At 45.7% G+C, this 239,221-nt stretch overlaps 1 protein-coding gene across 5 annotated transcripts; it reads right to left on the reverse strand.

The window, feature by feature from the left end:
* Window positions 1–48,288: 48,288 nt before the first annotated feature.
* On the reverse strand, window positions 48,289–186,956 carry CCDC9B (coiled-coil domain containing 9B). 5 transcript variants are annotated; one of them, XM_073566734.1, is made up of 13 exons: window positions 186,738–186,956; window positions 153,496–153,538; window positions 137,015–137,125; window positions 136,373–136,477; window positions 131,608–131,721; window positions 119,515–119,658; window positions 86,264–86,338; window positions 85,291–85,472; window positions 79,602–79,660; window positions 55,393–55,443; window positions 53,813–53,912; window positions 51,073–51,130; window positions 48,289–48,896 (listed from the first exon to the last, which is right to left on the reverse strand). In XM_073566734.1, the coding sequence occupies exons 2-13, from the start codon at window positions 153,514–153,516 to the stop codon at window positions 48,600–48,602; spliced, it is 1,317 nt and encodes a 438-aa protein (XP_073422835.1). In that variant the 5' UTR covers window positions 153,517–153,538; window positions 186,738–186,956; the 3' UTR covers window positions 48,289–48,599. The 5 variants fall into 5 exon arrangements, with proteins under 5 accessions (XP_073422835.1, XP_073422834.1, XP_073422837.1 ...); XM_073566733.1 differs by lacking the exon at window positions 186,738–186,956 and adding an exon at window positions 185,855–185,953; XM_073566736.1 differs by lacking the exon at window positions 153,496–153,538 and having other exon boundaries at window positions 186,738–186,955.
* Between the last annotated feature and the right edge of the window lie 52,265 nt (window positions 186,957–239,221).

Here is a 239,221-nt window from a genome sequence, read left to right on the forward strand (position 1 = left end):
GCAATGCATGCTCCTCTGGGAAATTAAGCTACTTCCACTTTCAATAGGTGGCACTAGAGTATTAATCCTCTTTCTCTCTGAAGAGGCAATTTCCATAATTTCACTAATAACGTCACGATGATCCAGCACCTTCACTCTGATAGTGTTCAGCATATCCCATCCATTCCATACAAGGTCAGGATGGGATAGCATTACTTCCAGTGGATGATGAACCTGTCACTCTGCTGCTATGCAATTGAATGCAAGCTCCACTAGATGGTAATAGAGTGGAGGGAGGGCTGCACACAGCAAGAGCAGACCTGCAGTGCAGCAGTGAGGCTACCAGCAGGTAGCAGCAGAATAGTCAAACAAGCCGGGTCGATATTAGTCTGTAGCGCAGTACCAAAGGAAAAAACACAGAGTCAGAACCAAGCCAAATGGGTCAGTACCAGTCAGGAGTGGCTATGCCAAAGACAAGAGACAAACAGCAGGTCAGGGTCCAAGCCAAGTCAAATACCAGAGAGTTCAAAACATGAAAGCAGGAACACAAAGTCGGGACAGGAAGAGGGGAACGACACAGGCAAAGTCAGCAACAGCAAAAGGACAAATCAGGGTATACTCGGAGTCACCTACTCACACCGTAGGCAGAAACTATAACTGACACCACCTGCAGGATGCAGTGAAGAGAAATAGCCAGCTGTTCTGAACACTTTTGACCTGGCTTCTGAGTTTGGGCTCCCTCTGGTGGTTGCTGTGGGTAATAGAGCTGGTCTAGCTGACAGAAGTCAATCACCTGAGGAGGATGATTGGACGTCAGGTGTTACAGACGGGGGAGATTTAAGTGAACAACCTTCCCTCAGCTCTTGCCGGTGATTTGGTTTGCTTCCTGAACACATTTTGAAGTCTGCTTGTCTCCTGCTCCGTCTCCTGCTCCGTCCTGCATCTTTCAAATAAGTTATTTGTCTTCTTGAATCTTTTTTTGCATTGGATCCATTTTTGCTTGTCTCTGATTTTTGCTTAGCTGGTGGGAGTTCAGCCTGGTTCCCTGTTGGGACCTGTACTGGACCCTGTTCCGTATGCCACAGCGTATGTTAGTCTTTTTAGTAACCAGTTCACACAAGAGTTCTTTAGTTGATTTAGTGGGGGAGAGGTCGTGTGGCCTCAGTATTTTGGCATATCAGACATGTTGGATTTTTTTTAGGGTTTTTTGCGTGATTGCAGACAGTATCCTTTCTTGTCCTGTTCTATCTAAACAGTTTGGGCCCCATCATTTGCTTACTCTATTCTCTGCCTGTGTTTTGTGCTTCATTTTGTCTCACCTGCAATATATGTTCTTTGGGGTTCTACTCTGGGGAAGTTTAGCTTTCCCATTTCTTTCTCTAGGCTTAGTTAAATTCTCTGGCTGTGCAGAGGCTTCTAGGGCATCGTAGGTATGTCCCACGGCTAATTCTAGTTGTGTTGTCAGTTTAGGGGTCTGCAATCCGCTAGCTACCAACCTCTCTGGTTATCTGGTTGCCTATGCTATTCCCCGTTGTCCTCCTCAGTTACCTAATCATAACAGCCAGCCTGGTGCCAGAACGAGGCAGAGAAAAGTTAATCCTTAACATGATCAGACCGGGAAAAGGAGACAGGATACAAAAGCTGGCCTTGATCTTGACAGAACCATCCATCAGTCACGCAACCCTGCAGCCAATCATTGACTTCTGCAGTTAGGTGACTGAATGGGTGGTACTCCATCACTTCTGGTCGTGGCAGCAACAAAGAACTAAGGTGGCATGGGGAATCAACTCCATGTAGGTTGGGGTACACGGAGTAGACCCTGTGAAGGGTAAAACTCTATTTCTTATCTATTTGTATATCTATTTACTTTTTTTCTTACAACTATACATTTTATTGGTTCATGAGTATCTGGCACCACTTGGAGGACCTTTGTGGTTGCCCTGTTTGTGGCCTCTGTAGCTAGCACTGGATAAAGGCTGTGTTGGTGGTCTAGTACAGTGACTTTGTATGGTTAGGGACTGTGAGTATAGGGACCCTGTCCAAAAATTATCCACCCTGTCACTGTTACTGATGGTGTTATGGGGCACCTCTACCCATTATTTTGATGCCACTGCAACAGACATTTTTATGGGGGCACTGTGGTTGACATATAAAAAAAATCTGTTATGGGGGCCACTGATTCTAGCAGAAAATGTTATGAGAAGATAACAAGCCGCTCACTGAATTACTAGTGCATCGACATCCCATGCACAAATCTGTAACCCCTCGCCGTCCCCTACACTAAAAAGAAACCTCCAGACGCCGCTGCCATCAACATCCAAAAATGTTATAAAATATTTCATAAAAATAGCCCACCTTTTATTATAATAAATATATTTATTTTACGAGAACAGGAAATGTTTCCCCATACAGACAGCAGGAAAAAAAAGCAAATGCATTTCTATTGGTAGCGACACAACAGGGCCGATCGTTGCAGCAGCTGCTTTGTTGTGTCACTACGACTCTGCACAAACAAATCTACTGCCTCTGCTCTTCCCATAATTAAGGGATTGGATGCAGTGACTTGAAAACTGTCTTCCTCCCCAGGGCCCACTCTGTAAATTATATTATATCAGATGACTACTCTTTCTCTTCCAATACAGTTAACTGCTTCACTTCTATGCTGACAGCAAATCAGCAGTACCTTCCCTTGTACTGTGGATTATGTAATAGGCATGGCTGTACTGATACACACATAGTGCCACTGTAATAAATAGGCTTATATGGATTCAGTTCGGGGTTTAATAGTTCATGTATTGCAGATGGCTGGCGATAATTAACCATCTTTGTTGCCTGAAGGACTTCATAATGACAAGCAAGATAAGAATGGACCGGAAACAGGAAAGCGACCAGATGCAACCCGTTACAGAATTTAGATAAAAGATTCTTAAATTATTGTACATTAGGGGAGGGCAATATACTGTATATTACATAGACCAACCGATGGTAGCCTGGAAATAAGAACATTTGTAAATAATAACTATAGACCAATCTAAAATGTGGACGCAAGCAGGAAATATCTAATACAATTAGCTCGCCTTCTCTCGGGATTTGGTGAACCTTGGTTTTCACTATGCACAGCTGTCTTTGTATATGTAATTATATTTTTCATGGAAGGTTACACAATCCATTTTTTTGCACAAGAGTTTCAGTTTAACCAAGATCTCCATAAATGCAAGTAAGAATTTTATTTACACAAGCTCATCTAATGGAAATCCACAATCTGATTGTCCAGGATGTAGCAGATCACCACTAGTGACCATCAATATGGTGATCAATGATTTTAATTATGGTGGATCAGTGCTGAAAATGAGCAGAAATCTACCAGTGCAAATACAATTGTAGACCATGTGTGTACAATCCATGTCTGATCATGCTCCTACCATATTTGCTCCTGTAGTTAGGCAGTGCTGGGTAACACTATAGGAAGATGATAAATCACTTACTAAACTATTATTGCATTGACGATGCAAGCACATGCACAAATCTGTAACCTCCTGCTGTCCCTCCCCTTGACAGAATCTCTTGGTTTATACTTTGGTCTGATTTCTCTCCCTCACCTTGGGCTTGCATTTGACTATCCCAAGTTTTTCTTTGATTTTTCTGCTGATTTTGACCTTCTGGAAGTGACTTGACTTCCTTCTTCTGCCAGCAGTGTTTACCGGCCAGCAGCTACACTGTGGACCCAACCCAGGTGCTCCGCTCCTATGTAAGTTTCAATCCCTGCACAGGGGTTAACGTTAATTTGTAGAAGGAGTTGTTCGTGCTAAACCTTCCTCTGAAAGCCCCATTAAGAACCGCCAGGCTACCACACACCGCACCCTTGGGCCAATATGTCTATCAAATTGAATAAAGACCGACATGGGAATATGTGTTGGAATACGAGAATACAGTACCTAAGCACTGATAGGAAGGACATAGTAGACCTGATAAAATGGAGTGGTTTGGTGCCAAGTGGGCAGAGGACAGTCTGACCAAGTTACCTGTAAGACCTTCGATTGGCTGATGTGGGGGATAGGTTCAGGTTTGTTCATTGGTGTTGCATCAGTCAGCCAGAGCATGGTACACCATATTGTCCATAATGAAGTTAAGTATCTGTGGACTGGAGGCAGAAATGGCCTATACGTCGCAAGCGAAGTAGTGACTTGATTTAGTGGTGAGGCCTATGTGGATGCTCCATAGTGGGTCACATAATGTGCTTTCTTTAGGTCCACAGACGAGCATTACCATGAAAAACATCAACAACAGGGCTTTTGGAGAGTCTACCAGAGCAGATGAGCAGATGAGGAACCCTCGATCACAAAATTACAGACTGAACTTCAGGGACAAAGGGGAGTGGGATTCACTGCTTTGGACTTGTCTTAACACATACTGTAGGTGTTTGGCACATTCTCCACTTTCCCTACTGAAATAAACATGCATGCTTAGTCAAGTAGAGAAATAGTCAATGAGCATCTCATCGGAATTGGCAGCTGTTGTCCTAAAGAAGACCTGTCACTCTGTTAAAAGTGGCCACTTTTTCCTTTTATTTTATTCCTGCTGTTTCTCTTTTTTTTTTTTGTAATCCACCAGACAGTTCCAGAAATGTCAACCTTTTTATTTTGTGAAAATGTTTCTGGTCTTTACTAAGGGGGTGTGTCTAAGAGGGTAATAATGCAGAGTAACCTAAAGACACCCCCCATCCCCCCGAGCGATAAAAAAAAGCCTATATCTCTGGAAACTCATGGCAGATTAAAAAAAACAAACAACAGAATACTCAAGGGAACAGTGTCATGAATGTTCTACATTCTTCTGCGACCTGTAGTACATCTGATAATAGAAGATTGTGGCGTTTAGCTGAGCACAGGTCCTCTTTAAATCTACATGGCCATTCATGAGTTAACAGGTTTCTTGAGGAATGGAAAGGGTTTAGAGTTCAACATGGTCTATTGGCTGTGCTGCTTTTTGGAACCACACCCTTCCATTATATAAACCTGTGTCTGGCTTCCCTCCATGCGAGCTATAGAACCTTCATTCTGTTCTTGGCTGCATTGGGGAAGGTGTTCTGGAGAGTCGCTCTAGTCATCTTGTGATTGTTGCATGTGAATTGTTGTGAATACCTCAACCTTTTGGCATTCTTTCGTGTTGCTTTTCTGCCTCTTTACTATGTACCCATTTTCCCTTTGTATTTCATCATGTGTGTCTGTTGTTTGATTGTGCCTTGGTTTCCCCCTGTCTGTCCAGCCGGTGTTACCCTTTTATTCTTGCCCTATTCCTCCTAGGGGGGATGGGAGTTGTGTAGGATTTTGTAGGAGCACAGAGGGGCACATGACCCAGGCATCTTCACCTTCAGGGGTAACCCCAGGTTAGGGATAAATTAGGGCCGCCCTAGATTGAGGGACAGTATAGTGCCCCTCCTCCCCAACTTTCCTACGATGACAGTGTGACAAGCAGTGGGAATAAAATTTCTGAACTGGTGAGAGGTCCTCTTTAAATTAAAAAAAAAAATTAAATTAAAATTGATTCTGTTTATTTCTGTCTATATTTAATGCTTTTTATATGCTTGTCTTTTATCACCTGTGTATCCAGGGATTTGGAGGTGAAGAAAGGTTCAATGTCATACTGCCATTTCCAGATATAGGAGATGTTAGAACACACACCAGCACCAGCTGATAAGGGGACCTCTTAAAGGGGTTTCACACATAGCGAGATTGCTAGCGATATCGCTCGAGCGTCACCGATATTGTGACGCAACAGTGCTATCGCTAGCGATCTCTCTTAGTGTGAAATATAGCGGCGACCGGACTCCCCGCTGGCTATCGCTGATTGAGCTAGAATGAGCAGGTCCATTTTTCCATCGTTGGTGTCCCGCTGGCCAGCACTCATCGCTGTGTTTGAAGCTTAAAAACAATGAGCGACGTCGTTAGCGACGCAGAGCTCAGCGATACAGGTCTGAATTGGTTACAATTAAGTTGTGTGAAAGGTACTCAACAACCAACGAGGTCGTTATGCAGATCGCTGATGTGTCTTGCGTCCTTGATAAGATTGGACTGTTTGAAAGCTATCTAGCGATCATGTAACTACGCACCAGCGATCTTTGCCAGGTCGGATCATTATTGTTATCGCTGGTGCGTAGTTATGTGTGAAGGGGCCTTTACTTAAATTTATACCTTTTGTCTTATCAAGAACCAAAATAGCACAATTAGCTTAGAGAATTGTGGACCATGAGTTTCTGCTTTGGTAGAAAAGAAGGTCATAAAATAAGAAACAAAAACATTCACAATAGTCAACATTTTTTTTAAGACTTTATTTGGGGAGAATCATCACTTATGGGATTTTTCGCACTTTTTATAGTTTGGAGACACACTTTGAGATCAGAAAATACTTGAAGTATGACAACTTAACAAAAACAATTTTTTTCCCCACATTTATTAATTTTGTGCTAAGATTTAATTTAAAGCCTCCGACTGCAGGGAACAGACAGAGATATTTTTAATTAGTCATCCCTGGAGGAGTGGACTTTATTACTCTGTGGATCTACCCTGTTGTTCATTATCTACTCGGTCATATTGTACTCTATGTAAATCGGAGATATTGCGTGTTGTATTTTTTTTTCTTTCGACTTATTTAACATTCACTGGTAAAATAAAATGTTGGCATCTGAGTCTGATCTGCTGTTATCTGAACAGATGAAGTTTTATGCGTTCCCTTCGTCACTAAGTGTTTTAAATAAATACAGAATGGGATCATTCCCTACAATTAGCAAAATTCCGCTCCGAACATTAATGACCTTTTCTCAGGAAGAATCTTTCACTCTATAACTGTGGGTCACTGTGTTAGAGAAGCTCTTCCCAACTCATCGTCCCCAGTCCCCACCCATCAGCATGATCAGAAGGCCTTAGCTAAACTTAAAGCACAATGTTCCTTAAAGGGGTTGTCGATTTTTATTTTTACAGAAGCGTATGTTTTTCGGTTAAAAATCATATTTTTGCAATTGGGTTTCATTAAAAATGTTACACCTCTTGGAATTTACAGGCTCTTCGTTCAACTCTGATGTGGTTAGTGGTCATAAATCAGCTGAGAGGAGTTAGGAAAAAGACAGATAAAACTGTATAAACTCTTTTGTCACACTATCAGAATGAGCTTGCTGATAGATCCTCAGTTTGCTCATTCTGTGACCAGCAATAAGCACTGCAACATAGTGGCCGCCAAAAGGCAAACAATGCAACATTTTGAATGAAACCTGTTAGGACCTGGCCTTGGACTAAAGACTTTTGGACCAATGCATGCAGAGCGGAGTCCACGGGTCTAAGGGATGCAGATTTTTTCCAACACGGAGCACCGGTTACGTCAATCTTATTGTTGTGTTTTATTAGAGATTTGCTTGCTATGTTTTATTGGAGAGTTGCTTGCTCGTCCATTTAAGGTCACAAATCTCTTCTGGAAAGTATTCAGCCTCAGGAATCAATGTTTCCATTCAGTGACAGTAAGCAGAGGAAGACGTGCAGGCTGGATCTTATGTATACATGAGGCCAGATTCAAGATTGGTAATCAGGTAAAGCAAATATGCCATTACTCTCGTTAGTTTCTCAGGGGCCTCAAGCCATTGTTCTCCCAGCCACTAGTCCCATTGTATGGATGGAGATAGTAGACCAAGCGGACCCGTCACCACAGGGGTCTCACATGCAGTTCCAGGTGATAGGCTTGTTATCAGGAAAATACCTTCACCAATACACAGTTTGCATTGTGGGGGTAAGTATTTCCCGAGAGCCGAGTTCAATTCCTGGAGGCGGCTTGGGGTATTTAGGACACTGACGAGGGAATAAGGGGGTTGTTGCTGGTTGGAGCTGGATACACGTGCTACGGTCATGGTAACCATTGTCTGAAGAAGTATAGGCTGTGATTGCAGACTATACCGGCAGGAGATATAAAAGCTGTGAGCCAACCAAAAGTTGTGAGACAGTGGGTATTGACTGGTACGGGGCAGTGGAACTACTGGTTCTGGGTTGGGATCTTTAAATTGGAAATTGTATTTAAAGGCTCCCCCTGACTGGTGTCCACTGGTTGGGACCTGGTCCTTTTGTCTGCCCTTATTCACACACTGACGTCAACTTTGACACATGGTAATGTTTTTAATATTAGACAGTGTAGAACCGCCCCAACCACAGAGTTACCTTGTCAATGGTGGGACGGCTTTTATGCTATATTTGATCAAATGCAGTATTATTAAGAACTCTGAATTATTTAGATGCACTTTTGCTTTTTATTTAATTACAGCAGGGTTTTTCTCTTTTTGTCTTTTGTGCGTTTTGTGTGCTCTGTGGCCGGTGTGAACATGCAATGTAAGCTGCATGTATGCCAGCTCAAACCAAGCTCAATTTTTGGAGCTTCAGAGGAGGAAGGGAGGAAGTAGGCAGCCATCCGTAGCCCTCCTGAACACAACTGTGAACCTAGCCTTTTTCCTCTATTTTGCTCAGTATTTTTGTAAAGCTCTTGATGGTCTGGCGCAATGCACATGTGACATTATGCCAGGTTGGCTAATCAACATAAGAGCCGCGAATTCCAGGCAGTAGAAAACGACACTCAGGTCTCCCGTCCACTAGCCAGATATTACCGACCAAATATTAGAGCTATTTATGGGTAAAACCGTGTTTGTAGGTTGGATATTACATTAACTTACATGGGCCAACCTTATAATGACAATACAGGGAGATACAGCATATATGTGACCTCACTGCTCCACCTGACTCAGTGGTAAAAATAAAGATGACGCAATCACTTCAATTGTATTTTTATTAAATCTATAAGATTGAGTTTAAAATATACGGTATTACATGTACATGTAGCTATGCATGTGCGCAGAGGCGCGGGTATGTACTGGACTGCCCGACCGGTGACTTCACAACAGAAAGGTCTTGCTTTACAGCACTAGTTCACGCTTTACAGCAGTAACCCAGGCTTTTGTGCTGTTTTCGGAGAGACGTTATTTCCCTGCAGCCCTTGTCAGTGGACAGCAGAGAGCAGTGATAGGAGAGAACTAATTGAATTATTTTATGATCTATATTATCCGCTGAGAGCTCAGCAGCCATTACTATGGCACGTACCTACTATATCAGCACAGCAATATCATTTTTCTCCTTTTTTCACTCTCAGGTTTGCCACTTGTCATGCCATGCCTACATATTAATGGTGTTAGGCATCATCGAGTTACTAGAAAGTGATAGACCTGTAATTGAGCCTGTTTCCACTTTCTTAAAGAGATTTACATTTATAAAAATTTTCTGATGTCACTTAATTTTGACGTTAAAAACACGTCAATTCTGTACATAAAGGGGCATAGACACTCAGCAAATCTCTTTTAGGGACTTTTTTTTTTACTTAAACGCAGGTCTTCGGGGCTAACGTTGGGTTTCATTAAAAATGTTGCACCTTTTGGCTTTTGCAGGTTCTTTGATGTGAATCGGCTAAGATGAGCTAAGAAAAAGACAGATAAAAGAATTACAAATTCCCTATCAGTAAAAGACGCTCACTGACTGATAATCAGTTGACTCATTCTGGAGCCAGAAATAGACTGTGCAACACAGAGTCTATAGAAAACAATATTTTTTATAAAACTCAACACCAAAAAAATGATTTTGAGCCCCAAATACATGCATTTAAGTAAAAAATGGCAAAATGGAAGTGGCTACTGCTGGACACCGCTGTCAGAAGCTTGTCTCCTGGGACAAAAAAGGATCCAAGGATTTCAGATCCACCGATCCTGTTCTTCCCTGGCATCATCTGTCCACATTTCAGATTTCCAATGATATTATTAAAGGGCTTTTTTGCTCCCCAGGCGCAGTTTGTTTTAAAAAAAACTGCCTTTATTCCCCCTCCCCAGGTCCCTAACTGAGTTTCTGCTGTTGCTCTAGGTATCTCTTATTGTCTGCAGTGCTGATGTGACACCAACAGCGCTGCAGCCAATCACTAAGCTCAGCAGCATGTACCTAAATTGACAGCATGAGCCACTGAGGTAACTGATTGGCTGCAGTGCTGTTGATGTGACATCAATGCTGCAGAGAGTAACGGACATCAGAAGCAGTGGTGGAAACTTAGAATCGGACCTGGGGAGGGTGAGTAAAACAGTTTGTTGCTTTTTTTTTAAAGCAACTGTACCTGGGGACAGGAGGTTTCTGAAACCATAAAACACCTTTAATAGTAGTTAACCCCTTAATCAATATGTAAGTATAATTACCATTAACAACATTCATGCACGCAGTAATGCATGCATTTATCTACTAGATCAGGGAACTTTTCTCATCTATCCTGTTCAGACTGAAGAAAGTGGATTTCCAGAAGGACGATATGTAAACTGTCTTATATTATTTGGGGAACACGTTACAATTTAATGGCCGCTGGCGATCATCTAAAATACAAAGACGGACGAATAATTATTGTAGAGGGGGGCCTCTCTCTAATAACTAATAAGGCATATAATAGGGGGTGTACCAATCAAATAATGTACAAATACAGAGTGATTGACAAACATACTTGATGCATATGGCCTTTCAAGTTCTTTAAAAATGTGAAAAAAGGTGGTGCAATAAAAAAAAATTCAGAAAATCAAATAATCAACAATATTTAATATCGTGAATGTGACTTTTATAGCAATAGCCCTTAATTAATAGGTTCTCTTTACAGGTAAGAAGCTATAATCAAACAATGACCTATTGTTTACATAATGTACGTGTGTGTGTGTGTCTTTGTGTGTGTGTGTATATATATATATATATAAATATATATATATATTTATAGAGATATTTATAAATATCTAGATAGATAGGTAAGACAATAGATAATCTTGACGTTTTTACAATGGCCACTGGGGCTATTTCGGCGACTGTTTTCAGTAGGCTCTTTATCATCAGGGGAAATATTACACTGACATGATAACGCAGGATCCTACCCATCACAATAGTTGATGTCAGAGCTGACCTTGCTCTCCCTCCCTTCACAATAACCTTTGCACTTCAATGCAAAATATAGGGTTGATATGGATCTGAAACAATAGGAAGCAGTAGTCTAAAAGGGCCACATTGGCTGATGAAAATTGCAAGAATTCTATTTTTTATTTTTAATACAGATTGTGATATATATACAGTATATATATATATATATATATATACATATTCTAAAAACCAACATTTTAAAAAGATATATGTAACACGAAACTCTGATTTAAACAACAGGTCATTGTCTGATGATGGCCTCCCTTTAAGGTGTGCACTGTACTTTGATTATTAACACGACAGATGTACGTACAGGTGTAATTACGGGCAGTACATGAACATACCTGAAATCCACTCTTGTGAGTTGTATCATTACATAAATAGTTATCTCTAACTACAGAAGCAAGCTCCCTCCCCTGCTTTATGTCATCAAAAATAAATTTTGATTACTTCTTCATTGAATCTATAGAAAGTTCACAGTTCTCAAAATGCTACGCGTCAATCCCAGAGTCAATTAAAAACAACTAAAAGAAAAAGAAAATATTGACAGCCTCTGAAACAATTTCTCATCACAGAATATTTGGCTGTAACAGAGGAACGGTAGTCATTGAGTCAGGTGCTGAGATGTGAGATGTACGGGTCATCTTCTATTAAGTAAGAAAGGCTTTTTCTGCTCCCTGAGGAGTTTTTATCCCTGACTCCTATAGGTTTGTCGGTGCAGATGTATGTGGAGTACTATCTGTGTAGCCTGCGGGCCCATGGCTTCTTTCAGCTTCGGTGGCTTCATGCCTTAAGAATCCCGTGCTCCCACTCTCTTCTTTGTGGTCCGCGGTATCTGAGCTGTACTGCGCTGTTGGGATCTCTTGGGAAATTCCTGTACTGTCTTTGGTCATCTGAGAATATGACTTGCCTATAGATTGTGTCATTAGAGGGGCCTGGCTTGGGGTAGAAGTCATCTCCCCTGGTATCACATCTTCCATGGTTTGTTTTAAGGCCATTGTGCCTGCATTTGTGCTTGTTGATAAAGTCTCTGATTCTTTGTTTCTGTGCATGGTTTCTACAGTTGCCTGCATGCCGGTTCCCTTACCTGTAAAATCATGTGTTGGAGGTGTTGAGATATCATCATCGTTTTCTGCATCCATCTCTTGCTGGTCTGCATCTTCCAAAAATGCAAAACGTTTTGCCGCTTCCGCCTTGGCCATAAGACCATTGCCGTCACTGCTGTTGACATTGGGGGCACCAGTCGCGTTACCAGAAACAGAAGTGTTGGGTTCTTCAGGGTTTTGAACATCACCACTTGTTCTTACTGGCTTCCATATCAAACTGTAGTAGACAGCAAGGATGATAGCAGCCAGGGACACGGATAACACATAGGCAAAAACTGTTGCCAGTCTCACCCATTTTTTATTAGTTTTGGCAGCCATTTTTGCCTTCTTGTCTCCGGTGTACGTAGCAGGCTTCCCTCTCTCGACATTGGCAATGAAGTCTTTGTCCTTCATGGCTGCCCGATTTTTTGCTCTGTGCTCCACTGTGCCGCTTTTTACCAGAAGGTCTGCACAATGCCCAAAATTTCAAGGACGGATATTAATTATTCCTTGTACCTGGGTCTCAGGTCATAGCCTCGATGTGTTGTGGTGTCATGGCATTTCATCATAGCCAAACCAGGCTCCAACATATCGAAGGATGTTCCTTGAAGCATGTCAGATGGGGCAACCGGAGCCTGGCGCTATAACACATGGATTATTGCGCGCTTCCATGAGGCGGATACAATCCATCATCGGTCTCTCTGTGCAGGTTCCCTTTACTCCTGAGAAGAATGATGCTGCTTACTTCAGCAACACACAAGAAAGAAGCAGACGGGAGGGGTGGACCTGCACTTCTTAAAAGGGCAATCAGTTGATGTGAGGATGAGGTAGCAAAAGGATGCTATAGCAACAACCCCATGCTGAACCATCAAGTCAGAGCTGGTCAGCAATATATTCCATTTTCTACTCTTTTTTATTCAATAATTTATATCAGTTTTCATGATTATTTAAGACCCTGGGAAAAGCAATAAAACCTCTTCAATAGACATTAATTGATAAATAAATGCTTTATTAAATGGGTTTACTAGTTTTGGCTGCTGTTTGTTTGAAAAAGAAAAAAAAGAGGCTATAGTTACCCTGCCAAGGTCCTGAGCTGAGTCTCAACCGCTGCTACCTCCTGTTCATTTTACACCTACAGCGCTACAACTGATCAGCGAGCTCAGTGGTTCGACACGAGCCGCTCAGAGTCGATATCTGATTATCTGGTAAGTATGAGAATAGATTGAAACTAGATTAAAGGAATTTTTCATACTGATGAGAATGATGACAACAGTGTCAGACTAGGGTGGCAAGGGCCCACTAGTGACTGACTCTGGGGGCCCACTGTTCATCTACAGACAAATCTTACATTACCCTCTATCACACATTTCCCTGTGCTCCAGTAGGTAGTTTGTTGAATAAATGATGAGATGCTGCTTTTGTCTGTACATAGTAAATAAAACGTATCTGGCCAACTACTGCTCATGTCAGAGGGTAAATTTCTTTCACAGGGGCCTATCGGTGAATTTACCTATTCTCCCTGTCATGATCAAGGCCCGGGTTTGTTTCTTGTTATTCTCTCCCAGGTCTGGTCATATGGGGGTTAACCTTCTCTGATTTATTTTTGGTTCTGTGTGGCTATTTCAGTCTGCTGTGACCTGCAGAAAGTCAGTGATAGTCCATGTTTCCAGGCTAGAGCATCTGACATCTTGATACCGTGTTTTGTCCTCTGCCCTTATACTCTGTTCCCGTGACTTTCCCTTCCTGCCACCCCGCTTGTCTTAGTGTTCGCTCCCTGTGCTTTGACCCCTTGGTATGTGACCCGGCTTGTCTTCTGACCTGTTTGACTGTCTCACGTCTCAGTTATCTCTGCTCCCATCTGGCTCTGACTTCTGGCTTGTATTTGACCACGTGTATTGCTGTGACCTCTGGTACTTCTGCTCCTGACTGTTTCTGACTCGGCTCGTCTGACCACTTTTTCACCACCTAGTGGAACTTGTGCTGTTGCTCAGTGTTGCTACGCTGTGTGTGCAACCTCTCTTACCTCACCAGCACCCCCTAGTGGAGGTTGCGCTATACTGCATTGCAGCAGCAAAAACACTCCCTTTTGACAGTTTGAGCCTGGATGACAGTGTACAAGAGACTATAGACTGTACAAGTCTGTGATAATTGCTGCTTTTTAAAGACTCTTGAACACTCTTCTATGTGGGTAACATAGAAGATCCTGGTCCTAATGTTTCATTCTTAGTAGAACTACATAAAAGACCTAAGTTTTTGCTTGCATCAGCAATATAATAGGAGAAAAAGAGCAAATTTTTGTCTATTCATGGTCGGCAGGAAACTGTGAGATGGCCTTTATGAATTCTCTAATGGCCTCAGTGTCATGGGAGTAACTATTACTCAAAAAGTACTCAAAAGTTTACATACCCCAGCAGAATTTTTGCTTTAAGGGCCTTGTTTCAGGCAATATGAATGATAACACCAAAACCTTTTTCTCCACTCTTGGTTAGAGGTTGGGCGAAGCCATTTATTGTCAAACTACTGTGTTTTCTCTTTTTAAATCATAATGACAACTCAATATATCCAAATGACCCTGATCTAAAGTTTTCATACACCATTTCTTAATACCGTATATTGCCCCCTCTAGCATCAATAACAGCTTGAAGTCTTTTGTGTTTTGTGGTAGTTGTGGATGAGGTTCTTTATTTTCTCAGATGGTAAAGCTGCCCACTCTTCTTGGCAAAAAGCCTTCAGTTCGTGTAAATTCCTGGGCTATGTAGCATGAATTGCACCCTTGAGATCTCCCCAGAGTGGCTCAATGATATTGAGGTCAGGAGACTATGATGGCCACTCCAAAACCTTTACTTTGTTCTGCTGTAGCCAATGACAGGTCGACTTGGCCTTGTGTTTTGTATCGTCATGTTGGAACATCCAAGTACGTCCCATGTGCAACTTTCGGGCTGATGATTGCAAATTTGCCTCCAGTATTTGCTGATAACTTGCTGCATTCATCTTTCCTTCAACTTTGGCCAAGTTTCCTGTGCCTTTGTAGCTCACACATCCCCAAACCATCAGGGATCCATCTCCGTGCTTTACAGTAGTTATGGTGTTCTTTCATCATAGGCCTTGTGACCTCTCTCCAAATGTAGCGTTTATGGTTGTGGCCAAAAAGCTCAATTTTGGCCTCATCACTCCAAATTACCTTGTTCCAGAAGTTTTGAGGCTTGTCTCTGGGCTGCTTTGCATATTGTATGCAAGATACTTTGTGGCATTTACGTAGTAATGGCTTTCATCTGGCGACTCGACCTTGCAGCCCATTTTTCTTCAATTGCCTCCTTATTGTACATCTTGAAACAGCCACACCGCTAGTGTTCAGAGAGTCCAGTATTTCAGCTGATGTTATTTATGGGTTTTTCTTTGCATCCCGAACAATTTTCCATGCAGATGTGGAGAAAATTTTTGTTGGTCTACCTGACCGTGGTTTTGTTTTTACAGAGCCCCTGATTTTCCATTTGTTAATCACAGTTTGAACGCTGCTGACTGGCATTATCAATTCTTTGGATATCTTTTTGTATCCTTTTCCTGCTTTATACAGTTCAACTACCTTTTCCCATAGCTCCGTTGACAATTCTTTTGCTTTCCCCGTGACTCACAATCCATAAATGTCAGTGGCTGAATGACAATGCAAGAGTCTGTCTGGATCCTAGAAACTCACTTAGCTTTTATGCACACACACAGATTACAAGAAAACAGGTCACAGGTGAGGATGTTACCTTTAGTAGCCATTCAAACCCATTTGTGTCAACTTCAGTGCATGTTATCAGGCCAAAATCACCAAGATATGTGAACTTTTGATCAGGGTCATTTGCATGTTTTGAGTTGTCATTATAATTTAAAAAGAGAAAACACAGTAGTTTGACAATAAATGGCTTCACCCATCCACTAATCATGAGTGGAGAAAAAGATTTGGTGTTATTATTCATATTCTCTGAAAAAAGGCCAAGAAAGCAAAAATTCTGCCGGGGTATTTAAACTTTTGAGCACAACTGTAAGTCCAGACCTTGTGACTCCTCCATCATGTGATTGATCACATGATCCTGACATCACATAGGTCCTGTCAGGACTTTGCATGTGAAAAAACGGTGGACCCCCTCCCACCCGCTCTATGGATTCCTGGAATGTCAGAAACCACCTAGTTACCCGTGCATTCTTCCCCTTTTTTTCCCTCACACATCTCAGGGGTGCATGATCAGATATTGGACTGAAGCTTCTGCTTAACAGGTAATATCTCAGGGTGTTGACTGCCCATGTGATGGCCAAACACTCTTTCTCCACGATGGCATAGTTCTTCTCACAGGAGGAGAGTTTCGTACTCAGGTATAGGACTGGGTGTTTGTCGCCATCTATTACCTGGAACAGCACAGCACCTAAACCAACTTCAGAGGCATCCATGTGGAGCACAAACTCCTTTGTGAAGTCTGGTGCAACCAAGACTAGCTGTCGGCACAGGACAAGCTCCAATTCCTGGAATGCCATCTCCGCTTCAGAGGACCATTTGACCATCGTCGACATTGTGCCCTTAAGAAGATCAGTTAGGGGGCAGCTATAATGGCGAAGTTCGGGATAAACTGCCGATAATATCCCACAATTACCAGAAACGCCCTAACCTGCATTTTGGCTGTGGCCACTTTTTGGATTGCCTCCACTTTGTCTATTTGGGGCTTTATCTCGCCCCTCCCAACGATGTAACCCAAGTACTTTGCCTTCTCTTTCCCGAGGGTGCAATTTTTTGGGTTTATGGTAAACCTCGCTTTCCTTAGTGCACCAAGTACCACCTAGACCTTCTGCAAGTGACTTCCCCAATCCGGGCTAAATATCACGATGTTCTTGTGTGAGACTAGTATCCAGTCCATAGCCCTCTGGAAGGTAGCTGGGGCTCCTTGTAGTCCGAACGTCATCCAGGTATATTGAAAGCACCTGACAGGTGTAGAGAAGGCTGTCTTCTCCTTGGCACTTAGAGATAGGAGAATTTGCCAGTACCACTTAGTTAGATCCATGGGTCAGCCAGGTACTTGGTGATGTACCTGGCTGACCCATGCCTCTCAATAAGCTCATTGACCCAGGGCATCGGATATGTGTAGAACTTGGACACCTCATTGAGCTTCCTGTAATCGTTACAGAAGCGCCACTCTCCATTTGGCTTCATCACAAGTAGGGATGGACCAGCCACTTTTTGACTCCTTGATGAAACCCAGACTCAACATTCTCTTCACCTCCTGGGAGACCACCTCGCGGCGAGCTTCAGGAATCCGATATGGTCTTTGGTTCACCCTCACATGTTGTTCAGTCAGGATCTCGTGCTCCACCACCTGCATACATCCTGGTAACTCCGAAAACAGGTCATGGTTCCACTGAAGCAACTCACGGCACTGTTGCTTTTGGGCCGACGACAGTGTCTCTGCCACAGTGACATCTTCCACTTTGGCTTCAGGATGGGCCCCTAGGCACGGTGCTTCTACCGAATCCCTGTCTCGCCACGTTTTCAGCAGGTTGATGTGGTACACTTGGTACGGCTTCCTTCTCCCTGTTTTGTGGACCTTATAGCTAACATCACTCAACTTCTCGACCACCTCCTATTGCTCTTGCCACTTGCAAGGAATTTGCTTTCCACGGTGGGGATCAACACGAGCGCCCGGTCCCCAGAGTTAAACTGTCTCAGCCTCGCTGCCCGGTTGTAGAACCTTGCCTAGGCTTCTTGTGCTTGAAGCAAACTCTCCTTCAATATCGGCATTACCTTTGTGATTCGGTCATGCATTTAAGCCACATGCTCGATGATGCTTCGGTGGGGTGTAACTTCTTCCCAAGTCTCCTTTGCAACATCTAGAAGTCCTCGGGGGTGCCGTCCGTATAACAGCTCAAACGGTGAGAACCCCGTAGAGGCCTGTGAGACTTTCCTGATGGAGAACAGTAGGTATGGTAGGAAGCAATCCCAATCTTGGCCATCCTTCTCCATGACGTTCTTCAGCATGGACTTCAAGGTCTTATTGGACCTCTCCACCAGGCCGTCTGCCAGCTGATGATACACTGACGTTCTAAGTTGGGTAATCAGGAGGGCCTTGCACAACTCACTCATTACAGTGGACATGAATGGTGTCTCCTGGTCCATCAGGATCTCCTTCGGCAAGCCCATCCGGGAGAAAATATGGACTAGCTCTCGTGCTATAATCCAGGCGGAGGAGTTTCTCAGTGGTACTGTGTAGCATGGTACCTTACCACCAGGATGTATTGATGATCCCTGGCGAACTTAATTAAGGGCCAGACCAGGTCCATGGCAATCCGGTCAAATGGGACCTCAATTATGGGTAATGGAATTAGGGGATTGCAGAAGTGGGATACGGGGGGCAGTTAGCTGACAGGTAGGGCAGGATCGGCAGAAATTAACAATGTCCCTCTGACACCCAGCCAAGTAAAACCTCTGAAGGACTCGTTCTTGGGTCTTATCTACACCTAGGTGCCTCTCCAAGACATGAGCATGGACCAGATGTAGTACCCTACATCTATAGGGTCCTGTGACTATCAGCTGCTCTAATACTTCCCATTTTTGTTTAGTGACCCGATATAGCAACTCCCCATTGACTGCAAAGTACGGGAACTTGGTGTCGGCCCCCGGCTCTTGGGTAACACCATTTACCACAGTTACATTTCCCAGTACATTTTTCAAGGTCAAGTCCTGCATTTGGGCTGTCCCAAAATTCCCCCCAGAAACACCCAGTTCAGGAATTTCAGTCTCACTAGTCACCATCTTGTCCTCGTCACCAGCCAGGACACACAAGGGGAACTCCTGGCTCCTGTCTGCGTCCTTTGATATCTCTGCCTTCCTCCACAAGTCCCAGAAAAGGCTGAAGTCCCTCCTGATTACCATGGGGTGCAGCAAACCTTCGACCACCACGACCTCATGGGACTCCATACCCCGGCATGTTTTTAACCGACACTCTGGCGACGGGATAGTCCTTAGCGTCCCCGTGGATACAACGTACACTCATGTGTTTCCCTAGGATCAACTGATGGGGAAGTTTGGCCCTTATCAGGGTCACCAAACTCCATGAGTCTAAGAGTCCTGTTACCAGCACTCCATTTGTTGACATGGGACATGCCTGCGGACCGTCACCAGGCTAATACGCCACACTGCAGTAGTTCCTTAGGCTACAATCCATCTCTTCGGAGGACAGGGGACAACGGGAGGCTATATGTGTCATGTCGGACACTGTTCACACCAGGGTGTCCGGCAGACAGCGGTAATACCCTGTTGGGTATTCTGTTCCAGTCGGGATAGGGTTAACCAGGTTGTCATGCTGGCTGAGGGCTGGGCCACGCCCTAGGTCTTTAAATAGTTCGTCCTGACTATGGGCGTCGCCGACTATAGCTTTAGCCTAGTGCTAGCAATACCGGTCAGCAGTGGTGGTGTTGGAGCATCTGATATCTGGTGCAGTATGTCCCTCAGTGGTTCTTTCTCCAATCTGTTATATATATATTTGGTTGCCCTTGCACATTATTGTATTCCCTTGTGTATTTACTGTGTGGTGTTTTCTTTTACCCCTGTCCATACGTATTTGTGGGGTCTGGTGTTTGGTCCCCTCACTGGGTGGAGGGAGGTGGGTTCAGCTTAGGGCTGGACAGGAGACAGGGACAGGGTGGAGGCTCAGGCAGGCACACCTTCAGTGTAAACCCTGGGTAGAGGGACAGACAGGGTTCCCCTAGTCTGAGGGACATCACAGGGGTCCCGGGGTTTTTGCCTAAAGTAACCTAGGCATTCCATGACATTATAGTCGGCCCAAATAATAAAGTGAAAAAAAAAAAAAAGGGAATATAGGGGTTACTTACTATGGATCCTATACTATCCCTAACCAAGCAGCTGGAGGCTCTATCCATACAGGTCACTGAACTCAGGGGGGCGGTCCAGCAACAAGGCCTGTCAGCTCCTGCAGTACCTGCTGAGGCTGCAGCCAGGGCAGCTGAGCCCGTTTCCCCTTCCTGAACGATTTGCTGGTGATCGTGGTAAGTTCACGGTGTTTCGTGAATCATGCAAATTGTATTTCTGTATGCGTCCACATTCCTCAGGTAATGAGGCTCAACGCGTGGGCTTGGTGATTTCTTTGCTGAGTGGTGACCCACAGGCCTGGGCCTTTTCACTCCCTTCAGACTCACCGGCATTTGAATCTGTAGATTTTTTTTTCTCTGCTCTGGGTTTGATCTATGACGATCCAGATAGATTAAACTTAGCAGAGTCTAAGATACGCTCACTGCTACAGGGTGATCGACCAGCTGAGGATTACTGCACGGAATTCCGGCGCTGGGCGGTGGACACGGAGTGGAATGACCCTGCGCTTAGAAGTCAATTTTTGCATGGGGTTTCTGGAAGGGTTAAACAGACTCTCCTAATGTACGAGACTCCCGCCTCTCTGGAGGCTGCGATGGCACTTGTAGTACGCATAGACCGACGTCTCCATCAGGGGGCGCTGGTTTCGTTGCCTCCGGGAGGTGGGGGAGTGGTCGGTGAGGTTGCCGCGGGTGAATCCGTGGAACCCATGCAGATCGCTGGTATAGCACAGTCACCGAGTAACAAGCCTAAACGTCCTTGGCACAGAAGGCAGGGGCTCTGTTTTTTTTGTGGCAAAGGAGGACATTTTATTAACGCTTGCCCCCTGGTACCTAAGAAGGGCGCGCCGGCGGAAAACTGATAGGCTCAGAGGGTTTGGAGGAGTCTAGTCTGAGCCTTTGTGTATCCTCCGTCATGGTTTTCCAGTGTATGCTCCCTGCTAGGGTGGTACTTGGGGGGCAAATGCTCTCTATTACAGTATTTATTGATAGTGGCTCAGCTGCCAATCTCATTGATGAGAGGTTCGCGCATACAGCGGGATTTCCGGTGGAGAAATTGCCGAACCCCATCCGGGTGGTTACCATCAATGCTTCCCCGTTGTCTCAAGGGGAGATCACAGAGTGTGTGTTGGATATACAACTCCACATCGGAGTATTACACTCAGAGCGGGTAACTTGTAAGGTGCTTAGTAACTTACCGGCTCAGATGGTTCTGGGCTTTCCATGGTTGTCAATGCATAATCCTGTTATTGATTGGAAGACCCAGGACATAATTCAGTGGAGCAGGGAGTGTCAGGAGAGGTGCCTGGCTACATGTATTTCCGCTTTGACCCCCAGTATCCCGGAGCCGTTGCTGGATTATGTGGATGTATTTTCTGAGAAGGGTTGTTCGGAACTACCACCGCATCGCCCCTATGACTGTGCTATTAGGTTGAAACCAGGGGCCAAGTTACCTAAAGCTAGAATGTTTAATATCTCAGGTCCCGAGAGGCTAGCTCTCAAGGAATACATTGCGGATAGCCTGAGCAAGGGTCATATTAGACCTTCCTCTTCTCCTCTGGCTGCTGGCTTCTTCTTTGTTAAAAAGAAGGATGGCGGTTTACGCCCGTGTCTGGATTTCAGAGAACTCAACCAGATTACGGTCCGTGATCCTTACCCTATGCCACTTATACCCGATTTATTCAACCAAGTGGTTGGTGCCAGGTGGTTCTCCAAACTGGACCTCAGGGGGGCGTACAATCTTATAAGAGTCCGTCAGGGGGATGAGTGGAAGACAGCGTTCAATACCCCTGAGGGTCACTTTGAGAGTTTGGTAATGCCGTTTGGGTTGACTATGGCACCGGCGGTCTTTCAACACTTCATTAATGATGTCTTCTCTCAGTTGTTGGGGAGGTTCGTTATAATTTATCTTGACGACATCCTCATTTTCTCTCGCGACCATGATACACATATAGAGCATGTTAGACAGGTTCTGCAGTTGCTCAGAGAGAACAGGCTCTATGTCAAGCTTGAAAAATGTGTGTTTTTCGTACAGGAGCTACCGTTCTTGGGTTATATAATCTCCGCCTCAGGTTTTAAGATGGACACCGCAAAGGTGCAGGCGGTACTACATTGGGATCGGCCTGATAATCTTAAGGCGCTTCAGCGATTTCTTGGCTTCTCCAATTACTATAGGAAATTTATTAAGAACTTCTCTATGATTGCCAAACCACTGACTGACATGACTAAGAAGGGTACCAACTTTTCTGACTGGTCTGAGCCTGCGGTACAGGCGTTTGAATTCCTCAAGAATAGTTTTGCCTCAGCGCCCATTCTGGTGCAGCCCGATGTCTCCTTACCGTTTGTCGTGGAGGTGGATGCATCGGAGGTTGGAGTGGGGGCTGTACTGTCTCAGGGCCCTTCTTGGGCCAAGTTGCATCCGTGTGCCTTCTTCTCCAAGAAGCTGTCGCCTGCGGAGCGTAATTATGATATTGGCAACAGGGAACTATTGGCCATCAAATTGGCATTTGAGGAGTGGCGACACTTCTTGGAGGGGGCTGTTCATCAGATTACTGTGATAACCGACCATAAGAATTTGCTTTATTTAGAATCTGCTAAGCGCCTGTCCTCCAGACAGGCTCGCTGGGCATTATTCTTCACCCGGTTCAACTTCATTGTTACCTATCGCCCTGGGTCGAAGAATGTTAAGGCAGACACTTTATCCAGGTGTTTTCCTGGTGGAGAGTTATGTGAAGAGCCGGTGCCTATTCTCCAAAAGGGTGTGGTGGTATCTGCCATCACGACAGAGATTGAGGCAGAGATTGCGGAGGCTCAGGAGGTGGTACCGCCGGGGTTGCCTGCTAATAAATCTTTTGTGCCGCTACATCTACGCTCTAGAGTGTTGGGCGAACATCACGACACGGTACTGGCAGGTCATCCAGGGGTTAAGAGCACTCTGGAACTGGTATCGCGTCGTTTTTGGTGGCCTAAAATCCGGCAGGATGTGGCCTCATATGTGGCTGCCTGTAACACGTGCGCACGGGCCAAGACTCCTCGTTCCCGTCCCGCTGGTAGCTTGCAGCCTCTCGGGGTGCCCAGTAAGCCATGGACTGAGATTTCCATGGATTTTATTACTGACTTGCCCGCCTCGGCAGGGAACTCGGTCATTTTGGTAATTGTTGATAGGTTCTCCAAAATGTCATATTTCGTTGCTTTACCGTCTTTGCCCAATGCTAAGACTCTTGCTCAGATATTTATTCGCGAGGTGGTCAGACTTCATGGTGTCCCGTCTGACATTGTGTCTGATCGAGGTACGCAGTTTGTGGCAAAGTTTTGGAGAGCTTTTTGTTCTCGCCTTGGAATCAAATTATCTCATTCATCGGCTTTCCACCCTCAGTCGAATGGACAGACTGAGCGGATGAACCAAAACCTGGAGCAATACTTGCGCTGCTTTATTTCCGACAATCAGGAAGAGTGGTCAGCGTTTCTTCCTCTGGCAGAATTCGCAATAAACAACCATTGCCAGGAATCGTCTGGGGAATCTCCTTTTTTTTGTGTGTATGGTCAACATCCTCAATTTTGCACCTTGCGTCAGGGGTGCTCAGTTGGCGTCCCTGAGGAGGACCAGTTGGGAGCTCAATTGTCGTCTGTTTGGAGGAGAGTCAAGCAGCGCTTGTTGAAGGTGGGTTCCAGGTACAAACGGGTGGCTGACTGCAGACGTGTGCCAGGTCCGGACCTGTGTGTGGGTGATTGGGTGTGGTTATCTACTAGGAACATTAAGCTCAAGATACCGTCACTTAAGTTGGGTCCCAGGTTCATTGGCCCATTTAGAATCTCCGCAGTGATCAACCCCGTGGCATTTCGTTTGGAGTTGCCGGCTGTGTATAAGATTCATAATGTATTTCACAAAGCATTGCTAAAGAAGGTCGTGGGTTTGGTGGATGGTTCCCCCGGGCCACCACCTCCCGTCTTGGTGGATGGCGCGTTGGAATTTGAGGTGTCCAAAGTGGTGGACTCTAGGGTTGTGCGTCGCACTCTACAGTACCTGGTCCACTGGCGTGGCTATGGTCCTGAGGAGAGGACATGGGTGCCGGCCTCTGACATTCATGCTGATCGACTGGTTACTATGTTCCATCGTCGCCATCCGGACAAGCCAGGTCCTCGACATGGTGAGGTTCCGGAGGTCCCTCGTAGAAGGCGGGGTACTGTCATGTCGGACACTGTTCACACCAGGGTGTCCGGCAGACAGCGGTAATACCCTGTTGGGTATTCTGTTCCAGTCGGGATAGGGTTAACCAGGTTGTCATGCTGGCTGAGGGCTGGGCCACGCCCTAGGTCTTTAAATAGTTCGTCCTGACTATGGGCGTCGCCGACTATAGCTTTAGCCTAGTGCTAGCAATACCGGTCAGCAGTGGTGGTGTTGGAGCGTCTGATATCTGGTGCAGTATATCCCTCAGTGGTTCTTTCTCCAATCTGTTATATATATATTTGGTTGCCCTTGCACATTATTGTATTCCCTTGTGTATTTACTGTGTGGTGTTTTCTTTTACCCCTGTCCATATGTATTTGTGGGGTCTGGTGTCTGGTCCCCTCACTGGGTGGAGGGAGGTGGGTTCAGCTTAGGGCTGGACAGGAGACAGGGACAGGGTGGAGGCTCAGGCAGGCACACCTTCAGTGTAAACCCTGGGTAGAGGGACAGACAGGGTTCCCCTAGTCTGAGGGACATCACAGGGGTCCTGGGGTTTTTGCCTAAAGTAACCTAGGCATTCCATGACAATATGTCCAGGACCAAGACATCTCCAGCAAGGCAAGTCTTTACCTATGGCCTTTGACAGCTCCTCAATGACCCCTTGGGATTTAGGACTCCCCCAGTGGTGGCTTTAAAACCCCTCTTTTGGGGCTCAGGTTCTCGCTGGGTACCCCAGTATGAGAATGCACCACCCCCTGGCTTTCTTAGTGACCTCTCGACCACCTGGAACCGTTCCACTTGGCCCACCAGTTGATCTGCATTTCGGGGATCTCCCTGGGAACCCAGGTCTGCACCGGCCTAGGAAGGGAGTACATGAACCTGTCCATGACAAGGCGCTTGACCTTCTTGGCTGGTGTGGAGGATTCCGGCTGCAGCCATTTTTGCACCAGATGCAGTAGGTCAAACATTTGGGATCGAAACGGTTTGTCTCTACAATAGGCCCATTGGTGAACCCTTTGTGCTCTGACCAACATAGTCACTCCCACGTGTGCCAAAATTTCAGTTTTTAGTTTGGCATACTCCGGCGCATCCTGCAATGCCAAGTCATAATAGGCCTTCAGGGGCTCACCAGTCAAATAGGGGGGCAGCACCTCCACTCACTACTGTGGTGACAGCTTCTCACGCTCCGCCACCTGCTCGAACACAGTCAAAAATGCTTCCACATCATTTTTTGCATGGCTCGTCTTGCCGACTTCCGGACATACGTGTCGTCACTTGGACATGGGAAGGGGCTGCCAGCCTTCCACGAACCGCCTCTGCCAGTAAGTCAATCTGCTGCTGATGTTGCTGCTGCTGCTGCATTTGTTATATAAGCACCTTACTGGTCTCTTGTTGCACCATCTGTTGCTGCTGTAATTGCTGCTGATGTTGTAGCTGCTGTTGCTGCTGTGTTTGTAGCAGATGTTTGAGCAGGTCTTCCATCTTGCCTGACATCTACGCTGGCTTGTGGCCGCCACATGTGTTTGCTGGAAATGCTGCCTGCACTTTTAACACCACCTGTGGTAGAGTGGCTCACTCGGCTGGACACAGAGGTATAACTGGAACACTGTCTCTTTAAGAAAGGGCTTGGTTTATTGTAGACAGCATAAACCAAGCTTGAGAAAGTACACACGCTCCTCTGGACAAAACAAAGAGACAAAAAAAGCAGTCCTTTTCCTAGCGGGAATACGCCCGCTCAGAGGCAGCAATGCCCATGGTTCAGGATTAGCATACACTTTCCTGCAGTGCTCTCTCTCCAAACTCACACTGAACACTGAAAGCTCTGGCCTTCAGCCATTTAAGCCCTGACCTTGTGACTCCTCCATTATGTGATTGATCACATGATCCTGACATCACACTGGTCCTGTTAGGACTCTGCATGTGGAGATGCGGTGGACCCCCTCCCACCCGCTCTATGTCCACTAAAACTAGCCCATAATATAACTCTCAATTAATGGTCCCAACACGTAGTGTGCTGCAGGAAACTATTCTGGTTTTACATCATTGATGCCATCATGCGCAGTGACACGTATCTCCCCTCCATCACTTCACCAGTAACTCTATCACAATATATAGTAGGTGAGGCAAGGTGATGACTAAGAGTACATTTACACTGCAATACATATATAGCTGTAATCAGGGGCTCTGCCCCTACATTATAATTTTCTCAGATTAGATCACAAAAACCTGCTGACAGAGTCCCTTTACATGCAACAGATTGTCTAATCTAAAATCCACCTTTTGGCATTACAATTTTTGGATTTAGGTTAGGATTTTAATTCCAAGTTCCTATGCAAGGTAGAATTGCAAAGATTTAACCAGTGGTTTTATCGGGGTATCTGCATGCCCCATGCTGCCTGTAGGGGGCACATGGATATAGTATTCCAAAACCCAGCTTTGGCGACATATTCTGGTTGGCACTATATCGAGCTTTGAAACTGTTTTCAGATGAGGTTCAAGTCAAGGAACTGGCTTTGAACTTGAAGACCAAGTGGCAATGTGGTCTGACTCTTGGCCCATGTTCCCCTAAGATGGCTAATATTTGTATAAAAAAACGAATGGCTCTTACCACCAAAGATTATTGTGGTGGCATGGAGATTTTCCAGCATTTGCGGTGTGATTGGCATGTGCAATCCTTAAATGAAATACTTCCATTGTTTCTGCATCGGAAACTTTCCTATCCAGCAGCTCAAGTCTTTGCGACCTCTGTTAACACCCGAAAAGGTTAAATGAGCCGTGTGTGGCTTAGAAGCACTCTACCCTCCTGCACATATAATTGGTAGACTTGTTCCTTTCTTTTGAGTACACTTTCTAACTACGGTAGTTATTTAGCCTAGGAGCATAACCTGGTTTATAAAATATCACAGTAGTCTATCTAACATTCGCAAAGAAGTACGTAGGTTAGAAGAACCTCATAAAAAGACAGATTTACGCACACGAGTAACCCTCCGTAGAAATACTGTTGCTAGAAACAATGGCACAAGACTTTTGGCCACATCTGAGATGAGTCAGAGTCCTCTGTAGACTGCCCTAATCTGTTATGGGAATTGTGGCCCTGACAGATCCTAAGCGCACAGGCCACATATGTATTTTTTCCAAGGATTGCATAAGCGCAGCTGGGGAACTGCGACCTCACCCAGCAGATAAAGCAGCAGACGCATGAGTATGGGCTACAACGGAGAAGCAGTAATTGTTGTGGTCACTTCTAGGTGTATTAGAGGCGGCAAACACACTTTTCTGCATTAAATATTTAAAAGTAGAGAAGTCTTAAGTAGAATTTTGCAATTATTCTGGATTTCTTTTCCAGGGTAGTGGAAAATCAAACTGCGGTATACAGGACTGCATACTATTTTAGATCTTTCTGAAACATAAGCCACCATACTTACCTGTTATCTATTTTCTCCATGTTTGCAGTCTGCCTTCATTGGAGCTCTCCTTTTTGATCAGTAACTGAAATTTTGCATTAGGGTAATCTAAACCCACCAAAGAAGAGAGGGCTAATAGTTGGGCAGACCCTAAAGCTAGAGGAGTTTTAGGAAGCAAAAAAGGTGACGTTTCTAGTTCTCAGCTTGTGGTTGGTGCTACGGTGAGAAGCAAGCCGCATTCTGGCTGTGTGTAGGAGGAAGGAAACTGAAGTAGCAAGTTTGCAACTGGATAAAGAAGTGGAAGTTTAGATCCTAAAAAATGCAGGAACATCTTTGATGCACTGGGAAGTGGAACAGAGAGGAAAGAGAACTCCGCTTCCGTGGGGACAGAGATGGGAGCCGAGGCAGGTATAGCTAAGGGTTTGGAGGGACCCTGAGACAAGGTGACGTGGGGTTGGGGCAACATGTAAGTCAGTCCTTTAACTGTTAGAGAAGAAAGATTGGACTTACCAGGAAAGAGTATGGGTATTGCTGACAGATGGACAGTGAGAAGATAGTGAGTGATGGGGAAGTAAACTGACCCATGCCATGTGTTTGAAATGTGCCTTACATACTATATGCCACCTCTTGTGGTACATTGCAGGTATCATTTAATATACTCCATACATGGTGCCTCAATCCACGTACCTGCTCCTCTTATGTTTTAATGGCGTATACAGCTGAGATTTATTCCTGGATATATACTCTATTGATAGCACATCCAGCATTACCAGTGTGTTCTATTTTTCTACTTTGATATTTACAGTTGTGGCCAAAAGTATTGACACCCCTGCAATTTTGTCAGATAATACTCAGTTTCTTCCTGAAAATGATTGCAAACACAAATTCTTTGGTATTATTATCTTCATTTAATTTGTCTTACATGAAAAAAACACAAAAGAGAATGAGGCAAAAAGCAAAACATTGATCATTTCACACAAAACTCCAAAAATGGGGCAGACAAAAGTATTGGCACCCTCAGCCTAATACTTGGTTGCACAACCTTTAGCCAAAATAACTGCGACCAACCGCTTCCGGTAACCATCAATGAGTTTCTTACAATGCTCTGCTGGAATTTTAGACCATTCTTCTTTGGCAAACTGCTCCAGGTCCCTGATATTTGAAGGGTGCCTTCTCCAAACTGCCATTTTTAGATCTCTCCACGGGTGTTCTATGGGATTCAGGTCTGGACTCATTGCTGGCCACCTTAGAAGTCTCCAGTGCTTTCTCTCAAACCATTTTCTAGTGCTTTTTGAAGTGTGTTTTGGGTCATTGTCCTGCTGGAAGACCCATGACCACTGAGGGAGACCCAGCTTTCTCACACTGGGCCCTACATTATGCTGCAAAATTTGTTGGTAGTCTTCAGACTTCATAATGTCATGCACACGGTCAAGCAGTCCAGTGCCAGAGGCAGCAAAGCAACCCCAAAACATCAAGGAACCTCCGCCATGTTTGACTGTAGGGACCGTGTTCTTTTCTTTGAATGCCTCTTTTTTTCTCCTGTAAACTCTATGTTGATGCCTTTGCCCAAAAAACTCTACTTTTGTCTCATCTGACCAGAGAACATTCTTCCAAAACGTTTTAGGCTTTTTCAGGTAAGTTTTGGCAAACTCCAGCCTGGCTTTTTTATGTCTCGGGGTAAGAAGTGGGGTCAACCTGGGTCTCCTACCATACAGTCCCTTTTCATTCAGACGCCGACGGATAGTACGGGTTGACACTGTTGTACCCTCGGACTGCAGGGTAGCTTGAACTTGTTTGGATGTTAGTCGAGGTTCTTTATCCAACATCCGCACAAGCTTGCGTTGAAATCTCTTGTCAATTTTTTTTTTCCGTCCACATCTAGGGAGGTTAGCCACAGTGCCATGGGCTTTAAACTTCTTGATGACACTGCGCACGGTAGACACAGAAACATTCAGGTCTTTGGAGATGGACTTGTAGCCTTGAGATTGCTCATGCTTCCTCACAATTTGGTTTCTCAAGTCCTCAGACAGTTCTTTGGTCTTCTTTCTTTTCTCCATGCTCAATATGGTACAAACAAGGACACAGGACAGAGGTTGAGTCAACTTTAATCCATGTCAACTGGCTGCAAGTGTGATTTAGTTATTGCCAACACCTGTTAGGTGCCACAGGTAAGTTACAGGTGCTGTTAATTACACAAATTAGAGAAGCATCACATGATTTTTCAAACAGTGCCAATACTTTTGTCCACCCTCTTTTTTATGTTTGGTGTGGAATTATATCCAATTTGGCTTTAGGACAATTCTTTTTGTGTTTTTTCATTTAAGACAAATTAAATGAAGATAATAATACCAAAGAATTTGTGTTTGCAATCATTTACAGGAAGAAACTGAGTATTATCTGACAGAATTGCAGGGGTGTCAATACTTTTGGCCACAACTGTATAACACATTTATTACCAAGTTCTTCTTTACAAGGAGCTATATCTTTTCTATGTGTGTGTCCTCTCCACCACTTGTATCTGCTAAGCTTATTAATCTGTTAAATGCAGAAGAAGTGTGTAAAGCATTATGTACCTGTAAGGAGATGGACAAACTGCCCACATTCCCCCTTTAAGACATGTGTATTATCACAATGTGTAATGTGTATTGTTACAGGTGTTATTGGTAATAGTGTTGTTTTCTGCCCGACGGTAGGGAGAGTTAGAGTTAATGTTTGGGACTAGCCCAAAGTTGTAGTGGACCAAGGTGACGGGACAGAGACGGTTTCCTGTCAGGACAAGAGATAAGCCCCAATGTGTGTCAGAAGCAAACCTAAGGTGTGGACAGTAAGTGATGCCACATGACGTGGGTGTCCCAAAACAAGAGGAAACTGAGTGTCAGGAACACCGCACTGAACTTGCTCACTGAGCCAGTGTGCGTGTCCTGAGTAAAGCGAACTGTGCTCAACGATACCTGTGAAGCGGGCAGCAGCTGAGTAGATGCGTACTTCAGAGCCGCAGGACCTGAAGCACGTGACTGCTAGGGGCGTGGCCTAAACTCCACAGAGCTAGGAGCTGCAAGAGAACTCCTAGCAGGGTAACTGTGAGACAAAGTTACCAAGGGGCATAGACAGGGAGGATAGTCAGGACGTAGCCAATGAGTCAAACACAGAGATAGCTGCAAGGTACCAAAGGGACGAGCAGAGAGTAGTCAGGTCACAGGCAATGAGTCATACACAGAGATAATAACGCAGTACAGAATCAACAGGCAAACTCACAACGGGAAACAGAACCGGGTCCGAACCATATAAACAAGCTATAGCAACGAACAGGCACAGGCACACAGAGGTCAGCACACTCGGCCAAAGGCAAAAGTATAACTGGCAGGGATTGGAGCTTCCCAGGGGTTTAAGAAGCTCTCTCAGAACCAGAAAGAGGCCACCATCATTAACCCCATGTGTGCATGTCAAAATCTGCTCTGAGCTCCAGACATTAACCTCTTCCCGACCGCCCACAGTAGATAAACGTCGGCGCTTGCTGGGCTTTGTGCGGCGCCGACGTTTATCTACTGTCGGCGGTTTTGTGCCCCCCCGGGACCCCCACATACCTTACAACGCGGGGATCCCGGTGCACAATGCATGCTGGGACCCCCGACGTCATCGAGACCTGATTGGTTCAGGTCGTGATGACGTCAGCGTCGCAGCAGCCAATGGGAGCGATCGCTGGGAAAGCTGCTTGTTTCCCGGCGATCTCACTCATTGTAACGCGGCTTCTCCTCTGATCTAACACTGACAGATGATCAGAGGTGAAGCAGCGTTACTGTGTGACTAGATCGCTGCCTGGCACAGCTGATCGCTGCCTGGCACATCTGTGCCAGGCAGCGATCTTGTCAGTAACGCTGCTTCTCCTCTGATCATCTGTCATTGTGAGATCAGAGGAGAAGTCGCGTTATTATGTGCCGGGCAGCGATCTTGTCACATAGTAACGCTGCTTCACCTCTGATCATCTGTCAGTGTGAGATCAGAGGAGAAGTGGCGTTACTATGAGTCAGATCGCAGGGCTGCAATCTTGTCACAAAAATAAAAAAAAAAGTAAAGAAAAAAAAAGCAGGTACACAGGTTAGGGTTAGGGTTAGGGCTAGGGATTAAGGTTATGGGTGTGATGGTGTTAGGTTTTTGGTTAGGGTTATGGTTAGGGCTGAGATTAGGGTTAGGGGTGTGTTGGGGTTAGGGTTGGAATTAGAATTGGGGGTTTCCACTGTTTAGGTACATCAGGGGCTCTGTAAATGCAATATGACGCCCGCAGACCATTCCATCAAAGTCTGCATTCCAGAACGTCACTACTTCCCTTCCGAGCCCCACCGTGTGCCCAAACAGTAGTTTTCTCCCACATTTGGGGTACCAGCGTACTCAGGACAAATTGGACAACAACTCTTAGGGTCCAATTTCTCCTGTTACCCTTGTGAAAATAAAAATTGGGGGCTAAAAGATCATTTTTGTGGAAAAAAAATGATTTTTTTATTTTCACGCCTCTACATTATAAACTTTACTGAAACTCTTGGGGGTTCAAAGTGCTCACCACACATCTAGATAAGTTCCTTGGGGGGTCTAGTTTCGCAAATGGGGTCACTTGTGGGGGATTTCCACTGTTTAGGTACATCAGGGGCTCTGCAAACGCGACATGACACCCGCAGACCATTCCATCAAAGTCTGCATTTCAGAACGTCACTACTTCCCTTCCGAGCCCCACCGTGTGCCCAAACAGTAGTTTTCTCCCACATATAGGGTACCAACGTACTCAGGACAAATTGGACAACAACTTTTGGGGTCCAATTTCTCCTGTTACCCTTAGGAAAATAAAAATTGGAGACTAAAAGATCATTTTTGTGGAAAAAAAATGATTTTTTTTATTTTCACAGCTCTACATTATAAACTTTAGTGAAACACTTGGGGGTTGAAAGTGCTCACCACACATCTAGATAAGTCCCTTGGGGGGGTCTAATTTCCAAAATGGGGTCACTTGTGGGGGGTTTCCACTGTTTAGGTATATCAGGGGCTCTCCAAATGCGACATGGCATCCGATCTCAATTCCAGCCAATTCTGCATTGAAAAAGTCAAACGGCACTCCTTCCGTTCTGAGCTCTGCCGTGTGCTCAAACAGTGGTTTAGCCCCACATACGGGGTATTGGCGTATTCGGGAGAAATTGCACAAAAAATTTTGTGGTTCATTTTCTCTTTTTACACTTGTGAAAATAAAAAAAAAATGGTTTTGAAGTAAAATGTTTGTGAAAAAAAGTTAAATGTTTATTTTTTCCTTCCATATTCCATTCATTCATCTGAAGCACCTGAAGGGTTAATAAACTTCTTGAATGTGGTTTTGAGTACATGGAGAGGTGCAGTTTTTAGAATGGTGTCACTTTTGGGTATTTTCTGTCAAATTGACCCCCCAAACTCACTTCAAATGTGAGGTGGTCCCTAAATAAAATGGTGTTGCAAATTTTGTTGTAAAAATGAGAAATCGCTGGTCAACTTTTAACCCTTATAACTTCCTAAAAAAAAAAAAAATTATGTTTCCAAAATTGTGCAGATGTAAATGTCACGCGGGGCTTAGTTCAACTAAAGGTACTGTCACACTTAGCGATGTACCAGCGATCCCGACCAGCGATATGACGCGGTCAGGATCGCTGGTACATCGCTAAGTGGTCGCTAGTGAGCTGCCACACAGGCAGATCTCACCAGCGACATCGCTGGGGACGGGGGTCGCTACTTACCTGTCACACCAGGCAATCCTGCGTCCTCCCGCCCGGCTCCACACGTCGCTCGTCCTCACAGCAGGAAGCGCCGCAGGAAGCTGACGACGAGAAACAGTCCTGAACGTTCTCGCGCGATCAGCGATAACCAGCGGGGGAGCGGGTCGTAGGTAAGTATCAGACACAGCGATGTCGCTAGCAATATCGCTATAACGTCACTAGTTATAGCGATATTGCTAGCGATATCTCTTAGTGTGACATGCTCTTAAGGCTGAAATACCCGGGGCCCCTGTGATGTCCCTTTAACTAGGGGAAACCCTGTCTGACCCTCAACCCAGGGTTTTTGCTGATGGTGCAAATGCCTGAGCCTCCAACCTTTCCTTATCTCCTGCTCAGCCCTGCACTTAACCCTCCACCCTCCACCCAGTGAGGAGACACACCACCAAAGCCCCCACACAAATTGTGACAGACAGGGAGAACTTAAACTGCACTGCGCCGCACGCACACAGGAATATACAGTAATGTGAACAGGGCACAACTAAACACAAATATGGGAAGGAGAAAGGATCACAACGGATCATACGCCACCAGATACGAATCTCTCTCTTTTCACCTCCACTCCAGACCGGAACCACTTGGTACTAAACACAAGCTATAATCGGCGACGCCCATAGGCCAGCATGACTATTTAAAGACCGTGGGCGTGACTAAACATCCAACCTGGTCTCCAGCAAGATTAACCCCCGAGAGTCTGAAGATCAAGCCGGCGCCACTGAGGCTATAGTGGATGGAGGTGGAAATACCTCTGCCTGCCGGACGCTGTGGTGTGAACAGCGTCCGACATGACATTACCCCGTCTTCTACGAGGGACCCCCGGACCCTCAAGACTCATAGGACCCGGCTTGTCCGGATGACGATGGTGAATGGAACTGACCAGCCGATTCGCATGTATGTCTGAGGCTGGAACCCAAGACCTCTCCTCCGGACCATACCCCCGCCAGTGCACCAAATACTGAAGAGTACGGCGTACTACTCGAGAGTCCACTACCTTGGCGACCTCAAACTCTAAATCGCTATCCACCATGACTGGAGGTGGCATCGGCGTCGTGTCCACCAAGCCTACCACCTTTTTCAATAAAGCCCTGTGAAACACGTTGTGTATCTTGTACACCGCAGGAAGTTCCAACCGATAAGCCACTGGGTTAATGATGGCAGAAATCCTAAAAGGCCCAATAAACCTTGGACCCAGTTTTAAAGATGGAATTTTGAGTTTTATGTTCTTAGTAGCTAACCACACCCATTCACCCACACACAGGTCCGGACCTGGCACACGTCTACTGTCAGCCACCCGTTTGTACCTAGCACTCATGCTCAACAAACGCTGTTTCACCCTCCTCCAGACTGATGACAATTGGGCTCCTAGCTGATCCTCCTCCGGGACACCCCCCGAGTCACCCTGACGTAAGGTACAAAACTGAGGATGTTGACCGTACACACAAAAGAATGGAGACTCTCCCGATGACTCTTGGCGGTGATTATTTAACGCGAATTCGGCCAGAGGAAGTAAAGTAGACCACTCCTCCTGGTTGTCGGACACAAAGCATCGTAAATACTGTTCTAGATTTTGGTTCATGTGCTCAGTTTGTCCATTAGACTGTGGATGAAACGCCGATGAATGTGACAACTTGATCCCCAAGCGTGAGCAAAAAGCTTTCCAAAACCTCGCCACAAATTGCGTACCCCTATCAGATACTATGTCCGACGGAACTCCGTGGAGTCTGACCACCTCCTTCACAAATACCTGAGCCAACGTCTTTGCATTGGGGAATGAAGACAATGCCACAAAATGCACCATCTTTGAAAAACGGTCAACCACCACCAGGATGACCGTGTTCCCCGCACGATCATACGCCACCAGATACGAATCTCTCTCTTTTCAACACCTCCACTCCAGACCGGAACCACTTGGTACTAAACACAAGCTATAATCGGCGACGCCCATAGGCCAGCATGACTATTTAAAGACCGTGGGCGTGACTAAACATCCAACCTGGTCTCCAGCAAGATTAACTCCCGAGAGCCTGAAGATCAAGCCGGCGCCACTGAGGCTATAGTGGATGGAGGTGGAACTACCTCTGCCTGCCGGACGCTGTGGTGTGAACAGCGTCCGACATGACAGTAAAGTAGACATGTGGGAAATGTTATTTATTAACTGTTTTGTGCGATATCACTCTCTGATTTAAGGGCATAAAAATTAAAAGTTTGAAAATTGCAAAATTTTCTAAATTTTCGCCAAATTTTGATTTTTTTAACAAATAAGCGCAGATCATATCTAAAAATTTTTACCACCTTCATGAAGTACAATATGTCATGAGAAAACAATGTCAGAATCATTAGGATCCGTTGAAGCGTTCTAGAGTTATGACCTCATAAAGTGACACTGGTCAGAATTGAAAAAATTGGCCCGGTCACGAAGGCAAAAACAGGCTCGGGTGCGAAGGGGTTAACCCCTGACGTGCAGCTCAAAAACCTGCACTGGGATCATGACAGTACCCCCCTCTCAACAGGGGGCCTCAGGACCCCCAGGCTTCCCTGGGTACTTGGCATGGAAAGCCCGAACGAGGCGATCTGCATGTACAGAGCGAGCAGGGACCCATGAGCGCTCCTCTGGTCCATATCCCTTCCAGTGGACCAGGTTTTGCAAAGAGCGGCGCACCCGCCGAGAGTCCACAATATGTCCGACCTCATACTCCAATTGACCCTCCACCAGCACTGGAGGAACAACAGACTCAGAGTCCTCTTTGACAGACCCTGCAGGTTTCAACAGAGATTTATGGAACACATTGGATATTTTTAAAGAGGCGGGGAGACGCAACCTATGTGCCGCTGGGTTGACTATCTCCATAATTTTATATGGACCAATGAACTTTGGTCCCAACTTAGCTGATGGTACCTTTAAGTTGATGTTACATGTGGAGAGCCAGACCTTCTCTCCCATCTGAAACATGTCTCCCGAAGTTCTCTTTTTATCAGCAAAATATTTGTATCTCCCCTGGGCCCGAGAGATATTACGCCGAACTTCAGCCCAGAGATTTTTTAACCGTTGAACGGACCCTTCTGCCCCTGGACAACCGGAATCCACCAGTGAAAACTCCCCAAAATGCGGATTAAACCCATAGTTAATCAGGAATGGGGACATGTTGGTGGACTGACTCACCCGATTGTTAAAAGTGAATTCCGCCAACGGTAACGCATCACACCAATCTTTCTGTCTGGTGGAGGTCAGACACCTGAGAATTTGTTCCAGAGATTGATTGGTGCGTTCTGTCTGACCATTACTCGCCGACGAGAAGGAGAGTGAGATGCCTAATTTCATACAGAACGCCCTCCAAAATTTGGCCACAAACTGCACACCTCTATCAGACACAACATTCAGGGGTACTCCATGCAATCGGACCACATGCTGCACAAACAACCTTGACAATGTTTCTGCTGAGGGTAATGCTGCCAAGGGAATGAAATGGGCCTGTTTAGAAAACCTATCTACCACCACCCAGATCACGGTATCATGGAAAAGTGAGTCCATTGCCTATCAGGAACTGGTAAAGGTATGAGTTCCCCAGCCGGCCAGTTATAATGTCAGGAACACCGCACTGAACCTGCTCACTGAGCCAGTGCGCGTGTCCTGAGTAAAGCGAACTGTGCTCAACAATACCTGTGGAGCGGGCAGCAGCCGAGTAGATGCGTACTTCAGAGCCACAGGACCTGAAGCACGTGACTGCTAGGGGCGTGGCCTAAACTCCACAGAGCTAGGAGCTGCAAGAGAACTCCTAGCAGGGTAACTGCGAGACAAAGTTACCAAGGGGCATAGACAGGGAGGATAGTCAGGATGTAGCCAATGAGTCAAACACAGAGATATGCAAAAGGTACCAAAGGGGCGAGCAGAGAGTAGTCAGGTCACAGGCAATGAGTCATACACAGAGATAATAACGCAGTACAGAATCAACAGGCAAACTCACAACGGGAAACAGAACTGGGTCAGAACCATATAAACAAGCTATAGCAACAAACAGGCACAGGCACACAGGGGTCAGCACACTAGGCCAAAGGCAGAAGTATAACTGGCAGGGATTGAAGCTTCCCAGGGGTTTAAGAAGCTCTCCCAGAGCCAGAAAGAGGCCACCATCATTAACCCCATGTGTGCATGTCAAAACCTGCTCTGAGCTCCAGACATTAACCTCTTCCCGACCGCCCACAGTAGATAAACGTCGGCGCTTGCTGGGCTTTGTGCAGCGCCGACTTTTATCTACTGTCGGCGGTTTTAACCCCATGTGTGCAGGTCAAAACCTGCACTGAGCTCCAGACATTAGCCCCTGACGTGCAGCTCAAAAACCTGCACTGAGATCATGACACTGAGGCAGTGCACAGCATGATCCAGAGTAAAGAGGAAGGGAATTGACAAAAGGACAGAGTGGTCAACTGGAGTCGGGTCGTTGCAGAGGACGCCTGGCAGTACGATCCTGAGTTTATAACTCAGAGGTAGCGGACCAGGGTGGGAAGGAGAATGGGAGAAGAGAATGCTTGGGGGTGGGTGTTCCAAGGTGTCAGTAGCAGAGAAGCTAGGTATCGTCCATGATGGCAATCTAGTTCCTTTGAGGGAAAAAGAAGACGCGGAACCGCGGATTGAGAATATGACTGTTATGATTGGGTCACCGAGGAGGAAAACAAGACCAAGCTAAGCCACAGAAAACCAGAGAGGTTGGTAACTACGTGGATTGCAGACCCCTGATCCTATCCACACAACTAGCAGTAGCCGTGGAGCGTACCTACGATGATTCTAGATGCCTCGACACAGCCGGAGGACTAAATAAACCTAAAGCAAGAAAAGGGGAAAACTAAACTGCCCCAGAGCAGACTTCAACGGAATAGATAGCCCCCAAACATATATTGTCGGTGAGACAAGGTGAAAACGCAAATATGCAAATAAAGTCTGTGGAGCCTCATTTAAGAGTCTCAAACACGAGACTAGCCAGATAATCCCCCAGGGAAGGACCCAGCCAAGGAGTGGCTCCTTTCGGAAGCCACCATTACCACCATATTAAGTGGCCCTTTAAGTCAATATGTTGATGGTTCGTGACGTTGGTCTACTAGGCATTACTCCCACCTAGCCAGAATCCTACTCCACACTAATGAGGGGCAACACCCCGAAACAGCTGTCTGTGGATGGATACCTGGCCTTGGTATTTCCCTTGTCATATCTGTAAACTCGTAAAGAGCTAGATATTGACTTAAAGGGCCCCTTAATATGGTGGTAATGGTGGTTTCCAAAAGGAGCCACTCCTTGACTGGGTCCTTCCCTGGAGGAAGATCTGGCTAGTCCCGTGTTTGAGACACTTAAATGAGGCTCCACGGACTTTATTTGCATATTCGTATTTCCCAGGGAGCAATGCACCTAGGATTTTACTGATTGAGCGCTTTTGCCGGCTGCCGCAGTGTTTTCTTTGACTGGTCTCCCTGAGGTCAGTGATTGTTTCAAGATGAAAACACAAACACAGGTAGGAAAATAGGCTGAGAAAACGATGGGGCCCACACTAACTAGAAAGGACAGGAAAGGAAAGACTCTGCAATCACGCCAAAAAAACCCTGCAAAAGGGTCCGACACTTCTGATAGCAAAAAAAATCCTGAAGTCACTAGACTTCACCCACTGTATCAGCACTCTGGCATATTCTGAAAACAGAGCAAAAAGAGGCCAATCTAATAAGGGACAAAAAGCAAACTGGCAAAAACAGTAACATAAGGATGGAAATTCAGCACAGCCCCAGCTGAATAGACAAAACCAAATCAAATGTGAACAATAGCAAAGAACACTTATCTTGAGAATGCAGGGACTGAACTGGAAACTAAGACCTCAGGAGGCAGGAAAAATCACCAGCAGGGATAGAGGGAGTCGGCTGTCTTAAATCCAGTCAGAGACTCCAGATGTCCAATCGTCGTCCTCATTATCAGGTGGCAGGTCTCTGCTAATTAGATCAGCTTCATTGCCTCCTGCAACCACCAGAGGGACACCGGAAAGAGAACTCACGACTCCTATGTCAATACAACCAGCTCCACCACCCTCGCGAGCAACCGGAGATAGACCAGAAAGTGAATTCACAACAATGACACTAACTGGACTGTAGTGCTGAGCTGGGTTGTGGTGAAGGAAGGTGAAACAGTGGAGACAGAGAGAAAGTGAGTGAAGGGAAAGAAAATGAGACTGTATCAAAATGCTTCATATTGTTATGGAAATGTTTATCAAGTAGTGTACCCGCTATCTGTTGTACATATGTAATGCAGGAGACCGGATGCAATGCACAGAGGGCACGAATTAAGAATAGTCAGTGAACGGTGTAATTCACAGTAGTTATAAGACAATTGGTGCTATTAAACAATGCAAATAAACAATGAACCATATGACGATACAATTGTAATAACATTGAAAGCTCTTCACTATATAATGTTAATGTTCTCTTTACAAGGAGGGTATGCCTATTCATGGGCGTTAGCATGAAAGTTCTTCCAGCAATTCTGGCGCTAGCAAGGGTCATAGGGTTTTCCCGCTAGGCCGCTAGTGTCACTATTCCTCCACTCAGTGAGTGATTGCTATGCTGTCCTATGGAAACTGTCTTGCTGCATTGTCGGTGTTATGATTGACAGCTCAGATGTCCAATCTGTGACTTTCTCCAGGTGTTCTGTGTTCTGGTGATTGCCCAGCTACATAACTGAGCTGTTTGCCCCTGATCCCTGCCAAATGTAGTTTGTGTGTCTTGTTGAGTGATAGCCTGATTATGTTGTTCTGATCTTCTGCTGTCTCACCCTTTGGACCGAGTTCTGACTATCCCTTTGTCTTATCCTTTGGCTTTAATCCGCTATCTCTTGTTATTGACCCTGGACTGTGACCTGACTTAAGGGGGTTTTACACTAAGCAATATCGCTAGCAATATCGCTAAAACGTCACTGGTTTTGTGACGTTATAGCGATATTGCTAGCGATATCGGTATGTGTGATACTTACCAGCGACCGGCTCCCCCGCTGTCCATCGCTGATCGCGCGAGAATGTCCGGCTCCATTTCTCGTCGGGCGCTTCCTGCTGAGACTTCCTGCTGTGACGACGAGCGACGCGTGGACGCGGACGGGAGGACGCAGGATCGCTGTGTGTGAATGGTAAGTATCGTGCGCTGCGTCGCTGCTGCATCGCTGTGAGATCTTTCTGTATGAAAGCTCACTAGCGATCATTTAGCGATGCACCAGCGATCCTGACCGGGTCGTATCGCTGGTTGGATCGCTGGTGCATCGCTAAATGTAAAAGGGCCTTTACGCCTTTGTCTCTTCCCTTGGTTATCTATGTACTCTCTTGGTATTGACCCCTGAACGTCTGATTTTTCTACCTCACAGTCTGTCCATGAGTACTGACTAGCATCACAGGAAGCCTTTCTGACTAAGTCTATTAATGCACGTTCAGCCTCCCATGCACTAACCGGCCAACTTCCAACCTGATGTCCTAGTCCAGGCCAGACAGTATGTTAAAACTGGAAGTGATGGCCCTGCTCAGTCGCGATGTCCCTCTGTAACTGCAGGTGTGCTTCTCTGGTCGCCTTCTTCTCACGGGTCTTCGGTGGTTGACCATAGGCGGTTGTCTCTGGGGCTGGGGCAGGAAGGACTGTGCCTTGACTGTTGATGAGTGTTGTCTGGTCTCTGGAACTTGATCGGCATAGGGCGCAGGTCCTGGTCTTGACCGGCACAGTCAGAACTCTGGGTGTCACCGGGCAGCATCTGGACCTTGTCTTGCCTTGCTTGTCTTGCTGTTTGGTGACCAACCAATTGTTGGGTCATGACGCACTGGTCAGTCTCTCCGTGACACCTTCTTGGCGCCAAACCTCCCTGTGGTTTGGAGCGCAGGGCTTTTATATCCAGGAACTCTGTCATGTGAGTCAACTGACCAGGTCCAGCACAAGAACGTGCTTCCCCTGTAATTCTTCTGGTATAAATTGGTTCCACTTGGTTTTGCCCAGCCAGCAGATGGCAGTTTTTCCACACTAACGTGACATCACGCAAGGGCTCTTCAGGGGTATCAATGCTTCCTCTTACACAAAGCTATCCTTCAGTAAAAAGTTTAATTTTGATTGGTGGTCTCTCTCATTGAACTGCTGAACATCTGGTCCTGGTCAACCCAATCATTGGTAACATGCGGCTGCTAGGGTATAGTGCCCCCACAGCACAAGTCCACACACCTAGCCATGACCCCAACCTTCATTAAACGAGCCAGGGCGTAAGAGACGAGTACCTCACCCATGGCTACCGCCCTGCGCCACGTTACATACCTGCTACCAAATGTATATACTGTATATTACACCAAGTTGGCCAACAAAGCACAGTTTATTTTCTTATCTGAATCCATCTTTATCAATACTGTATATTTGGGGTTCCTGTACGATTTAATAGGGTGCAGTCTAAGGAAAGAACATTTACAGCAAACACCACACCACAGACCCTTACACATCTTTCAGCTACCATGCCCCAGTAATAAATTTACTTTTATGGAGAAAATTATGATGATTTTGTTGACCGTTGCCCCTCTCGCTAAGTTCCACCCAGGTTCAAAAATTTGGCTGGTATGAAAAGGCAAAGAGCTGTCGACAACTGTTTGATGAATTTGGGACATAGCATTTGAATGTCAGAATGCATGAGAAACTGCCAATCATTTCACATGTGGGATGCTGAATCCACAACAACAATTCTCCACCAATATTCATCTGGCCTTATTTATAGCTGTGTGTGTAATAGTACGAGCAAGAACGTGGGATGCAGTGACGGGGCGCAGGCAGAGCAAGGGTTAACAGGTTTATTTACAGGGGAATGTACTCCACGCAGGGAGTGAGGGATTGTAGGGTGATGATAAGGAATGGGACAGAACTGGGAGAGTGGCCGGATAGGTCAGGGACGAATGAAAGTTCAGTAATAAAGAGGTTGAACTTATCAGTCTGTAGTCTTCTTGGGTGCAGCTCCTCAGGGTTCCAACGGTGGTTCCGACAACAGCGGCACGTGATGTCTCGGTGAGGTCTGTAACAGGCGGGGATCCAACGGTGGGACTGACAACAGCGGCGCGGGACGTTTTGGCAAAGTCACTGGAAGACAGGTAGATTTCCCTTACTCAAACGTGTCTAGCATGGTACGGAGTCTAGTGTGGTGAACCGCTGGAACGGGACTTCGCTCCGCGGCGTACACTAGTCCTTTATAGCGAGGCTCTGTCCGAGCCGTCTGTCTCTCTCTCTCTCTGGGCGTCGCACTCACAGTGCAATCTCTGCCTTCACTAGGGTCACCTCCTAGCGTGGAGGCTAGCAGGGAGCTGACTGTCAAGTATGCGGTCACTCTTGTGCAGAGTGTGTGCAGTACTCACTAACACACCGGGTACGGCACTCGGCTTAGCTCTGCTCTGCTGGCACGGCTCTGCACGGCTCTGCTCTGCTGGCACGGCTCCACTCTGCAGGTGACGGGGCTCCTTCTATACAGCCTGTCGCCACACAGATACTTTCTGGTGGGGGAAGCAGAGCGTACTGTTCTCTGCTCTGCGCGCTGCTCCCTGCGCTGTACCCCACTCTGCTCTGCGCCCCACTCAGGCTTCCCCCCAGGAACAAAGGATGCAGCCTTTCCAGTTCTGGACCCGGCATGCAGGTACCCGCGGTCCGGTCTATTTCCTTACATGTGTATGCATGTTGTGACAGAGTCACTGGCAGAGTGGTAGAAAGGATATATGTGTCACTGCGCTTAACTACATCAGTGATATGAAACCAGAGCATTTTTTCTCCAGCACACTACGTGTTGAAAGGGTTAAGTTGCATAAAAGGGCTGGTTTTATGTGGACCCTCATAGAGCGGGTGGGAGAGGGTCCACTTTATCTCCCGGGTAGACCTACCAGGACCTGCATGAGGTCATGATCATGTGATCAATCACATGATGGGAATCACAGGCTTAGGTTTAAATAACCAAGCTCTACAGGCAGTCGGTGTTCAGCTAGCCAGGAGAAAGGAGTCTCCAGAGGCTTTGTGGCTTGTTGGGCACAGACTGAACCTGTGCTGCTACAGAGCGTGGTGCCGCCCGCATCATACAGACTGTTTTTCAGCATTGTTGTTGTTTTTTTTCTCCTTTTTGATTGTTTGTTCTGGTTGGTTTATGCTGCCAATGATTTAATGAGACATGTACCTAGTTTTTCCTACCTCTCTGTACTGTCACATGAGTGAACTACCACAGTGTGTATATATAAATATAATACATATTTGATACACTGCCTATTTTGCGAGTTTTCTCACCTACAAGGAATGGAGAGGTCTGTAATTTTTATCGTAAGTACACTTCAACTGTGAAAGACAGAATCTAAAAATAAAACCCCAAAAATCACATTGTATGATTTTTACTCAATTATATTGCATTGTATTATATGAAATAAGTATTTGATCATCTACTAACCAGCAAAAATTCTGGGTCTCAAAGACCTGTTAGTTTTTCTTTAAGAAACCTTCCTACCCTGCACTCATTACCTGTATAATGTCAGGAACACCCACACTGCACTTGCTCACTAAGCCAGTGTAGGTGTCCTGAGTAAAACAAACTGTGCTCAAAGATACCTGTGGAGCGGGGCAGCAGCGGTGAAGATGTGTGCTTCAGACAAACAGGACCTGAAGCACGTGACTGCTGGGGTCGGAGCCAGCCACAGGTCTCCCAGAGGAAGCAGGAGCAGAGAGATTGCTTCAGGCCAGATAGGACCTGAAGCACGTGACTGCTGGGGGCATGGCCTAAGCTCCAGAGAGCTAGGAGCTGAAGAAAAACTCCATCTGAGTTAACCCTGCAACTACCTGACCTGAGAACCCAGTAAACCATGACATATATGTTGCATCTGTTTGAACTTGTTACCTGTATAAAAGACACCTGTCCACACACTCAGTCACACTCCGACCTCTCCACCATGGCCAGGACCAAACAGCTGTCCTAACGACATCAGGCACAAAACTGTAGACCTGCACAAGGCTGGGATGGGCTACAGGACAATAGGCAAGCAGCTTGGTGAGAAGGCAACAACTATTGGCACAATTATTAGAAAATGGAAGAAACACAAGATGACTGTCATTCTTCCGTGGTCTGGGGCTCCATGCAAGGTCTCGCCTCAGGGGGTATGATTCTGAGAAAGGTCAGGAATCAGCTCAGCTCTACATGGGAGGACCTGGTCAGTGACCTGAAGAGAGATGGTACCACGGTCACAAACATTGCTGTTAGTAACACATTACACCACCTTGGATTAAAATCCTGCAGGGCATGCAAGGTTTCCTTGCTCACACCAGCACATCCCCAGGCCCACTTGAAGTTTGACAGTAACCATCTGGATGATCCAGAGGAGCCATGGGAGAAGGTCATGTGGTCAAATGAGACCAAAATAGAACTTTTTGCTATCAACTCCACTCGCAGAGTTTGGAGGAAGAAGGAGGAGTACAACCCAAAAACACCGTCCCAACCGTGAAGTATGGTGGGGAAAACATCATACTTTGAGCATGCTTTTTTGCAAAGAGGACAAAACAACTGCACCACATTGAAGTGAGGATGGATGGGGCCATGTATCTCGAGATTTTGGCCAACAACCTCCTTCCCTCAGTAAGAGCATTGAAGATGGGTCGTGGCTGGGTCTTCCAGCATGACAATGACCTAAAACACACAGCCAGCTCAACTAAGGAGTGACTCCGTAAGAAGCATTTCATGGTCCTGGAGTAGCCTAGCCAGTCTCCAGACCTGAACCCAATAGAAAATCTTTGGAGGGAGCTGAAACTCAATGTTGCCCAGTGACAGCCCTAAAACCTGAAAGATCTGGAGAAGATCTGTATGGAGGAGTGGGCCAAAACCCCTGCTGCAGTGTGTGCAAACTTGGGCAAGAACTACTGTAACTGCAAACAAATGTTTCTGTACCAAATATTAATTTCTGTTTTTCTCTCACAGGTGAAGTGTGCCTACAATAAAAATTACAGACCTTTCCATTCTTTGCAGGTGGGAAAATTTGCAAAAACAGCAGTGTATCAAATACTGATTTCCCCCACTGTATATATACAGGCATATACACTCACTGGCCACTTTATTAGGTACACCTGTCCAACTGTGTGTTAAGACTTAATTTCTAATCAGCCAATCACATGGCGGCAACTCAGTGCATTTAGGCATGTAGACATGGTCAAGACAATCTCCTGCAGTTCAAACCGAGCATCAGTATGGGGAAGAAAGGTGATTTGAGTGCCTTTGAACGTGGCATGATTGTTGGTGCCAGAAGGGCTGGTCTGAGAATTTCAGAAACTGCTGATCTACTGGGATTTTCACGCACAACCATCTCTAGGGTTTACAGAGAATGGTCCGAAAAAGAAAAAAAATCCAGTGAGCGGCAGTTCTGTGGCCGGAAATGCCATGTTGATGCCAGAGGTCAGAGGAGAATGGGCAGACTGGTTCGAGCTGATAGAAAGGCAACAGTGACTCAAATTGCCACCCGTTACAACCAAGGTAGGCAGAAGAGCATCTCTGAACGCACAGTGCGTCGAACTTTGAGGCAGATGGGCTACAGCAGCAGAAGACCACACTGGGTACCACTCCTCTCAGCTAAGAACAGGAAACTGAGGCTACAATTTGCACAAGCTCATCGAAATTGGACAGTAGAAGATTGGAAAAACGTTGCCTGGTCTGATGAGTCTCGATTTCTGCTGCGACATTCGGATGGTAGGGTCAGAATTTGGCGTAAACAACATGAAAGCATGGATCCATCCTGCCTTGTATCAACGGTTCAGGCTGGTGGTGGTGGTGTCATGGTGTGGGGAATTTTTTCTGGGCACTCTTTGGGCCCCTTGGTACCAATTGAGCATCGTTGCAACGCCACAGCCTACCTGAGTATTGTTGCTGACCATGTCCATCCCTTTATGACCACAATGTACCCAACATCTGATGGCTACTTTCAGCAGGATAATGCGCCATGTCATAAAGCTCGAATCATCTCAGATTGGTTTCTTGAACATGACAATGAGTTTACTGTACTCAAATGGCCTCCTCAGTCACCAGATCTCAATCCAATAGAGCATCTTTGGGATGTGGTGGAATGGGAGATTCGCATCAGGGATGTGCAACCGACAAATCTGCGCCAACTGTGTGATGCCATCATGTCAATATGGTCCAAAATCTCTGAGGAATGCTTCCAGCACCTTGTTGAATCTCTGCCACGAAGAATTGAGGCAGTTCTGAAGGCAAAAGGGGGTCCAACCCCTTACTAGCATGGTGTACCTAATAAAGTGGCCAGTGAGTGTATATAATCCAATAATGCACAAGCAACTACACCATTGGTGAGAAACCTGAGACTATTAAGTTCAGAATTTGATCGGTATTTTTCCTCAGTATGTAATAAACAAAAATGGTGGCACAACGACCTAGAAATAAGTAGCATCATATATGAATAATCATAGAAAAGAGCAATAAAGTAAAATAATACCCCAGCTCATTGTAACACAGTGCAGGACATACTGTAAACATGCAATTAAATCAGAAGGAAAGAACCAGTGCAGAGACGTCCAGGATAAGATGTGGTAAAAATGCAAATCTTTATACACAGGTAAAAATGACAATTTGTGGCTATAAAAGTGAGACCAGAAAAAACCTTAGGGTAATGGTTAACAGTGCACCTCAATAGATAGCAGAATGATGTAACATACAGCCTGGTTATGTAAATAGATATAAATAGCATATGGTCACAGGAAAAAGAGCGCCAAGGGTTAATAGTAAGTGAATGGCCAGCATAAAAAGTAAAGGGAAAATCCAAAGCTAATCATCAAGATGGATAATATAGCTCCATGACAGCCTTGTAACCAAAAGAAATAAGTCCAACACATACCAGGGAGAGGAAACATTGAGCAACACACACTGCTGCGAGCCCCAACGCGCGTTTCGGAAAAAGTTCTTTTCTAAGGGGGTGTCCCTTTACTTTGGATTTTCCCTTTACTTTTTATGCTGGCCATTCACTTACTATTAACCCTTGGCGCTCTTTTTCCCGTAACCATATGCTAATTATATCTATTTACATAACCAGGCTGTATGTTACATCATTCTGCTATCTATTGAGGTGCACTGTTTACCATTACCCTGCGTTTTTTCTGGTGTCACTTTTATAGCCACAAATTGTCATTTTTACCTGTGTCTTTAAGGCTGTGTGCCCACGATGCGTTTTTGTAAGCGTTTCCGCAGCGTTTGAGCCGGATCAGATGCTGCAGAAACGCTTAAAAGATGCATCCAATTAATTAGCATGCGTTTTTGGCTTTTTGTGCCAATGCATGCGTTTTTAACCGCTCAGGAATCGCTTATCGGCTAAAAACGCAGCATGCTCATTAATTCCCGCATTGCTGAGCGTTTTTAGCCATCCCCAATGATCCCAGAAATTGCGTGTCAAAAACGCGTCAAAAACGCGTAAAAAATCGCGCAAAAAACTGGCAGAAAAAGACGCGCGATTTCTGGGAAGGGGATCCTTTTCCTGAGCGTTTAAAAACGCTAGCGTGGGCACATAGCCTAATAAAGGTTTGTATTTTTACCACATCTTATCCTGGACGTCTCTGCACTGGTTCTTTCCTTCTGATTTAATTCCTCACTATGTATAAGCCAAAACCAAGAGTGGAACAATCAGGATAATAGAAACCCGTCACCACTTCTGTATTTATCACCCACTCCTGATTTTGGCTTACATATACTGATGTAAATTACTGACTAAATACTGAACGTGTGCACCTGGTGTTATGAGCTGAATATTCATTAAGAGTTATACTAAGCAGGATTTCCTACAAGCTGATGGCCTATTGGTCATTTGTGTGTCAAAGTAATTTTTTTTCGATATCAGTAAAACTACCTTTAAAATAAAATCTGGATTTTACAATAAAAAAATAATTTTTCATAACACAGCAGGACAATGTATTATGTACTCGTCCAAGGAACATCCAAACTCCAAAATGTGATGAAAGAAAAAACAGTACAAGGATATAAACTTTTATTCTTTTGGATCAGTTTTGGAGAGCTGCGGATCTTCTTTGTTTACACTGAAAATGGAAAGCTCATATTGTAATATTGTGATACATTGTTTATTCTTTCTGTGACAAGTTGGTGATCATCTCTGGCCAGATCTTTATCGCTCAGTGGATGTTGATGAACAGTAGTCTGCCTATTGCTTGATGAGTTTATCGGACTTTTCTTCTGCTATATATAAACATTTTTATTTTTCTAAGCTGACGACCCCTCGAAGAGAGCACCTTGCATCTTTTCTGACTGAGATGGTGAGCTTCTTTGTTCATGTTCTTGCTGAGTTCTCACCAGGATCGCTGTCGCTGCCCAGCACAGACAGATATTCTATCATTTCTCGACCCTCGGAGATTAGATCATCGCTTGTTACTTCCATTTTCTTCCCATGAAATGGAACATCCTGTTTACTTTCCAGCAGTAATTTCTCATTTGCAAAAACTATTTTTTCTTCGTTTCCCAATAAAGTATTTTGGATGGGAACTTTAAGTGTTTTTGTGTTCAAAAATCCATCTTCTTTGAAATTCTCTTCTGAATGTTTAACGGTAATTTCATCATGGAGACTTTTCTGCGGAATACAGAGAGAAAAAAATAAAAAGATAAAAGGATAATGTAAAAAGATAATGCACGCTTTAGCTCAGTTGAAGGGTTTTCAAAAACTCCTATCCCTAGGAGCAGTTTTTTTAGTATATTTTGTATATTTTACTCACCATTACAGGTCCAGCACTAAGTCTTCGCAGCTGCTCCCTGTAGCTGCTGACGTCACATCACAAATAGCTGCAGCCAATCGTTGAGCTCAGAGCTTCTGAGTGGCCCATGCTGTCTATTTGGGCAGAGCAGTTGAGCTCACTGATTGGCTGCATCAGAAAATAATACACAACAGGACCAGTGGTGGAGACTCAACAATGGACCCAGGGAAGGGTGAGTAATGCTCAGTTTGTTTATTGTTTATGCCAGGAAGCAGGGGTTTTCCAAAATTTATTAGTTCTAGTGGAGATCTGGAAGGTGGAGCAGTTACCAATATTTACCCTTTAGGCTGTGTGCCCACGTAGTGATTTTTAAGCGTTTTTGACGCGATTTTCGGCACGAAAACGCTGCGAAACCGTTTAAAAATCGTGTACAGAACGCCCCCCATGCATTCCTATGGCATTCCGCACATGCTGTGCTAATGCTGCGCTTTTTTCCGCAGCGGAATCGCATCGCGGAAAAAATCGCAGCATGGTCATTCTTTTGTGCGGAATCGCAAAGAATTGCCGCGATTCCGCACCCATAGGAATGCATGAGAATCGCTTTCTTCCCGCATGTGGCTATGCCCACCATGCGGGAAGTTAAGCGTCTCATGTGCGGTTGGTACCCACGGTGTGGAGGAGAGGAGACTGTCCTCCAGGCCCTGGGTACCATACCCCTGTAAAAAAAAAGAATAAAAAATAAAAAATCGGGGTATATTTACCTTCCGGCGTCCCGCGCTGCATTCCCGGGCCTCAGCGTTCCCAGTAATGCCTTCCGGCAAGGTCCTGTGATGACGTAGTCTCGCGTGACTATAGCGGTCTCGCGAGATCGGTATAGAAACGCGAGACCAACGTCATCACAGGTCTCGCAAGGCATTACTGGGAACGCTGAGGCCCGGGAATGCAGCGCGGGACGTCGGAAGGTAAATATACCCCGATTTTTTATTTTTTTTATTATTTTTTACATTCTATCTTTTACTATTGATGCCGCATAGGCGGCCTCAATAGGAAAAAGCTGGTCACACTTGTCAAAAACTATGTTTGACGAGTGTGAACAACCTGCCAATCACTTTCCAAGCGATGCTTCAAATCGCTTGGAAAGTGCTTGAATATCGCACGCGAAAATCGCGGCAAAATCGCGAACATAATCGCGGTGAAATCGTGTGGAAAAAAACGCGCGATTTCTGGGATGCAGTCCGGTTTTTAGTGTCTGGAATAAAACGCTACATGGGCACATAGCCTTAAGAAAGAAAAGATTTTAAAGTAAGGCCTCATTCATAGTTCCATAATCTTGCACCGATAAATGTCTATAGAGTCCATTGATTAAACACAGAGGTTATCCACTCCAGATTCTGTATGTCATCAACAAATGAAAATTTTTTTGCTAAATTCCAATCAATGTAAGGTAGAGATGAGCCATGAGATCTGTTGGGCAACTCTGTCACTTCCAAGGCCTCACAAGACTTTCTGAAGTTATGTGACTCAGGAACCAACAGAGACACCAAGGTGATACTGGACCAAGGATGCCGGACACAAAAGTGATGTCCGGCTGCAACGAAAGGCAGAACTGTGTACAGCAAGCGATGTCAGGGGAAAAGAGGATTACTATTGGTCAGTTTGAAATCATTCTTTTATTCTCCAAGGAAATAAGATGAATCGAGAACTCAGAGTGGTGTACAGTGGAGTCAGCAAAGATAGCTGTCAGCTTGTGTGGCCAACAGCTTTGGAGCATGTACGGGCATCTTGGCTGTAACCTCTGCTTTTTACGCGTGACAACAGTGAAACAATTACTACATTTCCATAGTTCTGACTGAGAATGGATATGGATTTGGTGCCAAATTTTAGTAATATTTGCTTTTGCAAAAACACTAGGGAGGTGTGAGAGTTACTGGTTTTGGGAATACTGCTTGGACTTCTCGTCAAAGAAAAATCAGTGATTTTTTTTTAAATTTACCTTCTACTTTCATTCTCCAAAATCATTATACATCTGAAGAACCCAATCACATTGTGACTTACTTGTAAAGGAACGTCCTTTGGCAAATAGGAAATGTCTTCATGTTCTATGCTATACCATCTACAAGGAATAATTTGACCATCAGTTGCGTTATTCTTGAACTTTTCCAATGTATAGGTAAATCTATAGATCATCCAAATGTTTAACCAAGATAGAAAAACAAGGTTGGACCTAAGGAACAGTAAGCAATTGAATCCACAATCTGTCTCAGATGGAATTGATTTCTCTTGACTCTCATAGATGATGTGGTTTCTGGCTAGAACCTGGCCCCTAACCTCCAACTTCCCGCACAAGGTAGGCAAACTCCTACATCTACTGCCTCTTCCCTTATGGTCAGTTTTAAAGGGTCTACTGAATTCTGATCTGCCTATGCAGAGTGCAGCAGTCAAGATGAGTTTATCATCATCTATTGAGCTGTGCATGGGTAGCCACCGAGATGACAAAGCTCATTTCATCATATCGAGAAATTTGTAATCTCCTATGCAGAACACAGCAGCCAATGAAAAACTCAATTCAACTGCTGAGCTCTGCATAGGCAGATCAGAATTCAGTAGACCTTTTAATTACAATAGTATAGATTTGCACTCTTGAAAAAGTGCCTTAAGCTGTATGTATTTAATCAGATTGAGATAGGCTGTGAGCCATGTTAAAATCTTATTTTTGCAAACTGGCTTTATAAAATGTGTGTTTTCAGAGATTTTTAGAATGATTATTTCACAAGCTGCAGTACGTCTGGCTAAAAAAAAAATATAGGTTTTATTTTTAGCCCATGATGTGAAAGAAAACTGTCACCTTTATTTCAGTAGGGCACCACATTTTTGAGCATTCACAGAGCTCAGGAAAAGAAAGATTTAAGTGATGATAAGCGCCAAGTTTAGAAAATTGCTCATTCAATAGAAGAGCGCTGAATGCCACTTGTTTGTTATGTTCCCAGCATTTACACCCCAAGGAACGCACAAACGCCCCACTGAGACCCAATGACTTCTATTGTTAGCTACACCAGGCTGTGAGCAGCACAAAACATATTGCTAATTATCTGGCAAGAGAGAGCGGAGAACTGCACGTTATTCTAAATGTAATTGAATTGTACAGTTCTAGACTGTAATAAATGTCAGCTTTAGAATTCACATGTTGCTTTCTTAAAGCCACTTGGCAACCTGTAGTCTACATGCAAAAATGTTAATGTTTTCACATTGCTGATGGCCATTTTCAAAAATCGGACTCAATTGCATGTTTCTGTGTAGCTGTTACCAAGTGGCATTCAAAGGAATCTTTTAGTACAGAATGACTGTTCAAACCAAGCACAGTTGCTCAGTGCACCCTTGGTGTTAATTGCACTTCCTCACAGGCGTGTAATGATCAGGATCAGTGTAGGATGGGGGACCGCTGACGACACAGCTTATTTCAGCTGGATGGGTGTCCTAGAAAGCACATCAGTGTATTGCAGCGCAGAGACCTGCTGGCAGTACACGCCAATCAGAGGCCAGAAGTTGATGTCAGCATGCGCATTAAGGGTGGAGCATAGCAGTGACATGCGCTGCCCATGGGAGGCACGCAAAAGTTAGGTGCAGGCTATAGAAGAGGGCGCCGCACGTCATGGGATTGGAGGAAGGTAAGAAAAATTGTTTCTTTTTTTATGGGTTTTTTGTTTAATTTTTTAATGTGTTTGCCAAAAATAGAATACAAATGCATTCAGTTTTGGCTTATTAGGACCTACCATTCTCCGAATAATCGCAAAAAACATGGCTAAAAATTATGTAAAAATTTTTTTATTGAAATCTCTTTGGGACACCAGTAGAGAGCTGCAAAATTTCTGCACATTCCGACTCAGAAGTTGGCTTCATATCAATAGCAAAAAAAATCTGTCCCTTTGGCTGTTCCAGTCCGGCCTGCAGACTGAGGCAGCTGAAGAGCCGAAACAATGGCCCACGGGCCGTACCATGCCCTCACCTGTTGTCCATCCGCTCAGGATGCAGACAGTGGTGAATACATTGGTGGAGGAGGGGCTTATACTGTACATAGGAGGCTATGTGGGGTTTATACTGTATACAGGGGCTAGGTGGGAGTCATACTGTATATAGGGGGTTATCTGAGGGCTCATTCTATATTGAGAGGATAAGTGGGGATTCATACTGTATATATGAGGCTATATTGGTGCTCATACTTTATATAGAGAGGTTATGTGGGGGCTCATACTGTATATAGGAGCCTATGTGGGGACTCACACTAAATACAGGGAGCTATGTGAGGGATCATACTGTATATAGAGTAGCCATATGGGAGCTGATACTGTATGTAGGGGCATATGTGGGGGCTCAGTTTGTATATAGGAGGCTGGGTGTGGGCTCATATGGCAATTAGGGGGGCTGTGTGTGGGGTCATGCTGTATATAGGGGGTGTCAGCATACTTAATTCTGCCTAATATTAAGTGATACAATTAATATTATTATGAAATAATTATAATTAATATGGTAACATTAATATTGAGCAGAAATAGTTTCAGCCTATTAGTTAGGTCATCCACAACACGGTTTGGGAAGCATGTATCAGCTGACAAACAGTTGTGGAGGAGGGTTAAAACTGGGTGATGAACAGGCAAGCTCTGTTTCAACTTTCTAGATCATTCTGGGATTGTGCTGTTGACTTGCTCTTTGTCATGTGCAGTAGTCACTTGCGTAGGGAGGGTAGGATGTGTGATATAGTGATCATCACTATATATTGTATAGAAAGAGTTGTGCCTACCTTTGGGCTCTCCCAGTAAGACGGTCTTTTCCCTTTGCCCTGCTGCTCATGGTATTCATCATTATGGGGGTCTTTTCATTACAGATCTCTTTTTTATCACCTAGGAGAATTAATACAACTTAGATAAATACAGATTAAGCCGTTGATATAAAATGTATCTGATAATCTTCTAGCCATTGTTTGATTTTCAAGTATGTAATTTAGAGGAATTGTCCCAAAATAAGATACTCATCAGTTCTCATAAAATAATCTACGGGAGAGGTTGCATTCGAACAGTAAGAAACAGTAGAGCAATGTGAACATATTCCCTTCTAACGGGAGAGAAGGAAAGACACAAAATGATTACTGTAGGAGTGTGACACGTGCTACCAAGGTCTAAGGCTCCATATTCACATGATTTAAAATTAGGCCATTCCGGACATTTTCAGCCACAATAAACAATCGCAGGCTACCTCGGCGAAATAAACGATTATTTGTTTTGACCAATAATCAACCAATGAAAATGTATTATTAAGGCCGGTTTCACACTAGCGCATTTTCAGCGCGCGCACGGCCGGGGGTAGCTCCGCCCCGATCCGGCTCTCTGCCCGGCGTGCCCGCCCCTTCCTTGTAGCGCCGCCTCCTAGCGGACAGCGGCGCCTGCGATCGGCGCACCCTATCTTTAGCATAGGGTGCGCCGATCGTGCGCAGGCCGTGCGCTAGTTGCGCTTTGACCTGCGCTGCGCACTTTTGACGGTGCGCCGTGCGCGCCAAAATCCAAAAAGTTTGATTTTGGCGCGCACGGCGCACCGTCAAAAGTGCGCAGCGCAGGTCAAAGCGCAACTAGCGCACGGCCTGCGCACGATCGGCGCACCCTATGCTAAAGATAGGGTGCGCCGATCGCAGGCGCCGCTGTCCGCTAGGAGGCGGCGCTACAAGGAAGGGGCGGGCACGCCGGGCAGAGAGCCGGATCGGGGGCGGAGCTACCCCCGGCCGTGCGCGCGCTGAAAATGCGCTAGTGTGAAACCGGCCTAAGATCGATCAGATACACAGTAAGTACTGGAGGTATCATATGCTGAAAAAGCCCAACACTCCTGATCAATTTTGGACTGGGGTGCCAAGGGCCCACCAGTAACCAGCTCCAGGGTCCCACTTTTCAGTTACATAAAGATGTGACATTATCCTCAATCACAGATTTCTGTAACAATGACCGGGGTAGATTATGAATAAATAAGTTGCAGCCATTGTCTGTACATAGTGATTCATGTATATAGTGCCAATTACTGCTCATATAAGAGAATGGTGGACCACTCTTGCAGAGGGGCCCACGAGAGGATTCTCCTGTTCTCCTATGGGTCAGTCCAAGCCTGCATCTGATACAGTTTAATATGTTTTTTAGAGTCAACAAATGACCATTCATCTGACTGGCAATCATTAGACAGTCTACCTTTTGTGTAAAATATGTGGGAAGATTTTCACGCACTTATATTTTTTTATAGCCCCTTCAATATAGTTTGGAAAAGGAAAATTGGGATGTTCAGATTTTTACACTATTCTATATCATATCCAAAGACATCACTGCTATCAGTCAAAATTATCACCTTTATTTTCAATCACATTTTCTCTATTTTGAATTTTTCTTCCCCGGTCTCCTAAAAGACAAAGCAAAAATAATCAAAACAGTTCTTTCAAATAATTTTAATTACATTTTTAACCCCTTACTGACATCGGGCGTAATAGTACGCCGATGTCGGCCTCCACCTGTTTGGTGCGGGCTCTGTTGCTGAGCCGGCACCTTTCTGGGCACATGACAGCTGATCTATACAGCTGACATGTGCCCGCAACAGCTGTGGGTGGAATCGCGATCCTCTTGTGGCTGTTAACCTGTTCTCTGAATCTCTGACTGCGGCATTTAATTCACACTTACTGGAACCGCGTCGTAAATTCCGCCCATCGGAGACCCGATCACATGATCGCGAGCCACCGATGGATCGGCAAGACAATCAGAGGTCTGAAGCAGACCTCTATGGTTGTCATTGTCAGATTGCTATTAGCGCCGCCCAGTGGTCGGCGCTCATAGCAAGTGAGCATTTCTGCTACACACAGGCGATCTGATCATCGCCTGTATGTAGCAGAGGCAATCAGTTATGGCTCTGGGAAGAAGGGGGGCAAAAAACAAAATTGCAAAAGCAAAAATATCTCTGGTCAATAAAGGCTTAAAAAAGGTAGATAGGGATAATAAGGAGTAGAGGAAAGGGAAAAGTGAAGGAAGATGGAAAAGGAAAAATAAGGGAGAACTCCGTTTACATTGTCATTGTAAAATGTATACATAAATAAGATGACAGAAAAATATACAAACAAGAAAAATGAACAATTATTTCCTTACTAGAGGTGTGCCCGATGCTATCGCATCGGGAGGGAAGTGTCTGTGTGTGTGGGGGGGTGTGAGTACGTGTGTGTGTACATGTGTGTGTCTGAGTACATATGTGTGTGTACATGTGTGTGTGTGAGTATGTGTACGTACGTGTGTGTGTGTGTCTGTGTGTCCTGCAGCTGCCTGCCCACTCACCTCCGTGCAGTGACAGCCAGCAGGAAAGATGGTGATTTGCGGCCTGTGCTGGAGATGTGAGTAAATGTGTGTGTATATGTGAGTATGTGTGTGTGTGTATGTGAGTATGTGTGTGTATGTGAGCACTTGTGTGTGTGTATGTGAGTACGTGTGTGTGTGCATGTGAGTACGTGTGTGAGTACATGTGTGTGTGTATGTGAGTCCTTGTGTTGTGAGTTCATTTTCCCCTTCACCATTGAGGTCTGATGAACTCCCTCTTCTGGTGAAGGAAGGTAGTGAGGCTGATTACCAAGCACCTGAGCAGGATGTTGATGACTGGGTGACTGGAATTGCTGACTGGATATAAGGCAGCCGACGCCCTTCTGCCTTGCTGGTGATTTCTCAGAGGGATTCTAGGAGACCAGTCTGATTCCTGCTCCTCAAAAGCTAAGTTTTCTGCTCTGCTTTTTGCATTTGTGTTTTGGTTTTGTTTTGCCTTGTTTTTCTGGATTTCTGCCATTCCCTGCTGGGGTGAGCTGAATTCCTTTTTGCTCTGTCTTCAGAAAATACCTGAGTACTGATATAGTCTTTTTGAAGCCTAGCGTCTTCAGGGCTTTTTTCCCTATCAGTCTGTTGGCTCTTGTTTTGATAGGGTTTTGGCGGATTGCAGACAGCAGCTTTTCTATCCTGTCCTATTTAGTTAGCTTGGGCCCCATCATTTGCTCAGCCTATCTTTCTATCTGTGTGAGTGTTTTTTTCATCTTGCTTCACCGTCATTATATGTTGGGGGATGCCTATTGCTTTGGGGTCTGCTCTGGGGCAGTTTAGATTTCCCTTTCTGTCTTTAGGCTATTTAGTTCTCCGGCTGTGATCGAGGGGTCTAGGGCACCGTAGGAACCCCCCACGGCTACTGCTAGTTGTTGTTGATAGGTTCAGGGGTCTGCAATCCGATAGCTGCCAACTTCTCTGGTTTTCTGGACTTAACTAGTATTTCTGTTTTTGCCTCCTACGGTGACTCATTCATAACAGAATCACCAGCCATACCGCAAATCCTAGGGTACTCAATAGCAGGAAAGAATTATAAAAAAAAAAGTGTGTATATTTTTTCCTCTATATCTCTGAGGCCGTAGGGGGAATTTTTTTTTTCTCTCAATGGAGATAAAGCAATTGTCTGATCGTGTGGAGCAGCTCGCTGTGGAAGTGCGGGGAATTTCCGCCTACCATGCTCCTTCACATGCTGCTAAACCAAAGATCCCTACTCCTGATGTGTTTTTTGGGGATCGGTCTAAATTTTTGAATTTCAAAAATAATTGCAAATTATTTTTTGCCTTAAAGCCTAACTCGTCAGGGAGCTCCGTGCAGCGGGTTAAAATTGTCATCTCTTTGCTGCGTGACGATCCCCAGGATTGGGCGTTTTCTTTGAAACCAGATGATCCTATTCTGACTAATGTGAATGCATTTTTTCAAGCCTTGGGGTTGTTGTATGACGAACCTAATGCTATTGATCAGGCTGAAAAGACCCTGTTGGCATTGAGCCAGGGTCGTGATTCTGCAGAATTGTACTGTCAAAAATTCCGAAAGTGGGCGTCCTTACTGCCTGGAATGATAATGCCTTGGCAGCTCTCTTTCGGAAGGGTTTGTCAGAAGCCGTAAAAGATACTATGGTGGGATTTCCTGTTCCCTCTGGTCTTGACGATTCTATGTCATTAGCCATTCAGGTTGATCGGCGTTTACGTGAACGCAGGACTGCACGAGAGGTGTTGCCACCTGTTGAACAAGTGTCTGAACCTATGCAATGTGATAGAGTTTTGTCCAGGGAGCAACGTCAGGAGTTCAGAAGGCGTAATAAGCTGTGTTTTTTTTGTGGAGATGCCTCGCATATTATTTCTGTCTGTCCTAAACGAGAGAAACGTTTTGCACACACGTTTTCTGTGGGTGGTGTTCAACCTAAGTTTCTTCTGGCAATTACTCTGATCTGCTCCCTGTCCACATTTTCTGCCAAGGCTTTTGTGGATTGAGGAGCAGCCCTGAACCTAATGGACTTGGATTTTGCTAAACGTTGGGGATTTCCGATGACACCTCTGCGGACGCCTATCCCTTTGAGGGGGATTGATGCTACTCCTTTGGCGAAAAATAAACCTCAGTTTTGGACCCAGGTGGTAATGCGGGTCGCCCCAGACCATCAAGAAAATTGTAGATTTTTGGTGTTGCATAATTTGCATGATACCATTGTTCTGGGGTTTCCCTGGTTGCAAATTCATAATCCAGTTTTGGATTGGAAATCTGTGTCTGTGGTGAGTTGGGGTTGTCGGTATGCCCTTAGTGAGGCTCCGTTTTTTTCCACCTCTTCTCAGTCGCATGATGTTCCTGACTATTTGGCGGACTTTTATGATGTATTTAGTGAGAATGAGTCTGCGTCTTTGCCTCCTCATAGGAGTTATGACTGTGCAATTGAACTGAGCCCGGGGTGTAAATTTCCCAAGGGTCGGCTCTTCAATTTATCTGTACCCGAGCACGAGGCTATGCGATCCTATATTAAGGAGGCGTTGGAGAAGGGTCATATTAAACCATCCTCTTCACCCTTAGGTGCCTTGTATTGATTATCGTGCCCTCAACAAAATTACTATTAAATATCAGTATCTGTTACCGCTGATTTCGGATCTATTCTCCAGAGTTAAAGGTGCTTGCTGGTTTACCAAGCTTGACCTCAGGGGGTGTATAATCTTATCCGCATTAAGCATGGGGATGAATGGAAGACGGCGTTTAATACTCCGGAGGGACATTTTGAGTACCTGGTGATGCCTTTTGGGCTCACTAATGCCCCTTCTGTCTTCCAGTGCTTCATGAACGACATTTTCCGGGACTTTGTGGATAAATTTTTGATTATCTATCTGGATGATATTTTGATCTTCTCTAAGGATTGGGACTCTCATGTGGAACATGTTCGGACTGTGTTCTGGATCTTGAGGGAGAATTCCCTGTATGTCAAAGGATCGAAATGCCTTTTTGGGGTACAGAGGATTTCATTTTTGGGATTTATTTTGTCTCCGTCAACTATTGAAATGGACCCGGCCAAGGTACAGGCCATTTATGATTGGGTTCAGCCCACTTCTTTGAAGGCCCTCCAGAAGTTTTTGGGTTTTGCTAATTTTTATCGGAAACTTATAGCAAAATTTTCTAGTATTGCCAAGCCATTGACTGATCTGACTAAGAAGGGTGCTGATGTGTTGAATTGGTCTCCGGAGGCTGTTTCTTCCTTTCAGGAGCTGAAGCGAAGATTCACTTCTGCCCCGATTTTGCGGCAACCTGATGTCTCACTCCCGTTCCAGGTAGAGGTGGACGCTTCTGAGATTGATGCAGGAGCTGTTTTGTCCCAAAAGGATCCTGTAAAATCTAAAATGAATCCCTGTGCTTTCTTTTCCCGAAAGTTCTCTCCATCTGAACGTAACTATGATGTGGGGAATCGGGAACTGTTAGCCATGAAATGGACATTTGAGGAGTGGAGACATTGGTTGGAAGGAGCTAAACATCAAGTCGTGGTCCTCACTGACCACAAGAATTTGATTTACCTGGAGTCGGCCAAACGCTTGAACCCTAGACAGGCTAGGTGGGCCTTGTTTTTTACACGTTTTGATTTTGTGGTCTCTTTTCTTCCTGGCACTAAGAATTTCAAGGCTGACGCTCTCTCTAGGAGCTTCTTTGCTGATTCTCCTGTGGTGACCAAGCCTGCTACCATCTTAGGTGAAGGGGTAGTCCTTTCTGCCATCTCGCACGATTTGAGACGTGCTCTGGAAGAGTTCCAGGAGGACAAACCTGAGCATTGTCCCAGTGGAAAGTTGTATGTTCCTGACCAGTGGAAGAAGAGAGTGATGTCTGAAGTTCATTCCTCTGCATTGGCTGGTCATCCAGGTATTTTTGGTACTAGAGATCTAGTGAGTCAGTTTTTTTGGTGGCCCGCCTTGTCTCGTGATGTCAAGAATTTTGTGCAGTCCTGTGGGACTTGCTCCCGGTCTAAACCTTGTTCTCACTCTAGTGGGTTGTTGATGCCTTTGCCGGTCCCCAGGAGGCCATGGACCCATATTTCAATGGATTTCATCTCTGATATGCCTGTCTCTCAGAGAATGACTGTTATTTGGGTGATTTGTGATAGGTTCTCTAAGATGGTTCATCTTGTACCACTCCCTAAGTTGCCATCTTCCTCTGAGTTGGTGCCCCTGTTTTTGCAACCGGTGGTTTGCTTGCATGGGATTCCTGAGAACATTGTATCTGACAGAGGAGTTCAGTTTGTGTCTAGATTTTGGAGGACTTTCTGTTCCAAGCTGGGAATTCAGTTGTCCTTCTCCTCTGCTTTTCACCCTCAGACCAATGGGTAGATGGAGAGAACAAGCCAGATCTTGGAGTCGTATTTGAGATGTTTTATTTCCGCTGATCAGGATGATTGGGTTTCATTTTTGCTCTTGGCCGAATTTGCTTTAAATAATAGAGCTAGTTCTGCCACTTTGAGGTCACCTTTTTTTTGTAACTTTGGGTTTCATCCTCGATTTTCTTCAGGGCAGGTGGAGCCTTCTGCCTGCCCAGGTGTTGACACTGTGGTGGAGAGAATGCACCAGATCTGGGACCAAGTGGTGGATAAGTTATCTCTCTCCCAGGAAAAGGCCCAGCGGTTTTCCAACCGACATAGGACCATTGGTCCCCAGTTTAAGGTTGGTGATATGGTTTGGTTATCATCAAAAAATATCGCTATGAAGGTGGCTTCTCCTAAGTTTAAGCCTAGATTTATTGGACCTTACACATAGGACCATTGGTCCCCAGTTTAAGGTTGGTGATATGGTTTGGTTATCATCAAAAAATATCGCTATGAAGGTGGCTTCTCCTAAGTTTAAGCCTAGATTTATTGGACCTTACAAGATTTTGGAGATTATTAATCCGGTCTCTTTTCATTTGGCTCTTCCTGTCACATTTAAAATCCATAATGTGTTTCATAAGTCCTTGTTGAAGAGGTTTGTTGAACCAGTTGTTCCTGGGGTGGCACCTCCGGACCCTGTATTGGTTGAAGGTAACATGGAATATGAGGTAGAGAAGATACTGGATTCCCGTCTGGCTAGACGGAGACTCCAGTATTTGGTTAAGTGGAAGGGTTATAGTCAGGAGGATAATTCCTGGGTCTCTGCCTCTGATATTCATGCCAAAAGATTGGTGCGTGCCTTTCATCGGGCTCACCCTGATTGCTCTGGTGGCGTAGATGAGGGTTCAGTGACCCCTCCTCAAGGGCGAGGTACTGTTGTGAGTTCATCTTCCCCTTCACCATTAAGGTCTGATGAACTCCCTCTTCTGGTGAAGGAAGGTAGTGAGGCTGATTACCAAGCACCTGAGCAGGATGATGATGACTGGGTGACTGGAATTGCTGACTGGATATAAGGCAGCCGACGCCCTTCTGCCTTGCTGGTGATTTCTCAGAGGGATTCTAGGACACCAGTCTGATTCCTGCTCCTCAAAAGCTAAGTTTTCTGCTCTGCTTTTTGCATTTGTGTTTTGGTTTTGTTTTGCCTTGTTTTTCTGGATTTCTGCCATTCTCTGCTGGGGTGAGCTGAATTCCTTTTTGCTCTGTCTTCAGAAAATACCTGAGTACTGATATAGTCTTTTTGAAGCCTAGCATCTTCAGGGCTTTTTTCCCTATCAGTCTGTGGGCTCTTGTTTTGATAGGGTTTTGGCGGATTGCAGACAGCAGCTTTTCTATCCTGTCCTATTTAGTTAGCTTGGGCCCCATCATTTGCTCAGCCTATCTTTCTATCTGTGTGAGTGTTTTTTTCATCTTGCTTCACCGTCATTATATGTTGGGGGATGCCAATTGCTTTGGGGTCTGCTCTGGGGCAGTTTAGATTTCCCTTTCTGTCTTTAGGCTATTTAGTTCTCCGGCTGTGATCGAGGGGTCTAGGGCACCGTAGGAACCCCCCACGGCTACTGCTAGTTGTTGTTGATAGGTTCAGGGGTCTGCAATCCGATAGCTGCCAACTTCTCTGGTTTTCTGGACTTAGCTAGTATTTCTGTTTTTGCCTCCTACGGTGACTCATTCATAACAACTTGTGCATGTGAGTATGTGTGTGTGTGTATGTGAGTACATGTGTGTGTATGTGAGTACGTGTGTGTATATGTGAGTACATGTGTGTGTGTGTATATGTGAGTACGTGTGTGTATATGTGAGTCCGTGTGTGTGTGTATATGTGAGTATGTGTGAGTGTATATGTGAGTACGTGTGTATATGTGAGTATGTGTGTGTGTACGTGTTTTTTGTGCATGTGTGTGTGTGTGTGTGTGTGTACGTGTGTGTGTATGTGAGTACGTGTGTGTGTATGTGTGTATGTGAGTACGTGTATGTGTGTATGTGAGTACATGTGTGTACGTACGTGTGTGTGTACGTACGTGTGTGTGTACGTACGTGTGTGTGTACGTACGTGTGTGTATGTAAGTACATGTGTGTACATGTGTGTGTGTACTGTTATGAATGGGTCACCGAGGAGGAAAAAATAACACAAGCCAAGTCTCAGAAAGCCAGAGGGGTTTTTAACTATGCAGATTGCAGATCCCTGATCTTACCACACAACTAGCAGCAGTCGTGGAGCGTACCTACTATGATCCTAGATGCCTCGTTACAACCGGAGAGCTACATAAGCCTAAAGCAGGAAAAGAGGAAAACTAACTGCCCCAGAGCAGACCCCAAAGGAAAGACAGCCCCCCACATGTATTGACGGTGAAACTAGATGAAAACACAAACACAGGCAGAAAAATAGGCTGAGCAAACGATGGGGCCCGACTAACTAGAAAGGACAGGAAAGGAAAGACACTGTCTGCAATCTGACAAAAACCCTACCAAAATAATGTCCAACACTTCTAATAGCAAAAGTAACCCTGAAGTCACTAGACTTCTCCCACTATATCAGCACTCTGAAATATTCTGAGACAGAGCAAAAAGAGGCCAATTTAATAAGGGACCAAAATACAGATAAATAGGAGTGGAAATTCAGCACAACCCCAGCAGGGGCTGGCTGACAACAAAAAACTGAATTGACCAACAAGAGCAAGTGTGAACAATAGCAAAAACAAACTTAACTTGAGAAGACTGGAACAGAGCTGAAGTCCAAGACCTGAGAAGCAGACTGAATCACCAGCACCAGGATAGGGTGTCAGTGTAGGGTGTCTTATATCCAGTCTGATACTCCAGAGATCCAATCGTTATCCTCCTCATCAGGTGGCAGATCACTACCAATTAAACCAACCTCACTACCTCCTGTCACCACCAGAGGGAGAACAGAAGGAGGAGCAGAAAATGAGTTCACAACAGTGTACGTGTGTGTGTACATGTGTGTATGCACATGTGTGTGTACATGTGTGTGTGTATGTACATGTGTGTACATGTGTGTGTACATGGTGGGCAGGCAGTGGTGGATCCGGCGGGGGGGTTCAGGGGCGGCAGGTCCAGTGGCGGGGGTTACTGGTGGCGGCCAGCTGGCAGGAAACACCGCGACTTGTGGCCTGTGCACAGGCCGCAGGCCGCGGTCTTTCCTGCCGGCTGTGACGGAGGTGGGTTGGCAGGCAGCGGCGGGTCCAGGTCCAGCGGGGGGGCGGCGGCAGGTCCAGCAGCGGCAGGGGGGTTGGCGGCGGTAGGGGGTCCTGGCAGTGTCCTGCTGGTGGTACTGTGGAAGGGCCTGGTACCAACAGCGGGTGCCATATTGAAATACCCCTCACTTGGGTATTTCAATATGGCGGTTGGCGTACTTCCGGACGGCGCGGTGGATTGTGGGATTCGGGGACATCCACCTGAAGTGGATGACGGATAATTGAAGGCAATTATATATATATAGATTAACAAAGAGTACCAGGATTAGCAAGAGAACAAGAATTAAAACAGTTCAATCCTTTCATCCTACAGTACATTTACTCAAATTAAGTACTTTTTTGTCTACATTAAAAATATATTTTTTTCTATTTTGTTGTAGGTTATCTGAAATTCTTACTTCCTCAGGGTATATTATAGTTAGAGCCAGCCTACCAAACCAGCAGCACTTTGGCTCACATCATTTTCCTTCTGCACTAGGTCCATAATACCATTTAATACTACACATTTACAGATGTTGACTTGCTCTACTCCACCTAACATAAGAGATCTGTATAGTTTAATAGAATTTAACCTCTCTCCCTGTCGGACCCTCTTTTATTGCAGATGATTGATCTCTTTCTAAATTGTATTTGGTCATCCCTTTGATGACCACATCTGGACATCTTAGCGCTGCCTTTAGTGTTTGACATATACCATCTTGTTGGAATATCTTTGGTGCAACAACTCCATTCCTGTCTATGAGTGTTCAGTTGCTAGATATGTATGCTGTCCATAAAGTTAGAACGAAAAAAAATTCCCAGAGACTCACACAGGGAGAGCATGTGACTGCATTTCCTGTTTTCCTGTGTCTGTATATGAGAGAAGCAGCCTGCTGTAGATACTGCACAGATAGAGACACACAAATGATTTATTCATGATCTATTAAGCTTATCATATATTGTTCCTGTTTGTTCCAGAATAAAGAAGCTCTGTGGTCAAATGCTTGGAGAGTATCATGAGTAATCCGCTGCCAACACATCTCGATAAACGCATTTGACCTTTCTGGAGGTTTTCCTCTCCTAAAAAGTGATACACAGTTTTGTCTATTTTTATAAAACTTATTGAGAGTCCTCAAATATTGATCTTTGTAAAGAAAGCCACAAGGTTCTCTTCTGCACAGATACCACCAAAGCTTAAAAAATCAACATAACTTACAAATTTTACCAACATTTTGTTTTGTTAAATGTAGGTACTACATTCTCTAGGGAAAGAAATGACCATGCATGTTAGATATTTGTTAGGTGATATTGGAAGAACCCTAAGACAATCTTACACAGTCATGGCCAAAAGTGTTGACACCCTTGACATTTTTTCAGAAAAAGAAGTATTTCTCCCAGAAAATTATTACAATTACACATGTTTTGTTATGCACATGTTTATCTCCTTTGTGTGCATTGGAACAAGACAAAAAAACTAAGAAAGAAAGGGCAAATTGGACAAACTTATGCCTTTTTTTCTGGTTTCAGGTGTGATTTTCATATTGCCCACACCTGTTACTTGCCACAGGTGAGTTTGAATGAGCATCACTTGCTTGAAACTTAGCTGTTTATCCACAATTATGGAAAGAGACCAACAATTTTGTCCGCACCATTTTTTTTTTTAATTGTTCCAAAACACACAGAGGAAATAAACATGTGTATAACAAAACATATAATTGCAATAATTTTCTGAGAGAAATACTTCATTTTCTGGAACAATTTCAAGGGTGCCAACACTTTCAGCCCTGACTGTAAACAGTATGTGTATATATATATATATAAATATATATATATATACACTCACTGGCCACTTTATTAGGTACACCATGCTAGTAACGGGTTGGACCCCCTTTTGCCTTCAGAACTGCCTCAATTCTTCGTGGCAGAGATTCAACAAGGTGCTGGAAGCATTCCTCAGAGATTTTGGACCATATTGACATGATGGCATCACACAGTTGGCGCAGATTTGTCGGCTGCACATCCCTGATGCGAATCTCCCGTTCCACCACATCCCAAAGATGCTCTATTGGATTGAGATCTGGTGACTGAGGAGGCCATTTGAGTACAGTAAACTCATTGTCATGTTCAAGAAACCAATCTGAGATGATTCGAGCTTTATGACATGGCGCATTATCCTGCTGAAAGTAGCCATCAGATGTTGGGTACATTGTGGTCATAAAGGGATGGACATGGTCAGCAACAATACTCAGGTAGGCTGTGGCGTTGCAACGATGCTCAATTGGTACCAAGGGGCCCAAAGAGTGCCCAGAAAAAATTCCCCACACCATGACACCACCACCACCAGCCTGAACCGTTGATACAAGGCAGGATGGATCCATGCTTTCATGTTGTTTACGCCAAATTCTGACCCTACCATCCGAATGTCGCAGCAGAAATCGAGACTCATCAGACCAGGCAACGTTTTTAAAAATCTTCTACTGTCCAATTTCGATGAGCTTGTGCAAATTGTAGCCTCAGTTTCCTGTTCTTAGCTGAGAGGAGTGGTACCCAGTGTGGTCTTCTGCTGCTGTAGCCCATCTGCCTCAAAGTTCGACGCACTGTGCGTTCAGAGATGCTCTTCTGCCTACCTTGGTTGTAACGGGTGGCAATTTGAGTCACTGTTGCCTTTCTATCAGCTCGAACCAGTCTGCCCATTCTCCTCTGACCTCTGGCATCAACATGGCATTTCCGGCCACAGAACTGCCGCTCACTGGATTTTTTTTCTTTTTCGGACCATTCTCTGTAAACCCTAGAGATGGTTGTGCGTGAAAATCCCAGTAGATCAGCAGTTTCTGAAATACTCAGACCAGCCCTTCTGGCACCAACAATCATGCCACGTTCAAAGGCACTCAAATCACCTTTCTTCCCCATACTGATGCTCGGTTTGAACTGCAGGAGATTGTCTTGACCATGTCTACATGCCTAAATGCACTGAGTTGCCGCCATGTGATTGGCTGATTAGAAATTAAGTCTTAACACACAGTTGGACAGGTGTACCTAATAAAGTGGCCAGTGAGTGTATATATATATATATATATACATATCACAAGCCATCAAACAAAGAAGAACTGCTTAAATTTTTGTACCAGGAGTGGCATAAGGTCACCCAAAAGCAGTGTGAAAAACTGGTGGAAAGCATGCCAAGACGCATGAAAGATGTGATTAAAAATCATGGTTATTCCACTAAATATTGATTTCTGAACTCTTCCTGAGTTAAAACATTAGTATTGTTGTTTCTAAATGATTATGAACTTGTTTTCTTTGCATTAATTGAGGTCGGAAAGCACTGTTTTTGTTTATTTTTATTTTGACCATTTTTCTTTTTCAGAAAAAAAAATACAAAATTTACTGCTTGGGAATTCGGAGACATGTTGTCAGAAGTTTATAGACTAAAAGAACAATTTACATTTTACTCAAAAATATACCTATAAAGAGAAAAATCAGACAAACTGGACATTTGGAAGTGGTCTCTCAATTTTTGCCAGAGCTGTATATACTGTATAAATGTATGTTTACTTTTGACTATAGCTGTGTGTATATTATGTATGCACTGGTGCACTTTACTCAGTAATTTATGCTACATCTCTTTGGGACATTACATAACAGATAAAGTGCACAGATACATCTCACAACGCTTAGCAGACAAATATTTCTTCTTTGTGTGCTTTTATGGCACAATAAGATATGTGCATGGTGAAGTGTTTATCTACACTCTTAACATCTATCTATTCCTCTCACCATTTTGAATGTTTATACCGTATATGTTTTCAATTTATTCTTTGTGGTATTTCCCCCTTGTAATGTTTTATTTTACAATCAATAAAGGTTATTTATGAGATTCTTAAAAAAAATCTCTTTGGTTATGTATTTTTTGTACGTTACTACTTTTACGATACCACAGTTAAAGGCGCTGCTTTATGTCAAACTTAGTGACAAACCTCCTGTAATAGCCTACAATTTCCAGGAATGTTCTGACCTGTATTTTTGTGAGGGGAAGTGACCAGTTCTGTGTCACCTCTTCTGAGACTACCTCCTAGTGGCAACCACATTGTTGACTTCACACACTAGTTTTCTGTTTTAGATGTGACAGTCAGTCTTTTGTTATTTGTAGATTAGTTTGATGACTGAGCACTCCACCCTCCAGGTTGTGGCAGTTTTAATTGCAATAGGAACCTACCCATAAATTCAAGTTTAACCTAAGAGAGGTTTTCACATTAGTCAGGTTCCCAGCAAACCGGAGATCACCTTGTAGTTGTCTTCTGGGCATGCATGAATTGGCCAAATTATGTTCTAAGTATCTCCATTTTTTATTATTGTCTATATTGGCTTTAGCCCATATGTCACAGAAGAAAGGAAAATCTCATCCAATAACAATAGCATGCTATAATTCTCAAGAATTTCTATTAGGTGGGACACGGAATGTTCTGCCCTCTGAATATAGGGCAAATATGTTTGCATTATGTGCTGGTTTAGTTAGCACCATCTATTGGTGTCTGAATTTATAGCTGTGTCTTAAATAGCTTTACAGCCTGTGTCTTTAACAGAGCAATGCATTGTGGGAATGAAGCAATGTATTCTGGGATGAGAAGATGCCATTTTCTTCTGTGTATATCATAGGATGCACGTGTTTATCTGTCCTCCTGTAACTCCCCTACTTGAGTTCATTATCCGAGTAAAGCATACCTGGTAAGATTAATGTCTTTTCTTGCAATGCAGTGTTACAGAGATGTTATTAACTCTACGGCACCCAGTGCACAGTAGATGTACAGTTGTGCCCAAAAGTATTAACACCCCTGCAATTTTGTCAGATAATACTCAGTTTATTCCTGAAAATGATTGCAAACACAAATTCTTTGGTATTATTATCTTCATTTAATTTGTCTTAAATGAAAAAAACACAAAAGAGAATGAAGCAAAAAGCAAAACATTGATCATTTAACACAAAACTCCAAAAATGGGCCAGACAAAAGTATTGGCACCCTAATACTTGGTTGCACAACCTTTAGCCAAAATAACTGCGAGCAACCACTTCCGGTAACCATCAATGAGTTTCTTACAATGCTCTGCTGGAATTTTAGACCATTCTTCTTTGGCAAACTGCTCCAGGTCCCTGATATTTGAAGGGTGCCTTCTCCAAACTGCCATTTTTAGATCTCTCCACAGATGTTCTATGGGATTCAGGTCTGGACTCATTGCTGGCCACCTTAGAAGTCTCCAGTGCTTTCTCTCAAACCATTTTCTAGTGCTTTTTGAAGTGTGTTTTGGGTCATTGTCCTGCTGGAAGACCCATGACCTCTGAGGGAGACCCAGCTTTCTCACACTGGGCCCTACATTATGCTGCAAAATTTGTTGGTAGACTTCATAATGCCATGCACACGGTCAAGCAGTCCAGTGCCAGAGGCAGCAAAGCAACCCCAAAACATCAGGGAACCTCCGCCATGTTTGACTGTAGGGACCGTGTTTTTTTCTCCTGTAAACTCTATGTTGATGCCTTTGCCTAAAAAGCTCTACTTTTGTCTCATCTGACCAGAGAACATTCTTCCAAAACGTTTTAGGCTTTTTCAGGTAAGTTTTGGCAAACTCCAGCCTGACTTTTTTATGTCTCGGGGTAAGAAGTGGGGTCTTCCTGAGTCTCCTACCATACAGTCCCTTTTCATTCAGACGCCGACGGATAGTACGGGTTGAAGTCTGAAAGGAGAACTCACAACTGGTGAACCAGAGAATGAACTCACAACAATTTGGTTTCTCAAATCCTCAGACAGTTCTTTGATCTTTCTTTTCTCCATGCTCAATGTGGTACACAAGGATACAGGACAGAGGTTGAGTCAACTTTAATCCATGTCAACTGGCTGCAAGTGTGATTTAATTATTGCCCACACCTGTTAGGTGCCACAGGTAAGTTACAGGTGCTGTTAATTACACAAATTAGAGAAGCATCACATGATTTTTCGAACAGTGCCAATACTTTTGTCCACCCTCTTTTTTATGTTTGGTGTGGAATTATATCCAATTTGGCTTTAGGACAATTCTTTTTGTGTTTTTTCATTTAAGACAAATTAAATGAAGATAATAATACCAAAGAATTTGTGTTTTCAATCATTTTCAGGAAGAAACTGAGTATTATCTGACAAAATTGCAGGGGTGTCAATACTTTTGGTCACAACTGTAATTTGACAACTGTGTATTCCATGTGAAGTTTTCATCACACTGTATACTTCCTGTAATTGTGTTAGCTGTGTGATCATCTGCCCAATAGTTACCCATGTCGTTTAAAAACGAATATATTCAGCTCACCTTTTTTACCCATGTCGTTTGTATTCTTTATAGTTTTACCGCATGTTCTATACTCTTCACCAATAAACAAGTTAGACTACAGAGAACAGTCTGCTTATTTTGAAAGATAGAAAGTGGTTTATGCTGTATGCTAGAGTGCACACCGTGTCAACGTGTATGAAGGCAGATCAGTAAAACAGATGCTAGACGCCTGCGATAGTGAATACGACTTAAGGAGCTGCTTGTACCCACACCGCACTGCCTGTAGATACTACAACGGCCACCATACTGTCACAAGTACCAAGAGTGCAGCCCGCCAACAAGTGCTTCAGCTTTCCCGCCACGCAGAAGCCCGCCACACATACTCAGTTTCCCGCCAGTATATTTAGCAGTACGCTGCTAAGCACACAATGTCTTGAAACAGCACATCCTCACTCAAAACGAGGTCACGAGCAAGTTCCGGCAGTTTGTCAATAGCAGAGCTCGCTGCTGTCGCTCGTGCCGAGGCCGAAGCAGCCAAAGCAAGGTCCTCCTTCGCCGAATGAGAGATGCATCTAAAGCTGAGACAAGCAGAGCAAGAGGCAGCGAGGGTGCGTCTGCAGGCAGAGCAAGAGTCAGAAGCCGCACGTTTGCAGGCAGAGAGAGAAAGACTTGCGGCAAAGAGACAGCAGCTGCAATAGCTAAGGCTGAGTGTTTGAAAGCTACGAAGAATCCTGATTCTGAGAGATGAAGCAGCATTCTCAGACCAGATCTAGAGCAGCAAGATCCAGCGCAACGGGTTGCAAAGTACGTCCGTCAACATTACAGTGTAGATGACAGCCCTGGCGCATCATATCGATCAGCCTATGCCGATTAACAGAGATCCAACCCCGAACTTCACTACCATAGGCGGGGAAACGTCCAGCACAGAGATGTTGACCACAGCTACCGTTCCACTGAAAAGAAGGTACAGCTCCCATCCCGCTTTAAAGAGCCACCATTTTCACTGAGAAGGTACTGCACAGACTATCCAGAGTCAGAAGTGTCTTACAGGTATACTGACACACCACACACTAGACATGACTGTAATACACAAGCTCATGACAGCACTGACAGAGTCACCATGGACATTGCAAAGTTCTTTACCCGTCGAGAACTAGTTACAAAGGGACTTGTACAGTTCACTGACAAACCCGAGAACTATAGGTCCTGGCGAGCCTCGTTCCGGAACACCAGTCATGGCCTGGACCTTTCTTGTAGTGAGGAGTTAGCTCTCCTGGTAAAGTGGCTCGAAAGTGAGTCGGTCGAGCATGCTAAAAGACTGAGAGACATTAATGTAAAGCATCCTCGCACAGGTCTACGTAAAGTGTGGGAAAGACTTGATGAATTTTTTAAAACATTTTTTAAAAAAACCTCGGCACACAGTATAATATGAATCAATTATTTATTCATCCAAAGAGGGCATAATATGATATAGGGAGACCAGTGTTATGCAGACAGAAAATCAACGTTTCGGCTATTAAGCCTTTTTCAAGATTTTATCTGCATTGAAAATGGTCTGCATATGTTGCCATTTGGAATACTCATATACCCAATCTATGTGGAACACATGTGACATACCTACACCAAGAGTGACCGTCCGGGGGGCGCGCACAGGCAGACGCCAACGAAAATCGCGAAGAGTGGATTACGTGTGGTTCAGAGTATAAACAGAATCATAATGTATCATTCCCTCCTTTCACTGTGTTTGTTGATTTTGTCACCAAACAATCTAGGATTGGAAATGACCCTAGCTTTGACTTTACTCTGTCGTGTTCCACTGCCCCCGGTGTCAAACCCAGTAGGACATCCGTGGCAGTCCAAAAAACTAACATTGCTTCCACAGGCCCTCCTCACAACGTGAATAAGCCTCCTCCGGACGAGAGCAAGCCTCAGGATGTCAGTAAACATTGTCCTCTACAGCGTCTCCCACTCACACACCACCTCCTCACCTCGCCCCCTATCTGTCGGAGTCCCACAAGGTTCAGTCCTAGGGCCCCTGCTGTTCTCTATTTACACCTTTGGCCTGGGACAGCTCATAGAATCTCATGGCTTTCAGTATCATCTTTATGCTGATGACACACAGATCTACATCTCTGGACCAGATATCACCTCCCTACTAACCAGAATCCCTCAATGTCTGTCCACTATTTCATCCTTCTTCTCCACTAGATATCTGAAACTCAACATGGACAAAACAGAATTCATCATCTTTCCCCCATCTCACGTGACCCCCCCTACGAACCTATCAATTACAGTAAATGACTGCCCACTCTCCCCAGTCCCACAAGCTCGCTGCCTCGGAGTAATCCTTGATGCTGATCTCTCCTTCAAACCACATATTCAAACCCTTTCCACTTCCTGCCGACTTCAACTCAAAAATATTTCACGCATCCGTTCATTCCTCACCCAAGAATCTGCAAAAACCCTAGTCCATGCCCTCATCATCTCTCGCCTTGACTACTGCAACCTCATGCTCTGCGGCCTCCCCTCAAACACTCTCGCACCCCTCCAATCTATTCTAAACTCTGCTGCCCGACTAATCCACCTGTCCCCCCGCTATTCCCCAGCTTCTCCCCTCTGTCAATCCCTTCACTGGCTCCCAATTGCCCAGAGACTCCATTACAAAACCCTAACCATGACATACAAAGCCATCCACAACTTGTCTCCTCCATACATCTGTGACCTCGTCTCCCGGTACTTTCCTGCACGCAACCTCCGATCCTCACAAGATCTCCTTCTCTACTCCCCTCTTATCTCCTCTTCCCACAATCGCATACAAGATTTCTCTCGCGCATCACCCCTACTCTGGAACTCTCTACCACAACATATCAGACTCTCACCTACCATCGAAACCTTCAAAAAGAGCCTGAAGACCCACCTCTTCCGACAAGCCTATAACCTGCAGTAACCACCGATCGACCAAACCGCTGCACGACCAGCTCTACCCTCGCCTACTGTATTATCACCCATCCCTTGAAGATTGTGAGCCCTCGCGGGCAGGGTCCTCTCTCCTCCTGTACCAGTTATGACTTGTATTGTTTAAGATTATTGTACTTGTTTTTATGTATACCCCCCTCACATGTAAAGCGCCATGGAATAAATGGCGCTATAACAATAAATAATAATAATAATACAGAAGAAACCACATCCTCTTCTAAAATGCAGAGCCTTCAGGGAGAAGTCTTTAGAGGATCGCAAAGGTTTCCTCAAGGAGAACAACATCCGGTTCAAATGTTGTGCCACAACCTCTCACTTCGCGAGGAACTGTGAAGCTAGCGTGAAATGTGCAGAATGCAGCAGCACGAATCACAATACAGCCATGCACCCTGGATCAACTCCACGAGTGTTGTCACAAGCAGAGGAGCACGATGAGAAGCAGAAAGACACAGACGAAGACACCCCTGAGGTTAGCTCTAAATGTATGGAGATCTGTAAGGGACTCACAGGAGGAAGGTCCTGTTCAAAAATCTGCCTTGTCCGAGTCTATCCTGCAGGCCACAAGGACAAAGCCCTCAAGATATACGCAATCCTGGATGACCAAAGTAACAGGTCCCTAGTCCATCTTCTTTGACAACTTCAGCATTGTAGGCCCTGGTTCTCCCATGAGGACGTGTTCAGGTACCGTTGAGATGGCGGGGAGAAATGCTACCGGATACAAGGTGGAGTCCATAGATGGCCAAACCTGCCTATCGTTATCAACCATCCTGGAGTGCAACCAGATTCCTGACAACAGGTCAGAAATACCTTCACGGGAGGTGGCGACACATCACCCCCATCTAAAGCTTATAGCCCACCTGATACCTGAGATGGGTCCAGGAACCCCAATAGCTCTACTTCTGGGAAGGGATATAGTACAGGTCCACAGGGCTAGAGAATGTATAAACGGCTCCAGGAATGCTCCGTACGAACAGAGGCACGGCCTTGGATGGGTCATCAAAGGAGATGTCTGCCTAGGAGGAGCACACAAGCCGGCCTTAGTCAACAGCATGCTTACCAATACTGTTGAAAATGGACATCCATCTCTCTTCCAGCCGTGTAAGAGTAGCTTCCTGGTAAAAGAGTTGCCACACAATGCTCCTCTACCTTGTCGGTTAGCTGATCCTTCCTGTGAAGACCACACATGTAACGGCGACCAAGATCACATAGGGTGCACAGCTTTCCACAGAACAAGAGAAGACAACAAGGTAGCAATGTCCATAGAAGACAGACTGTTTTTGAACATCATGGATTGACAGATGGTAAGAGATGAGTCAAAGAGTTGGATGGCCCCTCTACCATTTAAACCCCAGAGGCAACGCTTACCCAACAACAGAGAACCTGTCTATGGTCGATTTGCCTCCCTCAAACGCAAATTTCAGAAGGCACTTGAAATGAGAGAGCACTTCTTTGCCTTCATGGAGAAAATACTTCAGAATGGCCGTGCAGAAATTGCAACTGTACTTCAAAATTCCGAGGAATGTTGGTACCTACTCATTTTTGGCATGTATCATCCTAAGAAACCTGGTCAGATAAGAGTAGTATTTGACTCAAGCTCCTGATATGAAGGTGTCTCGCTAAACAATGTCTTTTTGTCCTGCCCAGACCTCAACAACAGACTTTTAGGAGTACTTCTTCGCTTCCGCAAAGATACAGTGGCATTCATGGCTGACATGCAACAGATGTTTCATTGTTTCCTTGTCAAAAAAGAACATAGAAACTATTTGAGGTTTTTCTTCCCCTGCTGTCGCCATCTATGGTCTTAGACATTCAGCCAGAGAGGGCGAAGCAAAGTACAGGTCCACGTTTGTGGAGAAGGATTTCTACGTGGACGAGTGCTTGAAGTCCACACCCACAGATGAATCGACAGTCAGTCTCCTAAAGAGGACACAAGAAATGCTCGCTTTGTCCAATTTGAGGCTGCACAAAATTGCTTCCAACATCCAAAAAATGATGGCAGCTTTTCTCTCTTAAGATTATTCAACTGATCTAAAAGACTTGGATTTAGACACAGACTCACTTCCCATGCAACGGAGTGTTGGTTTGCTCTGGGATTTTGTTAGCAGCGGATTAATCAGCATAACATCCAGAGTCAGCAACACAGAATGTAGATTTATTCATATCCAGGTTGAACAGCTTACAGCATGAAATGTGATCAGTCTGGTATCTGCTGTGGCTTGCAGCATGGGAGCATTACAACAGTAAGAAGGGAAGAGAAGGAGGGGGCATCCTGTCTGTTTTTTTTTTTTCAGTGAACTTTGTTAACAATCTCACAATATGCACAATATATAAAACAGTACAGTAGTAGTTGTTGCAATACATACAGATCAATATGCATTATTCCAACAGATTTGAAGAGCATTTATCTTTCGGATCAATGAAGAAGAAAAACCTTTCACACGTAGAGGAGTCTTGTCCGTGATAAACAGCCTGACGATCCTCTAGGATTTGTAACCCCTGTAACTATCCATGGTAAAATGATGTTGAGAGACGTCACCCTAGAGATGTCTGAATGCGATGATCCGCTTCCCATGGAGAAGAGAGATTTGTGGGTAAGATGGAAGAAATCTTTAGAATCCTTGTCAGATCTTTACGTGGCATGACCATACGCTTTCGTGCAATCAACAGGAGTCAAGACACAATGGCTCTGTATCTTCTGCCATGCCTCAACCAAAGCATATCTGAAAACTACTGACATCAAGGAACAATGCCATGTAAGGCTTTTTATGAGCCTGGCAAAACTAGCGCCAGTCCAGGAGCACACAATACCCAGACTGAAACTCTGTGCGGCTGTGCTAGCAGTAGAGTTAGCTGAACTTATCTCAACAGAGATTGACCTGGAAATCAAGGATGTTGAGTTTTACTCAGACAGCAAGGTAGTGCTTGGGTACATTTGCAACGAAACTTGATGCCTTTATGTTTACGTCAGCAATCGGGTGCTAAGGATCAGGAGATCCACTTGCCCTAAACAGTGGCACTATGTGTCCACACACCACAATCCTGCGAACCACGCAACTAGATCTGTTGAATTTAGACACCTTAAGGACACAACCTGGTTTACGGGCCCTGCATTCCTATACCGTTCTATGCCTTACAGTGACGAAACAGACACCTTTGAGCTGGTAGATCCAGATGCAGATGAAGAAATCCGCCCTCAGGTATCCGCTCTAGGTACGGTGACTTCAGACAATCACCTCAAATCCCATCATTTCAGCAGGTTTTCAATCTGGAACTCGATTGTTTGTGCCATTGCTTCATAAATTCATGTGGCTCAGTCTTACAAGTCAACATCACCCACCAGTCAGAAGTCTTGTAAAGGTTGGCACCACTGCAAGTACTCCTTTACCGCTCCAAACCTGGAAAATGAAGTGGCATTAGTTAATGCCAAGCGGGGAGTTTTCTGCCCTCTGAATATAGGGCGAATATGTTTGCATTATGTGCTGGTTTAGTTAGCACCATCTAGTGGTGGCTGAATTTATAGCCGTGTCTTAAATAGCTTTGCAGCCTGTGTGTTTAACAGAGCAATGCATTGTGGGATTGAAGCAATGTATTCTGGGATGAGAAGATGCCATTTTCTTCTGTGTATATCATAGGATGCACGTGTTTATCGGTCCTCCTGTGACTCCCCTACTTGAGTTCGGTATCCGAGTAAAGCATATCTGGTAAGATTAATGTCTTTTCTTGCAATGCAGTGTTACAGAGATGTTATTAACTGTACGGCAGTCAGTGCACAGTAGATGTAATTTGACACCTGTGTATTCCATGTGAAGTTTGCATCACACTGAATACTTCCTGTAATTGTGTTAGCTGTATGATCATCTGCCCAATACTAACCCATGTCGTTTGTATTCTTTATAGTTTTACCGCATGTTCTATACTGTTCACCAATAAACAAGTTAGACTACAGAGAACAGTCTGCTTATTTTGGAAGATAGAAAGTGATTTATGCTGTATACTAGAGTGCACAATGTGTCAACGTGTATGAAGGTCGAACTGGGCTATGAGATCTTGGTGTCTCCCAGAATGCACTTTACCGCCCACCCTTGTCCCAGGGAATAGCAGATGCGAAAGTGTGGTAGGTAATAGGGTCACCAAACTCCCTGAGTCCAAGAGTACAGTCACCGTAACATTGTTCTCTGTCACCTGGCACAGCTGAAGTCCCTCACCAGGGTGATGTGTGGTACTGTGTGCTGTGGAATTAATGGCTCTCTAAGTGAGTAAAATAAAAATAAAATAATAGTAATAACAGTATGCAAAAAATGAGAAATATCGGCCTACGGAGCAGTCCATCGGGTCTTGGACGATAGGAAAATAGGCTGATATATGACTTGTGGCCTGATACCTTCAATTGACAATGGTACAAAATGTACTCCTTGAAACCGGTTCTGACTTTTCATAGGTCTTTAAGCGCTTCTCAAATGTGGACTTGGACCACCTCTTTTGGGCATCCCAGAAAGGTAACCTTAGGCTCCCTTGATTTCTCAGGAAGTTCTCCAAAGCCAAGTATCTTTCCACAAGGATCACAAGATTATCTGCATTCTGGGGATCTCCTTGTGCAACCCAGCTTTACATAGACTTAGGTAGTTAGTGGATAAACCAGTACACTATCACGCTTTCAACCATTTGTGCTCAGAGCAGGTTTCAGGCTTCAGTCATTTTTGCACCAAGTGTAACAGGTTGAATACCTGGGACTGGGGAGGCTTGTCCCTTTATTAGTGATAGAGGTGCACCTATTGTGCAATGACTGCCAGGGTTTCACCCAAACGTACCACAGTCACAACTTTTGCTGTATTACTTGGCAGTGCAAGGTTGTAGTATGTTTTTTGCGGTTGCACAGTATGGTATGGAGCTAGTACCTCTGCCCATTGCTCTTGAGGCAGTTTCTCCCTGTCTGCCACTCTCTCAAAGACAGTCAGGAAACCTAAACGTCAGCATTCATTGTAAAATTTCTGCAAGGCCTCCAATACTGTTTGTCTCATATGGGTACCGTCACTTTGGCTGGTGGGAGGTGCCATCTCCCTGACCCAGATAGTTTCTGCCAAGAGAGCCATCTGTTGCTGCTGCTGCTGAAACTGCTGCTGTTGAAACTACTGAATCAGAAGTTTGTTGGTTTCCTGTTGGGCCTGCTGCTGTTATTGCAATTGCAAATTGCCCTTGAACAATTTGCTTAATAAGCTGCTCCATGCTTTCAGACCATGTTTTCAATGCTGTAGCTAGCTGCATTTATCCAGGACATTCGGACTTTAAACTGTAATCACATGTACTCTTTGGGACTTCATGTCCGCATTCAAACAACAATTGTAGGGCTTAAGCTCTCTGGGCTGGATTATGTGAATGACCTTTCCCACCCAGGCACCTTTGGTTGTTTCTAAATCCCAGACTCCAAATCAAGTCAAATTAAAATTTGTAATAACCTAGTGTTACTGGTCCAGACTTTACATTACCGAGGCCAACCACTTTGTTTACACATATCTGCCATCCAGGACCTTACTTCCTGCTTTCTTACAATACACAGATGGGTGAGGGGCTCCTGTGCAAGAAAAGCATATGGGTCCTTTGTCTAAGGACTCGTATTCACATCATAATGCAAAATTCCACCTGCTTTGGAGATGGAAGTAGCTAATTAACCTCTTGAGCCCCATTTTGCATCATTAGTATGACCAGCCCTATATATCTAAGGTATACATATATACAGCATATGTTTTTGTATGCCAAAGGACACCTGTTCTGCATACGGTGGGTGCACAGGGCTCTATAGACATGTTGAGCCCATACTCAAACACAAAAAGTAATGGAGCTCTCACAATTCCACCTTTCAGTGTGCCTGGATTCAGTGAATAACCGTCTGCTGTCCAATCTAGAGCAGCGGTGTGCTGAGCTGTCAGCATTTGATGGACAGCTCAGCTTCCCAATTAGTTGCTGGGGCGTGGTGAGCTGTCAGTGTCTTGATTGACAGTTTAGTCATCCAATTGTAGTTTGGGTGTTGCCTGCGCTTCATCCTTGTGTCTTTTGATCAGATATTACATGGCTATTTAGCCAACTCTCTGCCCTTTGAATAGTGCCAATTCTAGCGTCTTGCTCATTGGTGCATGTGTGCCTTGTTGCTCTGTGCTTTGATCTGCTGCTGTCTGACCTAGGACAGCGTTCAGGCCATCCATTTGCTTTGACACTTTGATCTGCTGTCTTCCTGGTATTTTGACCCCTATGCTGTGACCTGACTATTCTTTTGTCTCACCCCTCTATGACATACCTGACCTCCGACCTTTTGATACTTTATGATATCAATGTGTTGACTAAAAAGACAGCTGAGACATGTTGATTTAGCTATCAAATTAATACTTTATCTGTTACGATGCTCACCTTTCCTGCCACATAGCCAACTTGGAACGGTGTTGGCACAGCATGTATCAATGGCAAACCTAAGAAATTAATAGAAACAAGGTAATATACAGAAAAGTCAGGCACGTCCCTCTTCTCTTCCTCCCTGTACAGACTGGCTTGTCAATTACGCTGCTGTGGGCGTGCTATAAGTAATATGCAGGGATGAGTAACTGCGATCCCGGATTACTCCAGGTAAAAAATTGCTGGGATTAAGTATTACTTTTACACACACTGCACTAAGGTGTCATAACGATTAGAAGTGACGAAGGAACAGGGGGGTGAGGTTAAAATATATCTTTATTAATTACCAATAATATAAAAGAACATATTTCCGGCGCAGGGTAGGAAAGCAGCAACTTATCAAGTCACACTGTTCCACAGCAACACCACACTCCTAACAGGCGAAATAACTCTACACTATACTGATATATGGGTGTGTTTTTTCTGTTGGCTTGCTGGGTATGGATTGAAAATACGTATTTCTATGACACATGAATATACCTCATAATTGTGTATTATACCTACTGGGCTATTTTTTTCCTCTGTGATTTCTGCAACTTTGCACTGGCAAAACCCAGCTCCTTCAAGCAACCCTTTGGTGCCCACTGGGATTTATGTTAGTAGCTTCCAATCTCTATAAGAAATAGCTGAGCACCTGTTTTCAGTGATCTGCTTTGTCTGCCATATTTTTCAATCTTACTTGCCCACAGTGCACTTGTTTGTGCTATTTATTTGCTGCCTTCCTCCCTTCGTTCCCTTTATTGGAGGCCTTTCCCTTGCCCTGTCATTTTAATATGTTCTTTTATATTATTGGTAATTAATAAAGATATATTTTAACCTCACCCTCCTGTTCCTTCATCACTTCTTATCATTATGGCACCCTACCATAATAGAGTATGTCGTGTTTAGTATCCTGAAGTGTATTTAGCCTTTATAAATTTAGGAATATGGGAATAAATAACCTTATCCATTCAGTGTTTTCCCATTCAGACATTTTATCATATCTTATATGAGGAATTATACCAATAAGAATTGATAAGGTTATAGTTTGTACATATCTGGGATTATTGGAGATAATGTTTATATGTAAAAAAAAGTATATATATGTATATTAACTTACCACTGGCAGTCTGAAACAGCTAATGCACTATTTTTGGCTGATGTAAAATTTTGAGATATACCATTTGAATATAAGATTGTAAAAAATAATATATGGTAAATAATTCCTATTAGGGTAAATGGTCCATGCATACGACTATATCACATTGAGAGATATTACTGTGTAGCACCCCATCACCATTGTTTTTCACTAGTGACCAAATTTTGAACCTCATTATTTGTTTTCAATTTATTTAAATACAAGATTGTAATTTTATTGAACTTTTCTGCATTCTTTTCTCCTGTTTTATAATTGTATTATCGAGTGGCCAAGCTGATACTGTGAAGTACAGTATTCAGATGTACGGGATATCTTGTTCTTCAGACTCCATTTTTGTGCTTGCGATGCCATTTTGTTGTTTACAAGATAAATTTTGTAATTAGGTGAAAGTTCGCAGCTGTTATGAAACTAGATTGTTCTAGCTTGTACAAGATATGAGATATGAGACCCTAAAAGAATGTGCTATTGTTCTATTTTCTACGTCACATAACTAGGGACATATTCCGATTTTCTTGCAATACTATTGACTTATAAAGTGAATGTATTACGAGGATGTTATTGGTAGCTGAGTACTTTGCATAATTAAGCAAAAGATTATAAAAGAAGTGACTAAAATAAAGGGGATTAGTGATCTGCCTGGATCCTCCAGTACAGAGACCCTCGTCTCCGTGTGGTCATTCCCAGTTGCTAGCAACGCCCTATGAACTAATTTGGAAATCACTGGATCAACCGTGAAGGGTTAATTTAGCCCTCCCTAAATAGCTACCTCAACAATACATGTTTTCATATATGCAAATCTGATACTATTTAGAGGTGCTGGTCAGTTCTTTTATAGATAGCAAAAGATGGAGAGAAGAGTGATAGATAATTTTGATAGAGAGATAAATAGATAATTAGATAGATAATAGATAGATAATAGATAATTAGATAGATAGATAGATAGATAGATAATTGTGATACAGTTGTGCTCAAAAGTTTACATACCCCTGCAGAATTTTTGCTTTCTTGGCCTTTTTTTCAGAGAATATGAATGATAACACCAAACCTTTTCTCCACTCATGGTTAGTGGTTGGGTGAAGCCATTTATTGTCAAACTACTGTGTTTTCTCTGTTTAAATCATAGTGACAACCCAAAACATCCAAATGACCCTGATCAAAAGTTCACTTACCCTGGTGATTTTGGCCTAACATGCACAGAAGTTGGCACAAATGGGTTTGAATGGCTACTAAAGGTAATATCCTCACCTGTAACCTGTTTGCTTGCAATCATTGTGTGCATAAAAGCTGAGTGAGGTTCTGGGATCAAGACAGATTCTTGTATCTTTCATCCAGCCACTGACATTTCAGGATTGTGAGTCATAGGGAAAGCAAAACAATTGTTCATGGATCTATGGGAAAATGTAGCTGAACTATATAAAACAGGAAAGGGATACAAAAAGATAGCCAAGGAATTGATAATGCCAGTCAGCAGCGTTCAAACTGTGATTAACAAATGGAAAATCAGGGGCTCTGTAAAAGCACAACCACGGTCAGGTAGACCAAAAAAGTTTTGTCCACAACTGCCAGGAAAATTGTTCAGGATGCAAAGAAAAACCCACAAATAACATCAGCTGAAATACTGGACTCTCTGAAAACTAGCGGTGTGGCTGTTTCAAGATGCACAATAAGGAAACACTTGAAGAAAAATGGGCTCGAGTCACCAGAAGAAAGCCATTACTGCGCAAGTGCCACAAAGTATTTAGCCTACAATACGCAAAACAGCACAGAGACAAGCCACAAACTTCTGGAACAAGGTAATTTGGAGTGATGAGACCTAAATTGAACTTTTTGGCTACAACCATAAACGTTACTGTCATGATCCCAGTGCGGGTTTTGACCTGCACGTCAGGGGTTAATGTCTTGAGCCCAGTGCAGGCTTTGACCTGCACGCCTGGGGTTAATTATTGTGGCCTCTCTTTGGTTCAGGGAGAGCTTCTTATAGCCCTGGGAAACTCCAATCCCCATCAGTTATACTTTTGCCTTTGGCTGAGTGTGTTGACCCCTGTGTGCCTGTGCCTGTTCGTTTTCTTCTAGCTTGCTTATATGGTTCTGACCCGGTTCTGTCCCCCCCATTGTGAGTTTGCCTGTTTATTCTGTACTGTATATCTGTTTCTCTGGTTTCTGACTTCTTGGCTACGTCCTGACTATCCGTTCTGTCTAATCCTTTGGTATTGTCGTGCTATCTCGTGCTTTGACCCTGGCCTGATCTGTTTACATCCCTGTCTATGCCCCTTGGTAACTTTGTCCCATAGTTACCCTGCTAGGAGTTTTCCTTAGCTCCTAGCTCTCTGGAGTTTAGGTCACGCCCACAGCAGTCACGTGCTTCAGGTCCTGCTGGTCTGAAGCACGCATCTTCTCTCCTGCTGCCTGCTCCACAGGTATCTTAGAGCACAGTTTGTCTTACTCAGGACACGCGCACTGGCTCAGTGAGCAAGTGCAGTGCGGTGTTCCTGACATTTACATTCAGAGAGAGGTCAACAAGGCCTATGATGAAAGGAACACCATTCCTACTGTAAAGCATGGAGGTGGATTGCTGATGTTTTGGGGATGTGTGAGCTACAAAGGCACAGGAAATTTGGTCAAAGTAGAAGGAAAGATGAATGCAGCACGTCATCAGCAAATACTGGAGGCAAATTTGCAATCATCAGCCCAGAAGCTGCGCATGGGACATACTTGGACGTTCCAACGTGACAACGATCCAAAACACAAGGCCAGGTCAACCTGTCATTGGCTACAGCAGGACAAAGTGAAGGTTCTGGAGTAACCATCTCAGTCTCCTGACCTCAATATCATTGAGCCACTCTGGGGAAATGTCAAGCGCGCAGTTCATGCTAAACAGCCCAGGAATTTACAGGAACTGGGGGCTTCTTGCCAAGATGAGTGGGCAGCTTTACCATCTGAGAAAATAAAGAACCTCATCCACAACTATCACAAAAGACTTCAAGCTGTCATTGATGTTAGAGGGGGCAGCACACAGTATTAAGAAATAGCGTATGTAAACTTTTGATCAGGATCATTTGGATGTTTTGGGTTGTCATAATGATTTAAAAAGAGAAAACACAGTAGTTTGACAATAAATGGCTTCACCCTACCATTAACCATGACTGGAGAAAATGTTTTGGTGTTATCATTCATATTCTCTGAAAAAAGGCCAAGAAAGCAAAAATTCTGCCGGGGTATGTAAACTTTTGAACACAACTGTAGATAATAGATAGCTGGATACATAGATAGCTGGATACCTAGATAATAGATAGTTAATAGGTAGATAGATAATAGATAGATAGATAACATATAGATGATAGTCAGACTGATTAATGAAGTCTGTGGACAGGAGTCTTTTATAAAGGTGACTATGTAAAGCCCCCGTTACACATAACGATGTCCCAGCGATCCCACCAACGATCCGACATGATGGGATCACTGGGACATCATTAGGCTGATCGCTGGTTAGCTGTCACAAGACAGCCCCTCCAGCGATCAGGACCAGCGACGCTGGATGCTGGTTTCTAATGTAAACATCGGGTATCCAGGAACCGCGGTTTCTGGATACCTGCTGTTTACCTTGGAAACCGGCGTGCACTCTGGTTTCCAAGGTAAACATCGGGTATCTAAGAGCCATGCGACTCCTGGATACCCAATGTTTACCTTGAAAACCAGTGTGTACGCCGGTTTCCAAGGTAAACAGCAGGTATCCAGAAACCGCGGTTCCTGGATACCCGATGTTTACATTAGAAACCAGCGTCGCTGATCGCTGGTCTCTCACTGCCACACACAGCGATGCGTGCTGGCCAGCGGGAGACCAGCGATCGAAAAACGGCCCAGGCCGATGCTGCACGATCATCGATAACCGGCAGGGGGGTCGGTCGCTGATCCCCGTCACACACAGCGATCTCTCTGGCAAGATCGCTGTGGCGTCACAAAATCAGCGATCTCGCTAGCGAGATCGCTGTGTGTGACGGGGCCTTAAGACAGCTGTCTTTAATGTATGTAACGAGTTGATTAGGAGAATCTAACTGGTCTGTAGGAACTAAAAAAAAACAGACAACAGCACAAACTTGAGCAGATTTTGGGTGCAATACTTCCTGAGTAATGCGGTTGTCCAACGCAAAATATAAATGGAAAAAAGTGATGCAGCACTCCAGTTCAAGGAAAAATTGTGGACTAAGTGGTGGTGCAATGTTTCGACCTCACAGCACGGTCTTTGTCAAGCACAAAGATAGATAGATAGATAGATAGATAGATAGATAGATAGATAGATAGATAGATAGATAGATAGATAGATAGATCTTATTATGTGGCATGTATCTGCAACATTTTTACTGTTGGACTTTTTTTTCCTTTTCTCTTCTAGAATGGGTTATGAATGTGACATGTATGTGTTACATGATTACATTTGTTTGGACCAGCTCCATCTTTTTCCGGTTTCATTCACCCATCGTTTAGCATTTATATATGGCTGCACTAACTTACATTTCATCAGTTTTCCCTTTATCCCAGGTACGTCGCCATTCTCCTTTGGAATTCTTTTGTCGCGCTACCCGCTCAGTGTCGACTTCCTGCCGCTCCTTCTTCCATTGTAAGTACTCGCTGTGCTCCACTGCTGACATTGTCAGGGGATGGTCAGAGAAGCTCATCTCATATTTTTCATTCAGCTTGCAAAAAGCAAAATGTTAAAATTGCAAAACTTTAACAATATTGAAAGTTTCAAATGATGAGAGAAGAAATGTGTGGGTAGGAGTCGTACTGCTTAGCCAATGTAGTTTATGGCCTTTGGGACCTTTACCAATTCAAGAACAGGCCCACCGAACGGAGAAGTGGTCAACCATCCGCACCATCACTACATTCTTTGTCTATGGGACTGCCGAAGATAGCAGACATATACCAGAAGTAACTAATTAGTAACATGAAAATAAGAGCACAGTGAGTTTTTTTTTTATTTTTTCATTTTTTTTATAACTCACTACTGCCTCACCTCATTCTTTCCATCTCCAGCATCATTTTAAGGATGTTTTCCCATCTTCACATATGGGTATTTTTAGATAGAGCGTGTAAAATCAAGCACTTTTCCAGTTAACTGTGTATTAAAATTGCAGCCTTTCTTGAGAAATTAACACTTTTCTTCCATTTACAGCTTGTGGCCTAGGAGACCAACCACTGCTGCTATCAGCTTGTAAGCACTGACTATATCTATCTATGAAGATGGAAATAGTCTTATTAGAGCAACAAGGCATTGGCAATGGGGGAAGGTTGTCCTTTATCGGGACAACTAATGTCAGGTGATTTGGATTTTATTGTCCATAGCTGTTCATAAGGATATTTACTTATTATATATCCTAAATATGCTATGAAATGGCGTAAATTATGCTGCACTTTGCTCTGTACAGGCCTTTTGGTAACAAGTTTTTCAAGGGTGACAGGAGACAGCTTTGTTTGTACTACCTACCTCTTTGCCTTGTTCCGTTTTGCATTTTTTCCTGGATTTCTCTTTCTTCCTTTCTACTTTTGGCATGGCAGATTCCTAGAAGAAGAATGGATTTTAAAGAGGAGCTGTCACATGCTCAAAAAAATGAGTTAAATACCTTGTAAAACTCCCTGAGCTACCCTGATTCTGCCATTTATTTTGTGCTTCATCGCTCCATTACAGAGATATCCACATATTTGCTTTTGGAGCGCAGTATGTGAAATCTCATTTTGTGTGCAACTGGGCATTTCTTCAGTAGTTTCTGACGAAATACTGCTAGAGAGATCAGCGCAAAATAGGGTCTTATCTGTTGCAGATAGTATTAATATAGTCAGATTCTACTCACCAGATGAAGCAAAAGTCAAGGCTTTTAAAAATATCCGCTGCAGCAGATCCATGGGTCAACAAGTGACCATGCTGTAGACAGATGAAAGGGATAATGTGGATATGGTCCACTCTGCCCATCGAAGGTCCAAAGTGTTTCACATAAAGAAAGGTGGTTTATTCAACGCGTTTCAAAGTCTGAACGACTTCTTCATCAGAAAATACCACATGTAGTATTTCCTGATGAAGAAGTCGTTCAGACTTTGAAACACGTTGAATAAACCAACTTTTTCTATGTGAAACACTTTGGAGCTTCAATTATTCGGCAGCGAGGACCATATCCACATTATCCCTTTCATCTATCTTCTGTCTTTACTGGGGAGAAATACAGTATGTAACAAGGAGTAGACAGAATATTTATGCATATAAATATGAGGTTATTCATGAAGAAATAACTGTACGTTAGGAATAATAAAGATATGTGCATATGTCAAACTGATTATGGCCAAAAGATAAATTGGCAAATAAAATGCAAATGATCACCAAAAAAAACGATATAGTCAGTAAGACAAATGTTGCTAAAAACTATTTTTTATTGATCAAGTATTAAAAAATGGGGGTAGATTATATCTCTGTATTTTATACCATATTTATACCATATTTATATTACTAGATGGAAGCCCGATGCAAGGGCAGTAATGTCATGATGGGGGCAGGCTTTGCAGTGCTGAGAATCTCTCCCCCCATGTGCTCACCCACCTATTCACTCTCTCTTTCCCCATGTGCTGACTTCTCCCATCTGTACTCTCTTCTTTGACCTGTTTACCCCATGTGCTATCCCCCATGTCTGCTGTCTCTCTCCTTCCTGTGCTGTGTTCTTGTTAGGAACGGCGGAATGCACTAAATAAAAATAATAATAAAGTGCGTTCGCCGCTCGGGGTCCACCGTGCAGTAGGTGTTACACCCCTGCTGAGCAATGGCAGAAGAGCAATATGGCGATATAATGCGCATGTTAGAGTCACAGGCCTCAGGTAAATGCACACACGGTATAAGGTCACAGGAGCCGGAACTAAGACAAAGGGGCGGCGTCCGTCTAGACCTACCGTGTGTGCAGTGTCGCTACTGCGAACGCCAAGAAGGCCTGCAACTGCAGCGCGTCGAGGACACTGCCGCTGGACAACACAGCTACAAAGCAGGCGCTATGTCGGACGCTAGCGCAGAGGTGCGGTGTGCACAGTGGCCTAAGGCTTGCCACAGACTGGCGCAGACTACTAAACTAATTCCCTAACCACATGCATAATATCAGAGGGAAGGGGTTTTATAATAATTCAGTCACCAGAATCATACATCCGTCACCATTCACACATAGCAGTATAGTCTATACTAGCGCATGGCCAAACGGTCATGTGCGCTTTTTATAGCCGTGCGGAACCTTCCAGATCTCCGAGATGGACCAATGAGATCTGGAGCAGGACCTGGGCACATGACTCCCGATCTCCAATGGGAGATCATCTCGTGAGCATGCCCAGTAGGAGCACAGAGGGTCTTAGTCTCTGGAGCGGTCTGCTGCAAAGTAATCTTCTCTGCAGTAAATAGACAGCAGGAGACCGCGGAATGTGAGGCTCTGGATTCCTGCAGAGCAGGCGCAGAAACCTGACGCCTAACATTACCCCCCTCCTAGGGCCCCCTCCTCTCTGAGCCTTCCAATCCACCACCCTGTGCCCATCAGAGGCATAGGCCTCAGACTCGTCCGAAGGCAAGTCTGATGTCCCGGTAGGTGACACGGAAGGTGTCAGAGGCGGCACGATCGCCAGGTTTAAGAAGGGACACGTGGGAGACAACAGGAGCGGCAAAACCGCCCGGAGCATAAGTTGAAGTGGGACGCCGCAGTGTGTCGGCGAACTTCTCCACTCTTTGTTTAAGGAAGCTTACCCGAGCACATGAGGCGCATGCCTGAATATATTTCTTAATGTCCTGAGGCCTGTGCGGCCACCAATACGATCCTGCCAGGAGTTTTGTGGTCTGCATGTAGCCACAGTGACCACCCGCCCTGGACGCGTGTGCCCACGCGAGGACCTTTGGCCGAAGGCGAAGGGGGACAAAGGTCTTACCCGGTGGCACAGAGATTGGCAATTGCGGGGCCCGTTATCCTGGGGAGCAGAGTGCTGACAGTGGCAGCCGCAAGTGGAACTTAGTGTCGGACGCGCCTCGAGACTGTCGAGAGACACCTCCATGGGCTCTGGGAGTGAACACTCTGGCTCGGGTGATTCCAGAGGTTCAAATAGGTGGGGAGCCGGAGTAACCTTCCGTCTGGATTGAGCACGCTCCAGCCCGCGCTTCGAAAAACGGAGATCAATACGGGTGGCAATGGCAATCAGCTCCTCCAGACTTGCAGGAACCTCTCTGGTAGAAAGAGCATCCTTAACATGCTCAGCTAAACCTCTCCAAAACACAGGGATGAGGGCTTTGTCAGACCACTCCAGCTCGGAAGCCAGTGTCCGAAAACGAACGACATACTGACTAACCGAGAGGGATCCCTGAGTCAAAGCCAGTAGCTGTAGAGAGGTGCTGTGCGTGACCCGTGGTCCCAGGAAGACCTGCTTAATAGCTGTTAAAAACTGAGCAGCGGTCCGAACCTCTGGGTCACCACACTCCCATAGTGGCGTAGCGCACTCCAACGCCTTGCCCGACAGAAGGGAAACAATAAACCCCACCTTGGCCCGCTCCGTAGGGAATCCAGTAACTTCAGCTGGATAGAGCACTGGCTGACGAAACCCCTACAGGAGGCGCCATCACCAGAAAATTTATCGGGCAACGGGAGGCGGGTAACTGTCGGCGCGTGGGAGGACGTGGACATGCGAGAAACCGCCTCTGCGATCGCCTGTACAGTAGCCTCCGAAGACTTCGCTGCTACGATAACACTCTCAAGAGTAGCCAACCGGCCCTCTAGCTGGCGAATTCACTGAAGGAGTTGCTGCTGATCTGCCATCACTAGCCAGACCCTGGCGCTAGTATAATGTTAGGTACGGCGGAACGCATTAAATAAAAATAATAATAAAGTGCGTTCGCCGCTCGGGGTCTACCGTGCAGTAGGAGTTATAACCGCTGCTGAGTAATGGCAGACGAGCAATATGGCGATATAATGCGCACGGGTTCAACTTCACCCGAAGTGCGCAGAGCGGGCTCTGTTCACACACAGAGGCACCGCAACAAAAACATACAAAAGGCTGCGCCTGTTAGAGTCACTGGCCTCAGGTAAATGCACACACAGTATAAGGTCACAGGAGCAAGAACTAAGACAGAGGGGCTGCGTCCGTCTAGACCTACCATGTGTGCAGCATTGCAACTGCGAACGCCAAGAAGGGCTGCAACTGCAGGGTGGTGCAGGACACTGCCGCTGAACGACACAGCTACAAAGCAGGCGCTATGTCGGACGCTAGCGCAGAAGTGCGGTGTACACAGTGGCCTAAGGCTTGCCACAGACTGGCGTAGACTACTGAACTAATTCCCTAACCACATGCGTAATATCGGAGGGAAGGGGTTTCATAATAAGTCAGTCACCAGAATCATACATCCTTCACCATTCACACATAGCAGTATAGTCTATACTAGCGCCTGGCCGAAAGGTCATGCGCGCTTTTTATAGCCGTGCGGGACCTTCCTAGATCTCTGAAATGAATGTGGCGCCCCCAGGAGTATGGTCGTCACAGTGGCTTTGCCTTCCTACAGGGGAGGGTAATGCCAGGCTTGGAGGCAGTGATGGGTCTCTCTCGCAGTCAATCCATACATGCAACACAGTTCCACTCCAGGCCAGCAGGGGGAACTCTGAACCAGGATTATGGGGAGGAGTGCTCTCTGAGGGCCAAGAGGAAGGAGTGGGCAGTTAGTATGCGGAGGGTGAAGTGTGCAGACATGGAGTGAGAAGCTGGAGGTTGAGCTAGGAAAGGAGAGCTCCCTCACAGTGAGCGCATGAACTGGAGCCTGGTCTCCACGGTTGAACAGATACTAACGGTCCTACAACAGATACCAGAGGAGTAGGAGGCTGTAAATGCCCTACTCCCATCTAAGACTTGAGGCACAACAGCAGCTTGGATAGAGAGCCGGGACTCAGGAGAAAGGAGCCCCCGAGATAGGCTACAGCTGTCTGCCGTGCAAGTAAGGTTCTTGGGAAACACTGACAGGAGGAACTTCAGTGTAACTCAGTACTTGGAGTACTTCATTCAAATAAGCGCTAGGAAGGAGACTGCACAGCCCGTCTGCTGAGAGAGAATCCCTGAGTTGCTTCCAGGCTAGCCTGCTCCTTTACCATCTGTAATCAGGACCCTGGACTGCAGTTATCAAGTAAAGGTACAGAAATTGCACCCCGCTGTGTCTTGTCTGCTTCCTACCCTTATGGCACTGCTACATCCCCGTGCCAACCACCTCTACACTGCCCTGGGACTATAGCTTCACCTGTGGGGAGCTTTAACACCCTTGCTGGACCCTACCATCAGTCCCAGCGGATCTGCATGCAGCGTCGGCTTAACACCTTCCTTGCCGAGCACCACAGGTGGCGTCACGAACTATTCCATTCCATTAACTACATTCCCCCATTACTTGGGTGCCCAGGGCCACGGACCGGGTCACCACTGCTGTGACACATTCCCCTGACACCGGTCCGGTACCGAGTACCCCACAGCCCTGGGAGGGCGACCCATGGACCAATGAGATCTGGAGCAGGACCTGGGCACATGACTCCCGATCTCCAATGGGAGATCATCTCGTGAGCATGCCCAGTAGGAGCACAGAGGGTCTTAGTCTCTGGAGCGGTCTGCTGCAAAGTAATCTTCTCTGCAGTAGATAGACAGCAGGAGACCGCGGAATGTGAGGCTCTGGATTCCTGCAGAGCAGACGCAGAAACCTGACGCCTAACAGTTCTCCCCTCATGTGCCATGTGCTGTCCCGTTTGAGCTGTCTCCCCCCTGTGCTCTGTCTCTCTCACCCCTGTGTCTGACCGTGTACAGAACATACCACAGCTCCTGGGCAGGGGAGGAAACAAAAGACAATACTGACATTACAGCAGGAGATCGCAAAGGATACATTTTGTGAGGTAAAATATTGTTTAAAAACAGTCAGTGAAATATTTTACCTCACAAAATGAATCCTCTGTGATCCCCTGCTCTAATGTCAGTACTGTCTTTTGCTTCCTCCTCTGCCAAGGAGATGTGGTACGCTCCAAACACAGTCAGACACAGACAATTTTTAAAATGAACTTTCATGGGAAAACCCCTTTAATGTGACCGGCTTCCTCTGCCTGTAGACACATCGCGCATCTCCGCCGGGATCAGCCAAATGATTCCCTGCGCCTGCGCAGAATTTGTGCAGGTGCAGTATGACGGTGTTCTGATGGTACCGCGCAAGAGGCTGCGTGAGAGTGACAGTGTTTGTGAGTGTGAGAGTTTGTGAGTGAGTGTGTGTGTGTGTGTGTGTGTGTGTGTGTGTGTGTGTGTGGTGCGTATGGCATGTAGAGTGTGTGTGTGTGTATGTTGCGACTGTGTTCCGCTGGTGGTACAGCACAATAGGTTGGTACGAGCAGCAGCTTCCATATTGAGACACCCATTACTTGGGTGTCCCAATATAGCAGTCGGTGACCTTCCTCCGCTTGGAATTCTGGGATATGGTGACATCTGGACAGAACAGGAAATGAAAACATTTCAAGGCAATTATATAAATAGATGTGCAGCTTAGTTCCTCTTCTTGTTTTATTCTTGACACATGTCGTTTTTATTTACTGATTTTATTGTTGCGCCGACTCTCTTTGTTTGTGTGTCCCGCAGTTTGTAATACTTGATCAATAAAAAATAGTTTTTAGCAACATTTGTCTTACTGACTGTATATCTTTTTTTGGGTGATCATCTGTATAAGTATTTTCTGGGAGCATGATCTTTCACCATTTCCTCGCCAAACACAGCTTGGCAACTCATGTAGCACTTTAGCAGATTTAAACACCATCGAGCTGTGATTGGAAGGCGTCTGGGAGAGGTGAGAGTGCATGACCCGCAGAGAAGACTGAAGAAACACCCAGTTGCACTATGTGAGATAAGGGAAAATGAGAACTACTTGATATCACTTTCCTGTCTTATGGAATCCCCTGTTAGATTCAGTTTGGCCCAAAAACACTTGCTCCAAACTCAGCCCCCTTCCATGCATTCCTCTAGGCCATAAAGTGAAGCAAAATACACCTCAGTTAATGGGACTTCATTATCCAGAGAAGGCACTTTCTTGGAGAGAGAAGATCAATGTTTTTCTTTAATTAGCTCTTTAATTAGCTCCAGCAACAAGGCCTTTGAAGCTCTCTTCAGGGGGGACCAAAACGCATAGACCCTGTGTCCCCAGCAATTATCACAGGGGTGTGAATTAGTGTGCAGGACCAGTCAAACTGGATTTCTTTGTCTTGACTGAAGCCACATGCAGACTTTGCGGCACCACAGATCCCAGCAAGGCTCTGAGATATTGAATCTGGAAAATGACCTATAATAACAGAATGCAATATCTCTGAGCCTAGCTGAGCACATAATCGGAATCTGCATTCCTTTCCCCACAAGCCCATACCAGTCAGTCACCCCTAGCACTCTGCGTTATTGAGTTGCAAAGCATAGCTACAAGAATTAAATACAGTAGCCGTATTTGGTCTCCCTGCACACATAAAATCAAGCAGAACCCAGTGACGCTGCTGCCATCTTATTTGGACCTTCGGGCGCAAAGTTATGGGCCATCCACGGTTCTGCCTGGAAAATCATGTTCTCAGATATGGGAGGAGGGAGGCAGCCCAGGGGTGGGCGCAGCGTGTGGGAGGGAGCAGCCTAGGGGATAATAGGCAGCTCCTCATTTTGAACGGAGTTCTTCTACTGGTAGGAGGCCTGTTACCTGACGCAGCCAGGGAATCGCGTAACTAAGATTTGGAACTGTGATCCATCAGCACCTCCCTGTGGTCACATGCTACATAACACGTTAATTGTAACCTATCTGTACCCTACCCTTGTACTTCACTCCTGACTGTATACCTGCATATTGTTCTGTATATACAGTATATATATATATACTAGCTGAAGAGTCCGGTGCTGCCCGGGCATAGTAACTAACTGTGGTTAGTTATAGCAAATTATAATTATCCTCCATCCCATAGTCCCGTGCCCATATACCCATCATACATATCCACAATCCCATAGGCCCGTGCCCATATACCCATCTTACATATCCTCCATCCCATAGTCGAGTGCCCATATACCCATCAAACATCCTCCATCCCATAGTCCCATGCCCATATACCCATCACACATCCTCCATCCCATAGTCCCATGCCCATATACCCATCAAACATATTCGCCATCCCATAGTCCCGTGCCCATATACCCATCATACACATCCTCCATCCCATAGTCCCGTGCCCATATACCCATTATGATATCATCATCACCATGACAACCATTATGACATAACCATCACCATTGCAACCTATGATGAATCAGTGTCGCCATGGCAACCATCCATTGTGACATCATAATGAGAGGCAGGGCTTGATGCACACACACTTTTTCCCCATTATGTAGATAAGGGCAAAATTGTTTGGTGAATTGGAACGCGCGGGGTTAAAATTTTGCCTCACAACATAGCTTAGGACACTCTCGGGGTCCAAACGTGTGACTGTGCCAAATTTTGTGGCTGTAGCTGCGACGGTGCAGATGCCTATCCCACGCATACACACACACATACACACACACATACATACATACACACACTTGAGCTTTATATATTAGATATATAGTAACATAGTTAGTAAGGCCGAAAAAAGACATTAGTCCATCCAGTTCAGCCTATAAAATTCTGTCATAATAAATCCCCAGATCTACGTCCTTCTAAAGAACCTAACAATAACTGTAAGATACAATATCGTTAAGCTCCAGGAAGACATCCAGGCCTCTCTTGAAAAAAAAAAAATATATATATATATATATATATATACCTGTATTTTTCTAGTGCACCTTTTCAGTGATTAAATATAAAATTAATCTTGGGCTGCTCTTTTATCTCTATTCACGAATCCCCAAGTCCGCATGCTAAGTTGGTTATATTATACTCTACCCCAGGGTTGGTTTCTGACCCGATATAAGCCTGTTGTCGGATGGGGTTTGTATATCGAACGAGGAACTGGTGGCAGCATACCATACTGTGTTAGTGAGGAACTCTGACAGTGATGGCTGGGAGGTTTATACTGTATATATATCCCCAGCCTTGGCTGGTGATATATATTCCTCCTCAGTGGGAGCTCCTCAATAACTCATACCTATAAGGGAAGCCTTTCCAGCGACTATTTGTCTTCAGTGCAGTTCCCTGACTGACCTGGGGCAAGTGGTGGCGCCAGAGAGCCAATCCCTGCTCGGTCCTCTCCCCTCACCAGAGGTGAGTGAAGTCGACACACCCTTTCCCCTGCGCGATCCATCACACACTACAAGCAGAGATTTCACATACTGTGCTCCAAGAGCAACAAATGTGAAGATCTCTGAAATGGAGCAAATCAGCGCAAAACGGAAAAGAGCAGCAGAATCAGGGAGGATCAGGGGTTTTTACAAGGTATTTGACACCATTTTTGAGTAAGTGACAGGTCCAGTTAAAGTAGCAGCAGGTCTCAGATAGAAATGAACATTATGTAGCAGTTATTTGATTATACCAACCAATGATGATCAAATTAAACTTTAATGGAAATCATAAACTGAATTATAATGTTTGATTTAAAATGCAAATTCATACATCAACATGTACAGTCATATGTTAAAGTTTGGGCACCCCTATTAATGTTAACCTTTTTTCTTTATAACAATTTTGGTTTTTGCAACAGCTACTTCAGTTTCATATATCTAATAACTGATGGACTCAGTTATATTTCTGGATTCAAATGAGGTTTATTGTATGAACAGAAAATGTGCAATCTGCATTTAAACAAAATTTGACCGGTGCAAAAGTATGGGCACCCTTATCATTTTCTTGATTTGAACTCTCCTAACTACTTTTTACTGACTTCCTGAAGCACTAAATTGGTTTTGTAACCTCATTGAGCTTTGAACTTCATAGCCAGGTTATCAAATCATGAGAAAAGGTATTTAAGGTGGCCACTTGCAAGTAGTTCTCCTATTTGCTTCTCCTATGAAGAGTGGCATCATGGGCTCCTCAAAACAACTCTCAAATGATCTGAAAACAAAGATTATTCAACATAGCTTTTCAGGGGAAGGATACAAAAAGTTGTCTCAGAGATTTAACCTGTCAGTTTCCACTGTGAGGAACATAGTAAGGAAATGGAAGAACACAGGTACAATTCTTGTTAAGCCCAGAAGTGGCAGGCCAAGAAAAATATCAGAAAGGCAGAGAAGAAGAATGGTGAGAACAGTCAAGGACAACCCACAGACCACCTCCAAAGACCTGCAGCATCATCTTGCTGCAGATGGTGTCACTGTGCATCGGTCAACAATACAGCGCACTTTGCACAAGGAGAAGCTGTATGGGAGAGTGATGCGAAAGAAGCCGTTTCTGCAAGCACGCCACAAACAAAGTCACCTGAGGTATGCAAAAGCACATTTGGACAAGCCAGTTACATTTTGGACGAAGGTCCTGTGGACTGATGAAACAAAGATTGAGTTGTTTGGTCATACAAAAAGGCTAAAAAACACAGCATTCCAAGAAAAACGCTACCCACAGTAAAATTTGGTGGAGGTTCCATCATGCTTTGGGGCTGTGTGGCCAATGCCGGCACCGGGAATCTTGTTAAAGTTGAGGGTCGCATGGATTCAACTCAGTATCAGCAGATTCTTGACAATAATGTGCAAAAATCAGTGACAAAGTAAAATCCTGGAGGGTTTTCTAAGAGATACTATACTGGAGTATCTGGAGAAGAATAACCTTATGACCCAATATCAACATGGGTTTACAAGAGACCGTTCCTGTCAGACTAATCTGAGAAGCTTTTATGAAGAGGTAAGTTCCGGACTGGACCAAGGGAATGCAGTGGACGTGGTGTACATGGACTTTTCAAAAGCTTTTGATACGGTGCCACACAAAAGGTTGATACATAAAATGAGAACAATGGGGATAGGGGAAAATATGTGTAGGTGGGTTAAGAGCTGGCTCAGGGATACGAAACAAAGGGTGGTTATTAATGGAGCACACTCGGACTGGGTCACGGTTAGCAGTGGGGTACCACAGGGGTCAGTTTTGGGCCCGCTTCTTTTTAACATATTTATTAATGACCTTGTAGGGGGCATAGAGAGTAGAATTTCAATATTTGCAGATGACACTAAACTCTGCAGGGTAATTAATACAGAGGAGGACAATTTTATATTACAGGAGGATTTATGTAAACTAGAAGCTTGGGCTGATAAATGGCAAATGAGCTTTAATGGGGATAAATGTAAGGTCATGCACTTGGGTAGAACGAACAAGTTGTATAATTATGTGCTTAATTGTAAAACACTGGGCAAAACAGTCACTGAAAAAGACCTGGGTGTATGGGTGGACGACAAACTCACCTTTAGTGGCCAGAGTCAAGCAGCTGCTGCAAAGGCAAATAAAATAATGGGATGCATTAAAAGAGGCATAGATGCTCATGAGGAGAACATAATTTTACCTCTATATAAGTCACTAGTGCGACCACACTTAGAATACTGTGTACAGTTCTGGTGTCCGGTGTATAAGAAAGACATAGCTGAACTGGAGCGGGTGCAGAGAAGAGAAGAGCGACCAAGGTTATTAGGGAACTAGGGGGTCTGCAATACCAAAACAGGTTATTACACTTGGGGTTATTTAGTTTGGAAAATCGAAGGCTTAGGGGTGATCTTATTACAATGTATAAATATATGTGGGGACAATACAAAGACCTTTCTAATGATCTTTTTACTCTTAGACCTGTGACGGGGACAAGGGGGCATCCTCTACGTCTGGAGGAAAGAAGGTTTAAGCATACTCACAGACGCGGATTTTTTACTGTAAGAGCAGTGAGACTATGGAACTCTCTGCCATATGATGTTGTAATGAGTGATTCACTACTAAAATTTAAGAAGGGACTGGATGCCTTTCTTGAAAAGTATAATATTACAGGGTATATACACTAGTCTCCTTAATATTGCGTTGATCCAGGGAGCTAGTCTGATTGCCGTATGTGGAGTCGGGAAGGAATTTTTTTCCCCAATGTGAAGCTTACTGTTGCCACATGGGTTTTTTTTGCCTTCCTCTGGATCAACATGTTAGGGCAAGTTAGGATAGGATATGGGTTGAACTAGATGGACTTAAAGTCTCCCTTCAACCTTAATAACTATGTTACTATGTTACTATGTTACTATGTAAAGTTGAAGTTACGCAGGGGATGGATATTTCAGCAAGACAATGATCCAAAACACTGCTCCACATCTACTCAGGCATTCATGCAGAGGAACAATTACAATGTTCTGGAATGGCCATCCCAGTCCCCAGACCTGAATACCATTGAACATCTGTGGGATGATTTGAAGCGGGCTGTCCATGCTCGGCGACCATCAAACTTAACTGAACTGGAATTGTTTTGTAAACAGGAATGGTCACAAATACCTTCATCCAGGATCCAGGAACTTATTAATAGCTACAGGAAGCGACTAGAGGCTGTTATTTTTGCAAAAGGAGGATCTACGAAATATTAATGTCACTTTTATGTTGAGGTGCCCATACTTTTGCACCAGTCAAATTTTGTTAAAATGCAGATTGCACATTTTCTGTTAGTACAATAAACCTCATTTGAATCCAGAAATATAACTGAGTCCATCAGTTATTAGATATATGAAACTGAAATAGCTGTTGCAAAAACCAAAATTGTTATAAAGAAAAAAGGTTAACATTAATAGGGGTGCCCAAACTTTAACATATGACTGTATATAGGATCACAGTGTGTGACTGAATATTGTATTCACCACTGTAATGCGTATCACAAGGGCCAGGAATCCCCCATCCAGACCAAGCCAGTGTCAGCTAGGGGGATCGTCGGCACAATACTCTGCAGATGAAATTACGGCTCAGAGCTGCAGCGGCTGAGCAATAAATTGCTGCCACTCGCTTGATACAGGTTCCGGTGGGAGAGAGCACCCTTATCAGGTATGCTATCTCCCCGAAGTAACTGACTGCGTCCCCTAAAATACTCTCGGCAGGAGAGGAATTTGGTCCTGACGGGGAATTGCCGGAACTTGTGATACGCTTTCAACCGCGTCACTGCTGGGTGTAAGAAGGTACCAACCTTATTTACTATATAACAAGCCTTAAGTATAAGGTGGAGACACTGTCATTTGGGGTCATTCATTACAGGACTGCTTCAACAATACAAATCTCCTATAATTGATGGGGTTAATGTTGCATGATTTGTATTTATAAGGTGCATAGCACCATTATTTATTCACCTTAACAACAAATAGACTGTTTCAATAGGATTGTACTCCAGCCTTTAATTTCTAGGGTCAATGGCTGTGACTCCATCTTATATATTTGAATCTGAGGTCTAATCGCCTGGGCTTTAGTGGATTACAGTGGTGAGTGCAATATTCAGTCCCACACTGTGATCCTATATCAGGGCGGGACTGGCCATCTTGCAATTCTGGCAAATGCCAGAAGGGCCTGTCTGGTCGTGGGCTGCCTTGTCTACTAAATTGTTAACAAAATCAGTGTTGTCAAGACACACATACTTTTAAGAGTTGTGACGGGGGACAAAGTCGCTGACTCCGTCACTTACTCCAGCAGGCCACGGATACCATTAGAAATATTAGTCTTGTAGTAAATCTTGATTTCCTCCATCCAGGATAATATTAGTAATATATCCACATCTGGTGCTTGGGGACTGGGACAGCATGGGCCTGTGTGATTTCAAATGCCAGGGCTGAATTTCAGCCCCAGTCCTTCCCTGTCCTATATACAAGTTAATGCATGAATTTTCATTTTAAATCAAACATTATATTCTAATTTATGATTTCCAATAAAGTTTAATTTTAACCGCAATCCTACTCCTTCCCCTTCTTTCCCCTGTAGTATCCTATGGCTATAATTTGGTGGTTTTCACCTTGTGGATTTTTGTCCTATGAGATATGCACTCCAGTCCTTATTGTACAAAGCAATGTTCTCACCTTTCATTTTTAAATTTGATTTTTCTCAAAGAGGTTATCCATAACCTCTAGCAGGATAGCTACTCAATCAAAAAATCTGGATTACATAAAACTATCCAAAGATATTTGTGGAGAAGTTCCATTTTTGGAGTTTTAGTGAGTTGCAGGTAGGTGCTAGTAACTAACACTCCCTATCTGTAGATATTGGATTTGCTTGTTGAGTTCATGTGAAAGCACTGTAAAGTTGTTAAAAAAAAAATTGCGAGGTTTGTGTCTCCACTTTCGGAGATCTGTGACAGTTTTATTTTTCCGCTTAGTGAAGGCTTGTTTTTTACATGACGAGCTGATGGTTTTATTGATACCAATATGGTGTACAATGTTTTGATTTTTTTTAAATCCTTTTTATTTTCAGGAGGATTGGTGGCCCCCCAAAAAATTACAATTCTGGTGCTTTGATTTCCTTTTCATGTTATGACGTTTAAGTAATTTTATATTTTAATAGACCGGTCTTTTATGAACACGGCCATACAATATATTTTAATTTCTTTCATTTTAATTTTAGTTGCAGTTGGAGTTTCAGTAGTAGTACACCTTGCATGTGATGAGGACAGACATCTAGTCTGCAGGCTGATGAAGCCGTATGCATTGGGTGACTTGTGGCAAGAGAAAAAGGAGGCCTGTCTAGAGATATCGTGATATTCAAGCTGTGATTTAAGCATTGGATGAGAACACCAAGAGGGCTGGAGGGCTGGAGTCTGACCCTCAAACACACTGACCTAATCTGAAGAATCTGGAGTACAGACGAATGGCCAGGCCCTATAAATGTCAAGATACTGGGTTATCTTCACTGGCGGGTGAGCGTAGTCAAATTCCCAAGTGGGTTGTCCCCAAGCATCTGGGAGCGCAAGACGTTGCTCTGACCATGAAGGAACCGTTAAGGAGACTAGACGTGCAACCACTTGTAACACTGTTGTGTTGGTCCGGGTTATGCTGGGATTCATAGGACTAGTAGCATCGGGAACAACCTAGCGGGAACTGAAACCATGTCTGATGATGTGTCATGAAACTGAAACATATTTGTTCGCTATCACATCGTGTGAGAAGGTGTAACTAAGGAAATGGAACCGTTAAGTACAGAATTAATGTTTAAGACGATCTGTTCGTTGAGTTGTATTATGGTCCTGGCCAACTGAGAACAGCGAAAGCATACGGTCTGCACAAACACATATCCTACACTACCAAAGTCCACACACCCAGCCAGGATCGTGTCTTCCATGTAGTGTGCCGAGGCGTCGGTAGTCAGTTCCACACCCAGGACTACCGTCCCGTGCCACTCTACATCTACACATCCTAAAGGCCCCGTCACACTAAGCGACTTACCAGCGATCCCGACACCGATATCAAGGTGTCAAGATCGCTAGTAAGTCGCTATGTGATCGCTGGTGAGCTGTCACATAGACAGCTTCACCAGCGATCAGCACAGCGATGCTGAGCGCCCGGCATCGCTTGCCATCGCTGTAAAAAATAGAATTAAAATAAAAAATATAGTTATTCTCACCTTCCGACGTTCCGTTCAGCCATCCTGCCTCTCTCCACGCTCCGGTCCCAGTAATCCTTTGCACGAATGACCGCGAGATGTCACGGTCTCGAGGGATAACAAAGTCTCGCGGTCATTCGTGCAAAGGATCACTGGGACCGGAGCATGGAGAGAGGCGGGATGGCTGAACAGGACGTCGGAAGGTGAGAATAACAATATTTTTTATTTTTTTTATTATTTTTTACACCTGATAGCTGGTCTCCCGCCTGTCACACGCAGCGATGCGTGCTGGCCAGCGGGAGACCAGCGACCAAAGAAATGTCCAGAGGTTTCTTCCAGCGATCAGCGATACCGGCAGGGGGGCCGCTCGCTGATCGCTGTCACACACAGCGATCTCGCTGGTGAGATCGCTGTTACGTCACAAAAGTTGTGACTCAGCAGCGATCTCGCTACCGAGATCGCTTAGTGAGACGGGGCCTTAAAATCACAGATGTGATGTGAACACTGCCTAAATCCACATTTATAGTCTGAACACAGCCTAAAACCATAGATGTGTTGTGAATGCAGCCTAAAATGTATTCTAAACCTAGCAAATGTATCATTAAAGCCTGATCCACGAGAACAATCTAATTACATGTCCCACATACAGGGACAGACAAGAAAATAAAAACCAATATCTCGTGACATTTAGAAGTGTTAAGATATTGAAGCCTAGTTTGGGATCTTAAAACTTCCTCTTCACAAGTGAGTATCTTCCAGCTTTGTGTCTCTGCTGCTCTTCTTTCAGAAGAGTGTAATTTCCAGCATTTACGGCTTTCATTGTATTTGGAATATTTATGCCAGGCTTGCATTTCGGTGTGCTGCTAATCCTATAAAGCTTCTTGTTCCATGTTATTGTAGAAAGCTCCTGCCAACTGACATAGCATTCTTTTTGTCCATCGCTCCAAGCCATAAAAGGAAACAGTTCAGCTCCGACGTTCACAGCGTGATATAACATTCATTCCGAGGAAATAAATCATGCAATTAAATGTAATATGAGCAAGTCCTGGTCTATATATCAGCTCCTCCTATACAAGCGAATAAAGTCAGATCCAAGATCTACTATTGTTAATAATATTACACTGCTCAAAAAAATAAAGGGAACACTAAGGTACCACATCGTAGATATCACTGAATGAAATATCGCAGTTGCAAATCTTTATTCATTACACGGTGGCATGCGGTGAGAATAAGAAAACATAAAAATGATCAATGTAAATCAAAATTAATATCCTATGGAGGTCTGGATTTGGAAGGATACTCAAAATCAAATTGGAAAATCAAATTACAGGCTGATCCAACTTCAGTGGAAATGCCTCAAGACAAGGAAATGATGCTCAGTAGTGTGTGTGTCCTCCACATAACTGTATGACCTCCCTACAACGCCTGGGCATGCTCCTGATGAGGTGGCGGATGGTCTGCTGAGAGATCTAATCCCAGACCTGGACTAAAGCATCCACCAACTCCTGGACAGTCTGTGGTGCAACGTGACGTTGGTGGATGGAGCGAGACGTGATGTCCCAGATGTGCACAATCAGATTCAGGTCTGGGGAACGGACGGGCCAATCCATAGCTTCAATGCCTTCATCTTGCAGGAACTGCTGACACACTCCAGCCACATGAGGTCTGGCATTGTCCTGCATTAGGAGGAACCAAGGGCCAACCGCACCAGCCTATGGTCTCACAAGGGGTCTGAGGATCTCATCTCGGTACCAAATGGCAGTCATGCTACCTCTGGAGAGCACATGGAGGGCTGTGCGGCCCTCCACAGAAAAGCCATCCCACACCATTACTGACCTACTGCCAAACCGGTCATGCTGAAGGATGTTGCAGACAGCAGATCGCTCTCCCCGGCGTCTCCAGACTCTGTCACGTTTGTCACATGTGCTCAATGTGAACCTGCTTTCATCTGTGAAGAGCACAGGGCACCAGTGGCGAATTTGCCAATCCTGGTGTTCTGTGGCAAATGCCAAGCGTCCTGCATGATGTTGGGCTGTGAGCACAACCCCCATCTGTGGACATCGGGCACTCAGACCATCCTCATGGAGTCAGTTTCTAACTGTTTGTGCAGACACATGCACATTTGTGGCCTGCTGGAGGTCATTTTGCAGGGCTCTGGCAGTGCTGAGGTAGCAGTCCTGCTGCTGGGCTGTTGCCCTCCTACGGCCCCCTCCACTTCTCCTGGTTTACTGGCCTGTCTCCTGGTAGCACCTCCAGCCTCTGGACATTATGCTGACACAGCAAACCTTCTTGCCACAGCTCGCATTGATGTGCCATCCTGGATGAGCTGCACTACCTGAGCCACTTGTGTGGGTTGTAGAGTCCTTCTCATGCTACCACGAGTGTGAAAGCACAACCAACATTCAAAAGTGACCAAAACATCAGCCAGAAAGCATTGGTACTGAGATGTGTTCTGTGGTCCCCACCTGCAGAACCACTCCTTTATTGAGGGTGTCTTCATAATTGCCAATAATTTCCATCTGTTTTCTTTTCCATTTGCACATCAGCATGTGAAATTGATTGTCAATCAGTGTTGTTTCCTAAGTGGACAGTTTGATTTCACAGAAGCTTGATTTACTTGGAGTTATATTCTGTTGTTTAAGCGTTCCCTTTATTCTTTTGAGCAGTGTAGGTGTTACCCATAGAGCCGGTGGAAATCGATTTGCAGGACCTGGTCCATCAGCCTCATCTATAAACTGTGGTCTCTGCGTGGGAGTACTGAGAACCACCTCCTACCACTGGGATCCACAACCCTTCTTTTGATTAGCCGGTCTGAAGTGACGTCATCGTGGCCGCGTGATGGACATGTGGACGGCTGGCTACTCAAAGGGAGATCCACAGATGAAGGGAGTTCGGATGTGGTTCTCAGGGTTCAAATCCAGTGACTGCCAGAGATCTAACTTATGCGCAGTTGTATCTGGAAGTGGAGGCATGATTGACATCCTTTATACAATTCACTCCATCAAGCCTTGGCTTCTTATCCTAACTCGTGGCAAGGCTCCTTAAAGAGTTGCTATTGACTTTTAGGATTGCTTCATCCAATAGGTGGTGCTAAAGATTAAGTTCTCTGAAAAGGCTGTTTGCCTATTTAAATTCCAAGAGGAGCATTGTAGGACCTGAAAGGGTCCTTACGCTGGCTTCGCCCTCTCTACATGAAGAAGGAAGGTCATTACGAAACGTACGTCAGGGTTTTTCAGAGCATGGGGTCCAGTGTCCTCCCCTCCTGGTATGTGTCTGTGTACTTTTTGGTCTAAGCAATTTGACTTCTTTGAGTATAGCTGTCCGGTTGGGGATTATACCCCATATTGCATCATATTGTATCATAAACTGGCCTGCTATTTATTATGTGCTGTGGCCAATGATCATTATAATTAGATATCAGGCAAATAGATTTAACTATTTCCACCCATATTACCAGGTGTTACAATATATGATTCTGGGTATGAGGGTCCTATAGATACTGTGTACCTTTTAGCTCTGCTTCTTTTGGTGTCACCCTTTGCATGCCATTGTGCCATTTTAACCTGTGTTGTTCAATAAAAGCTTTGTGACTTTTCACCATATTTTGGACGTCTATGCACTGGTTCTTCTCTTTTTGCTTATCTCTACATGAAGAAATGTTCCTCCTTAGACCCCAAGTCAGAGGTTCCTCACATAACCAAATGATATCTTCTGATTTGCACCTTGGAGGAGCAAACACCCTGAAACATGTATCTGCAAATAGAGATTCTGGTTTAGCGTCTTATCCTAACTCATATGGCAAGGCTAAATAAAGGGGCAATATTGACTTTTAGGATTGCTATATCCAATAGGTGTCGCTAGTGATCAAGTCAGCTTTCACTCTGAAGAGGCAATTTTCATGTGGGAATAAGGTCAGATTTTTGAGAAACAATATGAATGATGTTTCTTTCCTGCTCTTGAGAACAATTTATTGAGAATGTGAACCACTATTTGAAAGTAACAGACATTTAACTGTATTTTTTGGCTTGTTTTTAGAAGATAATATTTGTATCATATTCTTAACCAATTTTTTTTAGTTTGGTTAGGAGGACGAATTAGTGTACTTGCGTTTAAATAGAAGAAGCCATGCTACGCTCATATGCCCCTGGAAGAAGCTGAAAGGGTGAAACTTCAGGCAGGATGCTGAACATAACGATTAGCTTTCCAAAATTGGATTATATTGATGTGCTGATTACCCTAGGCTTTTTTGTGAGTATGCTAGTTCCATATTTGGTTTTACACTATGTTTTGGCAACTCTGATTTACGGGGAAATAATTCAATTAATTTTATGAGAAACATCTTAGGTGTTCAGGACAATCGCCAAGTGTAAAGCTATAATCCAACATCTATTCTAATAGATACTGTCTGGGCAAAGCATAAAACGGGTCGTCGACTACGTTTATATCCTTAGGATGTTATTAGTTGCGGAGCAGCGCAGCACAGCTCCTGTAACTGTATAGTATCTGCAGCGGAGGCTGCGTATCCATTCCTATACCTTCTTTGCACATGTGGATGTGCAGTACGTGGCCACTTTATAGTTGATGGAGCTGTGCTGTTCTGATAACATCCAGCCTCTGCTTACACGAGGTGCAGCTCATTGATGTGAGTACTGGGTGTCGCACCACCACATATCTGATACCCCAGGGAATATATGAGGAGTGGGCATCCCCTGGAATATAAAATCCGCTGGTCTGTGAGTTAGTGGGTTATCTCACTTCTCTCCATGATGCTCCAACCTCTGTTGCTTGATTGACAAAGAAGATAGAGTCTCTGTTGTGCAACCTCTTGCTGGCGCATGTGCAATACGCTGCTATGCTGACATAAAGAGCAGCGCATGCACAAGATTTCAACATGGAGCAGAAGTGACATCACGCAGCAGAGACTCTGTCTGCACTGTCAATCAGTCAGATGAGGGTGGAGCATGCAGGGAGACGTGCACCAATGCACTCCATGTACTTGCATGGATAAAGAGATGAATGGGTGGGATAGATGGGTATTGCTGGACAGTGCGCTATACTAGACTACCTCCAGTTGCATAGAGATAATGTTGCTCACAGCTTCTCTTTACTAATTATTCTTTTTATACACACTTGTACTGCTGCAGAACCTCTTCATGCCTCTACATGTGAACCGATGTATACGTGAAAGCAGGTTGCGGGATGCAGTGACAGACAGAAGGCAGAGCAAGGGTTAACAAATTTAACAGTTTTAGTTTAACAGAGGGTTAACTTCTCGCAGGGAGATAAAGGGTTAAACGGAGGAATAGCAGTCCAATTGCAAAGGATATGTGTCACGGCTCCAGCCTCTACTGCGCGCTCCTCTCGGTGCGCTCCTGTGCCTCAGCGCGTCCCCGCGCCAGGGCTCCGCCTTCCTCGGCGTCGGGCACCAGCGCACTGCTGGATTCCCGGCGCACAGCCTCCTGGGTAGGTGTGACGCGTCGGCCCCGCCTCCAACATGGCGGCGCCCACCGCTACTTATGCTTGGCATCCGGACAGGTAAGACGCCTGGTTATCATATGCGGTGACGCTGTCTGGTGCAGCGTCCACTGTGTTCTCAGGCCCTCTCCTGTCTTCTGTTCGTGCTTTGTTGTGCCTCTTGGTTCCCCCTTGTCTTCTGCCTGCTCCGTGTCGGTCAGCTTCTCCTGTACTGTACTCCCTGTTTCCTATTGCCTTCCCTCCTCAGTCCTGCCTCCTGCTCTCCCTTCTGTCTCCTTCCTTGTTGTTTGCCTCCCTCCGCCTAGTACGTCATCGTGCTTCTCTTCCTTTACAGCCTCCAGTTCTGGTCTCCTCCGGCTCTCCGGTCCAGTACTCCACTTGGTGCATGTGTTGCCCGGTACCTGCTTATCGTACACGCCTGTGTCTTCTTCCCCTCTATTGCCCCAGTCGTCCGTTTGGTTCCGGCTGTTGCGACTCTATCCCCTGGAGGTCTGTCCTTAACACTCCCTGTATAGGGGGTGGTCCTCACCTGGGCACTCGCCCCCAGGGGCTCTGGAGCCGTGACCCAGAGGGTCCACTCCCGGGTACCTTTGCTTTCTTCTGTTATACCCGCCATACCGTAACAGTATAACCAGGCCATGAACCGCGCTGGAGCCATGGCAGCCCAAAAGGAGTTACTTTTCTTGTGGGAGAACCAGACGCGCATGATGTCCTTCATGAAAACAATGAACTTGCGTCTTTCCGCTCTCCAGTCCTCTGTCCCTGGTAACGCCGCTCAGTTGGCTGGCTTACAACAGGAGTTGGCTCAGCAGCGTGACACCCAGTCACATATCCTCAGCTACATGGCTTCTGTGGATAGTCGGTTGCTTTCTTTGCACTAGGCCACATCTGCTTCCTCTGCCGCGGTTTCCCATCCTCTCCCACGGCTAGCCAAACCACCCCGGTATAGCAGTGACGCCAAATTGTGCCGGGGTTTTATAAATCAGTGTCGCCTCCATTTCGAATTGCTGCCCCAGCAGTATCCCACTGACCGAGCCAAGGTGGCCTTCATCATATCTCATCTGGAGGGGGACGCTTTGGATTGGGTCAATCCTCTCTGGGAGCACGATGACCCTGTAGTTACCCAACTTTCTGCTTTCCTTGATACTTTTTGTCAAGTTTTTGACTAGCCGGGTCGTTTAGCCTCAACCACTGAGGCTCTGTTTAACCTGTGTCAAGGTTCTCTAACCATGGGCCAGTACGCTATACAGTTCAGGACCCTGTCCTCTGACTTAGGCTGGAATAACGAGGCCTTGGTGGGCGCTTTTTGGCGGGGTCTTTCCAGTCGTATTAAGGATGAGCTTGCCGGGCGTGACACACTGACGGCTTTGGAGGATTTGATCTCGTTAGCCACTCGGATTGATCTCCGGTTTCAGGAACGGGCCAGAGAGAGAAGGGTCTCTCGTGCATTTTCTTCTGTCCGCAGACCACCCAGTCCTCGACCTAGGAGCCTCCCCTCTTCTCCGGTACCCGAACCTATGCAGGTGGATCGCCTGAAACTCTCTGATCAGCGTCGTAGGGAGAGGAGTCTTCACGGTCAATGTTTCTATTGCGGTAGCAACTCCCATCTCATCCGAACTTGTCCGAATCGCCTGGAAAACTTCTCCGCCTAGGCCAGGTAAGAGAGGCCACCCTAGGCGTGTGTGATACCTCTCTTCCCCTCACTTTGTCTGTCCTTCTGCATGTTGGTGGGAAGCGGGCTTCTCTAGTGGCCTTTGTGGACGCCGGGAATTTTATTAGGCTTGAGGAGGCTAATAAACTTTCTGTCCCCGTGAGGGTCTTGCAAAATCCTTTAGTTCTTGCCTCCGTAGATGGCCGACAGTTACTCTAGTTACGCATGAGGCAGAGTTGCAAGTAGGGGTCCTGCACAAGGAGAAAATTGCGTTTTACGTCTTAGCGGGTATTTCTCATCCCATCCTGTTAGGTCTTCCCTGGCTGCGGCTCCACGAGCCCACCTTAGATTGGCATAGCGGCAACGTCTTGCGCTGGGGCGAGTCTTGTCAGGCTCAGTGTCTGCTGTCGGTACGTCCCGTAGGTACTCCTCGTCCTTCCTTTGTTCCCCAGGGATTGCCTTCGGTGTACTATGACTTTTTTGATGTTTTTGACAAGAGAGAGGCTGAGACTCTTCCTCCGCATTGTCCCTACGATTGCCCCATTGAGCTCGTCCCTGGTTCTACTCCGCCTCGTGGAAGGATTTATCCCCTCGGCAGAGACCCAAGCCATGTCTGAATACATCCAAGACAATTTGGCCAGGGGCTTCATTCGGAAGTCCTCGTCCCCTGCAGGAGCTGGCTTCTTTTTCGTAAAGAAGAAAGATGGATCTCTGCTCCCGTGCATCGATTATCGTGGCCTGAATCGAATCACGGTGAAGAATAAATATCCACTGCCACTCATCTCTGAGCTTTTTGATCGCTTGAAGGGAGCACGTGTATTCACCAAGCTTGATCTACGAGGGGCCTATAATCTGGTTCACATATGCTCAGGGGACGAGTGGAAGACTGCGTTTAACACGTGAGATGGGCACTACGAGTACTTGGTTATGCCCTTCGGGCCCTGCAACGCACCCGCAGTTTTCCAGGAACTCGTTAATGATGTCTTTCGAGATCTCCTCTATTCCTGTTTCGTAGTCTACCTGGACAACATCTTAGTCTTCTCCTCCGACCTGGCCACACATCGCCGAGACGTCCATCAAGTCCTCCAACGTCTCAGCGAGAACCACCTGTTTGCCAAGTTGGAGAAATGCCTCTTTGAGCAGACTTCATTGTCTTTTCTTGGTTACATCGTCTTAAACGCAGGATTAGAGATGGATCCAGAGAAGGTCTCGGAAGTACTCAATTGGAGACGTCCCCTCGGGGTTAAGGCAATACAGCGGTTCTTGGGTTTTGCCAATTACTACAGGCAATTTATCCCTCATTTTTCCTCTTTGACTAAACCCATCTCGGCTCTTGTCCGCAAAGGAGCCGATTCCAAGCATTGGCCCTCTGATGCAGAAACCGCTTTTTTGGCCCTGAAACAAGAATTCGCTAAATCTCCTGTACTCCATCGCCCGGATGCCAGCAGGCCGTTCATTCTCGAGGTAGACGCATCCTCGGTGGGAGCTGGAGCAGTTCTCCTGCAGAAGTCCTCCTCGGGCCGCTCTCTCACCTGCGGATTCTTTTCTAAAGCTTTCTCCGCTCCCGAACGTAATTACGCCGCTGGAGATAGAGAACTCCTGGCCATAAAAATGGCTCTTGAAGAATGGCGTCATCTTCTCAAGGGTGCCCTCCATCCGTTCATCATTTTTACAGACCACAAGAATTTGGCCTACCTTCAGTCCGCCCAAAGGCTCAACCCACGGCAGGCCAGATGGTCACTGCTTTTCGAAAGATTTGACTTCGAACTCCCTTTCCGACCCGGGGATAAGAACATCAAAGCAGATGCTCTATCACGGTCATTCCTGTCTGTCGACAAGGAGGAGGGTCCAGTCCATCTCATTGACCCTGCTAAAATCCTTACCATGGCCCCTTTAAGCTTGGGCTCCCCACCATCTGGTAAGACCTTTGTTCGGAGTGGAGATAGACTAAAGGTCCTACGCTGGAGTCACTCTTCAAAGTTTTCTGGACATGCTGGAGTTAGAAAAACTCTCTCGCTTGTCTCCCGCCATTACGGGTGGCCTTCGCTCCACAAGGACGTCCAAGAGTTCATCGGCTCCTGTCCTTTTTGCGCCCGGAACAAGGTTCCCCGACACTCTCCCTCGGGACTCCTGCATCCGTTACCAGTACCAGCTAACCCATGGACTCATATCGCTATGGATTTCGTCACTGATCTGCCTCCCTCTTCCAGATCTACGGTGATATTGGTGGTCGTGGATCGATTTTCCAAAATGGCCCTCTTCATCGCCCTGCCTGGTCTGCCCACCGCGCCCGAGTTGGCGAAGATTTTTCTGCTTCATGTTTTTTGCCTCCAGGGTTTCCCTCAGCATATTGTCTCAGATCGAGGGGTCCAGTTTACCTCCCATTTTTGGCGAGCCCTCTGCGGATTGCTGAAGATTAATGTTGGATTTTTCCTCAGCTTATCACCCCCAGTCAAATGGTCAAGTTGAGCGAGTCAATCAAGTGCTAACTTCTTACCTTCTGCATTTTTCCAATGCTCATCAGGACGACTGGGTCTCTCTTCTTCCTTGGGCAGAATTCGCCTACAACAATCATCCAAGTGAAGCCTCCTCTAAGTCCCCCTTTTTTGTGGTTTTTGGTCAACACCCTGGCATTCCTCTTCCCGTGTCCCCTACCTCGGGTGTGCCGGCAGCGGATTCCCTGTCTGTGGACTTCTCTCAGACTTGGAGGGAGACCAAAATAGCTCTTGAGACTGCTAGCCTCAGAATGAAGCGGTGTGCCAACAAAAAACGGCTAGACGCTCCTCCGTATCGCCGTGGGGATAAGGTTTGGTTAGCTTCCCGGCATATCAGGTTAAAAATCCCCTCCTACAAGTTGGGTCCACGTTACATTGGCCCCTTTGAGGTCTTAAGTCGCATCAACGACATGGCCTACAAGTTGTGATTACCCGCCTCAGTAAAGATCCCCAATGCCTTCCATGTGTCTCTCCTGAAACCGGCAGTATTTAACCACTACCACTCAGCACCTTCCCAAATCTCCCAATCGTGTAGCTCGGATAACACCTTTGTAGTACGAGACATTTTGGCTATGAAGACGGTTAAAGGAAAAACCTTGTTTTTGATTGATTGGGAGGGTTTTGGTCCCGAGGAGAGATCATGGGAGTCCCTGGAAAATATTGATGCTCCTCGCATTATGAGATGGTTTCTTTCTAACATTAGGAGGAGGGGGCGTAAAAGGGGGTACTGTCACGGCTCCAGCCTCTACTGCGCGCTCCTCTCGGCGCGCTCCTGTGCCTCAGCGTGTCCCCGCGCCCGGTCTCCGCCTCCCTCGGCGTCAGGCATCAGTGCACTGCTGGATTCCCGGCGCACAGTCTCCTGGGTAGGTGTGACACGTCAGCCCCGCCTCCAACATGGCGGCGCCCACCGCTACTTATGCTTGGCGTCCGGACAGGTAAGACGCCTGGCTATCATATGCGGTGACGCTGTCTGGTGCAGCGTCCACTGTGTTCTCAGGCCCACTCCTGTCCTCTGTTCATGCAGTGTTGTGCCTCTTGGTTCCCCCTTGTCCTCTGCCTGCTCCATGTCGCTCAGCTTCTCCTGTACTGTACTCCCTGTCTCCTATTGCCTTCCCTTCTCAGTCCTGCCTCCTGCTCTCCCTTCTCGGTCTCCTTCCTTGTTTGCCTCCCTCCGCCTAGTACGTCATCGTGCTTCTCTTCCTTTACAGCCTCCAGTTCTGGTCTCCTCCGGCTCTCCGGTCCAGTACTCCACTTGGTGTCTGTGTTGCCCGGTACCTGCTTATCAGACACGCCTGTGCCTTCTTCCCCTCTATTGCCCCAGTTGTCCCTTTGGTTCCGGCTGTTGGGGCTCTATCCCCTGGAGGTCTGTCCCTAACACTCCCTGTATAGGGGGTGGTCCTCACCTGGGCACTCGCCCCCGGGGGCTTTGGAGCCGTGACCCAGAGGGTCCACTCCCGGGTACCTTTGCTTTCTTCTGTTTTACCCACCATACCGTAACAATATGCAGAGTTAATAAACAAAGTGACGGCAGTTCTTTTGTGCACTTATCGTGTCAGGAGTTCCTCAGACAGAAGGTACTACTTGGTAATTGGTAGCACCAACAATGGCTGGCTCGGTGCTTGTCAAAGAAGATTCTGTTGGCGTTCTGTCTTCTGGCGGCAGCGGTCAGTCTCCAGCACCAGTCCATGAGCATATGCGGCCGGAGCAAACAAGGACGCAGCACTATCAGGGTCCACCATGGGTGGACAGGTATATGCTGGTAAGGTGGGCCGCAAACGTCTGTCCAGTACCTGCTTTTCTCTATGTGGCGCGTGCGCTGTACTCACGGTCACGAAGCGCACGGCACCTTGCTCTCTGTCAGCTACCGGGCGCACTGCACTTCTCTCTCTGTAATCTGGTGGCAGCGGGAGTACACGGATGCGGGCCGGCGCATTCCCGGTGCTCAAGGGACGGAGCACTCCTCTCTCTGTGTGTACTGCGCGCTGCCGGTTACCGCCAAGACTGACTGCTTCCACGCGCACTGTGGCCGTTGCTGCTTAGCCACACACCCTGTTTCCGAATGCAAAGGTCTTTCCGGTCTCGTACTCTTTCACCAGACAACAGAGGAGACAGCCCCGACAGTTCCGGACCCGGGACAGGGCAGGTATCCACGGCCCAGTGCTCCTCCTTACACACGTACCATAAATCATGGTCTGCAACAGATCATTTCTAATCAGAGTCTTCTCTGCGTTGCGCTTTGCACGTCTGCACTAACAGCATCTCCTAGGATCCTAGGAATGTTTTTATCTAGATGACCATCTTCATGGCTCACATGGAAGTGCATTTATTAACTGCTCTTAAGAAATTCTGCATTTATTATTGACCTTTTCACAAAGAAAGCCGGTCAGTCAGTTACGAACATATAGAATTAAAATCTCTCTTTAAAACAAAATGGGCATTCTCTACAGTTTCAGCACAGAAAATACTCCTTTTCTCGTATATCAATATCAATTTCAGCATGTATGAGAATGTGGAAGAGGCAAGTGGTTTTGTTTGATTTATTTTTTATTATTACATAATTCAAGAACATATCGACTTGGACTATTTATTGACGCTCTCTGATGAGCATCATTAATGGGGCAACTGGTTTTGGGGATACTCTGATTGTAGGGGATGCTTTGACTTAGTTAAAGGAAATCTATATAATCTAAGAGCAACTTAATGCAGGAGCAGAGACCCCAGGTACGGACTGGGACTGAAATTCAACCCTGGCATTTGAAATCACACAGGGCCATGCTGTCCCCGTCCCCAAGCACCAGATCGGATATATTACTAATATTATCCTGGATGGAGGAAATCAAGATTTACTACAAGACTAATATTTCTAATGGTATCCGTGGCCTTCTGGGGTAAGTGACGAAATCAGCGACTTTGTCCCCCGTCACAACTCTTAAAAGTATGGGTGTCTTGAGAATACTGAATCTGTTAACAATTTAGCAGACAAGGTGGCTCACAACCAGACAAACCCTTCTGGCATTTGCCAGAATTGCTAGATGGCCAGTCCAGCCCTGAGAGACCCTGATTTCAGTGATGTGTCACTTACTGGGCTGCTTGCTGTAGTTTTGAAAAAATCACTGTTTTATCATAAGGAGATGATCAGTAGAGAGCTAGGAAATCTCCTGCCAGGTAGTCCAGCCCTGCCCCCACCCTCAATTGGCTGCTTTCTGTGTAAGGCCTGTTTCACACTTCAGTTTTTTTGTGTCAGTTAAAATCCGCCAAAAAGGCAGAAAGCGGATCCGTTGAAAACTGATGCCACCGGATCCGTTTTTTTGACGGATCCGCCGAATGCAGAATTTTAAAGGAACCGCTGCTGGGGGGGGGGGAAGAGAGAGAGAGAGAGGGATCTGTAGTAAACAAAAAAACAATGATTTTTTCAATTCTGCAGCATGAAGCCCAGTAAGTGGAACATTGTTGGAATCAGGGTCTCTGTCTTTACATCATGCTGCTCTCAGACGGGGAAGCAAAAACTCAGCCTCTACCTCTGTAAATGGGAGCACAATGGCTCTGCTACCGAAAATGCTGAGTTTGTAAATGGGGATTTCTAGGTTCTGTTAACCTGACGAGAGGTATTATTGTCAGGTGTACTGTGAGTGGTAAATTGTAAGGACGGGACAAACTGCTGCACACAAGCATATATCATCCTAAATAGTAAATGTGTTATTCAAAATGCACAAGTTAAAGGGCCAGCCTTACTCTAAGGCCACGTTCACACGTTCAGTATTTGGTCAGTATTTGCCATCACTATTTATAAGCCAAAACCAGGAGTGGGTGATAAATACAGAAGTGGTGACGGGATTCTATTAATCTTTTCCTCTAATTGTTCCACTCCTGGTTTTGGGTTACAAATACTGAGGTAACATACTGACCAAATACTGAATGTGTGAATGTGGCCTAAAAGAATCAGCGGCAACAGTCAGTTTTCAACATTATGGCTTTGTTTATTGGGGGCCACTCTGGTTCTGTGCACAGAAATGTGATATACAGTGGGGAAAAAAGTATTTAGTCAGTCAGCAATAGTGCAAGTTCCACCACTTAAAAAGATGAGAGGCGTCTGTAATTTACATCATAGGTAGACCTCAACTATGGGAGACAAACTGAGAAAAAAAAATCCAGAAAATCACATTGTCTGTTTTTGTTTCATTTTATTTGCATATTATGGTGGAAAATAAGTATTTGGTCAGAAACAAAATTTCATCTCAATACTTTGTGATATATCCTTTGTTGGCAATGACAGAGGTCAAACGTTTTCTGTAAGTCTTCACAAGGTTGCCACACACTGTTGTTGGTATGTTGGCCCATTCCTCCATGCAGATCTCCTCTAGAGCAGTGATGTTTTTGGCTTTTCACTTGGCAACACGGACTTTCAACTCCCTCCAAAGGTTTTTTATAGGGTTGAGATCTGGAGACTGGCTAGGCCACTCCAGGACCTTGAAATGCTTCTTACGAAGCCACTCCTTCGTTGCCCTGGGGGTGTGCTTTGGATCATTGTCATGTTGAAAGACCCAGCCACGTTTCATCTTCAATGCCCTTGCTGATGGAAGGAGGTTTGCACTCAAAATCTCACGATACATGGCCCCATTCATTCTTTCATGTACCCGGATCAGTCGTCCTGGCCCCTTTGCAGAGAAACAGCCCCAAAGCATGATGTTTCCACCACCATGCTTTACAGTAGGTATGGTGTTTGATGGATGCAACTCAGTATTCTTTTTCCTCCAAACACGACAAGTTGTGTTTCTACCAAACAGTTCCAGTTTGGTTTCATCAGACCATAGGACATTCTCCCAAAACTCCTCTGGATCATCCAAATGCTCTCTAGCAAACTTCAGACGGGCCTGGACATGTACAGGCTTAAGCAGTGGGACACGTCTGGCACTGCAGGATCTGAGTCCATGGTGGCGTAGTGTGTTACTTATGGTAGGCCTTGTTACATTGGTCCCAGCTCTCTGCAGTTCATTCACTAGGTCCCCCCGCGTGGTTCTGGGATTTTTGCTCACCGTTCTTGTGATCATTCTGACCCCACGGGGTGGGATTTTGCGTGGAGCACCAGATCGAGGGAGATTATCAGTGGTCTTGTATGTCTTCCATTTTCTAATTATTGCTCCCACAGTTGATTATTTCACTCCAAGCTGGTTGGCTATTGCAGATTCAGTCTTCCCAGCCTGGTGCAGGGCTACAATTTTGTTTCTGGTGTCCTTTGACAGCTCTTTGGTCTTCACCATAGTGGAGTTTGGAGTCAGACTGTTTGAGGGTGTGCACAGGTGTCCTTTTATACTGATAACAAGTTTAAACAGGTGCCATTACTACAGGTAATGAGTGGAGGAAAGAGGAGACTCTTAAAGAAGAAGTTACAGGTCTGTGAGAGCCAGAAATCTTGATTGCTTGTTTCTGACCAAATACTTATTTTCCACCATAATATGCAAATAAAATGAAAAAAAAACAGACAATGTGATTTTCTGGATTTTTTTTTCTCAGTTTGTCTCCCATAGTTGAGGTCTACCTATGATGTAAATTACAGACGCCTCTCATCTTTTTAAGTGGTGGAACTTGCACTATTGCTGACTGACTAAATACTTTTTTTCCCCACTGTATAAGGGAAAGATTGGCAATCACTCTTTTGAATAATCTTTAAAGGGATTGTGTACAGGATAGGTGAGGTGCGGTGGAGTCTGACTGGCGAGACCTGCATCGATTGGCAAAACAGGGCACTTTTATCCTCCATTAGAATAGAGCGGAAGTGCCCATGCTGGACCGTTTATTCTCTATGTGGCTGCATTCGGCTTTGTCTCACAGCCCCACACAGAAGAAACGAAGCATCGGTCAGGCGTCTGAACAGCAGAAACATTTTCTAACTGAAATAAAAGTGGCCGTTTAAGGATACAAATTTCCAGACAATCGATAAGGATTGGATAAGCTAATAACTTGTTTTAACTGGATGACTCATTTGAACTTTTTACTTTGTTTTATATTTTAACTATTTGTTTTATAATTATTAATATTTTTTACTTTGCCACTAAATAACGCAAGTATTAAAATCGAAATATTCTAGTCTATATACATAATTGCCTTAAATTGTCTGTCATCCACTTACGTCTTGATGTCCCTGAATCCCACAATCCACTGCGCTGCATCGGAAGTACGCTGACCACCATTTTGGAACACCCAAGTGATGCCGCTGGGATCCAGGATGCAGCTGCGATCCCGAATGCCGCTGCGATCCCGACCGCCACTCGGATCCAGGCCGCCGCTGAGATCCCGAACGCCGCTGGGATCCCGACCGCCGCTGGGATCCCAGCGGCCGCTCTGATCCAGGCTGCTGCTGCAATCATGAGGCTGTGAAAGGGGTGTAACGAGGGGATATAACAAGAGGGGTGTAATGAAGGAGGTATAATGAGAGGGTGTAATGAGGGGGTGTAATGAGAGGGTGTAATGAGGGGGGAGTATTGAGAGGGATGCCACCACCGAACCCCCGCCAGGACCCACCGCATGACTACACACGCCGGATCCCGCCACTGCCTGCCCACCCCCTCCGTGCAGTCACAGCCGGCAGGAAAGACCGCGGCTTGATGTCTGTGCTGGAGATTGGGTGTGACCACCCTCTGGTGGCGCCGCACACCATCTCCAGCACAGGCCGCAAAACAACGTCTTTCCTGCTGGTTGTGACTGCACGGAAGTGGGTGGGCCGCCACCCCCAGTGCCACAAAGCTCCTCCCCTCCTGATGCGATAGCATCAGGCACACATCTAGTTGGTAAATGATGACCTACACCCTCGACCAGCAGTTTGTGGACTACAGATTCTAGCATTATTTTTTCCATGGGGGTTGCGGAGTCTGTATCTCCCTACAGTCATGGCCAAAAGTATTGACACCCCTGCAATTCTGTCAGATAATATTCAGTTTCTTCCTGAAAATGATTGCAAACACAAATTATTTGGTATTATTATCTTCATTTAATTCGTCTTAAATGAAAAAGCACAAAACAGAATTAAGCAAAAAGCAAAACATTGATCATTTCGCACAAAACTCCAAAAATGGGCCGGACAAAAGTATTGGCACCCTCAGCCTAATACTTGGTTGCACAACCTTTAGCCAAAATAACTGCGACCAACCGCTTCCGGTAACCATCAATGAGTTTCTTACAATGCTCTGCTGGAATTTTAGACCATTCTTCTTTGGCAAACTACTCCAGGTCCCTGATATTTGAAGGGTGCCTTCTCCAAACTGCCATTTTTAGATCTCTCCACAGGTGTTCTATGGAATTCAGGTCTGGACTCATTGCTGGCCACCTTAGAAGTCTCCAGTGCTTATTCTCAAACCATTTTCTAGTGCTTTTTGAAGTGTGTTTTGGGTTATTGTCTTGCTGGAAGACCCATGACCTCTGAGGTAGACCCAGCTTTCTCACACTGGGCCCTAAATTATGCTGCAAAATTTGTTGGTAGTCTTCTGACTTCATAATGCCATGCACACGGTCAAGCAGTCCATTGCCAGAGGCAGCAAAGCAACCCCAAAACATCAGGGAACCTCCGCCATGTTTGACTGTAGGGACCGTGTACTTTTCTTTGAATGCCTCTTTTTTCTCCTGTAAACTCTATGTTGATGCTTTTGCCCTAAAAGCTCTACTTTTGTCTCATCTGACCAAAGAACATTCTTCCAAAATGTTTTAGGCTTTTTCAGGTAAGTTTTGGCAAACTCCAGCCTGGCTTTTTTATGTCTCGGGGTAAGAAGTGGGGTCTTCCTGGGTCTCCTACCATACAATCTCTTTTCATTCAGATGCCGACGGATAGTACGGGTTGACACCGTTGTACCCTCGGACTGCAGGGCAGCTTGAACTTGTTTGGATGTTAGTGGAGGTTCTTTATCCAACATCCGCACAATCTTGCGTTGAAATCTCTTGTCAATTTTTCTTTTCCGGCCACATCTAGGGAGGTTAGCCACAGTGCCATGGGCTTTAAACTTCTTGATGACACTGCGCACGGTAGACACAGGAACATTCAGGTCTTTGGAGATGGACTTGTAGCCTTGAGATTGCTCATGCTTCCTCACAATTTGGTTTTTCAAGTCCTCAGACAGTTCTTTGGTCTTCTTTCTTTTCTCCATGCTCAATGTGGTACACACAAGGACACAGGACAGAGGTTGAGTCAACTTTAATCCATGTCAACTGGCTGCAAGTGTGATTTAGTTATTGCCAACACCTGTTAGGTGCCACAGGTAAGTTACAGGTGCTGTTAATTACACAAATTAGAGAAGCATCACATGATTTTTCGCACAGTGCCAATACTTTTGTCCACCCTCTTTTTTATGTTTGGTGTGGAATTATATCCAATTTGGCTTTAGGACAATTCTTTTTGTGTTTTTTCATTTAAGACAAATTAAATGAAGATAATAATACCAAAGAATTTGTGTTTGCAATCATTTTCAGGAAGAAACTGAGTATTATCTGACAGAATTGCAGGGGTGTCAATACTTTTGGCCATGACTGTATCTATATCAGATGGCCAATCCCCTCCTCATCCTCCACCCCTAAAAAAATAACTGTGGATCCATGCAGTGAGGGGCACAGCAGATGGCACTCACCTTTTGTCTGGAAATCGCAATCTGCATATGAGGACCTTGGCCAAAGGTAAAGACATCATCAGCTACCCCCACAGAGAGTTTGGAAGTTTTTCTTGTTAGAAATAAAACATCTTGGTCGATCTTCTTACTAATGTTCCTCATGTCCTGCAGACAACATGGGGTATATTACTATGGATGGAGCATCAAGTTATAATAATTTAGCATGAAATGAAGGGGGTTTCAGACTAAGAAAGCTACCAATACTGTGACACAGCCCCCCGACGAAGCCCACGCGAAACGCGCGTAGGGGCTAAACGTGCGGTGTACTTAACAGCTATGGGTAAGCAATCTTGAATGGTGACCTTGTTTATGTGGCCTCTCGGTTTAAAATGTGTGCTACTATGCTGTAATTAAATATTACTTTGAGGTGGTCACATTTTGGGTTACTTCTCTGGATCAGACTTGAAGCACTGTCACTTTACTATAGTCCGTATATCCAATATACAGTTAGGTCCATTTATATTTGGACAGAGACAACATTTTTCTAATTTTGGTTCTAGACATTACCACAATGAATTTTAAAGAAAACAATTCATATGCAGTTGAAGTTCAGACTTTAAAATTGGATGAAGGGTTTAGGAGTTTCAGCTCCTTAACATGTGCCACCCTTTTTTAAAGGGACCAAAAGTAATTGGACAGATTAAATAATTGTAAATAAAATGTTCATTTCTAGTACTTGGTTGAAAATCCTTTGTTGGCACTGACTGCCTGAAGTCTTGAACTCATGGACATCACCAGACGCTGTGTTTCCTCCTTTTTGATGCTCTGCCAGGTCTTCACTGCGGTGGTTTTCAGTTGCTGTTTGTTTGTGGGCCTTACTGTCTGAAGTTTAGTCTTTAACAAGTGAAATGCATGCTCAATTGGGTTGAGATCAGGTGACTGACTTGGCCATTCAAGAATATTCCACTTCTTTGCTTTAATAAACTCCTCACTGGAGAGGGGTTTTCCTAAAGCAGAAAACTCCTATAATTTTAAAAATATGAAACTTATTATGTCCTATCAGTTGGTTCTGAACAACGCAGAGCTTTAAAAGACATTTTAAAGTTAAAATTCATTAAATTTCTATTTCATGCACTTATGGCAAATCCAAAGGATCTGTGTCTATCTGGAGAACAGGGCTCCTGCAGCGCTCTGCTTTCAGCGTCGGAGAGGTGGTGAGAACTCCCACACAAATGAATAGACATTCTGACCACCTCTTCACTGACAGTGAAACACATCAAGATAGATGCAAATGTGGCACCCTGCATCTTTATCGCCACAAAAGGGTTAAATATGTACTGTTCTGTATGCGTTTTGTGAGCAATGGGAGTTATGCTTTCTCTGCTAAAGACCACAACACACACACAATTTGCTCACTCCTTCACTTGTCTGAAGCTTAGAGCTTTGTAAGCACACCCTAACTGGGAGGGGGAGGAGTCGTGAGTTGTTGTTTGAGTGAAGAAGGAGGAAGAACTCTTGGAAGCCATGATTAGACATGTACTCAATCCAGGAGAGGGAGCTAAGAAGCATCAGGGTGTCAGCCCCTAGACCATCAATTCTTCCAGAGCAGGGTGGTAAGCTGAGAGACTGTGTGGGATTATACAACCAACAGCATCGTGTTTTCTCCCCGGAAAGACTGCAGCTACCTAGGATCAGTGAAGGATAGTGCAAGTGGGAACTTGAGCTGCTCACATACAGGATCCATGCTGCAAGTTGCTGAAGGAGAAATACACAGTGAGTAGTGGCTATATCGGAAGTTTTAGACTCTGGGAAGCCTTGGTCCCAGAAGGGATTAGACTAGCAGGAAGCTTACACTGAGTCACAGCAAAGAGAAAGGATAACTCCCATTCTGCAGAGCAGACTGTAACCTGGTGAGAGTTGTAATATCTCCTTTGAACTGCACCTGAACTACAGTAAATGTTAAAGTGACTTTCCTTGTCTCCTGCCTGATTACTCCGTGCCTTCTACTTTCATCACATTCTCTGGGGGTTAGCCCTAGTTGTAGAGGGTTTAACATCTGCACTGCCCACACCATCTACTCCCCCAGGGATCATCTGCAATGCTGGCTATACTACAGTCGAACACTCCAACTGGCGTCATGAATCACTACATTAACTTTATCCCCATTCAATTCTACCCCTTTTACATGACCGCCTGAGGCCACGGACCAGGTCACTGCCACTGTGACATTTCCCATTGAAGTTAACGGGCTCTATGCCGAGTATCCCACGGCCCCTCGGGCGTGTCATTTTTGGCATCATGAACAGGATTCGGACAGGATTACCGTGCGTGCCTAACGTCCTACAGGATCAACGACCTGCAGCAACTGAAGTGGTGAGTCGCACCCCTGCAACAGTTAACTAGGTGGGGAAAATGTCTAATCCCGGCAACGCTCCAGGTGCAGCAGCTGCAGCTCCCATATTGCCTCTCACCATGCCTTAGATACCTGGTGCGACATGGCTGCCACAGTACAATGGAGAATCACACACCTTAAGTGACTTTAAAGGGAAGCTGTGCAGCATGTTTGAAATTTACCCTATGTCAGAGGTGAAGAAAGTCAGTATGCTTAGGCTGTGTGCACACGCTGCGGATTTTGCTGCGTTTCCGCAGCGGTTTTGGCCGCTGCGGACCCGCAGCAGTTTTTGCTGCGGTGTACAGTACCATGATTCCCTATGGGAATCAAAAACCGCAGTGCAGACGGTGCGGAATTTTCCGCGCGGATTATCTGCGGTTTTCAATCCGCAGAAAGAATTGACATGTCAATTCTTTCTGCGGATTCTCCTGCGGTTTGCCATCTCCTCCATTGAGGAGATGAAAAACCGCAGGGCAAAACCGCAGAGCAATCCGCAGGTAAAACCGCAGGTCTTTTGACCTGCGGTTTCACCTGCGGATTTTACAAAATCCGCGCGGATGAATCCGCATATAATCCGCAGCGTGTGCACACAGCCTTACAAGTCAGTTCAGTGGCGCTGCTCAGAGAGAATTTAAATCTTGGCCAGCGACTGATAGAAAGACTGTAAGACATTTTTGCTAAATTAAAGGATACTTTTGACACCCGTACTGCTTCAGAAATAAAGATGCGATTTTTCAGCTGCAGACAGAAATCACAGGACACTATTAGAGACTATGCCCTTAACCTGCAGGAGGCGCTGCAGGCCATTAAACAAATTGATCCACACTGTGTAAGAGATGAGAACAAAATGCTGAAAGAACAGTTTATTGAAGGTCTTGTGTCTGATTCCAGTAAGGCACAACTGCGCATGATGTCATTGCAGAACCCTGACATGGACTATGCTCAGTTTAAAGACAGAGCCATCCATATCTTAAGAGAATCTACCTATGTCTGCACAGAGCCAGTTAAACATCCAGCAGTTACATACCACCAGGGGGCAGTATCCTCGCCCCAGGTGCCTGCAGTACAGCATGTGCAGATTCCAATTGATGATTCTGTTGCAGATTTACAGCTGCAAGTACAGGAACTGACTAAAAATATGGCTGCTTTATGTAAAACTGTTCAGCCTCTCCAGACTTATTTCCCCACAGAGAGGATCCAACTAGCATCCAGCCCGGATGATCTCAAATGGCGACGGCCAAAGAGGATGCCGCAACATCAGCGACGACTGACTCGCACCGGCAGGAGAACAACAGACCGATTTGATTCTTCTGGAAGACCCATCTGCAGACGGTGCAACAAGGTTGATCATATGGAAAGGGAATGTCCTTTAAATGGGCGACCCCTGGGGGCAAGGACCACCCCCCAGGAGTAAGACAATCTGGTCTAACTAACTGGAGGAACAGGTATGTTGGAGGACGTCCACTTATACCCATGGTAGTTGATGGTATCCCCTTCACCACCCTCATGGACACTGGATCGCAGGTAACCACAATGCCTCACACACTGTACCAGAGATATTGGACAGATGCTTATTTCACCCAACTTCCTGATAGGGTGACTTGTCATTAAGAGCAAGTAATGGTTAACCTCTGACACAGATGGTGTACAAAGAGGTTGTCATTAAAGTGAGGAAGGTGGAGCTCAAAGCTCAAGGTCTCGTGGTGGTAGAGGCGGACAGAGCAGAGTGTCAACCTATCATAACATTAGGCACAAATGTGATTGAAAACTATTTAAGGGAGGTCGTCACCATTTTGAAAGACATAGCTGAGTCGGCCCCGTACAAAGAACAGCATGCCCATTTTTTTGGGCTGAAAATCCCCCTCTCGGCTTATATTCGAGTCATATACCTGGGAGTTGGCAGGGGAGGGGGAGCAGGAGTGTCACAGATCATAATTACCCCGTTCTGGCTCAGTGTCTGCAGCCCCCCGCTTCTCCACGGTCTCCCTTCCTTCCTTCAGCGGTCACATGGTACCGCTCATTAAAATCATGAATATGCGCATATTTATGAGTTTAATGAGCGGTACCACGTGACTGCTGAAGGCAGGAAGGGAGACCATGGGAGAACGGGACTGCAGAGACCCAGCCAGGACGGGGTAAGTATAAGCTATATTCACCTGTCTCCGCTCCATCGGTGCTTGCTGCTGTCTGATGTGTCCTCTTGTCAGTTGTCAGTGACATTCAGACAGCAGAGGGTGCGGTGACGTGGTTAGTGCACGCCCTGCCCTCTGCAGCCTGAACGTCACTGACAGATGACATGGCAGACAGCGGCGGCCGGCGAGCTGCGATGGACGCATGACAGGTGAATGTCTCATGTGCCGGGTCCTGAGGCAACAGCGACTCTGGCACCTGGCACCCAGCAACGGAGAGGTGAGTATGTAATTTTTTAATTTTTATTTGCAGCAGCAGTGGCAGCGTATGGGGGCAGCATATGGGGGCATGATATTTGGAGCAGCATATGGGGACAACATATGGGGGCATGATATATGGAGCATCTTATGGGGGCAGCATATGGGGGCATAATCCATGGAGCAGCATATGGGGGCATAATGTATGGAGCATCTTATGGGGGCAGCATATGGGGCATGATATATGGAGCAGCATATGGGGGCATGATATGAGGAGCAGCATATGGGGACAACATATGGGGCATGATATATGGAGCATCTTGTGGGGGCAGCATATGGAGCAGCATATGGGGGCATAATCTATGGAGCAGCATATGGGAGTATAATGTATGGAGCATCTTATGGGGGCAGCATATGGGGGCATAATATATGGAGCAGAATATGGGGGCATAATCTATGGAGCATCTTATGGGGGCATAATCTATGGAGCAGCATATGGGAGCAGCATATGAGGGTATAATGTATGGAGCATCTTATAGGGGCAGCATACAGGGGCATAATATATGGAGCAGAATATGGGGGCATAATCCATGGAGCATCTTAGGCTACTTTCACATTTCAGGTTTTTTTTTCCTGCACGATGCGATGAAAAACCGGACTACCGGATCCTGACGCAAGCGCTGACACTAAATCCTTCTTTCTGCCGGATATATTCCTGGCAGAGAAGGTCTTCCGGGCATGCGCAGTGCAAAAAACCGGTTCGGTGTTTGGAAAAAACGTTGCATGCAACATTTTTTTCAGACGCCGGACCAGTAATTTTGACCGGATCCGGCAAAAACCAGACGTGCTGCATAGGCATCCGGCGCAATGCGGCAATAATGAAACTCTATGGGAAAAAACCAGACCCAGTGGCAACAGGCGCCGGATCCGGTTTTTACACATTTCGCCGCATCGCGCCTGATGCAGAAAAACTGAAATGTGAAAGTAGCCTTATGGGGGCATAATCTATGGAGCATCTTATGGGGGCATAATCTATGAAGCATCTTATGGGAGCAGCATATGGGGGCATAATCCATGGAGCAGCATATGGGGGCATAATCTATGGAGCATCTTATGGGGGCAGCATATGGGGGCAATAATCCATGGAGCAGCATATGGTGGCATAATCCATGGAGCAGCATATGGGAGCAGCATATGGGGGCATAATCTATGAAGCATCTTATTGGGGCAGCATATGGGGGCATAATCTATGGAGCATCTTATTGGGGCAGCATATGGGGGCATAATCTATGTAGCATCTTATGGGGCAGCATATTCTATGGACCATCTTATGGGGCAGCATATGGGGCATAATCTATGGAGCATCTTATGGGGCCATAACCTTTATGGAGCAGCATATGGGGCATATTATTCTAGGGAGCATCTTATGGGGCCATTATTAACCTTTGTGCAGCATTATATGAGGTGTATTTTGTATGGAGCATCTTATGGGGCCCATCATGAATGGTATGGAGAATTACTGTATATGGGGCTCCTGATTCAATATGGCTATTCAAAAACATTTATCCTACTGATGTCTCAATTAATTTTACTTTTATTGGTATCCATTTTTATTTTTGAAATTTACCAGTAGCTGCTGCATTTTCCACCCTAGTCTTATACTCGAGTCAATAAGTTTTCTCAGTCTTTTGTGGCAATATTAGGGGGGTCAGCTTATACTCGGATCGGCTTATACTCGAGTATATACGGTACATGCCATTTGGATTGAGCAGTGCTCCTGGAACCTTTCAGAGAATTATGGAATGCTGCCTGGGCCACATGAACTTTGAGACTGTGCTATTGTACTTGGATGATGTGATTGTATATTCCAGGACCTATGAGGAACATCTGCAACACCTGGCAGAGGTCTTGGAGGCATTGTCCAACTTCGGCTTAAAGGTAAAACCATCCAAGTGTCATCTCCTAAAGCCCAAAGTGCAGTATTTAGGCCATGTCGTGAGTTCAGAAGGAGTAGCACCCGACCCAGACAAAGTGACTGTCATAAGAGACTGGCAAGTACCCACCAACATCCAAGAGATTAGGCAAATCCTAGGCCTAGTGGGGTACTACAGACGCGTTATCAAAGACTACTAAATTGGCAGCCCCTCCTCAAGATCTCCTAGTTGGCCAATCAAAAAAGGCCAGAGGCAAGAGTGCCCTGATTGAGTGGAATGCTAGGTTGGATGAGTCATTCAACAGCCTTAAGCAAGCACTTACTGAAGAAGAGCTCTTAGCGTATCCAGACTATGATCAGCCGTTTATCCTGCACACCGATGCGTGCACATCCAGGTAAACTCCCCTTCGACCTAGAAATCGGAGTCCTTACTCCTAAAACCATATCCAGCCAATTGGACACTGATTGGAATACAGAAAGGCAACTGCAGTATCAAAAAGTTCAGCAATGTGTAGAAGAAAGTCTTGCTCAAGCTAGACAAGTGCATCTCAAGTGCAGCAGGGTAAGGAGAAAGTCATTGCTTATGCCAGTCGGAAGCTTCTTCCTACTGAGAGGAACCTTACCAACTATAGCTCCTTCAAGCTAGAATTCTTGGCTATCGTTAGGGCAGTGACCGAGAGGTTCAAGCACAACTTGGCCTAATCTAAATTTACCATCTATACGGACAACAATCCGTTAACCCATCTGGAGACCGCCAGGCTTGGCGCCTTGGAACAAAGATGGATGTCTCGGTTGTCCAATTATGAGTTAGTCATTAAATAACGAGCTGGTACTAAAAACGCCAATGCCGATGCCTTGTCGCATATACCGAATGCTCCTGTTCCAGCAGGAAGATCTAGAAGACCTGGAAGAAATAGAGATACCAGCATTCCACAGCCACGGTGCCTCCCAAGACTCTAACCACGTGACAGGGAGAAATCTTGCCGTTCACGAAGTTTTCCTTAATCCACTACCTCACTATAGTTGGGCAGAGACGCAGAGCAGTGACCCGACTATATGTATGTCAAAGAACTCCTTGGAGAAGCGGATTCGTCTCCAGCTCCTGATGCGCATGCGGAAGTCCAACAGTTGTGGAAAGAGAGAAATAAGCTGTTCCTTTATGAAGGCAAGTTGATCCGAAGAGCTATTAACCCACGTACACATGAACTGGTATGGCAGATCGTGGTCCCCAAAAAGGACGTACCCAAGGTCTTAGAAGCTTACCACAATCAAGCAGGACACTTTGGTTGGAAAAAGCTGGAAGTAGTCATCTGCGACCGCTTCTTCTGGACAGGTATGAGACGGTCCATTGAACAGTGGTGTAGGGAATGTGGCCCATGTAATCTCAGAAGAAAGAACTCTGCCAATCAATGGGCCCCCTTGAAGCCCATCATCACTAAACAACCTTTGGAACTGGTGGCCTTAGACCACGTGCAACTAACCCCAAGCCGATCAGGGTATACCTATGCCTTAACAATAGTGGATCACTATTCCCGCTTCCTAGTGGTCGTTCCGGTGAAAAACCAAACAGCAAGAACAGTTGCAAAGGCGTTCCAGGAATATTTCTGCAGACCCCATGGCTACCCAGATCAAGTGCTGACAGACAGAGGTCCAGCCTTCAAAGCAGAAGTCTTCCAAGAATTTTGCTCCCTCTATGGATGTAAAAAGACCAGAACTACACCATACCATCCACAAGGCAATGGTCTTTGCAAAAAACTGAATCATCTGGTGATCAATTTATTGCAGATCCTACCACTGGAAGAAAGGAACCAATGGCCTGAGAAATTACCTGATTTGATTGAAATGTACAACCATATCCCAACCAGCGCAACAGGATATGCCCCAGCTTACTTGATGCTTGCATGTCCAGGTAAACTCCCCATCGACCTAGAAATGGGAATCCTAACTCCTGAAACCATATCCAGCCAATTGGACACTGATTGGAATACAGAAAGACAACTGCAGTATCAAAAAGTTCAGCAATGTATAGAAGAAAGTCTTGCTCAAGCTAGACAAAAGCAGGAAAGGAACTTTAATAGACATGATGTGGCAACCCCCTTATCAATAGGTGAACAAGTGCTGAAGAAAAAGAGAAGAAACAACAAGTTAGATGACCAATGAGAGGCTCAGCCTTACACTATTCAACCATCTAGCTATAAAAGCAAAGTGTGTACCATCTCCAAAGACGACCGAAAAACGTGAACTACCGTATCAGGAGACAAGCTGAAAGTATGTCCAGCACAATTGCGTGAAAGAGTTGAGACTAAGGAAGACTCTCAGCTAAAAGAAAAGACTGATACCAAGATTCGCACTGTTCTAGGTGAATTCCCTAATTCTTGGCTACAAGTTAAAAACGCAGTGGTAGTTCCAGTGATGGTGTTCCCACAAAGGTCTTTACCAGAGACACCAAATTGTTCTGGAAGCAATGAGTCGCTAATGCCAACCACTAATACTGTGCATGAGGAAGAACCAGAAAACTTGCCCACAGTCAGCAATGAAGCTGTTGTACCCATGGTAGGTTCAAAGAATCATAAGAAGTCATCTAGTATTCCTATCTTGCGCAGATCTCAGCGTAGCACACAGGGTCAAACCCCTTCTCGCTATAGAAATGATTTATAGAACTGATTTGTAAAATATTCTAAGATTAATAAGTTTTGAGTTGTACTTACATTGAACTTTGCCTTGGGTAGCGTTACTAAAAATGTTAAAGAATTTGTGCCCATATGGACTAATGTGAGATTTCAGTAGTTACTATGCCTTTTTCCACTACAAGAACTCATGTAAAGATTCTTAAACTTGAGAAGAAAAACTGTTTATCGTGCCTTGGCAGGAAGCCATCTAAAACAGCCAGTGCAGTGAATTTTCTATTATGGTCTGTGTGCGCTACAGCTGCACTCAGGGACGATTGTTGTGAATTCGCTTTCTGGCCTACCTCTGGTTACTAGTGATGGTAGTGGAGCTGGTTGTATTGACAGAGGGGTCGTGAGTTCTCTTCTCGGGCTCCCTCTGGTGGTTGCTGGAGGTAATGGAGCTGATCTAATTAACAGAGGCCTGCCACCTGATAATGAGGAGGATGACTGGAGATTTGGAGTTTCTGACTGGATTTAAGACAGCCGACTCCCTCTAACCCTGCTGGTGATTTTTTTCCTGCCTCCTGAGGTCTTAGTTTCCAGCTCAGTCCCTGCATGCTCAGCTAAGTGTTCTTTTGCTATTGTTCACATTTGATCTGGTTTTGTCTATTTCAGTTTTGTGTGGTCAGCCAGCTCCGGCTGGGTCTGTGCTGAATTTCCAGCCTTATGTTACTGCTTGTGCCAGTTTGTTTTTGTCCCTTATTAGATTGGCCTCTTTTTGCTCTGCTTTCAGAATATGCCAGAGTGCTGATATAATGGGCAAAGTCTAGTGACCTCAGTATTTTTCTATCATACGTGTTTGGCTTTTTTGCAGGATTTTTTGCGTGATTGCAGACAGAGTCTATCCTTTCCTGTCCGGTCTAGTTATTGTGGGCCCCATCATTTTCTCAGTATATTTTCCTACCTGCGTTTGTGTTTTCATCTTGTCTCACCGACTATATATGTTTGGGGGCTATCTATTCCTTTGGGGTCTGCTCTGGGGCATTTTAGATTTCCCCTTTCTTGCTTTAGGCTTATTTAGTTCTCTGGCTGTGTCGAGGCGTCTAGGATCATCGTAAGTATGCTCCACGGCTACTGCTAGTTGTGTGGATAGGATCAGGGGTCTGCAATCCACTTAGTTGCCAACCTCTCTGGTTTTCTGTGGCTTAGCTTGGTCATGCTTTCCTCCTCGGTGACCCAATCATAACAGACGATCCAAACAATCAGAAGTGGTTTTGGGCTGTAATCCATGACCCAACTCAGTTACTGGGACTGTTTACTTATACTCAGGTCAACTGTTATGTCATTTGTTATATGCTTATGCTCCTTGTGTAGCCCAAGGACGTGCTACTTTTAACTAGGGGGAATGTGGCACCCTGCATCTTTATCGCCACAAAAGGGTTAAATATGTACTGTTCTGTGAGCAATGGGAATTATGCTAAAGACCACAACACACACACAATTTGCCTCACTCCTTCACTTGTCTGAAGCTTAGAGCTTTGCAGACACACCCTAACTGGGAGGGGGAGGAGTCGTGAGTTGTTGTTTGAGTGAAGAAGGAGGAAGAACTCTTGGAAGCCATGATTAGACATGTGCTCATTCCAAGAGTGAGAACTAAGAAGCATCAGGGTGTCAGCCCCTAGACCATCCATGCTTCCAGAGCAGGGTGGTAAGCTGAGAGACTGTGTGGGATTATACAACCAACAGCATCGTGTTTTCTCCCCGGAAAGAATGCAACAACCTAGGATCAGTGAAGGATAGTGCAAGTGGGAACTTGAGCTGCTCACATACAGGATCCATGCTGCAAGTTGCTGAAGGAGAAATACACAGTGAGTAGTGGCTATATCGGAAGTTTTAGACTCTGGGAAGCCTTGGTCCCAGAAGGGATTAGACTAGCAGGAAGCTTACACTGATTCACAGCAGCAGAGAGAAAGGATAACTCCCATTCTGAAGAGCAGACTGTAACCTGGTGAGAGTTGTTATATCTCCTCTGAACTGCACCTAAACTACAGTAAATGATAAAGTGACTTTCCTTGTCTCCTGCTTGATTACTCCATGCCTTCAACTTTCATCACATTCTCTGATGGTTAGCCCTGGTTGGAGAGGGTTTAACATCTTCACTGCCAACACCATCTACTCCCCTAGGCATCATCTGCAGTGCCGGCTATACTACAGTCGAACACTCCAACTGGCGTCACAAATCACTACATCAACTTTATCTCCATTCAATTCTACCCCTTTGACATGACCGCCTGAGGCCACGGACCAGGTCACTGCCACTGTGACTTTTCCCATTGAAGTTAACAGGCTCGGTGCTGAGTATCCCACGGCCCCTCGGGCACGTCACAGGTCCCATCTACAATATACCGTATTTATGGATATAGGATATGCCTCAAAAGTATATGCTGGGAATGGCTTTTTAAAGGGCTGTATAGCATAAAAGAAAATGAAATCTTTTCTCTAAAAATAGCGCTCTCATGTCAATTGGTTAGATTTGGTACTGCAGTTTGGTTCCACGCACTGGAAATTTAGTTTTATTTCCCTGTAAACAATAATTTATTTACTTCATGAAAGTAGATTATACCAGATTATAAGAAGTGGAACTTGCCACATCAGAATGGGGTAAGGGCAGCCAAGGTCTTGTATGGTCTTCACAATAATGTCCATCACAGCAGTGAAAGGAGGAAATAATGTAATACTGGCGCTACACCCGCTTTATCCTCATCACCGCTGCCTCTAATCGTTACCACTGACCTCTACGTTACTGTCCATAGAAACCGACAGCTTCATCTCATTCCCCATGAGTAAAGTGAATTTCTGTTCAGCGCTGTTTGAACTCCTCCGACCTTTTCTTACAATTCTTTTCCCCTGTAACACAAATACAGTGTATCACAAAAGTGAGTACACCCCTCATATTTATTCTATCTTTTCATGGGACAACACTGAAGATCCGACACTTTGATACAATGTAAAGTAGTCAGTGTACACCTTGTATATGTCATGGTTTACTGAAGCTTCAGGTTAGGCGGTGCAGAGGTTAAAATGGGAAGCCTCTCTATGGACCTGAGGAGGGTTCTTATAGCCTCATGGAGGAGCCGTCCCCTGTCGTTTATACTCCTAATCTAGTGTGCCTGACCCTGTTCTGTCTGTGCTTCATGCCTGCCTCTGTATGCTTGCTTGGTGCTTGACCCGGTCCCGTCACGGTTAACGTCTCTTGTATTCTGACTCTGTACCTTGCCGCCCATTCTGTGTATGACCCCTGGCTACGTATTGACCTCTCTGTGATTATCCCTCCTGTACCTTGCCGCCTGTTCTGTGTATGACTTCTGGCTACGTATTGACCTCTCTGTGATTATCCCTCCTGTACCTCGCTGCCCGCCCTGTGTATGACCGCTTTGCCTGCCTGACTTGTCTATCGTTTTCTCCCCTGTGCCACGGTATTATCAGTGTTACTGTCGGCGCTGCAGGGGTACAGTGGTAATCTCTCCCCTCTTCCTGACGTGCGGTCACATGCTCACAGGTCCTGTGCGCACCCAGCTCTTCAGCGTTGCACCACCTCCCACAGGTCCTTAAGCTGACCTGCTTATACCCACGTCAGATGCCGGACTCTCGCGGCTGCAGGTAAGAGTCCTCCACGTGCACTTTTTCTGCGTCCTTGTAACTTGAGGTGGCGGTGCTGCTGAACCGCTCCTGATAGTATAACAGTGTGAATAACTCAACACACAGCCATTAGTATCTAAACCACTGGCAACAAAAGTGAGTACACCCCTATGTGAAAATGGCTGAATTATGCCAAAAGTGTCAATATTTTGTGTGGCCACCATTATTTTCAAACACTGTCTCAGCTCTCTTGGACATGGAGTTCACTAGAGCTTCACACCCCTTAAAAAATGTGAGGGGTGTACTCACTTTTGTGATATTCTGTATGTCATAAATGCAGATTTAGCCCAATTTTTTCATTTTGTATTTTTTCACCATACTAGCACAAATAACACATTAGCATAAATGGACTAACCATGGGAGAATTCAAGTTTACATCGTGTTATATTTTCCCCTAAAGGAGTCATGACAAAATGACCTATGTTTTAATAATGTTTTTGTATTTAATGTGTTTTTATTTCTTAAGTATTGTCTATGTTTTAGGATTCTTTTATATCTGTGTTAAAAAGAAAACGTGGAATTCTTGTCAGTTTCACATTGGCCAATGAGGCTATTTTTCTTTTAAGAAGAGTTTTCAGCAGCCTTGTTATCAGAAGAGGCAAGGTTACAATGACTTATAACACCTCTATACACAGCTGATAAGATAACACAGGATCCACCAGTCAAAGTAAGCAATGTAACAGCTCTCTTTCCCTTTACAATGACCTTTGCACACACTCATTAGATTCTTTGATAGGGTCAGGGTGTGTTCACTGTGGCTATGTACATATTTTGTTTCCTGAAACAACGGGAAGTTAGAGTCTAATAAAGCCCCAGTGGCCAATGTGAAACTTTCAACATTTTCTTTTTAAAACAGATCAGAATATTTGAAAAAAATATTGCTAATTCTAGACATGTAACCCTACTGCCATGTATACCCAAAAACAGGCACCTTTTTGTCAGTTGCTCTGCTAAACTCAACTCCTTTTGCAGTCTGTTTGCAGGACCCACCAGGCAGAATTTGCATCTCGACAGGCATGCCATTATGGAAGTTTCGGTGGCCTGGAGACTACAAAGGGAGTGACAATGAATCTGGTGAAATGCATTATAGTGTCACCTAGAGCATTGTAGGGGTGAGCTATCAGCAAGGTGTCACCAGCAGGCTGTGAGCTCACAAGGGTGGGGGGGTTTATTACTACTGTGGTTGGGGACAAATGCAAAGTTTTTAGTCCTTGGAGAAGTCAGCTGTGGGAAGTTTCCTAAGCGTAAGGTGTCTTTTACACGGCCGGGACATGTGACAGTTTTCATACGTACCGGAGACATTGTCACTGTCAGTGTGTTTCCATGGACCGTGTGTTCGTGGGCAAAATACGCTGACATGTCCATTATTTACAGCAGCATGGGCCACAAAATGTCCCGCACACGTGCATACGGATGACATTTGTATGCCATCAGCGTGACACATACCGGTGCCTGGGAAGCAGCAGTACTGGTAGCACTGTTCCCCAGCGCCGGGTGCTGAAAACAGCTCTCATCACTGTCCCCTACTCTGTATGCAATCAGCGCGAGCATGGGAGAATGATGAGAGTTGTATTCAGCTGCTGACATTGAGAACAGGCAAGGGTTATTGAGAGTATTCATCAGCCGTCACCTGCGCTCTAAATAAATACATTTTATACAAAAACGGTGTGGGTTCACCTGTATTTTTGAAAATTGGAAACAAATGGAAGGCACCACCAATATTAGAATCTAATACACACATAGGTGATCAACCTACAAACATGTCAAATATATGAAGCCAACACGTGAAAAAGAGACATGTCACGACAAAATAGGGATCACCAAAACAGATACAGTATGTCTAAAATATCATACTTTATTAGAGTGTACAAACAAACCAAAAACACACATTAAAATCATCTAAAAACAATGTTCACAAGAAACAAAAGTCATGCTCACACAAAGGGCCCTACTGACAAAATAATCATATTATCAGATATAATAATGCACAATGCCCAAATCTGCAATATATGGAGACATATATTTCATGTTATGTATCAAAGGATCTATGCAGAATGAAAAAAAGCATGCTACTGACTCCTGAGGAAACCACGGCAGTGGCGACACGCGTCGGGTCTTCATTTCCGGCTCTCTGACACTATATATGATTTATCAGGTCGTGAGCTATGAGCATTCCATCTGGGTATGAGCATTCTATATGGTCATGTGTTTCTAGCAGTATTATTTGGTGCTATTAGCTCTTCATTACATTGTATAGGCTGATTAGAGGCTTTTTTTCATTCTGCATAGATCCTTTGATACATCACATGAAATATATGTCACAGGATGAATTAGGCCGGCACCTCAAACCCATACCCATTATATGTATTTTTTATTTAGTATTGGTCTACATCTAATTAGGCCGGCATCTAATTAGACCGGCACCTCAAACCCATACCCATTATATGTATTTTTTATTTAGTATTGGTCTACATCTAATTAGCTCAGGACTCCCTCTATCTATTGGTTTATCTGCATATATTGCACATTTGGGCATTGTGCATTATTATACCTGATAATATGATTATTTGTCAGTGTGAACATGACTTTCTTGCAAACATTGTTTTTAGATGTTTTTTATGTGTTTTTGGTTTGTTTGTACACTCTAATAAAGTATGACATTTTAGACATACTGTATCTGTTTTGGTGATCCTTATTTTGTCGTAACATGTCTCTTTTTCATGTGTTGGCTTCCCCTTTTTTTGATATCCAGGCAAAAATGACAGCTGGGGGGCTGCAACCCTCAGCTGTTAGATTCAGGAAGGTTCGTTATCAAGAATAGAGGGGTCCTCACGCTTTATTTTTTAATTATCTAAATAACTAATATAAAAAACGGTGTGGGGTCTCCCCCATTTTTGACAACCAGCCTTGCTAAAGCAGACAGCTGGGGACTGGTATTCTCAGGCTGGTAAGAGGCCGTGGATATTGACTTCCCCAGCCTAAAAATAGCAGCCCGCAGCTGCCCAGAAAAGGCACATCTATTAGATGCACCAATTCTGGCACTTTGCCCGGCTCTTCTCACTTGCCCTGTAGTGGTGGCAAGTGGGGTTCGCATTTGTTGGGTTGATGTCATCTTTGTATTGTCTGGTGACATCAAGTCCACGGGTTAGTAATGGAGAGATGTCTACAAGACACCTATCCATTACTAATCCTATAGTTATATGGTAAATAAACACACAGCAAGTGTAAAGTCCTGTATTTGAAATACAGGGGAACCACATGTCATTTTTTTTTTTTTATTAATTTATTTATAGTGCAGGCAGCGGCTGATGAATATTCCCATCAGCAGCAACCTGCTTTCGCTGTTATCAGTTAAATACAACTCTCAACATTTTCCCCTACTAGCACTGATCGCTGACCAAGCAGGGGAGAAAGAGGTGAGCTGTCTACAGCACCCGGCACCGGGAACAGTGCGAATAGTACCACTGATTCCCAGGCGCCGGTATATGTGGTACTGATGCAGCACACGCCACACATACATCACAGGTATTAAACACACGTATATCCAGTGCTGGTTTTTCCAGTACCGGAAATATCAGGGACTTGTGAAAACACTCTAACATGTCTGGCAGACATCTCTCAGTCAGAGCCCTGTCTCTGCCTGGGCTCTTCGTGGTGGGGTCTTAAGCAGAGAATGTGATGAAATTCCCCCTTTACCATGTGCTGCAACCCATGACAATGGAATGAATTTCTTTTCTTTCCTCCTAGCAGTTTGACAATCTGTCTTGTCTGAAAGCCGCACTGTGTAGCACATGGTAAGTCTGCCGCCATGCCAATAAATGATAGATGTGCTATATTCATAAAGACGTGTGTGCCTTACGTTGGGGGTCTTTGTGATTGTAATGGTGAGGCTGTCTTGCTTAGGTTTGCGAGATGTGAGTGCCATGCCGTCTTTTTCCGCACGTATCCGATCCTCCTCTATTTCCTGTGGCAAGTAAATATTTTGCTTTTTCAGTTAAATAAATACTTAGCATATATTCATTTACCACTACCATATAATGCTCCAATTCTAACATGGCTAGACTGGTCACGACCTACAGAAATAAAGACCTTTATACAGTAAATAAGCCTAACATGAATCAAAGAAGCCAAGCCAAGGATAAAGCAGAACTGAAAAAGGCAACGTAGTATTTCGGGTAAAGCAGAAAGATGAAAAGTGGAAAACCCCTTTAAGGAAAGTCTACCTCCATACATTTACACATTTATGTTACGAGTATATATATAATTTTTAAATAGGTCTCTTTGGTAAAACAGATGCCTAGGCATCCATCCTGACTGCGCCCACTGCCAGGCATATAACCCCTGAGTATACGTGAAAGACAGCGGCCATTAACATACCGAACCTAAATAGGGACAACGTCCTGCTAATTACCAGCAATTGTTTAAATCGAAGAAACTTTGCAAGTGTTTCTAATGAAACCCATATGTGTTCATGGAGTTTATTCTGCAGTGTTTTACCTACCCGATGTCTTTGCACAAGGGCTTCATTCTTTTTCTTTAAGGCTTTGATCTTTTTGTCCAGCTCAGCATCTTTCTGCTCCTTTTCCCTGACTTCTCCTTCACATGGCAAAAGCTGTAAAAAATATATAATTTTGATGTACATAGAGTAAAAAAATAAATGCACTGCACAATTGCATCACACATATAGAATTAAAGGGGCCATTCAGTATTGTGATATTGATGGTTTATACAAAGATGCTTTATTGGCGGGACCAAATAAACATTAGTTTTGCCAAAGCACATGTACAGTACAGAGTAGGGACTGTGGGGATAATGGATGGGGACTGTAGGAACGATGGATGGGGCACAGGGTGGGGGCTAAGGAAGTCCATGGCATGTCAATGAATTGAGGCTTGCAAGAGATGTTAAAAGCAATAATAAAGGATTTTGGGGATATGTCAAAAGTAAAAGAAAAGTCAAAGATGCTATAGGATTTTTACAGGATGAAAATGATGAAATGGTAAGACAGGATGTTGAGAAGGCTGAACTTTTAAATTCCTTTTTTGCATCTGTTTGCTCTCAGAAAGGAAATGTAACATCAACGGTTCTTCACTGTCCTATTAAGGGAATAGAAGAATCCAGGATATCTATAAACAGAAAGTTAGTGAGGAAACTCTTAGCTAACCTAAATTAATTCAAGTCTCCAGATCCAGATGAATTACACCCCAGAGTTCTGAAGGAGATAGCAGAAGAAATTTTTGAACCCCTCTCCATAATCTTTGAAAATTTTTGGAGAACAGGAAAAGTCCCAGAAGACTGGGGAAGAGCAAATGTTCCTATTTTCAAAAAGGGGAAGAAGATGGACCCAGGCAACTATAGGTCGGTGAGTCTGACTTCTATACCAGGAAAGATCTTTGAGCAAATTATTAAACAACATGTATGTAAGTACCTGGACAAGAATGAAGTGATTAAACAGAGTCAGCATGGGTTTGTAACGAATAAGTCATGTCAGACTAACTTAATTTCCTTCTATGACAGAATCACTGATTGGGAGGATCAGGGAAATGCTGTAGATATAGTATATCTTGACTTCAGCAAAGCATTTGACAAAGTATCTCACATAATCCTTTTTGAAAAAATGGCTAAGTATGGAATAGACAAGGCAACTGTTAGGTGGATTCATAACTGGCTTAGTGATCAGACCCAAAGAGTGGTCGTAAATGGCTGCACATCCAGTTGGAAGAATGTCTCAAGTGGGGTACCACAGGGTTCTGTTCTGGGCCCTGTATTGTTCAACATCTTTATCAACGATTTAGATGAAGGAATTGAGGGTAAACTGATTAAATTTGCTGATGACACAAAGCTAGGAGGGATAGCTAATACTAGAGAAGAGAGAAAGAGGATTCAAAAAGATATAAATAAACTGGAGCAGTGGGCAGCAACTAACAGAATGGTTTTTAACAGGGAAAAATGCAAAGTACTACATCTGGGCAACAAAAATGAAAAAAGCATATACAAAATGGGAGGAATAGGGCTAAGCAACAGCACATGTGAAAAAGACTGGGTATATTAATAGATCACAGACTGAATATGAGTCAACAGTGTGATGCAGCAGCAAAAAAGGCAAATGCAATTCTAGGATGTATAAACAGAAGCATACAGTCTAGATCACGTGAAGTCATTATTGCTCTCTACACCTCTTTGGTCAGACCTCATCTGGAATACTGTGTCCAGTTTTGGGCACCACATTTTAAAAAGACATCAACAAACTGGAGCAAGTTCAGAAAAGAGTGACCAGAATGGTGATCGGTCTGCAAACACTGTCTTATGAGGAAAGGTTGCAGGATTTGGGAATGTTTAGCTTGCAGAAGAGAAGACTGAGAGTAGACTTAATAGCTGTCTACAAATATCTCAAGGGCTGTCACATTGTAGAAGGTTCATCTTTATTCTCATTTGCACAAGGAAAGACTAGAAGAAATGGGATGAAACTGGATGGGAGGAGACACAGATTAGATATTAGAAAAAACTTTTTGACAGTTAGAGTGATCAATGAGTGGAACAGGCTGCCACGAGAGGTGGTGAGTTCTCCTTCAATAGAAGTCTTCAAACAGAGGCTGGACAGACATCTGTCTGGGATGATTTCGCAAATCCTGCTTTGAGCAGGGGGTTGGACCAGATGGCCCAGGAGGTCCCTTCCAACTCTACGATTCTATGATTCTATGGTAGTATTTCTCGCAGCCTATGGCACGCGCTCACATACTGTGCTGGTATCTCCACCGCACTTTCTTCTTCCCCCAGCAGGATATATGTTTTCTCTTCCTCCTTCATGGAGCTGAAATCCGGGAAGAGATCGGATAGTCTCCTGAGGTGAGTGTCCCACACTTCTGAGTATTTGGTACAGTGTAGCAGGAAGTCAGTCTCATCCTCCAGGGCCTCCAGGTCACAGTGTAGGCACAGTCTGTCTTCCCTGGGCTTGTAGCTCTGTTTGTGCCGGCTGACCTCGATGGCCAGATTGTGGGCACTGAGTCTATACCGGCTCAGGATCTGATGGTCTCTGGGGTCCGAGAGTTTTTCCAGACAAGGAGCCAGTCTGTAGTCTCTCTGTAGACTCTGGTACATGGTCAGTTTCTGAGAGCTGCAGATCTCGTTCTTCCAGTCACTAACGTATATCTCCTGCCCCTCATCTTCCATCTTCCTGATTCTGGCTTTTGTCAGGTTGTCTTGGTTGACGGTTCAGTTATATTGGATTTGGGTGAGCTGTTCTGGGGGTCCTGGTTTGTTGGGACCACCTATATGTAGCATGGCTTTATGGTGATGGGAGCGTCGGTTGCTACTCTGTAGGTGAGCCTGGAAGGACAGCGCCCTCTTCAGGACAGCTAGGTGTAGTGGGAATCTGCCCAGCTCAGCCCGACTCTCCTATACTTAGGATAGGTTTAGAGAGTTCCAAGTCCTTACTGCGCACACCTGACTTCCTTTCTGCTACACCTGTAAGGGGTTATAAGGACTGATGCATGCCCTTATCCCTTTAGTTTAGTAAAATGTCAATCATTAATACTGTAAGAATCTCGTCTTCTGGTACTGTGTATAATATATTATATGTGCCAAGTGTACATATGTATAGTATTCTAGTTGCTGCTGCACTATGTATATTGTTTTATTATAGGGCAAGTACAGTAGTGATCCTTGCTGGCCACTAGATGGGGCACAGAGATCATTGACTGTACATAGTTAATATAGGAGGGGTCACTGTGGTTAAGACAGGAGGACTTCCTGATTAGATTCAGTCGGGGCCAGGGCGCCCAGTGAGTTCAGGTGGGCTCTATAGCCCGGGCACCATTGTGACCACGTAACGTTTATAATACGAGTAGACAACGTAACAATAGCGAGTAGATTCCTCTCCACCTTTGACTTTGCATTCCACTTAATGTGATGCTGAGCAGAAAGGCTACATATTGCTATTTTTGAGTTTGTATCAGAGTTTATCTTAGAATCATAGAATCATAGAATCATAGAATCGTAGAGTTGGAAGGGACCTCCTGGGCCATCTGGTCCAACCCCCTGCTCAAAGCAGGATTCGCTAAATCATCCCAGTCAGATGTCTGTCCAGCCTCTGTTTGAAGACTTCCATTGAAGGAGAACTCACCACTTCTCGTGGCAGCCTGTTCCACTCATTGATCACTCTAACTGTCAAAAAGTTTTTTCTAATATCTAATCTGTGTCTCCTCCCATTCAGTTTCATCCCATTGCTTCTAGTCTTTCCTTGTGCAAATGAGAATAAAGTTGATCCTTCTACAATGTGACAACCCTTTAGATATTTGTAGACAGCAATTAAGTCTCCTCTCAGTCTTCTCTTTTGCAAACTAAACATTCCCAAATCCTGCAACCTTTCCTCATAAGACAGGGTTTGCAGACCGGTCACCATTCTGGTCGCTCTTTTCTGAACTTGCTCCAGTTTGTTGATGTCTTTTTTAAAATGTGGTGCCCAAAACTGGACACAATATTCCAGATGAGGTCTGACCAAAGAGGAGTAGAGGGAAATAATGACTTCACGTGATCTAGACTGTATGCTTCTGTTAATACATCCTAGAACTGCATTTGCCTTTTTTGCTGCTGCATCACACTGTTGACTCATATTCAGTCTGTGATCTATTAGTATACCCAAGTCTTTTTCACATGTGCTGTCACTTAGCCCTATTCCTCCCATTCTATATATGCTTTTTTCATTTTTATTGCCCAGATGTAGTACTTTGCATTTCTCCCTGTTAAAAACCATTCTGTTAGTTACTGCCCACTTCTCCAGTTTATTTAAATCTTTTTGAATCCTCTCTCTCTCTCCTCTAGTATTAGCTATCCCTCCTAGCTTTGTGTCATCAGCAAATTTAATCAGTTTACCCTCAATTCCTTCATCTAAATCGTTGATAAAGATGTAGAACAATACAGGGCCCAGGACAGAGCCCTGTGGTACCCCACTTGAGACATTCTTCCAACTGGATGTGCAGCCATTTACGACCACTCTTTGGGTCCGATCACTAAGCCAGCTATGAATCCACCTAACAGTTGCCTTGTCCATTCCATACTTAGTCATTTTTTCAATAAGGATTGTATGAGAGACTTTGTCAAATGCTTTGCTGAAGTCAAGATATACTATATCTACAGCATTTCCTTGATCCACCCAATCAGTGATACTGTCATAGAAGGAAATTAAGTTAGTCTGACATGACTTATTAGTTACAAACCCATGCTGACTCTGTTTGATCACTTCATTCTTATCCAGGTATTGACTTACATGTTGTTTAATAATTTGTTCAAAGATCTTTCCTGGTATAGAAGTCAGACTCACCGGCCTATAGTTGCCTGGGTCCACCTTCTTCCCCTTTTTGAAGATAGGAACAACATTTGCTCTTCTCCAGTCTTCTGGCACTTCTCCTGTTCTCCAAGAATTTTCAAAGATTATGGAGAGTGGTTCAGAAATTTCTTCTGCTATCTCCTTCAGTACTCTGGGGTGTAATTCATCTGGACCTGGAGACTTGAATTCATTTAGGTTAGCTAAGTGTTTCCTCACTATCTTTCTGTTTATAGATATCCTGGATTCTTCTATTCCCTTAATAGGACAGTGAATAACAGTTGGTGTTACATTTCCTTTCTGAGAGAAAACAGATGCAAAATAGGAATTTAAAAGTTCAGCCTTCTCAACATCCTGTCTTACCATTTCATCATTTTCATCCTGTAAAAATCCTATAGCATCTTTGACTTTTCTTTTACTTTTGACATATCCCCAAAATCCTTTATTATTGCTTTTGACATCTCTTGCAAGCCTCAATTCATTTTCAGCTTTAGATAATCTGATTTGTGCCCTGCAGATTCTGCAGACAGCATTATATTCTTCATCTTATTTCATCTCTCTGGGTCTACCTATTCTACCATGGGGTAGAATAGGATCCAGTTATACTTTGCACTAATTCATAAGAATTTTGTTAAGATGGATGAATAGGGTGCCTTTAGTTGGTACTCTATACTAAAGAACTTCTCTCAGTCTCATCAATAAGAGGTTGCTAGCAGATGGGCTCACACACTTTGATCAAATATGTTTCAAGGACCTTATGTTCTTACATGTGTAGCAGTAATGGAATACACGTATATGATGTTTGCACAGTACTGCTGCATAGTGATTGTGTATGATGCATGGCAGTCACAGTGAAGTGCACAGATTACCAATTTAATTTTATAGGTAGGGATGAAATAATCCTATTAGTTAGCATTGAGGGAAGTAACTATCTCCAAGACTTTCCTAACCTCCTATCTCTCCAAGACTGGAAAATATATCCGAATCCTGATTTTCTCTACTACATGTGAGGCATAGGTACAAATACAGGTAAGTCTTTAGTGTAAGGTCCCAACTGACAGAGGTCGCCTTTATCATTGCCAGATGGGCTCACATTGTTTTGATCAATTGTCCACAAAATATATCATGATTTTGCATGTGTAGCAATAGGGGAATTTATTTGTATAAGTTTTAGGGGTCTGACCGCTAATTTAGGGATCAGGTAACATACATAGTAACATAGTTAGCAAGGCCAAAAAAAGACATTTGTCCATCCAATTTAGCATATATTCCATCAGAATAAATCCCCAGATCTACGCCCTTCTAAAGAACCTAATCACTGTAAGATACAATATTGTTACGCTCCAGGAAGACTTACGGACTCTCTTGAACCCCTCAGATGAGTGCGCCATCACCACCTCCTCAGGCAAGGAATTCCAGATTCTCAATGCCCTAACAGTAAAGAATCCTCTTCTATGTTGGTGGAAAAACCTTTTCTCCTCCAGACGCAGAGAACGCCTCCTTGTGACCCTCACCTTCCTTGGTATAAACAGATCCTCAGAGAGATATTTGTATTGTCCCCTTATATACTTATACATGGTAATTAGATCGCCCCTTGTCGTCTTTTTTCTTGACTAAATAATCTTAATTTTGCTAATCTCTCTGGGTATTGTAGTTCCCCCATCCCCTTTATTAATTTTGTTGCCCTCCTTTCTACTCGCTTTAGATCCATTATATCCTTCCTGAGCACCGGTGCCCAAAACTGTACACAGTACTCCATGTGCGGTCTAACCAGGGATTTGTACAGACGCAGTATAATGCTCTCATCATGTGTATCCAGACCTATTTTAATGCACCCCATGATCCTGTTTGCCTTGGCAGCCGCTGCCTGGCTCTGGCTGCTCCAGGTAAGTTTATCATTAACTAGGATCCCCAAGTAAGTTTCCAACTTATCCAGATCCATCTGTAGCAGAATACTATCTTCTTTTGTATTGACTTCTATACATAGTTTTGTAAGGCTAGTTTCACACTTGCTTTTTTTTGCAGCGCGTTTTTCCCGCAAAAAAACGCATTGAAAAAACGCATACATAAGCATACAACTGCTGCGTTTTTTTCAAGCATTTTTATGAGCATGCATGAAAAAAACGCAGCGTTTTTATGCGTTTGTATGCGTTTTTAGCGCGTTTTTACCGCGTTTGCGTTTTTTTCCAACATTTTTAGGTGGCCCCTCACACTACCCAAACCATGACTTTACTAACCCTAACCCTGACCCTAACCCTAACCCTAACCCTGACCCTAACCCTAACCCTAACCCTGACCCTAATCCTTAACAAAACCATACTTAACCCTAACCCTGACCCTAACCCTAACCCTGACCCTAACCCTAACCCTAACCCTAACCCTGACCCTAACCCTAACCCTAACCCTAACCCTGACCCTAACCCTTAACAAAACCATACTTAACCCTAATCCTGACCCTAACCCTGACCCTAATCCTTAACAAAACCATACTTAACCCTAACCCTGACCCTAACCCTAACCCTGACCCTAACCCTAACCCTAACCCTGACCCTAACCCTAACCCTAACCCTGACCCTAACCCTTAACAAAACCATACTTAACCCTAATCCTGACCCTAACCCTGACCCTAACCCTTAACCAAACCATACTAAACCCTAACCCTGACCCAAAACCCAACCCTAACCCTGACCCTGACCCTAACCCTAACCCTAAACCCCCTTAACTAACCCTAACTCTAACTCAAACCCCTAAATTCCATGGTTAAAAAAAAAAAACGCATATGCAAAAAAACGCTTACATGAGCATGCCAGTGCGCACATATGCGCATCCATAGGCTATAATGGCCCTTTTTAGCGCAAAACGTGCGCATATGTGCGCATGCGCTTTTTTGCAGGGCCAAAAAATGCAACATGATGCGTCTGGAAAATCCAATCGCACACCCCAAAAAAACGCAGCGCATGAAAATCGCATACATGCGCTTACAAGCGCGCAAGTATGCGCACCCATGTTAAAGATAGGGGAAAAAACGCATGCGCAGGTTAGCGTTTTTTTCCAGCGCTAAAAAACGCAAATGTGAAACCAGCCTAACATCTGCAAATATTGATATTTTACTGTGTAAACCTTCTACCAGATCATTAATAAATATATCCAAGAGAATAGGTCCCAACACCGACCCCTGCGGTACCCCACTGGTCACAGCGACCCAGTTAGAGACTATACCATTTACTATTAGTATACCATTGACTATACAAATGACTATACCGTCTCTAGTAACCTTCTGCTTTCTATCACTAAGCCAGTTAATTATCCATTTACACACATTTTCCCCCAGACCCAGCATTCTCATTTTGTGTTCCAACCTCTTGTGTGGTACGGTATCAAATGCTTTGGAAAAATCAAGATATACCACGTCCAATGACTCACATTGGTCCAGTCTATAGCTTACCTCTTCATTAAAGCTGATTAGATTGGTTTGACAGGAGTGATTCCTCCTAAACCCATGCAGATATGGAGTTAAACAGTTATTCTCATTGAGATAATCCAGAATAACATCCCTCAGAAACCCTTCAAATATTTTACCAGCAATAGAGGTTTGACTTACTGGCCTATAATTTCCAGGTTCACTTTTATAGCCCTTTTTGAATATTGGAGCACATTTGCTATGCGCCAGTCCTGTGGAACAGACTATAGAGTCCCTAAATATAAGAAATAATGATTTGTCTATTACATTACTTAGCTATCTTAGTACTCGTGGGTGTATGCCATACGGACCCAGAGATTTATCTATTTTAATCTTATTTAGCCGGTTTCGCACCTCTTCATGGGTTAGATTGGTGACACTTAATATAGGGTTCTTTGTCTCTCGGCATTTCACCTAGCATTTCATTTTCCACCATGAATACCATGGAGAAGAAGGTGTTTAATATATTAGTTTTTTCTTTGTCATCTACAACCATTCTTTCCTCACAATTTTTTAAGGGGCCTACACTTTCACTTATGATTCTTTTACTATTGATATAGTTGAAGAACAGTTTGGGATTAGTTTTACTCTCCTTAGCAATATGCTTCTCTGTTTCCTTTTTGGCAGCTTTAATTAGTTTATTAGATAAAGTATTTTTCAACCCTATAGTTTTTTAGAGCTTCAATGGTGCCATCTTATTTTAGTAGTTTAAATGCTTTATTTTTACTGTTAATTGCCCCTCTTATTTCTTTGTTTAGCCACATTGGGTTTTTCCTATTTCTTGTCCTTTTATTCCCTCAAGGTATCAAGGTATAAACCTCTAACAGTGCCTATTTAGGATGTTCTTAAACATTTCCCATTTATTATCTGTATTCTTATTTCTGAGGACATAGTCCCAGTCAAACAGATTAAGGGCATCTCTAAAGGTACTGTCACACTTAGCGATGTACCAGCGATCCCGACCAGCGATATGACGCGGTCAGGATCGCTGGTGCATCGCTAAGTGGTCGCTAGTGAGCTGCCACACAGGCAGATCTCACCAGCGACATCGCTGGGGACGGGGGTCGCTACTTACCTGTCACACTAGGCGATCCTGCCTGCCCGGCTCCACGCTCGTCGCTCGTCTCTCCACAGGAAGCGCCGCAGGAAGCTGACGACGAGAAGCGGTCAAGGACGTTCTCGTGCGATCAGCGGTAACCAGCGGGGGAGCGGGTTGTAGGTAAGTATCAGGCACAGCGATGTCGCTAGCAATATCGCTATAACGTCACAAGTTATAGCGATATTGCTAGCGATATCGCTTAGTGTGACAGTACCTTAAGGCTACTTTCACACATCAGGTTTTTTCCGACACGCTGGATCTGGCTATTTGTTAAAAAAATGGATCCGGCAAAAGCTGCCACCAGATCTGGTTTTCTCTCATTGAATTGTATTAGCACTGGATCGTGGTGCATGGCCTTCCGTTTCTTCCGAATTTCTCTGGATCCGGCTAAATATTTCATTCCGGTGTCTGGAAAAAACGTCTCTAGTAACGTTTTTTGTCTGCGGCAAAAAACCAGACAGCGCTGCCGTTTTTTGCTATAATGGAAGCCTATGGGCGCCAGAATGCGCCGGATCCGGAAAAAGACGGATCCGGCCACCGAATCCGTTTTTTTAAATCTGCACATGCTCAGATCCAATTGGCCTGCCCCCAGGAAACAGATATAAACCTGCTAGACGGATCTGGTGGAAAAACAGATCCGTTTCTTCAGTTCTCCAAAATTTACGCCGGATCCGTTTTTTTAACAAATAGCCGGATCCTGCCTGTCGGAAAAAACCTGATGTGTGAAAGTAGCCTTAACTGGTCAAACATTGCCTTCCTAAAGTTCAGTGTTTTTGTGACTCCCTGACAAGTCCCCCTAGCGAAAGACAAGTGAAACTGCACAATGTTGTGGTCGCTAATTCCTAGCTGCGCAACGACCTGCAGATTTGTTATTCTGTCAGGTCTATTAGATAGTAATAGGTCTAAGGCTATGTGCCCACGTAGCGATTCTGACGCAGAATAGATAGAGCTTGCAAACACAATCAGGTTTGCGATTTACTGATCAATAAAATTGTCAGCCGATCTTCAGATGTTAACAATTTTCTTTGTTTATGGCCTTTTCCCATGGAAACCAACCATTTTTGCTAGACATCAGAACATGCTCAGTGCTTCCAATCTCTTTTTTTTCTATTGAGCTTGTAAGCACTGTTTTGAATCTCGCCAAGAGCACAGGAGCGCACTGTTACCTCCTAATCGCAGCTTCAGTGCAGTTATTACAAGCTAGATAGCATCGGTGGTCGGTTTCCAAGGCAACAAGCTGTAACTACAAGAAAAGTGTTAATATTTCAAGAACAGTTGTAAATCTTAAAAAGCAGTAAATTGCAAAAGTTCTTTTTTTCACAAGATCTATCCAACAACATTCACCTATGAAGATGGGAATAATCCTTTAAGGGGTAAGAATAGATCCTTGCACAGGTGAGAAAAGTTTATTGAGGTGGGTGTAAATTCAAAGAAGGGAGAAGGTGATAAGGGTGTACTTGTGGTGTCTGTTGGACTTACTTTAAGCTACAAGAGCAAATAGCAAATAGATGCAGCCTGGTCTCGTGCCTTTGATCATCTAACCACCCCCTGGTGTGCTGGCCCCAGCTGCCAAATTATCCCAAACCAGCTCCCACAATCCCTCTCTCCTGACCCTGTAGTTTGGCCTATATATTTAGTAGTTCCTAAGGGGAAGCAGCCAGTGTGGGGTGCAGATGCAGTGTGGGGTGCAGCACGCAAGCATCCCATAAGCAAAGCATCACAGAAGCTAAGCATCAAGCAAAACGGCAGTTATCCATGGCAGTTAACCAGGGCAGGAATCAGGTAACCCACACTTTGCTTTCCCCTTTAACCATGTGCTCTATTTCTATCCTCCTGTGCTCCCTTGCCATCCACATTCACCACCCCATCCCCCCTCCATCACGACTCATACACATCAGCCCCTCTATACTTCCCTCTCCCATGTACAGCTCTCATGCACTCCTCACCTTCCTGAAAAACCTCAGCCCATCTTGCCCAAACACATCGCAGAAAAAAACTACTTACAATTCCAACAACTATTTGCTCTTTATCTTCCTACTCCTACTGATTTCAGGTGACAACTCCCCCAACCCTGGTCCACCATTCCCCAACCTCAACTCCTACCCTACCTCATATAGAAACCATAATAATTTTATTAATATTACTTGCACTCCCTCATCTCCATCTTTTAATTGTGCCCTCTGGAATCCACGTTCTGTATGTAACAAGCTTCCTTTCCTGCACAACTATTTTCTGAACGACACTCTTAATCTGTTGGCCCTCACTGAAACCTGGATTCAGGATTCTGACACTGTCTCTCCTGCTGCCATTGCCTATGGTGGCTTACAATTCTCTCCTTCCCCGAGACCCACAAACAGACATGGTGGCGAAATCGGCATACTCCTGTCCCCACTATGCACTTTCCAGGTCATTCCCCCAGTTCCATCACTCTCATTCCCTTATTTTGAGGTCCACACCATCAGGCTCTTCCGTCCCCTCTCTGTTATGATTGGGTCACCGAGGAGAAAAGCAAGACCAAGCTAAGCCACAGAAAAAAAGAGAGGTTGGTAAATAAGCGGATTGCAGACCCCTGATCCTATCCACACAACTAGCAGTAGCCGTGGAGAGTACCTACGATGATTCTAGACGCCTCGACACAGCCGGAGAACTAAATAAGCCTAAAGCAAGAAAGAGGAAATCTAAACTGCCCCAGAGCAGACCCCAAAGGAATAGATAGCCCCAAACATATACTATCGGTGAGACAAGATGAAAACACAAATGCAGGCAGGAAAATAGGTTGAGCAAACGATGGGGCCCAAGCTAACTAGACAGGACAGGAAAGGAAAGACACTATCTGCAATCACGCAAAAAAACCCTGCAAAAAATGCCCAACACGTCTGATAGAAAAAATACTGAAGTCACTAGACTTCACCCACTATATCAGCACGCTGGTATATTCTGAAAACAGAGCAAAGAGAGGCCAATTTAATAAGGGACAAAAACAAACTGGCACAAACAATAACATAAGGATGGAAATTCAGCACAGCCCCAGGCGGGGCTGGCTGACCACACAAAACTGAAATAGACAAAACCAAATCAAATGTGAACAATAGCAAAAGAACACTTAGCTTGAGCATGCAGGGACTGAGCTGGAAACTAAGACCTCAGGAGGCAGGAAAAAATCACCAGCAGGGATAGAGGGAGTCGGCTGTCTTAAATCCAGTCAGAAACTTCCAATGTGCAGTCGTCCTCCTCATTATCAGGTGGCAGGCCTCTGTTAATTAGATCCATTACCTCCTGTAACCACCAGAGGGACCCCGAGAAGAGAACTCGCGACCCCTCTGTCAATACAACCATCTCCATTTCCTTCACCAGCAACCAGAGGTAGGCAAGAAAGTGAATTCACAACACCTCTCTCTCAGAGTAGCGGTCATATACCGTCCGCCAGGCTCAGCCACCCACTTCCTTGATCACTTTTCAGCCTGGCGGCCGCACTTCGTGTCCTCAGGACTACCAACTCTTATCCTGGGAGACTTCAACATCCACATTAACAGTATCCAATACGACAAAAACGAAGTTATGCCATAAAATCAATGATCTTTATTAAATCACATTACATAAAAAACACTAAAAAGTGCGCTTCAGGAGATACACGTCTAATAACGCCCAATTGGCAGTACATATGTCATAACAGGCAAATGTCTAAAAGGAGCTTCAAAGTAAGTTGCTGAAAAAAATTTTTTATACATCTGCTCCCCTATACATTATACACAGTACATATGGTAAGATACCCAATAATGACTCTGTAATCACCAAATCACACAGACAGTGTAGATATATAAGGTTAAATGTGATATGTCATTCAATAACCATATATATACAGGCTACATAGTGCACATATATAATCCCTAGTCCCTGCTGAAAGGTCTAAATTTAAACTGCATAATGCTATCCGACAGGGTATGTGGAGACAGCTGCCATATGAGTAGAGCACAGAGCCAAATCAGCCTGAAATCAATAAAGGGCAAAGTGCTTCTGAAATAGTACAACCTTATTGGGCGAAGATCCCCATATGTACTGCCAATTGGGCGTTATTAGACGTGTATCTCCTGAAGCGCACTTTTTAGTGTTTTTTATGTAATGTGATTTAATAAAGGTCATTGATTTTATGGCATAACTTCGTTTTTGTCGTATTGGATAGTGTTTAGCATGAAGTGCCATTAATGTAGGCTTATTGTTTTGGATTTATCCCCATTAACAGCCCTACTTCCACATCTGCATCCCAGCTTCTATCACTAATCACCTCTCTAGGCCTCTCGCAGCTTTCAACCTCTGAGACACACAAGGACTGTAGCACCCTTGATCTGGTGTTTGTCCGGCTCTGTTCAATCTCCCACCTAAATAACTCACCGTTTTCCGCTCTCTGACCACAACATTCTCTCCTTCACACTCACAAATCTTCGCCCACCCCAGCTTACTCCTACCTACCACACAGTCAGAAATCTACAAGCCATTAACCCTCAGACACTTTCAGACTCCCTACACTCATCACTGTTCCCAATCTCCCCTTTTTGCTGTCCTGATCTGGCTGTTCATCACTATAACGACACTCTTAGAAGCACCCTTGACCAAGTAGCTCCCCTCACCCTCAGAACCTCCAAGCACAGAGTAAAACAGCCCTGGCTCACATCGCAAACTCAACTTCTCCAGCGATACTCAAGGAGTGCTGAACGCCTATGGAGAAAAACCCGCACACCAGAAGACATCATCCACTTCAAATTTATGTTAAGAACCTATAACGCTGCCCTTCACCTCGCCAAACAGACCTACTTCACCACCCTGAGCTCCTCACAAGCCAACAACCCCAAGAAACTTTTTGACACTTTTCACTCCCTCCTCAGGCCAAAAGCACAAGCCCCTATCACAGACATTTGTGCTGATGACCTGGCCTCCCACTTTACAGAAAAAATAGATTTCTCCTCTCTTCCTCTCGTTCGACTACATGCACTACCGACCCCATTCCCTCACATCTCCTCCAGTCTCTCTCTCCAGTCGTCACAACTCACCTAACTGCAATCTTTAATCTCTCCTTCTCCTCGGGCATTTTCCCATCCTCCTTCAAACACACCATTGTTACTCCATTACTAAAGAAACCCGCTCTCGACCCATCCTGCACAAACAACTACAGACCAGTCTCCAATCTCCCCTTCATCTCTAAACTTTTGGAGCGCCTAGTTTACTCCCGCCTTACCCATTACCTCTCCACTCAGTCCCTCCTAGATCCTTCACAGCCCGGCTTCCACCCCCTACAATCGACTGAAACTGCATTCATCAAAGTGACCAATGACCTTCTCACAGCAAAACGTAACAGTGACCACTCTCTGCTCATTCTTCTTAACCTATCTGCAGCTTTCGACACTGTTGACCACATCTTCTACTCTTTAGGCTCCAGTCACTAGGCATTAAGGATACTGCTCTCTCCTGGTTCTCTTCCTATCTTTCTGACCGCTCCTTCAGTGTTCTGTTCTCTGGCTCCACGTCATCTCCTCTTCCTCTCGCTGTCGGGGTACCTCAGGACTCAGTCCTTGGCCCCCTTCTCTTCTCTCTATACATGGCCAAAGTTGGACAGACCATCAGCAGATTTGGCTTTCAGTACCATCTTGATGCTGATAACACACAACTATATACGTCATTCCCCGACCTTACTCTCGCTGTACTAAAGAACGCCAGTGACTGTCTGTCCGCAGTCCCCAACATCATGTCCGCTCTCTATCTGAAACTCAACCTCTCCAAAACTGAACTTCTTCTGCTCCCACTGTCTATTAACCTATATGACACTTCCTTCTCCTTGGGTGGTACCACAATAACACCCCGGCAGCAGGCGTGCTGTCTGGGTGTTATGTTTGACACCAATCTATCCTTCACATCCCATATACAATCTCTTTCCCGCTCTTGCCGCTTACACCTAAAGAACATCTCTAGAATCTGCCTGTTTCTCACCTTGGAAACAACAAAAACACTCACTGTAGCTTTGATCCACTCCCGCCTGGATTACTGCAACGCTCTATTAATTGACCTCCCCGTTACTCGACTATCCCCTCTCCAGTCCATACTTAATGCAGCAGCCAGGATCGTCCATCTAGCTAATCGGTACTCGGACACGTCCGCTCTTCGCCAGTCCTTACATTGGCTGCCCATTCATTATAGGATCCAATTCAAAGTACTTGTTCTCACCAACAAAGCTCTCCACAGTGCAGCACCCCCCTACATCTCCTCCCTCATTTCTGTCTATCGGCCTAACTGACCACTGCGCTCTGCAAAGACTTTCGACTAACCTCTGCACTAATCCGTACCTCCCACTCCCGACTCCAAGACTTTTCCCGCACTGCGCCAATCCTCTGGAATGCTCTACCCCAAGAAATTAGGACTATCCACAATTTGCTTAGTTTGAGGCTTCAGGCGCTCCCTCAAAACACATTTGTTCAGAGCGGCCTATCACGTTCACTAATCACAGTCATTCTATGTGTAAGTGTGCATGTGTAGCCCATTCACTATCTCCATCCATCCCTCAAAATGGCTGGACCGTCATTGTAAATACACCATTGTATATTTACACCTGTACCTTGTCTCTCCCCCACCTCATTGTAGATTGTAAGCTCTCACGAGCAGGGTCATCTTATTTTGCTTTAATTATTGTATTGTTAACGTTGTTACTTATGACTATGTTTGGAACTGTTAAACTGTAAAGCACTGCAGAATATGTTGGCGCTATATAAATAAAGATTATTATTATTATTATTATTACAAGAGCTTCTTGACCCGTAGTTTTAGAACAGACGAGTGGTTTATTTATATATAATGATGAATATTGATCCTATATACTTACATTTACATATATTTATTTTTTATCTCTTTTTTTAAATTCTACATTGTTCATATTTTCCTTCTATCATGCTCTGGTTACAGTAATTACAGTCGTGAAAATACTTCATCCCTGCAGCTCCTCCTGACTTGGAGACTATCCTAAAGTTCTGAAACAGTTAATGAAACATACAGCTCTAAGGTGGAGCGATACTAAAAGGAAAAGGACGCTCTGAAATGTTTTTTCAATGTGTCACTTACCTTTTCCTGTCCATGCTCCATTGAAAGATATTCTGATTTCACACTATAAAAATATTAACATAGGAAAGTGTTATGTGGGTGGATTAATGGTAGATGGACTGCAGAACTATTTAAGCTCTACGTTTTTGATGTTTTTGTGGGGGGCACTGTCCTCAGGGTGTCAGGCCCTAGGTCATTAATATCATACACCTGGACAACCCCTTTAAGGGTGTGTGCACACTAGGGTGACCGCAAAAAATCGATGTCGGAATTTTGTCCGTCTGGACCCCACAAAACGATTCCCCTTTCCAGATATTGAGAGAGCCAAAATTTGAGCTCGATCAAACGACGTTAAGCCGTGCCGCTCGTCGCTCAAAGTTTGAAAAAATCCAAATTGAGGTATTTTAAGATTTAGGTATTTTGCATAGTCTGTTAGACTATAAAGAATGTGACAACAACACTGCAGAAATAGCCCTGACCAAATTTTCAAACCATTTGTGGTATTTGAATGCAGAGTTGGTGGGATTATCGTTTTTTGATCCCACCATTACAGACAATGAAAAGTTGTTAATGGCTAATAAATTGCTCAGTAGCACAGATGAACCATCAGAGCACGCTAGGGTTGTAAATCCAAAAGTTAGGAAAGAAAAGTTAAAAGAGGTAGGAAGTAACCGACTTTAACGACCTTCTGACAAAAGATGAAGAACAAAAGCAATATGTCCTGCAAGTTGTAAGCAAATGCCGAGCATTATATTCTGACGTTTCAAAAACTACTTTAACAAAAGCTCTAGAATAGATTAGATAACTATGTAAAATTATCAACTCATGTAGGTTAGCGTGCTCTGATGGTTCATCTGTGCTACTGAGCAATTTATTAGCCATTAACAACTTTTCATTGTCTGTAATGGTGGGATCAAAAAACGATAATCCCACCAACTCTGCATTCAAATACCACAAATGGTTCGAAAATTTGGTCAGGGCTATTTCTGCAATGTTGTTGTCACATTCTTTATAGTCTAACAGACTATGCAAAATACCTAAATCTTAAAATACCTCAATTTGGATTTTTTCAAACTTTGAGCGATGAGCGGCACGGCTTAACGTCGTTTGATCGAGCTCAAATTTTGGCTCTCTCAATATCTGGATAGGGGAATCGTTTTGTGGGGTCCAGATGAACAAGATTCTGACATTTTTTCCCCCCCATATGAGATCCGGTCACCCTAGTGCACACGTTGCAGCGGTTTTGTTCCTGCAGATTCCATGCGGTTTACAGTACCATGTAAACCTATGGAAAACCAAATCCGCTGTGCACATGCTGCGGAAAAATCCACGCAGATTTGCTGAGGTTTATTTTCCACAGCATATCACCTCATTTTTGCGGTTCCGCTGCTGCAGTTTCCCTTCTGAGACATCTCTCTCTCTCCCCACAATCCACACAGCCCAAACCGCAATAGAATCTGCATCAATTCCGCTGGACAATGTATAGAAATCCGCAGGGAAAACTGCATGCGTTTTACCCAGCGGTTTCTGCCAAGCGATGCGAATTTTTCAGCAGAAAAAATCTGCAGCGTGTGTACACACCCTAAAGGGGTTTTCTGATTTCTGAAAACTCCTATCACTTGGCTGCAGTTTGTTTTCAAAAAACAAAGTGACCTTTACTCACTCTTCCCGGGTCCCGCGCTGAATCTCTACTGCTGCTCCTGGCATCTATTATTGTTAGTAACATTATAGTCACATTAACAGCGCTGCAGCCAATGAGCGTCTGTGCCCAAGTTGATGGGACGAGCTGCTCAGATTCTGAGCTCATTGATTGGCTGCAGCACCTTTGAGGTGACATCAGAGCTGCAAATAATAACAGACACTGGAGCAGCGGAGGAGACACTGCACTGGACCCAGGGAGGGTGACTAAAACACAGTTAAAAAAAAAACATTCAGCAAGGGGACAGAGGTTTTCCAAAACCACCAAACTTACAAAACCATGTGTACAAGTGTTTATGACGTAGTACATTCGGTGTGTGTGTATGTATACATATATATATATATATATATACACTCACTGGCCACTTTATTAGGTACACCATGCTAGTAAGGGGTTGGACCCCCTTTTGCCTTCAGAACTGCCTCAATTCTTCGTGGCAGAGATTCAACAAGGTGCTGGAAGCATTCCTCAGAGATTTTGGACCATATTGACATGATGGCATCACACAGTTGGCGCAGATTTGTCGGCTGCACATCCCTGATGCGAATCTCCCGTTCCACCACATCCCAAAGATGCTCTATTGGATTGAGATCTGGTGACTGAGGAGGCCATTTGAGTACAGTAAACTCATTGTCATGTTCAAGAAACCAATCTGAGATGATTCGAGCTTTATGACATGGCGCATTATCCTGCTGAAAGTAGCCATCAGATGTTGGGTACATTGTGGTCATAAAGGGATGGACATGGTCAGCAACAATACTCAGGTAGGCTGTGGCGTTGCAACGATGCTCAATTGGTACCAAGGGGCCCAAAGAGTGCCCAGAAAAAATTCCCCACACCATGACACCACCGCCACCAGCCTGAACCGTTGATACAAGGCAGGATGGATCCATGCTTTCATGTTGTTTACGCCAAATTCTGACCCTACCATCCGAATGTCGCAGCAGAAATCGAGACTCATCAGACCAGGCAACGTTTTTCCAATCTTCTACTGTCCAATTTCGATGAGCTTGTGCAAATTGTAGCCTCAGTTTCCTGTTCTTAGCTGAGAGGAGTGGTACCCAGTGTGGTCTTCTGCTGCTGTAGCCCATCTGCCTCAAAGTTCGACGCACTGTGCGTTCAGAGATGCTCTTCTGCCTACCTTGGTTGTAACGGGTGGCAATTTGAGTCACTGTTGCCTTTCTATCAGCTCGAACCAGTCTGCCCATTCTCCTCTGACCTCTGGCATCAACATGGCATTTCCGGCCACAGAACTGCCGCTCACTGGATTTTTTTTCTTTTTCGGACCATTCTCTGTAAACCCTAGAGATGGTTGTGCGTGAAAATCCCAGTAGATCAGCAGTTTCTGAAATTCTCAGACCAGCCCTTCTGGCACCAACAATCATGCCACGTTCAAAGGCACTCAAATCACCTTTCTTCCCCATACTGATGCTCGGTTTGAACTGCAGGAGATTGTCTTGACCATGTCTACATGCCTAAATGCACTGAGTTGCCGCCATGTGATTGGCTGATTAGAAATTAAGTCTTAACACACAGTTGGACAGGTGTACCTAATAAAGTGGCCAGTGAGTGTATATATATATACACTGTGGTGTAGTGACCACTGTGTCAGCTAGGGGGCGCTGTGTGGGTGTCCCAGGACAGCCGCATAAGCATTTCCATTGTCCTAATAGGTGTAGGATACTGAATGATCATAATGGTCAGCAGAGGTACTGCTGACGGTTCCGTTACAATGTGTCAGGGAAGCCTGTGTGTGGCTGGGTGCAATAGGACCTTTAGTGAGGTCATAGCCATGTGATCACCTGTGGGTGTGGTTATGGACCATATAAGGTACCTAGGTCTGGTCACATGGTAGTGAATGCTTGGACCCGGTTGGTCCAGTGTGGAAGGTCCCGCTGAGATGGGGCTTCCTGCCTGACAGCACGTGTGGACGCTGTGTGTAATGGCTGCCAGCACCTGTTAGTTCCCTGGAGGGAATGAATGCCTGCTGCATGATAAAGGGACCGTGAGGTTACCCGGACGTGGGTGAGATAACTTGGGGCTAGGAACCCTGGACATTGAATACTGCACAGCTTATGTGACTACAGGACATTGCTAACATGGACGCTATGCTGATTGTGCTGTTAAGTGAACTTTCTGTTGCTGTCCTGGTTTATGAGGATTAATAAACCGAAAGGACTGTGTTATGGTTGATGAAAACCTGTGCCGGAACTGTTTTATCGCTGCGAAGCGAGTGTCCCCCAACCTGTAAGACAGCGCTACCCCACAATACTAATGTTTTAACTCAGGAAGAATTCAGAAATCAATATTTTGTGGAATAACCACGATTTTTAATCACAGCTTTCCTGCGTCTCGGCTGCTTTCCACCAGTCTTTCACACTGCTTTTGGGTGACCTTATGCCACTCCTGGCACAAAAATGTAAGCAGTTCTTCTTTGTTTGATGGCTTGTGACTATCCATCTTCCGCTTGATTACATTCTAGTTTTCAATGGGGTTCAGGTCTGGAGATTGGGCTGGCCATGACAGGGATTTGATGTGGTGGTTCTTCATCCATACATTGATTGACCTAGCTGAGTTGGCATGACGCATTGTCCTGCTGGAAAAACGAGTCCTCAGAGTTGGGGAAAATTGCCTGAGCAGAAGGAATCAACTGTTTTTCCAGGATAACCTTGTATGTGACTTGATTCATACGTCATTCGGAAAGATTAACCTGCCCAATTCCAGCCTTGCTGAAGCATCCCCAGATCTTCACCGATCCTCCACCAAATTATTATTATTATTTATTTATATAGCACCATTAATTCCATGGTGCTGTACATGAGTAGGGGGGTTACATACAAAGTTATAGTAAACAAATTTACAATGACAGACTGGTCGAGAGGGAAGAGGACCCTGTCCTTGCAGACTTACATTCTATGGGATAGTGGGGAAGAGACAGAAGGTCAGGGGTGCAGCAGCTCTGTTGGTTTTGCGGCGGCAGCTCGGGCGGTGGTGAGGCGGCAGAATGGTTATTGCAGGCTGTAAGCTTTCCTGAAAAGATGGGTTTTCAGGTTCCGTTTGAAGGATCCAAGGGTGGTGGATAATCGGACGTGTTGAGGCATGGAATTCCAGAGGATAGGGGATATTCGGGAGAAATCTTGGAGGTGGTTGTGTGAGGAATGAATAAGTGTGAAGGAGAATAGGAGATCTTGGGAGGATCGTAGATTACGTGACGGAAGATATTGGGAGATTAGTTCAGCGCTATAGGGAGGGGATAGGTTGTGGATGGCTTTGTAGGTCAGAGTAGTTTGAACTGGATGTGTTGGTGAATTGGGAGCCAGTGGAGGGATTTGCAGAGGGGAGAGACAGGGGAGTAGCGAGGAGAGAGGTGGAATAGTCGGGCAGCAGAGCTGAGGACAGACTGGAGTGGTGCAAGAGAGTTAGCAGGGAGGCCACAGAGGAGAGCGCTGCAGTAGTTAAGGCGGCACATAATGAGGGCATGTACAAGAGTTTTAGTAGATTGAGGGCAGAGGAAGGGACGGATTCTGGAAATGTTTTTGAGTTGGAGGTGACAAGAGTTTGGACGTGTGGTTTGAAGGACAGGGCAGAGTCAAGAGTTACTCCGAGGCAGTGGATTTCAGGTCCGGGAGAGAGCGTAATGCCGTTTACCATAATAGATAGATCGGGTAGGGAAGATACGTGAGGTGGAGGAAAGATAATGAGTTCAGTTTTATCTACATTGAGTTTTAGGAATCGAGAGGTGAAAAAGGAGGATATGACTGATAGACACTCCGGGATTCTGGACAGCAGAGAGGTGACATCTGAGCCAGAGAGGTAGATCTGAGTGTCGTCCACATACAGGTGGTACTGGAAGCCATGGGACTTTATGAGTTGTCCTAGGCCAAGAGTATAGATGGAAAAAAGTAGGGGCCCCAGGACAGAGCCTTGGGGGACTCAAACAGATAGAGGGCGGGATGAGGAGGTAGTGTGGGAGTGGGAAATGCTGAATGTGTGGTCAGAAAGGTATGAGGCAATCCAGGACAGGGCAAGGTCTTTGATGCCAAGGGAAGAAAGAATTTGTAGCAGTAGGCAGTGGTCGACTGTGTCGAAGGCAGAGGACAGGTCGAGAAGGAGGAGGATGGAGAACTGTCTGTTAGCTTTGGCTGTGAGTAAGTCATTAGTAATTTTGGTCAGGGCAGTTTCTGTGGAATGGTGGGGGCAAAAGCCAGATTGGAGGATGTCAAGGAGGGAGATAGATGAGAGGTAGGAGGAAAGTTGAGCATGGACATTTCACAGTGGGTTCAAGACACTGTGGCTTGTACACATCTCCAGGTCTCCGTCTAACCATTGGAGGACCAGGTGCTGGGCAAAGCTGAAAATTATACTCATCAGAGAGGATTACCTTACCCCAGTCCTCTATGGTCAAATCCTTATGGTCTTTGGCAAACTTCAGCCTGGCTCTTCTTTGCTTCTCATTGATGACAGGCTTTTTTCTAGCTTTACATGACTTGAGCCCTGCCTCTAGGAGCCTTTTACGAACTGTTCTTGCCATGCACTTCATCCCAGCTGCCATTTACCATTCCTTTTGTAGGTCAATTGATGTCATCCTGCAGTAGCTGAGTGACATTCGAATAAGATGACAGTCATCCCGGTCAGTGGAGAGTCGTTTTCGCCTCTGCTGGTCTGTAGCTTCGTTGGCCCCAATGTCCACTGCTTGACCTTGTTGTAATGGATTGCCGTCTTCAAAAGTTTAAGGATGGAGGCAACATGACGCTCACTGTAATGCCAGAATTGAGCCCTTCTTTTCCTCACTCAAGACTATTCTTTTTCAACTCCTTTGGTATGGTTAAAAGACCTTTATTCATTCCTATTACCTTTGGGATATTACTAGCACTTGTATTGCCATCTAGCTTGTCCTATTGCAAGAGGATTGCAAACACTATTGCAGAGTTTTTTTATACTTCCCTTTGGTAAATAAGATTTGGTTCAGGTGATCACCTAATCAGAAGCACATTAAGTAGAATGAGGTGCACTCTGGTTGGAACATGTAGAGAAGGTGATTTTTATAAAACTGTGAAGTGGTCTCTTAATTTTTGCCAGAGCGGTATATGTGTGTATGTGTGTGTGTGTGATATATATATATATATATATATATATATATATATATATATATATAGGTCGCCCTCCCAGGGCTGTGGGGTACTCGGTACCGGGCCGGTGTCAGCGGGATGTGTCACAGCAGCGGTGACCCGGTCCGTGGCCCTGGGTGCCCAAATCAATGGGGGAATGAAAATGGTGGAATGTAGTTAATGGAATAGTTCGTGACGCCACCTGTGGTGTTCGGCAAGTAGGATGTTAGGCCGACGCTGCATGCAGATCCTCTGGGGCTGGTGGTGTGTTGCAGCCTTGATGGTGTAGCTCCCCACAGGTGAAGCTGTCGCCCCAGGGCAGCGTGGATGCAATGGAAGAGGAGAGGTGCAGGAGGTGTGGAGAATGGTACCCAGCTATAGGGGTGCTGAATGTGTTAGTGCACAAATGACTGGAGGACACCAGGGCTTGTAGTTCCAAAGCTTTACTCACAGTCCATTGTACACACACACAGGTGCCTGCCTCCGGGCCGTGTCCTCCGGGTCAGAGACTCAGTCAAACTCCGTGCAAGTTAGGATTTTCCCCTCCAACACTCCGCCAACATGTACCTTTCTGAACGACTCCTCTATAGCACCTTAAAGTGTGAAGATCTCCTAGTACTAAGTAACACTGGAGTGCCTCCTGACAGATGTTCCCAAGAACTCTACTTGTACGGCAGACAGCTGTAGCCTGCTTCGGGGACTCCCTTCTCCTGAGTCCCGGCTCTCTATCCAATTGCTGTTGTGCCCCAAGTCTGTCTGAGTGACTTCCTACCCGACTGACCTTCTGTCAGACTGACCTGTCCTCCTACACTTTCCCACTCTTTTATGTATCTTAACTCCACCCACCTCCCAGCACGTCCAGTGTTCCAAGCAGGGAACCACCAAAGGTGCTCTGTTACCCTCTGAGCAAGGAGCCGCAATGTGGTTGTGCAGAAGTACCCAGTTGTGTGGGGTGCGAGCGTTGGAGTGTGGGAAGGAGTTCCCACCTTACCCGGATAGTGGGGCACCACACCTTAGGAGAAGGTGCAGTACCTCTGTGGCAACTGAGCCTCAGGGGCGCCACATATAAATATTCATATACAGTAAATATATATGTTCCACCTTGGTTTTTCAGCATTACATGGTGGAAGGATCCAAGTTGATTTCTCATTATGGGCTGAACTTGAAGGCTTTGCAGTGTATGTTGTGAGGGAAGCCTTCATTCCTAGTGTACTACTTTTGCTTTTGCTAAGGTCTCATTACTAAAAGCATTTGTACTGAGATCTAGGGAGATCTCTAGTGAGACACAATGTAATCTTTCTCTGCACAGAGCAGGCTGATTGCTCCCAAACTGCGGACAAATTACAGGTACTAGTTGCTAATGTTTCTTGTGCAAAGGCCCCGTTACACATGACGATGTCCCAGCGATCCCACCAACAATCTGACAAGGATGGGATCGCTGGGACATCGTTAGGCTGATCGCTGGTGAGCTGTCACATAGACAGCCCCTCCAGCGATCAGGACCAGCGAGCAAGCAGGTTTCCAATGTAAACAGTGGGTATCTAAGAGCCGCGCGGCTCTTGGATACCCGCTGTTTACCCTGGAAACCAGCATGCACGCTGGTTTCCAAGGTAAACAGTGGGTATCCAAGAGCCGTGCGGCTCTTAGATACCCGCTGCTTACATTGGAAACCAGTGTCGCTGATCATTGGTCTCTCGCTGCCACACACAGCGAAGTGCGCTGGCCAGCAGGAGACCAACGATCAAAAAACGGCCCAGGACGATGGAGCGCAATCAGCGATACCCAGAAGGGGGGCCGGTTGCTGATCCCCGTCACACACAGCGATATCGCTGGCAAGATCGCTGTGGCGTCACAAAATCAGCGATCTCGCTGGCGATATCGCTGTGTGTGGCGGGGCCTTTAGACAGACAGGGAATACATATTGTTTAGTAAGTGCTCAGAGGACCAGGATTTTGTTTTTGTGATGACACCAATGGTGTCACTAGCACTGCCTAGGGGGCGCTAACAGGGGGCACGTGGACGAACACAGGGAGTGCAGGAACAGGACACGCAGTGCGCAAGGACCTGAGACTACTGCAGTGAGCACAGGACCTGGCACTAAGCAGTCATGTGACCAGGGGGCGGAGTCACCGCACCAGAGTACAAGGAAGGAAACTGAGCGCGCAGAGTGGAGAGCACAGACTCCTGGGCTTGAGCTGCACGAAGCAGTCGTTGAAAAACTTGCCGCTGGGGGCTATGGGTGCTCCACTGTTTCAGGGATAAGTGAGCAGGTTCATCCAGAAGCAAGAAGGTCTTTGTCGCACAGGGAGACTTGCATCCACACTACCACTGTGACTGGGATGGGTAGGTGGTTTGCCTCCATCAACTTCACTACCGGGCCCCACTCGGGCCATAGCATCTCCAGAAAATGTTGATGAAAATAGGCTTTGGGCATTGTGGTCACCTGAGACCCCGTATCCACCAGACAACGCACTGCTCACCCATCAAATTCAGACTAGCGGGCACGTGGACACTAGATTTGTGGGACTTTCACTACTCCTTCCTTTCCATTCTGACTCCGGGCGACGTCCCCCCAGGCTAGGAGCCCTCTAGTTTAACGGCAGGCGAGGTTTGCCCCACCGTGGAGATTCCCGAGCAAAGTGTCCTATCTCTCCACAGTTGAAGCAAGTGACAGACCTCAGCCGTCGGGGTCTTCTGGCCTCATTACTGGTGTTTGGACCAGTTTCCACTTTCTCCTTCAGCTGGGCCAATTCTCCTTGGATATTCAGCAGTTCTTCCCCATCTCTTCAACCCAGGGGGGTTCAGTGACAGCATTCACTGTGGCTCCCCCACTTTGGACCTTCCCTACCGGGACAGTCACCCTCTGCTCTTGTTCATGTTCTTGTTCCTATGTCAGCAAAAGTGATGCGGGGGTCCACCCGTACGTGTTCCCTCATTGTCTGCTTGGTCAGGACATCTCGTAACCCAGTCACCAACAAATCACGTAGCACGGCATCAGTCAGCCCTATTCCCACTCCGTTCTTTCTGACAATAGCGATATGCAACTCTTGCATGGCATTCATATACTGCGTCACCGTCTCCCCCTCCCTTTGCATACAGCTAAGCAGGCAAGTCCTGAGCTCCCCTACGTCAGTGGGGTCCCCGTGGGTTGCTTCCAGAATCTGCAGTACTTTAGTCAACGTGTCAGGGTCCCGGGGGGGGGCGCGCAGCATCACGGAGTCCCTAGCTTCTCCGTCCTGGGCCATAATGTCCACTTCAGCCTCTATCGCGGGAGTCATCTGGTGCATTCTCTTTTTTTTTTTTAAACCAGTTATTTTTATTTAGGTTTCAAAAGATTTTAAACAATAAACAGTGGATATCAATATACATGTAACAATTCACATATCTTGTAATAATACAATCAAAGCCATCCCCCCCTCTTCCCCCAATACTCCTTATGCCGGGTATACTTGAGAGTCTTAGCAATCATATCACCGCCATCCAGGCGGACCATATTTTTTCGAAAGTTCTTTCACCATGCCTTCGCCTGTAAATGCTTTCCTCTAAATGCACTACCGTACGTGTCTGAGCAATAAATTCCCTCCTAGTGGGGGGTTCCGAATCCTTCCATTTTCGTGCTATTAGTTTGCGTGCCACATACAGCAACCTCGCTATTGCCACCTTGTAATGTTCTGAGACAGGTATCCCATCCACCTCCCCCAAAACACACAGCACTGGATTCCTGTCGAGCGTACATGCATAAGCTCTCTCAAGTTTGTTGATAACGACCAGCCAGTATGCCACCAGCCGCGGACACGACCATAGCATATGTCATCTGGTGCATTCTCAACATACCCCTCATGCGCTCGGTCCAGCTCCACAACATGGTGTTGGACCCCATGAATTTAGGCAAATTGCTTAACATGGCCCCCAAAGAGATACTGGTCCTGGGCCCGGCTGCCTGTTCTGCCGACTCCATGCTGCCAGACTGCATCCTGCCGACTATGCCAAAATGTAAAGGTCCATCGGATGCAGTGAACAGCAGGAGGCAGAGAAGGGGTTAACAAAGTTTACTTGAGCAATTAACAGATATGTATTCAAGGAAACCTTCAGCGCAGGGAGGTGTTGAGACAGACAGTGAAATATACAATATAACACAACGAAACAGTAAAAGAGAAGATAAAGACTTATCGATTGAATATCTTATTGGAGAATGGTTGGAGCAGTTCCCGAGGCGTCACAGTCCGTGAACAAAGTCTTTGGCTCTGTGGCGTAAGAACAGGATGCACTGTCTCCTGACCGTGCCGAAGTATCCCGATCCGTTGTACTTGGGTCCGTTGAACTTGGGATAAAGTTCCTGCTGTGGATTGTTGAAGTGTGATGCAACACGGCTGGGAGCGCGATGTTGTACAGGCCGCAGGGCTGACAAGGCCTCGTACAGAATCATAACATCCAGGAAAGGTCGGTAAGTCTCCTGCACTACCCGTTACGGGTCTCGTTCGTGGGGAGGCACTGGGTACAGTGCTTGAGAGGGGGACAGTCTGTAAAGGGCTGGCATCAGTGGCGGTAGTTGAGGAGAGGGAGTCAACCTTCGTCCTTTTCTGAATTCGCCTTCCCGCCAAGTCCTTCTCCTTCCCGCACTCTGCTCCTTTTAAGTCCCCCATGCCCCCTTCAATCAGGTGCTCAAGCTCTTCCCGCTCAGTTATATCAGGCACGTCAGGCAAGTCATCCCCTTGCAACAGCGATGACGGCCCCGATAGTTCCGGCTCCAGAGCGTATTTCTGTCCAATGGCGCTATTCCTGTTCATCCCCTTACATCCCCACCCACTGTTTTTGTAGAGATGGAAGAAGAGCCAATGCCTTCATGTTCAAATTCCATTTTAGAACATGTGCATGAAGAACCATCTTGCGACCAGAGTGCAGAGTCTTTTTCTCCAGAGGAGTGCGCTCATATAACATTACAAGAAGAAAAAATCGATTGGAGAGACCAATCAATGTGGCCAGGTGTCCCCATGTATAAGGAACGGCAGAAGATTGATCTTTCAGGGCTTTCTAAAGAAGAGGAATTGAAGCAAATGGTTCAATCTCTGCCTAAGGATATTGATGAGTGTTTCTTTGGTGACTTTCTCCTATATGCTAAGTCATCTAATGCGCATGAACATTTTTTAAGTGATTGGCTAAGATGGAGCCCAAGTAGGAAGGTATTGTATTGCGTAACGTGCATAGAATTTTCTACTGATCAAAGAATCAAGACTGGGAGCATCCTTTGATGGAAAGACTGTTTTAATCCTTTGGTTTCCAAACGGCATCTTCTGCACCTAAAGTTACCGGAGCATGGTAGAGTTGGAAAACATTCCAAAAGGCCCTAGGTGGCCATGGTGTTGACATTGAGAAGCAAAGAAGTTTAGTGAAGGAAGCAAAGAAGCTTGAGATTCTTCAAGAAAGACATTTGGATGTGACACTGCATATAGCTTCACAGAACATGGCTTTTAGGGGAACAATGCAGAGAATTGGAGACCTACAATTTTTCGGTTTTTATTCTTAAGATGGGAGAACAAATTGCAGACATAGAATGGTAGAATTGGAAGGGACCTTCTGGGTCATCTGGTCCAACCCCCTTCTCAAAGCAGGATTCACTAAATCATCCCAGACAGATGTCTGTCCAGCCTCTGTTTTGAAGACTTCCATTGAAGAAGAAATAACCACCTCTCGTGGTAGCCTGTTCCACACATTGATCACCCTCATACAATATCAAGACTGAAGGAGCATGCCATTAACCTCAAAAACAGCAAAGGCCAGGGCTATGATAATGGAGCAAACATGTCTTTTAGGATTAAGGTGTAAGGTCCAAAGAGAAATTTCTAAGAGCTCTTCTTTGTCCTTGTGCTGCCCATACTTTAAACCTCGTGAGTGTTCATGCTGCTACAAGCTGCCCTAAAATGAAGACTTTTTTGGAAGCATAAGCTATACATTCTGTTTAGCAACAGTGCTGAGAGATGTAGCACCTAGCTTGATGTAGTTGGAAGTTCTTTGCATGGTCTAAGTGACACCTGGTTGAGCTAAAGAATTGTCACACGGAGGTTTTCTCAATCATCACCAACTGTCATGACGGCAACAGGGTCTGTGAATTCCACAGATTCTTACATTCCTCCTTGTAACATTCATAGCTATGATCAGCCAAGAGTGATGTGGGCGTCGACTCTTATAGCTGTAGCTCTGAGGCAGGTTACCAAGAGTTAAATTTTGAGGTTGATTGCCTTTGGTCACATGCTATGGGAGAACCAGTCATGTCTGCTGTTTCCCTCTTTAAGCTGGCTCTGCTATACATTTAATGCCAGCTATAGTTTCTCGATCCTGGTCTGGAGAGGTGGATACGTCCTGGTTACTAGTGGTTATTGCGACATTTGTTTGGTTAACTCTTTCCTTTTTTCCTAGGTATTTTTATATTACTTTGTGTCTTTAAAGGGGATCTGTCACCAAATTTTAACCCTATCAGCTGCCGGCATCGCGATCAGGGGCTTATCTACAGCATTCTGTAATGCTGTAGATAAGCCCCCAATGTAACCTGAAAGATAAGAAAAAAGAGTTAGATTATACTCACCGGTCCGATCCGATGGGTGTTGCCGTCCCGTCCGGCACCTCCCATCTTCATACGATGATGGCCTCCTCCTTGCTTCTCCCTTGGCTCCTGCGCACGCGTACTTTATCTTCCCTGTTGAGTGCAGAGCAGAGTACTGCAGTGCGCAGGCGCCAGACCTCTCTGACCTTGCCCGGCACCTGCGCATTGCAGTACTTTACTCTGCCCTCAACAGGGAAGATAAAGTACGCCTGAGCAGGAGCCGAGGGAGAAGCTAGGAGGAGGACATAATAGTATGAAGATGGGAGGCGCCGGACCGGACCGCGACACCCACCGCACCCAACTCCGCCCCCCAGTGAGTATAATGTAATGTGCTTTTCTTATCTTTCAGGTTACATCGGGGACTTATCTACAGCATTACAGAATGCTGAGATAATCCCCTGATGGCGGTGCCGGCAAATGATAGGGCTAAAATGGGGTGACAGATTCCCTTTAATTCCTTAGTGTATTTTCCTGAGTGAGTGCAGCATGTTTATGCTTCTGTTTTACCCTGTCTGTCTTGTTTGCATTCCCCCATACACTTCACAGACTAGTACTAGTTAGGAGCATAGTACAGAACAGGGCCCAGGCATCCCCCACCTTCAGGGGTAATCGTGCGGACAGAGATAGCTAGGGACCCCTAGCCTGAGGGTCAGAATAGGAGCACAGTAGCTATCCCACAGTCACACCGTGACAAGAATAGAGGCTGTGCGTTCCATTGCTTAAAAGCTGCCCAAGCAAGTTGAAGGCTCTTGATAAAATCCTTTCTTCCGGGAAACTTACAATTGATGCTTTATCTTTCATCTTTCAGGGCAATGGTTTTAGTTACATTTTGGGTAAACGTTCTTATCAGTTTTGAGAATAGAAACAAACTACTACAATCTAGATCTGTCTCCATGTAAATTTGCACTTCACATCTTCTACAATGTAGCCAATTTTACATTAGTGTATTATTGCCAGGTATGTTCCCCTGTACTATGGATAACTGCGGGTTTACTGACCCAAAGTCATAGCATTAGAGACATGTAACAGGTCAGCTAGTAATGTTTCAGTTGTGGGACCTGCTCCCGACTGATCCAGCAATGTACTATCATTACCCCAGATGGGAATACCCCTCTATTATTAGAGCTCTGTTCTGAGGACAGTGTGCACTATTGTTTGTTGTTCTTAAATATATGGAAATTCAGTATGTCTTTATTATTATGGTTCAGTTCCTTAGATCGTGTGCAATATTGTTTTTCCGACCTCCCAAAATGACCTTATTTAGATTGTATTAATTGGTTATACGTGTTGTCTTTGTTTTTTTTGTTTGTTTTCTGTTTGTTACTGATACTATAATTTTGCACTTTGCATAACTGACCAAAGGATGTAACTAAATGAATCTTATGAAAAATAGATGTTTAGTGGGAATGTGTTATGAAGCTTTTATGTGAAAGGCATTGACCACCTTCTGGTTATTGCTAACCAATGTGTTTGTGAGATGATTAAAAGACGCTTAGTGCAGAAATCCAGCATTGCCTATATTTCTATTTCCTATCTATCTATCTATCTATCTATCTATCTATCTATCTATCTATCTATCTATCTATCTATAATTGCCTTAAATTGTCCGTCATCCACTTCCGTCTGGATGTCCCCGAATCCCACAATGCGCTGCACCGGAAGTACGCTGACCGCCATATTGGAATACCCAAGTGATGGCACCCGCTGGTGGTACCAGGCCCTTCCATAGTACCACCAGCGGGACACTGCAGGAACCACTCCGCCGCCGCTGCTAGACCCGCCGCTGCCGCCTGCCCAACCACCTCTGTGTAGTCACAGCTGGCAGGAAAGACCGCGGACGCGGCCTGTGCTGGTGATGGGGTGCGGGCGCCCTCTTGTGGCGCCGCACCCCATCTCCAGCACAGGCCACAAGCCGCGGTCTTTCCTGCCAGCTGCCGCGGCCAGGACCCCCCGCCGCTGGACCCCCCCCGCTGCCACTGCTGGCCACGCCGCCGGACCCGCCGCTGCCAACGAGGGGGGTGTAATGAGGGGGGTGTAACAAGGGGGGTATCACACACATATACACACACACACATACACACGTACTCAAGTACACATACGTACTCACATATACACACAATGTACTCACATCTCCATCACAGGCCGCAAACCACCCTCTTTCCTGCCAGCTGTGACTGTACGGAGGTGGGTGGGTGGGCAGGCAGCTGCGGGACACACACATGTACTCACACACACACACACGTACGCACGCACACTCATGTACTCACACACACACGTACACACACATGTATACACACATACACACATGTACACACGCGCACACACGTACTCACACACACACATACTCACACACATGTACACACACACGTTCTCACACACACACACTTCCCTCCCGATGTGATGGCATCGGGCACACCTCTACAGGTGCAGTCCGGCCGAGAATTGGCGTGGAATTCGAACGATGTACGCCACCCCTACCAGCGGTAGATCTGCGGCGCTAGCCGCTGATCTCCCAACGGTTGCCATGTGTCATCTCCTGCAGTTGTATTAAGTTCTATGAGCAATAACATTTAATGATAATGTATATATTTTACCTGGAAAATCCTGTGTATTCATTGCATTATTCTTAAATCTTCATAAATGAACTACATACATATTCTAGAATACCCGATGCATTAGAATCGGGCCACTATCTAGTATTTTATATTTGGTGCTGAAATTCATGAAAGGCCGTATTAGTGAGTGCCTTATAATCTCAAACACATTGCTCAACAATAACCAGAAAATGGCCAATCCTATTAATCATAGTTTAATCCCTTAGCGACTGACGATACGCATTAAAACGGCGGTTGCTAAGGGTATTTATTCCCTCATCGCCGTTTTAAAATGGCAATCGGAAATTCGGCTGTAGCACCCCCAGAATTGGAAAATCTCCAGGTTCTCAGCCACCGGGGGTAGCTGAGACCCCGGGGAACATGATCAGGGCCAGATTTTCAAGTGTTCGATCACGTGATTGCCATTATTCAGTGAATAACGGTGATCACAAAAAAAACAGTGTGCCTACTGTTTCAATCATTTCTCTCTCTTTTGACATGATATACATATCAGAGGAGAGCTAAATGATGTCCACCGAAACCTCCCAGTACCTCCGCCATCCCCGGACCCTCCTGATCTGTCCCCGGCCTGGTGTCATGTCTCTGGAGAAAAAAAATGGCAGGCACACAATGGGAAATTTTTCCAATTGGTTCCTTTTGATCATGGTGATAGACCCTATCACAGTGATCACAATATCAAAAGTAATAAATCAAATCCCCCTTTGTCACCCATTAAGTTAGAAAAAAATATATAATTTTTTTTAAAAAATTTCCATTCTTTGCAGTTGGGGTTAGGGTTAGGTTTAGGCTTGGGGTTAGGGCTGTGTTAGGGTTAGGCTTGGGGTTAGGGCTGTGTTAGGGTTAGGGGTGTGTTAGGCTTAGTGGTCTGTTGGGATTGGAATTGAAGGGATTTCAAAAGTAAAAAAAAAAAAAAAAAATAATAAGAATTAAAAGTTTGAAAATTATGAAATTTTAAAAAATATTCGACAAATTCAAAATTCACAAATATACACAAGTCATATTGAAGAAATGTTACCTCTATAATGAAGTACAATATATCATGAAAAAGCAGTCTCAGAATTAGCAGGATCTGTTGAAGCGTTCCAGAGCCATAACCTCATAAAGTGACAGTGGTCATAATTGTAAAATTTGGCCTGGTCATTAAGGTCAAAATTGGCTCGGTCACTAAGGGGTTAATGTTTTGGAAGAATTTACTTTAACATTTGTCACCCCCTTATAAAATAATAGGCTGACAAGTCCAGAAGAGATTCTTTTTCAGCAGTCACTTCATTATCATAACAGGCAGGATTGCAATGAGACATAACAGAATCCACCACTCACAGTAGGTAGTGTCACAGCTCACCTCTTCCCCCTTCCTGTACAATGACATCTGCATGTCACTAAACATGAGATCATATATAGAAAACTCTCCCAAAGAAATAGAGTCCCCTATAATGTCTTATGAAATATACTGTATATACATGCATATGTCCCATAGAAAAAATTATCACAATCTGGTTTCAATTAGTTTTAAAAATGTATGTGACTCATTCCCTTAAATAAATAAAAATATACTGAAAGAGAGTATTGAATATTTTAAGAAATGTTTAATAGGTTACAGTAGAGTAAGGCACGGTCTTAAGAGTCTACCTTGTCATGGTGGCGGATTAAAAAAAAAAAATATGTTCAAAACAAAAGCTGCTGACAGAATGTGATCTGGTGATGGGAACTGTTACGGTGTGATTGGTGAGGATATGGTGCAGATGTGGAGTTTTTCCAAGAGTGGGCGGTGGGACTGTGAAAGTTTCAAGGGGTGGAGGCGGAGTTGGGGTGAAGCCTGAGCGGAGTCTCAAGGGGACCCAAAATTTTACCAGTATGGGGCCCTGAAATTCCTAGTGGCAGCCCTTTAATATTGAGAACACAGAATAGCCAGTAAATCTGAATATGTGATCTCCTGAATCTGTCCTTATTTTTCTTTTGCTCGTGTGCCTCTCCTCTCCTGAATATGGCCCCCTTTCCTGGTATAAAACTCTAGTCTTATTAGACAAGAGGGTGTGGTCATCAACTCTTTTGTGGGTGTCTTCTTGAAGGCCACTCCAAATGGACTAATCATTATATACAAAGAAGAGGAGGCTGTGGCGCCCCTGAGGCTCAGTTGCCACAGAGGTACTGCACCCCCTCGCTCCTAAGGTGTAGTGCCCCACCATCCAGGTAAGGTGGGAACTCCTGACCACGCTCCAACACTCGCACCCTACACAACAAAATAGTTCAGCAAAGCCACATTGTGGCTCCCCGCTTAGAGAGTAGCAGAGCACCTTTGGTGGCTTCCTGCTTGGAACACTAAACGTGCTGTGAGGCGGGTGGAGTTGAGAATACATAAAAGAGCGGGAAGGTTTAGAATTTCAGTCAGTCAGTCAGTAGGTCAGTCTGAGGGAGGAAGTCACTCAGACAGGAGTGAGGAAAGGAAATCCCTGGAAGAGGGATGGAGGAAGAAGTGCTGTAGCTGCCTCAGTGATCTGAGCCAGCTGGCACGGGAAAGGAAAGTGTGACGTATGCTGAGATAACAAGATAGGTTATGTCCGAGAGTGGACCCTCTGGATCGCGGCACTGGAGCTCCCAGGGGTGAGCGCGCCAGGTGGGGCCGACCCCTATACAGGGGCCGTTAGGGGCAGACCCTCAGAAGACAGATACCGCAACTGCTAGAACCAAGAGGGGCGGCTCGAAGGACTGAGTGGAGGGTGCCGGACTGAGAACTGGAGTATAGGACTGGGCACTGGAGTACAGGATGCAGACACGGAGTGCGGGACGGAGACACGAAGCACAGGACTGGGCAGCGGAGTGTAGGACTGGGCACTGGAGCACAGGACGAAGGCACGGAGTACAGGACGGAGCAGAGGCACAGAGTACAGGACTGGGCAGAGGCACGGAGTACAGGACTGGGCAGAGGCACGGAGTACAGGACTGGGCAGAGGCACGGAGTACAGGACTGGGCAGAAGCACGGAGTACAGGACTGGGCAGAGGCACGGAGTACAGGACTGGGCAGAGGCACGGAGTACAGGACTGGGCAGAGGCACGGAGTACAGGACGAGGCAGAGGAATGTAAGGAGTGAGAAGGGGAGAAACCCCTAAACACCCAGGCCAGGATACCGCACGGAAGTCCACACGATAATCAGGCGTCTCCACCATGTTGGAGACGCCTGATATACCCTGCAGAAGTCGGCTGATTGGGCGCTCAGACCGCTGGGCGGTGCTGCAGGGTTAAAGGATCTGCAGAGCACGCGCCCGCGGCCTAAGGCGCCCGCAGGAAGCCGGCACACGCTGGACGGAGGAGAAGGAAGAGGAGGCGGGCACAGAGCGGCGCGGCGAACGCAGGTAAGTAAAGGCGGCGGCGGGCCCCGCCGTTGCTGCAACAGCTGCGGCTACCTTTACGTCTCCCCTTCTTGAGGTTAGACAAAAACCTCTTTAAAAGACGAGGAGCATTAATATTCTCTTTAGGCTCCCAGGACCTCTCCTCGGGACCAAAACCCTTCCAATCAATGAGGTAGAGGGTACGCCCCCGAACTTTTTTCACGGCAAGAATCTCTTTCACCTCAAAGACATCATCAGCCCCTACTGGCTGAGGAGAAGAAGGGGGAACTGAGTGTGACGGGAGTATTCTCCAGAGCAAGGAGGGACAACAGGCCTGGGAATAATCCAACAGATTTATTGACCAAAAAACAGGAACAACACGAAGGTAATTTGCAGAGTCCCAAAATAAGTCCACAGGAAACTGATTCGGGGGCACCTCCCGACAATCCTTGTGCCAGATCACAAAACCATAGTCCTTTAAGAGTCCCAGAAATCCACCACGATCACACAGAGGCCGAAGCTTCCTCAGACAGCCTCGTCCTTCTCTTTTAGCATCCAACTCACATCTGATCTTAAAGCAAGAATGTATTGTCAGGGCTCCTGGGATCAGTCCATCTGAAGGGGGATAGGGGTCACACCTACTATTCAATGGTTTGGTCCATCAGAAGAGTCTAGAAATGTAAGGGCTCCACTTAGTCTACAGGATGTGTATTGTAGGTTATCTTCTGCTTAGGAAAACAATAGCCAAAGTTCCACTAGCTGTTGACACAAGCCTAAATTAGATTATGGTCCAGGTACATCACAAGACATTGCAAAGTATTGGGGGAAGGAGACATATTATACAAAATACAGGACAGGGCAAAACTACAAATCATGACAATCCCTTCCCCTCCCAATTTGTGTACGTACTAGGGACCTCTACAGGTCACTGGTTAAGTACACACAGGCATGGCTGACAGGACTCAGGGCTCCTCTTGCCTGGACAGTCCATCTGCATTTTGGTGTTGGCTGCCTCTTCTATACTGTATGGTAAAGTTATAGGGCTGCAGTGCCAGGCTCCATCGTAGTAAGCGTCCATTGTCCCCAGAGACTCTGTTCAGCCAGGTGAGGGGATTGTGATCAGTAACCACAGTGAATTCTCGTCCATACAGATACGGCCTTAGTTTCCTAAGGGCCCACACTACAGCCAGACATTCTTTTTCAACAGTTGCATAGGCCACTTCTCGGTCCAGCAGTTTCCGGCTGAGGTAGGCAATGGGGTGCTCGTCCCCAGCTGCATTCACCTGGCTGAGGACAGCTCCCAGTCCATAAGCAGAGGCGTCCGTCTGCACAATGAATCTCCTCTTGTAGTCTGGAGCAGCCAGAACAGGGTCACAGACCAGAGCGTCCTTCAGCTGGTTAAAAGCCTCATCACAGGCTGGAGTCCAGATCACCAGCCGGGGCATCGTTTTCTTGGTCAGGTCGGTAAGAGGCTTGGCCACAGTGCTGAAATGAGAAACAAATTTTCGGTAATAACTGGCAGTGCCCAAAAAAGCCATAACTTGTTTCTTAGTTTGGGGTACAGGCCAGTCTCTAATAGCCTGGATTTTGGCAGGTTCGGGACGGAGCTTCCCTCCTCCTACTCTATGCCCTAGGTACTGGACTTCACCCATCCCCAATTGGCATTTATCTGGTCAAATGGTTAGGCCTGCTGCAAGAAGCAGGTCAAGAATAACTGCTACTTGGTTCAGATGTTCCTCCCACGTCTGGCTGAAGATGGCGATATCATCCAAGTAGGCACAAGCAAAGTCACCACATCCCCGGAGGATCTGGTCCACCATTCTCTGGAAGGTGGCCGGGGCATTCTTCATTCCAAAGGGCATATTTAGGAATTCATACAGACCAAAGGGGGTTATAAAAGCAGACCGTTCTCTCCCCTCCTCAGTCAGAGGGATTTGCCAGTATCCCTTACTGAGATCAAAGATAGTGACATATCGGGATCCAGCCAGTCGGTCTAGAAGTTCGTCAATACGAGGCATTGGGTAAGGATCACTGACGGTATGGTCGTTTAGTCGTCGATAGTCCACACAAAATCGAGTACTCCCATCCTTCTTGGGTACTAACACCACAGGAGAGGCCCAAGGGCTATGGGAGGCCTGGATTACCCCAAGCTGTAGCATCTCCTCCAGTTCGTGCTGCATGGTGTTTCGAACTGATTCAGGTACCCGGTAAGGAGCCTGTTGTATGGGACAGATGCCCTGAGTGTCCACATGATGTTGGGTGACGGTGGTTCGACCTGGTTGGGATGAGAAAGCAGCACGTCTCTGTTGAAGCACTCCCAGCATCTGTTTTTTCTGTAAGGAATCCAGGTGATCTCCCAGAGGAACCTGTTCCACAGTGGATGGGGCTCTCGCTGCTTCCACGAGATCAGGTAGGGAGTCCTCATCCTCTTGACCGTCCTCTGAAGCTAGCCGACAGCTTGCTATCATTGGAAGGGTCCGGTCATGGTACTCCTTAATCATATTCACATGGACAGTCTTTTGTCTTAGCCCCTGATCATCTAAAGCAAGAAGGTAATTGGTGTCATTCAGTTTTCTGAGAACCCGGAAGGGACCCTCCCATGTTGTCTGCAGTTTATTCTGCCGATGGGGAACAATATTTAAGACATGTTGTCCTTCTACAAACTCGCGGTAGCGTGCTTTACGGTCATACCATGTCTTCTGTCTGGTTTGAGCCATCCGCACATGACTCTGGGCAAAACTAGCAAGTTGGGCCAGGGTTTCTCGCAGCTTTAGGACATAAGGGACAACAGGGGCCCCTGTATCTTCAACTTGCCCCTCCCAGTATTCCTTGAGCAGGGTTAAGGGTCCTCGGACCTTTCTTCCATAGAGTAGTTCAAAGGGGGAGAACCCAGTGGACTCCTGGGGAACTTCCCGATAGGCAAACAAGAGATGGGGTAGGTACTTCTCCCAGTTTGAATCTCTGTCAGTGAAGGCCCTCAGCATATTCTTCAGAGTGCCATTAAATTGTTCACAAAGTCCATTTGTTTGGGGATGATACGGGGTCGTGCGGATCGCTCGTACTCCACAGGTGCGCCACAGACACTGGACCAGCTCTGACATGAACTGGGAGCCTTGGTCCGACAAGATCTCACTGGGAAATCCTACTCTGGTGAAAATGGTAACCAGGGCCTCGGCCACCTTGGCTGCAGAAATACTTGACAAGGCCACCGCTTCTGGATATCGGGTGGCATAGTCCACAACAGTGAGAATGTACTGCTTTCCAGATTTACTTGGTTTAGCCAGAGGTCCAATGATATCAACAGCTACTCTTTGAAAGGGTTCTTCTATTATAGGGAGCGGTTGCAGGGGTGCCTTTGGGTGATCTCCGGGTCGCCCTCTACGCTGACATATGTCGCAAGTTCGGCAGAAATGCGCCACTGCTTGGGAAATCCCAGGCCAATAGAAAGATTGAGTCAATCGCCTCTCGGTGCGGGTTTTGCCTTGATGGCCAGCAGTAGGAATATCATGAGCAAGGTGTAATAGGGGAATTCTGTATTTCTGAGGAACAATCAGCTGTTTGCTATAAGTCCAGGGCTTATCTAGGGAGTTGGCATTGGTAACCCGATACAGAAGTCCATTTTCTCTGATAATTCTTTCTCCATTCTCCCCTAGCTGCCCTATTTCAGCTCGAGCTCTAAAACTAGCTAGGGTGGGGTCAGTCTCCACTTCTTGTCTAAACTGAACTTTATCCCAGGTAACATTCATATTATCCCCACAAGAAGAATCACTCACCGGCTGTGACGGCGGTTCTGGTGGCCTCATTTCCATGGATGGGTTGTACACGTCCACATTTGCTGCTCTCTTGGCTTGACTTCGGGTTACCGCACCGACAAAGTGGCAATGAAGATTCCCCACATCATTTCCTAGAAAAACGTCTGCAGGGAGGCCGCTCATCACACCGACCATGCATTGTTTGGCCCCAAAGCCATAATCCAGGGTCACACTCGCTCTTGGAATATATCTCTGGGTACCTCCAGCCAATTCAATGGCAATTCCTGGTCCCTTTTGAATTGCTTCTGGTTGAATTACTCGGGGATCGGCTATGGTGAGAAAAGCCCCAGTGTCACGGAAGCCAACAACTTTTTGACCATCCAGCACGACCTCCTGTAGATGTTTGTGCTGAAGATCAGAAGAACAGGTGGCTGGGGCTCGCACCCCATAGACTCCTGGTAGGGAAGCCAGGATATCAGAGTCACTTGGCAAGTCATCAGGCACTGAATCCATCTCTTCTCCAGGTGAGGGGGTCTGTAGATAATGAACAGGCAAAGGCGGTCTGTAGGTGTTCTGCCTCCGTACACCTGGACATTGGAATTGCATATGCCCGGGCTGCCCACATCCATAGCATCTGCGCTCTGGGATTCTTCCTCCACGTCCTAGTCCCAAAGGTGGAGCAGGAGTAATGCGAGGCACAGTCACACGAAGGTCACCATGAGTTGATGGTCTAGTGGGATGGTGAATATTGGAGGCAGAAGGACCAGGGGCCGCCAGCGTTGGGGGGCTGGTAGTGTTTTTCTCCCTGAGTAGTAATTTTTTCCACTGAGGCTTGATGGTGAGAGCCTCATCAGCTAGAGCTGCAGCTTCCTCCACTGTTGCTGGTCTCCTTTCACGCACCCATTCCCGTATCTCAGCATGGCACTTAAAATAAAACTGCTCTTTTAGGATGACCTGCAGGAACGTTTCCCAGGTTATGGCCTCCTCTGCCTCCAGCCAGCGATGACATATATGTTTGAGTTTGTGAGCATACATCTTGAAGGACACTTCCTCATCACAGGCTAAAGTACGGAACTGAGTCCTGTAAGTGTCTGGGGTCACAGCATAATGTTCTAGAATAGTCTGTTTAATCTCCGCATACTCACAGTTCAACCGAGGGTCCATAGCTCTATAGGCTGCGGCAGCTCCACCCTCTAAGAGCCCCACAAGATGCCGGACGCGCTCCCTTTCCGGGACTTCCATTAATCGACACTGATGCTCAAAGTCCAGGAAGAAGCCCTCAATGTCACCGGAAGCCTCATTAAATGGCTTGAAGTCTTTGCGGGACACTCTGGGGAGTTCCCTCATGGGGGATGCTGTGGGTACAGTCTGTCTGGAGCTTCTCGCTGCCTCCAAAGTGATCTCCCTCTCCAGCATTGCCCTCTCCTCCATCCTGCGCTGCCTCTCCTTGGCTGTGCGCATGACCTCCCTCTTATCTTCTATGGTAGCCTCTTCTCCCAGCAAGGCCATCTCCTCCTCGTACCACACAACCCACTGACTTTTTTGGGTATTTACCTCCGACTGCCGCCTTTCCTCTCTTTGCTGTGAGGATCCTTCCTCAGCATCATCTTGCAGGTGAACTGCTTCCAAAGCCTCAATCAGCTGCTCCTTGGAGAGTCCCTTGTAGCTGACTCCCAGTTCATGGGCCTTTGTTTGTAGGTTCACCGCAGTCCAGTTCTTGTACTCTGCGGTGCTGGTTCCAGATGTTGATGGGCCGTTGTCCTCCATTCCTTCTGCTCTGATCCCAGCGCTGCCAACCAGTTTGTGACGGGAGTATTCTCCAGAGCAAGGAGGGACAACAGGCCTGGGAATAATCCAACAGATTTATTGACCAAAAAACAGGAACAACACGAAGGTAATTTGCAGAGTCCCAAAATAAGTCCACAGGAAACTGATTCAGGGGCACCTCCCGACAATCCTTGTGCCAGATCACAAAACCATAGTCCTTTAAGAGTCCCAGAAATCCACCACGATCACACAGAGGCCGAAGCTTCCTCAGACAGCCTCGTCCTTCTCTTTTAGCATCCAACTCACATCTGATCTTAAAGCAAGAATGTATTGTCAGGGCTCCTGGGATCAGTCCATCTGAAGGGGGATAGGGGTCACACCTACTATTCAATGGTTTGGTCCATCAGAAGAGTCTAGAAATGTAAGGGCTCCACTTAGTCTATAGGATGTGTATTGTAGGTTATCTTCTGCTTAGGAAAACAATAGCCAAAGTTCCACTAGCTGTTGACACAAGCCTAAATTAGATTATGGTCCAGGTACATCACAAGACATTGCAAAGTATTGGGGGAAGGAGACATGGTTAATTTACAGCAAATACAACCAGAGGAAAGTTACATGACATATTATACAAAATACAGGACAGGGCAAAACTACAAATCATGACACTGAGCAGTACCGATTCAGCACAACAGGTTTAAGGAGCGAGACATGGAAGGCGTTAGGGACCCGAAGCGAAGCCGGCAACTTCAATTTATAAGCCACGTTATTAATGCGTCCCAAGACCTGGAACGGGCCGATGTACCGAGGACCCAGTTTGTAAGAAGGCAACTTCAAACGGATATACTTAGTTGACAGCCAAACTTTGTCGCCAGGTTGGTAAGGTGGAAGGTCCCTGCGCCTCTTATCTGCATGTCTTTTAATCCGGATACTGGATCTTTCAAGAGCTTCTCTGGTCTCCTTCCAGACTTGAGAAAATTCGGTGGCGAGGGCATCTGCTGCAGGAACACCAGAAGGCATAGGGAGAGGTAGTGGGACACCAGGGTTCTGGCTGGAAACCACGAAGAACGGCATTTTGGTGGTGGACTCACTGGGGTGGTTGTTGTGGGCAAACTCTGCCCACGGCAGAAGAGACACCCAGTTGTCTTGATGGGCGTTCGAGAAGTGACGCAGGTAGGCTGTTAATACCTGATTGATTCGCTCAACTTGCCCATTGGACTGAGGGTGATAAGCAGAGGAGAAGTCCAGAGATATACCCATGAGCTTGCTGAGTGCCCTCCAGAAACGGGAGGTAAATTGGACTCCGCGATCGGAGACAATTCGTTGAGGGAGTCCGTGAAGCCTAAAGATCTGGTGTATGAAGACCTTGGCCAGCTCAGATGCCGTGGGTAATCCGGGCAGAGGGATGAAATGGGCCATTTTGGAGAACCGATCGACCACTACTAAGATGGTAGTACATCCGGAAGAATGTGGAAGATCGGTGATGAAATCCATACCAATTTGTCGCCAAGGGGCTTCAGGAGGAGGCAAAGGGTGGAGCAGGCCGGACGGCAGACTTCTAGGTACCTTGTTCAGAGCACAAGCCGTACAGGAGGCTATAAAATCAGTCACATCTTGGCGAAGGGATGGCCACCAGTAGTAGCGCGAAAGAAGGCTGAGGGTTTTCTTGACCCCGACGTGACCCGCAACCTTGGAAGAATGCCCCCAATCCAGGACCTCAGATCTCTTATTCTGTGGAACGAAGGTCTTGCCTGGCGGGATGGGAGAAAGCGTCACGGGCGCCACGGTGACAATTTTGGCAGGCTCAATGATGTGAGATGAACCCTCCTCAACCTCAGGTGATTGTAGGGACCTGGACAGAGCATCTGCCTTGATGTTTCTGTCCCCCGGTCGAAAATGGAGTTTGAAGTCAAACCGGGAGAAATATAGCGACCACCTGGCTTGCCTGGAGTTGAGCCTTTGCGCGGACTGAAGATATGCCAAGTTCTTGTGGTCAGTGAAGATTATGAATGGATGAACCGCCCCTTCCAAAAGATACCGCCACTCCTCCAGGGCCATCTTAATGGCCAGTAATTCCCGGTCCCCAATGGCATAATTGCATTCTGCGGGAGAGAACAACCTAGAGAAGAATCCACATGGTACCACTTGACCAGAAGTCGTCCGCTGAGAAAGCACCGCTCCCGCACCAGTAGAAGAGGCATCCACTTCTAGGATGAAGGGCCTATTGACCAACGGTCGATGTAGAATCGGGGCGGTAGCAAAGGACTGCTTCAAAGCAAGAAAGGCCTCTTCAGTCTCTGGAGTCCAGGCATTTGGTTTGGTCCCCTTCCTGGTCAGGGCAGAGATGGGCTTGGTTACCGAGGAGAAGAAGGGAACGAACTGTCTGTAATAGTTCGCAAAACCCAGGAACCGCTGGATCGCTTTTACTCCAACCGGACGTGGCCACTTGAGCACGGCAGCCAATTTTTCGGGATCCTTCATTATTCCGGAGTCCGTGATGATATACCCTAGGAAAGGCAACGAGGACTGCTCGAACAGACACTTTTCTAGTTTGGTGTAGAGTCTTTTCTCCCGTAGACGTTGCAGAACCAGCCGAACACTTTTTCTGTGAGTGGATAAGTCGGGGGAAAAGATGAGTATGTCATCTAAGTATACCACGACAGAAGAGTAGAGTTGGTCTCAGAAGATCTCATTAACGAACTCCTGAAAAACCGCCGGGGCATTGCAGAGACCAAAGGGCATAACCAAATACTCGTAATGGCCGTCCTGAGTATTGAAGGCCGTCTTCCATTCATCCCCGGAGCGGATTCGGATCAAGTTATAGGCTCCCCGCAGATCCAATTTGGTGAAGATCCGGGCCCCTCTCAAGCGGTCAAAGAGTTCTGGGATCAGCGGCAGGGGATACCTATTCTTGACCGTGATACTGTTCAGGCCTCGGTAGTCAATACATGGCCGAAGGGATCCGTCTTTCTTCCGGACGAAAAAGAATCCTGCTCCAGCAGGAGAAGATGACTTCCGAATAAAACCCGAGCCAAGTTCTCCTGGACATATTCAGACATGGCCGCGGTCTCTGCCGGCGACAGGGGATAAATTCTTCCCCTGGGAGGGATAGCTCCTGGCAACAGCTCAATAGGGCAGTCATAGGCACGATGCGGCGGTAGAATCTCAGCCTCCTTCTTACTGAAGACGTCGGCAAACGAGTGGTAAGCCGTAGGAAGCCCAGGAAGATCGATAGGAGCTTGCTGCGGACTGGGGCGAGATACCGGCAACAGACAGCGTTTATGGCAGAAGTGTCCCCAACGGAGGATCTCCCCAGAATACCAGTCTAGAACGGGCTCGTGTAGACGAAGCCAGGGTAAGCCGAGGAGCACGGCATGAGACAAACTGGGCAAAACATAAAAGGCAATTTTTTCTCGGTGAAGAGCTCCAACTTTTATCTCCACCTCAAGAGTGACCATGGTGATAGGTTCAGGTAGCGGTTTGCCATCCACGGAAGCGATGGAGCGCGGACTCTCTAACGTCACAACCGGAATTCGCAGCTGGTCCACTTCCTTGAGCCGGATGAAGTTACCAGCCGCATCCGAGTCCACATACGCCTCCACAGATCTGCGCTCCTGACCTGAAACAATTAAAGCCGAAATAGTAAGGGGTAGAGAGGAATCGGTGTCACCTAGGGAGGCCTCTCTTACCTGGCCTAGGCGGAGGTGTTTCCCGGCCGCACTGGGCACGTGCGCACAAAATGGTTAGCCCCGCCACAATAAAGGCAAAGGCCCTGTGTCCTTCTCTCCCTGCGTTCCTGCTCTGACAACCTCACACGGTCTACTTGCATGGGCTCAGGGGTGGAATTACTGGAAGATGCTGGAGAGCGGGGAATGGGCGCCTGGTATAACCGAAAAGATCTCTTCTCCCTAACTGACTCCCGGGAGCGTTCCTGGAACCGTAAATCAATACGAGTAGCTAGGGATATGAGATCCTCCAGAGTGGTATGGGTGTCCCGGCCAGCCAGCTCATCCTTTATTTTACCCGAGAGTCCCCTCCAAAAGGCCCCAACCAAAGCCTCGTTATTCCACCCCAGTTCAGAGGCCAGGGTCCGGAAGCGGATAGCATATTGACCGACGGTGAGGGAGCCTTGGCGAAGATTGAAAAGAGCCTCCGTGGTGGAGGCCACACGGCCAGGCTCATCAAATACCCTGCGGAAAGTATCCAGGAAGTTGTGGATGCTAGATACCACCGGGTCATCTTTCTCCCAGAGGGGATTTACCCAGTCTAAGGCCTCTCCCTCTAAATGGGACACAATGAAAGCTACCTTGGCCCGATCCGAGGGGTATTGCTGAGGCAGGAGCTCGAAGTGCAAACGGCACTGGTTCAAAAACCCCCGACACAACTTGGGGTCACCGCTAAACCTGGGAGGTTTCCCCAAGCGTGGTGGAGGATGGGATAGGGGATCCCGAGGTAGGGCAGAAGCGGCAGCAGAGGACTGTAGCGATTGGAGTCGGTCGTCCACGGACGCCATGTAGCTAAGAATGTGGGATTGGGCGTCACGCTGCTGCGCGAGCTCCTGCTGGAGTCCTGCTAGCAACGGGGCGTTCCCCAGGTCGGTGGTTTGTAAGGCGGAAAGGCGGGTGTCCATGGACTTCATAAAAGACATTATTCTAGTCTGATTTTCACGCAAAAAGAGCAATTCTTTTTGGGTGGCCGCTGAGGCGCTAGCAGGGTCCATGGCCTGATTATGCTGAGATAACAAGATAGGTTACGTCCGAGAGTGGACCCTCTGGATCGCGGCACTGGAGCTCCCAGGGGTGAGCGCGCCAGGTGGGGCCGACCCCTATACAGGGGCCGTTAGGGGCAGACCCTCAGAAGACAGATACCGCGACTGCTAGAACCAAGAGGGGCGGCTCGAAGGACTGAGTGGAGGGTGCCGGACTGAGAACTGGAGTATAGGACTGGGCACTGGAGTACAGGATGGAGACACGGAGTGCGGGGCGGAGACACGAAGCACAGGACTGGGCAGCGGAGTGTAGGACTGGGCACTGGAGCACAGGACGAAGGCACGGAGTACAGGACGGAGCAGAGGCACGGAGTACAGGACGGAGCAGAGGCACGGAGCAGAGGCACAGAGTACAGGACGGAGCAGAGGCACGGAGTACAGGACTGGGCAGAGGCACGGAGTACAGGACTGGGCAGAGGCACGGAGTACAGGACGGGGCAGAGGCACGGAGTACAGGACTGGGCAGAGGCACGGAGTACAGGACTGGGCAGAGGCACGGAGTACAGGACTGGGCAGAGGAATGTAAGGAGTGAGAAGGGGAGAAACCCCTAAACACCCAGGCCAGGATACCGCACGGAAGTCCACACGATAATCAGGCGTCTCCACCATGTTGCAGACGCCTGATATACCCTGCAGAAGTCGGCTGATTGGGCGCTCAGACCGCTGGGCGGCGCTGCTGGGTTAAAAGATCTGCAGAGCGCGCGCCCGCGGCTTAAGGCGCCCGCAGGAAGCTGGCACACGCTGGACGGAGGAGAAGGAAGAGGAGGCGGGCACAGAGCGGCGCGGCGAATGCAGGTAAGTAAAGGCGGCGGCGGGCGGGTAAGACATTGAACTGAAGCCTGAGCTTCCATAAGGAAGAAAGACAAGTACGGAACATAGGAGTAAAAGGGAACACAGAGGACGTGGGTTAGAGGAAGAACCCTGCCTAGAAGTTCTAAGCGCAAGGCCGGGGCCCGGTCCCCGAGGTTGTACGGACACTAATGGTTCTGCAGCACACACCGGTGGAGTAGTGGGCTGTAAATGCACTACTCCCATCTAAGACTTGGGGGCACAACAGCAACTTGGATAGTGAGCCGGGACTCAGGAGTAAGGGGTCCCCGAAGCAGGCTACAGCTGTCTGCCGTACAAGCAGAGTTCTTGGGAACTTCTGTCAGGAGGCACTCCAGTGTAACTCAGTACTGGGAGTACTTCACACTTAAAGGCGCTATAGAGGAGACGTTCGGAAAGGCACATATTGGCGGAGTGTTGGAAGGGAGCATTCCATCTTGCCTGGAGGTTGGCTGAGTCCCTGACCCGGAGGACACGGCACGGAGGCAGGCACCTGTGTGTACTACAGACTGTGAGTAAAACTTTGGAACTACAAGCCCTGGTGTCCTCCATTGATTCTTGCGCCAGCGCACCCAGCACCGCTTCATCTGGGTACCAGCTTCTACACTGCCTGCGCCTCTCCTCTACCCCTACATCTATACTGCCCTGGGGCTACAGCTCCACCTGTGGGGAGCTTCGCCATCTTGGCTGCAACACACCACCAGCCCCAGAGGATCTGCATGCAGCGTCGGCCTAACATCTCACCTGCTGAACACCACAGGTGGCGTCACGAACTATTCATCTAACTACATTCCACCATTCAAACAACTCCCCCTATTAATTGGGCGCCCAGGGCCACGGACCGGTTCACCGCTGCTGTGACACATCCCGCCGACACCGGCCCGGTACCGAGTACCCCACGGCCCTGGGAGGGCGACCCAAGGCCATATCTCAGGAATGGAGAAGAATAGAGAAGGACAAAAAATAACCATTGCCAAATTCAGGAAAACAGTGGCATTTATACCAGGTAAAAAACGTATATATTAATGCTAAGTGACAGGTCCACTTTAAAGGGGCTATAAGCAAATTATAAACGATGCATAGAATATGTGATCTGGGAGTTTTTATCACCAAGGCAGAACTTTTATCCCAGTTCCAAAATGGCACGGCAGTTGAATGCCCAACTCCCCCGCTCCATTAATTCTCTATGGCACATAGAGTGTTCGGCAGCCCCATAGGGAATTAATGGATCGGCGGTGCTCCACATATCAGGTATAAAAGTACGCCGTTCTGTCTGTCGGTCACCGGACAACTCCTTAAAGTGGTAAAAAGTAGCAGGAAGTTTGCTGACAAGTAATCTTTGAATATGTCTGTCCTCAGAATATTCCATGAAACCTTTCAACGTACGATGAGATGGATGAAACGATTATGACATTATAGCAGATGAACATAAAGAGAGAACTGGAGGCGGTGACTGTGTTATTAGTTGGGTTATAGGAGCTCGATCATTAGTGAAGTAACCTATGATTGTGCCATGAAATGAAGAGAACACACATTATGTAATGTGAGGCACTGTGCACCTCTCTCGTTACATGCCGACGCTGCTTCCTCGCCCTGCGATGAGTGTCGTCTCCACTGTAATGCTCTCTTCAGGAATAGTAACGCCATATGCGGGGCTGTGGAGCGTAACTTCATACTTAGCATTTTGGGACTTAGATTTAAAGGGCAACTCAAGAGATTAAAGCCTATGGGGGAAAAAAAAGCTATACTAGAAGCACAGCAGACTAAAGGTCAGGATAAAAGAAAAGCAAGAACTAATGAAGATGCACCGAACATGACTATACCCTACTATATGTTACATCCAACGCTCATATAGGGGACAGTGACACATGACGAATTGCTGCTACCCTAACGAAAAGACCACGCAAAGGGAACACTCACACTTTACTGCATTTTGGACATCAGCGGTGAGGCTGGGTCTATTCCAAGCAGAGCTGAGGCGGTGGAGGCATCAGACGGCAACTCTGCACTGGTTGCATAGCGTACAAGATCATGTTTTGATTACAAAGGCTTTTTCTGGGCGGTCGGCCAATGGCACAGGCAGCCTAATATGCTGAGCGTGGACACCTCGTCCCACCAAGTCAGTCACTTTTTCCTTTTTTTTTATATATATATATATAGCTGCTATACATGGTTCTGCGATATGATAAAAGATCATCCATTTACTTTATTTACTTGTTTATTATGTATAAAACGGCATGGAAAGTCATTACTGTATAAATGCTACATTGTATACATTTATATATTTTTTTTTTACTGTTAGACTCAAACAAGGCATCAAGTTATCCAGGAGGGTTAAACACAGGTTTGTAAAGAGGACCTGTAAAGAGTAAATGTGTCTAGATATTGCTCTCATTTTATTCCTGCTTCTCCCCTAAGTATTCTGTTTTTTGTAGGATTTAAACCCGTCATACAATTCAAGAGATAAGGGCCTTCTTAGTGCTAATTTGTATGGTTTTACCAAGGGGGCACGACTTACAGTGTAGTTATACAGATATTTCTAAATACACGCCCCCGAGGAATCCTACTTAATAAAGACCATCAAAATTAGCACTAAATAAAAAGACTCACATCTCTGATTTAATAGAAAATCTAAATTCTAAGAGAAGCAGCGGAAATAAAATAAAGGCAAAAAAATGCCAATTTGAATCACTTTTGTGGAGTAAAATCTTTAATCAATTGGCCTCATAATCTCCAAAGACAATCAGAGTGATGATCACGACTTTATGCTGCCATTAGAGAAGACAGCATACTGATATCTTACCTTTATGGGGGTGTCCAACTTATCATTTTTTAACAAATTGCTGCGGAAGTTCTAAAAATAAATAACTATATACAGCTCTGGCAAAAATTAAGAGCCCACTGCACAGTTTTATAAAAATCAGCTTCTCTACATGTCTGACAGCTATTCCATTCCAGTGTCAGTTGAATTCCAACCAGAGTACACCTCATTCTACTTAATGTGCTTCTGATTAGGTGATCACCTGAACCAAATCTTATTTAACGAAGTAAAGTATAAAAAACCCTGCTGTGGTGTTCACAATCCTCTTCCAATAAGACAAGCTGGATGGCCAAACAAGTGCTAGTAATATCCCAAAAGTAATAAGAATGAAAAAATAACTTTTAGCCATGCCATAGGAATTGAAAAGAAAAGTCTTGAGTGAAGAAAAGAAGGGCTCAATTCTGGCTTTAATAGCAGAGGGATACAGTGAGCGTCATGTTGCCTCCATCCTTAAAATTTCTAAGAGGGCAGTCCATTATAACAAGGTCAAGCAGCAGATATTGAGTACAACAAAGCTGTGAAATTCGATGGAGGATCCGTGATCTGGGGATGCTTCAGCAAGGTTGGAATTGGGCAGGTTAATACGAAGGACGTCAGAATCAAGCCACATACAAGGTTATCCCGGAAAAATACTTAATTCCTTCTGCTCAGGCAATGTTCCCCAACTCTGAGTACTGTTTTTTCCAGCAGGACAATGCGCCATGCCACACAGCTAGGCTAATCAATGTGTGGATGTGTTAGGGCTGGTGGAACGCACCAAATTATAAAATAGTAGTAGGTGCGTTCGCAGCCCGGGGTCCACCGTGCAGAGGTGGTACACTGCTGCTAGATAATGGCGGAAGAATTAAGCAGTGTGAAAACAGTCACACGTGGGTTACGTCACCCAATGTGAACAGGAGTGAACTCTGTTAATGCACAGAGCCGCACAACTGAACGTAGATCCCGGAGCCTGTTTAGCTCACAGAGCCCAGCCAGAAGAGCGCACAGTGTACGGCCACAGAACTCTACCCCAAGGACACGGGGTTAGAGTCCCTCTAGGCCCACTGAGCGCCGCTATAGACGCTGGCTATGAGGTGTGGAGCATGCGCACTGAGGCGTGCCGAGTCCCTGGTGAGGACTGATGCCTGACTCAACCTCTGACCTACCTACGCCTAAGCCTGGGCGCCAGCAGGCTAGGGTGCACAACACATGCGTGCCAAGGGTAGGGGTTTCTTGATGAGTCATTCACCAGAGACATTCATACGTGCATACATCACTCACTCCACATAGTCTGTAAATACAGTCTATCCTAGCGCACGGCCGAGCGGCCATCGAATCTTTTATAGCCGCGAGCGTCCGGGACCTTTCTGGCTTCTCGGATGGGCCAATCCGAACCCAAGCAGGACCTGATCACGTGACCTTCGATCTCCAATGGGAGATCACTCCACGGGCATGCTCAGTGGCCCAACATGGGGACTTAGTCCCTGGAGAATCTCGCTGCTGAGCAGCATGTATTGCCATAGCTGTGCCAGAGGTGGCAGCAGCAAGCAAGCCCACAGAGCTGGTCTGGGCAGAGCCCCTGGACTGACGAGTTTGCTGAGCAACCTCCTCTGCGGCTGGAGAGGAATGGGAGACTGCTGGATGTAAGGCGCGGGATTCCTGCTGTGCAGTGACAGAAATCTGACACTTAACAGGATGAAGGAGCATGTCCACCACATTGAATCCCTGTCATGGCCAGCCCAATCTCTAGACCTGAAACCTCTGGACTGTAAGCAAGATGAATAGTCACAAGCCATCAAACAAAGAAAAAATGCTTAACTTTTTGTACCAGGAGTGGCATAAGGTCACCCAAAAGCAGTGTGAAAGACTGGTGGAAAGCATGCCAAGACACATGAAAGCTGTGATTAAAAGTCATGGCTATTCCACAAAATATTAATTTCTGAACTCTGCCAGAGTTAAAACATAAATATTGTTGTTTCTAAATGATTATGAACTTGTTTTCTTAGCATTATTTGAGGTCTGCAAGCACTGCTTTTTTTTTGCTATTTTGACCATTTCTCATTTTCTGAAAATAAATGCCAAATTTAGTGCTTGGAAATTCGAAGACATGTTGTCAGTAGTTTATAGAATAAAAGAGCAATTTACATTTTACTCAAAAATATACCTATAAAGAGAAAAATCAGCAAACTGAAAATTTTGCAGTGGTCTCAATTTTTTCCAGAGAGGTATGTAAATAAATAAATATATAAAACGCCAGTCACCTATTCTTTCCCCTGACAATCCAACATTATCTTTCCTTGTTTTTGTGCTGCTAGCTTGTGACTCCAGTTACATCCATTATATGCTATGTTACTCGTATCACGGTTCCTATTGTATACACCATGTTTAAAGGGGGTGTACAGCAGGCATTCCACACTTGCACCCTTACATCATTTACCTTTTTTGAGAAACTTGTTTCAATTCTTATTCTGCAACGTTATAATGTATTGAGTAATTATGTGGCCAATAGAGTCCACAGTTCTGTCAGCCTCATGCATAATGGGCTGGTGGGCTGGTAGACTGCAGCGCAGGTCACCTCAGAGGGCTTAATCGGACTGTCACCAGACCCTCTCACAAGATGATTTCATTACATTACTGTTATTGTTGCACTGTTTTATTCTTCCACCATGTTGGTGTCATTTAAGTTAGAGCTGTTTCTCTTACTGAACACATTTTACATGTGTTTCATTGCACTTACTGCATGTGTGAGTGATGAGTGTGAATAGCAGTCAGTTGCAGAGGGTTGTAAATCCGTCCATATGGTCTTCCTTTGTAGGGCCCGCCAGGGCAGTGGGGATACTCGGTATCAGGCCGGTTCTTAAAGGGATGTGTCACAGCGGCAGTGACCCAGTCCGTGGCCCTGGGCATCCAATAAAAGGGGATATTTACAGGGGAAAAATAAAGAGTTTGTAAAGTGTTCATGACGCCATCTGTGGTTTCAGATCTGAGGTGACCAGCACTGCAGGGCAGATCCTCTGGGACTGATGGTGATGCAGCAGAGCTGGTGTAGCTCTCCACAGGCAGAGCTTTGTCCCAGGGCAGTTGTAGTAAAGATGTTGTGTTTGATGATGATAGATGTAGCAGAGTTGGATTGGTGAGCAGGAATAATTAGAGGACACAACAGAGTGCAGTTTCCTTTACCTTTTTCTGAGCTGTGCAGGTACAGTCCAGGGCTCAGGTTACAGATGGTTCTGGAGTTGGTCAGCCTGAAAGCAATTTGGGAATCTCCTTATTCAGGTGGGTTGTGAGGCCTCCTTTTTAGCGCTATTTTTTTAGGTACTTGCTGCTGTGAATTCTATTCAAGTCCCTCTCTCTGTTTACTACTCCACTAGCATGACAGGCAGCTGTAGCCTGCTTCAGGGATCGCTCCTCTCTGGCATCATACGTGCTGCTGTGTCATCAAGCATCAGTTGGGGGCAGAGGATCTGCGGTCTTCTGTCCTCTGGATTCTGCTGCTGTGACTTTAGTACCCACACAGCCTCAGACTCCGGGGACCAGCCTCTAGTGCTCAAGCATGGGGGTGAGCTCAGCTATAGCTCCTGTCCCTAGCTTCTCTCCACCTGTCCTGTCTCGACCCTGTTCAGGCACTAACTAACTACTAACTTCCTGTTTCTGACCAGAGAGCAGCCCCCAGAAGTCGGGTTTTGAGCTCCCTCTGTTGGCCTGGAGCAGGAACTGTGCTGTATGCTGCAACTACCTGATAAGGGGATTCCTTCTTTGCTTCCAGGCATAACATCACTCCCCTTGGAGGGAGGCAAGGCCACTGTGGCAACTGAACTCCTGGGGTGCCACACCTTCAGATCACTTCAGCCTCTGATGATGGTCACTGGCCTAGGCCCTAACAAAAGAAGCACTGTGCACTCCTACTAGGCCATAAGTCTCGTACTGTAGGCTGCAGACAGTTCTTTCTGTCACCATATCTGCTCCTGTTGCTTTCAGTCCTGGAAAGAAAGCTCATCTTCATCTCCACTCACACGATCAAGGTTCCATTTCTCCAGCTGGGCCTCCGCTTACATGATCGAAGTTCCGTTTCTCCAACTGGGTCTCTGTTCACATGGTCAAGCCTTTTATATTTTTCTGCTACATCACAGCAGATCATTTGTCCCTTGTGTCACAAGCTTCTGTCTTCATTACATTCAATCTGTTTCCTTTCCCTTGGTTACAGTATTCCTCCAGGTCCTTATACCTACCCACAAATGCATTACCGTACATTCGAATTATGTGTTACGTCACTCATTTTAAAGGTGAGTTGCAAAGGGTTGGAGCTTTATCTCCTGAAAAGCCTGCAATTCAAGGGCGGACACACTGCTGGTGCACAGAAAAAACACACAGTATGACAAACGTGCATGAATACTCTGTTGTAAAATATATGCAACAGTAAGCAGCAAGTGCTAGTAAAAGATAACAAACACAGGGTATTTAGTTGATACGTTTTTTGCGCAGGTTTTAAATACATTAGATAGGACTGCTCCGGGAAGGGTTACCATGACGTGGTGGAGTGGCTTAGTATACATTTTTTGCAAAAAACGTATCAACTAAATACCCTGCGTTATCATCTTTTACTAGCACTTGCTGCTTACTGTTACATATATTTTACAACAGAGTATTCATGCACGTTTGTCATACTGTGTGTTTTTTCTGTGTCTTAGTCTTTGGGTGGTGTGAACAGTTTCTTACGGACCTGTTCATTTTTTGTGCATGTCTCACGTGCTCTTAATCCAATACTGCTGGTGCGGCTGCATAGAGGCTCCAAAGGAGAGTGGGCCCGATCAGCTTCTGGAACATCTTGTCTCTCATAGAACCAGCAACATCAACAGTCAGAGTAGAGGAAGAGGAATTGGTGTACCTGAGTCATTTGAAGACAGATGGGGGGTGGGCTGCTCTGCAAAAGATGCTGGATGGGCCTCCATCCTCTCTTCTCAATATTGATGCTGCTTCTAGGTCTATGAGGTAGGAAATACAGCATAGCAGGGAAGAAATTGCTCAAGCTGAGCCTGACAGTCATATAATCCCCTCTCTGCTTCTTCTGCAGGTGTACAGTGTCCATTTTAGGACATGGTCATATATCAAAGTCAAACATCAAAAATACACTGTCAAAATCAAACATCAAAAATACACTGTTTGATACCTGATTCTGATACCTGATACCTGACTTTGATACCTGACTCACCTGATTCTGATACCTGACTTTGATACCTGACTTTGATGCCTGACTCTGATACTTGTGTCTGATACCTGACCCTGATACCTGAAGCTGATACCTGACTTTGATACCTGACTTTGATACCTGACTCTGATACCTGACTCTGATACCTGACTCTGATACCTGACTCTGATACATGATTCTGATACATGATTCTGATACCTGATTTTGATACATAAAACATTCAAACATCAAAATAAAAAGGTTTTTCTGATACCCTTAATACATTACTTGAATGGATTATCTCATAAGTGAAGAAAAGATATGCATTCTCTGTCAGTTGAGCTAATGGCTGTGTGGTTAAATGCTTGGCTTATAAAATAGCAAATGTGTGTTCAAGCCCAGTTGAAAGTAAAAAAAAAATTTTAACTTATGCACACAAACTCCAGAGATATTTAACTTTGATGAGCGAATAAAGTCACATATCGTATGTCAAAATGAAAATCCAAATGATTTTTCAACTCACTGAGAGTTTGAAAAGCAGATTTCATTACCAAAAAAACTAGTGCTTGGTATCGCTTGAGCTTGTGGTACAATGGTAATGCTGCTGTCTCTAAAGTAAAGCTTTTTCTGGGTTCAAATCCCATGTTAGAATTCTTTTAGTTTTTTTTAGGTTATGCATGTTACCCCACAAACTCCCAATCCTGTTCCACATTTAATATTTGACATTCTTATTATCTTCCTGACTTGTAATAAAACAATCTATAGCCTAAGAGTGAAGCATCTGCATTCCACTTTTAACATCTGACATTCTTATTACCCGCCTATCTTCTAATAAAATAATCTATGGCCTAAGGGTGAAGCATCTGCATCACACATAGTTTTGGTTTAAAATAATAAGAAAAATAAGCTCCATTGCTGGGATTTGAACACAAAACCCTTTGTTCACAAGTCTACACACACTACATTAACATTGCACTATACTAGCAACAGTGTGTTGTTGAGGAATGAGTCTGATACTTGACTTCATTGAAACATCAAAATCAAAATGTTTTCATCTGATAACTGATACATGACACTTGACTGCTATCAAACATCAAAATCAAAATGTTTTTCAGATACAATACTTGAATGGTTCATCTCTTAAGGGAAGACAAAGGATCCTTTCGCTACCAATTTAGTTCAAGGCTGAGTGGTTAGGTTTCTGGTTTATAGAGTGGAAAATGTGAGTTTAAGCCATGTAAAGGTAATCTTTATAGATAGATCTATGCCCCCTTGGAAGAAGCGTCGGGGTCCTCTCTCCCTGCAACCACAGCACCAGGTATTGTCTACATTTCAGCAGCATTTTTGTATAGTGCAATGATGTTATCCCTTGCTAATATAACAAAGCACTTTGGCATTTTGTACTTTCCTTAGCCGTTTTGATGCCATTCTACCGTATTTAGAATGCTTACACATGCACTTTGGCACTTTTCTTTTTGTACTATTTTGCAAATCTTACCTTTGGCTATTGCTGCTAGTTTTGCAGTCCAGTTCCCTCACCTATATTTATGGTACACCCACATGGGTACTACACTTTGTTGAGATATTGGGTGTCTGCTTCTGGATCTTAACAATTTGCTATATTGTACACCTGGTTCACTTGGTTTTATACACTGTTGCTTGGAGCTCACTCTGCCTTGCTTTGTATCCTTCTGTTTCTCTGGAATAATTTTAATATATTTACTAATAAACTATTTATATGTTATCTTTGGTCTGGTATTTCCCTTTTTTGGGGTATATTGTTTATTTCTTATATTGTAAGGTTACATAGGATGCCTCTGAATATTGTTTTTGATGGAGTACAATTTGTCTCTAAATTCTGGAGAGCTTTTTGTAGTAAACTCAAGATTGACGTGTCATTTTCATCTGATTACCACCCTGAAACCAAGTCAGACTGAGAGGACAAATCAATCTTTGGAACAAATTTTAAGGTGCTTTGTGGCAGCTTGGCAGGAGGACTGGTCTTCGTTTTTAAAGTGCCTTGCGAAAGTATTCGAGCCCCTGGAACTTTTCAACCTTTCCCACATATCATGCAAATTTCAGTCTCTCGATGTACAAAACTAATAGAGACATACCCCAATTGACTTGCAGCTGTAATCGCAGCAAAAGGTGGTGCAATGAAGTATTAAGTTAAAGGGGCCGAATAATATTGCACGCCACACTTTTCAGTTTTTGACTTTCCACAAAATTTTAAAATAACCAATAAATTTCGTTCAACTTCACAATTGTGTTCCACTTGTTGTTGATTCTTCACCAAAAATTTACATTTGGCATCTTTATGTTTGAAGCGTGATATGTGGGAAAAGGTTGAAAAGTTCCAGGGGGCCGAATACTTTCCCTATTGCTGAGTTTGCTTTTAACAGTCGAGTAAATCAGTCTACTGGATCACTGTTTTTCTGTAATTATGATTTTCATCCTCATTTTGATGAATTTTCTAGGATTAGTTCGGAATGTTCTGGGGTGGAGATCGCCATACAGAGACTTGGGGATGTCTGTAGGGAGGTTCAAAAGAATATTGGGATTGCTCAGATTCACCAAAAACGGAAGACATTCGTTGGGTCCTGTTTTTAAGATTGTGGATAAGGTTTGGTTGTCATCCAGGAACATTAAACTTAAAGTGCCCTCTGCGAAGTTGGGTCCACAGTTTATTGGTCCATTTAAGATCTTAGAGGTGGACAATCCTGTGGCATTTAGATTAAAGCTTTCTCCATCCCTTTGCATCCCTAACGTGTTCCATAAATCCCTATTAAAGAAGTTTACCCCTTCGGCATTGTTTCCCTCATCCTTGAATCCTCCGGTTTCAGTTGATGGTGGATTGGTCTATGAGGTTCAGAGAGTTGTGGATTCTCGAAGAGTCCAACATTCCCTCTAATACCTCATCCAGAGAAGGGGATACAGACCAGAGGAGAGATCCTGGGTCCCAGCTCGAGATGTGAAGGCCGATCGGTTAGTCAGAGCCTTCCATCTAAAATTCCCTGGGAAGCATCAGGGTTCAGTGGCCCCCCTAGAAGAGGGGCTAATGTCACGGTTCCAATCCTCATTGTGTCTGGGATGCAGTTACTGACAACTCAGCTGTCCAATCTGGCACAGGGATGTTCTGAATCTGTCAGTAATTTGACAGCTCAGTCATCCAGTCTGGTGCAGTGGTGTGCTGAACAGTCGCTGTGTTGATTGATAGCTCGGTTGTATAACCTGAGACTGGCAGGCGCTGGCTGTCTCCAGGTGTTCATTGCCCCAGGTGATTACCATGCTACTTAACTGAGCTGTTTCTCAAAAACCTCTGCCAGATGTACATTCAGCTACTTTGTGGTTTGTCTCTCTGTGCCTTGCATTCTGTTATAGATCTTTCACTGCCTAACCTTGGACCTCATTCTGACCATCCATCTGTTTAGCCCCTTCTGCTCTGATACCTTATCCACCTGGTATCCTGACCTCAGAATGTTACCTGACTACACCATTATCTCTTCCTTCTGCTTATGACGTACTGTACCTTGCTGGCTTCTGACCTCAGACTCCTTGACTACCTCTAACCCACGGTTTGGCCGTGAGAAGTGACTCACAGTTATTCGGCAGAACTTCTTTGTCCATACAGCTAGTAATCAGCAATATATTTGATGAAACTTTCTCAAGCAGAAAAAGGGTGCTTTGTCCTGAATCGTAGAAAAGTTGATATGTGTTAACATCATAACTGTGAGTGCTATAGCTCATGGACACTGATAACGTCTCATCAAATATGTTGCTAATTAACTGTATGGCTGATGGATGATGAAGTTCTACCTAAGGATGTCATGATACTGGTGAAAATGCTGGATAAAATATAATGGTACATTTTTTTGTATATCATCATCTACAGCCAAATATTTTCTGTCCAAAAATTGTTTGGTTGTGCATTTTTTCTAATTTGTGTCAACTGTATGCCCAAGATGCCATGGCCCAACAAAACTTTGAAAGTTCATGAAAACTCAAAGCGTGATGCAGCAGTAACTTTTCATAATGTCTATTTATGTGATCAATTAAATGGAAAATGTCCAAATACAATATCACACAGGTTTGAAATTTTCACTTTGTTTATGTATAGAAAGGCGTTTCCCCTGGCACCTGAAAACTATCCAGAAAGGGGTTTAGCTCAAATTAGGAGTTGTGACTCATGTGCCATTAGCAAATGGATGTGAGCTCAGCCTGTACTGATGCCAACAGATACAATGACAGCTTGTAAAGTCCAACACAGGGCACACCTGTCTACAGTATGCCAGGCTTCCACATAAAAACAGTGTCTTCACTTTAAACATAATCTACATTTGGCACACCAACAGCACACTAACTACCTAAAGAACCACAGCCAATAGCAGCCCATTCCTCAAAGTAACAGTATCACCCATTGATCTGTCATTGCAATATTTTTAGGATGACATTTTAGGATGACATTAAGCAGCAACACAAATTTGTGTCTAAATGGCATGCAGCTCTGGTTTGCATTGCTTTCAGTGGTGTATTGTGAAGATCATGGACGGCAAAGCAAAATTTATATCTGGGCCCCACAACTGTGATACTTGTGTTGTAGCATGGTCTATGGATCCTTGCAAGTACCTGAGTTCTGGCAAAACTGCTGCCTCTTTGTAAGGTCAGTCATACACATTAGGTGGCTGTGGGCTGAACAATTGATTCTTCAGCCAATTATTCAACCAAAAGCCATCTCGGCCAGCTGGTTTGACTGAGTGCTCCTGTGTTCTTTGAGAAAGCCAAAATTGGATATGCCTAATTGACATTACCCTCAATGAACAGTTGTCCAAGCTTCCATACACATTAGATTTTCAGCCAAAGTCATTGATATCTACTGATTGACCTATGTGTATGAGGACCTAATGTGTATAAGAGCTTTAAGAGTGTCTGAGGTCTGAACCTTTTGGAGTGGCCTTATGGATGACCTGGGTAAAAAATGTTGTAAGTGGTGTTGTTGACCTCCACGAGCTCAAAGTCACTGTTTGGAGAAAGCAGGCATCGAAATTGGCACCTGTTTAACCTCTGGAAGGTGTAACGGTGTGTCCCAGGGGAAATACGGTGCTACTTTGCCTGTGTAAGACTGTTGAGCGGTTTATATGAATGTAACTTAAGTGTATGTGTTTTGCTTAGGCCGGTTTCACATTAGCGCTTTTTAAGCGCACGCACGGCCGGGGGTAGCTCCGCCCCCGAGCCGGCTCTCTGCCCGGCGTGCCCGCCCCTTGCTTGTAGCGCCGCCTCCTAGCGGACAGCGGCGCCTGCGATCGGCGCACCCTATCTTTAGCATAGGGTGCGCAGATCGTGCGCAGGCCGTGCGCTAGTTGCGCTTTGACCTGCGCTGCGCACTTTTGACGGTGCGCCGTGCGCGCCAAAATCCGAAAACTCCAGAGAGCTAGGTGCTGCAAGAGAACTCCTAGCATGGTAACTGCGAGACAGCGTTACGAAGGGGCATAGACAGGGAGGATAGTCAGGACGTAGCCAATGAGTCAAACACAGAGATAGCTGCAAGGTACCAAAGGGGCGAGCAGAGAGTAGTCAGGTCACAGGCAATGAGTCATACACAGAGATAAAAACGCAGTACAGAATCAACAGGCAAACTCACAATGGGAAACAGAACCGGGTCAGAACCATATAAACAAGCTATAGCAACAAACAGGCACAGGCACACAGGGGTCAGCACACTAGGCCAAAGGCAGAAGTGTAACTGGCAGGGATTGAAGCTTCCCAGGGGTTTAAGAAGCTCTCCCAGAACCAGAAAGAGGCCACCATCATTAACCCCATGTGTGCAGGTCAAAACCTGCACTGAGCTCCAGACATTAACCCCTGACGTGCAGCTCAAAAACCTGCACTGGGATCATGACAGTACCCCCCTCTCAACGGGGGGCCTCAGGACCCCCAGGCTTCCCTGGGTACTTGGCATGGAAAGCCCGAACGAGGCGATCTGCATGTACAGAGCGAGCAGGGTCCCATGAGTGCTCCTCTGGTCCATATCCCTTCCAGTGGACCAGGTATTGCAAAGAGCGGCGCACCCGCCGAGAGTCCACAATATGTCCGACCTCATACTCCAATTGACCCTCCACCAGCACTGGAGGAACAATAGACTCAGAGTCCTCTTTGGCAGACCCTGCAGGTTTCAACAGAGATTTATGGAACACATTGGATATTTTTAAAGAGGCGGGGAGACGCAACCTATATGCCACTGGGTTGACTATCTCTATAATCTCGAATGGACCAATGAACTTTGGTCCCAACTTAGCTGATGGTACCTTTAAGTTGATGTTACGTGTGGAGAGCCAGACCTTCTCTTCCAGCTGAAACATGTCTCCCGAAGTTCTCTTTTTATCAGCAAAATATTTGTATCTCCCCTGGGCCCGAGAGACATTACGCCGGACTTCAGCCCAGAGGTTTTTTAACCGTTGAACGGACCCTTCTGCCCCTGGACAACCGGAATCCACCAGTGAAAACTCCCCAAAATGCGGATTAAACCCATAGTTAATCAGGAATGGGGACATGTTGGTGGACTGACTCACCCGATCGTTAAAAGCGAATTCCGCCAACGGTAGCGCATCACACCAATCCTCCTGTCTGGCGGAGGTCAGACACCTGAGAATTTGTTCCAGAAATTGATTGGTGCGTTCTGTCTGACCATTACTCTCCGGGTGATATGCCGACGAGAAGGAGAGTGAGATGCCCAATTTCATACAGAACGCCCTCCAAAATTTGGCCACAAACTGCACACCTCTGTCAGACACAACATTCAGAGGTACCCCATGCAATCGGACCACATGCTGCACAAACAACCTTGACAATGTTTCTGCTGAGGGTAATGCTGCAAAGGGAATGAAATGGGCCTGTTTAGAAAACCTATCTACCACCACCCAGATCACGGTATTACCCCTGGAATGTGGAAGACCGATAATAAAATCCATGGAAAGGTGAGTCCATGGCCTATCAGGAACCGGTAAAGGTATGAGTTCCCCAGCCGGTCGGTTATGCGAGCTTTTGGAACGGGCACACATGCCACAAACAGAAACAAAATCCTTGACATCGGACCTTAGTGAAGGCCACCAAAAACCCCTGGCTACTGCCTCTCTAGTGGCCGTGATACCTGGATGAGCACTCAGCCTAGACTCATGAAACTCCTGCAGAAGTCTAGGCCGCAACAAATCTGGAACAAACAGTTTATCCCCTGGCCTGGTTGCCGGAGCTAGGGCCTGAGCCCTTAGAATTTCTTGTTCCAACTCAGTTGAGACCCCCGCTACTACCACCCCTGGGGGAAGAATGGAGGACGGCGGCTCAGGGGGAGACACTGGATCAAAACTTCTGGACAAGGCATCCGCTTTAACATTTTTGGACCCCGGTCGAAAAGTAATGGAGAACTGAAATCGTGAAAAAAAAGTGACCAACGGGCTTGTCTAGGAGTAAGCCTCTTAGCAGATTCAAGGTATGCCAAATTTTTGTGATCCGTGACAACCGTGATAGGGTGAGCCGCCCCTTCCAAAAAGTGCCTCCATTCCTCAAATGCCAGCTTGACCGCAAGAAGTTCTCTATTGCCTACATCATAGTTTTTCTCAGCTGAGGAGAACTTCTTGGAGAAGAAGGCACAGGGTTTGAGACTGGTAAGGGTGGGCGGACCCTGGGACAGCACAGCCCCCACCCCCACTTCAGAAGCATCCACCTCCACAATGAATGGTTTGGACGGGTCTGGTTGTACTAACACCGGGGCAGACATGAAACATTTCTTAATCGCTGAAAAGGACTCCTTAGCGAGTACAGACCAATTTTTTACATCAGCGCCCTTCTGGCTAAGATCCGTGAGTGGTTTAACCAATTGTGAGAAACCTTTAATGAATCTTCGATAATAGTTCGCAAATCCTAAGAAGCGCTGGAGCCCCTTGAGATCTCGAGGCTGAACCCAGTCAGCGATCGCCAGCACCTTCTTAGGATCCATACGAAACCCCTCACAGGACACAATCAACCCCAAAAAAGACAGTTCCTGTACAAAAAACGAACATTTTTCCAATTTAGCGAACAATTGGTTCTCCCTGAGTCTCTGGAGAACTGTCCATAGATGTTGCAAGTGAGATTGACTGTCCGGGGAATACACCAAAATGTCATCCAAATAAATAATAACAAAACAGCCTATCAGGTCAGAAAACACAACATTGATGAAATTCTGGAAAATAGCGGGTGCATTAGTTAACCCAAACGGCATAACCAGGTTCTCAAAGAGTCCTTCTGATGTGAGAAATGCAGTTTTCCACTCGTCCCCATCCTGAACCCTTATCAGATTGTAGGCCCCCCGCAGATCTAACTTGGAGAACCATTGGGCCCCCGCTAACTGGTTACATAAGTCTGGGATGAGGGGAAGCGGGTAAGTGTTCCTAACCGTTATCTTGTTAAGTTCTCGAAAGTCGAGGCACGGCCGCAAACCACCATCTTTTTTCTTTACAAAGAAGAATCCTGCTGCCACAGGTGACGCAGAAGGCCTGATATGCCCTTTGCGGAGACTCTCAGCTATGTACTCCTTCATGGCTTGGCGCTCAGTCCCAGACAAATTGAACAATCGAGCCTTAGGTAACTTGGCTCCGGGTACTAAATCAATGGCATAATCGTAGGGTCTATGTGGTGGCAGCGCCTCAGCCTCACTTTCGGAAAAAACGTCTTCGAAATCCTTCAGGTACTCCGGAATACCTTCCAGATCGACAGACGATACAGACACGGATTTAACAGTGTTAACAAGATGTCCCAGGTTTTCACATTTATCATTGCAACCCCATTGAGTGATCTCCCCTGTAACCCAATCAATGGTAGGATTATGGCGTTGAAGCCAAGGCATCCCCAGTACCAGTCCTCCAGGCAAGTTATCTAGCACAAGACAACTTAGTTTTTCCACATGAGTGGAACCCACTTTTAGAGAAAAAAGTTCAGACCTGCAACAGATACCGCCCTGGGTAAGAGGAGACGAGTCAATTGCCACAAGTTTAACAGGATCCTGAAGCCTGACTGTCCCTATCTTATAGAGAGTCATAACTTTGGTATCAATCAGATTCACAGCAGAACCACAGTCAACAAAAGCAGTAGTCTGAACAGGACCATAACCAAGTTCCAGTTCCACCTGCAGCACCATTTTTGCACGTGAGGAAAATTGTACCTGAAGGTCTGGGTAGCCTCCTCGACTACTACCCAGACCTAGTCGTTTCCCGCCATCTTGGAGGATGACGGACAGGAGGGTCAGTCCTTCTTCCAGTGTCCAGATTCCCCACAATAGAAGCCCAACTGCTTCTCCCGGCGGTGTCTTCTTTCTTTTTCCTCACAGGTGACAGTGCTCACCTCCATAGCCCCAGGAAGAGTCCGTGTCTTATCTCCACTGAAGAATAATGGTGTTTCCCATTGCATAATGTCTCTAGCCCGCAGTCTGCGATCCATGCGAACCGCTTGGGTCATGGCATCCTCCAGGGAGTCAGGCGGAGGATGGAGTGCCAAAGCATCCTTCAGACATTCACACAGGCCTCTGTGGAACAGCCCCCGAAGGGCAGCATCACTCCAGGAAATCTCGGCTGCCCAATGTCTGAATTCAGTACAGAACCATTTGGCCGAGTGCTCCCCCTGACAGACACTCATCACCTTGTCCTCAACCAAACGCACTCTATCTGGCTCATCATAAATAAGCCCTAAGGCTTCAAAAAACGCATCCACAGACATTCTCTCAGGGGCAGAAGAGGAAAGCAAAAATGCCCAGGCTTGTGGGGACCCCCTAAGCAGGGACATAACTACCCCCACCCTCTGTTTCTCATCCCCAGAGGAGCCCGGTCTCAAAGAGATAAAGAGCTTACAGCCCTCCTTAAATGCCCTGAAATCATCTTTGTTACCAGAAAACGTATCTGGCAATTTAACCGGGGATTCGGGTGGGACCAAGATGACATCTCTATTCCCCACCTGCTGGAAGCCTGCGGAAAGCACCCCCTGAACCGAGTCCGCAACCTGCCGTTGGGACTGGGCCAGAGCTTGGTGTTCCAAACTAAGCTTCTGCAGTGACTGAGTCAAGCACGTGTCCTGAGTAAAGTGAACTGTGCTCAACGATACCTGTGGTGCGGGCAGCAGCCGGGTAGATGCGTACTTCAGAGCCACAGGACCTGAAGCACGTGACTGCTGGGGGCGTGGCCTAAACTCCAAAGAGCTAGGAGCTGCAAGAGAACTCCTAGCAAGGTAACTGCGAGACAAAGTTACCAAGGGGCATAGACAGGGAGGATAGTCAGGACGTAGCCAGGACGTAGCCAATGAGTCAAACACAGAGATAGCTGCAAGGTACCAAAGGGGCGAGCAGAGAGTAGTCAGGTCACAGGCAATGAGTCATACACAGAGATAATAGCGCAGTACAGAATCAACAGGCAAACTCACAATGGGAAACAGAACCGGGTCAGAACCATATAAACAAGCTATAGCAACAAACAGGCAAAGGCACACAGGGGTCAGCACAATAGGCCAAAGGCAGAAGTATAACTGGCAGGGATTGAAGCTTCCCAGGGGTTTAAAAAGCTCTCCCAGAACCAGAAAGAGGCCACCATCATTAACCCCATGTTTGCAGGTCAAAACCTGCACTGAGCTCCAGACTTTAACCCCTGACATGCAGCTCAAAAACCTGCACTGGGATCATGACAGGTTCTTGGAATCAGGGTGTACCTGTCTAATGTGTCCCTGGCCAATCACCAAGAGGCCTCTAGTATTTAGGGCAGCTCCACCTGTGGAAGCTGCCTGAGCAATGTCTTATCTCAGCTAGTGTCTTGCTGCTGAGTTGCCAGGTCCTGTCCTGTGTTTCGCCTTTTCTGGAGGCTTGATTCCTAGTCCTGTGTCAATGCCTGTCTTGCCGCCCTCCAGGAGGCAGAATATCCTGGTCTCTGTGTCCTTGTTCCTAGCCTTGCCTTGTACCTGTCCTGTCCACCCTCCAGGAGGCAGAATATCCTGGTCCCTGTGCTATTGTTCCTTGCCTTGCCTTGTATCTGTCCTGTTCGCCCTACAGGAGGCAGTATATCCTGGTCCCTGTGCTATTGTTCTTTGCCTTGTCTCGTACCTGTCCTCTCTGCCCACCAGGAGGCAGTATATCCAGGTCTCTGCGTCTTTATTCCTGTACCTTGTCTCATACCATTACCTTGTCTGATCTCAGTCCTACCTCTGTCTCTCGGTCTCCTTGTCTGTGGCTCCTTTCCCTGTTGTGTCTTTCCTTGTGACCTCTCTGTCTGCTTGTGCTCCGCACTCTTGTGGCTCTGCTTGTGCTCTGCACTTTTGTGGCTATGCCTGTGCTCCGCACTCTTTTGGCTCTGTCTGTGCTCTGCACTCTTGCGGCTCTGCTTGCGCTCCGCAGTCTTGAGGCTCTGCTTGTGCTCCGTACCCTTGCGACTCTGCTGGTGCTTCGCACTCCTGCGGTTCTGCTTTGTTCTGCTTTTGCTGCTGCTGAAGCTCTTGCTGCCAACTGCAGCTCCTCTCCGTAGCTTTGTGGTTCTTCTCCAGTGTGAACAGGTCCAAACCTGTTCCTTCAAACACCACTGCTTCCTGCCAGTACCAGTACCTGCACCTCCTGTGTGAACAGGTCTCTACCTTTTCTATACACCACTCCTTCCTGCCCATGTCCCTGTGTCTCAGCCGTGCCCACCTGCCAGTGTTTCAGCCGTGCTCGCATGCCAGTGTCTCAGCCGTGCCCGCATGCCAGTGTCTCAGCCGTGCCCGCCTGCCAGTGTCTCAGCCGTGCCTGCCTGCTAGAGTACCAGCCGTGCCTGCCGTGCTCTCCTGCCTTTCTGCCAGTCATGACTGTCGCCCGCACCTGTCCTAGCGACCTGTTCCCCAGTGGGATCAGCAGCCACTGCAAGACATCACTCTGGAGTGGCACCTGGCAGTTACCTGCTGCACAAGCCTGACCTCACCATCAGAGGCTCCAGTGAAGACCAAGGTAGCTGTCCTAGTCACGCCCCTTCCAGGGTTGTCTGGTTTGTGGCACAGCGGGGCCACATCCCCCTCACTTGCACCAACCTGCCAAGACACCAGCGTGACAGGAAGGAGACTTGTATACCTATTATACCTGAGACCTGTGGTCCTTCCACTCCGTCATCCTGTGTTTTTACATACAGCTGATTATCTGATGTAATTAGCTTTCTGCTGGGAGCCATGGAGGGTCCTTCCTTATTTATAACTAGTAGCCTGTATCTAGTTGCCAGTTATAAGTTTAACCTGAGCCTTGTTCGGTCCTAGTACCGCTGCTTCCTTCGTTCTGCATGTGATATTCTGTTGCTGATTTCAGATTGTTTTGACCCTTGTCTGTCTGACAATAATGTTTTATTCTTTTGTCCTCCCAGGCCAGGGCATACATAGAAATCTGGCCCCATAGCAGAAGTTTTAATCAGGCCACACACATACAAAGAAAATAATATTTGTTTGAGGCATCGAAGAGCATTTCACACAACTTTGCAGCCTTTGCAAAGTAATGTTTCTCCTATTGAAGCCCTAGATTCCGCTTCATTGTTCCCATAAAGTTGGTGTCAACAAAAGTGCACCTCAAACAGAGTATGATACCCACACAGTGAATTCTTACATGGTACCCTCCACACGCACATTATGATGACCTTACTGTACCAACACGGCAAAGTATGGTGACCACAACACAGTATGAAGCATTTTATTGCTTTAAATAAGTATTTGATACAATAGAAAAACAGAACTTAATATTTGGTACAGAAACCTTTGTTTGTTTGCAATTACAGAGGTCAGACATTTCCAGTAGTTATTGACCAATTTTGCACTGGATCAGTGATTTTGGCCCACTCCTCCATACAGATCTTCGCCAGATCTTTCAGGTTTCGGAACTGTCGCTGGCCAACATTGAGTTTCAGCTCCCTCTAAAGATTTTCTATTGGGTTCAGGTCTGGAGACTGGCTAGGCCACTCCAGGACCTTGAAATGCTTCTTACGGAGCCACTCCTTAGTTGCTCTGGCTGTGTGTTTTGGGTCATTGTTATGCTGGAAGACCCAGCGACAACCCACCTTTAATGGTTTTACTAAGGGAAGGAGGTTGTTGTTAGCCAAAATCTTCCTATACACGACCCCATCCATCCTCCCTTCAATACAGTGCAATAGTCATGTCTCCTTTGCAGAAAAGCACCCCCAAAGTATGATGTTTCCCCCACCATGCTTCACAGTTGGGATGGTGTTCTGGGGGTTGTACTTATCCTTCTTCTTCCTCCAAACATGGCGAGTGGAGCTGATACCAAAAAGTTCTATTTTGGTCTCATTTGACTAAATGGCCTTCTCCCATGCCTCCTCTGGATCATCCAGATGGTTATTGGCAAACTTCAAATGGGCCTGAACATGTGCTGGCGTGAGTGGGGGGACCTTGCGTACCCTACAGGATTTTATGACATGAAGGCATACTGTGTTTCTAACGATAATGTCTGAGACAATGGCCCCAGCTCTCTTCAGGTCATTCGCTAGGTCCTCCCATGTAGTCCCGGGCTGATTCTGACCTTTCTCAGAATCACCTTTATGCCACGAGGCAAGATCTTGCATGGAGCCCCAGACCGAGAAAGATTGACCGTCATATTGCTTTTCTTCCATTCTCTAATAATTGTGCCAACAGTTGTTGCCTTCTCACTAAGCCGCTTGCCTATAGTCCTGTTGGCCATCCCAGCCTTGTGCAAGTTTAAAATTTTGTCCCTGGTGTCCTTAAAAAGCTCTTTGGTCTTGGCCATGGTGGAGATGTTGGAGTGTGATTGATTGAGTGTGTGGACAGGTGTCTTTTATACAGGTAACGAGTTCAAACAGATGCATTTAATACAGGCAATAAGTGTAGAGTAGGAGGTCTTACAGAAAAACTAGCAGCTCTGTGAGAGCCAGAATTCTTGCTGGTTGGTAGGTGATCAAATACTTATTTCATGCAATAAAGTGCAATTTAATTATATAAACATCATACAATGTGATTTTCTGTTTGTTTTTCTTTTTAGATTTGGTCTCTCACAGTTTAAATGTACCTACGATAAAAATTACACACCTCTCCATTCTTTGTAGGTGGGACAATTTGCAAAATCGACAGTGTATCAAATACTTATTTTCCCCACTGTAGCCCCCCAAATAGTATAATGATCCCCATATAGCCGTCCATATCGTATAATGGGCCTCACATTGCCTTCCATACAATATCATGGGCCACACATTGACTTCAATGCCGTATGATTCCCCCATATAGTCTTCTATACAGTATAATGGGTCCATATTGCCTTCCATAGAGTATAATGGGCCACAAATAGTCCTCCAAACAGTATAATAGGCCTCATATAGTAGGGTGTACCTTATAAAGTTTGAATGATGAAATGATTCTGATTGATTAAAAAATAAATAAAATACCTTTGCACTTTCCACAGCTGCATTGCTCTCTTCAATGCATCTCCTGTACCTGTGCAATGCCCGGCACAGTTGGGACTCTGTAATGACATCATCGTGCCCACTGCGCAGAGACGTCAAATAAAGAGGGATAATGATGCAGGTGGGTGCATCAGCTGATGCAGCTCCATTATTGCCTTCAAATGTATCTGCATCCTGGATGCGGATACAGTTGAAAGTCGGGCGAGGGGCCCGATTCTCATGGTGCCATTGGGCCTACCCAACTCACTGGCCTCAAAGCGATTCCATGGTCTGCTGCCATTTGCAGTTCTCCACTGCTCTCAAGTTTTGACCTGGCTTCTACGACCCTTCTCTGTCAGCTCGCTCCATTGGCTAAGTGATGGAGGTGAAGGCCAGGATTCCCCCAATGCCTACTATGCAGAGTAGCTAGTGCAAAGTCTGTCTGTGGAAGCCATGAACAGAGCTTCATTATAACTATGGTCCTCTGAGCTTCTGCTTCTCAGCTCCATTTTCAGCCACTTGCTAGGACTGGTCCTCTCTGACAACCTAGGGATCTGCTAATAAACTAGACCACTCCACTTCTTATGGAAACTTCTACATAGTCAAAGTCATTGAAAAGAGTATAAATAGATGCCTAGTCTTGCCTCAAGTACTCACATTGTAAGGGGAGGCCAGGACTGTAGTCGTGACCAGAAACACTGAAGCATCTGTGTCCCGACCTTCCCCTACAGAAAACTGTATTCTTCTTCTCAGCGTACCTGCATTTCCAGGTTCAGGTCCCCCCGGGCACGTCCCAGGCGGCGACGGTCCCACTTCCGGGCAACCCCCAGTAATGGAGACACAGTCCAGGATAACTTGAACATTCTCTTTACTTGATACTTCACACGTTACATCCACAGTTGGCACATCATGAAATTCACTTGTCTCCTCATCTTTCCCTGCTTTGCTGTCGCTTCTGTGCAGCACACGCCCGGACCGGACCATCCTAGACTGCTCCTCAGCTACTTCCTGGCCTAACCTTGCCATGATGTCTATTCCTTCTGCCTGTTTCGCCCCACACTCGAAATCATCAGTCACCCGGTTTGGTTGCCTCTGGTAAAGCATCCGGCCAGTCTGTACCATTCTCATTGAAGCTCCAACTTCCTTCATCTCCTCAGTCCAACCGACTCCTGCCCTAAAGGCATCCACCCAGGCGATGAGTCACCATATCTTTCCTTCCCTGTTCTGGCCCACTGCTATGATGCACAGTGGCCGTGGATACCGTGGGATGAAGCGATTTAACGTTACGTGGCTGCCGAGCTTTCCGGGCCTAGAGCCCATGTGGAAAATTGGGCACCCTGACCCCATCTGACCTAACTTCGTGGAAACTCCTGTCTTACCACCCGGTAGCCTGTCCTACACTTAACCCTCTACAAACTAACTATAGCCTATTCTAACCGTGCACACTAGTATGCCCCATCTAGTGGCTCACAAAGAAACAATACCTACCCTAATCTATAAGAACTATAATACTAAGGTGCCCTCCCCTGCTATCGCAAAAGGATGCACTTTTCCCTAAACTGTACATGAGCATTAGTAAACATCATTACCTTATATTATATACAGTATTACACTATAGAAACACAACATCATATAATATAGTACTACAAAGAATGGTAACACATGTATGAATGTGGCAGTACCATAAATGTGAGCGGTAATACATATTACTATGATCCCAGCAAAGAGCAAACAGATGAACGGCAAACTAGGGCACACAAATCACCACATTAACAGACAGAGCTATTTATCTGAAATATTGCAGTATATATTTCAGTCAAAAAACAGAGGTGCTGGACCCGTAGAAGCGAGTAATCGCGAAATGGCCGTTGTCCGGTACCTTCCTCCCCTAGCATTCCTCTAACGTCCTGCATGTCCACATATCTGTTGATGGAATTCATGTGAAATAAAGACACACAGTTTTTCAGCTATATTGGTGAGTGTTGCATATTTCTTATTTTTTTCATTATACATATTACTATGTAGCAGTACCACAAATATTAACATGGACATTACCAACATTAGCATATGTAAACATCAACACATGGAACACAATTAAAGGAAGGAAAGCAAGGAGGTAATTCTCTCTCACCCCCTTACAACATTGCCAGGAGCCTAAGCCTCTCTACAGTGCCTAGTAGAGGGAATATACATTACAATTCCTGTATATACAGTATATTTTGCATCTCTCAGGCATAAAGTATGCCACGTAAAAATATAATGACATAAAAAAAAATACATTCAATGTTCAGAACGTGCTTGAGGGTCTCCTGCCACCCTTTTACAGCTAGAACCCTAATGGGGCGTTTGTGCCTGGGATATATGGCATATTTTGCAGCTAGTCCAGGGTTATAAAGGCACCTCTGGTTGCTAGAAATTAAGGATGCTGTATCGTTTACATTATTTTGAGGCACCTCTAGGTATTACTGTGAAATATTCGGTACTGCGTATATTGTAAATGATCTGCTAACGGCTGATATAATACCATACAGAGCCCCTATACCAGTGATGGCAAACCTTTTAGAGACCGAGTGTCCAAACTGCATCCCAAAATCCACTTATTTATGGCACAGTGCCAACATGGCAATCTAACCTCAATACTGAGGTTTTAGTTTAGAAAAACAACTCATACAGAGAGCAGGTGGGGCAGCAGAGAGCAGATGGAAGCAGCAGAAAGCAGGCGAGGGGCAGCAGAGAGCAAGCTGGAGCTGCAGAGAGCAGGCGGGGGCAGCAGAGAGCAGGCGAGGGGAAGATGGAAGCAGCAGAGAGCAGGCGAGGGACAGCAGAGAGCAGGCGGAGGCAGCAGAGAGCAGGAGGGGACAGCCGAGAGCAGGCGAGGAGCAGCAGAGAGCAGACGGGGGCAGCAGAGAGCATGCACGGACCACAGAGAGCAGGCGAAAGCAGCAGAGATCAGGCGTAGGGCAGCAGAAAGCAGTCACAAACAGGAACAGGGGTAACAGACTGCAGATATAAAGGAATATGCTCCCCATTCTGGTATATGCTCCCCCATCCTTGTATATGTCCCCCATCCTTGTATATGCTCCATCCTCTTGTATATGTTCCCCCAAATCTGGTATATGCCACCCATCCTTGTATATGCACTTATGCCCCCCATCCTGGTATATGTCTTTCATCCTGGTATATGCCCCCCATCCTTGTATATGCCCCTCCATCCTTGTGGTATATGCTCCCTCCATCCTTGGGGTATATGCTCCCCTATCCTTTTTGAATATACTCCCTCATCCCTGTATATGCCCCACCATCCTTGCATAAGCTTCCCCATCCTTGTGATATATGCTCCCTCATCCCTGTATTTCCCCCCCCCATCCTTGCATAAGCTTCCTCATCCTTGTGGTATATGCTCCCTCATCCCTATATATATCCTCCATCCTTGCATAAGCTTCCCCAATCCTTGTATATGCTCCTTCGATCCATGTATATGTTCCCCCGATCCTAGTATATGCTCCTCCATCCCTGTATATGCTCCCCCAATCCATGTATATGCTCCCCCAATCCATATATATGCTCCCCTAATCCATGTATATGCTCCCCCAATCCATGTATTTGCTCACCCATCCTAGTATATGCTCCTTATGCCCTGTGTAGTGCAGAGGGGTTTTTGCAGTGTGACAGACAGGCAGTGACATTGGGCGTAAATTTACGCTGTTGTCGAACTCCCTCCTTTTGATGTGGGCTCCAGCAGTGAGCCCACATCTTTCCAGGGACATGTCAGCTGTTTTGAACAGTTGAGATGTGCCCGGAATAGCCGCAGGTCCATCCACGGCTATTAACCCGTTAAATGCCTCTGACAGCGGTATTTAACACACGTTTACGGACATCGGGCCGGAAATCTGCCCACCGGTGACCCCCATCACGTGATCGCGGGTTACTGGAGACCTCTATGGTTGTCACTGACGGATTGCTATGAGTGCCACCCAGTGGTCGGCACTCATAGCAAGTCAGTAATCCTGCTACATAGAGGTGATCTGATCATCACCTGTATGTAGCAGAGCCGATTGGGTTATGGCAGCTTCTAGTCTCCCATGAAGACTATTGAAGCATGCCAAAAGTAAAAAAAAATGTTTTCAAAAATATAAATAAAAATAAAGGAATATAAAAATTAAAATCACCACCCTTTCACCCCATTCAAACTAAAACAATAAAAAAATCAAAATATACACATATTTGTTATCGCCACATTCAGAATCGCCCGATCTATCAATACAAAAAAAGGATTAACGTCGCTTAACAGTATAGCGAGAAAAAAGTCAAAATGCCAGAATTACGTTTTTTTGGTCGCCGCAACATTGCATTAAAATGCAATAACGGGTTATCAAAAGATCGTGTCTGCACCAAAATGGTATCATTAAAAAAGTCAGCTTGGCACGCAAAAAATAAACTCTAACCCAAACCGAGATCACGAAAAATGGAGACGCTACAAGGTATCAGAAAATGGCGCTTTTTTTTAACAAAGTTTGGAATTTTTTTTCACCAGTTAGATAAAAAAGAACCTAGACATGTTTGTGTTTGTTAACTCGTAATTACCTGGAGAATCATAATGGCAGGTCAGTTCTAGCAAAAAAGCCAAACAATAAAAACAAGTGTGGGATTGTACTTTTTTACAATTTCATCGCACTAAACAGAACACAAATAGGATCCTTCGGATCGCAGCCAGGAAACAAGATAGTCCGTAACCGGGTGCAGTTGCCTTAAGCGACTGCTCCGTTGTGTAGGCTGAGGAGTGCCAGGCCTTTTGGCTCCGCTTGACTCCGTGTTGCGTCACACAGGCTGAAGCTATAGCAGAGCCTCCTGCTCTGCAGGCTTGCAAAACCATACAGACACACCCAACCCTCTGCTGCAGGAGTTTTTACAAGGAACCTGTTGCAGGTTCTGCCTAAATCTGCCTTGGGCAAATAGCTTGCCCAAGACCAACGCTTACTTTTATTTTGCATTGCATTCACAGCACTCCAGCGTCCTCAATACGCTTCTGTATCACATATGACACCGGTCACTGCATCACACCTTCCACTCTTGTATATGCTCCCCAACCCTTGTATATGCTCCCCCATCCTTGTATATACCCGCTATCCTTGCATATGCCCTTCATCCTGGTAAATATGCCCCATTTTGGTATATGCTCCCCCATATTTGTATATACTCCCCCATACTTGTATATACTCCCCCTTCCTAGTATATATCCCCTCCTTGTTTATGCCCTTGCATCCTTGTATTTGTTACCCCAATCCATATATATGCACCCCGTCCTTGTTTATGCTCCCTCATCCATGTATATGCTCCCCCATACTTCTATATGCCCACCATTCATGTATATGACCTTCATTCTGGTATATTCTCCTGCACCCTGATATATGCTTCCCCATCCTGGTATATATCCCCACCATTCTTGTATGTGCTCTCCCATCCTTGCAGTGATAAGGCAGTGACCCAACAAAGTTCAAAGCAAAAATGTCTCTTTAATGTTCAACTCCATGTTTCACAATAGGGACAGTGTTCTTTTCTTGATATGCTTCATTTTTCATCTGTGAACATAGAGCTGATGTGCCTTGCCAAAACTTCCATTTTTGTCTAATCTGTCCATAGTACATTCTCCCAGAAGCTTTGTCGTTTGTCAGCATGTTGTTTTGGCAAATTCCAGGCTGGCTTTTCTATGATTTTTTTTCAACAATGGTGTCTTCCTTGGTTGTCTCCCATAAAATCCACTTTGGCTCATACAACGACGGATGGTGCGATCTGACACTGATGTTCCTTGAGTTTGAAGTTCACCTTTAATCTGTTGAGAAGTTTTTCTGGGTTCTTTTGTTACCATTCGTATTATCCATCTCTTTAATATGTCATCAATTTTCCTCCTGCGGCCATATCCAGGGAGGTTGGCTACAGTCCCATGGAGCTTAAATTTCTGAATAATATGTGCAACTGTAGTTACCAGAACATCAAGCTGCTTGGAGATGGTCTTATAACTTTTACCTTTAACATGTTTGTCTATAATTTTCTTTCTAATCTCCTGAGACAACTCTTTCCTTCGCTTCCTCTGGTCCATGTTGAGTGTGATACACACCATGTCACCAAACAGCACAGTGAGTATCTGTAGCCCTCTATGCAGGTGGGACGCCCCTCACACCCAGGGCTGTGGGGTACTCGGTACCAGGCCCGGTGGATCTCAATGGAAGTTGTCACGGTAGCTGTGACCCGGCACATGGCCCTGGGCGCCCATTGTAAATGTTCAGTGTGAATGAATAAGTCGTGACGCCACCTGTGGTGTTCGGCAATGTAGATGTTAGGCCGACGCTGCAGACAGATCCTCTGGGACAGATGGTGTGGTGCAGCAGTGATGGTATAGCCCTCCACAGGCAGGGCTATTGTCCCAGAGCAGAGTAGATATGGTGTCACTTAGGTGGTGTAGTGTCAGGCGCAGGGGATGTAGCAGTGCCGGGCATGTTGACGCTGGAATAAGTGGAGGACACCAGGGTATGTAGTTCCAAAGCTTTACTCACAGTCTGTTGTACAAACAGGTGCCCGTTTCCGTGCCGTGTCCTCCGGGTCTGGGACTCAGTCAACCCCCAGGCCAGATGGAATACTCCTTTCCAACACTCCGCCAACTTGTGCCTTTCTGAATGTCTCCTCTTATAGCGCTTTTAGATGAAGTACTCCTTGTACTGAGTTACACTGGAGTTCCTCCTGTCTGATGTTCCTATGAACTCTACTTGTACGGCAGACAGCTGTAGCCTGCTTCGGGGACTCCTTGCTACTAAGTCCTGGCTCACTATCCAGTTGCTGTTGTGCCCCCAAGTCTTGTGTGGGAATAAAGTGGTCACTACTTCTATTCCTCCGGTGTCTGCTGCAGGACCATTAGTATCCATACAACCTCGGGGACCGGGCCCCGGCCTTGCGCCCAGAACTTCTAGGAAGGGTTCTCTTCTCACCCACGTCCTCTATTGTCTTTTACTCCTCACGTTCCGTTCTAATCCTTTCTTTCTATGGAGAGTCAGGCTTTCACTCTATGTTGCTCTCTTTCTCCCTTTCCCGTGCCAGCAGACCAAGATCACTGGGATCTGCTGCAGCACTTCCATCCATGTATCCCTCTCTCTAGGGATCTTCTCTCCAACCAACTACTGACTAACTAACTTACACTCTTCCCGCTCCTTGAAATATAATCTAACTCCACCCACCTCCCAGCACGTTTCGTGTTTCAAGCAGGGAGCCACCAAGGGGTGCTTTGCTATACTCCAAGCAGGGAGCCGCGGAAGGTGCTTTGCTACACTATTTTGTGGTGTGGGGTGCAGGTGTTGGCACGTGGTCAGGAGTTTCCACCTTACCTGGATGGTGGAGCACCACACCTAAGGAGAAGGTGCAGTACCTCTGTGGCGATCGAGCCTCAGGGGCGCCACATACCCCCTGTTAAACACAGCACGTCCGCGGGCTGCAAGACAAACAAAGTTGACAAACACAGGAACATATAAAATTTTTGCAATGCTTAGTAAACAATTCTTATCTAACTTCTCAATGTGAGAGGCACTCATTCTTGAACGTTGCAAACAATTCTTAATTAACTATCTAAAGTCTTAATTCAAAAGTGCAAGTTTCATCATCAACATATTTCTTCATCATCTTTCCTTTTTCACATTTTCTACTTTTCTGTCATTAGCTTAAAGTGATAACCTTTGATACCTGGTTCATCACCTACAACTTCCAAATCTTCATTCTTTATTCAAATCTCTCATCTCTTTATTAAAACATTCCTACATCTTATATAAAAGCTATCATAAGACACATTATCAAATACTTCACATTATAACTTTCAATAATTCTTGTAAGTGCTTGACACTGCTCCCAGCTGGGATCTCTTGCAGTGTCCTTTGATTGGAGTCATGCTCCAGATGAGGTAGACCTTAACTTCGCAAAGTGTCTATATAAAACCAAGAGAGGGCACCTAAAGAGGTGCAACTATTTACAAACACAGTTCCGGATCATTCAGCGTCCATGATCTCCACAGTTCCAAATGAAGAAACGCTGCCAATCAAACTGGGCAACAAAAGTGCAAACAGGAAAACATGATGAACAAAGAAAAAAGAAGCACAACGATGCAAATACGCTCCTTGGCAGCAAAGTTAGTTATTTTGCAGGTTCTGGCTAGTTGTCCCCTCCTGGGGTACTGAAAGCTGTTGACTTTGGCTGCTGCTTCCAGAGAAGAACTTCTTGATGATCTCTTCCTGCTGTTGGATTGACATGAGATGAAGTGGTGGTTACACCTGGGGGTACATATACCTTCTTTCCTGTATAGGTTGCCAGTAGCTCTTCATGTATGCGGCGGATATTCATAGCATACGACCCTCTCAACCCCTCATGCCGGGTGAAAGTCACGCACTCCCCTGGCTGCAGGTCTCTAGCAGGGTGCCCCTTCCTCAAGTGCGACTCCACATCCCACCGATTAAAGAATAGGTTGCTGATCCTTTTGGGGTCTGCAATGAACCTGATGCCCCTCTCGTGGTTCACATTTAGGACTTGCCCCCATGCAGCTGCATCCCAGGGACCATAATGACCAGCACGGACCTTCTCCTTCCGGTCCAGATCAGGACCAACACAGCCAGTCTCCGCTGTTCCCTCTCCCTCTGCTCCACTGCCAGTTGGAGGAGGGTCTGCTGACAATATGACTCCGTCTCCTCTTCCTCCTCCCGGGACCTGCTTTTACCCATGGTGGGCAAGGGTGCCGCTGCCGGGGGTTCGGATGTCTCCTCCCAGGGTTCAGCGTCCCGGTCCCAGACTAGGTCCAGCACGACCTGTCCTGATGCTGTCACGGGCGTACACCCCAGGGGCTTCCCAGGTGTAGGGGCGGCAGACATACCTGGGGCCTCCTGGCGGTGTTCCGTGCAGGCTTGAGATGGTGGGTAGCTGCAGGGATATCCATCGGAATGGCTGGTCTGGGTGACGGCGGTGGTGGAGCAGATGGCGGCTCCGGGTCCGCAGGGGCCTCCGGTGCGACCTGCGCAGCCACGTCACGTCCAGGCAGGAGCACGGCCTCGGCTCCCGGGGTCTCCGGTGACTCCCCTGGACAGGCCGCGACCAGCCTTATGGACAGCGTGGAGGTGTATACTTGCCTGAGGACAGTCTGGTTCAGCGATGACAGGTACCACTGGTGAAGGTACCGGGTCCAGAGGTGCCGGTGGTGTAGGCCCCTCCTGGGCGTGCTGCCTGCTCAACCTCCGTAAGGCCTTCTGCCTCAGTCGCAGACGGCACATCGGCTGGGTTATTTCGTCTTCCAGCTGTTGGCGGTTCATCCCGGAGATGGGGTCGGAGCCTTCAGCCATGGCACCGGGGAGATCCGATTCAACCTCCGCGCTGTCATGATCTCAGTGCAGGTTTGACTCGCACACGTGGGATTAATGTCTGGAACCAGTGCTGATGACTGGCATTTCTGGGGTTAAAGGTTGTGATCCCAGTGCAGGCTTACCTGCACACCTGGGGCTATGATTGTGGCCTCTCCCTGGTTCTGGGAGAGGCTTCTTATAGCCTCAGGGCGCTCCCATACCCGTCAGTTATACTTTCGCCCTTGGCATTGTGTGGTGACCCCTGAGTGTGTTTGTGCTGTGTTCTGGTTGCTTGATTCTCCGTGCACGACTCTGTCTGTTCTCTGGATATTGCTTTGGATTCTGCTTGGTATCTTCTATGTCTGTTTGGTTTTGACTTCTGCTTAGCCCTGACTATCCGTCCTGTCTCATCCCTGGTACTTTACTGATATCTCTGTGTATGACCTCTGTTTTGCCTGACTCTGAGTATTTCTGTATAGTGTCCTGCCATATCTGAAAGCAGGACGCTAAGCCCCGCCCCCTTGCAGTCACAGGACCGTAGGTCCTGTGACTGCTTGCTAAACTTCAGCATCCACAGGTCCTGTGTACTGTACTTTCCGGCTGTACCTGACCCCGGGCCCCCTACAGGGCGGGTGAGTCCCTGCTCAGCGAAGGCTGCACGCCGGCGCTGACAGGATCCTGACACGAGTGCTCTACAGGCCTCCTCCCTTCTCCTTTCAAGATGGTTTTCTGGCATTCTTCTTCCTGTCTGAGCTCTTTTCCCGCCACTGGCCATCGCCCCTCCTTCTGAGGGCGGCATCTTTTTCCTACTCCTCCATACCAAGCCAGTACACGAACCCCTCGGGGGGTGGGCCATGTTGCAGTTGCATAGAAGTTTAGACAGGGGAGGCCCAAAACAGGATGCGGTCTTTTCTTAGGACCACCCATGTTGTCACACCCTTCTTCACCGCGCCAGCGGCCATTTTTAGCTTTCATTTTACAGTCTATCAAATAGGGTCTTCGGCACATCTCCACAAACTTTTAAGTTCAATAAATCGTAGGCATACAGAACCCGATGGCATCGGGTCTCGTCATCCTGTTCGTGACGCCAAGTTGGGACGCCCCTCACACCCAGGGCTGTGGGGTACTCGGTACCAGGCCCGGTGGATCTCAATGGAAGTTGTCACGGTAGCTGTGACCCGGCCCGTGGCCCTTGGCGCCCGTTGTAAATGTTCAGTGTGAATAAGTCGTGACACCACCTGTGGTGTTCGGCAATGTAGATGTTAGGCCGACGCTGCAGACAGATCCTCTGGGACAGATGGTGTGGTGCAGCAGTGATGGTATAGCCCTCCACAGGCAGGGCTGTTGTCCCAGGGCAGAGTAGATATGGTGACACTTAGGTGGTGTACAGTAGTGTCAGGCGCAGGGGATGTAGCAGTGCCGGGCAGGTTGACGCTGGAATAAGTGGAGGACACCAGGGCATGTAGTTCCAAAGCTTTACTCACAGTCTGTTGTACAAACAGGTGCCTGCTTCCGTGCCGTGTCCTCCGGGTCTGGGACTCAGTCAACCCCCAGGCCAGATGGAATACTCCTTTCCAACACTTCGCCAACTTGTGCCTTTCTGAACGTCTCCTCTTATAGCGCCTTTAGATGAAGTACTCCTAGTACTGAGTTACACTGGAGTTCCTCCTGTCTGATGTTCCTATGAACTCTACTTGTACGGCAGACAGCTGTAGCCTGCTTCGGGGACTCCTTGCTACTAAGTCCCGGCTCACTATTCAGTTGCTGTTGTGCCCCCAAGTCTTGTGTGGGAATAAAGTGGTCACTACTTCTATTCCTCCGGTGTCTGCTGCAGAACCATTAGTATCCATACAACCTCAGGGACCGGGCCCCGGCCTTGCGCCGAGAACTTCTAGGAAGGGTTCTCTTCTCACCCACGTCCTCTATTCTCTTTTACTCCTCATGTTCCGTACTAATCCTTTCACTCTATGTTGCTCTCTTTCTCCCTTTCCCGTGCCAGCAGACCAAGATCACTGGGATCTGCTGCAGCACTTCCATCCATGTATCCCTCTCTCTAGGGATCTTCTTCTCTCCAACCAACTACTGACTAACTAACTTACACTCTTCCCGCTCCTTGAAATGTAATCTAACTCCACCCACCTCCCAGCACGTTTCGTGTTCCAAGCAGGGAGCCACCAAGGGGTGCTTTGCTATACTCCATGCAGGGAGCCGCCGAAGGTGCTTTGCTACACTACTTTGTGGTGTGGGGTGCAGGTGTTGGAGCGTGGTCAGGAGTTTCCACCTTACCTGGATGGTGGGGCACCACACCTCAGGAGGAGGTGCAGTACCTCTGTGGCGACCGAGCCTCAGGGGCACCACACAGGCCCACTCACTGATTCCAAAATTATAGATACCTGTGATGCTAATTAGTGGGTGCACCTTGATTTAACATGTCCCTTTTGTCACATTATTTTCAGGGGTACCATCATTTCTGTCCAGGCCATTTTCATGAGTTTTATTTTTTAAATTCTGTGGAAGCATGGTTGAAAAGCAATGTCTGACTTTCATTTGTTCATTTTCATAGATTTTTGATCTATTATTACTTTTGTCAGATTCAAGTTATTTCTGTCACCATTGTGGGTTTTTCGGTCATTAAACGAGGGGTACCAACAATTTTGTGTATATCCCCCATCATTGTATATGTCCCCTATTCATGTGTATGCCCCCATCCATTTATATGCCCTTCATCCTGGTATGTATGTCCCCATCTTGGTATATGCTTCCCCAATCTTGTATATGTTCCTGCAAGCCATGTACTCTATATGCTCTCCCATTCCATGTATATGCCTCCATCTTTGTATATGTTCCCCCATCCTTGTATATGCTCCCCATCCTTGTATATCCGCCTTATCCTTATGTATGTTCACTCAATCCATGTATATCCCCCCATCATTGTATATGCCCCCATTAATGTATATGCCCCAATCCATTTACATGCCCTTCATCCTGGTATGTATGCCCCCATCCTGGTATATGCTCTCCCAATCCATGTATATGCTACTCCATTTCATGTATATGCCCCCCATCCTTGTATATGCTCGCCCAATCAATGCATATGCTCCCCTAATCCACGTACATGCTCGCCTTTCATCCTGGTATATATGCCCCAATATTTGTATATCCTCCCCCAATCCTTCTATATGCTCCCCCAATTAATGTGTATGCTCCCTCCCCTTCCACCCTTGTATATGCTCCCCCAATCCATGTATAAGTTCCACCCAGAGGCGTATCTAGGAGGGGCAGCTGGGGCATTTGCCTGGGCGCAGCCGGCAGGGGGGGCGCCATCGGGCCGCCTAATGCGGCGATCCGCAGTGTCTCCTCTGGCGGCTGCGTTCTGCCGCCCCCCGGCCTGGGAGTCGGCCGTTACAGTGCCTTGAAAAAAGTATTCATACCCGGTGGATTTTTTCACATTTTGTCAAGTTACACCCACAAGTTGAAATGTATTGTGTTGGGATTTTATATGATATACCAACACAAAGTAGCAAGTATTTGTGAAATGATACACGGTTTTCTAATTATTTTAAAAATATAAATATGAAAATTGAGACATGCATCTGTATTCAGCCTCCTGTAGTCTGATGTCCCTATATAAAATCCTGAGTAACCAATTGCGTCCAAAAGCCAAATAATTAGAAAATTGAATCGACTTGTGTGTAATTTCTTCTCAGTATAGCTACAACTGTTCTGTGAAGGCCTCAGAGGTTTGTTTGAATCATAGAATCATAGAATCATAGAATCGTAGAGTTGGAAGGACCTCCTGGGCCATCTGGTCCAACCCCATGCTCAAAACAGGATTCGCTAAATCATCCCAGATAGATATGTGTCCAGTCTCTGTTTGAAGACTTCTATTGAAGGAGAACTCACCACCTCTCATGGCAGCCTGTTCCACTCATTGATCACTCTAACTGTCAAAAAGTTTTTTCTAATATCTAATCTGTGTCTCCTCCCATTCAGTTTCATCCCATTGCTGCTAGTCTTTCCTTGTGCAAATGAGAATAAAGTTGATCCTTCTGCAATGTGACAGCCCTTGAGATATTTGTAGACAGTTGTTAAGTCTCCTCTCAGTCTTCTCTTTTACAAGCTAAGCATTCCCAAATCCTGCAACCTTTCCTCATAAGACAGGGTTTGCAGACCGGTCACCATTCTGGTCGCTCTTTTCTGAACTTGCTCCAGTTTGTTGATGTCTTTTTAAAATGCGGTGCCCAAAACTGGACACAGTATTCCAGATGAGGTCTGACCAAAGAGGTGTAGAGAGCAATAATGACTTCACGTGATCTAGACTGTATGCTTCTGTTTATACATCCTAGAATTGCATTTGCCTTATTTGCTGCTGCATAACACTGTTGACTCATATTTAGTCTGTGATCTATTAGTATACCCAAGTCTTTTTCACATGTGCTGTTGCTTAGCCCTATTCCTCCCATTCTGTATATGCTTTTTTCATTTTTATTGCCCAGATGTAGTACTTTGCATTTTCCCTGTTAAAATCAATTCTGTTAGTTGCTGTCCACTGCTCCAGTTTATTTATATCTTTTTGAATCTTCTCTCTTCTCTAGTATTAGCTATCCCTTCTAGCTTTGTGTCATCAGCAAATTTAATCAGTTTACCCTCAATTCCTTCATCTAAATCATTGATAAAGTTGTTGAACTATACAGGACCCAGGATAGAACCCTGTGGTACCCCACTTGAGACATACTTCCATCTCGATGTACAGCCATTTACAACCACTCTTTGGGTCCGATTACTAAGCCAGTTATGAATCCACCTAACAGTTGCCTTGTCCATTCCATACTTAGTCATTTTTTCAATACGGATTATGTGAGATACTTTGTCAAATGCTTTGCTGAAGTCAAGATATACTATAACTACAGCATTTCCCTGATCCACCCAATCAGTGATTCTGTCATAGAAGGAAATTAAGTTAGTCTGACATGACATATTAGTTACAAACCCATGCTGACTCTGTTTAATCACTTCATTCTTATCCAGGTACTGACATACATGTTGTTTAATAATTTGTTCAAAGATCTTTCCTGGTATAGAAGTCAGACTCACCGACCTATAGTTGCCTGGGTCCACCTTCTTCCCCTTTTTGACGATAGGAACAACATTTGCTCTTCTCCAGTCTTCTGGGACTTCTCCTGTTCTCCACAAATTTTCAAGATTATGGAGAGCGGTTCAAAAATTTTTTCTGCTATCTCCTTCAGTACTCTGGGGTGTAATTCATCTGGACCTGGAGACTTGAATTAATTTAGGTGTTTCATCACTATATTTCTGTTTATAGATATCCTGGATTCTTCTATTCCCTTAATAGGACAGTGAAGAATAGTTGATGTTACATTTCCTTTCTGAGAGAAAACAGATGCAAAATAGGAATTTAAAAGTTCGGCCTTCTCAACACCCTGTCTTACCATTTCATCATTTTCATCCTGTAAAAATCCTATAGCATCTTTGACTTTTCTTTTACTTTTGACATATCCCCAAAATGTTTTATTATTGCTTTTGACGTCTCTTGCAAGCCTCAATTCATTGTCAGCTTTAGATAATCTGATTCTTGCTCTGCAGTTTCTGCAGACAGCATTATATTCTTCTTTAGATATGCCTCCCTCTTTACATTTTATAAACATTTCTTTCTTCCTTTTTAGCATGTGCTTAAGTTCAGTGTTCATCCATTCTGGTTTCCTTAAGCGCTTCCTATTCTTCCCTCTTTTCGGAATTGTTAACAATTGTGCTTTGAGAATTTCATTTTTCAAGATTTCCCATCCTTCCTGGACATTTTTGTCCTTAAGGATATCCAGCCATCGGATCCCTCCAATTCTCTTTCTGAATCCCTTAAAATCTGCCTTTCTGAAATCTAACCTTGACATCTGAGTCTTCACAGGTCTTCCTCCTCTAGTTATCCAAAATTCTAAAATAGCATGGTCGCTACCTCCTAGGGTCCCAGTCACTTTTACCTCCTCAACCATTTCCTCCCTGTTTATAAGGATTAGATCCAAGGTAGTGGATCGCCCTCCCAGGGCTGTGGGGTACTCAGTACCGGGCCGGTATCGGTGGGATGTGTCACAATGGCAGTGACCCAGACCGTGGCCCTGGGCGCCCAAGTAAATAGGAGGATGTGGATGTTAAATGAATAGTTCGTGACGCCACCTGTGGTGTTCGGCAAGGGAGGTGTTAAGCCGACGCTGCAGACAGATCCTCCGGGACAGATGGTGTGGTGCAGCAATGATGGTATAGCCCTCCACAGGCAGGGGACGGCATATCCGCTATCTCCGATGGCACTTCTGCTGCCGTTGGTGAATCAGCCAGCGCTGTCACCGGTTCCTCGGGATCCGATTCCTCAGTGTCCATCGGGACCTCGGCTGGCAGTACCGCAGCCTGGGGCTGCCGGCGGAGGTCAATTGGGCCATTCCTATCTGTGGGTTCCATTCCCAAGACTAGGGTCAGGTCGGGGGCAGTGGTCTTACCTTGTGCATCCAAGCGAGGCTCCGATCCCGGCACCTGGTAGTGGACAGCGGCAGCCGCAACTCCCAGAGTTGGAGATGGGATGGGCCGCAGTTGAATCAGGGCAGGGACAAGGCCAGTCTCGGCTGGGGTCATCGGTGGAGGCCGGTGCCGGCCCTCTGTTCTGCTCCAGAGCCCTCATATACTGTATCTCCTCCGGAAGAGGCTCACCCAATGGCAATATCGGTTGTAAGGTGGTGGCGGATGCTGCAGAGGATGTATCAGCGGTCGCAGCCTCCGCAGGGGCGGCCTGGGGGCGAGTGACTTCTCCTCCCCCCGTTCTTCTGTCTTCTTTTCCCTTTTCATCATGGCGTTCTGGCGTTCTTCTCCCTCCTCTCTCTTTCCTGCCACTGGCTTCTGCCCCTCCTTCCGGGGGCGGCGTCTTCTTCCAGCGCCTCCATACCAAGCCAGTATACGAACCCCTCGGGGGGTGGGCCATATCGCTGTTACACAGTAATTCAGGCAGGGGAGGTCCAAGGCTCTTCGCGGTCTTTTCCTAGAACCTCCCATCTCTTCACGCCCTTCTTCTCCACGCCAACGGCCAGTTTTAATGTTCATTTCACAGTCTATCAAACGGGGTCTTCTGCACATTCTCAAAAGTTTTAAGTCCAACGAATCTTAGGCACACAGAACTCGATGGCATCGGGTCTCGTCATCCTGTTCATGATGCCAAAATTGGGTCGCACTCCCAGGGCTGTGGGGTACTCGGTACCAGGCCGGTATCGGTGGGATGTGTCACAGTGGCGGTGACCCGGACCGTGGCCCTGGGCACCCAAGTAAATAGGAGGATGTGGATGTTAAATGAATAGTTTGTGACGCCACCTGTGGTGTTCGGCAAGGGAGGTGTTAAGCCGACGCTGCATGCAGATCCTCCTGGACAGATAGTGTGGTGCAGAACTGTTGTCCCAGGGCAGTGTAGATGTGGAGACAGTTAGGTGGTGTAGTGTTTTGCGCAGGGGATGTAGCAGTGTCAGGCGGACGGACGCAGGAAGGAATGGAGGACACCAGGGCATGTAGTTCCAAAGCTTTACTCACAGTCTGTAGTGCCCGCTTCTGTGCCGTGTCCTCCGAGTCAGGGACTCAGTCAACCTCCAGGCAAGATGTAAAGCTCCCTTCCACGCTCCGCCAACTTATGTGCCTTTCCTGAATGTCTCCTCTATAGCGCCTTTAAGTGTGAAGATCTCCAGTACCGTGTTACACTGGGGTTCCTCCTGACAGATGTTCCCAAGAACTCTACTTGCACGGCAGACAGCTGTAGCCTGCTTCGGGGACTCTCTACTCCTAAGTCCCGGCTCTCTATCCGTATTGCTGTTGTGCCCTCAAGTCTTAGATGGGAGTAGTGTATTTACAGCCCACTACTCCACCGGTGTCTGCTGCAGAACCATTAGTGTTCATACAACCTCGGAGACCGGGCCCCAGCCTTGCGCTTAGAACTTCTAGGCAGGGTTCTTCCTCTAACCCACATCCTCTGTGTTCCCTTATTCTCCTACGTTCCTTACTTGTCCTTTCCCTTCTATGGAAGCTCAGGGTTCGGGTCAACGTCCTTTTTCTTTTTTCCTTTCCTTTCCCATGCCAGCTGGCTCAGGGCACTCCTTCCTCCATCCCTTCTTCCAGGGATCCCCACTCCTCCCGAGTGGCATCCTTCCTCCCTGACCTTCTGTCAGACTAACCTTCTTTATCCTAAACCATCCCGCCATATATATATATTCTGAACTCCACCCACCTCCCAGCACATCTAGTGTTCCAAGCAGGGAACCACCAAAGGTGCTCTGCTTCTCTCTAAGCAAAGAGCCGCAATGTGGTTATGCTGAACTATTCTATTGTGTGGGGTGCGAGTGTTGGAGCGTGGTCAGGAGCCCCCAACTTACCTGGATGGTGGGGCACCACACCTTAGGAGAGAGGAAGGTGCAGTACCTCTGTGGCGACTGAGCCTCAGGGGCGCCACAATAGCAGTTCCCCTTGTTTTCTCCCCTACCTTTTGGAAGATAAAGTTGTCAACAAGAGAGGATAATAATTTCCTTGACCTGTTAGTTTTGCCTGAGAGAGATTCCCAACAAATGTCTGGATAGTTGAAATCTCCCATGACAACTATGTCATATTTTTTGGAGAATTTGGCCATTTGATGCATAAAGAGTTCATCCATATCTTCAGCTTGCACGGGCGGCCTGTAGTAAATGCCTACAATGGTGTCCTTTCCATTGTTATGTCCTTGTATTCTTACCCAAACAGTTTCCACAGAACTCCCAGTCTCTGAAGCTTCAATCTCTGTGCAGATATACGTGTTTCTAACATACTATGCGACACCTCCTCCTCGTTTATCAAGTCTGTTTCTTGCAAATAAGTTGTATGCTTCTAGCCTTGTATTCCAATCATGTGTATCGTCCCACCAAGTTTCAGTGATTCCAATGACATCATATTTCTTTTCCTGCGTTAGTAGTTCCAATTCTCCTTGTTTGTTGCCCATGCTTTGTGCATTAGTATAGAAACATTTTAGTTTCTGATTGGTTTCTCTTTCTCCAATATTTTTATTATTTAGATTTTTTTGTCTTTGTTCTTTCCTCCTATTTCTAATAGCAGAGTTCTCAATAGCATTTGTCAGGTGTATGGCTTTTTCTGGTCTTTTGCTTCCCTTCGCGCATTGTTCTAGTTTAAAGCTCTCCTTATAAGTGTAGCAAGGCGACTTCCAAATACGTTTTTCAGTCTTCGTAAGGTGCACCCAATCTCTAGCAAGTAGTCCATCGTATAGGTAATTCACTCCGTGACCCAGAAATCCAAATCCTTGCTGACGACAGCATCGATGTAGCCAGTAGAGTTGAGCGACTTTTGGTTTTTTAGGGTCGAGTTTCGTTTCGTGAAACCCGACTTTTCCAAAAGTCGGGTCGAGCAAGATCGGCCGATTATAGGGAAAAGTCGGGGTCGTCCCGAAACACGAAACCCAATGTAAGTCAATGGGGAATAAAAGTCGGCAGTGAGAGGAGGACAGGAAACACACCTACAGTGCCCATTTGAATGCCAAAAGCATCAATTCTTCTTACTTAAGCTTGTCAACCTTAATTAACTTCATAATACAAGTTACTCACTGAAAAATGGGGGTTATTTGGCTAAAGTTGTGGGGGGGTAGGGCTGGCTCCAGGTTTTCATGTGCCCTGGGCCAAAGAGCGCCCCTTTAACACATACCACAACTCATCATGCTCCGATACGGCAGAGAAATAGCGGTATAGTACAATGAAAAATACTTCACTTTTTACATCTCATGACGAGGCCCATCTATTTCTCCATACAGAATCATTGGTCCCATATAATGTTTGAAACAGTATATGATGAGCTCCACATAATGCTACAGTATATGTTGGTCCCCATGGATGAAGCTCCACTGTCTTATGGGCCCAAATAATGCTCCAAACATAATGGGCCCCATTTCTAATGCTCTAGTGTATAATGGGCCCTGTAAATGCTGCTCCAGTGTCTGATGTCCACCTTTGGAATGTTCCAGTGTATGGTGGGCCCCATCTATCATTCTCCAGAGTATAGTGCTCCCCAAAAATTGCTGTCCCAACATTGAAAACAATCAAATAAGTCTCCTCGCTAGGGAATCCCTGTACTAGTCTGGACTCCTCGTCGTCCCCATCTTCCATCTCATTGCACAGTATTTCAACCTTGCAAGTGCTGTGATCCTGAACAAGCAGGGGGGGCCCACTCGTTGGCGACGGCACTGGCACAGGGCCCCTGATAGTACGGTGGTGTGTCTGATGGCGGGTGGGCCGAACCTGCACTTTCATCTGCAGCTTCCTCTTTGTCACTGTGTAAGATGGAACTGTATATGGGAAGGGTAACCTGAGTTTCATCAGGGTCAGATTCAGGCCGTGTAGAGTGCGAGGGGAATGTAGTGGTCTGGGTCAATGTACCAGCAGATTCACCGAGCAGTGGCTGGGCATCAGTGCACTTGTGTCGCCCCCAGGAGTACGGTCGCCACAGTGGCATTACCTTCCTCCTAGGGAGTGTGATGTCATGCTTGGGAGCAACGAAGGATCTCTCTAGCAGGTTAACTGATTGGGCGGCGTTATTCCCACGAGTCATGACCCTCCAAACAGCGTTCATGAAGGCAAAGTGTTTGTTTTACGTGGGCAGTATGGTTGCAAAGCTGAACCTTAAAGGAATGTCCAGAAGGGCACCACCAGGAGTGGAGCCTACGGTTAAATTCGACTCCAACTGGGAAACCTCAACCATGCCAGCTACAGAACAGATGCACACATTGCAAGCTTAATTCCGTTAACGAACGAGACTCCGTCATGCCCCGCGGTCCGAGTCCGGCTTACTAGAGAGACACGTGAGGCTCTGGCACATGAGATTGGCCAATAACTGGTGTGTCATGCCCTTACATGTCCGTGGCTGCATGTGCGCTACACTGAAAAGGCCAGCGTTTGTCGCTTACAGGTACAGATAACCCGCTGAACAACGTTAGTGATGGGGATCACTGATTACAATTATTACCCGCGAACGATGATTTCCGAGTAAGTGCAGGTCAACCGCAGTTCCGGAATTAGGCCTAACCGTCATTCCTGAAAAAATGAAAAACTTACGTGTGCAAACCACAGGTGCTGTAGCTTGCTTAACAGCTCGCCAGCCGTTCTCACGCCCAGTATGGATTACACGTGATTGCACAAAGGTGAGAAAGGGTACCGTATCCCAGGATAACATGTATGGATAGCGTACACATTCAAAATATATGTCTATACATCAGGAGGCAGGCTCAGACGGTGTTAGGCCCAGTATGGCTTGCACGTGATTGCACAAAGGTGAGAAAGGGTACCGTATCCCAGGATAACATGTATGGATAGCGTACACATTCAAAATATATGTCTATACATCAGGAGGCAGGCTCAGACGGTGTTAGGCCCAGTATGGCTTGCACGTGATTGCACAAAGGTGAGAAAGGGTACCGTATCCCCGGATAACATGTATGGATAGCGTACACATTCAAAATATATGTCTATACATCAGGAGGCAGGCTCAGACGGTGTCAGGCACAGTATGGATTTGATGGCCCAGACTACACAGCGGAGGAGCAGGGAGAGGTAAAGATTGCAAATGCTGGGGCCCTGCCCAAGCAAGGGGGGCCCACTCGTGGGCGTCGGTACTGCCACTGGGCCCCTCATAGTACGGCGGTGTGTCTGACGGCGGGTATGCACCACCACCGTCAGAGACACTTGATTGCACTATGAGGGACCCTGTGCCAGTGCCCGCGCCCAAGAGTCGGCCTACCCACCTGTCCAGGGCAACGGCATTCGCACGGTGTCGTGCGCTAGGTGGTGACCCCGGCCATGGGGGGGAGGCAGCACAGTTAGGGAGTTTTAGAAAGTGGCATATGTTGATGTTGGACATTCAGCTGATGCAAAAGGCGAAATAGGTCAAGTCCCAGGAAGAGGTGGACCAAAGCAAGCCATTTTTCTGTCACCCTATGTGTCATCAGGGGAAGGTGGGACAAAATCCTTGGAAACCCATGCATGGTTCATTTTAATGAAGGTTAGATCATCCACATTTTGGGTTGACAGACGGGTCCTTTTTTCTGTCAGGATTGATCCATCTGCACTGAAGACTCTTTCCGATAGCACACTTGCAGCTGGGCAAGCGAGCTCCTGTAAGGCATATTGTGCCAATTCAGGCCAGGTGTCCAGTTTAGCGGCCCAATAGTCAAAGGGGAATGACCTGTGTGGGAGAGCATCGATATGGGAGGAAAAGTAGTTTGTAACCATAGTTGACAACTGCTGTCTCCTGTCACTTTCCATCGATGCAGTATTACCAGTTGTGTGAGCGGTCCGTGAAAAATCAGTCCACAACATTGTCATGAAACCCCTGTCTCCAACGCCACTTCTGCTGTGTGCACCATGAACACCTCTGCCAAGCTGCCCCCGGCCCGTATGGCTCGTGTGAGAACCATCACCGCTGCTGTGTGCTGGGAATGCCTCAAGCAACCGATTTACCAGAGTTGCTTGTTTATTAGCCAATATTAGGTCAAGGTTCTCCTGTGGCATGATGTTTTGTAATTTGCCTTTATAGCGTGGATCCAGGATGCTGGCCAACCAGTAGTCGTCATCGTTCATCATTTTGGCAATGCGGGGGTCCCTTTTTAGGATCTGCAAGGCATAATCTGACATGTGGGCCAATGTTCCCGGTGTCAATGATGCACTGCGAGTGCTGGTTGGAGGAGCACTTTCTGGCAAATCCACATCCCTCCAGTCACGCACAAACCCTGTACCAGACCTTGCCACGCCAACATTTTCACTTGCCCCACGAGATGCATCCTCCTCCCCTAAGTAATCATCCCCATCATCATCCTCCTCCTCCTCTTCTTCCTCCACCTCGTCCAGGAGAGGTCCCTGAGCAGACAATGGCTGAATGTCATCAAGGATTCCCTCCTCCTCTTCCTCCTCATCAACATTGGCTGCAGACACCTGCTCCTTAAGGTGCGTCAAAGTTTGCATGAGCAGACGCATAAGTGGGATGCTCATGCTTAGGATGGCGTCGTCTGCACATACCAGCCGTGTGCATTCCTCAAAACACTGAAGGACTTTACAGAGGTCTTTCAGCTTCGACCACTGCACACCTGTCAACTCCATGTCTGCTCTCAAAGTGCCTGGCCGTGTATCCTCCCACAAATGCATTATGGCCTGCCTCTGCTCGCACAGCCGCTCCACCATGTGCAGGGTGGAGTTCCACCTTGTTGCAATGTCGATAATGAGGCGGTGGTTGGGAAGGTGGAGCAATCGCTGCAGCTTCTGCATATGAACGGAGTGTACAGGCGACCGGCGGATGTGCGCGCACAGTCTTCGCACCTTCTGGAGCAGGGCTGTTAACTCCAGATAATTTTTGAGGAAGCACTGCACCACCAGGTTCAAGGTGTGAGCCAAGCAAGGTATGTGGCTGAGTTTTGAAAGGGCTATGGCTGCCACAAAATTCCGGCCGTTATCACTAACTACCTTGCCTGCCTCAAGATGTAGACTGCCCAGCCATGACTCAGTTTGTCGCTTCAAGTACTCGGCCAGCACCTCGGCGGTGTGTCTGTCGCCCAAACACATCATCTGCAACACAGCCTGCTGACGCTTTCCACTAGCTGCTCGATAGGGGGACACCTCGTGTGCAACAGTGGCAGCTGCAGATGGAGTGCTCGTACGACTGCACTCTGTGGACGAGCTTTCGCTTCTGGAGGAGGAGGAGGAGGAGGAGGGTCGAACGCCTACAGCCAACTGTTTCCTATACCGTGGGCTAGGCAGCACTGTCCCACCACCGCTGTCCCCTGTGGACCCTGCATCCACCACATTAACCCAGTGCGCAGTGATGGACACGTAACGGCCCTGGCCATGCCGACTGGACCATGCATCAGTTGTGAGGTGCACCTTTCCACTCACTGACTGCTTGAGTGCATGGACAATGCGGTCTTTTACATGATGGTGGAGGGCTGGGATGGCTTTGCGAGAGAAGAAGTGGCGACTGGGTAGGTCATAGCGTGGTACTGCATAGGCCATGAGTTTGCGGAAAGCTGCGCTTTCCACCAACCGATAGGGCATCATCTCAAACGAGATTAGTTTGGTTCAAACCCAGTGTACGCGGATGAGAGACTGAGTACTTTCTTGACCTACTCATAGTGTCTGGGAGGGTGAGCTGGACTTGAGAGCTGCATATGGTGGAAGTAGCGGTGGACAGGGCGGACTGAGAGAGGGTTGATGATGGTGATGGAGTTGGTGTTCTTTCTGATGGCCTAGATTCAATATTTCGTTGATATAACAGTGGGATTCCCTGACTGCTGTGGCCTTGCAACAACACCTCAACATTTGCTGCTGTGCTAACCAGTGGGCTTACAGTGGGGGAAACAATGTAGCGTTGTTGACTACCTTCTTTGTGATCAGTTGCACATGTGGCACTTGAGGTTTGGTGTTGTGTCCACGCTTGCAAGTGCATGCTGGTTAAATGTCTAAGCATGCAACTGGTATTCAAATTTTTCAGATTTTTCCCTCGGCTAAAGGTCTTTGCGCACTTCTTACAGATAACCTTGGCCTGATCATGAGGATTTTGTTCAAAAAAGTGCCACACTGCACTCTTCCTACTTTGGCAGACATTTTGCGGCCTAGCACGCTGTGATCTCTTGACCGTCTGGACAAGCTGTCCAGCAACTCTTTTGATTTTTGGAACCTGTCTTTGGAGTGCTCCGGGCCTGCTGCGATAACAGCTGTTGCGATGTCGATGTCTGCTGTGGATGCTCCTCCTCATCTGAGCTATTGGAAGCAGCACCCTCTTCCCCCAATGGATGCCAATCTGGGTCAACAACTGGGTCATCCATCACCTCCTCTTCAATGTCATGTGCACCTTCCTCTGTGTCACCGTGTATGGTGGTATAGTGTGCGGGAAGGGGCACCTGAGTCTCATCAGGGTCAGAATCTGGCTCTGTACACTGCGAGGACAATGTAGTGCTCTGAGTGAATGTACCAGCAGAATCATCTATCAGCGGCTGTGCATCAGTGCACTCCATGTCAGATTCATCTTGGCCTGGGTAATTCACCATTTCACTTGATAATCCAGGCATGGTATGTGAAAACAGCTCCATGGAGTAATCAGTAGTATGGCCTGCGTCATCCTTCAATCTTGGTTGGGGTGAAGGACACAAGGAAAGGTGTGGTTCATGAACATGAGCCTCCAATGACGACTCAGTGCTTTTATTTTTTACAACTTCAGAAGAGGAGGCGATAGAGCTGGAGGCTGAGTCAGCAATGTAAGACAAAACTTTTTCCTGAAGCTCTGGCTTTAAAAGCGGTTTGCCAACTTCTAGAAAACTAAGCCTTCGAGGCCTTGTGGAGCCAGACGATGACGCAGGCTCAACACCTCCTGCATTCAGTCCTATTTTGCTTTTGCCACTACCATCAGATCCACCACCAACACCATCATTACCAGCTGCCAACCCCCGCCCAATTCCACGGCCTCTTCCACCAGCCTTCCTCATTTTTGGTAGAAATGTAGACAAAATCCAACAAACTATATAGTAATGTAAAACAAGGTACAAGGTGTCTATAGGACAGGGGAGATTTTGAATTTCTGCAGACACTTGTGGACACTGGACACTTTTGGATTGTGTGAGGCCCACTGAATATCAGAGCGCTATGTCACAGGCTCGATGGCACAGGTGTGAAAAAAGTGACTACAGGATAAGGGAGATTTTGAATTTCTGCACACACTAGTGGACACTGGACACTTTTGGATTGTGTGAGGCCCACTGATTATCAGAGCGCTATGTCACAGGCTCGATGGCACAGGTGTGAAAAAGTGACTACAGGATAAGGGAGATTTTGAATTTCTGCACACACTAGTGGACACTGGACACTTTTGGATTGTGTGAGGCCCACTGAATATCAGAGCGCTATGTCACAGGCTCGATGGCACAGGTGTGAAAAAAGTGACTACAGGATAAGGGAGATTTTGAATTTCTGCAGACACTAGTGGACACTGGACACTTTTGGATTGTGTGAGGCCCACTGAATATCAGAGCGCTATGTTACAGGCTCGATGGCACAGGTGTGAAAAAAGTGACTACAGGATAAGGGAGATTTTGAATTTCTGCACACACTAGTGGACACTGGACACTTTTGGATTGTGTGAGGCCCACTGAATATCAGAGCGCTATGTCACAGGCTCGATGGCACAGGTGTGAAAAAAGTGACTACAGGATAAGGGAGATTTTGAATTTCTGCAGACACTAGTGGACACTGGACACTTTTGGATTGTGTGAGGCCCACTGAATATCAGAGCGCTATGTCACAGGCTCGATGGCACAGGTGTGAAAAAAGTGACTACAGGATAAGGGAGATTTTGAATTTCTGCACACACTAGTGGACACTGGACACTTTTGGATTGTGTGAGGCCCACTGAATATCAGAGCGCTATGTCACAGGCTCGATGGCACAGGTGTGAAAAAAGTGACTACAGGATAAGGGAGATTTTGAATTTCTGCACACACTAGTGGACACTGGACACTTTTGGATTGTGTGAGGCCCACTGAATATCAGAGCGCTATGTCACAGGCTCGATGGCACAGGTGTGAAAAAAGTGACTACAGGATAAGGGAGATTTTGAATTTCTGCAGACACTAGTGGACACTGGACACTTTTGGATTGTGTGAGGCCCACTGAATATCAGAGCGCTATGTCACAGGCTCGATGGCACAGGTGTGAAAAAAGTGACTACAGGATAAGGGAGATTTTGAATTTATGCAGACACTAGTGGACACTGGGCACTTTTGGATTGTGTGAGGCCCACTGAATATCAGAGCGTTATGTCACAGGCTCGATGGCACAGGTGTGAAAAAAGTGACTACAGGATAAGGGAGATTTTGAATTTCTGCAGACACTAGTGGACACTGGACACTTTTGGATTGTGTGAGGCCCACTGAATATCAGAGCGCTATGTCACAGGCTCGATGGCACAGGTGTGAAAAAAGTGACTACAGGATAAGGGAGATTTTGAATTTCTGCAGACACTAGTGGACACTGAACACTTTTGGATTGTGTGAGGCCCACTGACGCTGTATGGTGTGAAAAAATGCACGCTCAGTACCTCAGCAGGACAAAAAAAAAAGTTGGGATTGCTTTTAAAAAAGCAGTTTGCAGAGCAGTGGGTAAACAGCAATGCAGCTGTCAGGAAGCCTTAGAAGGCAGCCTAACAACCAACACCGCTGATCCACCACAATATAGCCTCCCCTTGCACTGCACACACAGTGACTGGTGTGTTGTACAGGCAAAATCGCTAGCAGCAGAAGCAGTTTTATTTTCTTCTTCCCTGCCTAACGCTCTCCCTACAGAATCAGCAACCTCTCCCTATGCTAAGATCGGCAGAAGTAAGATGGCGGTCGGCGTGCACGCCCTTTTATAACCCCTGTGACGCCCACCAAAGCAAGCCAATCACTTGCATGCCCTTCTGAAAGATGGTGGTGACCCCTGCCTATGTCATCACGTTGCCCACAGTGTCCGTGGATCCTGATTGGCTGAAAAAGAGCGCAAAACAAACTTTTGAAACGCGACTTTGGCGTGTAAGTCGCCGACCTCGTGGCCGACCTCATCCTAGGGTCGGGTTTCGTTTCATGAAACCCGACTTTGCCAAAAGTCGGCGACTTTTGACATTTTTCGACCCGTTTCGCTCAACTCTAGTAGCCAGTTGTTCACCTGCAGAATCTTATTCCACCTCCTTGTTCCATGGCCATCCACTGGGAGGATGGAAGAGAAGACCACCTGCGCTCCCAGTTCTTTCACTTTCTTGCCTAAGTTTTCAAAGTCACTGCAGATGGTTTCCAGGTCGTTTCTTGCGGTGTCATTTGTCCCCACATGTAGTAGCAGGAATGGGTAGTCATCTGTAGGTCTGAAGAGTCCTGATATCCTGTCAGACACATCTTTAATTTTTGCACCTGGAAGACAGCACATTTCTCTTGAGGTTATATCCGGTCTGCAGATAGCGGCCTCTGTTCCTCTCAACAGGGAATCCCCCATGACCACCACTCTCCGTTTCTTCTTCACAACATTTTTCTTTCTCCATCCAGGACGACTCTGAGGGTGTACAAGGTTGCTGTTTGTGGGCAAAGTCTTATCCTGATGTATTTCTTCATCGTTCTCCTGCGTAAATGCCTCGTACTGGTTCCTGGGCAGTATGGGTGCTGACTGTCTCCCGATCCTCCTGCTTCTCTGGGTCACATGCTTCCATTCCTCTGTTTCTTCAGGTGCACTTTGAATTTCTTCTCTTTCTGTAACATGAAGAGATAATTCTGCTCTGTCTAAGAACTCTTCACCTTCCTTAATGATTTTCAATGTAGCTAACCTCTCTTCAAGATTTTGCAACTTTTCCTCCAACAGGGACACAAGCTTGCATTTGTGGCATGTGAAGTTTGGTTTGAGAACATTAAGGATCACACAGCATCATGAGAATGAAGGAACACACCAGACAGGTCAAGGATAAAGTTGTGAAGAAGAGTAAAGCAAGGTTACATTGCAAAAAAATATCCCAAGCTCTGAGCATCTCAACGAGCACTGTTCAATCCATCATCCAAAAATGGAAGGAGTATGGCACTATTGCAAACCTACCAAGACATGCCCATCCACCTAAACTGACATCCCAAGCAAGGAACACATTATTTAGAAAAACAGCCAAAAGGCTCATTGCCACTCTAGAATAGCTGCAGAGATCTGCAGTGCAGGCAGGAGAATCTGTCCACATTACAACTATTAGTCATATACTGCAAAAATCTGGACTTTATGGAAGAGTAGCAAGAAGAAAGTCATTTTTGTGAGCAAGTCATAAGAAATCCAGTTACTAGTTTTCAAAAAGCCATGTAGAGGACACAACGAGCATGTGGAAAATGGTTCTGTGGTTAGATAAGGCCAAAGTAGAAATTTTTGCGCTAAAGGCAAAACTCTGTGTGGCGAAAAGCAAACACTGCACAGCCCCTTGAAAACACCATCCTCATCGTCATACATAGTGGTGGCATCATCCTGCTGTGGGAGGCTTTTCTTCAGCAGTGACAGGGAAAATGGTCAGAGTTGATGGGAAGATGGATAGAGTTAAATACAGAGAAATCCTGGATGAAAACCTGCTAGAGGTGTTAGAGGCTGCAAAACACAAGGCTGGGGCGTAGGTTCATCTTCCAGCAGACAACGACCCTAAACATCCTGCCCGAGCTACAATGGATGCCTTTAGAGCAAGCATATTCATGTGTGTGAATCGCCAAGTCACAGTCTAGACCAAAATCCCATTGAGAATCTGTAGCAAGACTTGAAAATTTCTGATCACAAACGTTTCCATACAACTTCACTGTGCGAGAACGAGTGTGCAAAGGAAAATGGGCATATTAATTCATCCCTCCACAACAGTCACTTTCATGTGGCCCCTCGGGATTGTCCACCCCTGCAGCATTGATTTGTTAATCATGCGACAGATTATAAACATTTTAATGACGGCGCGCATCCTAGCATTATGTAGCACTTTTATACAATGCGGTTTGTGACATCTTTATATACAATTAGTTGTCTCTGGGTGCCACCTAGTGGACAATCAGTATATTGCAACCGTTATATTATAATTAGCCGTTTTGTAAATAATATATGTACTTACAATTTAAATATTTATTTTTATTATTATTTATTTTACTCACTTATATAGCACCATTAATTCCACATCACTTTACAGAATTGTGCAGAAGTTTTGGGCAGGTGTGCAAAAGAAATGCTGCTAATTAAGAATGCTTTAAAACATAGAAGTCTTAATGGTTTATTTTTATCAAGTAGCAAAGTGTATAAGAAGAGAAATCTACATCAAATCAATATTTGGTGTGACATCACTTTTCCTTCGAAAGAGCATCAATTCTTCTGGATAAACTTGCAAATAATTTAAAAAGGAATTCAGCAGGAAGGTTGTTCCAAACATCTTGGAGACATAACCGCAGACCATCTGTGGATGTAGGCTCGATGATTTTGAGATTATGGCTCCGTGGGACCGGATTATCACTTCCAGGACGCCTTGTTCTATCTTACAATGAAGATTACTTGATGACATTGGATGGATATTTGGGGACATTGTCCAACTGCAAAATAAATTTGGAAACAATCAGATGCTTCCCTGGTGGTATTACTTGATGGATAATTAATTATCTGCCTGTATTTCTCAGCATTGAGGTCACCATTAATCCCAAAACTGAAATGGAGCCCCAAACTTATAAGGAAGCCTCCACGATGCTTCACTGTTCCTACAGCCACTTGTAATTGTGCTGCCCTCCAGCATACAACATGCTTTCTGTTACAGCCCAATATTTCACAGTTTGACTCATTGGTCCAGAGCATCTGCTAATGCTTGTTTGCACCCCAGTTCCTATGTTCTCCTGCATAGTTGAGTCAATTGGACTTGTTTCCATCTGTAATGGCAGTTTTTTGGCTGCAATTCTTCTATAAAGACCACTTTTGGCCAGACTTCTCCAAATACTATATGGATGTACTGTAGCTGGGAACCATTGGTTGCTGTCAGTTTTTAACGCTGAAACTGCTGCATATTTTATGAATTGAAAAGTCAAGTAAGCATGATGTGTCTATCAGCTACTGCACTATTTTTTCTTGGCCGACTACTGGGTCTGTAATCGTCAATGTTGCTCATTTCTTGGTGTCATCAATGCTGAGAAATACAGGCAGATATTTATCCATCATATCTAAAGTGTCTGAATGGCTCCAAATTTATTCTGAAGCAGAACATTGACCCCAAACATCTAGGCAATCTTCAGCATGAAGAAGAACAAGGAGTACTGGAAGTGATGATCGTACCCCACAGAGCCCTGATCTCAGCATCGAGTGTCTATCTGGGTTTACATGAAGACACGGAAGGATTTGCACAAGCCTCATGCACAGAAGATCTGGGGTCAGTTCTTCAAATATTTTTAGGTATAAGCTCCTGCTGAGTTCCTTCATAAACTGTGTGCAACTGACAAGAGTACTGAGAAGAACTGATGCTCTTTTGAAGGCAAAAGCCGTTCACATCAAATAGTGATTTGTATAGATTTCTCTTATGTTCATTCACTTTGAACGGTGACTGCTCAAGAGAGATAGAGATAGAATTTTCAGAGGTCGGCTTGCACTAATCTCTTATCTGTATGTCCAGACCTGCGTCTCCATTGTAAGTCAAAGCAAACCAAGAATGTACACAGATCCTGTGTTCATTTTCTATTACAAAGTTTATTCTAGATGTATTGGGCAATCAAAAACAATGTTGAGGATGGATAAAGTCTTTATTACATAGAGTTTAATTAATAAAATAAAAAGTTTTGCTTCCAGCTGAAAATTTTCAGCCATCATAGGAAAGTAGATAAATATCCTAATCCCAGGGAGACTTTTTCTCTGTGGATGAAGGTTATATAGTGCAGTCATAGATGACAAATAAGCTATTAAAACATTGTCTTGGACAAACATAATGATGACCTATGGTTAAGGGCCTGTCACACTAAGCGATATCGCTAGCAATATCGCTATAACGTCACTGTTTTTTGTGATGTTATAGCGATATCGCTAGTGATATCGCTATGTCTGATACTTACCTCCGACCGGCTGCCCCGCTGTCCATCGCTGATCGCGCAAGAACGTCCTGGGCAGATTCTCGTCGTCTGCTTCCTACTGGGCTTCCTGCTGTGACGACGAACGACGCGTGGACGCGGGCGGGAGGACGTCAGGATCGCCTCGTCTGACAGGTAAGTACCGACCCCTGCAATGTCGCTGGTGAGAGCTGCCTGTGTGGCAGTTCACTAGCGACCACTTAGCGATGTACCAGCGATCCTGACCACGTCGTATCGCTGGTCGGGATCACTGGTACATCACTAAGTGTGACAGTACCTTTAGGTCTCGGTCCGGACGCTCAGCTGTTGACAGATGACATTGGGGCAAGGGATGTGGACAGGCTGGAACAATGGAGTCTGTAACTAATTGATGGCAACTAGAGGAGTAAAGTAGGAGACCACAGCGAGACGAGTGATTCCGTGAAGGGAAACTGATGAAGCAAAGTCAAAATAACAGCACAGTAGACTCATTAATGTAGCAGAGCTGAGTAGCTCAGGAGCCTTACAGTAGCAATGTTCAGACCCCTTAAAATTTTTCACTCTTTGTTTCATTGCGGCCATTTGATAAATTCAAAAAAGTTCGAAGGTCAGGGCTCTGGCTGGGCCAGTCAAGAATGGTCACAGAGTTGTTCTCAAGTCACTCTTTTGTTATTTTAGCTGTGTGCAAAGGGTCATTGTCTTGTTGGAAGGCGAACCTTCGGTCAAGTCTGAGGTCCAGAGCACTCTGGAAGAGGTTTTCATCCAGGATATCTCTGTACTTGGCAGCATTCATGTTTCCTTCCATTGCAACCAGTCTTCTGTCCCTGCAGATGAAAAACACCCCCATAGCATGATGCTGCCACCACCATGTTTCACTATTAGGATTGCATTGGGCAGGAGATGAGCAGTACCTGGTTTTCTCCACACATACCACTTAGAATTATCACCAAAAAGTTCTATCTTCGTCTTATCACACCAGAGAATCTTATTTCTCATAGTCTGGGAGTCCTTCATGTGTTTTTTAGCAAACTCTTTATGGGCTTTCATATGTCTTGCACTGAGAAGCTTCTGTCGGGTTACTCTACCATATAGGCCCAATTGGTGTAGGGCTGCAGTGATAGTTGACTTTGTGGAATTTTCTCCCATCTCCCTACTGCATCTGTGGAGCTCATCCACAATGATCTCTCACCAAGGCTCTTCTCCCACGATTGCTCAGTATGGCTGGATGGCCAGATGTAGGAAGATTTCTGTTGGTCCCAAACTTCTTCCATTTAAGGATTATGGAGGCCACTGTGCTCTTAGGAACCTTGAGTACTGCAGAAATTCTTTTGTAACCTTGGCCAGATCTGTGCCTTGCCACAATTCTGTCTCTGGGCTCCTTGGCCAGTTCCTTTAACCTCATGATTCTCACTTGGTAAGAGATGCACTGTGAGCTGTGAGGTCTTATATAGACAAGCTTATATCTGGTAACCAGCTCTTTCAATCGCTGCTCAGAATCAACTCCTGTGTTTCTCCACTCCATTCAATGTCAGCAAGCAGTTAATCCTGAATGCTACATATGTGTTTTCAACTATGCAAGCTTATATCTGGTATATAGTTATTTCAACTTACTTTGCTTGTCCCCTTATGTTGTGAGATCAAGAAACTTTTCAAAGTGCTTTATGATCCATGTAGTGCTGGACATCTGTTTATCTGACCACAACATTTTATTGGGTCCTGCTGTCTCAATTTAGTTTGATTGATTAACGAGAAGAGAGAGAGCAAATAAAAAAAAAAAATCTAAGCCTTAGCCTCCTATATATTCAGACATAGCTTGGCGGGGCATTTATGCACATGTAATCGAAGTACATGTATCAAAGTACTGGCAGTTATAACATGGCAGT

Source organism: Dendrobates tinctorius, unplaced genomic scaffold, assembly GCF_039654945.1.
Source record: "Dendrobates tinctorius isolate UK_male_01 unplaced genomic scaffold, ASM3965494v1 ptg000019l, whole genome shotgun sequence".
Classification (NCBI taxonomy): Eukaryota; Metazoa; Chordata; class Amphibia; order Anura; family Dendrobatidae; genus Dendrobates; species Dendrobates tinctorius.

Bases quoted from the DNA above. Each gene is read 5' to 3' on its own strand.
- CCDC9B (XM_073566734.1), bottom strand. From the start codon at position 153,516: ATGGAGCATGGACAGGAAAAG. The intron at 137,126-153,495 runs GTAAGTGACACA...TATTTTTTACAG, and splicing joins TGGAGCATGGACAGGAAAAG to CTTTTGCCATGTGAAGGAGA. The intron at 136,478-137,014 runs GTAGGTAAAACA...TACTTGCCACAG, and splicing joins CCCTTGTGCAAAGACATCGG to GAAATAGAGGAGGATCGGAT.